The 288,358-nt window shown below is 47.3% G+C and overlaps 1 protein-coding gene and 1 long non-coding RNA gene across 3 annotated transcripts; both read left to right on the forward strand.

The window, feature by feature from the left end:
• The first annotated feature begins 40,680 nt into the window (after nt 1-40,680).
• Nucleotides 40,681-44,128, forward strand: LOC134965095 (uncharacterized). Its single transcript, XR_010188315.1, has 4 exons — nt 40,681-40,878; nt 41,188-41,209; nt 42,225-42,884; nt 44,011-44,128. It is a non-coding gene; the product is annotated as an uncharacterized LOC134965095 (long non-coding RNA).
• Nucleotides 44,129-74,789: 30,661 nt separating this feature from the next.
• On the forward strand, nt 74,790-238,414 carry HSPBP1 (HSPA (Hsp70) binding protein 1). Of its 2 annotated transcripts, none has more exons than XM_063942814.1 (8): nt 74,790-74,944; nt 93,964-94,101; nt 167,002-167,185; nt 167,411-167,635; nt 167,767-167,922; nt 206,239-206,335; nt 214,320-214,431; nt 238,094-238,414. In XM_063942814.1, the coding sequence occupies exons 2-8, from the start codon at nt 93,976-93,978 to the stop codon at nt 238,169-238,171; spliced, it is 978 nt and encodes a 325-aa protein (XP_063798884.1). In that variant the 5' UTR covers nt 74,790-74,944; nt 93,964-93,975; the 3' UTR covers nt 238,172-238,414. The 2 variants fall into 2 exon arrangements, with proteins under 2 accessions (XP_063798884.1, XP_063798885.1); XM_063942815.1 differs by lacking the exon at nt 74,790-74,944 and adding an exon at nt 75,927-76,168.
• Nucleotides 238,415-288,358: the final 49,944 nt, after the last annotated feature.

Consider the following 288,358-nt stretch of genomic DNA (forward strand, 5'->3'; position numbering starts at 1 on the left):
GTTTTTCCCAGAAACGCCAGCGTTTTTTCGCACACTCCCAGAAAACGGCCAGTTTCCGCCCAGAAACACCCACTTCCTGTCAATAACAGTACAATCACCAGAACGATGAAAAATCCTCGTAATGCCGTGAGTAAAATACCTAACTTTTCCGTAACATAACTAAGCGCATGCGCTCTGCGAACCTTGCGCATGCGCAGTAAGCGACTAATCGCAATATAGCAAAAATCGGCAACGAGCGAACAACTCAGAATGACCCCCCATGTGCACTGCAGGGGAGGCAGATTTAACATGTGCAGAGACAGTTAGATTTGGGTGTGGTGTGTCCAATCTGCAATCTAATTTGCAGTGTAAAAATAAAGCAGCCAGTATTTACCATGCACAGAAACAAAATAACCCACCCAAATCTAACTCTTTCTGCACATGTTATATATGCCTCCCCTGCAGTGCACATGGTTTTGCCCAACTGCTAACGAAATTCCTGCTGCGATCAACTTGGAATTACCCCCACTGTTAGGTCTGATCAGCGTGCAGGCAAGAAGTGAGGTCACACATGCGTACAGAGATACCCAATGGATTGTGGAGGGATAGAAACAAAGAATTTGACGGCAGAGAAGAACCTCTTGGACCATCTAGTCTGCCCCTTTATTCTTTTATCCATTTGGCAATTTAGGAAAAATGGGCGGGAATTGCACTGAAACTCCTGCGGCACCACCCCCTAATGACTATTTAAGCAATTGGATGTTAGTCCTTAATTACTCACCTTCCAAAGCACTGCCTACTCCCCCGGTTCCCTTCTCCAGTGTCTTGTGTAGAGAGACCACTTCCAAGAATCGGCTGGGCACAGGACAGGTACATGCTACCTCTGCACCCCATCCCCACATACTACACTGCCCCTCCCACTGCACCCCTCTCCCCATACACTGCACTACAATTACCGTCTCTGGCCGGCTTTCTACTTCATGCAGGGGAGCACAGGAGCTTGTCCAGGGGTTGGAGGATGCAGCAGCTGGGCACAGTTGACAATGAAGCGTCCAGAGCAGAGTTCTTTTTTTCTTTTTTTTTTGCAGTGCAGGAATTTTAACGCAAAAAGCCCAGTGTGCAATTGAATGTGCCCTATAGCTTCCAAACACTCACTAAAAGCTATATAGCATCCATTCGCTTTGCAGTGCATAGTACCCATTAATCTGTGCACAAAATGTGGTCTCCATTCATTCCTCCTTCCTGTAAATTGAACCATCTAGACTAGAGACTGAGGGGCAATACCCACACCAAATTTATTCACTGCTGGATTTATTTAAAAGAGAGCAGGTAATGCCAAGATGGATAGCAAACTTTCTTTGATTCCTTAACATCCATTGGATATCTTTGTCACTGTCAAATTGCTTCTCTGCCCATCTCTCCCCATGCTTCCCTTTCTTTACTGCTTCTTACAATTTTGCCACTTAAATGCAAAATGTACGCCATCCGTTAAGAAATCTTCTGTCAGCTACTCTCACCCCCATCCTCCTTCCCCTCTATTCAGCCTACCACCCTCAGTTCCTTCTCTCCTGATACTAACCTCAGGTTCCACCCTATTACTATGCTCAACTTTTATTTGAAAACTCGACTGATTTCTGCCCTCCACACTCCACAGAAAGTACTCTCATCAAAGTTACCATTGCCGAAAGGTAACTACTCCTTCTCCTCTCTGTTACCTATGTGGAAAATTCACCATCCTCTTCTTGACACCCTTCACTCCCTTGACCTTCTCAACACTGTTCTCCTTGGGTTCACTTATTATCTTTCTGGTCACTTCTTCAGTGTCTCTAACTCACTCTATTATTATTAGAACTCACTTACCACCACTATGCAAATGACACTAAAATATATCTTTCCTCCCATAACACCTCCCCAACTTTTTTATCCTATGCTTTGTACATGATTGCCTCTTTAAAAAAGGTCCAAGTTCAGCCGCATGGCCGCTGAACCCAGCTTAATTACATCCCGCCCTAAGTGTCCGCCGCATGGCCGCTGAACCCAGCTTAATTATATCCCGCCCTAGGTGTCCCAATACTACCGTAAACGCAATATATCCTAAAGGGAGCTAATCATATTTCCCCTCCAGGTATCACTTCTCCACTTATCTGCACTGTAGGAAAATGCTAACAGGCACTTGCTTATTTTACTTAATTACCGATGACCAGTCTTATCCTCTCTTGCATTAAGATTAGTGATTACTACTGCGTACACAATGGCAATGAGCCCCCCCCCCCTTTTTTTTTTTACCCGCTAGTTTTGCCTTGTCCCTATGCTATTGTCTGGTGTCCACCGTTGCTTAGTCAGGTGAAACATAAGGAAGTGTCTGTCGGTCTGTGTCCGTGATGTTGAAGTCATCAGCTCCTTCTAGGACCTCTTGTGAAGATCAGACATTCATTAAACAACGCCAACCTGCAGCAGAGCAGGGGTGTCCATTACCAACCTATGACCTTTCTGTCAACTTGTGATGCCTATAGAAAATATTATAGCATTGTTATAACATACAAAATCTCAATATACAATAGAAAATACAATATATAACTGACATTGCCAAAAGCATCCATACACATAGTTGTTGTTTTTTTTTCTCAGCCTTGTCACTTTGTAACAAAACATAATCAAGAGCTTCTGAAAAATATTATCTGAAAGAAAAAAAGAAATGTTTGAATTCATACAAAGAACTTTTCTATGGGTTATTAAAGAGTCTGCATGCATTACAAGATGTTTAAATTATTTGTTCTGAAAATACCAAATCTGATTTCTGAAATAGAACATTCTTTCACGCTTTTCCACAATTAAATGACTTTGGGGTGTTGGCAATAATTACAATGAAGTGTGATTATTCTTCTGTGTACTGATGGGGGGAAAAAGACAGATCATTAGTGAGACTGCAGCAGATGCTGAAATGATAGTCTTGTAGTAAATGGCATTGATGTCATAATCAGCTTGCAGAATGGGGAAATCTGAGTAATGTATTTGACAAAAGACAAAGCAGGAGGTTCTTTCTGTTAAATAAGTGTGTTTAAAATACACAGGAAGTGTAATTCATCAACCGAATTTAGAACATATTAAATACACACACACACACACACACACACACACACACACACACACACACACACACACACACACACACACACACACACACACACACACTGTATATACATAAACTCTGTAACATTGATGTGCTATAATGTACATGAGATTCGTAGTGCATATTAGGGGTCATTCAGGTACAGTCGTTCCTGCGCTATTATGCGCAAAGTACTAGTGTGCAGGACTCCTAGGCGCACGTGAACAGGTCCTGCAACATCGAGAGCAGTATGGCAGCGATTGACAGCCTGCTCCTGTTCGGGGGCATCGACCTCCTACGTTTATGATAATAGAGGTGTGTCCCCGTCGTTTACGGGGTGGGAAGAAGTATGGGACCTCCATTGTAGGATGGAAATTTCCTGGCCTCTGTGACGAGAGCAGGGCCGGTTCGAGGGCCCTCTGCGCCCCGGGCAGGAAATGGGGGAGTGGCTTAATACAGGGGGCGTGGTCAGCTACGCCCGCTGTATAGTAGTAGCGCCGCTTAAATGCTGAGCGGTGCGCGATGATGTCATCGCGCACCGCACAGCAAAAGGACCTCTCCACGAAGGGAAACTAGACGCTACGCGTCTAGTTCCCTTTACAGGGGACACAGCTCACAGCCGGGGGACACAGCGGGCAGCGGAGGGCACAGCAGTTGCGGATCTTGCCATGGTGCGGCGCCCTCCAGAAGGCGGAGCCCCGGGCAAAAGTCCTGCTTGCCCGTGGCAAGATCCGCTACTGGACGAGAGGCTTGTGTGGCTGCCTGATAGTGACTGGGTGATCCAATGCTAAGACGCAGGTCGGATCACTACTGAAGCAGGAGATGTCTGCTTGTAATATATACTTCCTGCAGCATCACCATACAGTACTATCACTGCTGCTTCCAAGGAAACAGCTGTGATAGCAAGTCCAACCACATCTGAATTATACCCCTTTCACACCGGACAAATAACCCGGTATCGACCCAACGACATGGGTCAGCGTGCGGTGTGAAAGCGCCATAGCTGAAATCCCAGGTCATCTGACTCGGCAATTCAACCCAGGAATAAAGCAGTGTTATTCCCGGGATGAATACCAGGTTAATGGCAGCGTAAGCGTTGATGCGACCCAGGACCCATTCACTACAACAGGGAGAGGCGGCACGGAGATGATCTCATCTCCCAGCGCCGCCTCCGCCTCCCGCTTTTATGGCAATCCACCTGGCAAATTGCCGGGTTAGGGAAGCCAGCAACAGCGTCCAATGCCGGATCCCACCCGGGAAGGACCCGTTTCCAATTCCCGGGTGGGATCCGGCATTGGGCCTGATTCAGGGGGTAATTCAGAGTTGATCATAGATGCGCTGCAGATCCAACAAGAGGCCAGGAGATCTACGTCATTTTGGGAAATGGAGGCCATCACTGCCCCCTCCCCACCCCCAAATGGCAGCTGCCAATCTGCAGGTCCGGCCAGGGCTGTTTCTAGCCCCATGACATAAAAAAATGTGCCCCCCCACACACACACACCTAGATAAAAAAAAAACTTGCGCGCGCACCCGGCAAGGGGGCGTAGCCTCATCTAAATGGGTGTGGCCTCATTTAAATGGGCATGGCCTCGTCTGAAAAGACTACCTCACAATCCAGTTTTTGACCCTGCTCCAACAGATCACGACCACCACAGGGAAAAAAAAATTCTACCATATTAAGCCCCACACAGTAATGCCCCCTGCACCATATTATGCCACACACCGCAATGCCCTTGATACATTAAATCCCCACACTACGGCAGGCAAAAGTCCCCATTTCACACATTCAGAGAGAGAGAGAGAGAATACTTACAGAGGCAATTACCGCTCTTCGGCCCACATCACCAGTCGCTCCTCGCGCCGGCTTTTCCCTCTTCCTAACTTGGATCCCCCTCTGTACTCTGCTCGGGGGGGGGCGAGTTTCGCGGAGTGACGGGGTTGCGTCGTGACGTAACGACACAACCGCGTCATTCCATGAAACTCCGCCCACCGAGCGGGTTACTCGGAGAGAAATAGGAGGGGGAAGCAGGGAGTCACAGTTAGTGCGGCGGCGGGCGCCCAGTGCGGTTGCACTGCTTGCCTGCCCCAAGAAACGGCCCTGGGTCCGGCACATGCACAAAGTACCGAACATTGGTACTTTGTGGCAAGCGCCGCACATCTGCCGAGACCTGAATCATGCCCCTTATTTTGTTTTTAAGTGAGGCACTCAGACGGGCTGTGTCGGTGACGTGGCTGCGGCATCAGCGTCCTAACCTAGACACTGACTAGCTGTCCTCTGGCTGCCTGTACGGGGAACTGCAATGGCAGCGCGCAGCTCCTCTAAGGCAGCAGTTCTTGCAGGGGGCTTTTAGCGGCGAAGGGGAAAAGGCTCAAACAGTGAGGCAGTGACTGCCTGTCTCCTGCACTCTCACTGACTCTACAGCAGGCAGGTGTGTGTATCATAAATTGAGAAGACTCAGTTTGTAGGCAAGGTAGTCTATATGTGTCTTGTAAATGCTGATTTACTTACAGGACTAAAAAAGCAATACCTTTTACACTGAAAAGAGGCTACAATACAATGGTACATACGTTTGGTTTCGCCAGCGCCACACGGTCCGGTGCTCAGTCAATCTAGCAAGATGACCTTCAGAGAGTGAGAGAGAGAGAGACCGGCCAGGTAGCTTGGCTTTTTATACATTTGGCTAAAACATAATACAATAGAAACTGTAATCTCTTCACCTATAGGTCAAAGGGCTTGTCATTTACAGTACAGGAGGGGTTATAGGTTGGTTTGAATTGGTGGGCGATGCCTGATGCACTTGCAGTTGGTCTCCACTGGGTTCCCTCTGAATATCAGAGTACAGTAAATACAGTATAATAGTAATATTCTGTTCCTGCGTATAATCATGCGCAAGAGCGTGCTATCTTCTGCAAACTGCTACCGGAATGTTGCCCTTAAAATACCCTACAGCTAGATACCAAACACCACCTCCTAACCTAACGCTGTCCCCTCATATCCTGTAAAGGTGAATCCCTTTGTTATTGTACCTTTTAAACAAGTATAACTTGCTGGTGTGGTGCGTGTGGGCTATGTGTACATTGTGCACTATGTGGATTAAATATGAGATATGTCTTTGTGACTTTTCCATGCGAATACAAATGCTACCGTAATTACTCATACCACGCGCTAATACGCAGGACCGCGTGAGCGGTCATACGCAACTTGCGAATATGCGCACGCACGGCAGAACAAGTACGCGCACGGAGGCCATCTGTGTGGAGTTTGTCCGTGATGTGTGTACTGTAATATTTTCCGACTTCGACATTCTATGTGTGTGTGTCTGTCTGTCTGTCTGTCTGCCTGCTGTGTGTATGTTTGTAAGTATGCTATATGTATGTCTATGTACTAAAACTACAACTAAAACTCCACTGTTTATTATTGTTTGTTAATATAGCGAGGGCAGAGCCCTTGTGATTTATATTTAAACAATGTGGTCACAAACCGTGGTGCACCCCAAACATAGGAATAGCTGAGTGCCGTGGACTAGTGTTTATTAGATTAATTTTTAACTTATCTTTTTGGGCTCACATTTTCTCATGCACCCTGTTTTAACTTAATTATAGCTTGTGTCAGCTGTTCTCCTAGGTGTTTTACAACAGGTGTGTTGGTAACTGTCTCACCTACTGTATTTAAGCAAAGTTGCTGTGAGCTTTAGACCAGATAGCGGCAGTGAGCAGCACTTCAGGGGCATGTGTATATGGCAGTGGGAGCATCTGTGTACCTGGCACTGTGGCAGCATTTTATGTGCATCTGGCACTGAGGACACCTGTGTATCTGGCCCTAGGAGCATCTGTGTATCTGGCACTGTGGCAGCATTTTGTGTATCTGGCACTGGGGGCACTGTGGCAGCATTTTATGTGCATCTGGCACTGAGGGCACCTGTGTATCTGGCACCGTGGAAGCATTTTATGTGCATCTGGCACTGAGGGCACCTGTGTATCTGGCACTGTGGCAGCATTTTATGTGTATCTGGCACTGGGGGCACCTGTGTATCTGGCACTGTGGGAGCATTTTATGTGTATCTGGCACTGAGGGCACCTGTGTATACTGCACTGTGGGAGCATTTTATGTGTATCTGGCACTGGGGTCACCTGTGTATATGGCACTGTGGGAGCATTTTATGTGTATCTGGCACTGGGGGCACCTGTGTATATGGCACTGTGGGAGCATTTTATGTGTATCTGGCACTGTGGGGACATGTGTATCTGACAATGTGGGGGGCATATTATGTGTATCTGACAATGGGGGTAATTCCAAGTTGATTGCAGCAGGAATTTTGTTAGCAGTTGGGCAAAACCATGTGCACTGCAGGGGGGCAGATATAACATGTGCAGAAAGAGTTAGATTTGGGTGGGTTATTTTGTTTCTGTGCAGGGCAAATACTGGCTGCTTTATTTTTACACTGCAAATTATATTGCAGATTGAACACACCACACCCAAATCTAAATCTCTCTGCACTTGTTAAATCTGCCACACCTGCAGTGCACATGGTTTTGCCCAACTGCTAACAAAATTCCTGCTGCGATCAACTTGGAATTACCCCCAATGTTGGGGCATATAATGTGTATCTGGCACTGTGGGGCATGTAAGGTGGTGTAGCTGGCACTGTGTCACCATATAATGTGTAGCTGGCACTGTGGGGGTGTCACGATCCGGGTATCTGGACGCCATTACTTGCCTTTCAGATGTCTCCTGAGGCTGGCTCAGCGTTCCAAGGCCGGATCTCATCTGTGTCCACATTCTGCATATCCCTCCTGTCACGCTGAGACGCTGTCACAGCGGCGCCATGTTTGAATCCTGCATGGCGTCTCCCATCCTCCGCGGCCTCCGCCGCCGCTCCTGTGTTATAGTTGCAGGTTGTCAGAGTGGTGCTTCATGCCTGCCGCGGCCTCCGCTGTCATCCACGTGTCTCAGCATGCATTTGTCAGTCTGGCGTCTCCTGTCCTCTGCGGCCGGCGCCGCCATTACAGTTATGTTTCCACATGGTTTTCCAAACCAGCTTTCCCTCCAAGTTCTAACATGGGCGCAGCCATGTTGGATCCAATCACATGCTTCAGTTCCACCAATCCACTGCCTCTGGAAATCTGCATAATTGCCCAGCCAATGCCTGCCTTGCTGCAGGTATAAGGATCCTGTGCCTGGGCCAGGAAGTCGTCAGTGCTTTGTTTGTCATACCTTGTTCCAGTCTCTCTCTCCTGTGGTTGTTTCTCCAGGTTCCAGCTCCTGTCTCCAGCATCCACTAAGAGACCCGCACCTGCCTACCATCCTGCGGTGCAGCCTGACTCTGCAGTCCTCCGTGGCTGTTCCAGCTTCCAGCCATTAACCATCTGCTTCCAGCAGTCCGCTTCCAGCAGATTCCAGCTCCTTTAAAGTGCCGGTGTTGTTCCAGCGGATCCCTACTTACCAGCAGTATCCACTACCACCGGTAACCATCCTTCAACTCCTCTGTTTCCACGCTCCCTAGCATCTTACAGTATCCACTCCGTGTTTCATCACCTGGCTGGTTCCATCCAGCATTCACTCTGTGACTTTATCACCTGGCTGATCCCATTCAGCATCCACTCCGTGTCTTACCACCTGGCTGGTTCTGTCCAGCAAATACAACAGCTTATTCAAGTTACCAGCTTCATCTATTACATCTACTGGCATGTTCCTCGGCTATCTCCACTACTACAGCCAGGCCTGGTAAGGTTATTCCATCAAAGGACTTTAACAGCTGTTCTTTAACCTACCAGTGCTCTGTGATACCTTCTATGGTCAAAGTGTTCCAGGAACTATATTATTTGCCATTGCCATTATTTGCTGTCTGTTATTACACGGAGTCTGTCAATAAACTTTTATTTTTACTTTTACCTGGTTGTCATGGTCACACCTTCGGGTTTCCTTTAATACTTATATGTCCAGGGGTCTGATTAAACCTCCCCGGTTTAAGTTCCTTTCAGCCCCTACAACTGAGGCTTCCTCCTGTCAGCCAAAACCCTCAGTTGTGACAGGGGGCATATAATGTGTAGCTGGCACTGCTGCGGGCATATGTGTATCTAGCACTGCTGGGGGCATATGTGTATGTGGCACTGCTGGGGGCATATAATGTGTATCTGGCACTACTGGTGGTGGCATATAATGTGTATCTGGCACTGCACTACTGGGGTCATTATGTGTATCTGACACTATACTGGAGACATTTTGTGTAAGGAACACTACGGTGGAGTTATGTGTATATATATATACTGTATATGTGTGTGTGTGTGTGTGTGTGTGTGTGTGTGTGTGTGTGTGTGTGTGTGTGTGTGTGTGTGTGTGTGTATATATAGATGGCTGCTGCACCTGGTGCCTTGTGATGGTGGAATACACAACCCCTGGAGGTTATTACTCAAAATGCCTACACCAGTCATGCATTATTCTTTCTGTGTCTTTGTCTGTGTGGTTTATCTTTTGATGTAATGCTTAAATCTTCTGTATTATGTGCATTATGTGAGTTCTAGTTGGCGCCGCGGATGGCTGCCTCGGTGCTGCTCTGCCAAGCAGCCTTAGTTTTTAGTCTTAAATGTATAATATGTCTACTGTACAGTTGCATATGTGCAGTATGAACTCATATGTGTAATGTTTGTAATGTATGCTACATTTTTTTTCCTCCATGTTGCTGCTTGGCGATGCATTGTACCACAAATAATTCCTAGTGTACGTGAGTACACCTGGCCAATAAAGCTGATTCTGATTCTGATATATATATACTGTCTTTCTCTCTCTCTCTATATATATATATATATATATCTCTATCTCTCTATATATATATATATAAAACAAGAGCGCCTCGCCTCCTAGTGCAAATAACGTAGTGTAGTCACCAATTAAGTGAAAAAAGGGGGTATAAGTGAACCCGTACTATATAATCAATAAAAAATGGCTTATCTCACACTCTTTGTCAACAAAGATTGGTTGGCATCATCAGGACTTTTCATATATTTATTGTAGATCCAGAATGCATAAAAATTAAAAAAACAAAGAGAAAACATACATAGGCCCTCATTCCGAGTTGTTCGCTCGCAAGCTGCTTTTAGCAGATTTACTCACGCTAAGCCGCCGCCTACTGGGAGTGTATCTTAGCTTCTTAAAATTGCAAACGACGTATTCGCAATATTGCGATTACACCTCTCTTAGCAGTTTCTGAGTAGCTCCAGACTTACTCGGCATCTGCGATCAGTTCAGTGCTTGTCGTTCCTGGTTTGACGTCATAAACACACCCAGCGTTCGCCCAGACACTCCCCCGTTTCTCCAGCAACTCCCGCGTTTTTTCCCAGAAACGGTAGCGTTTTTTCACACACACCCATAAAACGGCGAGTTTCCAGAAACACAGACTTCCTGTCAATCACACTACGATCAACAGAACGATGAAAAAGCCGTGAGTAAAATTCCTAACTGCATAGCAAATTTACTTGGCGCAGTCGCACTGCGGACATTGCGCATGCGCACTAAGCGGAAAATCGCTGCGATGCGAAAAAATTTACCGAGCGAACAACTCGGAATGACCCCCATAGTGTAAAACAATTAAAACACTTTCAGAGCACTACACACAAGTTTGTAGTTGCCCATACATCACTTAGAAAGGGTTTTTAGCTTATATGAATAATATCATCCAGCCACAGATACCCAACGTGTTTCGTCCTGGAGGAGCAAATGTCCTCACCTCCAGACTTGATTTCAGACTTGATTACCCCTGAGAAAGTCTGGAGGTGAGAACATTTGCTCCATCAGGATGAAACGGGTTCACGTATACCCCCTTTTTTCACTTAAGTGGTGATTACATTATGTTATTTGCACTAGGAGGCGCTCTTGTTATATATTTCTTTACAGATTTAAGGAGCTGGTGCGGTTGACAAACAAAGAGCTGGCCGTCCCAGATCGGTGGATTGTTCTGAATCTAGGCACTTTACTATATATATACACACACACACAGAGAAAACCACAGCACTAGCGGCGGTGCTAGGGGGCACCAGCCAAAATCTTGCCTAGGGCGTCATATTGGTTAGGGCCGGCTCTGCCTTGGAGATCGGTATGCAGGCTTCCGTGCATTGGCCAATCCACTAACTAAACCCCCATCATTTATTTATTGAATTGTTGAGAATAAGTGAGCTTAGTTTGGTGAGTGCTGGTTTTTTTGTTTGTATATATATATATATATATATATATATATATATATACATATACACACACACACATCTCCATGCAGTAACATACATTTACGGAAACCTCCCCATATATATAAAGTGCGTTTGCCACTGAATGTAACATCACTTTATCATCTGCAAATTTTGAGGTGTCAACTGGACACAAGCATTTTGTTTTAACATTCGGAATACTTAGGGTTGAATACATAATGCATTTATTTGGGTTTTGTATGGCTTGCCTACAGTTGACAGTGACTCTGTAGACACCAGATAATCCACGCGGGATCACAACATGTGGGTATTAGACCTTTAAACAAGCTTCTACAGCAGCATGTTAATAGTTAGAATGTCCACACATTTAAAACGCATAAAAGCATTTTAACCATGTAGCGATCCCGGCAGGGGCTTTCTGGTGTCCATAAAGTCACTGTCTCTACATATTGACTGCAGACATCCAGACTGCATTCCTTTTATTTTAGTATACTGTAAAATGGGGCAGATGTATTCAGAGGCGTCGCTCACCTCTGTAACACCCAGTGCGGCAGCGAGGAAAAAGGGATGGGGCTTAATGGGAATGGGTGGGGCTTAAATAGAGGGGCGGCCTTTGCGGGCGGCACACGTTTTTAACCCATTTAATGCACAAAAAGGGGGTGGGGCTTTGCGTCCCGACACCTGTTTTTTTTGTCACTGAGGGGTGTGGGAGGTGAGGGCTGACTCCCAGGGGTGCTGTCCCTGCAGTGCTGGCTCCTACACAGAGACAGGAGCCGAGTGCTGCACATAATATAACAGTGCGGCATTTTGGTGTCACCCCTCGGCGGGCGACACCCGGGAGCGGCCGCACCCCCCGCGTGACGCCACTGGATGTATTAACCTGCAGAAGGCATAAGAAAATGATAAACCAATGATAAGTGCAAGGTGATAAATGCACCAGCCAATCAGCTCCTAACTGTTAATTTACATATTGGAGCTGGTTGGCTGGTGCGTTTATCACCTTTCACTTATCACTGGTTTATCACTTCCTTACGGCTTCTCCGAGTTAATACATCTGCCCCAGAGTCACATATGTATTTTAAATTAAGATATACAGTATATGCCTTGAACCAAGGTGAGTAATTGGTCTTATCGAGAGGTGAAAATATTTTTGCTGAAATTGAATATGTGAATGAATGGGGAAATTTAATTGAGTGCAGGTTTTCAGAGATTTTTGGGGGGTTGTTTCCCAGTGCATTTAACTTTAATACATACAGTGCAATGGTTTGCAACTTATTGCACTGTATGTATTATAGCAAACCATTGCACTGTATCCATTAAAGTTAAAGGCACTGGGAAACAACCCCCTCCCCCCCCAAAAAAACCAAACCAAACCAAACAAAACAAAACAAAATGCTTTGCACTGTCATTAAAAAAATATCCAAATTGCAGAATACATTAACAAACAGGACAAACCACAGATTAGCTCACCATAGAAAATCTCTTTAAAAAAAAAAAAAAGAGCGGCTCTGAGAGATGAGAAATCTCCTGTCTCTGTAGAAAAAAAACAGGACAAAAAGCTTGTGACTGGGCAATGCAACTCAGCATCTGTCCCTAATGTCTACAGCCAGGTTCCGCACAGATGTAAGAATTGACCCCACATTGGTACCAGCTCCTAATAAGGGGCCAGTATTTTTATTTGTATTTTTGTAACATTCAGGTAATGTTGATGACTTGTCCATCTGACTGACTTTCACCGATGGTTAACAGAGAGGTAAAGAAAGATCGTTGCACACAGAAAATAATACAATTTTAATTCAACTTGAAAGTCAGCTAGGCAGGTTTCTTTGGCTGAAACAATTTCTGGTCAGACAGAATAAACAATTGATCACAATACACCCTTGGTATTAATACACGTATGTTCCTGTACTTCAAGTTTTGAAAAGCAGTTCTAAAGCAAATCCATTTATCTATATGACACAGAAGTCACTTAAATGTCCATTGCAGCTCTGATGGAGTGCCACATTTTTATTACATATTAAAGCATATGATACTATGATACATTAGTTTGTGCATGTATCCAAAAGGTCATAGTTAAAATCTGCAATGAACTTGTGCTGATTCCAACCCATAAATGATCGGAATCGACGAGTTGAGAATTTTTACCAGGTAGGACTTTGCGATACCCCAACAAATTGACGATCATCAGAGTCCACCAATCAGCAGACTGGATCGGCTTCAGAGAATCAGGTAACTGCCAGGTAGATTTATGCTCCATATAAGGGCCAAATTTATCAATGCCTGCCTTAAATGCTCCAATAACTATAGTTGATTATTACTGCATATTGTGCCAATAACAAAGTCATTATCAAGGCAATGTACCAAAAAGTTAATTCAGGGTGTCTATCCCTGCAAAATGCAAAAAGTAAATGATCACTTATTCAATCACAGTTCGGACCAACAGTAATAGCTCATACACAGCTGCCCAGCCAGATATGCGGAGAGGCCTATAGGATACAATGGTTACCGTCATAATAAAAATGGCGTTAACAGTCAGCTATGGAAAAGCAAGCTCTTGAAAAAATTATGCTTTTCAGGGGTGTACTTCGTTATACCGACAGTCGGGATCCTGGTGTCTAGCATATCGGCGCCGGGACCCTGACCGCTGGAATGCCGGCAGCGAGGCAAGCAGCAAAAGAGTCCCTTTCGGGCTCTCTGCACTCGCCATGCTGCGGGCACAGTGGCACGCTACGCGCACCATGCTATTTATTCTCCCTCCAGGGGTGTCGTGGACACCCCAAGAGGGAGAATAGTTGTCGGTATGCCGGCTGTCGGGATCCCTCCCACTTTTCAGAGCTGATAAATTTGCCCAGATCACAGTCCCTATGGACTTCTATGTGGACGCAGTCTGTGGTACCCTTTACTCCATTGGTCAAAGCGTAATGCGTTCTTCATTCAAGAATAGAAGATATATACAGAGGTGTAGCTAGGTGCCATGGTGCCCGAAAGAAAGAGTATGTTTTGGCACCCCCTCCCCTATACTGAATCGCGTGCATGTTACATTTGAAAAGAAAAATATTTAGAAATCCTAAAGTGGTGATAGGGCCGGTTCTAGACCTTGTGGTGTTCAGGGCAAAAGTTTCCTTTGGGAGCTCCCATGTCTAAAACAGGGACAGTGCACGCCAAAAGCATGCAACAAAAAATAGGATTTTAATACCTACCGGTAAATCCTTTTCTCCTAGTCCGTAGAGGATGCTGGGGTCCACTTCAGTACCATGGGGTATAGACTGTTCCGCAGGAGCCATGGGCACTTTAAGATTTTTCAAGGGTGTGAACTGGCTCCTCCCTCTATGCCCCTCCTCCAGACCTCAGTATAGGAACTGTGCCCAGGGAGATGGACATTTCGAGGAAAGGATTTACTTTTAATTTAATGGTGAGATTCATACCAGCTCACACCTCAACCATGCCGCACAACATAGTATTCAACATAACACACGCCAACAGGCATGAACAATTGCAGCAACATGCTGAAATAACCGTAACACAACATTAGTGTAACTACAAAATTAACAACTGCAGGTAAAGTACGCGGTGCCCAGCATCCTCTACGGACTAGGAGAAAAGGATTTACTGGTAGGTATTAAAATCCTATTTTCTCATATGTCCTAGAGGATGCTGGGGTCTACTTCAGTACCATGGGGTTATACCAAAGCTCCAGTATGGGCGGGAGAGTGCGGATGACCCTGCAGCACCGATTGACCAAACTTGAGGTCCTCATCGGCCAAGGTATAAAACTTGTAAAACTTAGCAAACGTGTTTGACCCTGACCAAGTAGCTGCTCGGCAAAGTTGTAAAGCCGAGATACCCCGGGCAGCCACCCAGGATGAGCCCACCTTTCTAGTAGAATGGGCATTTACCGACTTCGGTACCAGCAATCCTGCCGTGGAATGAGCGTGCTGAATCGTTCCTCTGATCCAGCGCGCAATAGTCTGCTTAGAATCAGGACACCCAATCTTGTTGGGAACATACAGGACAAACAGAGCCTCCATTTTCCTTATCCGAGCTGTTCTTGCAACATAAATCTTCAAAGCTCTAACCTCATCAAGAGACTTTGACTCAGTGAAAGTGTCAGTAGCTACTGGCACCACAATAGGTTGGTTTATGTGGAAAGATGAAACCACCTTTGGAAGAAATTGTTGACGAGTTCTTTTTTTAAATTTTTTTTTAAATCTTTTTATTGATTTTTTTTGAGTATAAAGACAAAAATACAATAAGAAGCATTAGGAAGTACACAAGAGACATATGAGAATAAAGTGTCAAGCAAATATATCAGCATCAAGATACAAAAATCTTAAAGACCCTCCTAGTGGAGAGTCATTAGTAACATACATATACTTCCCACGTTTAGAAACAGATAGAAGCAAGGAAGATGGGGAGGGAGTCAGGGTAAGGAAAAGAAATAAAAGGGGGGGAGGGGGAAGCGTCGGTCGATCAAGGTTGTTCATGTAAATAAATCAGAGTATAGACAATGAAAGAATTAAAGAATTAAAATGTCGTCAATGGGAGCTCAGCGTTAAAGTGTGAAGTCCAAAGCGTCCAAGTCTTAACAAAAGAATCTGGCAAGTCATGCAATGTAGCTGTAATGCGCTCAAGCATATATGTGAACCAGATGGCATTAATAGTGGCTGGCAAATTGAGGGGAGTTGCGGATTTCCAGTTAGCCGCTATTTGACATTTTGCCGTGTTCAAAATATGCTTAATCAATCTAAGCTGGTGGCGCGTAGTGCCAGGGATAAGGCGAGAGAGCAACGAATAAAGGGGTGAGGTGGGGACAGTTATATTCGTGACATCCAAGATAAACTTATGGATTTGTCGCCAGAAGTGGTGGATCAACGGGCAGGACCACCAAACATGCAGCAGGGTTCCCCTATGCCCACACAATCTCCAACATCTGTCAGAACATGTAAGATAGAAAGTGTGTAGTCTAGAAGGCAATAAGTACCATCTATAGTACAATTTATAGGAATTTTAGGCAACCTGCGATCTGGACCCAGCCTCAACCAAGCTTCTAATAGGTTGTATGGATATAATTGGTCCTGTCTTTACAAAAATTGTTCAATGCTCATTGCAGACAGGCATTTTTCCTGGACCCCTAAAGGAAGCAATTGTTAGACCGCTTCTTAAAAAACCTAATTTAGATCCCGACTGCATGACCAACTACAGACCGGTATCAAACCTTCCTTTCCTAGGAAAGGTTATTGAGAAAGTCGTTGCAAATCAACTGGAAACCCGCCTGACAACCCATGATATTTATGATCCATTTCAATCAGGATTCAGGAGAAGACATAGCACTGAAACAGCCCTGGTGTGTGTGTTAAATTATCTTCTGATGGCAAAAGACAGAGGTGACTGTTCAATATTAATCCTTCTGGATCTCTCGGCAGCATTTGATACCGTGGACCATGGGCTTCTGATTGAGCGACTGATACATTTCTGTGGTCTGGATGGCACAGTTCTAAGCTGGTTCAAATCATTTCTCACAGGCAGGTCACAGAGAGTATCATCTGGATTATACTCATCACCACCAGTGCCATTGCCATGTGGTGTCCCACAAGGTTCTATACTATCCCCCATGCTTTTTGCAGTATACATGCTCCCATTGGGCGAAATAATCAGGCGCCATGGCCTGGTCTACCACTGCTATGCAGATGATACACAACTGTACTTGTCCTTTGCTCCGGGCACTGATAACCCAATAGCAACCCTAAATGGCTGTCTAGCTGAACTACTGGAGTGGATGAGCGCCAGTTGGCTGCGACTGAACCCGGATAAAACAGAGGTCCTTATGATACGACCGCAACATCAAAAAACAAGACTGCAGCATAGCCAACCAACTGGACTTACACTCGGGGATTCAGAATTACAGACCAGTGATCGTGTGCGGAATCTTGGCGTTGTCCTGGATGGTGGCTTGACACTTAAACATCAGATATCAGCCACAATCAAATCCTCATTCTTTCACCTGAGGAACATAGCCAGAATCAAGCACTTAATTCCCTCAGATGATATGCCAAAAGTCGTACATGCATTTGTCTCATCTCGTTTAGACTACTGTAATGCCCTCTACCTTGGTCTACCAGCAAAAGAATTGCAGCGCTTACAGCTGGTGCAAAACACAGCTGCCAGGCTATTAACCAACCAGCCCCGTTCTAGCCACATAACACCCATCCTCTACTCCCTTCACTGGCTGCCTGTTCGATGGCGAATCGTCTTCAAGATTGGCTTACTGAGTTTCAAAGCATTACATGACCAAGGCCCAAGGTACCTGAAACAGCTTCTGACCCCATACTGCCCCACTCGATTACTGCGATCTGTAGATGAAGGACTTTTAGCAGTACCTAGAATCTACCGTAATTCATCTGGGGGTCGAGCTTTTAGTCATGCGGCTCCGACTCTATGGAACTCACTTACCCGCACAGTGCGAGAGGCCCCAACTATAGAATCCTTCAAAAGTAGACTCAAGACTTTTCTGTTTACTCAAGCATTTCCATAATGTCCCTTTTAGTATCTTCATGCTTCTGTATTTTATGAAAATGTACTTCATTATTTTCTGTACTATATTATGCTATGCATCTGTTAAGCGCCTTGGGTCCTATTGGAGAAAGAGCGCTATATAAATAAAATTAGTATTATTATTATTAATATGAACAGATATCGAGCTCTTGGTGATTTCTTGTCTAATGTCCGCCCACTCCTCAATGATTAGAGTTTCCCCCACATCTTTCTCCCAGGCCAATTCATGAATCTCCTTTGGGGGGACATTGTGTGCGAGTAATACCTGGTAAATGCTCGATAACAACCCTTTCGTTGTATGGGGTCCGTGACACCAGGATTCAAGGGGAGTTGCTTTGGTCAGTTGAGCTGTTTTAGAGAAGGAGGAATAGAAATGTCGTATTTGTAGGAACTGGTAGAAAACTGAGTGATGAAACGAGAAACGGGACTGTGGGTCCGCAAAGGAGGGAAATGAAGAAAGAGGGGCTAAATCCCGTAAAAAAAGGATATTGTGCATGGTCCAATGCAAGATGATTAGTACCCGGGGGGAAATCTAAATTATTCCATAAAGGGGTTAGGTAAGGAGTGTGAGAGCAGAGATGATAAAAGCGGGTGCAATGATCCTAGATCGATAATGAGAAGCGTATTGTAGGTAAAAGTGATGCAGAGGCTGGGCAGGAGCACGGGGGGCACCACAGAAGGGTAGAAGGTGAGTACACGTTCAGTATCTGGGCTTCAATAAAGGTCCATATTCTCTGGGTGGGGGGCGAGTGCCAAAGGACACAGGCAGCTAAGTGAATGGCCCGATAATACCTCACGAGATCCGGCACACCCAGACCGCCCGCCGTGCGAAGTTGCTGGAGTAGTCGCATCTTAACGCTAGGTTTTTTTCCAGACCAAATAAAGTTAGAAACGTCCCGTTGAAGGTTTTTCAGTATCTTAATGGGGATGTGAATCGGGAGGGTTTGCCATAAATACAGTATCCGTGGGAGTAGATTCATCTTGACTGCAGCAACAATGCGACCAAACCAAAAGATAAACAATTTATTCCAGGTGGTTAGATCTGATTTAAGAGATGAAATTATTCTCGGGAAATTGGCTGCATATAAGGTTGAGTAGGATTTGGTTAAGTATATACCTAAGTATTTGAGTTTAACGCATTGCCATTTAAAGGGGTAAGAGGACTGTAATAGGCGCAGATCCCGTGGAGGTATATGTAAATCTAGGATCTCTGTTTTGTCAGTGTTAAGCTTATAATTAGATAGGCCGCCATATGTCTGGACTTCCTCAAATAGATGTTGTAAAGAGACGTGCGGGTCAGTTAGAGTTAAGATTACATCATCCGCGTAAAGGGCTATTTTGAATTCATGAGTATCTACTAATACGCCAGAGATATTGGGGTTTAATCTGATTCTTGCAAAAAGTAGGGGAGAAAGTGGACAGCCCTGACGAGTGCCATTCTTAATAGGTAGGGGCGAGGAGGACAGGCCATTAACAAGAATAGAAGCAGAAGGATTGCGGTATAGCGAGGTAATAGCATTATAGAACGCGCCATGTAATCCAATGTTTTTAAGAGTTTGTTGTATAAAGGGCCAAGCTACCCTGTCAAAGGCCTTTTCTGCATCAAGGGCCACCACCAGGGTCTGAAGAGAGTTCTTATGGGTGAGGTGGATAAGATTAATAAGCCGTCGGGTATTGTCTGCAGCCTGTCTATTAGGGATAAAACCAACTTGGTCTGGATGTATCAGCGCCGGAAGATAGGGAGCAAGTCTGTTTGCAAGAATTTTGGCAAATAACTTCAGATCCGTATTTAAAAGTGAGATAGGCCTGTAATTTTTCATCTCTAAGTGGTCACGGTCGGGTTTGGGGATAACTATAATATTGGCCCTGGTGGCAGCTGCATCAAGTGAGCCTTCCGCCATCAGTGAGTTAAAGAGAGAACGGAGCATGGGAAGTAGGGACTGGGCGAACTTCTTGAAGTAAATAGCGGTATAACCATCTGGGCCCAGTGCAGAAGAGCGACGTAGGAGCTTAATTGTAGCAAGAATTTCTTTGTGAGAGACAGGAGCGTTGAGGGTCTCAGGGTCTGACGTAGCAAGTTTTGGCAAGTGACAAGAGGATAGATATTGTCGAATAGCGGAGACGTGGTGCAGAGAAGTAGAAACCTCAAAAGAGAGATTGTAAAGGGAGCTATAGTAGTCATGAAAGTGTGAGGCCATCAATTTAGGGTCACAAGTTGTGGAACCATCAGAGCCCTTCAAGGCCAGTATGCGGTTGAGGGTACGTTTAGCGCGTAATCGGCGTGCCAGCAGAGTATCCGCTTTATCAGATCTCTCGTAAAATGTCTGACGGATCCACAAGAGTGATTTGATCGTTTTTTTGGTGAGGATTTGTGACAGTTGCCCTCTTAGTGAGAGAATCTTCAAGTATAATCGTTTTCTGGGGAAGTTTTGATGACGTAAGGTTAAGGAGGCTAATTCAGCTTCCAGGTCGGCAATACGCTTAGCTTCAGTCTTTCTCTGGGCGGAAGACAAATTAATGAGAAGGCCTCGTAAAGTAGCTTTATGAGCCTCCCACAAAATAGCAGGTAATATGTCAGGTGAAACGTTATCGGTACAATAATTGGAAATTGCGTCATTAATTTGAGAGATATTGGAGGGTTTAAGAAGGAGTGATTCATTAAGACGCCATGAGCGTGTAGATGGAGGCCTATGAGGGGTAGCAAAGTCCACGGTTATCGCATAGTGATCAGACCAAGTGGTCGGGATTATCTGAGCTCCCAATAGGGCTTGAGTGGAGTCACGATCCACAAAGACGTAGTCAATACGAGTGTATAAATCGTGATGTGGGGAGTAATGTGTGTAGCCTCTAGCAGATGGATATAGTGTTCTCCAGCTATCATACAGATTATGAGAGGTGATACATGACTGCAAAAGTTTCGATAGTCTCGCGTGGGGAGCAGGCCCCAAGCTTGGGTGGGATCTATCAAATGAGGGGTCCATCGTAGCGTTAAAATCACCGACGACAACGACCCAGGAGCTCAAGAATTTAGATAGATGATCCGAGAATGCCCTAAAAAAGGACCCCTGCTGCATGCTTGGGGCATACATGGAAGCTAAAGTGATAGGGGTTTGATTGAGGGTACCGGAGAGTATCACAAATCTGCCATTATCATCAAGAGCTGAATCCTGAATAACTAGGAAGAGGTCACGATGGATCAAAATAGCAGTACCTCTACGTTTGACTGACATTGTAGAGTAAAAGGTATGTGGGTATCGTTTACAGCTCAGAGATGGGTGGGGGGCCTTGAAGTGGGTCTCTTGCACGAAAATTATGTCCGGATTATGTTGGGTAAAGAAGTGAAGTGCCACGGACCGTTTGGTCGGGGAGTTAAGGCCATTGACATTAATAGATAATACTGTCAGAGTCATGGAGGGTAATAATCGTCAGAGCATAAAGAGATAAACAACCATCGATTAGATCGACCAGGGGATATACAGGGAAAATCACAAAAGTAAAAGTAGTAAGAGTAATGGGGTGTGAAAAGTGTGAGATTAAACTCAAGGGTTAGACCCTTTCCTACGAGCAGGTTGGGTCTAAGAGGGAAAGGGTGAGTGCCAGTCAGGCAGACCCTTCGGTGTGGGGGGTAGCGCCAGCAGTAATAAACAGTAAATAAGAAGAGGAGCATAGGGAAAAAGAACTAATGCACTCTGCGAGCCAGTGCAAGGGGTGTGGAATGAATAGGTCAACAACTAAACAATAACAGCGTTATAAGCTGACAAAAAAGCTATGACATAACTAGTAACAAAATAACATAACAATTTAGCAACGAAATGTGATACCAACAGTAAGACAGAAAAAGCAATAGGTAGTTGAAAAACGAATAGTCCAACAAGGGCAAGTCGAGCGAACAGGACTCATGTAATGGCATAAATGTCATCGTGGCCCACGGTCGTCCCTCAGAGGTAGCCAGCAGATCAGCCTTACCAATTCAAGGCACGATAACCATCAGATGAGTGTGACCATCAGGGGCCAACGAGCACAGGTCCCCAGCAAGGGACCGTCCATAGAGCAACAAAAGTCAGTTGCGCAGGGTATCACACTGTTGACAGGCCGGAACTACTGAGCATGATCAAATGAAGCTATGTGTCCGCAAATTACATCTCGTTGCCTCATTTAGTAGACCATTCAGGAGCAGGCGCCTGAGGTCTCCCAGGGGAAGTTGTGGCGAGCTGATTCCGTATCTCATCAGGGAGGGAGTCAATGATGCCAAGGGACTTGAGGAGGTCATAGCCTAGGGTGGGGGTTTTAAAGGAATGGTGAAAACCATCTTTGGTAACTTGAAGGTGGAACGGAAACCCCCATTTATATTTTATGGAGTGATCACGGAGGACCCTGGTGATTGCAGTAAGGTCCCAGCGTTTTCTGAGTGTAGAAGGGGCCAAGTCCTGGTAGACCTGAAGTTGAGTTCCAGAATAGTCAATGGATTGGCGATCACGGGCCGCTGACCTGAATTTTTCTTTTGTCTTATAGTAGTGAAACCGCAGGATAACATCCCGAGGGGGCTGATTAGCCCTGTGTGCTCTATTCAGCAGGAAAAGTTCTTTAGGGACGTCAGGTATCAAAGCCAGGAGTAGGCCTTCCAGGAAACGCGGGAGACCCTCCATAGTAACACTCTACGGAATGTTACGGATACGGACATTATTTCTGCGATTCCGATTATCTAGGTCCTCCAAGTGATCACCATGGTGATCGATATCCATACGGCATTCAGCTAGCTCCTGTTCGACTACAGCTTGGTATTGGCAAACTTCGTCAAGTCTACATTCCAGAGTGTCAGTACGAGTGCCCAGATCAGCGAGCTCAGTTCTGAATTCTGCAAGGACCGATCTCATTTCTGTTTGGATAGTTTTATTGACAATAGCAACAATATCTTGAGTGGTGAGACTAGCTTTCGGAGACGGGGCATCGTCGGTATCAGATAGAGGATCCACGGTGGGGGAGTTGCGTGGAGTGGCTCCCGCTTTCTCCCATGCTCGAAGAATACTGGGTTTAGCAAGAGCAGGAGTTTTGCGGTTTCTCTGCGACATAATTGAGTGGGAGATGGAGGCAGTGGAAAGGAATAACAGCTCAGTGGATTACTGGGCGTAGACTTGAGAAATCACAAAAAGGGCTAGGTATCTCACGACCCTGGGAGACCCTCAGACTAAGAAAGGAATCAACCCCTATACACTACGTGGCAGCAGGATGATTTAGCATAGAAAAAGCATTGTCATTGAGCCACGCTTAGGGGGAGGTGGGTAACTGAGCAACCCCAGTGTTCCCAGGTGCAGGGTAGAAAGTGTGTTGTTGATGCGGCTGGAGGAGCAGTGATAGCCTATATAGGGGGGGGGGGGGACACAGGCACAGTAGTACAGCCACGGCCCAGCGTATGAGCAGCAACTGTATTCCTGACAGTCGGAGGACCATCCACTGGCTCTTCCGTATAAGCCTCATTCGCAATGTCCCCTATGAGACAGCTATCTGCAGAGAACAGGGCTCCAGTGAGAATGGGGAGGGGAGCGTACTGTCAGAGCTGCCTGTAATCCCACTGGGGACTGATAAAGCTAACTAATCTTATCTTATAACATTCACAATAAATGGGTAAGAGACTCAATACGCAATTGGCGTATGGGGTACCGTAAGGGTACGCACTAAGCGTAGCATACGCTCGGCCGTGATCGAGACGCACATGCGACACGCTCGCTCACAGCTTAATGCATGGTGTCGAGCACGCTATAGGCGGGCGACTACCGTAATGCTACGCTACCAGCGTAACGGACGCTCGAGTCCACGAGGAGAACACGAGCGGCGCAGACGCTCACGGGATGACAATCAGTAAACCTTGAATGTAACACACAGAAAGGATACTCTTATACTGTAAACATTGTACTGAAATACTGTAGCGATGTAACGCTGCTTAACCTTGTTAATGCTAAAGCTGCTTGAGCGTTTGAGACGCTCCTATTACCTTCTGCAATATAATAAACACACGATACCTTGCTAAGGTTCCGACACCTTTACTAACAAGCTTTTAGTTATATCGAAAAGGGAAAACAGTTCACAAGTCATACACTACAAGCTAACATATAATTCTAACAGAATATCTAGACAGAAATATACAATAGCGTCACAATCTCATACAATAACGGAGAGAGAGAGAGTATGGCCAATACAAACAGGGAACAAGTTGATTACAGAGAATTACTTACACACACTGGGAACGATTGCTGCGCTAGTCCTGGTACCAGCTCCAAGTTAGTCAATATGAAAACCGTTTGTGGAGAGTGAGAGAGCTGCCCAGGCTGGCTGATCTTATATACACTGAGTACAGTACACTACAAAGGGACCTATAATCTCATTGTTCATTGGACACAGGAATGTCTCCTCGCATCATAACAAAAGGTCATAGGTTAGTTTGAACAGGTGGGCTGCGACTATATCAAACTGCTCAGATGGGAGGGAATCTGAAGATTCCCGCCGCATGGGTAATGAATCGCAAATATAGTAAATGTCCAGAAAATACTAATGGCCATAACTATACGCAGGAGCGATTAATCTTTACCTAACCAGCACCGGATTGTTTCTAATAAAATGTTCTTTAGTTAGGTACCAGACACAGCTGCTCAAACCCTGTCTGACCCTTCGTACCATGCAAAGAGGAATTCCTCTGTCCAGCGACCATTTACATTAAACAAACTTACAGTCATTATTAAGGGGAACATTATCTATAAAACATACTATTTGGTTTTATTATTTAACGATTGAGTCGCCCGCTAGACGCACACAAACTCTACCGTAAATGCACATACCACGCGCTCGAGCGCATGGCCGAGGCGCCATCACGCGGCTGCGAGTATCCGCACGCACGGGAGAGAATGTGCACGTGCAGCAGGCACGTGCATGGGGTGGATATATGGCAACGTGTAGCATGATATTTTTCCGACTTTGACAGGACCAAGTGGTTAATAAGAGGCCAGCTAAAGAGAGGTCAGTTGCGTGAAACAGCCCTTAGATTACTACACAATATCAGGGAGCTGTCAGCAGGAGAGGGTGTCCTGGGGGGGGGGAGGTGGAGAGGGCATCTGTATCCCCGCAGAGAGCCCACCTGTCAGGGCTGAGGCTGCGATCACCAGTAGCAGAGCCCAGGTGCTGGATGATCAGCGCAGCCGTTTCCAGGGAAGCCTGATATGAGCGTCTGGGGGAGAGCAGCAGGCAGCGGGTGGGCCGCGGCAGCAGGCGGCGAAGGGTCCCAGGTCTGGCTAGCTCCGTGCAGCAGCGCCGATCTGCGTGCCGTGCCCCGGAGGCTCCACGAACAGTGCCGCGTCCCTCCGGAGTCCCGGCCGCTGAGGGGTGAGAGGTCGCAGATGCAGACGGCCGAGCGGCAGGGCTGACAGCGGGATCCCGGAAGACGCGCGTCTAAGTGAGATGAGTGAGGCCGCCGCCACCAGACGGGTCCAGGTAGGCAGAGCAGTCTCCGTCTTTGCCAATCCACGGGGCATCCACGGAGGCACAGTCAGGTCAGAGGGAGGGCAGGACAGACTCAGGGGCCAGCAGAATGTGGTAGAGGACCTCCGGAGACAATGGTGGAAAACGTCTCTGAACGGAAGTCCAGCCCAGGCCGACCCCAAACTCCAGGCCCCGGCTTCACACTGAAGAGAAGGCCGCAGTCCGCAGGAGAGCACGGAGGCACTCCGCGGGACTCTCTGCGTGGCAACTGTGTGTTAGGAGGGAGCCCAGGGGGTATACAACACTCCAGGAGAGGGGGGAAACGCTGTTGAGATGGGGAAAGGGGTGACAGAATCACGAGCTCCAGGCCAACACGTCTGTTCCCATCATGAGCTAGGCCACACCCCCTGTTGACGAGTTCTTAACTCTGCCCTATCTTCATGGAAGAACAGGTAAGGGCTCTTGTGAGACAAGGCCCCCAACTCAGACACCCGCCTTGCGGATGCCAAGGCCAAAAGCATCACCACTTTCCAAGTGAGAAACTTCAACTCTATCTCCTGTAGAGGTTCAAACCAACTCGATTGAAGGAACTGCAACACCACATTAAGGTTCCATGGTGCCACAGGAGGCACAAATGGAGGCTGGATGTGCAGAACCCCTTTCAAGAACGTCTGAACTTCTGGAAGGGAGCCCAATTGTTTTTAAAAGAAAACTGATAAGGCCGAAATCTGGACCTTGATTGAACCCAGTCTAAGGGCCGCATCCACACCAGCCTGCAGAAAATGGAGAAAACGTCCTAACTCAAACTCTTCCGTAGGAGCCTTCTTGGATTCACACCAAGACACACATTTTCTCCAAATACGGTGGTAATGTTTAGACGTTACTCCTTTCCTGGCCTGAATAAGAGTGGGGATGACTTCCTTGGGAATACCCTTTCGGGCTAGGATCCGGCGTTTAACAGCCATGCCGTCAAACGTAGCCGCGGTAAGTCTTGATACACGCACGGCCCCTGCTGCAGCAGGTCCTCGCGAGGAGGAAGAGGCCAAAGATCTTCTATGAGCAACTCCTGAAGATCTGGATACCAAGCCCTCCTTGGCCAGTCTGGGGCAATGAAGATTGCTCAAACTCTTGTTCTTATGATTTTTAGAACTTTTGGAATCAGTGGAAGTGGCGGGAAGAAATATACCGACCGAAACACCCACTGGGTCACCAGTGCATCCACTGCTTTTGCTTGAGGCTCTCTCAACCTGGAACAATATCTCTGAAGCTTCTTGTTGAGACGAGATGCCATCATGTCTACTTGAGGAACTCCACAAAGACTTGCCACCTCTGATAAGATTTCTTGGTGGAGACCCCACTCTCCTGGATGGAGATCGTGTCTGCTGAGGAAGTCTGCTTCCCAGTTGTCCACTCCCGGAATGAAAATTGCTGATAGAGCTCTTGCTTGTCTTTCTGCCCAGAGGAGGATCTTTGTCACCTCTGCCATTGCCGCTCTGCTTTTCGTTCCGCCTTGTTGGTTATGTACGCGACTGCTGTTACATTGTCCGACTGGATCTGCACGGGTTGATCTTGAAGAAGATGTACCGCTTGTAGAAGGCCATTGTAAATGGCTCTCAATTCCAGAACATTTTTTTTTTTAAATGTATTTATTAAAGATTTTTCACATACAGAAAAAGAAAAATACTTTACAATAAAACAATAATCCCAAATATCACAAGTACAGTCGCCAATGTATATCAACATAGTGTTACTGGTATATACCGGTTTATAGTGATACAGGGATACCTATATAGAAATAAAAATTCACAAAAAAGGGGGGGCAAAAGACAAAGACAAAGTAGGGAGGTAAGGGAAGAGGGGAATAGGAGAGGCAAAGTAGATAATATTCATCAACTACCTTAACACAGTATCTTAATTTTTAAAATAAACAGAAAAGCATGAAACAAATGTCTCTCAGAACATACCCATTTTAAAAGTCACATGGTAGAGGATACTGTATGCACATCAAAAGTAAAATTTTCGAAAGAGTTATATATATGTAATCGAGTTTCTCTATCTAAAGTACTAACAAATGGAGCCCATTTACAATAAAACCTTTGAGCCCCCAAGAGTAGGTCAACATCCGCATAATACCGCTCATAATATAATATCTGAAGTAGTTTTTGTTTGACTTCCATAAGACTGGGTACCGATTTCTTGATCCAATGGCATAATATACATTTTTTACATACTACAAGCGTTGTAATCAACAATGGAAAAATATGTCTTTTTTTTCCTGTTAAATTCCAGTTTTTAAAACTAAACCCTAAACAGGCCATAGGATTAGGTTGTAAATCAAGATCAAACATTTTGTTAATAAAATTCAGTATCTTGCACCAAAATTTGCGCAGTTTAAAACAGTCCCAGATGCAATGGTAAAAATCCGCAACTACAGTTCTACATTTTATACAGTGTCCCAACTCGTTTTTAACCATATGCCTTCTTTGATATGGAGTAATGTACGCCCTATGTAGTGTTCGGATATGGACTTCTTGTAAGTAGGCTGATTGTAACACTTTAAGTGAGTAAGAATACAACTCAGTTAAGTCTTGGATATCAACTAGTAACGGAATATCCTGAGTCCATTTCCGTACCAACTCCTGCCAATGTACATGCTCCACAGAACTGATTATAACATTGTATAAGTATTTCACTCTGTAGTTTTTTTCAAGAAGAAAATATAACATTGTGTCAATAGATTTAATCTGAGCCACAGTAACCTTTCGGGTCCCAATGAGAGGTTTAGGTGCCTTAATAGACATTAAAAAATGCCGTATTTGGAAGTACATAATCCTATGTGAACTTGGTAGAGAAAATTTAAGGCACAACTCTTGGAAGGTGAGCAAAGAGCCACCCGGATCAAAAACTTTGCACGATAAATCCAATCCTTTTGTTTTCCAAACATCAAACAATGCGTTCGAAAGCGATGGGGGAAATGATGGATTACCCCATAGGGGAATAAAAGGAGTAACAAAAGGATTGGACCCACATCGTTTATTTAGCCCAATCCAGGCTTTGTATGTATCTGCGAACAAAATATGGTTTCTAATATTTAGTGGGATAGAAAGCCATTTAGTTTGTAAAAGAGCACTAGGAGAATAAGGGGAGAAAACTGCTAAATCTAATGATAAATCTATATATTGGTCTTTATTAAGTATCCAGGCACTTATATAACGAAAGAACACTGCTTGGGAATATGCTTCCATATCCGGGTATCCTAATCCACCTTCACTTTTAGAGGTAATAAGTTTTGCTCGTGATATTCTTGGACGTTTATGCTGCCAAATAAAATTAGAAAATAATGCTTCCAATCTCTTAATATCCGATTTAAGTATGGCGATCGGTAATTGTTGCATATAATAAAAAATTTTTGGAAAAATAATAGACCGAATTATAGCTAAGCGTCCCAAAAGAGAGAGAGGTAAATCTCTCCATGACTCAAGTTTTGTAGCAATTTTGGTAATTGTTGTAGAAAAATTTGCCAAATATAATTGGGTTAAATCTGCACATATATGGACCCCTAAGTACTTAAACCTAGATGGAGCTATAGTGTCACAACTGAGGGTTGGAGACCGTGACTGGGAGCCTCAGTTGTAGGGGCTGACGGGTATTTGAACTTAGGAGGAGCTATGTGACTCCTGGACATGCGTAATGACAGCAGCAATTAATGCCCGAGGGCGTGACAACGACAACTGGAAATGCCTTAAGTGCTTTTATTAAATAAAAAGTCAAATAACGTGCAAAAGAATAATAGAAAGTCACACGTGATAATTAGGTGCACATTTGGTAAAGACCAGTAACCTGGATTATGGAGGAAAGTTCTGTAAACAATAAATGAAGCTGGGGTTCGCTGGAAGATGAGTAATGAAGCTGGGGTTCGTTGGAAGATGAGAAAAGAAGCTGGAGTGCGCTGGAACTGAGGAATGAAGGATGACTACTGCAAAGCAAAAGTTCAAACACAGGAATCCAAAGTAGGCTGTAGGGGGTTAACACTGGAGAGTCGGGTTACACAGCAGAGTGTAATCACCAGGGAAGTCAGGCTGAACTGCAGAATGGAATTGCAGGAGAAAGTCTGTAGTGAAGCTTGTAGGCTGGAAACACTGTTGACAATGAAAGCACTGACAATCTTTTGGGAGCTGGGACCGGATATTTATACCTGCTGCATAGCAGGGATTGGCTGAGCAATTATGCAGATTCCACAGCGTAGCGGATTGGTGGAGATTGAACATGTGACTGAAACCAACATGGCTGCGCCCATGTTAGTACTTGGAGGGAAAGTTGGTTTGGAAAACCATGTGGAAACACAGCAGCAATGGCGGCGCCGGCCGCGGAGGACAGGAGACGCCAGACTGACAACTGCACACTGAGACACATGGATGACAGTGGAGGCCGCAGAGGGCTGCAGTAGGTGAGTGACACAACTGGGAACCGGGCCTAGGACGTGCATCCAGAAGGGAAATGGTGTCTCAGTACCCGGATCGTGACAGTACCCCCCCTTTTAGGAGTGGCCCCAGGACACTTCTTAAATTTACCTGGCCATCTGGAATGGAACTTCTGGATGAAGACTTGTGCCAACTTGGAAGTGGAGAATCCATGACAGAATCCATCGAGGACTGAACCCACGGATGATGAGGAACAGACAAGGAAACTAGTTGCCTAGTGGGTGACTGGCGGGATACTTTGTGCTGGGCACATTTTGGGCAGGATGCCACAAATTCAGCAATGTCCTTTTTTAGGGTCGGACACCAATTTGACCTGGAAACGAATTTTAAGGTCTTGCGTATGCCCGCGTGTCCGGCAAAGCGAGAGGAATGTGCCCGATGCAAGAGCTTCCTCCTGAAAGCCGGCTTCACAAAATTTTTCCCTGGTGGGGGCATAGAGTCCATCCTCACTGCGGAGAACGCCACTGGATCAACAATACAATGCTTGACAGTAGACTCAGACTAATTTTCTTGCTCCCGGGAGCGGGAAAGGGCATCAGCCTTGTGATTCGGCGACCCTGGACAAAACTGCAGCTTGAAGTCTTGGCACGGAGGAGACGGGACATCAGAAGACTTGCAGGAGGATAAGCGCACTGGAAGCTCTTTTTGGAGACAAGTCTCTGAGCAGGAAGGACCCCATGTCAGGATACAGGTCGACTTCCAATCAACTTGAGGATTATGCAGACGTAGCCATGGAAGGCCTAGGACCACAGGATGGGTGGCCCTGGGGATAACCTGGAAAGAAATCAACTCTGTATGCTGGTCCCCTACCTTCAGACGGATAGGTAGGGTCTTGGAGGTAATCACCGCATCAGGAATCCTACTGCCGTCCACGGCAGTTAGAGATATCGGTGATGACAGTCTCTCAGTGGGTAGAGACCACTGCTTAACGAACCTCTCTGTAATAAAGTTTCCGGCTGCTCCAGAATCCAATAAGGCAGTGAGATTCTTAGTACGCTGAGCCACCTGCAGAGAAACGGAGAGATTGCAGTTACTTGGAAATGGAGAGAAATTCGTCACTCCTAGCTGGCCTTCTCCTTGGTGGGCTAGGACTTGAGGTTGTCCCGGACGCTTGGGACAGGACTTGATAACGTGTGAAGATTCGGCACAATACAAACAGAGACGCTCAGCAAGACGTCTACTACGCTCTGCCTGAGATAAACGAGAGCGACCTATCTGCATAGGTTCCTCCCTAGACGGAGATGGCTGACGAGGAATGGGAACAGTAGGAATCTTGGGAAATGTGGATCTTCCTCGTTCAACAGCCCTTTCACGGAACCGTAAATTGACCTTAGTGCAGAGGGAAATGAGCTTGTTTAACGTTAAAGGTAAGTCTCTAGCAGCGAGCTCATCTTTGATACGCTCGGATAGCCCTCCCCAGAAGGCTGCATAAAGAGCGTCATCATTCCAGGAGACTTCAGATGCCAAGGTCTGGAATTGCACCAAATACTGACCAACAGTTCGCGTCCCCTGACGCAGTCGAAGGATCTCTGAGGAAGCTGATGTCACTCGACCTTGCTCATCGAAAATTCGTCTGAACGTTGCCACGAAGTTAGCATAGGATGACAACAGAGCATCAGACCTTTCCCATATAGGTGAGGCCCAGTCTAGAGCGGCACCAGTGAGTAGAGAAATAAGGTATGCCACCTTAATGCGGTCAGTAGGGAAACTGCTGGGTTGCAATTCAAATTGGATCTCGCACTGGTTTAGGAAACCCCTGCAGGCTTTAGGAGATCCATCATATTTAGCAGGAGTCGGCAAGTGGAGATAGGGAGCAGGAACAGGTATGGTGGGTGGGGACACCACCGCAGGCACTGGAGTCGGCACACTGGACGCCCCTAATTCACGGAGGGCCGCTTGAATTTCATCCAGCCGGGAGGAGAGGTCCTGGAGATGGCGAACAACATGGCCTTGAGCAGCCTCCTGACGTTCAAGGCGGATTGCCAGTTCTTGTATCAGCCCATTCGCTTGGGCCTGATCTCCGGCTGGATCCATTGGGTCAGTGCTTACTGTCACAACTGAGGGTTGGAGACCGTGACTGGGAGCCTCAGTTGTAGGGGCTGACGGGTATTTGAACTTAGGAGGAGCTATGTGACTCCTGGACATGCGTAATGACAGCAGCAATTAATGCCCGAGGGCGTGACCACGACAACTGGAAATGCTTTAAGTGCTTTTATTAAATAAAAAGTCAAATAACGTGCAAAAGAATAATAGAAAGTCACACGTGATAATTAGGTGCACATTTGGTAAAGACCAGTAACCTGGATTATGGAGGAAAGTTCTGTAAACAATAAATAAAGCTGGGGTTTGCTGGAAGATGAGTAATGAAGCTGGGGTTCGTTGGAAGATGAGAAAAGAAGCTGGAGTGCGCTGGAACCAGGGCCGGTGCTAGAGTGTTTGGCGCCCCCCTGCAAATTATAAATTTGCGCCCTCCCATCTGTAAAAAAGGGACAGGACGTGACGCAAAAAGGGATGTGGTCACACAAGAAAGGAGCGTGGCCAACAATTCAAATTACACCACACAGTATTACAATCTTATTCACTTTACCCCAAAATTAGTGCCCCTGATTCATATTACACCCTCTAATAGTGCCCCTTATTCATGTTACGTCACACTATTGTGCACCTTATACACATTACACCACACAGTACTTATACACAATGCCCACAGTAGTGCCCCTTAGAGGTGTAGATAGGTGCCATTATGCCCGGAGTAAGGGTATGTTTCAGCGCCCCTTCTCTATGTTGAATTGGAGGTATGTTACATTTGAAAAGAAAAATATATTTTTAAATTGGTGACAGGGCCTGTTCTAGACCTTGAGGAGCTCAGAGTAAAAGTTTCCTTTGGCGAAACCTGTGCTCGAGTCAGGGACAGTCAGCGCGCACCAAAAACATAGGGTTGTGGACACAGAACAGTAAAAATTCACATTTGACATTACACAGTAGTGTCCGTTAGTCACATTACACTGCACCGTAGTGTCCGTCAGTCACATTACACCGCACCGTAGTGTCCGTCAGTCACATTACACCGCACAGTAGTGTCCGTTAATCAGAGTACACCACACAGTAGTGCTGGTTAGTCACATTACACTGTACAGTAGTGTCCGTCAGTTACATTACACCGCACAGTAGTGTCCGTCATTCACATTACACCGCATAGTAGTGCCGGTTAGTCACATTACACCGCACAGTAAAAGCTGCTTATACACGTTATGCCAGGTATAGCCCAACCACGTCATACCTACCACCCTGCTACTGTAAATGTAGTACCTTCTGCTTCATTAATTTTAAGGCATGACTCTGATTGATGCTCTGCCTTGGACTCCACGCTCGGGCGCTAATCCTCCTCTACCCTCCTGGAGGCTCCGTTACTCCAGCAGCAGCAGCTCTGGAGGATGTCGGCAGTTTCGGCGAGAGGGGAGGGGGCAGGTACAAATTACGCAGGCCTGGGACTGATGAAGGGGCTCAGCGGGGGCCCTGGTCCACTGCACTCTTCCCTCCCTTCTTACTGGGCAGCAGCAACAGCATAAGTTCTCATCATGGCAGAATGTGCTGTGCTGCAGTGCCAGAGAGGCTGCTGCTGCGGAGCCTCTGCCTGTTCCTGTATGGGTAGGTGGAGAGTGATCACACTCCTCACTCGAATTGCCACAGGCTGAGGGGCTCCTCAAGGCCCCCCTACCCCGCTGGGCTCTGCAAAGTTTAAAAAAAAAAATCCAAAAGAGGACGTGGCCACGCCTCCCGCGATTAGGCCACACCCCTAAAAGTCTACCCGCCCTGCAAAACGCTCGGAATTTGTCAGCAGCGCTGTGAGGAGGAGCCTGGAGGTGGAAGGAGTATGGGGGAGGAAGCTAGAGGGACCTTGCACTGAGAGCCGCGCAACACGCTGTCAGCGCCGTTACCAGTCTTCCACTTTGACAGACGCAACGGAGCTGGCAGCAGCAGGGACAAGGGTATGCAGAGCAGGGAGAGCTCAGCGCCTCTTCAGCTGAGCGCCTCCCTGCACTGCATACCCTTGCTGAGCGGGTAGCGCCGGCTCTGGCTGGAACTGAGGAATGAAGGATGACTACTGCAAAGCAAAAGTTCAAACACAGGAATCCAAAGTAGGCTGTAGGGGGTTAACACTGGAGAGTCGGGTTACACAGCAGAGTGTAATCACCAGGGAAGTCAGGCTGAACTGCAGAATGGAATTGCAGGAGAAAGTCTGTAGTGAAGCTTGTAGGCTGGAAACACTGTTGACAATGAAAGCACTGACAATCTTTTGGGAGCTGGGACCGGATATTTATACCTGCTGCATAGCAGGGATTGGCTGAGCAATTATGCAGATTCCACAGCGTAGCGGATTGGTGGAGATTGAACATGTGACTGAAACCAACATGGCTGCGCCCATGTTAGTACTTGGAGGTAAAGTTGGTTTGGAAAACCATGTGGAAACACAGCAGCAATGGCGGCGCCGGCCGCGGAGGACAGGAGACGCCAGACTGACAACTGCACACTGAGACACATGGATGACAGTGGAGGCCGCAGAGGGCTGCAGTAGGTGAGTGACACAACTGGTAACCGGGCCTAGGACGTGCATCCAGAAGGGAAATGGTGTCTCAGTACCCGGATCGTGACATATAGAAAATGGCATTTGTATAGATTTCAGGAACTCTGGATTAGAACCTCCCAGCAATAATACTTCCGACTTAGATCTATTAATTTTATATCCGGAAACCACCCCAAAAGAATCAAGTAAATAAAGCAGAGAAGGTAAAGATTGTTTAGGTTCAGAGAGAAATAGAAGAGTATCATCAGCGAATAATCCTATCTTCAATTCCTCCCCTCCAATTTTGATCCCATGAATCAAAGGAGAAGTACGTACAGCTACAGCAAGGGGTTCTATAGCAATGGCAAAAAGGAGAGGAGATAAGGGACATCCTTGACGAGTCCCTCTCTCTAGTATAAAAGCAAATGATAAAAGCCCATTACATGCTATTTGTGACTGTGGGGAAGAATATAAAGTGCGAAGGATATTAATAAAATAGGAAGGAAAACCAAATTTTTCTAGCGTACAAAATAGATGGGGCCATAATACTAAGTCGAACGCTTTTTCTGCATCTAATGTTACTATCATATGTGGGCCAGACCTCAAGGTGGGATTAGATGTTACATGAAATATAGATGCGAGAACCGTCCGCACATTCACCACCGAATGCCTTCCTGTTATAAAGCCGGTTTGATCTTTATGTATCAAAACCGGGAGAATAGGTTTCAATCTCTCCGCTAACAGTTTGGTAAAAATTTTATAATCAGTATTTAGTAGCGAAATTGGTCTATAAGACCCTGGCAAATTAAGATTACGTCCCTCTTTCGGCAGGACTTTAATAATGGCATCCGAGAAGTGAGCAGGGAGGGCTCCCCCATCCATAATCTCATTAAAACACTTGGTTAATGGATCAGCAATATGTGTAGATAAAATACGAAAAAATTCATTGGAAAACCCATCGGGGCCTGGTGCCTTAAACAACTTCAACCGCTTGATAACCCCTATCACCTCTAATGGGGTTACAGGAGCCATCAAAGCAGGAAAAAAGAAATCCGGTAGTTGAGGAAGTTGAAGTAGTTCCCAGTAAGTAGAGGAAGGAGAGGAAGTAGAAGAGAGAGAAGCAGAAATAGAAGGGGTGGTTTCCGAAACATTAGATATAGGAGAAACATTTACAGGGTGTGTAGGTACTGAATAAAGGCCCTCATTCCGAGTTGATCGCTAAGAGTCTTCGCAACGCAAATGTACGAAATGTAAGTATCTGCGCATGCGCAAATGCGTGATTACGCATGCGCGAGTACATACGTACGACAACTGGGCAAAATTACTCCGAAAAAAAAAAGCCGTAACTGGCAAACGAAAACGAGGAGTGGCGTGGGCGTGGCGGAGGCGACACTTCGCAATGCTCCGACATGGGCGTGAAAGTGGGCGTACAGTGTGGGAGTATGCAACTCGCAATGGGCGTGTTTTTCGCAAATAAACATTGTCGCTGTTAAAACTAACATAGGAAACCGTAGCAACATTCACGCAGCAGCCGAGTAGGTCTGCAGTTACTCTACATTTGCGAAGTGCTGGTACAAGTGTGTATGCAGTAATTAGCAGTTAATTGGATATCACATTCATCTGATGTCCAATTACTTGTTAATTAATGAGCAGATGAAAGTTACCAACCAGCAATTGTCTGAACACACATTACATGTTTATTCTACTCACATATAAATCTCACACACTGCCAAATAAGGGTGTGATTTTTGTTGAATTTGTTGTGTAAGCATTTTTAAAACTTGTTTTAATGTGTGTAAGACTCCCAAATACAAGCAAGTGAAAATATTTGGGAAAGTGTTTGAAATCTGCAACATTTTTTACAAATAAACCAACACCCACATAATGCAGCATACACTTTAATTTAGTCTTAAAAGTCACAATAATATTTGATTATAATATCTGACAATGTTTGAAATGATGTCCTGTTGACCATAGATATTTATAAAAAGCGTCGTGTCTGTTTACTTAATATGGACATTAAAGTGTGGTGCAAAGCATACCTTTTTTTTTTTTCAATTTTTAAGGAGAATTAGCAGATTGGTCTACAAGTGTCTATATGCTGACCTAATCTTTCTGGAACTGCATTACCTTGAAGAAACTGCTCAAATTTTTTAAATATATTTTTTATTACTATAATAATATTTCACAACATTTAAACAACATGGCTCCACGTGAGTCGCACAGGCAGAGATGGACCAAGCAGCAAGCAGATGGCACTGACAATCATTAGATAGCAGAACTCAGTACTCTGCAAAATTCTGCTTCTGACAAAAGTATATTTTTAAAGCATAAATAAAACATGACACACCCTGCCACACACAAATTTTAAACCAAATGAGAAAGAATTAGGATCCACCACACAAACACAACAATACATAGCACACTAGTAAGAGGAAGATGGCTCTGGTGTTTATACACATAAACTCACAGGCTACAATACATCCAAACAGAAAGAATACATTTCACTAAGAGGGAGTTATCCATTCTGGTCACACAAGCCAACTCCAAAAATACATAGAGGCAACATCAAAAACATGGGTGCTGCCCATCTGGAGAGACATCATTTTCTTCTTTTTCTCCCCGCCTGAGGCTGTTCTTCTTTGGAAGGTCTGCGGAGCGACCTTCGTTGGGCCTGCCCAGTGGGCTGTTCTTCCTGGGCAGGGGCAGGGGAGGGAGCCGATGTGGGTGGCTCTCTGCCACTGTGGGCAAGGGAGACAGCGATGGCCTGGAGCCCTTGCAAGATGTTATTTGCAAGGGTTTGGAATGAGGAGGCAAGTTGTTCTTGGCCCTGCCTGATCTCTGCCAGACCTTGGCAGAGTTGAGCAACACCTTGCTCAACACAGGTTCGGTGCTCAGTGAGCCGGACAGCTATCTGGCTTACCTCCCGGATGACCCCGTCTTGAAACCGATTTAGGCTCTCACCATACCTAGCGATTTCAAGCAGGATCTCCGGGATAGCAGAGGGTTGGGTGGGGGGGCCAGTAGGAACCTGCAGAGGTGGGATTTGTTGGCCCACACTGCCAGACTCACTAGGTCCCTCCACCTCAGCCTCAACCACATAACCGTCCTGTGACTCAAACGGATCAACCCCCTGTGCTGTGTTTTGTGGCAAGCAAATAGAAGAATGTGTGGGAAAAAAGTAGGATACAAAATTAGTTTATTATTATAAATACTGTCAAAATTACAGACAACTAAATGTGTAAACTTACCTTCCAAGTCATGTCCCGTCAGGATCTCAGGCAGGTCCGTGTCCATATGAGACACCCCTTGGCCCTCCTCATAACTGACACAGGGCATCGCCATCTCCTCCAAGTCAGTATACTCCACAGCGACAGGTGCTCCTCCACCTGTAGCCCTTGAGGCATTCCACTCTGCAGCCCTCTTTGCCTTCAGGCGGGATTTGAAGTCGGCCCACCTACATATGTATTGTGAAAGAGGGACAAAGTAGAGTCTTATTATTTGTCTAAGCTAATATATAGGACACGTGTTCTGCTTGTGTTTGCTAGACATAACATCACATGTAACTACATTTTTTAGTCAACTTAGCACAGAAAAAGGACTGTCAATATGCACTTACCGTCGTCTCACTTCCTGTGATGTTCTGACGACAGAGCCAACTTCATTCACAGATTTTGTGATGTCTCTCCAGATTCGATCTTTTGAAGCAGCCCCCATGTTTTTTGGCCCTCTATGGATTTTGGACATGGCCTGCGTGACCAAGACACGCAACTCCCTCTTAGTGAATGCAGGCTGTCTTTTCTTCCGTCTGGAGGTAGCCTGTGAGGTTTCTTCTTGTTGGTCATCACCATCTTCCTCCTCACTAGCAGCTTCTGTCTGTTGTGTTTGTGTGGCTAAAGCCAATTCTCCCTCAGTTTGGTCACTTTGTGTGTGTGGCAGGGTATCCCCAGTCAATTGTTGTGGTTCAGAAGCAGACATTTGCAGAGTACTAGGTCCTGGCTCTTCAACATCCGCAGAGGCGTATTCCAACATGCGCCTTTGGCAATCTAGGCGTCTTTTCCGCAATGCCATCTCCTGCTCTGCAATGCGGTCCATCTCTGCTGCGATTTGCTCACGAGAAGCCATGTTTGTGATGACGTGTGTACGCCGAGGTGTGTGCTTATATACCTACGTGCGTAGCGTTAATTCACACAGGTGTACACTGTTAATCTGGTTAATGATTGCACTGCTTATTTAAGGGCCTACTTTGCACGCTGTGAGTGTAGGTGGTTTGGAGTTTCTTTCACTTGAGTTTGTTGGCTTGTGCGTGAAGGTGCTATAGGAATTTTCAGAGTGAGTAATTGTCAAGCATACATTTGTCCTTTCGTTTGCGTTTAGAATATAGTCAGTGTAGCTTTTTGTCTGCGAATTTTCGTTTGTGAGTATTCTGGAATTCGTCTTGTTGTTCATTTTTTGATTTAAAAGTGTTTATTTTATGTTGATTGTTTGTTATTCTTTTTTACACATATATATTTAGCTAGTCCATTTTTGCAAATAAACCTGTGCTTCATTGCTTTTACTGACATTTTTGTTCTCTTGTAGGAGAATTGTTTTGGGTGACGTAACCCTAGTCTATTTTGTTTATTTTGTGTGCTATATAACACAAAGAGTTCCTTTCTTTATTTTGGATCAGGTAAGTTCCCTGGGCCTGTGTTGGTGCCTGTTTGGTTTATTGGTCTGTATGTTGTTTTTGACTGTCATATTTGCTCTCTTGTAGGAGATTTGTTTTGGGTGACGTAACCCTAGTCTATTTTGTTTATTTTGTGTGCTATATAACACAAAGAGTTCCTTTCTTTATTTTGGATCAGGTAAGTTCCCTGGGCCTGTGTTGGTGCCTGTTTGTGTTTGTTCAAAGTGTTTTGATTATGTTTGTTTTCCATCTTGATAATAAATGTTATGTTTTTTACCGGGATTGATCAGCAAAGTAGTGTTGTTCTTGGCTGGGCTAGCTACTAAAGGGCTAACTTTTTTTTTTTTTTATTTAAATGTTTTTAACCAATTATTCGTAATTTTGTAGTAGTTGTTTGTGATGTGTTTGATGTTCTGTTTTTTTAAATAATAGTATTTTTAACAATTACAATTTAACATATGTAGCTTTCATTATAAAAATAATGTTTGTTTGTTTTTTTTTATAATATTCTTTTTGGTCCTGAATTGAACCCAGAAAAAATGTCTTACGCTCCTGCAGTAAGTTGACACCCCCTTTTTTTAAAATTTTTTTGTTTGCATATTTTTTGGACTTTGTTTTTGTCTTATTCAACATTTTTTTTTGTTTTTATAAAAGTGTGTGATGTCTATATTTATCGCAGCAGAAGCCCTACCTCCCCAACCCACGCCAGCACTCCCACCCCAACCGCCAGCCCCACAACCACAACCGGCTCCTCATCAACCAAGGCAACGGAGGCGTGCTAGGCCACCAATTTTCCGACCCCGTGTCCTACTTTTTGGGATGCCAGATGATGTGGTTGTACGTAGATACAGGCTGCCACCACATCTAATCCTAGACACTCTCTCCATAATAGAGAGTGATCTGGAGTCTGAAATTCGGTATCCTACAGCAATACCACCATTGACACAATTCCTTGCTGTGTTACATTTTTTGGCAACAGGGTCTTACCAGCATGTGGTTGGAGACCTGGTTGGCATGTCGCAGGGCCAGTTCAGTAAGGTCCTGCGGCGTGTCTGCCAGGCTTTCCTCAAGCGTGTGAAGCAATTTATTGCTATGCCTTTGGATGTTGGTGCCCTAGATGTGGTGAAGCGGCAATTTGCGGAAGGTGGTAGTCGCTTCCCATAAGTTATTGGGGTTGTGGATGGCACACATGTAGCTATTCTGCCACCAAAACATAATGAAGAAATTTATAGAAACAAGAAACTGTTTCATTCTCTGAATGTAATGGTTGTTTGTGGGCCATCCCTCCAGATCCTTTCCCTGAACGCAAAGTTTACTGGAAGTTCCCATGATGCGTATGTCATTAGACAATCAGGGATATGGCACAGATTAAGATCAAGTCAACGAGCAGACATGTGGTTATTGGGTGAGTTGTTGCACATATTTTGTTCAAAATTTTGTATATTTTTCCAAATTGACTATTTCTAATTTTTTTTTTCCCTCAAACAGGAGACCGTGGATATCCTTGCACCCCCTGGCTCATGACTCCTTACCGTAATCCCAGGCCAGGACCACAGACGGCATTTAACTCCGCGCTTACTGCCACTAGGCAGCTGGTGGAGCGCACAATTGGGGTCCTTAAAGGGCGGTTTCGTGTGCTCCACCGCACTGGTGGCGACATCATGTATTCGCCGGAGATGGCAAGTAAAATAGTGGTCCTGTGCGCTATACTCCACAATATCGCGGTAAGGAGTAGCGTAGAGCTTCCTCAGACAGAGGAATTGCCTGATGAGGAGCCAGGGGTTGTCCGACACTTCGGTGGGGGGAGTGTTACAAGGAGGGGGAGCCAAGTCAGGGCAAGCATTGTTGCTGAATTTTTCAGGTATAGTGTTTTTTTTTACTCTATTGTTACCAAAATAAAAGCACAGTATGCATCATTTTTTATTTAAATGTAGAAATTGTGTTTGCTATTGTAAGGTCATTGTGTAATGCTTTTTGTGTGTTTGAATCTGTTTTTTTTTTAATCTTCAAAAAACAATAACACGTTAAGCTGACAATTTAATTTTGTGTAAAACAATACTGTGATGTTGCTAAATAGTGTTCTTATTTTTTTACTATTCTAACATCATGATTATTTAAACAAAAACACAAACAAATGAAACTGAATGTTGCCCACTTTGTGAATGTCCAGCTGAAAGACCACACAAACTGAGGTGAGTACTCAGATATGTTTATAAATTGATCTAAAACTGTGTGTGTGTCTGTGTCTGTGTTTTTTTGTTTTAAATTTTTTGGTTGTGTTTTGCTTAAAATTTGCTTATGCGAATGCGTAGTTCCGCTCGTGCGAAATAACACTCTGCTCTTCACAGCATTGCAAAGATCAATAAAGTTATTATAAATGACATGACAGCATAGATTGTGGACCAATCACATGCTAACAGACACTATAAATATATGCCCAAATAAGGAAAACGCCATTGCCATGATGCGTGCGGCACCTTTCACCAGGCGGGAGCTCCGCGTCCTGGTTGCGGTGATGGACCGCCGCGTAGGCCGCGTTGGGCGATTCATCCCCAATCGTGTTAAGCGCGAGGCCTACGCGGAGGTCCGTCGCCTGCTGCGGTCTCGCGTCCGCAGCAGGCGGACCATCATCCAGTTAGAGCGGAGATGGAGTGATCTCCGAAGGAGGACTCCAGAGCTGTTGGCGGAGATCCGCCAGCAAATCCGCACTATGCATGCACGCAGTAAGTAACATTACATAAGATTATTAGCATAAATAGTGCAAATTTTCACTAAGTGGTAGGCTAATTGCAACACTGAGTGAACATTTTGAAAAAATAGGACAGTGTGTGTGGTTAGGGCAAACATTACTGACTGTAGCAAAGTGTCCCTAAACAAGTGCATGTTTTACATAATTAGTAACCAGGCAGGAAACTGTACCAAAAAACTTGATCAGTGCTGTCTATATAATAAGGTAGCTTGAATAGTGATCTGGTGATGTTGGCTAGACAAATCAATATGTCTCAATGGAATAGATACAGGAATGACGACAACATTTTTTTATTTCATCATTTTGTTTGCAGTGGGCAACATGAAGAGGTTTGAATAATTTTTTATTTAAAATTCTAAAAAAAACTTTCTTTTACATGGAACCGAACAGTGAAAATTACAATTGATTAGTATGTAATTTAACATGCAAATTTAATTATATTTTAACAATCATTCTAGGACGACCACAACGGCAAGCACCACATGATGCACCAGCTCAGCACCCTTCCCCTTCTCACTCCCCCTCCACTTCCCAGTCCCCCTCCCCTTCTCACTCCCCCTCCCCTTCTCACTCCCCCTCCCCTTCTCACTCCCCCTCAGCTTCCCAATCCCCCTCAGCTTCCCAATCCACCTCAGCTTCCCAATCACCCTCAGCTTCACAATCCACCTCAGCTTCCCAGGCCCCCTCAGCTTCCCAGGCCCCCTCAGCTTCCCAGGCCCACTCCACTTTCCACTCCCCTTCTCAGCCAACCTCTCCTTCTCTTTCTGTGACCCCTTCTCCTCCTTCCCATACCCCTTCTCCTTCTACTTCCAACTCACCTTCTCAGCCCCCCTCACCCTCTATTGGCCTAACATTTTCACCGCCCCCCTCGCCCTCTCAATCAGACCCACCCTCTGAAATTACATCCCCAATCCAACCTCCTTCCCCCATCCAGCCTCCTTCCCCCATCAAGCCTCCTTCCCCCATCCAGCCTCCTTCCCCCATCCAGCCTCCTTCCCCAATCCCTCCTCCTTCCCCCATCCAGCCGCCTTCCCCCATCCAGCCGCCATCCCCACCCAGTGAATGGGCAGAGGAAGCCCCTGAAGACAGTTCAGGGAGTCTTCATGTTGCCGAGGAAAGTAAGTGTTTTAACATTTTGTTAAAAATGATTACCTACTTACACTTACAATGACAAAACATGCAGTGTTGTACTGTTGGAATTCTTGTACCAAGGAAAATTAATTGTGTTTTTCTTCATGGTGTACATGTTGCATTTACATTTATTTGAGTGTCATTATATGTCCAGTGTTTATGTGTGCCATGTTTTGTGTGTCCACTCTAGGTCGACACTCATTAGGTCAACAGGGTTGGCAGGACAACAGGATTTATATGTGTTAGGTTTTCTGGGAAACAGTTAGACCTGAGTGGAGTTTAGTATGTTGTTGTTCTTTTACACTTGTGCCTGTGTATTCTTAATATTTACACTTACAAATCACATGCTTCACTTTGTTAGGCAGCCTAACGACCCAATGATTTGTGGTGTGAAAGTTACACTCACAAAATGATTATTGGATAAAGTCAAACCTGTTTGACCTTATTTAGTAAGGGCAGCTTTCATGGAGTGTGGGCATGCTAGGATATGTTGTCCTTCTGAAGATGTTGATATGCAGTGTGATGATGCAGGACCAACACCCTAAAAAAAAAAAAAAAAACCAAATGGGAATGAATGCCAACATGGTGTAACATTGACGAAGATGGTAGTTATCTTTAACATGGGATGTCGGCCATAGCAACCAATAAGATTATACTTTAAAAATTGGGAACCACTTCTACAATATAATATTCATATTTTTGCTTGTTTGCTATGGGCAACGTTCCATCTTAAATATAACTCACATAGTAGTAAATGTAACCCATGGTCTGGAACACTTTAAAATCTTAAAAAAAGGCTGAGCAGGCTTGTGTGTTGTTCTGCTAATGATTGTACCATAAAACAGCCAGGATGTAGTAACTTTGCCATTAAAGCAGGCCTGTCCAAACTGCGGCCCTCCAACTGTTGAGAAACTACACATCCCAGCATGCCCTGACACAGCTTTGGCATTCCCTGACCACAAAACTGTGTCAAGGCATGCTGGTATATGTAGTTTCACAACAGCTGGAGTCCAGCAGTTTGGACATGCCTGCATTTAAGTGTGCTTTGCGCCTTGCTTGGATAATAAGTAATGTAATTAAGTTATTAATGTTTGTGTTGCATCTTAATTTCAGATGTTGCAGTTGGAGATCCTACAAGTTTTGGAGGCATTCTTTACACCATGCGCCAACACCTGCAAGGATTAATGCATTGTGTTGATAATTTGCAAAAATTTGCATGATTTTGTTTATTTTATGGAAAAAAAAACTGATTTATTTTTAAAAATAAAATAAAAAAAGTTGATTAAAGTTAACCGGGTGTTGTGTTTATTTTAATGCAAAAAAGGATCAGCTGATTGGCAGGCAGAAATTGTTTGCAAAAAACATTACACACATCTAACGTTAGATTATTAACAAAAAAAACAGGAGATTATTGTGTTAAGAAACATGTAAACACCTTCATTCACAAACAACACCTTTAAAAACAAACAAAGGGAAAAAAAATAAAAAAATTATACACTTTTACATGTTGATGGGCAATTATGGCAACAAAGTGTTAATCTGGTTTTTTTTGCAGACTTAATTGTTTAGGAACATTATCAATCATTACACTAATTGGATTCGTTATTGAAAAGGGCTTGTTGACTTTAAAAGGAATGGTGTAATTTCACTTAATAGCTTTAAAAAAACATTTTTGTGCGTTTTTCCTTAAAAGTGTGCACTTTTACGGTAAAATGTGTAAATCTACTAAAACTTAGTATTTTTACGATTAAGTATGTGTTATTGCGATGGATTCGCAATGCTGCGATGGTTTCGCATTACTGCGATGTCATTTGGCGTACGCCCACTTTGTGTAATACTGCGTACGAATGTGCAAAAATACGTTGGGGGCGGAGGTTCGCATATTTACTACATTAACGCAACTTTGCGAATATGTTGTGCGACCGAAAAACTTAGCGATCAACTCGGAATAAGGGCCAAAGATCTTTATAAAAAGACTTCATTACGTCAATTATGTGAGAGTCAGAATCAGTACAGGTACCGTCTGATTTCAATAAGGGCCTAATCACAGTTCGTTTCCGAGATCCATGTAATAAATTTGTAAGAAGTCTACCATTTTTATTACCAAACTTATAATATTTGGAGTTTACATTAAAGTAATATTTATCGCCACTTGTTTGTAAAAGCTCTGAAAAATGGGTCTTAGCTGTATTATAGCGATTTTTGTTCTCCAAGGATGGGGCCTGTTTAAATAATTGAAAAGCATTGGTAAGTTTATCTTGTAAGTCCAAGTAGGAAGCATTCCGCCGCCGGTTAATTCGGGAAGAATATTCTATTAATTCACCACGCAACACAGCTTTGGCTGCCATCCAAAAATTAGAAGGGTTGGATATAGCACAGTCAGAATTATGCGATTGATATTTTTTCCACATATTTCTAACAGTACCTTAAAACCCCTAGCTTTAATAAGATGCAATGGGAATTTCCACAAAGGTTTATTATCAACAGATTTCCTAAAATCTAAGGTAATCCATACCATACCATGATCTGACAATATAGGAGGTTCAATAGTTACAGAGGAAATTTGGGTAAATAAAGGTTCCGCGGTTAAAACATAGTCGATCCTAGAGCAGGTATTATGAGTCATGGACAGACATGTAAACTCCCTCTCAATTGGGTAAACTGCTCGCCATGTATCAACTAGGTTGAGAGTTTTAACAAAAAATGGTACCCCTATTTTTGGAAGGACAATCGGAGACTTTGGAGCTGGGGAACGGTCAAGGAAAGAGGATGAAATTAAATTAAAATCTCCACAAATTATTAAAGAAGCTGGATCATAAGTATGAAGTTTAGCTAATAATAAAGTAAAAAAAGATTTGCTGTATTGATTTGGGGCATACACATTACATATAGATAAAATGATTCCCTGTATTTCTACAGTAAGCACCACAAATCTGCCTTCCGGATCAGGGTAGACAGATAAAACTTGACTATTTAGTGATTTTTTTCCCTAAAATAATTACACCTCGCGATTTAGTATTATAAGAGGCTACAGCTAATAAATCCCAACCTAACATTTTTAGTTTATTCGCTTCCGGGTTTTTTAAATGGGTCTCCTGAAGACATATCAAATCAATAGATAACTTGTTAAGATATATAAGTAGTCTACGTCTTTTTGCAGGTGTGTGGATACCTCTAATGTTAAGTGATCCTATCCTAAGAGGCATTATCACATACAAGTCTACAAATAATCTGATACTGTTTAAATCGTCAAAAAGAGGGTAAAGGGGAAAGGGAAACACATAACGGAAAAGTAAATATAAAATAGACAAACATATATAACCGAATACTATGAGCAGTACTAAGCTTAACCGAACTGGACTTCCAGCAAATTACTACTATCTGCGACACTAAGGTCACAAATAGTAAGCATAGTAACATAATAGATCAACACAGAATTGCGAAACGGCACAGCTCCGCTCCTTCATTATACAGTAAACAAATGGTAGTAATTACGAATAGCCTAGAATCTATAATCTAAAGAAAAAAAGGGATATAAAGATACTATGGCCGAATATCGTGAAGGGTATCATAGACGTGTAAAATGGAATACAGCACCCCTTAAACGAAAAATATACCACTTATATATGTATATCAGCATAGATACTCCGGGCAGTCCCAATCTCACTCAACCACATCATCAGTGATGTCGCCGTCTTCTTTCGCAGAGGATTCCTCCTTTAAAAATGCTGTCGCATCTTCCGGGTGTCACGATCCGGGTATCTGGACGCCATTTCTTACCCATCAGATGCCTCCTAAGGCTGGCTCAGCGCTCCAGGACCGGATCCCATCTGTTATCCTGATGTGTACATTCCTGTATCCTCTCCTGTCACTCTGGGACGCTGTCACAGTAAACGCCATATTACACCTGGCATGGCGTCTCCCGCGGCCTCCGCCGTCGTCCCTGAACTTCTGCATGCAGAGTGTCTGAGTGGCGATTACGTCAGCCGCGGCCTCCGCTGTGTCCGCGTGGTTGGATGTGCATCTGTCAGCCTGGCGCCTCCTGTCTCCGGTGGCCGGCGCCGCCATTACTGTTTTCATTACCACATGGATTACAAACCAAACTTCCCTCCAAGTGTCTGCATGGGCGCAGCCATCTTGGATTCTGTCAGCTGATCATTTCCACCAATCTGTTCTCAGTATTGATAATCTGCATAATTGCCTAGCCAATCCCTTCCTTGCTGCAGGTATAAATACACTGTGCCTGAGCAAGGAAGGCGTCAGTGCTTTGGTTGTCAAACCTAGTTCCTGTTTGTCTCTCTCCTGTGATTGTCTTCCAGGTTCCAGCTCCTGTCTCAAGACTTCCACCATAGAGACCCGCACCAGCATTCCACCTGCGGTGTAGCCTGACTCTCCAATCCATTGTGGATTCATCTGTTTCCAGCTACAACATTACCTGCTTCCAGCTCAGCTTCCAGCAGAGTACAGCTTCCCTTAAAGGGCCGGTGTCCTTTCTACACTTTACCACTCTCCACCGGTATTATTATTTCTCCGCTCTCAAGTTCTACATTTCAGTTCATATTTCATCGCTCCCAAGTTCATTTATTATTTAACTGGTTCCAGCCAGTATCCACTCCGTGCTAACAACAGTCTGGTTCCAGCCAGTATCCACAGCAGCTGTTTTATCCTCAGCAACCCAGCTTTTCCTGGAACACCAGCTGGCACAATCCTGGGTTATCTCCATTGCTACAGTCGGGCCTGGTAAGGACTTTCCATCTAGAAGATCATAAGAACTATCTCACACTACCAGTGCCCTGTGGCTTCTGCCATCCTGTAGTACCCAGGAACTGTATTTATTCTTTGCTGACTTTTACGTTTTCTTTTACTGCTGCTGTGTTGCGGAGTTGTCATAATAAACATCATTGACTTTTATCCAAGTTGTCGTGGTCACGCCTTCGGGCAGTTATTATTCATGTTACTTACATGTCCAGGGGTCTGATACAACCTCCCAGGTTCCGGTACATCTCAGCCCCTACAACTGAGGCTGCCTCCCGTCAGCTCAGGCCCTCAGTTGTGACAGTAAGCACTGACCTAATGAATCCAGCCGGAGACCAGGATCAAGCGGCCAGGCCGATGCAAGAACTGGCAGCCTGACTAGAACATCAGGAGGCTGCACAGGGCCACATCATCCGCTGTCTCCAGGATCTCTCTACTCGGCTGGATGGGATTCAGACAACTCTCCGTGGATCAGGCGCGTCTGGTGCGTCAACCACAGTGACTCCAGCTATAACCCCACCCACCTTACCCATTTCTGCTCCACGTCTTCATCTTCCAACGCCAGCAAAATTTGACGGATCTCAAAGATTCTGCAGGGGATTTCTCAACCAGTGTGAGATTCAGTTTGAGCTACAACCTGGCAATTTTTCCAGTGACCGTACAAAAATTGCCTACATTATTTCTCTTCTCAGTGGCTCAGCCCTTGATTGGGCATCACCGTTATGGGAGAGGCCCGACACCCTGCTTTCTTCCTACACTGCCTTCGTGTCAACATTCAGGCGCATCTTCGACGAGCCAGGCCGGGTAACCTCAGCTTCATCCGAGATTCTCCGTTTACGCCAGGGGTCACGTACTGTAGGACAATATCTGATACAGTTCCAGATCCTGGCATCCGAACTGGCATGGAACGACGAGGCCCTGTATGCTGCATTCTGGCATGGCTTATCTGAGCGTATTAAAGATGAGTTAGCTACCAGAGACTTACCTTCTAAGTTAGATGAGCTAATCTCACTCTGCACGAAAGTTGATTTACGTTTCAGAGAGAGAGCAACTGAGCGTGGAAGATCATCTGCTCCAAAATCTTCTGCTCCTCCTCCTCGTCAACTGTCACCATCTAAAGATGAGCCCATGCAACTTGGCTGTTCCCGTTTAACTCCTGCTGAGCGCCGAAGACGTCTCTCCGAGTTTCTCTGTCTCTATTGTGCAGCTCCGTCTCACACCATTAATGCCTGTCCCAAACGTCCGGGAAACTTCAAATCCTAGCTCGCCAAGGAGAGGGCCGGCTAGGAGTAATGATCTCCTCTCCATCTCCTCAAGATTGTAATCTCCCAGTCTCGCTTCAAGTTGCTCAACGTTATCGGAACGTCATTGCCCTCCTTGATTCCGGAGCAGCTGGGAACTTTATTACCGAAGCCTATGTTAAACGGTGGTCCCTACCCACCGAGAGACTTTCTTCGTCCATTTCTTTAACTGCCGTGGATGGCAGCAAAATTTTTGATGCAGTTATTTCTTTAAGGACTCTACCAGTTCGTCTGAGAGTGGGAGTTCTTCATTCCGAACTTATTTCTTTTTTAGTGATTCCAAGAGCCACACATCCTGTGGTCCTGGGCCTTCCATGGCTCCGTCTTCACAATCCTACAATTGATTGGACGACTACGCAAATCCTGGCATGGGGTTCCTCCTGTGCTGAGACATGTTTGTTTAAAGTATTGCCTGTCTGTTCTTCCTCCCCCAGGTCGTCTGATGTTCCACCTCCTCCATATCAAGATTTCACGGATGTGTTCAGTAAAGCTTCTGCTGATATCCTTCCTCCTCATAGAGAATGGGACTGTCCGATTGATCTCGTTCCAGGGAAGGTTCCACCTCGAGGCCGAACTTATCCGTTGTCTCTGCCTGAGACGCATTCTATGGAGGAATATATTAAAGAGAACCTAGCAAAGGGGTTCATTCGACCTTCTTCTTCTCCAGCCGGCGCAGGCTTCTTTTTTGTAAAAAAGAAAGATGGTGGTCTGCGGCCGTGCATCGACTACAGAGGTTTGAACGACATTACCATCAAGAACCGTTATCCTTTACCCCTGATTACTGAGCTCTTTGACAGAGTTAGCGGAGCTACCATCTTTACAAAGCTGGACTTGCGAGGTGCATACAATCTCATCCGGATCCGTGAGGGTGACGAGTGGAAGACCGCCTTTAACACCCGTGACGGACATTATGAGTACCTCGTCATGCCCTTCGGACTGAGCAATGCTCCAGCTGTCTTCCAGCATTTTGTCAATGAGATCTTCAGAGACATTCTATACCGTCATGTCGTGGTCTATCTAGACGATATCCTCATTTTTGCCAACGATTTAGAGGAACATCGTTTTTGGGTTAAAGAGGTTCTGTCCCGTCTCCGTGTCAATCATCTCTATTGCAAATTAGAAAAATGCGTCTTTGAAGTCAAGTCCATTCCGTTTCTAGGGTACATTGTGTCCGGTTCCGGACTAGAGATGGATCCTGAGAAACTACAAGCAATCCAAAATTGGCCGGTACCCTTAACCCTCAAAGGGGTCCAGAGGTTCTTAGGGTTCGCCAACTATTACCGAAAGTTTATACGAGACTTTTCCACCATTGTGGCGCCTATTACTGCTTTCACTAAGAAGGGTGCTAACCCGTCCAAGTGGTCTGAAGAAGCCATGCAAGCATTTCATCTTTTAAAACACAGGTTCATCTCTGCGCCTGTTCTGAAACAGCCTGACATCGACTCTCCTTTCATCTTAGAGGTGGATGCCTCCTCCGTTGGAGTAGGAGCGGTGTTATCTCAGAGGGCTAAAGATGGCCATTTACACCCTTGCAGTTTCTTCTCCCGGAAGTTCTCCCCAGCTGAGCGCAACTATGCCATTGGCGACCAGGAGTTGCTAGCCATCAAGCTCGCTCTAGAAGAGTGGAGGTATCTGTTGGAGGGAGCTTCTCATTCAATCACCATACTTACAGACCACAAGAACCTTTTATACCTGAAGGGCGCACAATGTCTCAACCCTCGTCAGGCCAGATGGGCACTTTTCTTTTCCAGGTTCGACTTTAAACTCCAGTTCTGTCCGGGCTCTCAGAATCGCAAGGCCGATGCCCTTTCCCGCTCATGGGAGCAAGAAAATGAGTCAGAGTCTTCAGACAAGCATCCTATTATAAATCCGTTGGCATTCTCCACGGTAGGGATGGACTCTACGCCCCCATCAGGGAAAAGTTTTGTGAAGCCGATGCTAAGGAAGAAGCTCATGCATTGGGCCCATGCTTCCCGTTTTGCCGGACATACAGGTATCCAAAAAACCCTGGAGTTTATCTCTAGGTCCTATTGGTGGCCAACTCTGAAAAAGGACGTCTTGGAGTTTATTGCATCTTGCCCAAAGTGTGCCCAACATAAAGTATCCCGCCAGTCGCCTGCGGGGCAACTGGTTCCACTATCCGTTCCCCGTCGACCATGGACCCACTTGTCGATGGATTTCATTACAGACTTACCCATGTGCAACAAGTTCAATACCATCTGGGTGGTAGTTGACCGGTTCACCAAGATGGCACACTTCATTCCTCTCACCGGTCTTCCGTCAGCTTCCAAGTTGGCTCAAGTATTCATACAAGAGATCTTCCGACTCCACGGTCTTCCTGAAGAAATTATCTCAGATCGAGGAGTTCAATTCACAGCCAAATTCTGGCGAAGTTTATGTCAAGTCCTCCAAGTCAAGCTAAAGTTTTCCACGGCTTACCATCCTCAGACCAATGGTCAAACCGAGAGGGTGAATCAGGACTTGGAGGCCTTCCTCCGCATCTATGTGTCCTCCTCTCAAAATGACTGGGTTCAATTACTTCCCTGGGCCGAGTTCTGTCATAACAACCAGTATCATTCTTCATCTGCTTCAACACCATTCTTCACTAACTTTGGATTCCACCCTAAAGTCCCTGAGTTCCAACCGCTTCCAGCAACTTCTGTTCCCGCAGTGGATATCACCTTGCATCAGTTTGCCAATATCTGGAAGAGCGTATGATCAGCTCTGCTCAAGGCATCGTTCAGGTACAAGAAGTTTGCGGATAAGAAGCGTCGAGCAGTTCCTGCTCTCAAGGTGGGTGATCGGGTATGGTTATCCATGAAGAATTTGAGGTTAAGAGTTCCCAGTATGAAGTTTGCACCTCGCTATATCGGTCCTTTCAAGATTGAACAAGTCATCAATCCTGTTGCTTACAGACTCCAGTTGCCTCCCTTCTTAAAAATACCCAGGACATTCCATGTTTCCCTGTTGAAACCGCTGATCTTGAATCGGTTTCATTCCTCACTTCCTCCAACTCCGAAAGTCCAAACTCAACGAGGTGTTGAGTATGAAGTGGCCAAGATCCTGGACTCACGTCATCGTTACGGTCAACTACAATATCTTATTGACTGGAAGGGTTATGGTCCTGAGGAACGTTCATGGACCAATGCTTCTGATGTCCATGCTCCTGCCTTGGTCCGGAGATTCCATTTCAAGTTTCCTCAAAAGCCAAAGAAGTGTCCTGGGGCCACTCCTAAAGGGGGGGGGGGGGGGCTGTCACGATCCGGGTATCTGGACGCCATTTCTTACCCATCAGATGCCTCCTAAGGCTGGCTCAGCGCTCCAGGACCGGATCCCATCTGTTATCCTGATGTGTACATTCCTGTATCCTCTCCTGTCACTCTGGGACGCTGTCACAGTAAACGCCATATTACACCTGGCATGGCGTCTCCCGCGGCCTCCGCCGTCGTCCCTGAACTTCTGCATGCAGAGTGTCTGAGTGGCGATTACGTCAGCCGCGGCCTCCGCTGTGTCCGCGTGGTTGGATGTGCATCTGTCAGCCTGGCGCCTCCTGTCTCCGGTGGCCGGCGCCGCCATTACTGTTTTCATTACCACATGGATTACAAACCAAACTTCCCTCCAAGTGTCTGCATGGGCGCAGCCATCTTGGATTCTGTCAGCTGATCATTTCCACCAATCTGTTCTCAGTATTGATAATCTGCATAATTGCCTAGCCAATCCCTTCCTTGCTGCAGGTATAAATACACTGTGCCTGAGCAAGGAAGGCGTCAGTGCTTTGGTTGTCAAACCTAGTTCCTGTTTGTCTCTCTCCTGTGATTGTCTTCCAGGTTCCAGCTCCTGTCTCAAGACTTCCACCATAGAGACCCGCACCAGCATTCCACCTGCGGTGTAGCCTGACTCTCCAATCCATTGTGGATTCATCTGTTTCCAGCTACAACATTACCTGCTTCCAGCTCAGCTTCCAGCAGAGTACAGCTTCCCTTAAAGGGCCGGTGTCCTTTCTACACTTTACCACTCTCCACCGGTATTATTATTTCTCCGCTCTCAAGTTCTACATTTCAGTTCATATTTGTCAGGCCCGGGTGTTTTTGTGAATCCGTTAACCCGGAACCAACCACAGGTGTAGGTGCTGGGCTATGAAGAAAGCAGGGAGGACGAAGAAAGTTCCGATTCATATATTTATTCAAAATAATAATTCAGTAAAGGGTTAACTGACAAGTTGGTAATCATCATATTATACTGAAGTATAGCAGGAATAATATGCAAGAGAAAACTCAAAAATAAATAAAAGAAATGTTCATGGAAACATATGCAAAACAAGCTGATGAATAAATGTTGGATTGTCCAAATATAAACAAGCTTTGATGCAGAACTGCAGAATGTGATTAACTGGATAATGCAGACATGAAGAGATAACTGTAAGGATTTGCAATGGAGTTTTGAGAGTTAACTGAGAGACTGTGAAGAATTATCCTTGTTATGACAACATAGCAAATATAAACAAACTTTGATGCTGAACTGTAGAATGTTATTAACTGGATAATGCAGACATGAAGAGATAACTGTAAGGATTTGCAATGGAGTTTTGAGAGTTAACTGAGCGACTGTGAAGAATTATCCTTGTTATGACAACATAGCAAATATAAACAAACTTTGATGCTGAACTGTAGAATGTTATTAACTGGATAATGCAGACATGAAGAGATAACTGTAAGGATTAGCAATGAAGCTTTGAGAGTTAACTGAGAGACTGTGATGAATTATCCTTGTAATGACAACATAGCAAAAAGTACTGAATTGGGTTACTTGCGGGTTCCGGAGATCACTGTGAAACTGTAGTAGAAGACAAGGTGATGAATGGGTTAAATGCAGAGTTGAACAAACGAACAGCTGAGGGAAATGAGATCCTGCAGACTTTGTAGGATAGGCAGACTGACAAGGTAACCTCATGCAGGACACTGGGAATCCAAGTATTTCCAATAGGTGTGCAATTGACTGATAGCACAATGGAGAGCCGGTAGATCTTTGGCAGTGAAGGCTGCAAACGGACCTCTGGGAACGGAGGCGATATCTGGACCACGGGAATCACACAGGAATGCACGGAGAGAGTTCAGAGCTAGAGCACAGCTTTGATACAACAAAGCACTGGCTCAGAGTAACATAATCCCAGCCTACTTAAAGGCAGCACAAGCACGGGATTGGCTTACACCTGCCCACAGGTGTTTTCACAAGTGCTCTGTATTAGCTATTTGGTCTCCAACATGGCCACCTCCTATACAGCAGACACACCGCAGTGCCTTAGGCCATTTGGTCCCCGCACTCACAGTTCCCAGACTCTGCATCACCTGTGCCATTGATCACGCCGTGTCCCCACACGGGCGCACAGCACCGCGAGCAACCGCACTGGCAACGGATGAACCCCAGAACCCGCAAAGGTGAGAGACCGGTTCGTGACAGTACCCCCTCTTCTACGGGTGGTCTCCGAACACCTTTGAACCTTGTCAGGATTTTTGGAGAAGTATTTCTGTACCAGTCTTGGAGCATGAACATCTTCAGAGAAAACCCAGGATCTCTCCTCCGGGCCGTAACCCTTCCAGTCGACCAGAAACTGTAAACGTCCATATCGGGAACGTGAGTCCACAATCTCTTTAACTTCAAATTCCTCATTCTGCAAAGAGTGAACTTTAGGAGATTTGGACTGGGTAGTACGGAACTTATTGAGAATCAAAGGCTTCAGTAAAGATGTATGAAAGGCGTTAGGAATTCTCAAAGACGGTGGCAGCTTGACTTTGTATGACACAGGGTTGAGTACCTTTACAATGGGAAATGGACCAATAAACCTGGGAGCAAATTTCTTAGAAGGAACTTTGAACTTGAGATTGCGCGTAGAAATCCAAACTTGGTCTCCCACTTTGTAATTCGGTACAGCTTTACGTTTTTTATCTGCAAAAGATTTATAACGAGCGGAAGTTTTGACCAAGGACTTACGTACACAACTCCAGATGCTAGATAGACGTTGAAGCTCTTGATCTGCTGCTGGAACCTCTAGGGCTGGCAATGGATGAAATTCTGGTGGAGAACTTCTTGGACTCTTATGTTGGGCACATTTAGGACATGCTGCTATAAACTCTTGGACATCGGCTTTGAGACGTGGCCACCAATAAGACTGTTGAATAAATTCGAGAGTCTTTAGAACCCCATGATGACCCATGAAGGAAGAGGAGTGAGCCCAGGTAAGCAGCCGTTTTCGGAGACTTGTGGCAACAAAGGTCTTGCCAGGCGGAGGAACTGGAGAGGTTCGAGTCATTAAAAAGGACGTAGGATTCACAATGGCTTGATTCGTGGTAGCATCATTTAATTCAGAAGAAGCAAAGGACCGGGAAAGGGCATCTGCCTTTTTGTTCTGAGACCCTGGACGATAGGTGAGTTTGAAATCAAATCGTGAGAAGAAAAGCGCCCATCGAGCTTGTCGTGGATTCAAACACTGAGCTGACTGCAGATATAGAAGATTCTTATGATCAGTATAAACTGTAATGCGATGTTGAGCTCCTTCTAGAAGGTATCTCCACTCCTCAAATGCCAACTTGATGGCAAGTAACTCTTGGTCACCGATTGCATAATTACGTTCTGCCGGGAGGAACTTACGGGAGAAATATCCGCAGGGATGGACCTTTTTATCTTCAAAGACTTGTGACAACACAGCTCCTACTGCTTCTGTAGATGCATGCACCTCTAATAGAAAGGGACGATTCAACTCAGGCTGTCGAAGAATGGGGGCTGACACAAAGGCTTGCTTTAAATCAGAGAAGGCTTTGATTGCTTCAGAAGACCAGTTCGTAGGATTTGCTCCCTTGCGAGTTAGGGCTGTGATAGGAGCAGCTAACGTAGAATAATTCTTAATGAATCTCCTATAGAAATTAGCAAAGCCAAGAAATCGCTGAATCCCCTTGAGAGTTGTAGGAGTGGACCAATCCCGGATAGCTCGCGTCTCTGGGATGGATAGCGGATGAATTTGTCCCCTAGGAGGGGTCTTGCCCGGAACCAGGACGACTGGGCAGTCCCATTCACGATGAGGAGGTAGAGAGTCTGCTGCTTGCTTACTGGAAACATCCGCAAGGGATTGATACACCGGAGGTAGATCGGAAAGGCTAATTGACCGAAGAGGTACAATTGCAGCTACACAGTCCTTGGTACAAGATTTACCCCATGAAAGGACTTCCATGGTTTGCCAATTGAGTTGAGGATTATGTTTCTGCAGCCAAGGTAAACCAAGTATCACATCTTGAGAGGCTTTGGGAATCACGTAGAAGGAGAGGTATTCGGAATGGAGCTCACCAACTTTCATCTTGAGACATACGGTTCGATGAGTAATTATACCATCTGGAATTCGACTTCCATCCACTGCTGTAACGGCAACTGCTGCTTCCAGAGGCATGGTTCGAACTTTAGACCGCATGACAAAGGCTGAGGAGATGAAGTTCTCGGCTGCCCCGGAATCTAGGAGAGCTGAAACTTTCACTGTAGAACTTGGAACTTCTAATTGAATAGACAAGGTCGGCTCTTTCCCAGAACGTGATTCTAGAGTAACTCCTAGCTTAACCTCTCTTGAATAAGCTAGGAGGCGAGAGTTTCCCGGTCGGAGTTTGCAGAATTTAACTAAATGTTCGGAGGACCCACAGTACATGCAGAGGTTACCCTGTCGACGACGAAGTCGTTCCTCCTCTATGAGGCGAGAGCGCCCAATCTGCATAGGTTCTTCAGTCATTACTGGAGACTGTGATGAAGAATCTTGTCGAGGTCTAGGATGATCACGTGGACTGGATCGCTCTGCCCTGGATTTCTCTAAACATCGCTCCCTGTGACGTAGGTCAAATTTGTTACAGAGAGAAATCAATTCATCCAGTTTAATTGGCACATCCCGGATAGTTAAATCATCCTTGATTCTCTCTGAAAGTCCATTCCAAAACGCGGCGATCAGGGCCTCCTCATTCCAGTTTAACTCTGAAGACAACGTGCGAAACTGAATAATATATTGACTGACAGGATGTAAACCTTGACGTAGACGGAGAATCTCCAAGGATGCTGAGGTGGTCCTGCCTGGTTCGTCAAAGATTCTCCGGAAGGAAGATACGAACTCTTTGTAATTAGAGAGGATAGGATCACCTCTCTCCCATAATGGTGATGCCCACTCCAGAGCCTGACCGGAGAGGAGGGCAATAATATATGCAACTTTAGAACGAGCTGATGGGAAACTGGAGGACAACAGTTCGAACTGGATCTCGCATTGATTCAGGAATCCTCTGCAAAGTTTTGGGGTTCCGTCAAACTTACTCGGAGAGGGTAACTGCAAGCGGGACGTAGGTAGCGTCACAGGAGAAGCTGTAGTGGTAACTGGGACATCCAGGGTTGGAATCTGGACTTGGAACGTTTTAATAGCCGTATGAAGAGTCTCTAAACGGTCTGCCATAGTTTGCATAAACTGCACTATTTGTGTCTGTATAGACTCCTGATTTTCCAGACGGGAAAGGATATCTGACGTAGCACCGCCTCCTGCGAATTGGTCACTTGACGGATCCATGTGGCCAGTGCTTACTGTCAGGCCCGGGTGTTTTTGTGAATCCGTTAACCCGGAACCAACCACAGGTGTAGGTGCTGGGCTATGAAGAAAGCAGGGAGGACGAAGAAAGTTCCGATTCATATATTTATTCAAAATAATAATTCAGTAAAGGGTTAACTGACAAGTTGGTAATCATCATATTATACTGAAGTATAGCAGGAATAATATGCAAGAGAAAACTCAAAAATAAATAAAAGAAATGTTCATGGAAACATATGCAAAACAAGCTGATGAATAAATGTTGGATTGTCCAAATATAAACAAGCTTTGATGCAGAACTGCAGAATGTGATTAACTGGATAATGCAGACATGAAGAGATAACTGTAAGGATTTGCAATGGAGTTTTGAGAGTTAACTGAGAGACTGTGAAGAATTATCCTTGTTATGACAACATAGCAAATATAAACAAACTTTGATGCTGAACTGTAGAATGTTATTAACTGGATAATGCAGACATGAAGAGATAACTGTAAGGATTTGCAATGGAGTTTTGAGAGTTAACTGAGCGACTGTGAAGAATTATCCTTGTTATGACAACATAGCAAATATAAACAAACTTTGATGCTGAACTGTAGAATGTTATTAACTGGATAATGCAGACATGAAGAGATAACTGTAAGGATTAGCAATGAAGCTTTGAGAGTTAACTGAGAGACTGTGATGAATTATCCTTGTAATGACAACATAGCAAAAAGTACTGAATTGGGTTACTTGCGGGTTCCGGAGATCACTGTGAAACTGTAGTAGAAGACAAGGTGATGAATGGGTTAAATGCAGAGTTGAACAAACGAACAGCTGAGGGAAATGAGATCCTGCAGACTTTGTAGGATAGGCAGACTGACAAGGTAACCTCATGCAGGACACTGGGAATCCAAGTATTTCCAATAGGTGTGCAATTGACTGATAGCACAATGGGGAGCCGGTAGATCTTTGGCAGTGAAGGCTGCAAACGGACCTCTGGGAACGGAGGCGATATCTGGACCACGGGAATCACACAGGAATGCACGGAGAGAGTTCAGAGCTAGAGCACAGCTTTGATACAACAAAGCACTGGCTCAGAGTAACATAATCCCAGCCTACTTAAAGGCAGCACAAGCACGGGATTGGCTTACACCTGCCCACAGGTGTTTTCACAAGTGCTCTGTATTAGCTATTTGGTCTCCAACATGGCCACCTCCTATACAGCAGACACACCGCAGTGCCTTAGGCCATTTGGTCCCCGCACTCACAGTTCCCAGACTCTGCATCACCTGTGCCATTGATCACGCCGTGTCCCCACACGGGCGCACAGCACCGCGAGCAACCGCACTGGCAACGGATGAACCCCAGAACCCGCAAAGGTGAGAGACCGGTTCGTGACAATATTTCATCGCTCCCAAGTTCATTTATTATTTAACTGGTTCCAGCCAGTATCCACTCCGTGCTAACAACAGTCTGGTTCCAGCCAGTATCCACAGCAGCTGTTTTATCCTCAGCAACCCAGCTTTTCCTGGAACACCAGCTGGCACAATCCTGGGTTATCTCCATTGCTACAGTCGGGCCTGGTAAGGACTTTCCATCTAGAAGATCATAAGAACTATCTCACACTACCAGTGCCCTGTGGCTTCTGCCATCCTGTAGTACCCAGGAACTGTATTTATTCTTTGCTGACTTTTACGTTTTCTTTTACTGCTGCTGTGTTGCGGAGTTGTCATAATAAACATCATTGACTTTTATCCAAGTTGTCGTGGTCACGCCTTCGGGCAGTTATTATTCATGTTACTTACATGTCCAGGGGTCTGATACAACCTCCCAGGTTCCGGTACATCTCAGCCCCTACAACTGAGGCTGCCTCCCGTCAGCTCAGGCCCTCAGTTGTGACACCGGGGTTGTAAAGTCAGAGTATGTTGCGCCTGTAAATATACGGAGACGCGCAGGGAAAAACATGATAAATTTCCTATTTGCCCGAACCAAGGTAGTGCAAACATCAGAAAAAGAACGTCTCAGTCTGGAAAGTTCCACCGAAAAGTCTTGATAAATCCGAATGTTGTGTCCTTCCCATTGAATAGAGTGAAGTTTACGAGACGCTTTCCATCTAACTTGCTAATGCAAGAAATTTAGGGTTTTGAAAACAACTACTCTCGGTTTCTGTGCAGAAGCTTTCGAGATATCTCCCATTCTATGAACACGTTCTATGGAAATATCAGCGCATGCTGCTTCCACGTGCAACAACTTAGGAAGAGTAGTATGGACAAATTGCTCCAAAGGAACTCCTTTAAGTGATTCAGGGAGACCTGTGATTCTTAGATTTTTCCGTCTGGCTCTGTTTTCAAAACTATCAAGCTTCTCTGCCAAGCGTTTATTATCAATTTCCAGAGCCCGAACAGATTTCTGCAGAATAGTAACATCATCCATAGTGTCACTTAAATGCCTTTCTGTGTCTGATACACGGCTGGATAAATCTTGCAGCTGTGACGTAATATCGGAAACTGCCTTTTGTAATAAAGGTGTCATAGTGGACTTAATAGCAAGAACCATATCCTCATAAGAGGAAGAAAGAGTACCTGAACATTCTGTAGCCATAGAAGGATCCAATGCAGGCTCCACAATAGATTTCTTGTGTACCGGCGTCCCCGGCGCATTATCGCCGCCCGGCGCCATATTGTAATCTCCCCGGCGCTTCTCTTGTCTCGGCTGCTGCGGCGGCGGGGGTGCCTTTGGAGAGGATGATGTACTTAAAAACTTGTCCATCGTCCCCTCTGTTCTGCGCGGGGACCGGGAGCGGTGTCTTCCCTTAGTAAACAGGGCTACGGCTATATCAGATGGGTTGAGGAACGGAGCTGTCAGGAGAGGCTGCTCACTCTCCCATGCCGTAACCGGAAGTCCAATTCCAGAACATTTATGTGAAGGCAGGCTTCCTGACTTGACCATTTTCCTTGGAAGCTTTCCCCCTGTGTGACTGCTCCCCAACCTCGGAGACTTGCATCTGTGGTTACCAGGACCCAGTCCTGAATCCCAAACCTGCGTCCCTCTAGTAGCTGAGAACTGTGTAGCCACCACAGGAGTGAAATCCTGACTTTGGAGGACAGGATTATCTTGGATCGACACTCTTGTTGGTTTCAAAATTTGTTTGACAATTCTCTGGATTTCCAGAGCCTTTTCTACTGGAAGAAATACTTTCTGTACTTCTGTGTCCAGTATCATCCCTAAAAAGGACAATCTTGTTTTCGGTTCCAACTGCGACTTCGGAAAATTCATGATCCAACCGTGTTGTTGGAGTACTGATAGTGAGAGTGCAATGTTCTGCACCAACCGTTCCCTGGATCTCGCTTTTATCAGGAGATCGTCCAGGTAAGGAATTATATTGACTCCTTGTTGTCGAAGGAGGACCATTATCTCTGCCATCACCTTGGTGAATACTCTCGGTGCCATGGAGAGTCCGAACGGCAACGTCTGGAACTGGTAATGGCAATCCTGCACTGCGAATCTCAGATAAGCTTGGTGAGGAGGATAAATGGGGACATGCAAGTAAGCATCCTTTATGTCTACTGACACCATGAAGTCCCCCTCCTCCAGACTGGAAATTACTGCCCTCAGGGATTCCATCTTGAACTTGAACCTTTTCAGGTAGAGATTCAGATTTTTCAGGTTTAAAATTGGTCTGACCGAGCCGTCCGGCTTCGGAACTACGAAAAGGCTTGAATAAAAACCTTCTCCTTGCTGTGACAAGGGTACCAGGACAATGACTTGATCCTGACATAATTTTTGAATTGCCGTTTTTACTGCCTCTCTTTCTGGAAGAGAAGCTGGCAAGGTCGATTTGAAAAATCTTGAAACTCCAGTTTGTTTCCATGGGACACTATTTGTAAGACCCATGGGTCCAGGCCAGATTGAAGCCAGATGTGACTGAAAAGTTTCAGACGTGCTCCCATCCGATCGGACTCCCGCAAGGGAGCCCCAGCGTCATGCTGCAGATTTGGCAGAAGCAGGGGTTGATTTCTGCCCCTGCGATCCTGGAGACACTGCAGATTTTTTCCCTTTTCCCCTTCCTCTACCTGCAAAGAAGGGGGAACCTTTAGCCTTTATGTATTTGTTGGGCCGAAAGGACTGCATCTGAGAGTGATGTGTCTTTTTCACCGAAGCAGGAGCATAAGGCAAGAATGTCGACTTACCTGCGGTAGCCACAGAGACTAATGCATCCAGCCCATCTCCAAACATGGCCTCACCTTTATACGGGAGAGCCTCCATATTTATTTTGCAATCTGCATCAGCATTCCACTGGCGAATCCACAACGCCCTCCGAGCTGAAACTGCCACGGTAGCGGCTTTTGAACCCAAGAGTCCAATATCTTTCATGCCTTCTAGCATGTATGCAGCAGCGTCTTTGATATGAACTAACGTTAGGAGTATCTCGTCTCTATCTATAGTGTCAATTTCTGATGACAGGTTATCTGACCATTTTTTGATAGACCTACTCACCCATGCGCAAGCAATGGTGGGCCTGAGCAATGTACCATTGGCCACATAAATAGATTTTAACGTAGTCTCCAACTTGCGGTCTGCCGGCTCCTTCAGTGAAGCCGTCCCAGGTGCAGGGAGAATCACCTTTTTAGTTAAGCTTGACAGGGCACTGTCTAATATGGGGGGTGACTCCCACCTTTTCCTGTCCTCTGCCGGGAAAGGATAAGCAACCTGAATCTTTTTGGGAATCTGAGATTTCTTTTCAGGGTTTAACCAAACTCCCTCAAACAAGGTATTTAGCTCATGGGAAGGAGGGAAAGTTACATTAATTTTCCTTTCTTTATAAAAATAAGCCTTTACCTGAGGTACAGGAGGGGCTTCCGTAACTTCCAAAACTTCCTTTATAGCAACAATCATATATTGAATGCTTTTTGCCAATTTAGGATCTATCCCCCTGGAATCACTATCGTCGACACAGGAATCAGAGTCCGTGTCGGTATCAGTATGTACTAATTGTGCAAATGGTCTCTTATGTGACCCAGAGGGGTCGCCTATGGATGAAAAAGCAGAACTATGAAAAATCACATCTTCCACTGATTTTCTGCAGCATTCTGCATGAGACTCAGACTTTTCCAATCTCTTACTGATATGATTCACACTATCACGTTATTCTTTCACCCATTCAGGCTCATAGTGTGCTGGCAGCGCCACCACATTACAACTCTGTGTCCCTAAAATGGCTCCCTCAGGGGAAGAGCTCCCTTCCTCAGACATGTCACACACGTGCACAACCACACCACAGACACTCCGGGACTTATAGGGGACAGACCCACAGTAAAATCTGTCAGAAGGACACAGATAGGATTTGACAGTTCACAACCCAGCGCCAGTAACACAATGTCTGTGAACACAAAATGCCCACTGACATGCAGCGCTTTTATAATGTTAATCACACAATTATATAGCACCAAATTCACTGTGGCCCCCCCTGTTTTGCACCCTGATACTTGTTCAGCAGTGGAAGAGGACCAGCGTTCTTCTCTGCAGCCCGGAAGGAGAGAAAATGGCGCTGAGCAGTGTGCTGGCTGACTGAGGAGGAAGCTCCGCTCCCTCAATGGCGCGTTTCTCCTCAGCTTTTATGAGGTAAATTTTTATACTGGCGGGGGTAGGACTGTGCCTCAGCAACTTATGCCCCTTATTTATGCCAGTTTCAATAGTTTTCATGCTGCCCAGGGCGCCCCCTCCCCCGCGCCTTGCACCCTGCAGTGCCTGTGTATGTGTGGGCAACATGGCGCGCTGCGCTCCCGCCAGCCGCGCGCTACCTTTAGCTGTCACTTTGTTTGAAGATCTTTTCTTCTAATACTCACCTGTCTTCTGACTTCTGGCTCTGCAAGGGGGGTGACGGCGTGCTGTGGGAGTGAGCACATAGCCGCAGCTAGCGTTCAGTACCCTTCAGGAGCTAATGGTGTTGTCCTGTCAGCCAGAAGCAGAGCCATGAAACTATTCAGAAAGTTGGTTCCTACTTCTGCCCCCTAAGTCCCACGAAGCAGGGAGACTGTTGCCAGCAGTTCTCCCTGAAAATAAAAAACCTAACATAAGTCTTTTCAGAGAAACTCAGTAGAGCTCCCCTGGAGTGCATCCAGTCTGCCTGGGCACATTTTCTAAACTGAGGCCTGGTGGAGGGGCATAGAGGGAGGAGCCAGTTCACACGCTTGAAAAGTCTTAAAGTGACCATGGCTCCTGCGGAACCGTCTATACCCCATGGTACTGAAGTGGACCCCAGCATCCTCTAGGACGTATGAGAAATATAGAGGCATGTCTTCAATGTAGAGAGAGGTGCTGCAGCAGCCGAGGCAGAAAGAGGTGCTGCAACAGCCAGGGCAGAGAGACAGATGCTGCAGCAGCTAGGACAGAGAGGTGCCGCAGCAGCGGGGCAGAGAGTGGTTTAGTAGGACAGACGTAACCCTGCTGCACAACTACAAGTAGACAGTGAGACATATAAAGATGGCGGGCAGAGCTCCTGCATGTGCTGGCTGTCAGTGTCTCCTGCTGTCGTCTCTAGCCTGCCCTGTTCCCTACCTAGTCTCTGAGTCAGTGTGCACCCTATCTGCTTCACCCTCTCCTGCTCTTTGGCAGCCTGTACAGCAGACCGATGTATAGTGGGCGGTGGGAGGTTGTGTGGTTTCAGGCAGCAGCACGCCCTCTAACTTTTACAGTGCCAGCAGCTCCGGCTCCACCGGAGTCACTCTCGCTACACCTCTGGATTTATATAGATAGAAATAAATTACAATATACTACTGTTACTAAAAGAAAATCCTATTTGCTGTCTGGTTAGGAAAATATATACAATACTTCTAGTCGGGCAGAGGGCCACACTCTCTAATATGTGCATCTGCATATCTGAAAATAGGAATTTAAAACCTACCGGTAATTCTTTTTTTCGTAGTCTGTAGTGGATACTGGGGAATAATATATTACCATGGGGTATAGATCGGGTCCACTGGAGCCTGGCACTTTAAGAAATGAATAGTGTGTGCTGGCTCCTCCCCTCTATGCCCCTCCTAGCAGACTAGGAAACTCTGCCCGAGGAGATGGACATACTTTGAAAAAAGGATATAACACATAAAGAAGTGAGGTAATGAACCAACACACAACAATAAGATAGCAGAGCTAACCAGAATAGAGGAAAGCAACGCTAACTATAAGAAGGGTAGCAACGCTAACCAAACATGTAACATAGGAAAGCAATGCTAACTATGAAAAGATAGCAACGCTAACCACACACGGAATAGGGAAAGCAACAGCAAATCCAACCATAACACTTAAATCCAGGTGAGCAGGAAAACGAAGCACTGAGGCCCAGTATCCACTATGGACTACAAGAAAAGGAATTACCGGTAGGTATTAAATTCCTATTTTCTCTTACGTCCTAGTGGATACTGGGGAATATTATATTACCATGGGGACGTCCCAAAGCTCCCAGAATGGGTTGGAGAGAGCTGAGACCCCTTCAAAACCGCCTGACCAAACTGAAGGTTGTCACGAACCGGTCTCTTACCTCTGCGGGTTCTGGGGTTCATCCGTTGCCAGTGCGGTTGCTCGCGGTGCTGTGCGCCCGTGTGGGGACACGGCGTGATCAATGGCACAGGTAATGCAGAGTCTGGGAACTGTGAGTGCGGGGACCAAATGGCCTAAGGCACTGCGGTGTGTCTGCTGTATAGGAGGTGGCCATGTTGGAGACCAAATAGCTAATACAGAGCACTTGTGAAAACACCTGTGGGCAGGTGTAAGCCAATCCCGTGCTTGTGCTGCCTTTAAGTAGGCTGGGATTATGTTACTCTGGGCCAGTGCTTTGTTGTATCAAAGCTGTGCTCTAGCTCTGAGCTCTCTCCGTGTATTCCTGTGTGATTCCCGTGGTCCAGATATCGCCTCCGTTCCCAGAGGACCGTCTGCAGCCTTCACTGCTGAAAGATCCACCGGCTCTCTGCTGTGCTGTCAGTTAATTGCACTCCTATTGGAAATAGTTGGATTCCCAGTGTCCTGCATGAGGTTACCTTGTCAGTCTGCCTATCATTCAAAGTCTGGAGGATTCTGTTTCTCTCAGCTGTTCGTTTGTTCAACTCTGCATTTAACCCATTCATCACCTTGTCTTCTACTACAGTTTCACAGTGATCTCCGGAACCCGCAAGTAACCCAATTCAGTACTTTTATTTGCTATGTTGTCATAACAAGGATAATTCTTCAGTCTCTCAGTTAACTCTCAAAACTCCATTGCAAATCCTTACAGTTATCTCTTCATGTCTGCATTATCCAGTTAATAACATTCTGCAGTTCAGCATCAAAGCTTGTTTATATTTGCTATGTTGTCATAACAAGGATAATTCTTCACAGTCTCTCAGTTAACTCTCAAAACTCCATTGCAAATCATTACAGTTATCTCTTCATGTCTGCATTATCCAGTTAATAACATTCTGCAGTTCAGCATCAAAGCTTGTTTATATTTGCTATGTTGTCATAACAAGGATAATTCTTCACAGTCTCTCAGTTAACTCTCAAAACTCCATTGCAAATCCTTACAGTTATCTCTTCATGTCTGCATTATCCAGTTAATCATATTCTGCAGTTCAGCATCAAAGCTCGTTTATATTTGGACAATCCAACATTTATTCATCAGCTTGTTTTGCATATGTTTCCATGAACATTTCTTTTATGTATTTTTGAGTTTTCTCTTGCATATTATTCCTGCAATACTTCAGTATAATATGATGATTAACAACTTGTCAGTTAACTCTTTACTGAATTGTTATTTTGAATAAATATATGAATCGGAACTTTCTTTGTCCTCCCTGCTTTCTTCATAGCCCAGCACCTACACCTGTGGTTGGTCCCGGGTTAACGGATTCACAAAAACACCCGGGCCTGACAGTAAGCACTGGCCACATGGATCCGTCAAGTGACCAATTCGCAGGAGGCGGTGCTACGTCAGATATCCTTTCCCGTCTGGAAAACCAGGAGTTTATACAGACACAAATAGTGCAGTTTATGCAAACTATGGCAGACCGTTTAGAGACTCTTCATACGGCTATTAAAACGTTCCAAGTCCAGATTCCAACCCCAGATGTCCCAGTTACCACTACAGCTTCTCCTGTGACGCTGCCTACGTCCCGCTTGCAGTTACCCTCTCCGAGTAAGTTTGACGGAACTCCAAAACTTTGCAGAGGATTCCTGAATCAATGCGAGATCCAGTTTGAACTGATGTCTGCCAGTTTCCCATCAGCTCGTTCTAAGGTTGCATATATTATTGCCCTCCTCTCCGGTCAGGCTCTGGAGTGGGCATCACCATTATGGGAGAGAGGTGATCCTATCCTCTCTAATTACAAAGAGTTCGTATCTTCCTTCCGGAGAATCTTTGACGAACCAGGCAGGACCACCTCAGCATCCTTGGAGATTCTCCGTCTACGTCAAGGTTTACGTCCTGTCAGTCAATATATTATTCAGTTTCGCACGTTGTCTTCAGAGTTAAACTGGAATGAGGAGGCCCTGATCGCCGCGTTTTGGAATGGACTTTCAGAAAGAATCAAGGATGATTTAACTATCCGGGATGTGCCAATTAAACTGGATGAATTGATTTCTCTCTGTAACAAACTTGATCTAAGTTACAGGGAGCGATGTTTAGAGAAATCCAGGGCAGAGCGATCCAGTCCACGTGATCATCCTAGACCTCGACAAGATTCTTCATCACAGTCTCCAGTAATGACTGAAGAACCTATGCAGATTGGGCACTCTCGCCTCACAGAGGAGGAACGACTTCGTCGTCGACAGGGTAACCTCTGCATGTACTGTGGGTCCTCCGAACATTTAGTTAAATTCTGCAAACTCCGACCGGGAAACTCTCGCCTCCTAGCTTATTCAAGAGAGGTTAAGCTAGGAGTTACTTTAGAATCACGTTCTGGGAAAGAGCCAACCTTGTCTATTCAATTAGAAGTTCCAAGTTCTACAGTGAAAGTTTCAGCCCTCCTAGATTCCGGGGCAGCCAAGAACTTCATCTCCTCAGCCTTTGTCATACGGTCTAAAGTTCAAACCATGCCCCTGGAAGCAGCAGTTGCTGTTACAGCAGTGGATGGAAGTCGAATTCCAGATGGTATAATTACTCATCGAACCGTATGTCTCAAGATGAAAGTTGGTGAGCTCCATTCCGAATACCTCTCCTTCTACGTGATTCCCAAAGCCTCTCAAGATGTGATACTTGGTTTACCTTGGCTGCAGAAACATAATCCTCAACTCAATTGGCAAACCATGGAAGTCCTTTCATGGGGTAAATCTTGTACCAAGGACTGTGTAGCTACAATTGTACCTCTTCGGTCAATTAGCCTTTCCGATCTACCTCCGGTGTATCAATCCCTTGCGGATGTTTCCAGTAAGCAAGCAGCAGACTCTCTACCTCCTCATCGTGAATGGGACTGCCCAGTCGTCCTGGTTCCGGGCAAGACCCCCTCCTAGGGGACAAATTCATCCGCTATCCATCCCAGAGACGCGAGCTATCCGGGATTGGTCCACTCCTACAACTCTCAAGGGGATTCAGCGATTTCTTGTCTTTGCTAATTTCTATAGGAGATTCATTAAGAATTATTCTACGTTAGCTGCTCCTATCACAGCCCTAACTCGCAAGGGAGCAAATCCTACGAACTGGTCTTCTGAAGCAATCAAAGCCTTCTCTGATTTAAAGCAAGCCTTTGTGTCAGCCCCCATTCTTCGACAGCCTGATTTGAATCGTCCCTTTCTATTAGAGGTGCATGCATCTACAGAAGCAGTAGGAGCTGTGTTGTCACAAGTCTTTGAAGATAAAAAGGTCCATCCCTGCGGATATTTCTCCCGTAAGTTCCTCCCGGCAGAACGTAATTATGCAATCGGTGAGCAAGAGTTACTTGCCATCAAGTTGGCATTTGAGGAGTGGAGATACCTTCTAGAAGGAGCTCAACATCGCATTACAGTTTATACTGATCATAAGAATCTTCTGTATCTGCAGTCAGCTCAGTGTTTGAATCCACGACAAGCTCGATGGGCGCTTTTCTTCTCACGATTTGATTTCAAACTTACCTATCGTCCAGGGTCTCAGAACAAAAAGGCAGATGCCCTTTCCCGGTCCTTTGCTTCTTCTGAATTAAATGATGCTACCACGAATCAAGCCATTGTGAATCCTACGTCCTTCTTAATGACTCGAACCTCTCCAGTTCCTCCGCCTGGCAAGACCTTTGTCGCTACAAGTCTTCGAAAACGGCTGCTTACCTGGGCTCACTCCTCTTCCTTCATGGGTCATCCTGGGGTTCTAAAGACTCTCAAATTTATTCAACAGTCTTATTGGTGGCCACGTCTCAAAGCCGATGTCCAAGAGTTTATAGCAGCATGTCCTAAATGTGCCCAACATAAGAGTCCAAGAAGTTCTCCACCAGAGTTTCATCCATTGCCAGCCCTAGAGGTTCCAGCAGCAGATCAAGAGCTTCAACGTCTATCTAGCATCTGGAGTTGTGTACGTAAGTCCTTGGTCAAAACTTCCGCTCGTTATAAATCTTTTGCAGATAGAAAACGTAAAGCTGTACCGAGTTACAAAGTGGGAGACCAAGTTTGGATTTCTACGCGCAATCTCAAGTTCAAAGTTCCTTCTAAGAAATTTGCTCTCAAGTTTATTGGTCCATTTCCCATTGTTAAGGTACTCAACCCTGTGTCATACAAAGTCAAGTTGCCACCGTCTTTGAGAATTCCTAACGCCTTTCATACATCTTTACTGAAGCCTTTGATTCTCAATAAGTTCCGTACTACCCAGTCCAAATCTCCTAAAGTTCACTCTTTGCAGAATGAGGAATTTGAAGTTAAAGAGATTGTGGACTCACGTTCCCGATATGGACGTTTACAGTTTCGGGTCGACTGGAAGGGTTACGGTCCAGAGGAAAGATCCTGGGTTTTCTCTGAAGATGTTCATGCTCCAAGACTGGTACAGAAATACTTCTCTAAAAATCCTGATAAGGTTCAAAGGTGTTCGGAGACCACCCTTAGAGGAGGGGGTACTGTCACGAACCGGTCTCTTACCTCTGCGGGTTCTGGGGTTCATCCGTTGCCAGTGCGGTTGCTCGCGGTGCTGTGCGCCCGTGTGGGGACACGGCGTGATCAATGGCACAGGTAATGCAGAGTCTGGGAACTGTGAGTGCGGGGACCAAATGGCCTAAGGCACTGCGGTGTGTCTGCTGTATAGGAGGTGGCCATGTTGGAGACCAAATAGCTAATACAGAGCACTTGTGAAAACACCTGTGGGCAGGTGTAAGCCAATCCCGTGCTTGTGCTGCCTTTAAGTAGGCTGGGATTATGTTACTCTGGGCCAGTGCTTTGTTGTATCAAAGCTGTGCTCTAGCTCTGAGCTCTCTCCGTGCATTCCTGTGTGATTCCCGTGGTCCAGATATCGCCTCCGTTCCCAGAGGACCGTCTGCAGCCTTCACTGCTGAAAGATCCACCGGCTCTCTGCTGTGCTGTCAGTTAATTGCACTCCTATTGGAAATAGTTGGATTCCCAGTGTCCTGCATGAGGTTACCTTGTCAGTCTGCCTATCATTCAAAGTCTGGAGGATTCTGTTTCTCTCAGCTGTTCGTTTGTTCAACTCTGCATTTAACCCATTCATCACCTTGTCTTCTACTACAGTTTCACAGTGATCTCCGGAACCCGCAAGTAACCCAATTCAGTACTTTTATTTGCTATGTTGTCATAACAAGGATAATTCTTCAGTCTCTCAGTTAACTCTCAAAACTCCATTGCAAATCCTTGCAGTTATCTCTTCATGTCTGCATTATCCAGTTAATAACATTCTGCAGTTCAGCATCACAGCTTGTTTATATTTGCTATGTTGTCATAACAAGGATAATTCTTCACAGTCTCTCAGTTAACTCTCAAAACTCCATTGCAAATCATTACAGTTATCTCTTCATGTCTGCATTATCCAGTTAATAACATTCTGCAGTTCAGCATCAAAGCTTGTTTATATTTGCTATGTTGTCATAACAAGGATAATTCTTCACAGTCTCTCAGTTAACTCTCAAAACTCCATTGCAAATCCTTACAGTTATCTCTTCATGTCTGCATTATCCAGTTAATCATATTCTGCAGTTCAGCATCAAAGCTCGTTTATATTTGGACAATCCAACATTTATTCATCAGCTTGTTTTGCATATGTTTCCATGAACATTTCTTTTATGTATTTTTGAGTTTTCTCTTGCATATTATTCCTGCAATACTTCAGTATAATATGATGATTAACAACTTGTCAGTTAACTCTTTACTGAATTGTTATTTTGAATAAATATATGAATCGGAACTTTCTTTGTCCTCCCTGCTTTCTTCATAGCCCAGCACCTACACCTGTGGTTGGTCCCGGGTTAACGGATTCACAAAAACACCCGGGCCTGACAAAGGTCATCTTTGGCCAAGGTGTCAAACCTGTAAAACTTAACAAAGGTGTCACACCAAACCAAGTTGCTGCACGGCACAACTGTACGACCGAGAAGCCACGGGCAGCCGCCCAGGAAGAACCCACCAACCTTGTGGAGTGGGCCTGAACCGAACTAGGTAGCAGCAGAGCAGCCGAAGTAAAGGCCTGGTGGATAGTTAATTTAAGCCAACGGGCAATGGACTGCTTGGAGGCAGGACGACCAATCTTCTTAGCATCATAAAGGACGAAAAGCGAGTCAGACTTCCTGTGACAAGCAGTCCTTTTGATGTAAATCCTCAAAGCCCTCACCACATCCAGGGACTTTGGAGCAACAGAAGTGTCGGATATCGCAGGAACCCCAATAGGTTGATTCACATGAAAGGCCGACACCACTTTCAGCAAAAATTGTTGCCGAGGTCTGAGCTCCACCCTATCCTCATGAAACACCAAGTATGGGCTCCTAATTCCGACACTTGCCGAGCCGAAGCCAAGGCCAGTAACATAACTGTCTTCCACCTCAGGTATTTTAAAGCAACCTTATGCAAGGGTTCGAACCAATCCGCTTGGAGACAGGTCAACACCACATTGAGGTCCCACGGAGCCGTGGGAAGAACAAAGGGTGGCTGAATGTGCAACACCCCCTTAAAAAGAGTCTTTACTTCAGGAAGTACCGCCAGTTGTTTCTGGAAGAAGATTGACATAGCCGAGATCTGAACCTTGAGAGAGCCTAATCGTAGGCTCTTGTCCACTCCTGCTTGCAGGAACAGTAGAAACCGGCCCAGACGAAATTACACAGGAGAACATTTTTGACCCTCACACCAAGAAACATATTTCTTGCAAATTCAGTGGTACTGTTTTGGAGGTAACCATCTTACGGGTCTGAACCATAGTAGAAACCACCTTGGATGGAAGACCCTTCCTGGTTAAAATTTCCCTCTCAATCTCCAGGTCATCAAACGTAGCCACTGTAAGTCTGGATAGATGAACGGTCCTTGCTGAAGAAGGTCCTTGAGAAGCAGCAGAGGCCAGGATTCCTCCAATGACGGGGTCAGGAGGTCCGCATTCCAGGCCCGTCGTGGCCAATCTGGGGCAATGAGAATTGCCTGAACTCTTTCCTTTTTGAGTCTTTTGAGAACTCTTGGTATTAGAAGAACTGGAGGAAACAGGTAAACGAACTGGTGAGTCGATGGCGTCGTCAGAGCGTCCACCGCCACCGCTTGCGGGTCCCTCGTTCTGGAACAGTAATGACGAAGCTTCTTGTTGAAATTAGAAGCCATCCGGTCTATCTGTGGACAAACCCATCGGTGAACAAGTTGATGAAACAACTGAGGGTGGAGGCCCTATTCCCCCGGATGGAGGTTGTGCCTGCTTAGAAAGTCCGCCTCCCAGTTGGCCACACCTGGAATGTAAACGGCTGAGAGGGCCCTTGCATTGGCTTCCGCCCAGAGGAGTATTCTTGACACCTCTCGCATTGCGGCCCTGCTTCTGGTTCCTCCCTGTCGGTTGATGTATGCTACTGCTGTGGCGTTGTCCGACTGTACCTGGATAGCCTGATTCTGAAGAAGGTATGAAGCCTGTATCAGAGCATTGTAAATTGCCCTGAGTTCCAGGATGTTGATTGGAAGAGTAGATTCCTGAAAGGACCATGTCCCCTGGAACTGCACTTCCTGAGTCACAGCCCCCCAACCCCGAAGGCTGGCATCCGTTGTTAACCATGTTCATGACTGGGTGTTGAAACTCCGACCCTCCACCTTATGGGGAACTTATATCCACCACAGCAGGGAGAGCCGTGATTTCGGTGATAGGGCGATATGCTGATGCATGATTAGGTGAGATCCCGACCATTTGTCCAACAAATCCAGTTAAAACGGTCACGCATGGAACTTGCCACACTGTATTGCCTCGTACGAGGCCACCATCTTGCCCAGCAAGCGGATGCAAAGGTGAATCGAGACCTTGCGAGGTTTCATCACCAACCGGACCATAGACTGAATAGTCGAAGCCCTTGTCCATAGGAAGGTAAACCTTCTGAGACACCGTATCCAGGATCATCCCCAGGAACTGAATTCTCTGATATGGTTTCAAGTGAGACTTCTGGAAATTGAGTATCCATACGTGATCCATAAGCAAACTGGTAGTCAAGTCGATACTGTGCAGTAGTTGTTCCCTGGATATCGCCTTTATGAGATCGTCCAGGTACGGAATTATTTGGACACCCCTCATGCGCAGTTGTAGCATCATTTTCACCATGACCTTTGTGAACACCCTTGGGGCTGTGGAGAGACCAAAGGGTATGGCCTGAAACGGGAAATGCTGGTCCAAAATCGTGAACCTGAGGAACACCTGATGAGGGGGCCAAATTGAGATATGTAGGTATGCGTCCTTTATATCCAGGGACACCAGAAACTCCCCCCTCCTCCAGATTCGCTATCACAGCTCTTTGAGATTCCATCTTGAATTTGAACACCCGAAGATACGGGTTCAGGGATTTGAGGTTCAAGATCGGTCTCACCAAGCCATCCGGCTTAGTAACATCAAAGAGACTTGAGTAAAACCCCTTTTTGTACAGTTGAGGAGGCACTGAAACAGTAACTCCTGTAAAAAGCAGCTTTTGCACTGCCTGCTTTAAGGAAACTCTGGCTTCCTGTGAAGCTGGTAAGCCTGACCTGAGGAATCTCAGAGGAGGGAGTTCCTGGAATTCCAGCCAGTATCCTTGGGATATGAGGACACTCACCCAAGGGTCCCGGCAGGACCCTGCACATATGTGGGTGAAGTGTTGAAGGTGACCACCTACCTGAAAGTCGCCTTGTTGCTGGGGCAAACCGTCACGCAGAGGGCTTTGGAGAAGAGGATCCTGAGGCCTGGTCCGCAGGTCCAACAGCTGCTGATTTATGGGACATACCACAAGTTCCTCTAGCAGCATTGGAAGCACCTCTTGTTTGCCTCTGAATCTGGCCACCCGAAAGGACTGCAAGGAGGGTCCAGGATAGGGACGCCTGGCAAGTGGCGGGGCAGACGACAGATATGTAGATTTACCTGCAGTTGCCTAAGATATCCACTTGTTTAGTTCTTCCCCAAACAAGGCATCACCTGTAAAAGGAAGATCTTCAACCCCTTTTTGGAATCGGCATCTGCTGACCATTGACGTAGCCACAGGGCTCTACAAGCCGATACTGCCATAGCAGTGGTATGGTAATTAATGGTGTCCTGTCAGCTGGGATTACGAACCATTAACTCTTTAGAAAGTTGGTTCGGTCCCCCCCTAAGTCCCACAACGCAGGCAGACTGGTTGCTAACTAGTGTGCCTGACAATAATAAACTAAAATACATTTCTGAAGAAAACTCTCTGGAGAGCAACAGAATCACCCGGCTCCTTTGGCACATTTTCTAAACTGAGTCTGCTATGAGGGGCATAGAGGGGAGCCGCCAGTACACACTATTCAATTCTTAAAGTGCCAGGCTCCAGTGGACCCGATCTGTACCCCAAGGTAATATACTATTCACCGGTATCCACTAGGACGTAAGAGAAAGAACTGTGATGTTCCCCAATGTACTGAAACCCCAGCTTTTACTGTGTATGTTTTGTTAATGCTATATAGCCTTAGCGGCTGTAACTGTTCTATACCACTGTCACATGACATGAGCAGTCAGTAATATAGATATAGAGGGATGCACTATAAACACTTCACTTCGCACTGTAGCTGTCCAGTATGATGAGGGCGGTGAGAAGACTGGCCGGCAGATGGCGCTGTGTGCCAGTGTGCGGGGGACGGCCGGAAGATGGCGCTGTGCATATGTGTGAGTGTTGGCTGGCACTGGCAGGGTGTCGGGCGGAAGAAGATTCTGGAAGAGCCTGGCCCTGGATGAGATCGGCGCACTATATATAATAAAACAGCGCTGGGTGCGGCTGCAGTGGTCGGGCACACGGCAGTTGAGGGAAAGAGATCACCCCATAATCACAGGTAACAGCTGTACAATGTGTGTATGTTATGCTGTATCTCCGAGTATTCGATCCTCTGCCGCAGGTGTTGTGTTTGCTGAATACATGTCAGTGGGAATAACACTGCAGAAGTTACTCTGTAGCAGCTACGGGCTGTCTGGGATTTGATAGCTGTTGTGTAACCACAAGTTCCAGCATTGTTATCTGGCAGAGCTAGTAAATGCAGAGCCATGCTGTCTCGCAGAGCTGTGGCTGCCATAATCCGGATGTGTCTGCACGTAGAGCTTGCTGGGATTTGTAGTTTCCCCTCCTACTTGTGTGAAGCACGGAGATGCCCCATTGCAGCAGCTGGGGGGGGGGATGATACCTCTGCCCCATGTCCTCTCTCCGGCAGCTCAGATGCTGCTGTCTCTATATACACAGATGTGTCTTCATACTTCATTGCTGTAGTCGCACCCAGCAGCCTCTCTTGCCCTATTTGTTTGTGTTCTCTCTGTGGGACTGGCCTCTGAATCTGTGTATGAAGTGCTGCAATTAGGGACGCCTCATTTTTCAATCTCAGGATTCAGTATTGATACCCAGGATTGAGTTGATCAATGAAATTAAATTCAGACTCCCAGAGGAATAAAATAATTGTAATGACCACCAGCGGGCCCAGTCTTACACTAGAGCAGCTGTGTGACAGGCCATCAGAGCAGACTGAGTACTGTGACAGTGAGCGGACCCTGGTAACACAGCAGGCGAGGGCATGTTACACTGTAGAAGGGTGTATACAAAACGGGGGGAAAATGCAGGTTGAAGCAGGCAGAGGCTTCACAGCAGGGAAGAGGAGAACTAAATGCTGTACAGAAGGCACAGAGGGATAGAGGCTCAGCTAAAATTAAATAGGAGAGCCAAGTACCTGAAAGGGTTAACGAGACAGTGCAGAGCAGGTGGTGGAACTTGTTTGTAGTGCAGCCACCTCAGGCAGACCAGCGGAAACAAATAGTGTGAAGATCTGTTCCTACTTCCAGCATGGGGAGAAAGATTCCGCCCCCTCACTCCAGACAAACAGCCAGGGAAGCATCGGGTAGTGAGAGATACCTCCAGCCACTTGAAACAAGCAGCAGCTAGCCCAGTGAAGACCCTGCAGGTGGAGGGAGGACCAGAGGACCAAGACATTGGGCTTCAGTGACAGGCAGCCAGGGAGACGCTGCCAATCACTGGACCAAGACCACAGGGGTAGGAGCACAGCAGGGAGCAGCGGGTGAGTAATTACATGTTATTTCATGCCCCCTAGTCTGCGCTGAGTACTAGTGCTCAGGGCTGAACAGGTTTACAACAAATGTGTGCATGCGCAGCTCAATCCTCAAAATTTTAGGATTAGAGGCACCAATCCTTTTGGGTAAAATCCTGGGATTGGTCTCCCTAGCTACAATGTAGCAGTCACAGCTTTTCTCCAATATAAGTTCTTTTCTCTGACGTCCTAGTGGATGCTGGGAACTCCGTAAGCAGTGCTTAAAGTGGTCCTAGAGAGGTGGTCACCCCCTCCCCACGGTGCCCATGTAATAAAGGTATTGCGCGCGCAGCAAAAAGGGGGTGTGGCCTCAAAAAGAAAGGGGCGTGGTCACACAATAGTAATAATGCCCACAGTAGTAGTACCCAAGTGGAAATTTTGAAGTGGGGGTATGGAAAAGTGAAGGGTGCAATTACTCCTGACAAGGGGGCGTAGCCACGCAAAAGGGGGCGTGCCCTTCAGTGTAGTTTACCACACCATATACCCCTTATACACATTATGCACCACAATAGTAGGACCCCTTTCACATTATACCTCACAGTATGAGCCGAAATTCACATTTATACCACACAGTATGAGCCACATTCATATTACACCACACAGTATGAGCCGAAATTCACATTACACCACACAGTATGAGCTGAAATTCACATTATAGCACACGGTATGAGCCGAAATTCACATTACACCACACAGTATGAGCCGAAATTCACATTATAGCACACAGTATGAGCCGAAATTCACATTATAGCACACAGTATGAGCCGAAATTCACATTATAGCACACAGTATGAGCCGAAATTCACATTATAGCACACAGTATTAGCCGAAATTCACATTACAGCACACAGTATGAGCCGAAATTCACATTATAGCACACAGTATGAGCCGAAATTCACATTATAGCACACAGTATGAGCCGAAATTCACATTATAGCACACAGTATGAGCCGAAATTCACATTACACCACACAGTATGAGCCGAAATTCACATTATAGCACACAGTATGAGCCGAAATTCACATTATAGCACACAGTATGAGCCGAAATTCACATTATAGCACACAGTATGAGCCGAAATTCACATTATAGCACACAGTATGAGCCGAAATTCACATTACACCACACAGTATGAGCCGAAATTCACATTATACCACACAGTATGAGCCGAAATTCACATTATAGCACACAGTATGAGCCGAAATTCACATTATAGCACACAGTATGAGCCGAAATTCACATTATAGCACACTGTATGAGCCGAAATTCACATTATAGCACACGGTATGAGCCGAAATTCACATTATAGCACACGGTATGAGCCGAAATTCACATTATAGCACACGGTATGAGCCGAAATTCACATTATAGCACACGGTATGAGCCGAAATTCACATTATAGAGTGACAGCAGGGACATGGAAAGTGACAGCAGGGACATGGAAAGTGACAGCAAGGGAATACAGTAGGGACTAGGGAGAGAGAAAGACAGCAGGTTAGATTACCTGTTTAGCAGCGGCGGTGGTCTGCGGTGCTGTGGATGAGTAGGCTGTGGTAGGCGTGACGTGGAGGAGGCTGTGGGCCTCGGAGATAGTGCGGAGGCTGTGGGTGCGCAGAGGTCCGAGGGCGGGGCGGCAGAAGAGGGCGGCTGCAGTGGATCTGGAACCAGGCTGGCTTTATTATCCCTGCCGCGGCATCGAGCTCCTGTGACCATGGCGCTAATATTTCAAAACTGCTGCGGACCGGCAGCCAATCAGCGACAGATTTGAACTAGTAGCGCCGCGGTCACAGGAGCTCGATGCAGCGGCAGGGATAATAAAGCCGGCCTGGTCCCAGATCCGCTGCAGCTGGGAGTCTGGAACCTGGGCTTCCAGTGCGGCGGCGATGGTAGGGGTGGAGCGACGGAGGGCGGACCGGGAACGCAGATTCTTTGTCGGCCCATACAGTAATGCCCCCAGCAGTAGCACCCCTTATACAATGCCCACAGTAGTAGTGCCCCTTATGCAATGCCCCCAACAGTAGTGCCCCTTATGAAGTGCCCCCTTTACAATGCCCTCATTAGCTGTGCACCCCATCAGTAATGCCCTTAATGGTAATGCCCCTGTGTAGTATTGCCCCTAGTCGTTTAGCCCCAGTAGTCATGCCCATACTGGTAATGCCCCAGCAGTTATGACCCCAGCAATTTACTCCCCCCCCCCCCCCCCCCCCCCCCTTTAGTTTAGCCTCTGAGTGGTAATGCCCCCAGTAGTTTTGCCCTCATGTAGTTTGCCCCATGTAGTTTATCCCCCAGTGGTAATGCCCCCTGCAGTTGTGCCCCCAGTTGTTTAGCCCCTGTAGTTTAGCCCCCATGTAGTTTGCCAAAGTTAGTAATGTCCCCAGTAGTTTGCCCCCTTGTAGTTATACCCCCAGTAGTTTAGCTCCTGTAATTATGCCCCCTTGTAGTTTAACCCCCAGTAGTAATGCTGCCAGTAGTTTACCCCTTTGTAGCTTGCCCCCTTGTAGTAATGCTCCCAGTAGTTTGCCCCTTGTAGTTTGCCCCAGCAGTAAAACCCCCCAGTAGTTTGCCCCCAGTACTAAAGCCCCCCAGTAGTTTGCCCCTTTGTAGTTTGCCCCAGTAGTAAAGCCCCCCCAGTAGTTTTCCCCTCTGTAGTTTGCCCCAGTAGTAAAGCCCCCCAGTAGTTTTGCCCCTCTGTAGTTTGCCCCAGTAGTAAAGCCCCCCAGTAGTAAAAGCCCCCCAGTAACTAGCCCCCAGTAGAAACACCGCTAGTGGTACACATATAGGAGGGAGGGGGGGAGCACCATACTTACCAAGCCCCGCTCCCGCCGCAGTCCTCTCTCGCCGCCCGCTCCTCGGCACTATGGGAGAGACGTCATGACGTCTCTCCCATAGCGCGCACTGACAGAGCCGGAGCCGCTGCGGAGAGGGAGACGGGCGCCCGCTGGTAACGCGATCTCAGCGGGCGCCCGGCATCTCCCTGCAGCGCCGCCCGGGACATCGGGTTAGGTGAGCCGGGGGAGGCGGAACTGCGTTCCGTCTCCTGGTGGAACTGACGGAACGCAGTTCCGCCCCTTTCCGGCTCACTTTAACCCCTGTCCGTAAGGACCATGGGGAATAGACGGGCTCCGAAGGAGACTGGGCACTCTAAAAGAAAGATTAGGTACTATCTGGTGTGCACTGGCTCCTCCCTCTATGCCCCTCCTCCAGACCTCAGTTAGAGTCTGTGCTTGGCCAGAGCTGGGTGCTCCTAGTGGGCTCTCCTGAGCTTGCTAGAAAAGAAAGTATTTGTTAGGTTTTTTATTTTCAGTGAGATCTGCTGGCAACAGACTCACTGCTACGAGGGACTGAGGGGAGAGAAGCAAACCTACCTGCTTGCAGCTAGCTTGTGCTTCTTAGCCTACTGGACACCATTAGCTTCAGAGGGTTCGAACACAGGGCCCGACCTCGATCGTCCGTTCCCGGAGCCGCGCCGCCGTCCCCCTTGCAGAGCTAGAAGACGGAAGACGACGAAAAACGGCGGCTGAAGACTCCTGTCTTCATTAAGGTAGCGCACAGCACTGCAGCTGTGCGCCATTGCTCCCACAGCACACCACACGCTCCGGTCACTGTAGGGTGCAGGGCGCTGGGGGGGGGGGGGGGGGCGCCCTGGGCAGCAATTAGTATACCTTTTGGCAAACTGCACATAATACAGTTTATAAAACTGTATATGTGCCTAAACCCCCGCCATTAACATTATTAGAGAAGCCCGCCGCGGAGGGGGCGGGGCTTTCTCCCTCAGCACACCGGCGCCATTTTCTCTTCACAGCTCCGCTGGAAGGACGCTCCCCAGGCTCTCCCCTGCAGTATACACTACAACAAGGGTAAAAAAGAGAGGGGGGACACATAAATTTAGGCGCAAAGGGTGATATAAGCAGCTATTGGGAAAAATTCACTCTTTGTTAGTGTAAATCCCTGTGTTATATAGCGCTGTGGTGTGTGCTGGCATACTCTCTCTCTGTCTCCCCAAAGGACTTCTGTGGGGTCCTGTCCTCAGTCAGAGCATTCCCTGTGTGTGTGCGGTGTGTCGGTACGGCTGTGTCGACATGTTTGATGAGGAGGGTTACGTGGAGGCGGAGCAGGAGCAAATAAGTGTGGTGTCGCCCCCGACGGAGCCGACACCGGAGTGGATGGATATGTGGAAGGTGATAACAGACAGTGTCAACTCCTTACATAAAAGGTTTGATGACGCAGCAGCCCTGGGACAGCCGGCTTCTCAGCCCGCGCCTGCCCAGGCGTCTCAGAGGCCATCAGGGGCTCATAAACGCCCGCTAGCTCAGATGGCAGACACAGATGTCGACACGGAGTCTGACTCCAGTGTAGATGAGGATGAGACAAATGTACAGTCCACAAGGGCCATCCGATGCATGATTACTGCAATGAAAAATGTATTGCACATATCTGACATTATTGGTCCCTAGACCTTCCTCCTTTCAGCTTTTGTTGTCCTTATTTTTAATATTTTCTATTTGTCATCTATAATGCCCAAGGAGTGGTTCTGTTGGGTTTGAGACCATGACTGCGAGCAGACCTGGCGCTGCCGCTATATTGCTAGTGACACGCCAGATTTCCATTCTGCACGTCAGTCTGGCCGCTGACCCACATAACCATTCCTATTTTCAGACCGAGACTATAGGAATGAATATAATAGTTTATATGCTAATATGATGAAGGCATTAGTCTCTAAAAATTATAAAAATATATATATATATATCTCTCTCTACACGTGTGTATGTATGTATGTATGTATGTGTGTGTATATATATATATATATATATATATATATATATATATATTTCTTTGTAGTTTATATTGTCCCATGTTATACTAAGGTTTGAGCGCACAAAGATAGCAATATGAAGGGATGTGATGTGATGTGTAGATATGCTTTTATACATAAGTTATCTATGTTAACATTTCTTATAATGAACATAAATAAAGAATAAAATTAAGATATAACAAATTTAATGTCCACTATAATTATGCTATCTATAGTACTGTGTACTTAATCCACCATATGTGCACACATGCTCATATGTTCCTTTCCCCCACTCAGGTGTTGGAGATTATTAAATTATAATTATACAGCTGCTAGAAAGATCTTTAGTATGGCTGCAACCCTATGGGACTATAGTGATTCTGTCCGCATAACAGAAATGTTTTTTTATATATGTTGTTTTATGATAAATTGACAGTCTTATGACTTAATTTAATTATCTATAAATGTTTTTTAAATTTGACCATGTTTAACCAAAACCTCTGTGACACGTTATTTGTGTATGAAGGCTAAGATTCCAATGCACCTGTTGAGCCTCCATACTCACCTGTTCCTAATGATTATAATGGGACAAGGTATAAAAGAACTAAAATAGTGCTCATAGAAGAACTCTGCCTCTTGAAGAAGCCGCCTGAGGTGCGGAGAAACGCGTTGAGGGTACAGAAGAAAGGGCCGCTTTTGACCATTAAGTGTCCCAAGAAGCGCAATACTTATCGGTATTAACCGTTTGTTACAAGCTGCCGGTGAATGATTCAGCTTGCGATTTAATCATCTCACTCACACTTCCCCTGCATTTGGAACATTGTTACACCTTGCCCGGCTGGGCGTTGCTCAGTTGAGCTGGGGGATCTGCACGGCGGTCCGGCGCACTCTCTGTGCCGCACTGAAGAGAACGGTTCTTACCTGATTATACCGCTGACGGATGTCTCACCCATGCACAGGGTGATAACAAGCGGCTTTCAAATACCTATCCCGTGCAGTAAGAGATTACTACGTCTCAGTGAGTAACAGCAACCGGTTGGTTTATTATTCATATTTGCTCCAAGGAAACAGATATTTCTCTAACGTCCTAGTGGATGCTGGGGACTCCGAAAGGACCATGGGGAATAGCGGCTCCGCAGGAGACTGGGCACAAAAGTAAAAAGCTTTAGGACTACCTGGTGTGCACTGGCTCCTCCCCCTATGACCCTCCTCCAAGCCTTAGTTAAGATTTTGTGCCCGAACGAGAAGGGTGCAATCTAGGTGGCTCTCCTGAGCTGCTTAGAGTAAAAGTTTAAATAGGTTTTTTTATTTTCAGCGAGACCTGCTGGCAACAGGCTCACTGCATCGAGGGACTAAGGGGAGAAGAAGCGAACTCACCTGCGTGCAGAGTGGATTGGGCTTCTTAGGCTACTGGACATTAGCTCCAGAGGGACGATCACAGGCCCAGCCATGGATGGGTCCCGGAGCCGCGCCGCCGTCCCCCTTACAGAGCTAGAAGACTGAAGAGGTCCGGAAAATCGGCGGCAGAAGACGTCCTGTCTTCACTAAGGTAGCGCACAGCACCGCAGCTGTGCGCCATTGCTCTCAGCACACTTCACACTCCGGTCACTGAGGGTGCAGGGCGCTGGGGGGGGGGGCGCCCTGAGACGCAATAAAAACACCTTTTTTGGCAAAAAATACATCACCTATAGCTCCTGGGCTATATGGATGTATTTAACCCCTGCCTATTTTTACATAAAAAAGCGGGAGAAAGGCCGCCGAAAAAGGGGCGGAGCCTATCTCCTCAGCACACTGGCGCCATTTTTTCCTCACAGCTCCGTTGGAGGAAGGCTCCCTGACTCTCCCCTGCAGTCCTGCACTACAGAAACAGGGTAAAACAAGAGAGGGGGGGCACTAAATTGGCATATAAAAATATATACAGCAGCTATATTAGGGAAAAACACTTATATAAGGTTATCCCTGTATATATATAGCGCTCTGGTGTGTGCTGGCAAACTCTCCCTCTGTCTCCCCAAAGGGCTAGTGGGGTCCTGTCCTCTATCAGAGCATTCCCTGTGTGTGTGCTGTGTGTCGGTACATTGTGTCGACATGTATGAGGAGGAAAATGGTGTGGAGGCGGAGCAATTGCCTGTGTTAGTGATGTCACCCCCTAGGGAGTCGACACCTGACTGGATGGTCTTATGGAAAGAATTACGTGATAGTGTCAGCACTTTACAAAAGACTGTTGACGACATGAGACAGCCGGCAAATCAGTTAATACCTGTACAGGCGTCTCAAACATCGTCAGGGGCTCTAAAGCGCCCGTTACCTCAGGTCGATACAGACACAGACACGGACACTGACTCCAGTGTCGACGGTGAGGAAACAAACGTATTTTCCAGTAGGGCCACACGTTACATGATCACGGCAATGAAGGAGGTTTTGAACATTTCTGATACTACAAGTACCACAAAAAAGGGTATTATGTGGGGTGTGAAAAAACTACCCGTAGTTTTTCCCGAATCAGATGAATTAAATGAGGTGTGTGATGAAGCGTGGGTTTCCCCCGATAAAAAACTGCTAATTTCTAAAAAGTTATTGGCATTATACCCTTTCCCGCCAGAGGTTAGGGCGCGTTGGGAAACACCCCCTAGCGTAGATAAGGCGCTCACACGCTTATCAAAACAAGTGGCGTTACCGTCCCCTGATACGGCCGCCCTCAAGGAACCAGCTGATAGGAAGCTGGAAAATATCCTTAAAAGTATATACACACATACTGGTATTATACTGCGACCAGCAATCGCCTCAGCCTGGATGTGCAGTGCTGGGGTGGCTTGGTCGGATTCCCTGACTGAAAATATTGATACCCTGGACAGGGACAATATATTATTGACTATAGAGCATTTAAAGGATGCATTTCTATATATGCGAGATGCACAGAGGGATATTTGCACTCTGGCATCAAGAGTAAGTGCGATGTCCATTTCTGCCAGAAGAGGATTATGGACGCGACAGTGGTCAGGGGATGCGGATTCCAAACGGCATATGGAAGTATTGCCGTATAAAGGGGAGGAGTTATTTGGGGTCGGTCTATCGGACCTGGTGGCCACGGCAACGGCTGGAAAATCCACCTTTTTACCCCAAGTCACCTCGCAGCAGAAAAAGATACCGTCTTTTCAGGCTCAGTCCTTTCGTCCCCATAAGGGCAAGCGGGCAAAAGGCCACTCATATCTGCCCCGGGGCAGAGGAAGGGGAAAAAGACTGCAGCAGACAGCCTCTTCCCACGAACAGAAGCCCTCCCCCGCTTCTGCCAAGTCCTCAGCATGACGCTGGGGCCTTACAAGCGGACTCAGGCACGGTGGGGGCCCGTCTCAAGAATTTCAGCACGCAGTGGGCTCACTCGCAAGTGGACCCCTGGATCCTGCAGGTAGTATCTCAGGGGTACAAATTGGAATTCGAGACGTCTCCCCCTCGCCGGTTCCTGAAGTCTGCTTTACCAACGTCTCCCCCCGACAGGGAGGCGGTATTGGAAGCCATTCACAAGCTGTATTCCCAGCAGGTGATAATCAAGGTACCCCTCCTACAACAGGGAAAGGGGTATTATTCCACGCTGTTTGTGGTACCGAAGCCGGACGGCTCGGTGAGACCCATTTTAAATCTGAAATCCTTGAACACTTACATAAAAAGGTTCAAGTTCAAGATGGAGTCACTCAGAGCAGTGATAGCGAACCTGGAAGAAGGGGACTATATGGTGTCTCTGGACATCAAGGATGCTTACCTCCATGTCCCAATTTGCCCTTCTCACCAAGGGTACCTCAGGTTTGTGGTACAGAACTGTCACTATCAGTTTCAGACGCTGCCGTTTGGATTGTCCACGGCACCCCGGGTCTTTACCAAGGTAATGGCCGAAATGATGATTCTTCTTCGAAGAAAAGGCGTCTTAATTATCCCTTACTTGGACGATCTCCTGATAAGGGCAAGGTCCAGAGAACAGTTAGAGGTCGGAGTAGCACTATCTCAAGTAGTACTACGACAGCACGGATGGATTCTAAATATTCCAAAATCGCAGCTGATTCCGACGACACGTCTGCTGTTCCTAGGGATGATTCTGGACACAGTACAGAAAAAGGTGTTTCTCCCGGAGGAGAAAGCCAAGGAGTTATCCGACCTAGTCAGGAACCTCCTAAGACCAGGCCAAGTGTCAGTACATCAATGCACAAGGGTCCTGGGAAAGATGGTGGCTTCTTACGAAGCGATTCCATTCGGCAGATTCCACGCAAGAACTTTTCAGTGGGATCTGCTGGACAAATGGTCCGGATCGCATCTTCAAATGCATCAGCGGATAACCCTGTCTCCAAGGACAAGGGTGTCTCTCCTGTGGTGGTTACAGAGTGCTCATCTCCTAGAGGGCCGCAGATTCGGCATTCAGGATTGGGTCCTGGTGACCACGGATGCCAGCCTGAGAGGCTGGGGAGCAGTCACACAGGGAAGAAATTTCCAGGGCTTGTGGTCAAGCATGGAAACGTCACTTCACATAAATATCCTGGAACTAAGGGCCATTTACAATGCCCTAAGTCAGGCAAGACCTCTGCTTCAGGGTCAGCCGGTGTTGATCCAGTCGGACAACATCACGGCAGTCGCCCACGTAAACAGACAGGGCGGCACAAGAAGCAGGAGGGCAATGATGGAAGTGGCAAGGATTCTTCGCTGGGCGGAGAATCATGTGATAGCACTGTCAGCAGTGTTCATTCCGGGAGTGGACAACTGGGAAGCAGACTTCCTCAGCAGACACGATCTTCACCCGGGGGAGTGGGGACTTCACCCAGAAGTCTTCCACGTGATTGTGAACCGTTGGGAAAAACCAAAGGTGGACATGATGGCGTCCCGCCTCAACAAAAAACTGGACAGATATTGCGCCAGGTCAAGGGACCCTCAGGCAATAGCTGTGGACGCTCTGGTAACACCGTGGGTGTACCAGTCAGTGTATGTGTTCCCTCCTCTTCCTCTCATACCAAAAGTACTGAGAATCATAAGAAGGAGAGGAGTAAAGACTATACTCGTGGCTCCGGATTGGCCAAGAAGGACTTGGTACCCGGAAATTCAAGAGATGCTCACGGAAGACCCGTGGCCTCTACCTCAAAGAAAGGACCTGCTCCAGCAGGGACCATGTCTGTTCCAAGACTTACCGCGGCTGCGTTTGACGGCATGGCGGTTGAACGCCGGATCCTGAAGGAAAAAGGCATTCCGGATGAAGTCATCCCTACCCTGATCAAAGCCAGGAAGGATGTAACCGTACAACATTATCACCGTATTTGGCGTAAATATGTTGCGTGGTGCGAGGCCAGGAAGGCCCCTACAGAGGAATTTCAACTGGGTCGTTTCCTGCATTTCCTGCAAACAGGACTGTCTATGGGCCTCAAATTGGGGTCCATTAAGGTTCAAATTTCGGCCCTGTCAATATTCTTCCAAAAAGAACTGGCTTCTGTTCCTGAAGTTCAGATGTTTGTCAAGGGAGTACTGCATATACAGCCTCCTTTTGTGCCTCCAGTGGCACCTTGGGATCTCAATGTAGTTTTGGGATTCCTAAAATCACATTGGTTTGCACCACTCACCACTGTGGACTTAAAATATCTCACATGGAAAGTGGTAATGCTGTTAGCCCTGGCTTCAGCCAGGCGTGTCTCAGAATTGGCGGCTTTATCCTATAAAAGCCCTTACCTAATTTTTCATACGGACAGGGCAGAATTGAGGACTCGTCCTCAATTTCTCCCTAAGGTGGTTTCAGCTTTTCACTTAAACCAGCCTATTGTGGTGCCTGCGGCTACTAGGGACTTGGAGGATTCCAAGTTGCTGGACGTAGTCAGGGCCCTGAAAATATGTTTCCAGGACGGCTGGAGTCAGAAAATCTGATTCGCTGTTTATCCTGTATGCACCCAACAAGCTGGGTGCTCCTGCTTCTAAGCAGACGATTGCTCGTTGGATTTGTAGTACAATTCAGCTTGCACATTCTGTGGCAGGCCTGCCACAGCCAAAATCTGTAAAAGCCCATTCCACACGGAAAGTGGGCTCATCTTGGGCGGCTGCCCGAGGGGTCTCGGCTTTACAACTTTGCCGAGCAGCTACTTGGTCAGGGGCAAACACGTTTGCTAAATTCTACAAATTTGATACCCTGGCTGAGGAGGACCTGGAGTTCTCTCATTCGGTGCTGCAGAATCATCCGCACTCTCCCGCCCGTTTGGGAGCTTTGGTATAATCCCCATGGTCCTTTCGGAGTCTCCAGCATCCACTAGGACGTTAGAGAAAATAAGAATTTACTTACCGATAATTCTATTTCTCATAGTCCGTAGTGGATGCTGGGCGCCCATCCCAAGTGCGGATTGTCTGCATTACTTGTACATAGGCCCTCATTCCGAGTCGTTCGCTCGGTATTTTTCATCGCATCACAATGAAAATCCGCTTAGTACGCATGCGCAATATTCGCACTGCGACTGCGCCAAGTAATTTAACAATGAAGATAGTATTTTTACTCACGGCTTTTTCATCGCTCCGGCGATCGTAATGTGATTGACAGGAAATGGGTGTTACTGGGCGGAAACATGGCGTTTTATGGGCGTGTGGTTGAAAACGCTACCGTTTCCGGAAAAAACGCAGGAGTGGCTGGAGAAACGGGGGAGTGTCTGGGCGAACGCTGGGTGTGTTTGTGACGTCAAACCAGGAACGACAAGCACTGAACTGATCGCACAGGCAGAGTAAGTGTGGAGCTACTCTAAAACTGCTAAGTAGTTTGTGATCGCAATATTGCGAATACATCGGTCGCAATTTTAAGATGCTAAGATACACTCCCAGTAGGCGGCGGCTTAGCGTGTGTAACTCTGCTAAATTCGCCTTGCGACCGATCAACTCGGAATGAGGGCCATAGTTATTGTTACAAAAATCGGGTTATTGTTGTTGTGAGCCATCTTTTCAGAGGCTCCTTCTGTTATCATGCTGTTAACTGGGTTCAGATCACAAGTTGTACGGTGTGATTGGTGTGGCTGGTATGAGTCTTACCCGGGATTCAAAATCCTTCCTTATTGTATACGCTCGTCCGGGCACAGTATCCTAACTGAGGCTTGGAGGAGGGTCATAGGGGGGAGGAGCCAGTGCACACCAGGTAGTCCTAAAGGTTTTTACTTTTGTGCCCAGTCTCCTGCGGAGCCGCTATTCCCCATGGTCCTTTCGGAGTCCCCAGCATCCACTACGGACTATGAGAAATAGAATTATCGGTAAGTAAATTCTTATTTTAAACCTGGACACTTTCATATGGTCATAGACGCTAATTACACCATCTTGCAGTATTTATTTCCATTTGAACTGTTAGATATGGAACTAATGTGAGAGATTAATCCTATCCTACAGAGACGGGCTCTCCCTTATTTCAGCGTCCCTTTCATATATTAATACACCATATGTTTGTATTAGAGGCTCACAATACCTCAGTTATATGTTCTATGTATAGTTGTGGTCTTTTAACTAGTCTGTCATTGTTTTTATGTTAATAAACTGTTTTTTTTTTTATCAACATCATTGGTACTGTGCGCCGACCTGGTGGTTTTGTTTTAGTACATATCTGACATTAACCCGGTTACCACCAAGAAGGGTATTATGTTTGGGGAGAAAAAGCTACCAGTGACTTTTCCCCCATCTGATGAGTTAAATGAATTGTGTGAAGAAGCGTGGTGTTCCCCTGATAAGAAACTAGTGATCTCTAAGAGGCTACTGATGGCGTACCCTTTCCCGGCAACGGATAGGCTACGTTGGGAAACATCCCCTAGGGTGGACAAGGCACTCGCACGCTTATCAAAAAAGGTGGTACTGCCGTCTCAGGATACGGCCGCCCTAAAGGAGCCTGCAGATAGAAAGCAGGAGGCTATCCTGAAGTCTGTATATACACACTCGGGTACTATACTGAGACCTGCAATTGCTTCAGCATGGATGTGTAGTGCTGCAGCAGCATGGTCTAATACCCTGTCAGACAACATTGATTCTCTCGACAGGGATACTATGTTGCTAACCATAGAGCATATAAAAGACGTCGTCTTGTATATGAGGGATGCACAGAGGGACATTTGCCGGCTGGCATCTAGAATTAATGCAATGTCCGTTTCTGCCAGGAGAGTATTATGGACTCGGCAGTGGACAGGTGATGCTGATTCTAAAAGGCACATGGAGGTTTTGCCTTTATAAGGGTGAGGAATTGTTTGGGGACGGTCTCTCGGACCTCGTATCCACAGCAACAGCTGGGAAGTCGACTTTTTTACCTCAGGTTCCCTCACAGCCTAAGAAAGCACCGTATTATCAAGTACAGTCCTTTCGGCCTCAGAAAGGCAAGCGGGTCAGAGGCGCATCCTTTCTGCCCAGAGGCAGGGGTAGAGGAAAGAAGCTGCATCAGGCAGCCAGTTTCCAGGAACAAAAATCCTCCCCTGCTTCCACTAAGTCCACCGCATGACGCTGGGGCTCCACAGGTGGAGCCAGGTGCGGTGGGGGCGCGTCTCCGGAACTTCAGCGACCAGTGGGTTCGCTCGCAGGTGGATCTCTGGGTTATACAAGTGGTATCTCAGGGATACAAGCTGGAGTTCGAGGCGACTCCCCCTCGCCGTTACCTCAAATCAGCCTTGCCAGCTGCTCCCAGGGAAAGGGAGGTAGTACTGGCGGCAATTCACAAGCTGTACCTCCAGCAGGTGATAATCAAGGTTCCCCTCCTTCAACAGGGACGGGGTTACTATTCCACAATGTTTGTGGTACTGAAACCAGACTGTTCGGTGAGACCCATTCTGAATTTAAAATCCTTGAACACTTATATAAGAAAGTTCAAGTTCAAAATGGAATCGCTCAGGGCGGTTATTGCAAGCCTGGAAGAGGGGGATTTTATGGTGTCGCTGGACATCAAGGATGCTTATCTGCATGTCCCCATTTACCCGCCTCACCAGGAGTACCTCAGGTTTGTGGTACAGGACTGTCATTACCAATTCCAGATGTTGCCGTTTGGTCTGTCCACGGCACCGAGGGTTTTTACCAAGGTAATGGCAGAAATGATGATACTCCTCCGAAAGAAGGGAGTTATAATTATCCCGTACTTGGACGATCTCCTTATAAAGGCAAGGTCCAAGGAGCAGTTGTTAGTCAGCGTAGCACTATCTCGGGAAGTGTTGCAACAGCACGGCTGGATTCTGAATATCCCAAAGTCTCAGCTGATTCCTGTGACGCGTCTGCTGTTCTTGGGCATGATTCTGGACACAGAACAGAAGAAGGTGTTTCTCTACGGGGAGAAGGCCCAGGAATTGTCATCTCTGGTCAGGGACCTCCTGAAACCAAAACAGGTGTCGGTGCATCAATGCACGCGGGTCCTGGGAAAGATGGTGGCTTCTTACGAAGCAATTCCATTCGGCAGATTCCATGCAAGGATCTTTCAGTGGGATCTGTTGGACAAATGGTCCGGATCGCATCTTCAGATGCATCGGTTGATCACCCTGTCCCCGAGGGCCAGGGTGTCTCTGCTGTGGTGGCTGCAGAGTGCTCATCTACTCGAGGGCCGCAGATTCGGCATACAGGACTGGGTCCTGGTGACCACGGATGCGAGCCTCCGAGGATGGGGGGCAGTCACTCAGGGGGAAGGAACTTCCAAGGACAGTGGTCAAGTCAGGAGACTTCCCTACACATAAATATACTGGAACTAAGGGCCATTTACAATGCCCTGAGTCAAGCAGAGCCCCTGCTTCAAAACCAACCGGTGCTGATTCAGTCAGACAACATCACGGCAGTCGCCCATGTAAACCGACAGGGCGGCACAAGAAGCAGGATGGCGATGGCAGAAGCCACAAGGATTCTTCGATGGGCGGAGAATCACGTGCTAGCACTGTCAGCAGTGTTCATTCCGGGAGTGGACAACTGGGAAGCAGACTTCCTCAGCAGGCACGACCTCCACCCGGGAGAGTGGGGACTTCATCCAGAAGTCTTCACACTGATTGTAAATCGTTGGGAACGGCCACAGGTGGACATGATGGCGTCCCGCCTCAACAAAAAGCTAAAAAGATATTGCGCCAGGTCAAGGGACCCTCAGGCGATAGCTGTGGACGCACTAGTGACACCGTGGGTGTACCATTCGGTTTATGTGTTCCCCCCTCTTCCTCTCATACCCAAGGTACTGAGGATAATAAGGAAAAGAGGAGTAAGAACCATACTCATCGTTCCCGATTGGCCAAGAAGAGCTTGGTACCCAGAACTACAAGAAATGATCTCAGAGGGCCCATGGCCTCTGCCTCTCCGACAGGACCTGCTACAGCAGGGGCCCTGTCTGTTCCAAAACTTACCGCGGCTGCGTTTGACGGCATGGCGGTTGAACGCCGGATCCTAAGGGAAAAGGGCATTCCAGATGAAGTCATTCCTACGCTGATAAAAGCTAGGAAGGATGTGACAGCAAAACATTATCACCGCATATGGCGAAAATATGTTGCTTGGTGTGAGGCCAGGAAGGCCCCAACAGAGGAATTCCAGCTGGGTCGATTTCTGCACTTCCTACAGTCATGGGCCTAAAATTGGGGTCCATAAAGGTCCAGATTTCGGCCCTCTCTATTTTCTTTCAAAAAGAACTGGCTTCACTGCCTGAAGTTCAGACGTTTGTTAAGGGAGTGCTGCATATTCAGCCCCCTTTTGGGCCTCCAGTGGCACCTTGGGATCTCAACGTTGTGTTGGATTTCCTGAAATCACATTGGTTTGAGCCACTTAAGACCATGGAGCTAAAGTATCTCACGTGGAAGGTGGTCATGCTGTTGGCCTTATCTTCGGCTAGGCGTGTGTCAGAATTGGCGGCTTTGTCATGTAAAATCTGATTTTCCATATGGACAGGGCGGAATTGAGGACTCGTCCCCAATTTCTCCCAAAGGTGGTATCGGCGTTTCATTTGAACCAACCTATTGTGATGCCTGCGGCTACTCGGGACTTGGAGGACTCCAAGTTGCTGGACGTAGTCCGGGCCCTGAAAATTTATGTTTCCAGGACGGCTAGAGTCAGAAAAACTGACTCGCTATTTATCCTGCATGCACCCAACAAGCTGGGTGCTCCTGCTTTAAAGCAGACTATTGCTCGCTGGATCTGTAGCACGATTCAGCTGGCACATTCTGCGGCTGGACTGCCGCATCCTAAATCGGTAAAAGCCCATTCCACACGGAAGGTGGGCTCTTCTTGGGCGGCTGCCCGAGGGGTCTCGGCTTTACAGCTTTGCCGAGCTGCTACTTGGTCGGGTTCAAACACATTTGCAAAATTCTATAAGTTTGATACCCTGGCTGAGGAGGACCTTGAGTTTGCTCATTCGGTGCTGCAGAGTCATCCGCACTCTCCCGCCCGTTTGGGAGCATTGGTATAATCCCCATGGTCCTTAGGGAGTTCCCAGCATCCACTAGGACGTCAGAGAAAATAAGAATTTACTCACCGGTAATTCTATTTCTCGTAGTCCGTAGTGGATGCTGGGCGCCCATCCCAAATGCGGACTCTCTGCAATACATGTATATAGTTATTGCTTAACTTAAGGGTTATTGTTATGAGCCATCTTTGAATAAGGCTCAGTTTTTTTTTGTTCATACTGTCAACTGGGTATAGTTATCACGAGTTGTACGGTGTGATTGGTGTGGCTGGTATGAGTCTTACCCGGGATTCCAAATCCTTTCCTTGTAATGTCAGCTCTTCCGGGCACAGTTTCCTTAACTGAGGTCTGGAGGAGGGGCATAGAGGGAAGAGCCAGTGCACACCAGATAGTACCTAATCTTTCTTTTAGAGTGCCCAGTCTCCTTCGGAGCCCGTCTATTCCCCATGGTCCTTACGGAGTTCCCAGCATCCACTACGAGCAATAGAATTACCGGTGAGTAAATTCTTATTTTCTGCTCTGTCACACACAATATACAAATGTCATATCAGCACAGTCCACTCATGCGTCCTAGTCACATTGCATTGTGACTAAAGGCTTCCATCCACTAGTGCGATATGGCCACTTTTTATCCGATTCCGAGCTTTCAGAACGAGAGATCTCTGCTGCGCATGCGCAAATCGGGAAAATAGCCGCCTCACTATTTTCCTGGTGATTTCTGCTCTGCAGCACTGGCCGACACAGGACTCTGGAGACTGCTGAGAGGTAAATATAGTTATATGGGTGCAGTGTAGGTCCCCCTTTAACTCAGGGACCTGTGCATTGCACAGCCTGCAGCCACTGTAGATCATTTTGTGCATGAAACAAAGTTTGTGTACATTGAGCCATCAGAAAGCAAAGGTGTCACTTCCTCAGTCACGCTTCAAAAATTCCATATTTTGGAATTTTGAAGATGGGGAACTGAACCTGTAAAAGTTGGTACTTTTGTGCTTTGCCCGCCTACTGCAGGATTTAAACTTTAGTGCAACATGAAATCCTGCATAAAAATCGGACTGTCTGCTACTGCAAAAAAGAAATGTGTTCGAGTACATGCAGCTTAAGGAGCAATTCAAGTTTTGTTTGGTGCCTGCTGGCCGCAATTCAGTTGTTCTGAATGGGTGCACCAATCGGAGCAACAGTTAAAGTACTCCAACGGATGTCCATTACTTTGGGTGCCCAAAAACACAATTGAATCTCCCCTTAATAGTACTTTCTATGCAAATTGAACACATTTAAAGAAAAAGCTTCTGGATAAACTCTTTAAGTTTTAGGTACATTTTGTTTTCAGGAGCCATCTATCACCCTTGTATACTCGTTGTAGCCTATCTAAGTTTGCTACTGCTGTCAGTCTGTAGTTTTCTTTACAAGTGCTGCTTACAGATAGACTATTAGAAAGCACAGCCATCAGATAGAAACATGTATTGGATACCCTGTCTCTTGGCAGTAAAGGGACGGCAGGATTTCTGATACTGTTTATGAATTAAACTGATCTTGCTTTGTGGAACTTGATGGTTCATGTGTTTTGCTTAAGAAAATATTTTTTCATGTTGTCTACAGTGAGACATTGCTATGGCTGACAGAGGACAAGGGAGAGATGGACAACATCCGCATAATCTTCAAGGGCTGCTGCACATGGCCATTGAGGCTGGCACAGAACCGGGTACCACACACCAAACAGAGCAGCTCTCTGAAGAGGTACAAGGGTAATTTTTCTGGAGTTTAAATCTCAAACCATATGTACTATAGCACTTCATTAGCTAAGTCCATTTATCCTAGAAATGTCTCCTAGCCGACTTCTACATAGAGTGTGCCTTCTATGGGTGCATATAATGGTTCTGTGGAGTTGTAGGGACTTACAGACATGTTGTGCTCTTACAGACTAGATCAGCGGTTCCCAACCTTTTTTCTCTCCCGCACCCCTTGATTAGGCTTTTCATTTGAGTAACTCCTTGTCTCATATATCCCCACCTTTCTATGAAATGGTTAATATCAAAAGTAACCACAGGAATATGGAAAGACTCCCCAGTAAATATACATTAATAACATAACCATAGCCTGCCAAGCCATCATTTATCATATGTATCTGTAATCAAAAAGATCATGTAATTCAGATAACATCTAAGACGTCCTCAAACAGATATTTCCTAGTGGCTAAAGCTTCATAGCAATAAATTATAGCACACCTGCACAATATCAAATCCTACACAGGACAGCAAATAACATTTATCCTAGCCACCAGTGGAAATAACTATTGTTATCATAAGGATCCTTTCTGGATCCGTGTTGCATATATAGATGGTACTGCAAATCTCAACAGCAAAAATAAATGATCTATCTGCAGCTGGTAAAACACCGACCTATGTCTGTGCGCACTTGCATAGAATTCTGGAAAAACATCCAGCAAGATGTCTTCCATCCAGGAGTGGACATGTTTTAGTGGGGATGCCGGGGGCTCCTTCCTCCAGCCACCGCTCCGTGACCAGGCATCCTCCAAGCGCAACAGCGCATGCGCTGGGGGCTCCTTCCTCCAGCCGTGGCTCCGTGACCCAGCGTCCTCCAAGAGCAACAGCGCATGCGCCCCAGGAGGACACTGAAGAGAGGTTTCTCCCGGCATTGTTTTAAAGTACCCCCGACCAGTCCGCCGCGTTCCCCCGGGGTACGCATACCACGGGTTGGGAACAGCTGGACTAGATGAATAAATATTTATTCTCGCGCCCCAGGGCTGTGATGCTTATCCCTTATTTTCTGCTTTTGATAATTGGGCTGAGAGTGAGGCAGCCTCAAAGTAGTGTAAATGATGCATTTTGTAGTGACATAATCCACAACTTCATCAGATGATGTTTTGGGTTATAACCCACAACTAAACATGATCAGGTCCGCTTCTTTGGGACCACTGGACCGATCATTACATCATGCTCTGTTTAATAATTTAATGTGCAACAAATCTCTACTTCACAATATAGAATACATAAGCAGTAATTAGAAAGTGGGCATGAATTTACTCAAATTCAACAAAGTTTGGAATGAGCATATATGATATAGGGGGTTGTTGCCCATTAATGAACTAGATGGTGGATCTGTGGAAAGGAAACGTGAGTGCCTAATCGTGTTGTATTTTTCTCTGACGTCCTAGTGGATGCTGGGGACTCCGTAAGGACCATGGGGAATAGCGGCTCCGCAGGAGACTGGGCACAAAAGTAAAGCTTTAGAACTACCTGGTGTGCACTGGCTCCTCCCCCCATGACCCTCCTCCAAGCCTCAGTTAGATTTTTGTGCCCGAACGAGAAGGGTGCAGACTAGGTGGCTCTCCTGAGCTGCTTAGTGAAAAGTTTAGTTTTAGGTTTTTTATGTTCAGTGAGACCTGCTGGCAACAGGCTCACTGCATCGAGGGACTAAGGGGAGAAGAAGCGAACTCACCTGCGTGCAGAGTGGATTGGGCTTTTTAGGCTACTGGACATTAGCTCCAGAGGGACCGATCACAGGCCCAGCCATGGATAGGTCCCAGAGCCGCGCCGCCGGCCCCCTTACAGAGCCAGAAGACAGAAGAGGTCCGGAAAATCGGCGGCAGAAGACGTCCTGTCTTCAACAAGGTAGCGCACAGCACTGCAGCTGTGCGCCATTGCTCTCAGCACACTTCACACTCCGGTCACTGAGGATGCAGGGCGCTGGGGGGGGGGCGCCCTGAGACGCAATAAAAACACCTTGGATGGCAAAAAATGCATCACATATAGCTCCTGGGCTATATGGATGAATTTAACCCCTGCCAGAATTCACAGAAAAACGGGAGATGGGCTCCGCCCCCTTCTCGACGGCCTTATCTCCTCAGCACACTGGCTCCATTTTCCCTCACAGCTCCGTTGGAGGGAAGCTCCCTGGCTCTCCCCTGCAGTCACTACACTACAGAAAGGGTTAAAAAAGAGAGGGGGGCACTAATTAGGCGCAGTATTAAAGATACAGCAGCTATAAGGGGAAAAACACTTATATAAGGTTATCCCTGTATATATATAGCGCTCTGGTGTGTGCTGGCAAACTCTCCCTCTGTCTCCCCAAAGGGCTAGTGGGGTCCTGTCCTCTATCAGAGCATTCCCTGTGTGTGTGCTGTGTGTCGGTACGTTTGTGTCGACATGTATGAGGAGAAAAATGATGTGGAGACGGAGCAGATTGCCTGTAATAGTGATGTCACCCCCTAGGGGGTCGACACCTGAGTGGATGAACTGTTGGAAGGAATTACATGACAGTGTCAGCTCTGTATAAAAGACAGTGGTTGACATGAGACATCCGGCTACTCAGCTTGTGCCTGTCCAGACGTCTCATAGGCCGTCAGGGGCTCTAAAGCGCCCGTTACCTCAGATGGCAGATATAGACGCCGACACGGATACTGACTCCAGTGTCGACGGTGAAGAGACAAATGTGACTTCCAGTAGGGCCACACGTTACATGATTGAGGCAATGAAAAATGTTTTACACATTTCTGATAATACGAGTACCACCAAAAAGGGGTATTATGTTCGGTGAGGAAAAACTACCTGTAGTTTTCCTGAATCTGAGAAATTAAATGAGGTGTGTGATGATGCGTGGGTTTCCCCCGATAACAACTGATAATTTCTAAAATGTTATTGGCATTATATCCTTTCCCGCCAGAGGTTAGGGTGCGTTGGGAAACATCCCCTAGGGTGGATAAAGCGCTCACACGCTTGTAAGAACAAGGGCTCTACCCTCTCCTGAGATGGCCGCCCTTAAGGATCCTGCTGATAGAAAGCAGGAGGGTATCCTAAAATGTATTTACACACATACTGGTGTTATACTGCGACCAGCAATCGCCTCAGCCTGGATGTGCAGTGCTGGGTTGGTGTGGTCGGATTCCCTGACTGAAAATATTGATACCCTAGATAGGGACAGTATATTATTGCCTATAGAACATTTAAAAGATGCATTTCTATATATGCGTGATGCACAGCGGAATATTTGCCGACTGGCATCAAGTCTAAGTGCGTTGTTCATTTCTGCCAGTAGAGGGTTATGGACACGACAGTGGTCAGGTGATGCGGATTCCAAACGGCATTTGGAAGTATTGCCTTATTAAAGGGAGGAGTTATTTGGGGTCGGTCTTTCAGACCTGGTGGCCATGGCAACAGCTGGGAAATCCACGTTTGTACCCCAGGTCGCCTCTCAACATAAGAAGACGCCGTATTATCAGGCGCAGTCTTTTCGTGGGCAAGCGGGCAAAAGGTTCCTCATTTCTGCCCCGTGACAGAGGGAGAGGAAAAAGGCTGCAGAAATCAGCCAGTTCCCAGGAACAGAAGCCCTCTCCCGCCTCTGCCAAGCCCTCAGTATGACGCTGGGGCTTTACAAGCAGAATCAGGCACGGTGGGGGCCCGTCTCAATGAATTTCAGCGCGCAGTGGGCTCACTCGCAAGTGGACCCCTGGATCCTTCAAGGGATATCTCAGGGGTACAAATTGGAATTCGAGACGTCTTCCCCTTGCCGTTTCCTAAAGTCGGCTTTACCGATGTCTCCTTCTGACAGGGAGGCAGTTTTGGAAGCCATTCACAAGCTGTATTCCCAGCAGGTGATAATCAAGGTACCCCTCCTGCAACAGGGAACGGGGTATTATTCCACACTGTTGTGGTACCGAAGCCGGACGGCTCGGTGAGACCGATTCTAAATCAAAAATCTTGAACACTTACATACGGAGGTTCAAATTCAAGATGGAGTCACTCAGAGCAGTGATTGCGAACCTGGAAGAAGGGGACTACATGATGTCTCGGGACATCAAGGATGCTTACCTTCATGTCCCAATTTACCTTTCTCACCAAGGGTACCTCAGGTTTGTGGTACAGAACTGTCACTATCAGTTCAGACGCTGCCGTATGGATGGTCCACGGCATCCCGGGTCTTTACCAAGGTAATGGCCGAAATGATGATACTCCTTCGAAGGAAGGGAATTTTAGTTATCCCTTACTTGGACGATTCCCTGATAAGGGTAAGATCCAGGGAACAGTTGGAGGTCGGTGTAGCACTATCTCAGGTAGTGTTGCGGCAGCACGATTGGATTCTCAATATTCCAAAATCGCAGCTGATTCCGACGACTCGTCTTCTGTTCCTAGGGGATGATCCTGGACACAGTCCAGAAAAAGGTGTTTCTCCCGGAGGAGAAAGTCAGGGAGTTATCCGAGCTAGTCGGGAACCTCCTATAACCGAGCCAAGTCTCAGTACATCAATGAAAGGGTTCTGGGAAAAATGGTGGCTTCCTACGAAGCAATCCCATTCGGCAGATTCCACGCAAGAACTTTCCAGTGGGACCTGCTGGACAAATGGTCCGGGTCGCATCTTCAGATGCATCAGCGGATAACCCTGTCACCAAGGACAAGGGTGTCTCTCCTGTGGTGGTTGCAGAGTGCTCATCTTCTAGAGGGCCGCAGATTCGGCATTCAGGACTGGGTCCTGGTGACCACGGATGCCAGCCTGCGAGGCTGGGGGGCAGTCACACAGGGAAGGAATTTCCAGGGCTTATGGTCAAGCCTGGAGACATCACTTCACATAAATATCCTGAAGCTAAGGGCCATTTACAATGCTCTAAGCTTAGCAAGACCTCTGCTTCAAGGTCAGCCGGGGTTGATCCAGTCGGACAACATCACGGCAGTCACCCACGTAAACAGACCGGGTGGCACAAGAAGCAGGAGGGCAATGGCAGAAGCTGCAAGGATTCTTCGCTGGGCGGAAAATCATGTGATAGCACTGTCAGCAGTATTCATTCCGGGAGTGGACAACTGGGAAGCAGACTTCCTCAGCAGATACGACCTCCACCCGGGAGAGTGGGGACTTCACCCAGAAGTCTTCCACATTATTATAAACCGTTGGGAAAAACTCGACAGGTATTGCGCCAGGTCAAGGGACCCTCAGGCAATAGCTGTAGACGCTCTGGTAACACCATGGGTGTACCAGTCAGTGTATGTGTTCCCTCCTCTGCCTCTCATACCCAAGGTACTGAGAATTATAAGATGGAGAGGAGTAAGCACTATATTAGTGGCTCCGGATTGGCCAAGAAGGACTTGGTAACCGGAACTTCAAGAGATGCTCACGGAGGATCCGTGGCCTCTACCTCTAAGAAGGGACCTGCTCCAGCAAGGACCCTGTCTGTTCCAAGACTTACCGCGGCTGCGTTTGACGGCATGGCGGTTGAACGCCGGATCCTGAAGGAAAAAGGCATTCCGGATGAAGTCATCCCTATCCTGATCAAAGCCAGGAAGGATGTAACCGCAAAACATTATCACCGCATTTGGCGAAAATATGTTGCGTGGTGCAAGGCCAGTAAGGCCCGACGGAGGAAATTCAACTGGGTCGATTACTACATTTCCTGCAAACAGGACTGTCTATGGGCCTGAAATTGGGGTCCATTAAGGTTCAAATTTCGGCCCTGTCAATTTTCTTCCAAAAAGAACTAGCTTCAGTCCCTGAAGTTCAGACGTTTGTAAAAGGGGTACTGCATATACAGCCTCCTTTTGTGCCTCCAGTGGCACCTTGGGATCTCAATGTAGTTTTTTGGGTTTCAAAAGTCACATTGGTTTGAACCACTTAAATCTGTGGAGTTAAAATATCTCACATGGAAAGTGGTCATGCTGTTGGCCCTGGCCTGGGCCAGGCGCGCGTCAGAATTGGCGGCTTTATCCTGTAAAAGCTTCTCTGATTTTCCATTCGGACAGGGCGGAATTGAGGACTCGTCCTCAGTTTCTCCCTAAGGTGGTTTCAGCGTTTCACCTGAACCAACCTATGGTGGTGCCTGCGGCTACTAGGGACTTGGAGGACTCCAAGTTGCTAGACGTTGTCAGGGCCCTGAAAATATGTTTCCAGGACGGCTGGAGTCAGAAAATCTGACTCGCTGTTTATCCTGTATGCACCCAACAAGCTGGGTGCTCCTGCTTCTAAGCAGACTATTGCTCGTTGGATTTGTAGTACAATTCAGCTTGCACATTCTGTGGCAGGCCTGCCACAGCCAAAAATCTGTAAATGCCCACTTCACAAGGAAGGTGGGCTCATCTTGGGCGGCTGCCCGAGGGGTCTCTGCTTTACAACTTTGCCGAGCAGCTACTTGGTCAGGAGCAAATACGTTTGTAAAAATTCTACAAATTTGATACCCTGGCTGAGGAGGACCTGGAGTTCTCTCATTTGGTGCTGCAGAGTCATCCGCACTCTCCCGTCCGTTTGGGAGCTTTGGTATAATCCCCATGGTCTTTACGGAGTCCCCAGCATCCACTAGGACGTCAGAGAAAATAAGAATTTACTTACCGATAATTCTATTTCTCGTAGTCCGTAGTGGATGCTGGGCGCCCATCCCAAGTGCGGATTGTCTGCAATACTGGTACATAGTTATTGTTACCAAAAATCGGGTTATTGCTGTAGTGAGCCATCTTTTCTAGAGGCTCCTCTGTTATCATGCTGTTAACTGGGTTTAGATCACAAGTTATACGGTGTGATTGGTGTGGCTGGTATGAGTCTTACCCGGGATTCAAAATCCTTCCTTATTGTGTACGCTCGTCCGGGCACAGTATCCTAACTGATGCTTGGAGGAGGGTCATGGGGGGAGGAGCCAGTGCACACCAGGTAGTTCTAAAGCTTTACTTTTGTGCCCAGTCTCCTGCGGAGCCGCTATTCCCCATGGTCCTTACGGAGTCCCCAGCATCCACTACGGACTACGAGAAATAGAATTATCGGTAAGTAAATTCTTATTTTTAAATAATTCTTCAGGAGATAAAGTGGCAATTGTATGTATACAGAAGCACAAATAAATGGGGCATATCTGTTTTAATACATTGCTATGGTCCCATTTGTTCTCTATTAGGGGTAAGTTTACGGAGGTGGGATTTCTATTAAGATTGGATGTTGCCCATAGCAACCAGTCAGATTCCAGGTATTATATTCTAGAAGGTGCTAGATAAATGAGAAGTAGAATCTGATTGGTTTTCTCTGGACAACATCCCATCTTAAATAGAATGCCCAACTGAGTAAATTTACCCATAGTGTTTCTTCCTGTAGTCCTCCAGAGTAAAGATACGGAGGACTACAAATTCCGCAACGTCGCCAGGAGATGATTATTTGAAACTTAGGGTGTGTACACACGGTGAGATATTTTCTTTCGATTTTGACTATATAGTTAAAATCTCAAGAAAAGTTAGTGCAGATCGCAAGGTGAAAGTCACCTTGCGATCCCGATGCGCGGTCCTGCCAGGTCAGCATCGCAAGAAAAGATAGACTGTACAGGCAAGTCAATCCTTGCTAGATCGGTGTACTATCTAGTTCATCTCACATGTCAATGACATCTCACATAAGCCAAAATCTCACATAAGCCAAAATCGTAAGCACACAGTCCATATCTCAAGAAAAGTTAGTCAAAATCTGTGCTATCTGGGCTGCAGGGAGTTCAAGGTTGAACTCCCCGGAGCCCAGCACCACCGATTTTGACTAACTTTTGTTGAGATATGGACTATGTGTGCTTACGATTTTGGCTTATATGAGATGAACTAGATAGTACACCAATCTATGGTTAGCACACAATTAATTGTGGATTGAGCATCCTGAACTATATTTTCACCACTATATCTTGATCCTTATTAATTAGGTAAATCAAGATTTTAAAAAGTTTATACCTAGGGTCAATATTTTAATATAATAAACTTTAAGTTTTAAAGGACTCGCCAGTACACACAAGATTTGTTTATTATATTTTTTTCATAATTGAATCTTAAGAGTGCTCCCAAAAGGTCTTTTCTCTTCTATTTTTTTTTTTTTTTTTTTTTTTTAGTCTTTCTCTTCTAATAAATTGGTGTACTTCAATCTGGCAAGGATTGACTTGCCTGCACAGTCTGGCTTTTCTTGCGATGCCGACCTGGCGGGACCGCGAATCGGGATTGCAAGGTGACTTTCACCTTGCGATCTGCACTTACTTTTCTTGCGATTTTGACTATATAGAGTGAGCAGAGACATTAACCGGAACAGGGAGATCAGCGTGAGGATAGGCTTCTGAAATAGTCATCCGAAGACACCTCGCCAGTGTCTGCTTATCAGCAGGCCATCCTCTTGTGAAATCCGTAGAGAAAGAAGAGAGAATCTTTCTTTCTGATGGGACTGGTACGATCCACGTAGATCCTTAAGGCACGGACCACGTCCAGCGATGCATCTCCCGCAGAAAGGCCCGGTACCTGGAAAGCTGGGACTACAATTTCTTCGTTAAGGTGAAATTTAGACACCATATATTTAGGCCCATCCATATAACCCCGTCTCCTAGCTCAGACAAATTGGTTTTTTGTTTGGTGCGGCAGGAGCCAGACCATGGTCAATGGGCTGCTGGTTTTTAGCAGCCATAAGCTTTCTTATTTTATTTTTATAGTTTTACACAAAAAAAAAATTCTACAGTGGGGTACACTGGGTTCCATAGGGAATACATCGGGGTGTAGAGTTGGATCTTGATCTGAGGCACCAACAGTCTAAAGCTTTGACTGTTCCCAGGATGCATTGCATGGCCTCCTCGATAACCCTGCCTCCGTGAACAGGAGCTCAGTGTAAATTGGCGCCTGCATAGCTTGTCACTTAACGGGGGGGGGGGGGGGGGCTGCGCTAGGCATCCCTGAAAAGAGCTTTAGAAGACTTGAAAGTGCTGCGTCCCTTGTATGTTATTATGACATGTTGTGCTGCGGCTCCATCACTTCCCAAGCAGCGCTGCATACTCCCGCGGCCGGTTCCCGGTACCTGCAACGGAGGATCACTGGTCCACAGGCACACAACCGCTGACGCGCTCCAGAATTGCGTGGCTGCACATCAGTGAGGAGGTAAGAGGTTCCCCCAGGCAGGACCCGCTGGTAAATCGCGTTCCGGTCGCGGTCCCAGGAGACGGCCCGCACCGCTGGAGTGGACACTGTACTCCAAAGGGACCCCACTATATCCACCAGGGCAGGTAGCACAGGTCAGATTTTACAAAAATCCATTTTACATCGGCTCCACAGTACCCGGTGGTGAGGACCAGTATAGGGGATAAGGCGCTGACCTGTAGCCCCTCCCCCCCAGCTCCGGGCGCCATCTACTGCTGGTGTTCCCTCCCTGGAGCTGCATCTCTCTTCTCCCTGGCTGAGATTTTGGCGCCATCTTTTACAAGTAGCTGCATCTGGTCTCCGGTACTGCAGGGCTAAGTCTCCTTCTGTAAATCCGCCTGCTTGCTCAGCGCTGAGATTCTACAGTCGCTTAAGTATTCTACATGTCATTTTAAGACTGCGTTCGTTAAGAACAAATGTCTCTCTACCAGAATATATAGTATAAGTATTCTGATATATCCATCCAGTTTCTGGCTGTGCATTGGTATATATACACACATCTATTTACTAGTCGAGTGCAGTTTTATTGTGTTTTTTTTTTTTACTTGTGTAATTTTTTATTAGAGTTTTGCACAGGGACAAGGTAAAAAAAAAAAAAACAACAACATTAAATGCAGAACAAAACCAGAACAACAATCAAAACAGAGGGAGAAAGAAAGAGAAGAGAAAGAAAAAAGAAAAAAAAAAAAACACACATTGCAGAAAAAATACAGTAATTAATACCATCTGTGTCACAGTGTCACATGGAATAAGCGTCACGGCAACATTGTAAATTCAAATACGAAGCCTCAATCAGTCAGAGAATATTGCTCCAGCTGTAGCCAGACGGGAGGTATTCCACCTATCCCACTTGCTAAAGTAATGGGGTAGGGTCCCTCTAGATCTATGTGTAAACCTCTCGTGTCCTGACACCTCATTTACTAGGGCTCGCCAGTTGTACACATTAGGGGAAGAAGTAGCAAACCAGTTACGCGCTATAATTACCTTAGCTAAGGTAGTCAGGCAAAGAACATATTTGTATAGTGCAGGGCAGTAGGATTCCTCTAAGTCTAGCGCAAACATACATATAGTAGGAGAGAGGGGGGGGAGCGTAGGTTCAGTGAGCAGAACGTTCGCCCAAACTGCTGCCCAAAAGGCATACACAGTGGGGCACAGCCATAATAGGTGCCAAAAAGTAGATTCAGGGGCACCACATCTGGGGCAGGTACTATCAGGCCGTAGGCCTGCTTTATACATAGAAACTGGAGTTCTGTATGTCCTATGCAGAACATAAAAATAAACCTGCTGATATTTGATACACTGAGTGGAGTATTTAAGTGAGCTCAACACCTGTAGCCACTGGTCGTCTGCAATTGGGCCAATGTCTTGTTCCCATTTGAGTTTAAGTTGATCAAATATATTTGGACAGGTGTGGGCATTCAGACTACTATATAGAATGGAAACTTGGTGTCTTGCACCTAAATTCCTAACCATATCTTTAATCGGGGAGTCAGAAATGGGCGGGGGTGAGGCCCCAAACTGTGCCTGCACCGCGTGGCGGAGCTGTAGATAGCGATAAAAGGATCTATTGGATATTTCAAGCTCCTCCTTCAGTTGTGCGAAAGACTTGAGAACACCATTATCAAATAGTTGCAAGACTGTGGTAAGGCCTGCCCCAATCCATATGTTGTCCTGTGAGAGTTGCAACAACTCCCTATATCTTGGATTGAACCAGAGTGGCGTGTCAGAGTCTGTGCCCTGCCATGAGTAATAGGAGTGAGCCTGACGCCACACAAGTAGCGATTGTCGTAGCAAAGGAGGAAGACCAGCAGTAGAAGAGGCAGAAAGAAGAAACTGGAGAGGGGAGAAATGAGACCCCACACACTCGGCAAAGAATCTCTCAAATGTGAGACTATCCCTGTTGAGAATCCAATTAGACATGTGTGCAAGCTGAGCAGCTATATAATAAGCCCGGAGATTGGGAAAGCCCAAGCCTCCATCCGATTTAGCCTTAACCAGAGCTCTCAGGGCAACCCTAGGCGTTTTGTCGCCCCAAACAAAGGAGGAAAGTACACTATCAATATTAGTGAATATTTTCTTGGGGATATAAGTAGGAGAGTGCTGCAATAAATAAAGATACTTCGGTTGCATCACCATCTTAATAAGGTTAATGCGACCCGTGACAGTAAGGGGAAGCTTCTTCCATACATGAACCCGTCGCTTCAGATCCATCGTGACCTGGTCAATGTTTTGATGTACAAAAGACTTAACATTAGGAGTGATCCAGACACCAAGATACTGAAAGCGAAGGGTCCAGGTCAAGGAGGACACATCTGGCAACGGGTCAGGAAGAATACCAGAGATGGGAAAGACATTAGACTTATTCCAGTTGATAGTCAGGCCGGAGTAGAGACCAAATGTATCAACAATACCCAGAAGGGAGGTCAGGGAAGCATCAGGGTCTCTGAGGAACAAGAGCATGTCATCGGCATATAATGCAATGACATCCTCATGTCCGTCAATGGTGATGCCCCTAACATCAGGGGACGCTCTGATGAAACATGCCAATGGCTCTACAGCCAGGGCAAAAAGGGCAGGGGAGAGTGGGCAGCCCTGTCTGGTACCACGGGACAAGGCAAACGGGGAGGTCACATAGCCATTGACAGATATCCGAGCCACGGGTGAGGAATAGAGTAATTGTACCCAGCGTATGAATTTGGGGCCAAAAGCAAACCGTCTAAGTACTTCCCACAAATACACCCACTCCACAGAGTCGAAGGCCTTGGCAGCATCCAAGGAAACTACCACAGCCTCCGACTCGGGGCGGTCCCCCATCTGCAGGTGACAGAACAGTCGCCTCAAATTTTGGAGGGTGGACTTGCCTGGCATAAATCCTGTCTGGTCATCATGTATGATCGAAGTGATAACACTATTGAGTCAGAATTTTGGCCAAAATTTTGACATCAGTAGGTAGCAATGAGATCGGGCGGTAGGATTCCGGGGCCGTAGGGTCTTTACCCGGTTTAAGGATCACCACGATAATAGCTTCAGACATAGAGGGAGGTAGACGAGCGCCCTCCAGCAATGTATTAAAGAGAGTCAAAAGATAGGGGACAAAGTATGCACGATATTGTTTATAAACTTCAACCGGTATACCGTCGCTACCCGGGGCCTTTTTGTTAGGGAAGGAGGCAATAGCAGCCTCAACTTCCTCTGGGGTAATATTAGCATCCAAAATATCTACAGATTGTTGAGATAGTTGTGGCAGGGTAATGTCTGAAAGATATTGCTGTAGTTGAGTGGGGGTATAGGCGACTCTAGAGGCATATAGCGAGGAATAAAAGGACTGGAAGACCTGGGCCATTTCAGGAGTGGCATATACCATTTCGCCCTGAGTATCACAGATCTGCTGAATGGAACCCCCCGTTCTCTCTCCCCTAGCCAGAAATGCCAAGTAACTACCCCCCGTGTCCGATTGTGAATACAGGGCGTGCTGGGAGAAAAGTAATTTGCGCTTTGATTTATCAAGCAAGTGGTCAGACCAGGCTTTCCTGGCCAAATCCCAACTTGCCCGATCATCAAGGGTCCTAGTAGTGAGGTAAGTAGATTCGGATTGGGAACAGGCAAGCTCCAGGCGCATCTCCTCTTCTCTACTAGATTTCTTGACATTCGCTATTTGTCGTATGAAGGAGCCCCTTAGTGAAGCTTTAAATGCGTCATGTTTAACCAGTGGATCAGAACAGGACGCATTATGAACCCCAAAATCACTCCATTCGTTAAGCAAGGCCTCGTGGTCAGTTAACAAGGTCAACCAGAAGGGATTCAACTTCCAGAGCTTAGCCCCACGGGGAGGAACAGAATCCAGGACCACCAGCACAGGTGAGTGATCCGAGATTCCTCTCTGAAGGTACTGGGCATCCAGTATTCTAGCAGTGAGATCAGGGGAGACGAGGGCCAAGTCTATTCTCGAAAACGAGTGAAAGCTGGCCGAGTGGCAGGAGTATTGGAGTTGATTAGGGTGTCTCAACCTCCAAATATCCAGGAGTCCAAGCTCGGAAATCAACCTTGCGAACAGAGTGGGGGACGGGGAGGCAGAGGGTAGGGAAGGGGGAAGCTCAGTCCATCTATCTAAGACTTTATCCAAAACATTATTGAAGTCACCGATGCAAAGGACCGGAGCCGAGGGAGAAGTAGCAAGAAACGACATCGCCTGCCTGAGTACCTCATTATTGTAGGGGGGAGGGACGTAGACAGCAAGTATGTGTAAAAGTGTACGGTTAACATAGGCCCTAAGAAATACATATCTGCCATATTGGTCAATTTGGCTATGAACCAAGTGGAAATTAACCGACTTCCGCACCAAAACTGAAACCCCCCTGGAGTTAGCAGAGAAGGTGGAGTGATAGGAGAGACCCACCCAGGGCTTCCTGAGAGCCAAGGTTTTAGTACCAACTAGATGCGTTTCGGAAAGGCATATGATATCTGCCCTATATTTTCTCACCTGAGACAAAACCAGCGCCCGCTTAATGCGGTCATTCAGGCCCCTCACATTCCAGCCGAGTATGCGGAGCCCATCAACCCCTGCAGCCATAGATACAAAAGAGAAAGGACAGGAGGAGAAAAAGGGCAAGGGGCAAATGCGGAGAGGGAGGGGAAGAAGAAAATCCAAGGCAAGCAAGGCGCGCAAAGGAGAGGAACCCATAACATAGAGGGGAGAGAAGCAAAGGGATCACTACGACCCCCCGCCAGCACACAGGCGGAGCATACGGAGAGCAGAAGGCATACATAAACGAAATCATGGACACATTACAGTTCGAGAAAAAAAAATAGCACAGTGACACACAAGACAATACATGTACAAAAAAAAGAACAAACCCAGAACAACCCAAACCCCCCCCCTCCCTGCATATCCATCCCAAACTAGACACGCCTGGATCCCAGAAAAACCGTTAACTGAACTAAGGCTGAAAACCTATAACAACCCTAGGGAGTAGAGACAACTAATGCCTCTACAAAAAGGCTATATCCTAGCATTCAGCTCCTAGAAATAAAGATCATTCCCGCTATAGGACTAGAAGGAGTACAGAACCCAGCAGTCAATGCGTCCTCTGAGGGAGAACCAGTCCCTAAATAGGGGGCCTGGGTCTGCGCTCAAGCCAGGCCTCCGCCTCTTGAGGGGTATTGAAGAAGTGTGTGGAGCCATCATACACCACCCTCAACCGTGCCGGAAATAACATGGCATATTGAATTTGATGATCACGAAGCTTTCTCTTGACCTGTAGGAACTGCGTACGCGACTTCTGGACTTCCACGGCAAAGTCTGGGTAGACAGCAATATCATGGTTGTCAAATTTCAAAGGACCCTGTGTACGGGCCAGCCGTAGGACTGCATCCCGGTCCCTGTAATGTAGAAAACGGGCTATGAAAGTGCGTGCAGGTGCGCCCGGGGGAGGAGCCCTGGCAGGCAATCGATGGGCCCTCTCCACAGAGAACTGAGGACCAAAGTCATCGCGTTGAAATAGACGGAGAAGCCATGTTTCAAGGAAGGATTCTGGGGAGGAGCCCTCCACTCTCTCCGGGAGGCCCACAAAGCGAACGTTATTACGACGCAGTCTTCCTTCAATATCGGAGAGCTTCGCCTTAACTGCCGACATCTGAGTTGTGAGGCTGGAAACTGTGTCTTTGAGAGGATTGGTGACGTCTTCTAGGTCGGAGATACGGTGTTCCGCCTCCCCCACCCGTTCACGAATCTTTTGCATGTCATGCCTGATTAAAGTAATATCCACCTGTACTTGGCCAATTTTATCCATGACTCTGTGCTCGGATGTGGATATGGCTAAGAGAATTTGCTGCGTCGACTGAGACGTGTCGTCTTCCCGAGGTGGTGATTCCGAAGGGGAAGAGGGGGATGGGGGAGCAGCAGCCCTGGTGGGTTGGGAGGAGGATTGAGAGCCTCTAGCATATTTCTCAAGTTTAGCAGCAGCGGTAGCAGCAGCAGCACTGCCCCCACGCACCATGATGGGAGACGGGCAGATTCAATGATATAGAATAAACAGTACGTGCTCACCACAGGTTGTAAAATCCCCAGGACTCCAGAGTCTCACGCAGTTGAATAAACCCAGGCAGGGGAAAGGAAATCTGTACTGTCAGCAGTCAGGCAGTATAATCAACAGCGGGCTTTTGAGTGGACCCTCTCAGAGAGTAGTGTAGATATGGAAACGTCACCCAGCAGTGTGGGTAGAGCAGGGTAGTTGTAGGTATCAAGGCAGCCCCGCAGGCAGAGTAGTGCAGGCTGGGAGGCTCCGATCAGCAGCGCAGAAAGGCAGGGGATGTGAGGAGAGACGGCCCGTGTAGGCAGATGTACCCCCGCACCGCCAGCAGCTATCACCGCCACAGAGGGGCCTGCAGTCCGCCAAACGCAAGGTGAAAGGAGACAGGGGCACACAGCGATCTCCGGTTCAGCCGAAAACAGCAGATGGTGCGAGTGGAGGGAGCCCCGTCCCAGCGCGGCTCCGGACTCCGCCGCTGATTCCCAAGATGGCGCCGGGCGGAAGGAGTGATGCCGAGCGGTGTAGGCCGCGATGCGTCCAGCGGCTTCCCAGAGCAGAAACACCGTCCCACAGACCCCTCAATGTGAGCAGGGTCAAAAGCCACAACGTCTGAGCCGGGTTATTGGTAGCCACTAGCGGGGAAAGCAGGATATAAAAGGCAGGATATACGGAGCTCTAACTCCTAGCTTCCTACTCCATGCTCGGCCAAGCCACGCCCCCAGTTTTATTGTGTGTTTAAAATTATTTCTTAATTGTAATACCATTGTGACTGTGTATGCCTGCATGTGCTATATGGATTTCACTTTCTGTGTATCCCAGCTATAGCTATCACTGTATTCTGTACCCTGGTAGACTAAGTGCGTCATGGTATCGTGTATACTGCTTAGTGTATTTTACGGTGTTTCTTTTCAGTCACCTTATATCGCATTTATTCTCTTTTTGTGTTCTGTATTTACGGTCACATAAATAAGGGAGTGTTTTGCAGGTATTGTATTTGTCTGGCTGTATTGTACTGTTCCGCTCCATGGCTACATTCACTATAATGTATACCACAAAGGGCGGGAAATCCTCTGATGCTCCTGCCTCATGCAGTGCTTGCGCCAAGGATTTACCTGAGGGGGATGTTTTAACTGATGGTCTATGTGCTGGGTACCATACATCTCCCAGCCAGCCCACTGCTCCTGTAGCCAATCAGAAGCCACCTTGGGCGGCGTTCTCTACTATGCTTAATACGCTGGTCACACGCCTTACGCCCCCTATGGGTCCTCATGTGCCATTGCAGCAACATATTGTCCCTGTGGTAAATCCGCCTTGGGTGGAATCTTTGTTTACCCAGTTGCAGCAATTAAATCAATCTTTGGTTAGACAGAAACCCACTCCACGTCACTCTGGTGTCAAGGGGTCATCTAAGCGGGCTGCTTCCTCCTCGCAATCCACTAATCTCTCAGAGGTTTCCTTTGATGAGGATGCGGAATATACTGACCCGTCAGACACTGATACAGCTGATTCTGACAAGGAATCTACAAATTGGGTTGATGTCCCTGACCTAGTGGAGGCTATTAAGCTGATTCTACAAATCGATGATGATGTGGAACCCACTACTGCGTCTAAGAAACCTGATAAGTTTAAATGTCAGAAGGTAGCTAGAGTAGTTTTACCCCATTCTGACCATTTAGTGGACATACATCGGGAACCCTGGTCTTCACCAGGAAAGAAATTCTCCCTGTCTAAAAAGATGCTAGCTCGTTATCCTCTCCCTCTGTGTAACAAGTAGGAAACTCCACCACCGGTGGATTCCCATGTCACCTGTATTGTGGTGTCTTCACCACAGTCCCTTCATTGAAGGAACTGACGGATAAGCGTGTGGAGTGATGCCTGAAGTCTATTTACTCCCTTACAGGTGCTGTACATAGACCCACCATAGCAGCCTCCTTGGCCGCAAAAGGTATTGAAGCATGGGTTCAGGCTATAGAGGAAGAGCTACCTCAGGATATCTCTGATACTGCCAGACAATATCTGTCTCGTATTACAACCACCTCCCATTATATTCAGGAAACGTCCTCCGAGGCAGGTGTCATGGCGGCTAAGGCGTCTGCTACGTCCATCCTGGCTCGCCATATTCTGCAGTTGAGGTCATGGAAAGTGGATCTGGACTCCAAAAAGACTTTGGAGGTACTCCCTTTTAAGGGAGATATCCTGTTTGGGGAAGATCTTAACAAGAATGTGACTAGCTTAGCGGCTGCTCCGAAGGCAAAGAGTACCACCTTTCGTTCCTTTCGACCTCCAGGAAAAGCAAAGGGTTAGGCATACCCGAGACAGGCTTGTGCTTCCAAAAACACTAAGCCCAAAGCTAAACAGTTCTGGGCTGCCCGTCGGCCTGCTTCCAAGCAAGATAAGCCTGCTTCATGACGGGGCGGGCCTCCCCCTGGGGGACCCCAGGGTGGGAGGCCGACTTCTACAGGACACCCAGGTCTGGATAAAGACCACTTCAGACGCGTGGGTACGAAAAGTTGTCTCTCACGGGTACGCAGTCTCTTTCAAGAGACGTCCCCCTCACCAGTTCTGCACAACTGCTATCCCCTCGGATCCGTTAAAGGCGCAAGCTCTCCACTTGGTTGTCAAATCCCTCCTGGATACAGGAGTGGTGGTGCCGGTGCCTCTGTCCCAGAGTGGCAGAGGATACTACTCGACCCTGTTTCTGGTATCGAACCCCAATGGGTCTTTCCGGCCTATACTCAACCTCAAGTCACTGAACAAGTTTGTCCAAATTCCATATGGAAACTCTGTGCTCGATTGTACTGGCCATGGGACCCGGAGACTACATAGTATCTCTGGATATACAAGATGCTTGCCTGCATATACCTATTGCCATATCGCATCAGCAATATCTGCGGTTTGCTATTGGCAACCTGCACTATCGGTTCCGGGCTCTACCGTTTGGACTGACCACGGCCCCTCGGATCTTTACCAAGATTATGGCCGTTATGATGGCCTATCTCCGCTGTCAGGGAATCGGGATCCTGCCGTATCTGGATGACTTGCTGATCCTGGCAAACTCCCAAGATGTCCTCCTCCTGTCATCTGCAGCTGACGGTACAATTCCTACAAGCCCACGGGTGGCTAATCAACTGGAAGAAGTCCTCGCTGGTCCCTGCTCGGAGCTTGGTACACCTGCGGGCGCTGCTGGACACGCACACACCCAAAGACTGTTTCTGTATCCGGAGAAAGTGCTGAAGCTTCAGGACAGCATCCGATATCTCCTCTCTCGGATACACTCGGCGATGCAAGTACTAGGCCTGATGGTGTCTGCTTTCGACATGGTGGAGTACACTCCATTCCATTCCCGCCCTCTGAGCACGGTTAATCCTTACAAAATGGGACGGCCTGCCTCATGGGATTAGGTCTCAGTTGATCTCTCTCACTCCGGAGGTCCGTATGTCTCTGTCTTGGTGGCTCCAGGACCAGCAGCTGAGCAGGGGCTGTCCATTCTGGATCCCTAACTGGGTCCTACAGACACCAGTCTGTGGGGTTGGGGCACGGTACTAGAGTCTCTCTCCTCCCGATAAACATTCTGGAATTGCGGGCAGTTTCCAATGCTTTGACTCTTGCCCTGCCTCTGAAACAGAACAGGCCTGTTCTGTTTCAATCTGACAACGCCACCACAGTGGCATACATAAATCATCAAGGCTGCACTCGAAGCCGCATGGCAATGATGGAAGAAATCCTTTGTTGGGTGGCATGCCATCTGCTGGCAATTTTGTCAGTGTTCATTCTGGGAGTTGTCAACTGGGAAGCGGATTTCCTCAACCGTCAGGACGTATACGCCAGAGAGTGAAGCCTTCATCAGGAGATCTTTCAACTCCTAGTGGATAAGTGGGGCCTACCAGACATAGACCTGATGGTGTCTCGACACAATCACAAAGTTCCAGTCTTCAGATCAAGAACCAGGGATCCTCAGGCAGTGTTCGTGGATGCACTGCCAATTCCATGGAACTTTCGGCTGCCTTACGTGTTCCCTCCAGTGTTACTCCTGCCCAGGGTACTGCAGAAGTTCAAACAAGAAGGAGGAATACTACTTCTAGTCGTTCCAGCGCGGCTAAGATGGCATTGGTTCTCAGACCTGCAGGGTCTATCGATAGAGCGTCCTCTGCTACTTCAACGCCCAGACCTCCTCGTTCAGGACCCTTTGTTTCTACCCAGACCTGCAAGACTGGCTTTGGCGGCATGGCTCTTGACGCTTCACTCCTGAGAGCCAAAGGATTCTCCGAGAGGAAGTTATCCAAACTATGTTGATGGCCCGCAAACCGGCTTCTGGACGGATTTATTATAGGGTCTGGAATTCTTCACCTGGTGTGCTGATAAGAATTACGATGCTTACAAGTTTAGTACTTCCAGTCTTCTGGCTTTTTTTGCAACAGGGCCTGGATTTAGGACTTCATCTGGCCTCCCTCAAGGTTCACATATCTGCCTTGTCGGTGTTGTTTCAGCGGAAAATTGTGTCTATTCCTGACGTTCATACATTCACTCAGGGCATATTGCGGATTCGGCCTTGGATCCATGGGATCTTTCTGTGGTCCTGACTGCCCTGCAAGAGTCTCCATTTGAACCTCTTGAGACGGTGGACCTTAAATGGCTAACAGCCAAGGTCCTCTTTTTACTGGCTATTGCCTCTGCTATAAGGGTTTCGGACAGGCGCATTGTCCTTACGTCCACCCTTTCTGATATTTCATCATGATCGGGCAGTTCTTAGAACTCGCCAAGGTTATCTGCCTAAGGTGGTATCATCATATTAACCAAGAGACTGTGGTTCCGGCCTTCATCTCTTCTGACTTGTCCTCCAAAGAGCGGTCTTTGGATGTGGTACTAGCTCTCCGTATATACGTGGAAACCTCGATCAGGATTTCAGATACCTTTTTTGTACTTTTTGGTTTTCACAAACGTGGCTGGCCTGCGAATGAGCAGATCATGGCCAGATGGATTAGAATGGTGATTGCACAAGCTTATGCGCAGGCCGGGCTCCCAGCTCCTGCTGCTATTAAGGCCCATTCTACTCTGTCTGTTGGACCTTCTTGGGTGGTGTGTCCGCAAAACAATTGTGCAAGGCGGCTATGTGGTCCTCAGTGAACACGTTCATTAGGTTCTATGCTTTTGAAACTTCCGCCTCCCAGGATGCTTCCTTTGGATGCCGGGTTCTTGTTCCCGCTACAGTGCGTCTCCTCCCATGAAGAATTGCTTTAGGACATCCCCGATGTATTCCCTGTGGAGTCCCAGTGTACCCCGCTGCAGAAAAGGAGATTTATGGTTCTATGTGACTTTTACCTGCTATGGCACTGGACTGGTTAACAAAACTGAGCTCCTGTGCACGTGGCGGGGTTTATAGAGGAGGCCATGCAATGCATCCTGGGAACAGTCAAAGCTTTAGCCTGTTGGTGCCTCGGATTAACATCCAACTGTACACCCCGATGTATTCCTTGTGGAACCCAGTGTACCTCACAGAAAGAGATTTAGTTATGGTAAGTCTACCATAAATCTCTCTTCTCCCCCTCCCCCCCCCCCCTCCCCCGTTTTTTTTTTTGTGTGATTTTTCTAAAAAGCATTTTATACGTACCTTAGAATGAGTCGCTCCAACAACTCTCCGCTGGCCCGCGACAACGCTTACCCACGAGTACAGTGCAGTTTCGGCGGGCGTATGTGTCTGATATACTAGCATGTCCAGCAGATGCTACCAGGCTGTGGCCAGAGCACATGGAGAAGGTAAGGCATCGGTTCCGCTTTGATGCGGAGCACGGACACAGACGCACTGCTTTGGGAGGAGACTGCCAAACAGTTGCACCAGCGCTAGCCCTTAGGGATCATAGGCTCCAGGAGCAGTATGAGGCCGCGATCCCTAGGGTTGATGTCAGCAGTGGGGAGTCAGACACTCTCCTGGTCACCCCCCCCCGGTTCATGACCAGTTTCCTCTTGAGTCTCCCTCCATGAACTGTTTTTTTCCTGCTTCTGCTGAGACACCGTGTACTAAGGGACCCAGTTGCAGCATAGGCGGCTGTGTGACTGGTGCGTCAGTGTTCACTATAGGTTCACGGAGTGGTGGTGTACACTAACAGCGTCTGGATCACTCAGCGTTTGCAGACGTATTGATTGATCCTGGAAGCGGAGTAAGTTTCCCTGTATCCCACTCTACTGAGTATGGGTTATACAGCACGAAGTCTCTATCTACCTTTTGAGTATGAATAGTTGGATAAGTGCATAATGCACGCGAGTCTGATAATATTACTGTGGTTTCTTTCGCTATGCGTCTGAATACAGTTAACATTTTTTATAAAGTAATGCAGTAATATGTTTCTCCTACATACTTGAAATGTGTCTGTAATTGATTATATGCTCATATTGCTTATTATCCTAATGTATAACCTGACTGACTGCTAATGTGATTGCTGACGTTGCTATAATTCTGTCAGGTTTTTTTTTTTTTTCCTTTTCTTTTTTTTCCCTATCCTGATTTTCAATGCTGGTGTGTATAGCGGGGTATGGTCGGATTGTATATCACTTTAACGAGTCTTAAAGTGATTAAAGTCACAAATTGTGTAGTGTAAGTGTTGATTGTTTATCATGTCTAAGAGTGGCAAAGGTGAGGAAGATACTCACAGCAACGCCAACACTCATATCATGTTTGTCTTGCAAAGCTGAGTTAACCTCTCAGGATCTGGTTCAGGATGGTTTGTGTGCAAATCGTTTTAGCTTTCACCAAGGTCTCTTGAATAGTACAAGGCAGATACAGGTGCAAGTTGATCCCCCTTGGGCTATGTTTGCACAAACATTATTCAGTATACAGTAGCTGAGCGGATAATTCCAACTTCTGTACCAGGAATAGGTTACACTATTAACCCTTACATGCAGCTTCCCACCTGCGGTTTATCACTTCCAGCAGCAGCCTCTCAAAAGAAACAGGCTGAAAAGCCAGTGGTAAGTAAATCTACATCTTCACAGTTTACACATGTTTCAGATGAGGATTCATCGGAGGATGAAGGCTCATTAAGCTCTGGTTCTGCATACGAAGAGGAGGTAGGCCTCAGCTCAGTGGACATAGCTGAGTTAATTAAGGCAATGAAAGCCATTCTATCCTTAGATGCAGCAGAGCCTGTGTTAAAATCCAAGGCACCTGTGTTTAAACGTCCCAAAACAGTTAAGACTGAATTTCCTGGGTCAGATCAGCTGACGGAAATCATGAAAGAGGCTTGGGCTAAGCTGGTGGCGTTTGGTTGTGAAGGGCTGTAGCTGTCTGACCTGGACTGTCGTTTCTCCCCCGATGTGCTGTAGATTCCAGAGTTTCCAGTACCTTTTGGGAGGGTAACTCGAGTACCAGATGCCAGCTACCCCTGATATCCACTTTTTATGTGGTAACATGCTCGTTTTATCTGTCAAATTGTGATTGCTTAGTGTGATTAAATCTGTTGTCTTTTGTCAAACTGGTCTGTTCTATGATCTGTCTCTTCATACCGAGATAAATACCATACCTTGGGAAGACATACAGAGAGAATTCACTTCAGACCCACTAAGCCCTTGCTGTCGGACTAAGAGAATCCTTCAGTTCATCGTTATTTTATATTTAAGATTATATTGTGTTGCGCCCACCACTTTCCATTTTCTTTGTTTGGGCTACGCCCAGTAAGAAGTTTAGAATTCCTAGGAAATGGATTTCCAATTATCCTCCTCCAGCTGGGGATTTTTTAAAGAGGGAGGTGGCCCCCAAAGTAGATTCGATTTAGTGCGAAAATCCACATTACCTCTGCCTTCAATATTATTAAATGATGTCACGGATAGAAAAGTGGATGGTTTTTTTAAAAAACATTTTTTTCCCTGTCTGGGGCAGTCATAAGACCAACCATGGCTTCAGCATGGATGGCAAAAGCAGTGGCTGCCTGGGCTGATGCACTGGAAGGAGATCTTTCAATGGCATCTAGAGAGCAAAGATCCCATATGGCACATATAAAACAGGCTGCAATGTTCTTGGAAGAAGCAGCTTTGGATATGGGTACATTTGCCTGCGGGACATCAGCTTCAACAGTAGCCGCTCACAGAGCAGTTTGGCTACGTACATGGAAAGCTGATTTAGAATCTAAAAAGGTTTTTAAGTCTTTACCTTTTCTCTGGAGATTTTCTTTTTGGTAAAGAATTGACAAATATTTTGGAGTCAGAGGCAGACTCCAAGAAAGTAAAGTTTCTTTCCACATGCAAATTCAAACCTAAAGTTCCAGCTTTTCGGCCCTTTCGGTCTCAAGGAGAAGCTAAAGGGAAAAGTGATGGTAAACAGCCCCAAAACAACAAGTAAGACTAAAGCATTGGGCTACTAGAGGGCCAGTTGGTAAAACAGAAAATAAGCCATCAGCCTGATGGTGAAGACCTCCACCTGGTGGATTGCAGGGTGGGGGGCCGACTTCTTCAGTTTGCTAAGATCTGGCAGCAGTCTATAGCAGACGCCCGGGTGCAGGAAGTGGTATCTCTCGGTTATACAATTTCCTTCAAGAAACACCCTCCTCGAAGGGTTTTTTTTTTTTTTGTACCAGCCCGTCTCGAGTAGAGACAAAGGCCAGGGCTTTGCAAGAGGAAGTTCAGAAATTGCTTCAGTCAAGGGTAATCATTCCAGTTCCTCCTGAGGGTTTTTATTCCGACCTGTTTCTAGTTCAGAAGCCAAATGGGTCATTCCGGCCCATACTCAATCTCTAAGTGCTGAACAAGTACATTTGTGTTTCATATGGAGACTTTACGTTCCATCATTTTGGCCATGGAGCCAGGAGATTTTATGATATCCCTGGATATCCAGGATGATTACCTACATGTTCCTATAGCTCGGTACCATCAGTGCTAGCTCAGGTTCGCTATCCTCCAACAGCATTTTGAGTTCCAGGCCCAACATTTTGGGTTAGCCACAGCCACAAGAGTATTTACCAAAATTATGGTGGTAATTGCAGCTTATCTCCGCCAGCAGGGGATAAGCATTTTTCCATACCTCGATGATCTTTTAATCCTGGCACAGTCACAGGAATTGCTCCTGTGTCATCTGCAACAGACAATGTGTCTGCAGAAGCACGGGTGGCTCATAAATTGGGCGAAATCATCTCTGGTTCCTTCACTGGATTCATGCTTTCAAAGAGTGTTTTTACCTCTGAACAAGATATCCAAAGTTCAGTCAAGGATTCAGGAGCTGCTACACAGTCAAAGGGTATCCATTCACGCAGCAATGCGTGTGATGGGATTAATGGTATCCACATTCGACATGGTGGAGTATGCTCAGTTCCACTTGAGGCCTATGCAGTATCTGATCCTTGCCAAATGGAATGGGTTCCATCCAGATGGTAAAAACGCAGACTATGGTCCTTCCTCTGGTAGTAAGGAGGTCGATTAGGCTGGTGGCTAGACATCCCATCTGGACAAAGGGAGACCCTTTTGGATATCAGATTGGTATCTGTCAGAATTTCCCAGTCTGCAGGGCTGGGGAGCAGTGTCAGGAAGATTTTGTTTCCAGGGGCAATGGACCAAGGAAGAAGGGTGCCTGCCAATAAATATATTGGAACTTCAGGCCATATACATGGCACTGATTCAGGCAAAGGACATCCTTCGGGGAAAACCAGTTCAGATCCGTTCAAACAATGGGACGGCAATAGCGTACCTCAACCATCAGGGAAGAACTCTCAGCCAAAAAGCTATAAAGGAGGTAAGTCACATACTAAAGTGGGCAGAACTTCAACATCTAACCTGGTCTGCAGTGTTCGTTCCTGGAGTCCTAAACTGTGAAGCAGATTTTCTCTGTCGACACACCATTCAGGTAAGCGAATGGGCTCTACAACCGGAGGTCTTCTAGACTCTAGTCGACAAGTGGGGATTGCCAGATATAGATCTCATAGCATCCCGTCAGAACAAAGTTCTCGCATACGGGTAAAGAACCAAGGATCCCAGAGCTATCTTTGTGGATGCCCTGTCGGTAAGATGGGACTTTCATCTGGCTTATGTGTTTCCTCCAATCACCTTATTACCCAGGGTCGTGAGAAAGATTAAGCAAGGAAAGGGTGCGTGATACTAATAGCTCCGGCTTGGCCCAGAAGACATTGGTGCACAGATCTGCAGAGACTGTCGATGGATGCTCCATTCCTGCTCCCTCAACGTCCAGATCTACTGACACAGGGTCCTTGTTATCACAGACATCTGGATCGACTGTCTTTGACAGTGTGGCTCTTGAGACCTCTATCCTGAAGTCAAGAAGATTCTCCAGCAGGCTTGCAGCTGCGTTCAAAATGGATTATAGTGGTGAGTCTTTTCTTGGGAAGACCAGTAAGGAGATGATTGAAATAATCAATGCGGGAGATAACGAGTACAGGGATTACAGTTTTTGCAGTGTCTTCTGTAAGATAAGGTCGTATTTTGGAAATGCTTATTAGATGCATGTAACATGATGGAATGTGTGGAACAAAGGACAGCTCAGAGTCAAGAAGGACTCTTGGATGGAAAGCCTTTGTGTTTTTAGTATTTGTTCGTGTTTGACTTTAACATTTACCGTATCAACAGACTTGTAAATCCCTGGATGTATATTTAAGGGTTTTTTTTGAGTTCTGATCCTTGGTTGAACTTAATTTATAATATCCACTTCTGTGAGGGAAGGCAACAGTTTTCAAGGTTGTCTGTAAGGTCTAACGAGAAAGGGACTGATGTGAATAACAAATATTCTCTATGTTCTGTTTGTAAGTTATTTAGTGTAAATACATTATGCAGAGAAATAAACCCTAAACCTAATCGACTGTAAACATGTTTGCCTACAATCTATGTCCAACAAAGGCAACTGTAACCTGGGAATGCTTTGCCAAAAAGTGAAAGCTGCGGCCTATTTTAAAACATGCAGAGGCAGTAGTTTGTAACCTGTAGATAACGCCCAAAGGTTGGCTTGTGAAGCTGATTGCGTTTCCAGGGAATCTACAATGCTAAGTCTTGTACAAATACTCCATCCTACTAGGACAGAAAGTCATCATATTCTTGCTGGAATTTATTCACATTATTTCTACCTGGAAATGTGGTAATTTCCAGTCCCCCAAGTAAGAAACAAATTGCCTTACTAAGACCTGGATGCAGCCGTTGCATCCGCATGTACGTCCTCATCCAAAGGGGACCCTTTGGATCCGGACGTACATGTGGATGCAACCTCCCTAGGGCTAATGGTCCCATTCCCCGCTGACCGTACCATCAGCTCGTGAGGGTCCGATTCGCAAGCCCCACCACGGCGAAGTACGTCGCCACCCCTAACAGAGCCAGAAGTCAGGAGAGTGGTGAGTAGGTGGCCGGCGTCCCGGGTAGCGGGTCACCGGCTGTAATGGTGGCACAAGGGTAGGAGCGCAGCGTGCATGTCAGCTCACCAGCGCCATTTTCCCTCTGCAGCTATACACGGGCAGGCTGGCAGGTAAGCGCAGCTCCTCCACAAGGACTCCAGAAAACCTCAGCGGTACCAGGGGGTCATAGCAGGGAGGGAGTAATATTTGGTCTACGAAGCCCTATTAAGGGTACTTAGTTAAACTTATTTAGCTATGGGGGCGCTGTGTAGCTGGCTATATTGTACTCTGTCTCCCTGGGAGGGCTCTGTGTGGGTTAACTGTGATTTTAACCTAATTCCAGTGTGCGTGTTTTCACATTTACTATGTCTAAGGCAGGGGTTCTTAAACTCGGTCTTCAGGGGCGCACACAGTGCATGTTTTGCAGGTCTCCTCACAGAATCACAAGTGAAATAATTAGCTCCACCTGTGGACCTTTTAAAATGTGTCTGTGAGTAATTAATACACCTGTGCACTTGCTGGGTTACCTGCAAAACATGCACTGTGTGCGCCCCTGAGGACCGAGTTTGAGAACCCCTGGTCTAAGGAGTGTGTATCATGCACAGCAGAGTGTTTTTATCAATCTGGGGGATCACTGCCGTGTACTCGGGAAAGTACACATTCTCAGGCTAGTTGATCTGAACCAGTATGGTTAGATTCATTAAAAGGGATGATTTCAAATATTTTGAATAAATTATCCCAAAATGAGGAGACGCAATACTTAAGGCAACCTGTTGATGACCTGATAAATAGATTCAGTGGTCATTCCGGCGTCTCGGACCCCTGCCATTTGTCCACAGAAGCATACTGTGGTCCAAATCATGCAGGCTGATACCGATGATGATGATGTATCAGACCCGGAGGAGGGTGAGGTGGACTCGGGAGGGGGGGATGCAGTTTTGTCACAGGGAATACAGGCCCTGATAGAAGCTATTAGAGAGGTCCTGCACATTCCTAATAAGGTGTCATAGGATGAGAAGGAATCTTATTTTAATGTGAAAAAGAAATCCTCCGCCACTTTCCCTGCATCTAAGGAATTAAATTCCCTATTTGAAGCAACTTGGGTAAATCCTGACAAGAAGTTTCAGGTTCCAAACGGTTACTCGCATCCTTCCCGTTTCTTCAGGATGATGGGAAAACCCACGATAGTTGACGCATTGGTTTCTAGGCTGTCTCGTAAGATAGTTTTACCTGTTCCTTGGGCAGCTTTGTTGAAGGATGCTGCAGACCGCAAGATAGACCACTGTCAAATCTCTGTACACCGCTGCGGGGTGGCCCAGAGACCCACTATAGCTTGTGCATGGATCTCTAGGGCCATTGCAAAGTGGTCTGGTAATCTAATTGACGGGTTAAATTCCTTATCCAGGGGGGGAGATTATTTTACTCCTACAACATATACAGGATTCTGCTAACTTTATGGTGGAGTAAACCAAAGGAAATTGGTTTACTCAATGCACGTACCACTGTCATGGCACTGTCAGCACGCAGGGGCTTGTGTCTACGCCAGTGGACTGTGGACGTGGATTCCAGGAAAGGCGTGTGAAGCCCTTTTTGGAGATGAACTGGATACGTGAATATCCAAGGCTACATGCCTTCCTTCCGCAGCTCCCCCGGCTCGAAAATCTTACACTGCTCCAACTCTGCAGTCCTTCCGGACAGCAAAGTTTAAAAGTTCTTCTACGGCCTTCAAAGACAATAGAGGTAAACTCAGAAAACCAGCAGCTGCAGGTTCACAGGAACAGAACCCCGGTTCTGCTTCCTCTAAACCTTTGGTATGACGGTGGTCCGCACTGCCTGGAAGACAGGCAGGTTGGAGCCCCGTTTCAGTTTCTTCAGTCGCATATGGGCAACATCATACCAGGATCCTTGGGTCAAAGATCTCATAGGCCAGGGCTACAGACTGGAGTTTCAGGAACTTCCCACCTCACAGATACTTCAAATCATCAGGCTTACCAGCTTCTCAAGAAGCAAGTATGACTTTACAGAAAGCAATTCAAAAACTGTTCCACTTCAACTGCAAAACCAGGGTTATTATTCCAGCCTATTTGTAGTTCCGAAACTGGACAGTTCGGTAAGGTCCATTTTAAATCTCAAGTCGTTGAACACATACTTACGGGTGTTCATGTTCAAGATGGAGTCTCTGAGAGCGGTGATCTCAGGACTGGAAGAGGGGAAATTCTTGGTGTCTCTGGATAACACCAAACGTAGGCCCACATCCACACCTGTAGTCAGGTGTGGATGTGGGCCTACGTTTGGGCTCCTATTAAAAGTCCAGATTTCGGCCTTATCCATTTTCTTCCAGAAACAATTGGCTTCTCTCCCTGAGGTTCAGACATTTTTGAAGGGGGTTCTGCACATCCAACTGCCCTTTGTGCCTCCTACGGCACCTTGGGATCTCCAATGTGGTGTTGCAGTTCCTCCAATTGGAATAGTTTGATCCTTTACAAGACATTGACGTCAAGTTTCTTACGTGGAAGGCTGTCACGCTGTTGGCCTTGGCTTCAGCCAGGCGGCTGTCGGAACTGGGGGCATTGTCTCACAAGAGCCCCTATTTGATCTTTCATGAGGATAGAGCTGAACTCAGAACTCTTCTGCAATTTCTTCCAAAGGTGGTGTCTGTGTTTCAGATCAAGCAACCTATTGTGGTTCTGGTGGTTACAGACACCTCTGCTACTTCAAAATCCTTGGATGTTGCGAGGGCTTTGAAGATCTATGTGAAGCGGAAAGCTTGTCACAGAAAATCGACTCGCTGTTTGTTCTTTATGATCCCAATAAATTTGTGTGTCCTGCTTCAAAGCAGACAATTGCACGCTGGATCAGGCTTACTATCCAGCATGCTTATTAGGTTTGCCGTGTCCAAGATCTGTACAGGCCCACTCTACTAGATTGGTGGGTTCTTCCTGGGCAGCTGCCCACGGTGTCTCGGCTTTACGGCTCTGCCGAGCAGCTACTTGGTCAGGTTCGAACACGTTTGCTAAGTTCTACAAGTTAGATACTTTGGCCTCTGAAGACCTTCAGTTGGGTCAGTCAGTTCTGCAGGAACCTCAGCACTCTCCCATGTGGTTTGGGAGCTTTGGTACATCCCCATGGTACTAATGTGACCCCAGTATCCTCTAGGACGTAAGAGAAAATAGGATTTTAGTTACCTACCGGTAAATCCTTTTCTCGTTGTCCGTAGAGGATACTGGGCTCCTGCCCAGTGCTTCGTGTTTTCCTGCATTGTTACTTGGTTCAGTATTGTTGTTGTTTCAGCTGTTGCTGTTCCTGTTCAAGTTTGGTTAGCATGGCTTTCCTCTTGTTTGTGTATGCTGGTTCGAATCTCACCACTGATCTTTTAAATCCTTCTATCAAACTATGTCTGTCTCCTCGGGCACAGTTTCTAGACTGAGTCTGGTAGAAGGGGCATAGAGGGAGGAGCCAGCGCACACTATTGATTTCTTAAAGCGCCCAAGGCTCCTAGTGGACCTGTCTATACCCCATGGTACTAATGTGGACCCCAATATCCTCTACGAACTACGAGAAAAGGATTTGCCGGTAGGTAATTAAAATCCTGTTATTTAATTATTATTTTTTTTATAGCTACAGTCTGGATTTTACACTTCTAATCTGCAAGCTACTACATTGACAGGTATACTGTGTAGAGTTAACGTGGGTACACACTAAGCGATAGAGAAATGCCGGCGATGAACGATATAGCGTTTTAACGATATAGTGTGTACACATTGACCGTTATCGTACAATGACAACTATCAATGACTCCACCGCCAGCATTCCCGAACATGCATCTCACCCCGACCTTGACATGTTGAACTGAATGTCCGCTCCAAATTGGTGATCTCCGCACATCGTTCATTGGTCACCAATATTACCCCATACACACTGGACGATTTCAGCCAAAAAATAAACTCTAATGACATTATTGTTTATTTTTTAGGCAGAAATCGTCTAGTGTGTATCTCCCTTTAGGATGTTAGAAGAGACAATTTTCTGGGACCTTAATGTGTCTCAAGTCAGCATCATGCCATTTTTTGTGTTATCACAAATATCTCTTACTCAATATTTTACAAGGTATCTATTCTATATATAACTCTAGAATTCCTGGAGCAATGTGCATCAAACTTGGTACTCGTATGACTTACCCCCACAGTATTTTTTTTGAAGAGTGTAAGACACCCCTAGGGGTGGGAAGGGGGTGACATGTAAAAATCCATACTTTTCAGGATCGCTGAGATGAATAGTGACACTCCCGATGCCGTTTAAGTCCAACCCCATCAGCATGGGGGGTGAGAAGGGTTGAAAAATATAATATCGAAAATGAGCAACATTAGTGTCAAATCCATAGTTTTCGGTGTCGCTGAGCTGATTGCATTGTGAAAATTAATTACAGCGCCAGGAGGTGAGGAGGAATCTAACAGTGGAGATGAGAAAGGAGCAGTAAGAGGGCTAATAGCGCAGCGGAACAGCTTAGTTAGTACATCCCACGCTAATTCTTTTAGGGGTTGGGTAGTGAACTTAAACTGTGTAAAGAGTATCAACAGCTCTCCCAGTGACCTTAAGTGTTATGCAAAAATCTTTACCCATTTTACCTCAAAGGCGAAGCCCTAAGGAGAGCGAGAAGCTAAACAAGGAGTCCTAGGGCCGTTTGAAATAGTCAGCCTGCAAACCTTACATATTTAGCATACAGCGGGTGGACCTCCTGTCATTCCAGCATTTACAGCACTGAGCATGGCAGCATCAGAGACGGGACGGGGCAGAGATGGAGGCGGATTATTCTCCTCGACACCAGCATTTAGACCGCATCAATCCGGGGAAGCCCAGAGGTGCGGCCTGATAAATATTGGCATTATTCTTTCTCTAACGTCCTAAGTGGATGCTGGGGACTCCGTAAGGACCATGGGGATTAGCGGCTCCGCAGGAGACTGGGCACAATTAAAGAAAGCTTTAGGACTACCTGGTGTGCACTGGCTCCTCCCTCCAAGACCCTCCTCCAGACCTCAGTTAGATTCTTGTGCCCGGCTGAGCTGGATGCACACTAGGGGCTCTCCTGAGCTCCTAGAAAGAAAGTATATTTAGGTTTTTTATTTTACAGTGAGATCTGCTGGCAACACACTCACTGCAGCGAGGGACTAAGGGGAGAAGAAGCGAACCTACCTAACAGGTGGTAGTTTGGGCTTCTTAGGCTACTGGACACCATTAGCTCCAGAGGAATCGACCGCAGGACCCGACCTTGGTGTTCGTTCCCGGAGCCGCGCCGCCGTCCCCCTTACAGAGCCAGAAGCATGAAGAGTCCGGAAAATCGGCGGCAGAAGACTTCGGTCTTCACCAAGGTAGCGCACAGCACTGCAGCTGTGCGCCATTGCTCCTCATGTACACCTCACACTCCGGTCACTGATGGGTGCAGGGCGCTGGGGGGGGCGCCCTGAGGGCAATATATGACACCTTGGCTGGCAAATCTACATCATATATAGTCCTAGAGGCTATATAGATGTAAAATTACCCCTGCCAGTATTCCAGAAAAAGCGGGAGAAAGTCCGCCGAAAAAGGGGCGGGGCTTCTCCCTCAGCACACTGGCGCCATTTTCTCTACACAGTGCAGCTGGAAGACAGCTCCCCAGGCTCTCCCCTGTAGTTCTCAGGCTCAAAGGGTTAAAGAGAGAGGGGGGGCACTAAATTTAGGCGCAATATATGTATACAAGCAGCTATTTGGGGAAAAATCACTCAGTTATAGTGTTAATCCCTGCATTATATAGCGCTCTGGTGTGTGCTGGCATACTCTCTCTCGGTCTCCCCAAAGGACTTTGTGGGGTCCTGTCCTCAGTCAGAGCATTCCCTGTGTGTGTGCGGTGTGTCGGTACGGCTGTGTCGACATGTTGGATGAGGAAGGTTACGTGGAGGCGGAGCAGAGGCCGATAAATGGGATGTCGCCCCCTGTGGGGCCGACACCAGAGTGGATGGATAGGTGGAAGGTATTAACCGACAGTGTCAACTCCTTACATAAAAGGCTGGATGACGTAACAGCTGTGGGACAGCCGGCTTCTCAGCCCGCGCCTGCCCAGGCGTCTCAAAGGCCATCAGGGGCTCAAAAAACGCCTGTTACCTCAGATGGCAGACACAGATGTCGACACGGAGTCTGACTCCAGTGTCGACGAGGTTGAGACATATACACAATCCACTAGGAACATCCGTTACATGATCTCGGCAATGAAAAATGTGTTACGCATTTTCTGACATGAACCCAAGTACCACATAAAAGGGGTTTTATTTTTGGGGAGAAAAAGCAGCCAGTGTTTTGTTCCCCCATCAGATGAATGAATGAAGTGTGTAAAGAAGCGTGGTTTCCCCCCGATAAGAAACTGGTCATTTCTAAAAAGTTACTGATGGCGTACCCTTTCCCGCCAGAGGTTAGGTCACATTGGGAGATATCCCTTTGGGTGGATAAGGCGCTCACACGTTTGTCAAAAGGTGGCACTGCCGTCTTAGGATACGGCCACCTTGAAGGAACCTGCTGATAAAAAGCAGGAGGCGATCCTGAAGTCTGTATTTACACACTCAGGTTATATACTGAAACCTGCAATTGCCTCAGCATAATAGTTCTGCTGCAGCGTGGTCTGATACCCTGTCAGATAATATAATACGCTAAGACAGGGATAATATTTTGCTAACTTTGAGCATATTTAAGACGTTGTCTTATATATATATATATATATATATATATATATATATATATATATATATATATATATATATATATATATATATATATATATATATATATATAGATATAGATATAGATATATATATAGATGCACAAAGGGATATTTGCCGGCTGGCATCCAGAATTAATGCAATGTCCATTCTGCCAGGAGGGTAGTAGAAACCCGGCAGTGGACAGGTGATGCTGCCTGTAAAAGGCACATGGAGTTTCTGCCTTATAAGGGTGAGGAATTGTTTGGGGATGGTCTCTGGGACCTCGTATCCACAGCAACAGCTGGGAATAAAAATTTTTACCTCAGGTTTCCTCACAGCCTAAGAAAGCACCGTATTTTCAGGTACAGTCCTTTCGGCTTCAGAAAAGCATGCGGGTCAAGGGCGCTTCCTTTCTGCACAGAGACAAGGGAAGAAGGAAAAAGCTGCACCAGCAGCCAGTTCCCAGGATCAAAAATCTTCCCCCGCTTCCTCTGAGTCCACCGCATGACGCTGGGGCTCCACAGGTGGAGACAGGTGCGGTAGGGGCGCGTCTCGGGAACTTCAGGGACCAGTGGGCTTGCCCACAGGTGGATCTCTAGGTTCTGCAAATAGTATCACAGGGATACAGGCTGGAGTTCGAGACGACTCCCCCTCGCTGTTACCTCACATCAGCCTTGCCTGCTGCCCTCGGAGAATGGTAGTACTGGCGTCAATTCACAAGCTGTACTTCCAGCAGGTGAAATCAAGGTACCCCTCCTTCAACAAGGCCGGGGTTACTATTCCAAAATGTTGTGGTACCGAAACCAGACGGTTCGGTGAGACCCATTCTAAAATGGAAAGCCTTTAACACTTATATACGAAGGTTCAAGTTCAAAATGGAATCGCTCAGGGCGATTATTGCAAGCCTGGAGAATTTCATGGTATCACTGGACATCAAGGATGATTACCTGCATGTCCCTATTTACCCTCTTCACCAGGAGTACCTCAATATTGTGGTACAGGATTGTCATTACCAATTCCAGACGTTGCCGTTGGTCTGTCCCCGGCACCGAGGTATTTACCAAGGTAATGGCCGAAATAATTATCCCGTACTTGGACGATCTCCTTATAAAGGCGAGGTCCAGGGAGCAGTTGTTCGTCGGAGTAGCACTATCTCGGGAAGTGCTACAACAGCACGGCTGGTTTCTGAATATTCCAAAGTCACAGCTGGTTCCTACGACGCGTCTACTGTTCCTGGGTATGGTTCTGGACACAGAACAGGATAAAAAGGTTTTCTCCCAGAGGAGAAGTCCAAGGAGTAGTTGTCTCTAGACAGAGACCTCCTAATACGTATACAGGTGTCGGTGCATCAATGCACGCGAGCCCTGGAAAAGATTGTAGCTTCTTATGAAGAAATTCCATTCGCCAAGTCCCATGCAAGTAGTTTCCAGTGGGATCTGTTGGACAAGTGGTCCGGGTCGCATCTTCAGATGCATCGGCGGATAACCCTGTCTCCAAGGGTCAGGGTGTCGCTGTTGTGGTGGCTGCAGAGTGCTCATCTACTAGGGGGCCGCAGATTCGGTATACAGGACTGGGTCCTGGTGACCACGGATGCCAGCCTTCGAGGCTGGGGGGCAGTCACACAGGGAAGGAACTTCCAAGGCTATGGAAAAGTCAGGAGACTTCCCTACACATAAATATTCTGGAACTGAGGGCCATTTACAATGCCCTAAGTCAGGCTAGACCCCTGCTTCAACACCGGCCGTTGCTGATCCAGTCAGACAACATCACGGCGGTCGCTCATGTAAACCGACAGGGCGGCACAAGAAGCAGGATGGCGATGGCAGAAGCCACAAGGATTCTCCGATGGGCGGAAAATCATGTGTTAGCACTGTCGGCAGTGTTCATTCCCGGAGTGGACAACTGAGAAGCAGACTTTCTCAGAAGACACGACCTCCACCCGGGAGAGTGGGGACTTCATCCAGAAGTCTTCCAAATGATTGTACACCGTTGGGAAAGGCCACAGGTGGACATGATGGCGTCCCGCCTCAACTAAAAGTTACAAAGATATTGCGCCAGGTCAAGGACCCTCAGGCGATAGCTGTGGACGCTCTGGTAACACCGTGGGTGTACCAGTCGGTGTATGTGTTCCCTTCTCTGCCTCTCTTACCCAGGGTAATGAGAATAATAAGAAGGAGAGGAGTAAGAACTATACTCATTGTTCCGGGTTGGCCAAGAAGAGCTTGGTAACCAGAACTCCAAGAAATTATCTCCGAGGACCCATGGCCTCTGCCGCTCAGACAGGACCTGCTGCAGCAGGGGGCCTGTCTGTTCCAAGACGTACCGCGGCTGCGTTGACGGCATGGCGGTTGAACGCCGGATCCTGAAGGAAAAGGGAATTCCGGAGGAAGTTATCCCTACGCTATTTAAAGCTAGGAAAGAAGTGAACGCAAACCATTATCACCGCATATGGCGGAAATATGTTGCGTACTGTGAGGCCAGGAAGGCCCCAACGGAGGAATTTCGGCTAGGTCGATTTCTGCACTTCCTACAGTCAGAGGTGACTATGGGCCTAAAATTGGGTTCCATTAAGGTCCAGATTTCGGCTCTATCGATTTTCTTCCAAAATTGAACTGGCTTCACTGCCTGAAGTTCAGATTTTTGTTAAGGGAGTGCTGCATAGTCGGCCCCGTTTGTGCCTCCAGTGGCACCGTGGGATCTCAACGTGGTGTTGGATTTCCTGAAGTCGCATTGGGTTGAGCCACTTAAATCCGTGGAGCTATAATACCTCACGTGGAAAGTGGTCATTCTGTGTCATACAAAAGCCCTTATCTGTATTTTATATGGATAAGGTGGAATTGAGGACTCGTTTCCAATTCCTTCCTAAGGTGGTATCAGTTTTCATATGAACCAACCTATTGTGGTGCCTGCGGCTATTTGGGACTTGGAGGATTCCAAGTTACTGGATGTAGTCAGGGCCCTGAAAAGTATATGTTTCCAGGACAGCTGGAGTCAGGAAAACTGACTCTCTATTTCTCCTGTATGCACCCAACAAGCTGGGTGCTCCTGCTTCTAAGCAGACTATTGCTCGCTGGATCTGTAGCACGATTCAACTTGCACATTCTGCGGCTGGACTGCTGCACCCTAAATCTGTAAAAGCCCATTCCACGAGGAAAGTGGGCTCTTCTTGGGCGGCTGCCCGAGGGGTCTCGGCTTTACAACTTTGCCGAGCTGTTACTTGGTCGGGTTAAAACATTTTTGTAAGAGTCTACAAGTTTGATACCCTGGCCGAGGAGGACCTAGAGTTTGCTCATTCGGTGCTGCAGAGTCATCCGCACTCTCCCGCCCGTTTGGGAGCTTTTGTATAATCCCCATGGTCCTTACGGAGTCCCCAGCATCCACTTAGGACGTTAGAGAAAATAAGATTTTACTCACCGGTAAATCTATTTCTCGTAGTCCGTAGTGGATGCTGGGCGCCCATCCCAAGTGCGGATTGTCTGCAATACTTGTATATAGTTATTGCCTAACTAAAGGGTTATTGTTGAGCCATCTGTTGAGAGGCTCAGTTGTTATCATACTGTTAACTGGGTATAGTATCACGAGTTATACGGTGTGATTGGTGTGGCTGGTATGAGTCTTACCCGGGATTCAAAATCCTTCCTTATTGTGTCAGCTCTTCCGGGCACAGTATCCTAACTGAGGTCTGGAGGAGGGTCTTGGTGGGAGGAGCCAGTGCACACCAGGTAGTCCTAAAGCTTTCTTTAATTGTGCCCAGTCTCCTGCGGAGCCGCTAATCCCCATGGTCCTTACGGAGTCCCCAGCATCCACTACGGACTACGAGAAATAGATTTACCGGTGAGTAAAATCTTATTTTAAATTCCGTAGTGAAGCACGGGTATTCAGCTAGTTTTTAATAAGACTTATTTGTCAGTTTCAACTTACTGATGTGCTACATGGCACATCTATTGTTGATGATATCAATATTACAGGCAAAGATCAGTCTTTCTGCAGCAGGATACATTGGTTTCCACAGGTAAACATCGGGGTGTAGAGTTGTATATTGATCCAGAGGCACCGACAGGCTAAAGCTTTAGGCTGTCCCAGGATGCATTGGGGCCTCCCCTATAAACTCCGCCTCCAGGCACTGAGAGCTCCGTTTCGAGTTTGTGCCTGCAGCAAATCACCTAACAGGACGGCTGCACTGGGCAACCCTGAAAAAGCTTTTCTAAGAAGATTTCTTCACGGGTGTCCTGAACTGGGAAGCGGACTTCATCAGTCGCCAGGACGTGCATGTCGGAGAGTGGAGTCTTCATTCAGAAGTCTTTCAACTCCTAGTGGACAGGTTGGGTCTACCGGACGTAGACCTTATGGCGTCTTGACACAATCACAAGGTTATGGTCTTCGGATCAAGGACGAGGGATCCTCAAGCAGTGTTTGTGGACGCACTGGCGGTTTCATGGAGCTTTCAGCTGCCCTATGTGTTCCCTCCAGGGTACTACGGAAGTTCCAACAAGAAGGAATACTACTTCTATTTGATCCAGCGTGGCCTCGAAGGCATGGTTCTCAGACCTGCAGGGTCTATTGGCAGAGAATCCCCTTCTGCTTCCTCACTGCCCACACCTCCTCGTACAGGGCCCTTGTCTACCCAGACCTGGCCAGAATGGCTTTGACGGTGTGTCTCTTGAAGCATCACTCCTGAAGGCCAAAGGATTCTTTGAGGCAGTTTTCCAGACTATGTTGAAAGCCCACAAACCGGTCTCTGCTCAGATTAATTACAGGGTTTGGATTTCTTACTTCACCTGGTGTGCTGATAAGAATTATGATGTCTCTAAATTCAGAACTTCCAGAATTCTGTATTTTCTGCAACAAGGCCTTGACCTAGGTCTCCGTCTGGCCTCCCTCAAGGTTCACATATCTAACTGCCTTGTCGGTATGGTTTAAGAAAAAAATTGCGTCTATACCTGACGTTCATATATTCACTCTGGGCGTACCTAGGATTCAGCCTCCCTATGTCCCTCCTGTGGCTCCATGGGATTTGACTGTTGTACTGAAAGCTCTAAGGTGGTGTCCTCTTTTCACCTTAACCAAGATATTGTGGTAAGGGCTCTCTGTATTTATGTGGAGAGGATTGCCTCTATCAGGAGGGCAGATACTGTTTTTGTCCTGTCTTGTTTCCACAAACATGGCTGTCCTACGAATAAGTAAACCTTGGCCAGATGGATTAGAATGGTGATTGCGCAGGCTGGTCTCTCAGCTCCTGCTGCTATTAAAGCCCATTCTACTCTGTTGGTTGGACCTTCTTGGGCGGCCCGCCGTGGCGCGTCTGCAGAACAATTGTGCAAGGCGGCTACGTGATCCCCAGTAAACACGTTTAATAGGTTTTATGCCTTTTGATCCTTCAGCCTCCCAGGATGCTTCCTTTAGACGCCAGGTTCTAATACTCTCTAAGGTGCGTCCCCTCCCTTGAAAAATTGCTTTAGGACATACCCAACGTTTTCCTGTGGAAACCGATGTATCTTGTTGCAGAAAAGGAGTGTTATAGTAGACTTACCATGGTTAAAACCCTTTCTGCGAGGTACATTGGTTCCACAGGGTGCCCACCCTGACGCACCTAGCTTCTATGGGTTTGTAGGGTTAACAAAACTGAGCTCTTGGTGCCTGGAGGCAGGGTTTATAGGGGAGGCCCCAATGCTTCCTGGGACTGCCTAAAGCTTTAGTGGTAGGTGCCTCTGGATCAAGATCCACTCTACACCCCCTATGTTTTCCTGTGGAACCAATGTACCTCGTAGAAAGAGTTAACCACAGTAATCCTTCCTTCCTTCCTTCCTTCCTTCCTTCCTTCCTGACTGATTGGATGAGAACAGTGTTCATGTAAGTTCCAAAAATGCTAATAAATCACACATGGAACGGTAAGGGTGGAGAGGAGTGTAGGTAGGATGTTTAACTGTCACAAAATTGTGCTGTCTACTTTACTGGTTTGTGTTTAATAAAAAAAGTTTGCACATTGAAGTTCAGTAACTGGTTGTCTCTAATCCTGAAACACGTAGGAGTTATGTCTGTTTAAAGCAGTGGTTCCCAAAGTTTTGAGTCATGGCGTCCTAGAGTAGCAGAATTTGTTTTTTTCACGGCACCCCTAGGTCAAAAGTTTCTTTATTAAGAAATGTAAAAAAATCAATTAAGTTGTGTTTATGTCATCCTTAGGTTCTGTTATGTTAAGTAGACAGCCACCAGTACTGGTTTTGCCTATTACATTGACCATAAATAATTTGAACTGGCCCTGGGTCATCCAGTCCAAGGCACCCCTGCCGAGGTACCCCAGGGTGCCACGGTACACAGTTTAATGGAACATGGGGCCAGATTCACAATTTCTGGGAATCTGCAGCTGCGCAAGGTCCATTCTGCACAGAAAGGGCCTTGCCTTCCCTTCTGCCACTGCCTGATTGACGGGGTGCAATATTGAAGGGGTGGTCGGAGGGAGGGGGCTGCATTCTGAAAAGAGGGGGTGTCGCTCTTGTTTCCTGGGAGGGGAAACTCCAGACTTCCTTGCCTCGCAGACTCCACTGCCGTTGGCCAGCTGTGCTAAGTACACAGTAGGACGACTTGCTAAGATGCGATGTCGCCTGCAATGGGACCCGGCGAGGGTGCCGGCATTGTCAAGTGCATACACACTTGCCGATGCCGGCAGCGACAAATGGCAAGGGGAGCAGAGGATGTCGCTGACAATATGCGCCCCTGCGCGTTGTCGGCGACATCCTCCGTTGAGCCTTCCACCATCGTTGTTCATACACACTGGATGATGCCGTGAATTATGTGTCTGAGTCGGGCACATAATACACAATATTGTCTAGTATATGTTTGCTCCCTTACTCAGCTGGCTGACTGGGTGTAACATTATGACTGATGGTCACGTTATTGAATTCCAGCTTTCAACGCCAGTCACGGTGCTGCAATTGCAGCTACAGTCAGGTCCCATAAATATTGGGACATCGACACAATTCTCATATTTTGGGCTCTATACATCACCACAATGGATTTGAAATGAAACAAACCAGACGTGCTTTAACTGCAGACTTTCCGCTTTAATTTGAGGGTATTTACATCTAAATCAGGTGAACGGTGTAGGAATTACAACGGTTTCTATATGTGCCTCCCACTTTTTAAGGGACCAAAAGTAATGGGACAATCGACTAAAAAGCTATCATGGACAGGAGTGGGCTATTCCCTCGTTATTTCATCATCAATTAAGCAGGTAAAAGGTCTGGAGTAGATTCCAGGTGTGACATTTGCATTTGGAATCTGTTGCTGTCGACTCTCAATATGAGATCCAAAGAGCTGCCACTATCAGTGAAGCAAGCCATTATTAGGCTGAAAAATCAAAACAAACCAATTTTTAGAGCCCAAAATATGAGAATTGTGTCGATGTCCCAATATTTATGGACCTGACTGTACATGCAGGAGGCGTCTCTTCTACTGAAATGTCTCCTGCATGCCCCTCCTAGAGATCACATGGAAATTCAATACTGCTTGCATGTGGCATTGAACTTTTGTCCAGCTCTGAATCGGGCCCATTGTCTGATAACGGTTATCAAAAAGGGCTCCATAGAGACTGATACATGAATCATGTGTTTCCATTGGAAGGATACACACACCATGCAAAAGTCTTGTTAAACAAATTGAAACAAATTAACAATACACTGGTATGAACACTTGATTATAATGGTTGGAAATCCGTGCAGATGGCGTGAGGCTCTGGCGCATTATTTAGCATCATAAGGGACCTCTGCTGGTCAATTTTAAGTCAAGACCTGAGAGCTTGAGGAGAGTGGGGTTTGACATGTATGCTTGAAATGACAGCTGGCTTATGATTGGATGGCTGTGTCTGTCCAATAAGGAGATGACTGCTATTATAAAGTATTGCATCCAATCTGATGAACAGGAGAAATCATGGTCCCAAAAGCACACATTCGATTATAGGATCGGTCGGCAAGAGCTCTGCCTCAGTTTCCCAATATCGTGAAGTGTGTGGGTGTTCTATATCTGACCACGTTTTTCTGTTATCACGTAGACATACGCAAATTCAGTGTTACGTGTGTGTGTTTGTTTGTGTGTGTGTGTGTGTGTGTGTGTGTGTGTGTGTGTGTGTGTATATGTATATATATATATATATATATTTCTCTAACGTCCTAAGTGGATGCTGGGGACTCCGTAAGGACCATGGGGAATAGCGGCTCCGCAGGAGACTGGGCACATCTAAAGAAAGCTTTAGGACTAACTGGTGTGCACTGGCTCCTCCCCCTATGACCCTCCTCCAAGCCCCAGTTAGATTTCTGTGCCCGACGAGAAGGGTGCACACTAGGGGCTCTCCTGAGCTTCTTAGTGAAAGTTTTAGTTTAGGTTTGTTATTTTCAGTGAGACCTGCTGGCAACAGGCTCACTGCATCGAGGGACTAAGGGGAGAAGAAGCGAACTCACCTGCGTGCAGAGTGGATTGGGCTTCTTGGCTACTGGACATTAGCTCCAGAGGGACGATCACAGGCCCAGCCTGGATGGGTCCCGGAGCCGCGCCGCCGGCCCCCTTACAGAGCCAGAAGAGCGAAGAGGTCCGGAAAAATCGGCGGCAGAAGACGTTCCTGTCTTCAATAAGGTAGCGCACAGCACTGCAGCTGTGCGCCATTGCTCTCAGCACACTTCATACTCCGGTCACTGAGGGTGCAGGGCGCTGGGGGGGGGCGCCCTGAGACGCAATAAAACATGATAAAAGTACCTTACATGGCAAAAAATACATCACATATAGCTCCTGGGCTATATGGATGCATTTAACCCCTGCCAGAATATACAGAAAAACGGGAGATAGGCTCCGCCCCCTTTTCGGCGGCCTTATCTCCCCAGCACACTGGCGCCATTTTCCCTCACAGCTCAGTTGGAGGGAAGCTCCCTGGCTCTTCCCTGCAGTCACTACACTACAGAAAGGGTTAAAAAAAGAGAGGGGGGCACAAATTAGGCGCAGTATTAAAACATACAGCAGCTATAAGGGGAAAAACACTTATATAAGGTTATCCCTGTATGTATATATATATATATATATATATAGCGCTCTGGTGTGTGCTGGCATACTCTCCCTCTGTCTCCCCAAAGGGCTAGTGGGGTCCTGTCCTCTATCAGAGCATTCCCTGTGTGTGTGCTGTGTGTCGGTACGTTTGTGTCGACATGTATGAGGAGAAAAATGATGTGGAGACGGAGCAGAGTGTCTGTAACAGTGATGTCACCACCTAGGGGGTCGACACCTGAGTGGATGTACTGTTGAAAATTACGTGACAGTGTCAGCTCTGTATAAAAAAACAGTGGTTGACATGAGACAGCCGGCTACTCAGCTTGTGCCTGTCCAGACGTCTCATAGGCCGTCAGGGGCTCTAAAGCGCCCGTTACCTCAGATGGCAGATACAGACGCCGACACGGATACTGACTCCTGTGTCGACGGTGAAGAGACAACCGTGATTTCCAGTAGGGCCACACGTTACACGCTTGTAAGAACAAGGGCTCTACCCTCTCATGAGATGGCCGCCCTTAAGGATCCTGCTGATAGAAAGCAGGAGGGTATCCAAAAATGTATTCACACACATACTGGTGTTATACTGCGACCAGCAATCGCCTCAGCCTGGAGGTGCAGTGCTGGGTTGGCATGGTCGGATTCCCTGACTGGAAATATTGATATCCTAGATAAGGATAGTATATTATTGCCTATAGAGCATTTAAAAGATGCATTTCTATATATGCATGATGCACAGCGGAATATTTGCCGACTGGCATCAAGTATAAGTGCGTTGTCCAATTCTACCAGTAAAATGGTCAGGTGATGCGGATTCCAAACGGCATTTGGAAGTATTGCCTTTGAAAGGGGACATTTGGGGTCGGTCTTTTAGACCTGGTGGCCACGGCAACAACTGGGAAATCCACATTTGTACCCCAGGTCGCCTCTCAAAATAAGACTCCGTATTATCAGGCGCAGTCCTTTGTTGGCAAGCGGACAAAAGGTTCCTCTTTTCTGCTCGTGACAGAGGGAGAGGAAAAAGGCTGAAGAGATTACCCAGTTCCCAGGAACAGAAATCCTTTCCCGCCTCTGCAAAGCCCTCAGTATGACGCTAGGGCCTTACAAGCTCAGGCACGGTGGGGGCCCGTTCTCAATGAATTTCAGTGCGCAGTGGGCTCACTCGCAAGTAGACCCCTGGATCCTTCAGGTAATATCTCAAGGGTACATATTGAAATTCGAGACGTCTCCCCCTCGCCGTTTCCAAAAGTCTGCTTTACCGACGTCTCCCTCTGACAGGGAGGCAGTTTTGGAAGCCATTCACAAGCTGTATTCCCAGCAGGTGATAATCAAGGTACCCCTCCTGCAACAGGGAACGGGGTATTATTCCACACTATTGTGGTACCGAAGCCAGACGGCTCGGTGAGACCGATTCTAAATCTAAAATCTTTGAACACTTACATACAGAGGTTCAAATTCAAGATTGAGTCACTCAGAGCAGTGATTGCGAACCTGGAAGAAGGGTACTACATGATGTCTCGGGACATCAAGAATGCTTACCTTCATGTCAAAATTTACCCTTCTCACCAAGGGTACCTCAGGTTATGGTACAGAACTGTCACTATCAGTTCAGACGCTGCCGTAGGGATGGTCCACAGCACCCCGGGTCTTTACCAAGGTAATGGCCGAAATGATAACCCTTCGAAGGAAGGGAATTTTAGTTATCCCTTACTTGGACGATTCCCTGATAAGGGTAAGATCCAGGGAACAGTTGGAAGTCGGTGTAGCACTATCTCAGGTAGTGTTGCGGCAGCACGATTGGATTCTCAATATTCCAAAATCGCAGCTGGTTCCGACGACTTGTCTTCTGTTTCCTAGGGATGTTCCTGGACACAGTCCAAAAAAAAGGTGTTTCTCCCGGAAGAGAAAGCCAGGGAGTTATCCGAGCTAGTCAGGAACCTCCTAAAACCGAACCAAGTCTCAGTGCATCAATGCACAAGGGTTCTGGGTAAAAATGGTGGCTTCCTACGAAGCAATCCCATTCGTTGGATTCCACGCAAGAACTTTCCAGTGGAACCTACTGGACAAATGGTCCGGGTCGCATTTTCAGATGCATCAGCGGATAACCCTGTCACCAAGGACAAGGGTATCCATCATGTGGTGGTTGCAGAGTGCTCATCTTCTAGAGGGCCGCAGATTCGGCATTCAGGACTGGGTCCTGGTGACCACGGATGCCAGCCTGCGAGGCTGGGGAGCAGTCACACAGGGAAGGAATATCCAGGGCTTAGGGTCAAGCCTGGATACATCACTTCACATAAATATCCTGAAGCTAAGGGCCATTTACAATGCTCTAAGCTTAGCAAGACCTCTGCTTCAAGGTCAGCCGGTGTTGATCCAGTCGGACAACATCATGGCAGTCACCCACGTAAACAGACAGGGTGGCACAAGAAGCAGGAGGGCAATGGCAGAAGCTGCAGGGATTCTTCGCTGGGCGGAAAATCATGTGATAGCACTGTCAACAGTATTCATTCCGGGAGTGGACAACTGGGAAGCAGACTTTCTCAGCACGACCTCCACCCGGGAGAGTGGGGACTTCACCCAGAAGTCGTCCACATGATTAAAAAACTCGACAGGTATTGCGCCAGGTCAAGAGACCCTCAGGCAATAGTTGTAGACGCTCTGGTAACACCGTGGGTGTACCAGTCAGTGTATGTGTTCCCTCCTCTGCCTCTCATACCCAAGGTACTGAGATTGATAAGATGGAGAGGAGAAAGCACTATATTCGTGGCTCCGGATTGGCCAAGAAGGACTTGGTAACCGGAACTTCAAGAGATGCTCACGGAGGATCCGTGGCCTCTACCTCTAAGAAGGGACCTGCTCCAGCAAGGACCCTGTCTGTTCCAAGACTTACCGCGGCTGCGTTTGACGGCATGGCGGTTGAACGCCGGATCCTGAAGGAAAAAAGGCATTCCGGATGAAGTCATCCCTATCCTGATCAAAACCAGGAAGGATGTAACCGCAAAAACATTATCACCGCAATTGGCGAAAATATGTTGCGTGGTGCGAGGCCAGTAAGGCCCGACGGAGGAAATTCAACTGGGTCGATTCCTACATTTCCTGCAAACAGGAGTGTCTATGGGCCTGAAATTGGGGTCCATTAAGGTTCAAATTTCGGCCCTGTCAATTTTCTTCCAAAAAGAACTAGCTTCAGTCCCTGAAGTTCAGACGTTTGTAAAAGGGGTACTGCATATACAGCCTCCTTTTGTGCTTCCAGTGGCACTTTGGGATCTCAATGTAGTTTTGGGTTCCAAAAGTCACATTGGTTTGAACCACTTAAATCTGTGGAGTTAAAATATCTCACATGGAAAGTGGTCATGCTGTTGGCCCTGGCCTGGGCCAGGCGCGTGTCAGAATTGGCGGCTTTATCCTGAAAAAGCCCTTATCTGATGTTCCATTCGGACAGGGCGGAATTGAGGACTCATCCTCAGTTTCTCCCCAAAGCGTCTCACCTGAACCAACCTATTGGTGGTGCCTGCGGCTACTAGGGACTTGGAGGTCTCCAAGTTGCTAGACGTTGTCAGTGCCCTGAAAATATATGTTTCCAGGACGGCTGGAGTCGGGAAATCTGACTCGCTGTTTATCCTGTGTGCACCCAACAAGCTGGGTGCTCCTGCTTCTAAGCAGACTATTGCTCGTTGGATTTGTAGTACAATTCAGCTTGCACATTCTGTGGCAGGCCTGCCACAGCCAAAAATCTGTAAATGCCCACTCCACAAGGAAGGTGGGCTCATCTTGGGCGGCTGCCCGAGGGGTCTCGGCTTTACAACTTTGCCGAGCAGCTACTTGGTCAGGAGCAAATACGTTTGTAAAATTATACAAAATTGATATCCTGGCTGAGGAGGACCTGGAGTTCTCTCATTTGGTGCTGCAGAGTCATCCGCACTCTCCCGCCCGTTTGGGAGCTTTGGTATAATCCCCATGGTCCTTACGGAGTCCCCAGCATCCACTTAGGACGTTAGAGAAAATAAGAATTTACTTACCGATAATTCTATTTCTCATAGGCCCTCATTCTGAGTTGATCGCAGCAGCAAGAAAGTTAGCAATTGGGCAAAACCATGTGCACTGCAGGGGAAGCAGATATATCATGTGCAGAGAGAGTTAGATTTGGGTGGGTTATTTTGTTTCTGTGCAGGGTAAATACTGGCTGCTTTATTTTTACACTGCAAATTAGATTGCAGATTTAACACACCCCACCCAAATCTAACTCTCTCTACACATGTTATATCTACCCCTCCTGCAGTGCACATGGTTTTGCCCAATTGCTAACTTTCTTGCTGCTGCGATCAACTCAGAATGAGGGCCATAGTCCGTAGTGGATGCTGGGCGCCCATCCCAAGTGCGGATTGTCTGCAATACTTGTACATAGTTATTGTTACAAAAATCGGGTTATTATTGTTGTGAGCCATCTTTCAGAGGCTCCTCTGTTATCATGCTGTTAACTGGGTTCAGATCACAGGTTATACGGTGTGATTGGTGTGGCTGGTATGAGTCTTACCCGGGATTCAAAATCCTTCCTTATTGTGTACGCTCGTCCGGGCACAGTATCCTAACTGAGGCTTGGAGGAGGGTCATAGGGGGAGGAGCCAGTGCACACCAGTTAGTCCTAAAGCTTTCTTTAGATGTGCCCAGTCTCCTGCGGAGCCGCTATTCCCCATGGTCCTTACGGAGTCCCCAGCATCCACTACGGACTATGAGAAATAGAATTATCGGTAAGTAAATTTATATATATATATATATATATATATATATATATATATATATATATATATATATATATATATATATATATATATATATAAATTATTATTATTTTTTTTTATAAATCGCTTAGTAATTTACACTGCAGGGCCACCTATCAGAGCACATATCCCTAGTTGTGATTTTTTTTTTAATGTCTGGGCGGAAATTAATTCCTTATTTTCCGAATAGCGTTGAGAAGAGATTCTAGTTAGTGTCTAAAACTCAATAAATATAATTGTATTTTTATTCTAATACACTATTTTATACATTTCCCATAATGTCCTCTGTACTATTTTTAACATAAATGCGTGCAAATGTGTCTGTGCATAGATTATAGATATCTATTTATATAGATGGTGTGGCGGGTAAGTGACTGGCATTCAGCTATTTAGGAGACCAAAATAAAATATCGGTCTCCCCCCTTCCCCAACCTAAAAATGTTGTGTCACCCCTTGATATCTGATGAGACGTTTCTGTGGTAGGGTATATGGAAATCTCTGGGGGAAATTCTTGGTTATAGGTCATTGATCCTTTTGAATAATGTTTCAACTCTGTTATTTGGGGTTTGGTATGGGTAACCGTTGTTTGGGATCCCGACGGTCACCATACCGCCGAAGGGATTCTGATGGTTTACAATGCCGACGGGGGCCAAGTGCAACTAAAGCCACTTGTGTGCTCTCTGCGCTCGCCACGGGTTCTATTCGCACTCTGTGTGTTGTGGACACCCAGGAATGGGAATAGTCCCTGCTAATCAGCATGCCGACTGTCGAGCGTTCAGATATGTTCGGGATAACGGCGTCAGTAATGTGACCTCGCCGGTCACATAACTACAATACTGTTTTTTGTTTAAAAAGTGTGGGACCTTGACAGCCTAACTTCCAACTATGTTCCAAGGTTATAGCTAGCACTTTCTAAATATTATTCCTGTCTGCATTAGTTACTTGGTTCAGCCCTCCAGCCAAAATGGGCATTATGTTAATACCCTTTTTTGGCCAACCTCCATTTGGAATTTAAACAGGAATTATGTTTACAATGGCTTTGCTTCTTATCCATGTGCTATGTCCTATTTGATTTTTTTCTTTTTTCTTTTTTTCAACTTGTTTTTGACGGTGCAAAGCTGCAATCTGTTCTGAAGGTTTAATCCTCATTCTCCTACATCCTGCTGCTGTGTCGGTACTATAGGAACCTGATTTTTGCAATAAAACTTGTGGTTTAAAAAAAGTCCTCTCTTTGTAAACAATGGTAATAACTGAATAACATATTCTGAAGTAATTATCTTTTAGTACTATTGCATTAAAGGGCATGAACACATTCAAGCATCTCCCCCATGAAACGATCCAACTGGGCTTTTATTATTATTATTATTATTATTATTATTATATAATTATTATTATTTTTTTTACTGTTCATAATCTGTGGAGTTGCTGCCTAATGTGCACTGGTTCCTAATCATGTGGTTATTCAATAATGAAAGAAATACTGGCACAGCAAAGTGCTCAGTGTTAATGGCTTTGCAGTTATATATAACTTTCTGCTCTAGTATAGTCTGTCCAGTTTCACTTATTTATTGTAACAAAGCATATGACAAATATATAGACTAATGGGCCCTACACACTGGCCGACATGACTGCACGATATGAACGATCTCGTTCATTAATGAACGAGATAACGTTCATATCGTGCAATGTGTAGGCTCCAGCGATGAATGATGCGCGGCCCCGCGCTTGTTCATCTCTGGTCCCCCGTCGGCTGTGCATGCAGGCCAATATGGACGATCTCGTCCATATTTGCCTGCACTTCAATGCAGCCGGGTGACGGGGGGAGTGAAGAAACTTCACTGCGCCGCCGCCGGGTCGGCCGTATCCGCCGTTGGGCAGCTCGGCGGCGGATCGGCCAGTGTGTAGGGCCTATATGATACAACTGTGACCAATCCACTTCATACACTAAAACATAAAAGCTAATGCTGGGTTAACACATGTAGATATATCTGCAAATCAATTGATCTGCAGATATTTCTACAGACGACCGGGACGCGTGTTGTGCATACACACTGCCCGATCTGTCGGGACTGACGTCACGAACTGGGCGGGTATTTTACATGCGTCCACCTAGTTGTGCCGTCAATCACCGCCAGTGTCTGCAGCAAGTGTAACAGACGGACACACAGCATGATGCACCAATATATCGTTAGATATACTGGCCGTCGGCTGTGTTGCAGGGCTGTCGCGATATGTCTGTGATCGACTGCGTTCAGACATGTTGCTTGCACACACTGGCCGGTGGACCTGCGATATATCGGCTAGTGTATACGCACCTTTACACCGTAATCCAATAAATTTGTTGACTGAAAATCATGGGATACTGTCCATTTTTACATATGGTTTCAGTGACTCCAAATCTTTTGCACAATCTGTAGTTAAAAAGTTGTTTTTGTTCAATGAATTCCTTATTTGAGCTAGACATAAAAAAAGGCAACCTATGTACCACCCAATTCTAGGGAGCGCCATAAAGAGTCTGATTCCGGATGGTGGAAATTTCAAAGCTTGAAGTGGAGAGCTTACAAGAAAAGGGCTGCCTCACTTCTGTCTTCCAGAGGCTGACACTCTTCACTGGTGTGCTTACCATACATAGGGACGACCAGCATCCAATGCGAGTCGTATCATGTTTTCCCTTCAACCTCCTGGCAGTCCCGGACAACACGACTGACACACAATGTGCTAACGACCAGTCGTTAAGCGATTGATTGTGTGCCTCACACAAAAAAAACCAAAAAACCGGGAAATGCCACTCAAAATTGTACGATGCATCGTAGTGCATAAAACATGGTACGATGTGCATACGATTACGACAGATAATATGGGCTGCACATATGATCTGAGAATGCGACGTTCAACCCGCGGAACATCGCATCGTAATCGTACCCAAAACATGCACAATGTGCATACAACGCAGTTTGAGGCGTTGAAATCGTGTATTCTTACATGATATTGCCCTATAGTATGGCAAGCTTTATACCCGGTGCAGCATTACACCATATAGCTAACTAAAAGGAGAGATCTCTGGTTACATTTACAATATGGCGCTTTTCAAAGCTGCCACGTCTTCGGCAGTTTCAGCTGCTGGATTTAAAGGTGGAATAGTATTCAATACAAAACATGACGTATTTGTATTTTCTCTAACGTCCTAAGTGGATGCTGGGACTCCGTAAGGACCATGGGGATTAGCGGCTCCGCAGGAGACTGGGCACAACTAAAGAAAGCTTTAGGACTACCTGGTGTGCACTGGCTCCTCCCACTAAGACCCTCCTCCAGACCTCAGTTAGATTCTTGTGCCCGGCCGAGCTGGATGCACACTAGGGGCTCTCCTGAGCACCTAGAAAGAAAGTATATTTAGGTTTTTTATTTTCAGTGAGATCTGCTGGCAACAGACTCACTGCAGCGAGGGACTAAGGGGAGAAGAAGCGAACCTACCTAACAGGTGGTAGTTTGGGCTTCTTAGGCTACTGGACACCATTAGCTCCAGAGGGATCGACCGCAGGATCCGACCTTGGTGTTCGTTCCCGGAGCCGCGCCGCCGTCCCCCTTACAGAGCCAGAAGCACGAAGAAGGTCTGGAAAATCGGCGGCAGAAGACTTCGGTCTTCACCAAGGTAGCGCACAGCACTGCAGCTGTGCGCCATTGCTCCTCATGTACACCTCACACTCCGGTCACTGATGGGTGCAGGGCGCTGGGGGGGGCGCCCTGAGGGCAATAAATAACACCTTGGCTGGCAAAATATACATCATATATAGTCCCAGAGGCTATATAGATGTAAAATTACCCCTGCCAGTATCACAGAAAAAGCGGGAGAAAGTCCGCCGAAAAGGGGGCGGGGCTTCTCCCTCAGCACACTGGCGCCATTTTCTCTTCACAGTGCAGCTGGAAGACAGCTCCCCAGGCTCTCCCCTGTAGTTTTCAGGCTCAAAGGGTTAAAAAGAGAGGGGGGGCACTAAATTTAGGCGCAATAAGTGTATACAAGCAGCTATTTGGGGAAAAATCACTCAGTTATAGTGTTAATCCCTGCATTATATAGCGCTCTGGTGTGTGCTGGCATACTCTCTCTCGGTCTCCCAAAAGGACTTTGTGGGGTCCTGTCCTCAGTCAGAGCATTCCCTGTGTGTGTGCGGTGTGTCGGTACGGCTGTGTCGACATGTTGGATGAGGAAGGTTACGTGGAGGCGGAGCAGAGGCCGATAAATGGGATGTCGCCCCCTGTGGGGCCGACACCAGAGTGGATGGATAGGTGGAAGGTATTAACCGACAGTGTCAACTCCTTACATAAAAGGCTGGATGACGTAACAGCTGTGGGACAGCCGGCTTCTCAGCCCGCATCTGCGTAGGCGTCTCAAAGGCCATCAGGGGCTCAAACAACGCCCGTTACCTCAGATGGCAGACACAGATGTCGACACGGAGTCTGACTCCAGTGTCGACGAGGTTGAGACATATACACAATCCACTAGGAACATCCGTTACATGGTCTCGGCAATAAAAAAATGTGTTACGCATTTTCTGACATGAACCCAAGTACCACATAAAAGGGGTTTTATTTTTGGGGAGAAAAAACAGCCACTGTTTTGTTCCCCCATCAGATGAATGAATGAAGTGTGTAAAGAAGCGTGGTTTCCCCCGATAAGAAACTGGTAATTTCTAAAAAGTTACTGATGGCGTACCCTTTCCCGCCAGAGGATAGGTCACGTTGGGAGATATCCCTTAGGGTGGATAAGGCGCTCACACGTTTGTTAAAGGGTGGCACTGCCGTCTTAGGATACCGCCACCTTGAAGGAACCTGCTGATAAAAAGCAGGAGGCGATCCTGAAGTCTGTATTTACACACTCAGGTTATATACTGAAACCTGCAATTGCCTCCGCATAAATAGTGCTGCTGCAGCGTGGTCTGACACCCTGTCAGATAATATTAATACGCTAAGACAGGGATAATATTTTGCTAACATTGAGCATATTTAAGACGTTGTCTTATATATGAAGGATGCACAGAGGGATATTTGCCGGCTGGCATCCAGAATTAATGCAATGTCCATTCTGCCAGGAGGGTAGTAGAAACCCAGCAGTGGACAGGTGATGCTGCATTTAAAAGGCACATGGAGATTCTGCCTTTATAAGGGTGAGGAATTGTTTGGGGATGGTCTCTGGGACCTCGTATCCACAGCAACAGCTGGGAAGAAAATTTTTTACCTCCAGGTTTCCTCACAAAAGCCAAAAGAAAGCACCGTATTTTCAGGTACAGTCCTTTCGGCTTCAGAAAAGCAAGCGGGTCAAAGGCCTTTCTGCACAGAGACAAGGGAAGAAGGAAAAAGCTGCACCAGTCAGCCAGTTCCAGGATCAAATATCTTCCCTCGCTTCCTCTGAGTCCACCGCATGACGCTGGGGCTCCACAGGTGGAGACAGGTGCGGTGGGGGCGCGTCTCGGGAACTGCAGGGATCAGTGGGCTTGCCCACAGGTGGATCCCTAGGTTCTGCAAGTAGTATCACAGGGATACAGGCTGGAGTTCGAGACGACTCCCCCTCGCCGTTTACTCACATCAGCCTTGCCTGCTGCCCTCGGAGAAAGGTAGTACTGGCGGCAATTCACAGGCTGTACTTCCAGCAGGTGAAATCAAGGTACCCCTCCTTCAAGGCCGGGGTTACTATTCCAAAATGTTGTGGTACCGAAACCAGACGGTTCGGTGAGACCCATTCTAAAATTGAAATCCTTGAACACTTATATACGAAGGTTCAAGTTCAAAATGGAATCGCTCAGGGCGATTATTGCAAGCCTGGAAAATTTCAGGGTATCACTGGACATCAAGGATACTTACCTGCATGTCCCTATTTACCCTCGTCACCAGGTGTACTTCAAAATTGTGGTACAGGATTGTCATTACCAATTCCAGACGTTGCCGTTGGTCTGTCCCCGGCACCAAGGGTATTTACCAAGGTAATGGCCGAAGTACTTATCCCGTACTTGGACGATCTCCTTATAAAGGCGAGGTCCAGGGAGCAGTTGTTCGTCGGAGTAGCACTATCTCGGGAAGTGCTACAACAGCACGGCTGGATTCTGAATATTCCAAAGTCACAGCTGGTTCCTACGACGCGTCTACTGTTCCTGGGTATGGTTCTGGACACAGAACAGGATAAAAAGGGTTTCTCCCGGAGGAGAAGTCCAAGGAGTTGGCGTCTCTAGACGGAGACCTCCTAATACAAATACAGGTATCTGTGCATCTATGCACGCGAACCTTGGGAAAGATGGTAGCTTCTTACGAAGAATTTCCATTTGTCAAGTCCCATGCAAGGATCTTCCAGTGGGATCTGTTGGACAAGTGGTCCGGGTCGCATTCTCAGATGCATCGGCGGATAACCCTGTCTCCAAGGGCCAGGGTGTCGCTGTGGTGGTGACTGCACATCTTCTAGGGGGCCGCAGATTCGGCATACAGGACTGGGTCCTGGTGACCACGGATGCCAGCCTTCAAGGCTGGGGGGCAGTCACACAGGGAAGAAACTTCCAAGGCCTATGGAAAAGTCAGGAGACTTCCCTACACATAAATATTCTGGAACTTTGGGGCATTTACAATGCCCTAAGTCAGGCTAGACCCCTGCTTCAACACCGGCCGGTGCTGATCCAGTCAGACAACATCACGGCGGTCGCTCATGTAAACCGACAGGGCGGCACAAGAAGCAGGATGGCGATGGCAGAAGCCACAAGGATTCTCCGATGGGCGGAAAATCATGTGTTAGCACTGTCAGCAGTGTTCATTCCCGGAGTGGACAACTGAGAAGCAGACTTTCTCAGCAGACACGACCTCCACCCGAGAGAGTGGGGACTTCATCCAGAAGTCTTCCAAATGATTGTACACCGTGGGGAAAGGCCACAGGTGGACAGGATGGCGTCCCGCCTCAACAAAAAGCTACAAAGATATTGCGCCAGGTCAAGGGACCCTCAGGCGATAGCTGTGGACGCTCTGGTAACACCGTGGGTGTACCAGTCGGTGTATGTGTTCCCTTCTCTGCCTCTCATACCCAGGGTAATGAGAATAATAAGAAGGAGAGGAGTAAGAACTATACTCATTGTTCCGGGTGGCCAAGAAGAGCTTGGTATCCAGAACTCCCAAGAAATGATCTCAGAGGACCCATGGCCTCTGCCGCTCAGACAGGACCTGCTGCAGCATGGGGCCTGTCTGTTCCAAGACGTACCGCGGCTGCGTTTGACGGCATGGCGGTTGAACGCTGGATCCTGAAGGAAAAGGGCATTCCGGAGGAAGTTATCCCTACGCTATTTAAAGCTAGGAAAGAAGTGAACGCAAACCATTATCACCGCATATGGCGGAAATATGTTGCGTGCTTTGAGGCCAGTATGGCCCCAAAGGAGGAATTTCAGCTAGGTCGTTTTCTGCACTTCCTACAAGTCAGAGGTGACTATGGGCCTAAAATTGGGTTCCGTTAAGGTCCAGATTTCGGCTCTATCGATTTTTCTTCCAAAATAGAACTGGCTTCACTGCCTGAAGTTCAGACTTTTGTTAAGGGAGTGCTGCATAGTCAACCCCCGTTTGTGCCTCCAGTGGCACCGTGGGATCTCAACGTAGTGTTGGATTTCCTGAAGTCGCATTGAGTTGAGCCACTTAAATCCGTGGAGCTACAATACCTCACGTGGAAAGTGGTCATGCTGTGGGCCGTGGCGTCGGCCAGGCGTGTATCAGAATTGGCGGCTTTGTCATACAAATGCCCTTATCTGTATTCTATATGGATAAGGCGGAATTGAGGACTCGTTCTCAATTCCTTCCTAAGGTGGTATCAGTTTTTCATGTGAACCAACCTATTGTGGTGCCTGCGGCTACTTGGGACTTGGAGGATTCCAAGTTTTCTGGACGTAGTCAGGGCCCTGAAAAGTATATGTTTCCAGGACGCTGGAGTCAGGAAAACTGACTCGCTATTTATCCTGTATGCACCCAACAAGCTGGGTGCTCCTGCTTCTAAACAGACTATTGCTCGCTGGATCTGTAGCACGATTCAACTTGCACATTCTGCGGCTGGAATGCCGCACCCTAAATCTGTGAAAGCCCATTCCACGAGGAAAGTGGGCTCTTCTTGGGCGGCTGCCCGAGGGGTCTTGGCTTTACAAATTTGCCAAGCTGTTACTTGGTCGGGTTAAAACACTCTTGCAAGAGTCTACAAGTTTGATACCCTGGCTGAGGAGGACCTAGAGTTTGCTCATTCGGTGCTGCAGAGTCATCCGCACTCTCCCGCCCGTTTGGGAGCTTTGGTATAATCCCCATGGTCCTTACGGAGTCCCAGCATCCACTTAGGACGTTAGAGAAAATAAGATTTTACTCACCGGTAAATCTATTTCTCGTAGTCCGTAGTGGATGCTGGGCGCCCATCCCAAGTGCGGATTGTCTGCAATACTTGTATATAGTTATTGCCTAACTAAAGGGTTATTGTTGAGCCATCTGTTGAGAGGCTCAGTTGTTATCATGCTGTTAACTGGGTATAGTATCACGAGTTATACGGTGTGATTGGTGTGGCTGGTATGAGTCTTACCCGGGATTCAAAATCCTTCCTTATTGTGTCAGCTCTTCCGGGCACAGTATCCTAACTGAGGTCTGGAGGAGGGATATTAGTGGGAGGAGCCAGTGCACACCAGGTAGTCCTAAAGCTTTCTTTAGTTGTGCCCAGTCTCCTGCGGAGCCGCTAATCCACATGGTCCTTACGGAGTCCCAGCATCCACTACGGACTACGAGAAATAGATTTACCGGTGAGTAAAATCTTATTTTTTCAGTGTTATTTTCCAACCGCACTAACATGCCTCTGTGACACCAAAAATGCCTTCCACATTTGTTGTCCGTTAGACCTTAACCTTTATTCTCTGCTCATGGGCTCAGTGTTGGGATTGCTGGGTCTTTAGTTGGCCTTGGCAATGACCAAAAGGGGGTCTAATATATAACCAGAAGCTCCATTAGCAGAATATGCTGTGTACCCCTACAAATAGGCTGCCTCTGTCTGCTGCATAACCTTCATAAGATTTCTCTCATTTTAGATGTGGTTATTTAGCTTGGTGCAACACTAATTTGATGTATAGTACATACAAATAAGGTCTTGCTGTTTAATACTAATGGTAACTTTAATGAAGAACACCTTTTGATAGTATAAACCTTGGTTTCTTTTACGTCCTATCCCTTTTGTACAGTTATTGTGAGTTTACCAACAGCTCTGATTATACAGTGTTACATAGGAAAAACATCAATATCTTGACACTCCTTCAGTGTCTGCTTTTGAGGTGTATTAGTTTATAAATTGACTGGATGGTAGAACTGAACATACACATACACCCCAGCTATACTGTGCAGCTAATTGCTAGCCCTCTGGTGCCTCATTCTGCTCCATTGCCGTGGCATTATGTCATATGAAAGCACGCTACCAAGAGTACAGATAAGTGCCCTTACTGGGTTTGACACTTTGCTTGCTACTCTGTGATCTTGAACAGATGGAGAACATGGAAGTGTTTGCCCTGAAGAAATACTTCAGTTATTTTGTTTGAGATGTTAGTGATAAAAACCAGTGTACTTTTATGTTTACAGCCATGAAAGCGCTGAGCATTTGTGTGCAAGTTATGCAGAGGGATTACTGCCGTGTGCTCTATGGTCTGTGAGAGATGCTGCAGTAAAGACCCTTACACAATGCATCAGTAGTCCTCCATACTGTATCTATTCTGGGTGTTTGATAATGCACAGGTTATTCATGATCTAGCACAAACTGTATGTCAAGTGATGCTCTGGTGTTTGTTAAATACAAAGCTTATCTAACTACTGTAACTATAGATAGCTTTCCCTTATTGTAATGAAACATAAGCCTATTTCCCAGCCTTGGTTAATGCTGTTCTTATATAAATGTACATTGAAAGTGATGCACTCACAAATGCACACCTTACAGGAATCGTCCATTATAAAGGTAGGGTGTGGTGGTACTGGACTTGACACCATAACTGTAAACATAAGAGGCGCTACCATGGACTTGCAGTTCCATGTAGAAAGAAGGAAAATACAGGTGTGTATACCCTAAGCACTAAAAATACTGATAATCAGAACAATTATAATAAACGCTACAATTTAATATATAGTACAAATCTTTGGCCAAAAATGCATGTCTACCTACCACGTCAAAGTGACCCTCATCAATTGGGTCCCTAACATCCCTAATGCAGACACATTGGGGCATATGTAACGTGGTCCGGGTTTGCTGGAGGTGCGTGATGCCAGACTATCTCAGAGGTTTTTTTTAAAGTGGCAGTCATTTACAAAGTCAAATGATTGCCGCTTTAAAATACCCTCCCAGATTGGCCGGCATCCTGCACCTCCGGCAAATTCGGACACTGTTACAAATGGCCCATTATGTAACGATCTTGCATTGTAAGTTTGTATACAATATTGAAATCTACCAGCTGTAAAAATGTGAGCCTAAATTGCTTTTTATATTCGTGCCTGTAAGCTCCAGTGTCCGCTACATGCATTTCATGGTACATGTCCACTTGTAGAAACAGTCCGATAAAAAGAGATGCACCAAGATTTGTGGGTTTGCTCTTTGTGTGGTAAATGTGAACGTTGGAAGACCTTTAAAAAAAAAAAAAAAAAAATTGTATGAAGAGCCAATCAATGCACATTTAGGAGCACATCTTTCATGTTAATTGTCATAGTTTACTCCTATAAGGCAAGATCAAGAAGCATAAATCCTAAATTAACCAGGATGTGGTTTAAAGGTTTTTTTTATCTTACGTCCTAGAGGATACTAGGGTTTCATTTAGTACCATGGGGTATAGACAGGTCCACTAGGAGCCATGGGCACTTGAAGAATTTGATAGTGTGGGCTGGCTCCTCCCTCCATGCTCCTCCTACCAGACTTGGTTTAGAAAATGTGCCCAGAGGAGCCGGTCACGCTTATGGAAGCTCCTGAAGAGTTTTCTGCATTTATTTTATATGTTTGTTATTTTCAGGCAGGGCTGGTTGGCACCACCCTGCCTGCTTCGTGGGACTTAGGGGGGGGGAAACGGGCCAACCTCTCGAAGGGTTAATGGTCCCGTTCCCCGCCGACAGGACACTGAGCTCCTGAGGAAACTATTCGCAAGCCCCACCACGGCGAGCGTACATTCCCACAGCAAGCCGCCACCCCTAACAGAGCCAGAAGAATGAAGAGTGGTTAGTACTAAGCCGGCGTCCCGGTTAGCGGGTCGTCTGCCATTATGGCGGCATGAGAGTAAGGAGACACACGGCTTCTAACCAGGGCGGAATGCGTCTCCAGACACAGTACACAGCTGCGTCTTGGTACACAGTACCCACACTGGCAAAAACAGCCTTAAAACTGTTTTCTATAACGTCCTAGAGGATGCTGGGACTCCGTAAGGACCATGGGGAATAGACTGGCTCCGCAGGAGACATGGGCACTTTAAGAAATACTTTGACTCTGGGTGTGCACTTGCTCCTCCCTCTAATGCCCCTCCTCAGTTTGATACTGTGCCCAGAGGAGATGGGTGCACTGCAGGGAGCTCTCCTGAGTTTCCTGCTTAGAAAGTATTTTAATTAGGTTTTTTATTTTCAGGGAGCACTGCTGGCAACAGACTCCCTGCATCGTGAGACTGAGGAGAGAGAAACAGCCCTACTTCTGAGTTTCAAGGTCCTGTTTCTTAGGCTATTGGACACCATTAGCTCCAGAGGGAGTCGGAACACAGGTCTCACCCTGGAGTTCGTCCCAGAGCCGCGCCGCCGTCCTACTCACAGAGCCAGAAGATAGAAGCCGGGTGAGTATGAGAAGAAAGAAGGCTTCAAAGGCGGCAGAAGACTTCGTGATCTTCACTGAGGTAACGCACAGCACTGCAGCTGTGCGCCATTGCTCCCATACACCTCACACACTCCGGTCACTGTAAGGGTGCAGGGCGCAGGGGGGGCGCCATGGGCAGCAATATAAACCTCTATTATGGCATAAACACATATATACATGTACAGCTGGGCACTGTACATGTATATAAAGAGCCCCCGCCATGTTTTTGAATAATTTGAGCGGGACAGAAGCCCGCCGCCGAGGGGGCGGGGCTTCTCCCTCAGCACTCACCAGCGCCATTTTTCTCCACAGCACAGCACTGAGAGGAAGCTCCCCGGACTCTCCCCTGCTTACTGAGGTGACAGTGGGTTTTTCAAGAGGGGGGGGGGGGGCACATAATTGGCGAAAAACAAGTTATTTCAGCTCTACTGGGGAAACATTCTGTGTTTTGCCTGGGTTATATAGCGCTGGGGTGTGTGCTGGCATACTCTTTCTCTGTCTCTCCAAAGGGCCTGGTGGGGAACTGTCTTCAGATAAGAGCTTCCCTGTGTGTGTGTGGTATGTGTCGGTACACGTGTGTGGACATGTATGAAGTGGCAGGCTCACCTAAGGAGGAGGGGGGAGTGTATAAAGGTCAGATCTCCGTCGGCAGCGCCGACACCGGAATGGATGGAGATGTGGAATGTCTTGAATGCTAATGTAAATTTATTACACAAGAGATTAGACAAGACTGAGGCTAGGGAACAGTCAGGTAGTCAGACCATGCCTGTCCCTGTGTCACTGGGACCTTCCGGGTCTCAGAAGCGCACATTGTCCCAAATAATGGACACAGATACCGACACGGATTCAGACTCCAGTGTCGACTATGAGGAGGAAAAATTACAGCCAAAAGTGGCTAAGGGCATTCGATATATGATTATTGCAATAAAAGATGTTTTGCATATCACAGAGGAACCCCCTGTCCCTGACAAGAGGGTACACATGTATAAAGAGAAAAAGCCTGAGGTCACTTTTCCATTCTTGTATGAGCTGAGCGAGCTGTGCGAAAAGGCTTGGGAATCTCCAGACAAGAGGCTGCAGATTCCCAAAAGGATTCTTATGGCGTATCCTTTCCCGCAAACGAATAGGATACGATGGGAGTCTTCTCCTAAGGTGGACAAGGCATTAACACGTTTATCAAAAAAGATAGCGCTGCCATCCCAAGATACGGCTACCCTCAAGGATGCTGCTGATCGCAGACAGGAGGTTACCATGAAGTCCATTTACACACATTCAGGTACAATTCTTAGACCGGCAATGGCGTCAGCCTGGGTTTGTAGTGCTGTTGCAGCATGGACAGACTCCTTATCTACGGAATTTGAGACCCTAGATAAGGATACCATTTTAATGACCCTAGGGCATATAAAAGATGCGTTATATATGAGGGATGCTCAAAGAGACATTTGTTTGCTAAGTTCCAGAATAATCGCTATGTCTGTTTCTGCTAGGCGAGTCTTATGGACCCGACAGTTTACGGGTGATGCCGACTCAAAGAGGCATATGGAGTCTTTGCCTTACAAGGGTGAGGAGTTATTTGGAGAAGGCCTCTCGGACCTAGTCTCCACAGCTACGGCAGGTAAATTAAATTTTTTGCCTTATGTTCCCTCACAGCCTAAAAAAGCGCCTCATTATCAAATGCAGTCCTTTCGTTCGAATAAAAGCAAAAGCGTACAAGGATCGTCCTTTCTTGCCAGAGGTAAGGGCAGAGGAAAAAAGCTGCACACAGCTAGTTCCCAGGAACAGAAGTCCTCCCCTGCCTCTGCAAAATCCACCGCATGACGCTGGGGCTTCCCTGGGGGAGTCCGCTCAAGTGGGGGCACGTCTTCGACTTTTCAGCCACATCTGGGTTCATTCACAGGTGGATCCCTGGGCAATAGAAATTGTTTCTCAGGGATACAAGCTGGAATTCGAAGAGGTGCCTCCTCGCCGGTTTTTCAAATCTGCTCTACTGGCGGTTCCCTCAGAGAGGGAGTTAGTGTTGAATGCAATACAAAAATTGTATCTTCAACAGGTAGTGGGCAAGGTTCCTCTACTGCAGCAAGGAAAGAGTTATTACTCAACCCTGTTTGTGGTTCCGAAACCGGACGGTTCGGTCAGACCCATTTTGAATTTCAAATCCCTGAACCTATACTTGAAAAAGTTCAAGATGGAATCGCTCAGGGCGGTCATCGGCAGCCTGGAAGGGGGGGATTTTATGGTTTCCCTGGACATAAAGGATGCATACCTTCATGTTCCAATATTTCCTCCTCATCAGGCGTTCCTGCGATTTGCTGTACAGGATTGTCATTACCAATTTCAGACGTTGCCGTTTGGGCTTTCAACGGCCCCGAGGATTTTCACCAAGGTAATGGCGGAAATGATGGTGCTTCTGCGCAAGCGCGGGGTCACAATTATCCCATACTTGGACGATCTTCTCATAAAAGCGAGATCTCGGGAGAAGTTACTGGACAGCGTGTCTGTCTTTGAAGGTGTTACAGCAACACGGCTGGATTCTCAATATCCCGAAGTCACAGTTGGTTCCTACACAGTTGGTTAGTTGGTCTGACCTTCTTGGGCTTGATTCTGGACACAGACCAGAAGAAGGTTTTTCTTCCAATGGAAAAAGCTCAGGAGCCCATGACTCTGGTCAGGAACATATTGAAGCCAAAACAGGTGTCGGTGCATCACTGCACTCGAGTCCTGGGGAAAATGGTGGCATCGTACGAAGCCATTCCCTTCGGCAGGATCCATGCGAGGACCTTCCAATGGGACCTACTGGACAAGTGGTCCGGGTCACATCTACAAATGCATCAGAGGATCACCCTGTCCCCCAGAGCCAGGGTGTCTCTCCTGTGGTGGCTGCAGAGTGCTCACCTCCTAGAGGGTCGCAGGTTCGGCATTCAGGACTGGATCCTGGTGACCACAGACGCAAGTCTCTGAGGTTGGGGAGCAGTCACACAGGGAAGAAATTTCCAAGGTCTTTGGTCGAGTCTAGAGACTTGTCTCCACATCAACATCCTGGAGTTGAGGGCCATATACAACTCCCTCCATCAAGCGGAGGCATTACTTCGCGACAAACCAGTTCTGATTCAGTCGGACAATGTCACCGCAGTAGCTCATGTAAACCGACAAGGTGGCACAAAGAGCAGGGTGGCAATGGCGGACGCCACTTGGATTCTTCGCTTGGCGGAAAATCATGTAAGCGCAGTGTTCATTCTGGGAGTGGACAATTGGGAAGCAGACTTCCTCAGCAGGCACGACCTGCATCCGGGAGAGTGGGGACTTCATCAGGAAATCTTCGCGCAGATCACTAGTCGGTGGGGGCTGCCCCAAATAGACATGATGGCGTCCCGTCTCAACACAAAGTTAAAAAGGTATTGCGCCAGGTCAAGAGATCCTCAGGCGATAGCTGTGGACGCCCTGGTGACACCGTGGGTGTTTCGGTCGGTCTATGGGTTTCCTCCTCTTCCTCTCATACCCAAGGTGTTGAGAATAATAAGAAAAAGAGGAGTGAGAACAATTCTCATTGTTCCAGATTGGCCCCGAAGGACCTGGTATCCGGATCTGCAGGAAATGCTCACAGAAGATCCGTGGCCTCTTCCTCTAAGACAGGACCTGTTGCAACAGGGGCCCTGTCTGTTCCAAGACTTACAGCGGCTGCGTTTGACGGCATGGCGGTTGAACGCCGGATCCTAGCGGAAAAAGGTATTCCGGATGAGGTCATTCCTACGCTAATAAAGGCTAGGAAGGACGTGACATCAAAACATTATCACCGAATATGGAGAAAATATGTTTCTTGGTGTGAGGCCAGGAATGCTCCTAGGGAGGATTTCCATCTGGGTCGTCTTCTTCACTTCCTGCAAACTGGAGTGAATTTGGGCCTAAAATTAGGCTCCATGAAAGTTCAGATTTCGGCCTTATCCATTTTCTTTCAAAAGGAATTGGCCTCTCTACCTCAAGTACAGACTTTTGTAAAGGGAAGTACTGCATATTCAGCCTCCTTTTGTACCTCCGGTGGCGCCTTGGGACCTTAACGTGGTGTTAAGTTTCCTTAAGTCACATTGGTTTGACCACTCAAAACGGTGGAGTTAAAATTTCTCACTTGGAAGGTGGTCATGTTGCTAGCCTTGGCTTCGGCTAGGCGAGTCTCGGAATTGGCGGCTTTATCACCTAAAAGCCCCTATCTGGTTTTTCATGTGGATAGGGCGGAATTGCGGACTCGTCCTCAATTCCTACCTAAAGTGGTTTCATCCTTTCATATGAATCAACCTATTGTTGTACCTGTGGCTACGCGTGACTTGGAGGATTCCGAGTCCCTGGATGTGGTCAGGGCTTTGAAAATTTACGTGGCCAGAACAGCTAGAGTCAGAAAAACAGAAGCACTATTTGTCCTGTATGCAGCCAACAAGGTTGGCGCTCCTGCTTCAAAGCAGACTATTGCTCGCTGGATCTGTAACACGATTCAGCAGGCTCATTCTACGGCAGGATTGCCGTTACCAAAATCGGTTAGGGCCCATTCCACTAGGAAGGTGGGCTCTTCTTGGGCGGCTGCCCGAGGGGTCTCGGCACTACAGCTGTGCCGAGCTGCTACTTGGTCGGGGTCAAACACCTTTGCAAAGTTCTATAAGTTTGATACCCTGGCTGAGGAGGACCTACTGTTTGCTCAATTGGTGCTGCAGAGTCATCCGCACTCTCCCGCCCGTTTGGGAGCTTTGGTATAATCCCCATGGTCCTTACGGAGTCCCAGCATCCTCTAGGACGTTAGAGAAAATAAGATTTTAAACCTACCGGTAAATCTTTTTCTCGTAGTCCGTAGAGGATGCTGGGCGCCCGTCCCAAGTGCGGACTACTTTTGCAAGACTTGTATATAGTTATTGCTTAAATAAGGGTTATGTTATAGTTTCTCCGGTTTTGGACCAAAACTATGTTGTTTTTCATACTGTTAACTGGTTAGTTTAACACAAGTTATACGGTGTGATTGGTGTGGCTGGTATGAATCTTGCCCTTGGATTAACTAAAATCCTTTCCTCGTACTGTCCATCTCCTCTGGGTACAGTTTTCTAAATGAGGTCTGGAGGAGGGGCATAGAGGGAGGAGCCAGTGCACACCCAGAGTCAAAGTCTTTCTTAAAGTGCCCATGTCTCCTGCGGAGCCCGTCTATTCCCCATGGTCCTTACGGAGTCCCAGCATCCTCCTATGGACTACGAGAAAAAGATTTACTGGTAGGTTTAAAATCTTATTTTCTCTCTATTTTAAGCACGAGATTACTTCAGCCAGTATACAAAAGCTGGAGATCGCGTGCTATTGAAGGGGCGGGGCCTTTACTATGAGCGGATCCATCAGCTCACCAGCGCCATTTTCCCTCTGCAGTGGACACAGACGCTGACAGGGATGCGCAGCTCCTCTGGAGAGACTCCAGATTACCTCAGCGGTACCAGGGGGTCGTAGCAGGTGGGAGCGATTTTTAGTGTACCAAGTCCCCTATCGGGCTAAACTTGGCATTAGCGATAAGGGCGCGGTGGTTGCTGGCTCCAAATAACTCTGTCTCCCTGAAGGGCTCTTTGTGGGTAAATTGTGTTTAACCTTTTCCTGTGTGTGCTATCACATTTACATTATGTCAGGCAAAGAGTGTGTTTCTTGTACAGCGGAGTGTTCCTCTTCACTAGGGGGCTCACTACTGGGTACTTAGAGCAGTGCACCTTTCCAGAATAGCGGGGCTGAACCGGAGTGGGTTAATTCCATTAAGGGAATGATCTCAAATATTTCTACAAAGCTATCCCGCAATGAGAAAGACGCAATACTGAAGACAGACTGTGGATATGTTTATGAATAGAGACTCAGACCCCAAACCAGCATCTCAATCCCCTCCCATTTGTCCGCAAAAACGATCTCTGGCCCATATCCTACAGTCTGACTCTGACGGGTCATACATGGAGGAGGGTGAGGTGGATTTGTAGGGAGGGATGCTACTCTGTCACAGGGAATTGAGGCTCTTATAGAGGCTATCAGAGAGGTTTTACAAATTCCTGGTCAGAGATCACTTTTCCTGTGTCAAAGGAATTGAATACCCTATTTGAAGAACCGTGGATTAATCCTGATAAGAAATTTCAAATCCCTAAAAGGTTGCTCTCATCTTTACCTTTTCCTCTGGAGGATAGGAAAAAATATGAAAATCCACCGTAAGTGGACGCATCAGTCTCTGGGCTGTTACAAAAGATTGTATTGCCTGTCCCTGGTGCAGCCTCCCTAAAAGACACGGCTGATCGGAAAATTGAGACTACACTAAAATCATTGTACACAGCTGCTTGGGGTGGCCCAGAGAACCACTATTGCATGTGCGTGGATCACAAAAGCCATTGCTAAATGGTCAGATAACCTAATTGAGGGGTTAGATTTCTTTTCTAGGTGGGGATGTTGTTTTAATCCTGCAGCATATACAGGACTCTTCAAATTTTATGGTGAAGCCATAAAAGAGAGAGGCTTGCTTAATGCACGCACCACCGCTCTGGCAGTGTCGGCACGCAGGGGCCCCAGTGGACTGCTGGTGCAGACTCCAGGAAAGGCCTTGTTTGGAGACTAACTAGACAAATGGATCTCCAAAGCTACTGCGGGTAACTCTACGTATCTTCCTTCCGCAGCTCCCCCATCCAGGAAAGCTTATTCAGCTTCAAATTTACAGTCCTTTCGGACAGCCAAGTTTAAGGGAAAATCCAGAGGCGCTTCTACAGCCTCCAGCAGCGCAAGAGGTAAACCACGCAATCCAGCAACTGCAGGTGCTCATGAACAGAGCTCAGGCTCTGCTTCCTCAAAGCCTTCAGCATGACTGTGGACCGCAATGCCTAGAAGGCTGTCAGGTGGGAGCCCGACTGCAATTCTTCAGTCACATCTGGTCAAGTTCGTGCCGGGATCCCTGGGTCATAGATCTTCTTTCCCAGGGCTAGAGACTGGAGTTCCAAGAGCTCCCACCTCACAGATTCTTCAAATCAGGCTTACCAGCTTCACAAGAGGCAAGTATAACTTTACAACAGGCCATCCAAGAACTGGTACAGACTCAAGTCATTGTTCCAGTTCCACCTCATCTGCACAACAAGGGGTACTATTCCAACTTGTTTGTAGTACCGAAACCGGAGTGGTCGGTACGACCAATTCTGAACCTCAAGTCCTTGAACCCGTTCTTAAGAGTGTTCAAGATGGAGTCTCTGAGAGCGGTGATCTCGGGTCTGGAGGAAGGGGAATTTCTAGTGTCTCTGGATATCAAGGATACGTACCTTCACATTCCGATCTGGCTGCTTCATCAGGCTTATCTACAGTTTGCACTGCAGGACTGTCAATACTTGTTCCAGGCCCTGCCATTTGGTCTCTCCACGGCACTGAGGGTGTTCACCGAAGTGATGGCAGAGATGATGTTTATACTCCGCAGGCAGGGAGTGAACATTATTCTGTACCTGGACGATCTTCTGATAAAAGCGCCGTCCAGGGAGAGGTTGCTGGACAGCATTGGTCTCTCAACAAAACTTCTCCAGGATCACGGGTCGATTCTGAACCTTCCGAAATCTCACCTAGAGCCAACACTGAGGCTCCCATTCCTGGGAATGATACTGGACACGGAGTCGCAGAAAGTATTCCTTCCATTGGAAAAGGCATTGGTAATCTAGTCGATGGTACGGGATGTCCTAAAGCCAACCCAGATATCGGTGCATCTATGCATTCGCCTTCTGGGGAAAATGGTGGCCTTTTACGATGCGCTTCAATACGGAAGGTTTCACGCAAGACCCTTCCAGATAGATCTGTTGGACAAATGGTCCGGATCGCATCTTATGCATATGCACCAGAGGATCCGTCTGTCGCCAAAAGCCAGGATCTCCCTTCTGTGGTAGCTACAGATTTCTCACCTCGTCGATGGTCAGCGGTTTGGAATTCAGGACTGGATCCTGTTAACCACGGACGCAAGCCTCAGAGGTTGGGGAGCAGTTACCCAGGGGGTGCAGTTTCAAGGAAGATGGTCAAGTCAGGAAGTCATTCTTCCAATCAACATTCTGGAACTTAGGGCCATTTACAACTCCCTTCTGCAGGCCTCTTATCTTCACATTCTGGCCATTCAGGTCCAGTCGGACAATGTGACGACAGTGACGTACATAAACAGACAGGACGGAATGAAAAGCAGAGCAGCAATGTCAGAGGTGTCAATTTTCCTCTGGGCAGAAAAAAACGCTGTGGCGTTGTCAGGGGTCTTCATTCTGGGAGTAGACCACTGGGAAGCAGACTTCCTCAGCAGACGCGACCTGCACCCGGGGGAGTGGGGCTTTCACCTGGAGGTGTTCAGGTGCTTGACACGACGGTGGGGATATCCACTAATTGACATGAGGGCATCTCGTCTCAACAAGAAGCTCAAGTGGTATTGTTCAAGGTCAAGAGACCCCACAGGCAGTGGAGGTAGACTCTCTGACGACTACATGGGTCTGTCAGATGGTGTACGTGTTTCTTCCACTTCCTGTGATCCCAAGAATTCTCAAAAGAATAAAATGGGAAAAGGTTCAAGCAATACTCATTGCTCTGGGCTGGCCAAGAAGGGCCTGGTACGCGGACCTTCTGGAGATGCTTTTCGAAGATCCGTGGCCTCTACCTCTTTGCGAGGATCTTCTGCAACAGGGCCCGTTTGTCTATCAGGACCTATCGCGGCTACATTTGTCTGCATAGAAGTTGAACGGCTGAATCTAGCCAGAGGAGGGATCCCTAACAAAGTTATCCCGACTATGATCCAAGCCAGGAAAGGGGGCTAACGACTAAGCATTACCATCGTATTTGGAAGAAATACGTCTCTTGGTGTGAGAGCAGAACTTCTTCTGCAGTGGAATTTCACCTGGGACTTTTTCTGCAGGCAGGTGTGGATGTGTGCCCAAGTCTGGGCACCATAAAAGTCCAGATTTCGGCGTTGTCCTTTTTCTTTCAGAAACAATTTGGCTTCTCTCCCTGAGATCCAGACTTTTTTGAAAGGTGTTCTGCACATCTAACCTCCCTTTGTGCCTCCCACGGCAACTTGGGATCTCAATTTGGTGCTGCAGTTCCTCCAATCGGACTGGTTTGAACCATTACAGGAGGTGGACATAAAATATCTTATGTGGAAGACCGTCACACTGTTGGCCTTGACTTCAGCAAGATGTGTCGGAGCTAGGGGCTCTTGTGAGACAAAGCCCCCATTTAGTTTTCCACGAGGACAGAGCTGAACTCCGAACTCGTCAGCAATTTCTTCCGAAAGTGGTCTCTGCGTTTCACATCAGCCAACCTATTGTGGTTCTGGTTATCACAGACACTTCCGCTACTTCAAAGTCTTGATGTTATGAGGGCTTTGAAGGTATACGTAAAAAGGACAGCTCGTCACAGGAAATCCGACTTGCTGTTCGTTCTCTATGATCCCAATAAAATTGGGTGTCCTGCTTCAAAGCAGACAATTGGACGCTAGATCAGGTTCACTATCCTCCATGCTTATTCCACGGCAGGTTTGCCGGTTCCAAAATCTGTACAGGCCCACTCTACTCGGTCGGTGGGTTCTTCCTGGGTGGTTGCCCGGGGTGTCTCCGCTTTACAGTTCTGCCGAGCGGCTACTTGATCGGATTCAAACACGTTTTGCTAATTTCTACAAGTTCGATACTTTTGGCCTCTGAGGACCTTCAGTTTGGTCAATCAGTTCTGCAGGAACCTCGGCACACTCTCCCACCCGGTTTGGGAGCTTTGGTACATCCCCATGGTACTAAATGGAACCTCCGTATCCTCTAGGACAGGGCTGGCCAAACCGGTCCTCGAGATCTACCAACAGTTCACATTTTCCAGACTACCTAGCTGGTGCACAGGTGTAGTCATTACTAATTTAAGATGTGCTGCATTCATTCCTAACTGACAATTCTACAGCTCTCCAGGAGGCCTGGAAAACATGCACTGTTGGTAGATCTTGAGGACCGGTTTGGCCAGCCCTGCTCTAGGACATGGGTGGCTGGACTTTTGGGACCTGGGATCTTCTTTGTTCACTTACTTACTGGTGATCTACCGACGTCAAATACCAATACTGACGCACGCATTTAAAAATAGCATTACTAATGATGCCATCAAACAACACCAATAATAACGTGCACATTTAAATATAGCATTAAGAATGACAACATTATATAACAGTACCAATAGTAGTGTCCACATTACCAAAAAAATACATTAAAATTAATAAACACAACCTCCTCCCTGTGCAGAATACTCCCTCCCCCTCCCTGTGCAGAACAGCTCGCTGTGCAACATCCCCCTCTGTGAGGATCCCCCCTCCCATGTGCAGAATACCACCCTTTCCACTCCCATTGCAGAACAACATACCCCACATGTGCAGATTGCATCATTAGGGTACTTTTTGATTAAGGTAATTTTTAAATTAGCCAAATTAACTTTCTTCTATAAGGAATTGTTTTGCAGCATAGTCCCTTTTGCACCAGTGCCTTTTATCAACAAATTGTCATATCTCATGCAATATATTTGTTTCTTCTTCCTCCTGGGTATTCCTCTCCAATAGATTGGGGTAACAAATTGATCTGGAGCCCCTCTGTGTGGACTCCCCTACCCCTCCCAGTGCATAACAGACCCCTGTGAAGAAATCATGCTGGTCGTCTTCAAAGGCTCCCCACTGGCTCGCTGGCTTGCTTCAGACTCTGGCTCCCCGCTGGCTGACTCCCCCGCTATCCCTCTGTGCCTGCTGCCGAGTCCCGCTTCCTGCTGTCGCTGACCGGATGCAACATTCGCACAGGCTCCTCACATAGCAGCTGTGCACCCGCGCAATATATCACTGGGAACGTTCAGTGCCGGCAAATGGTCACTATCTACCTGCGGGAGCTCCACGAGCTACCGGTAGATCGCGATCGACGTTTTGACCACGTAAGAGAAAATAGGATTTTAATTACCTACCGGTAAATCCTTTTCTCGTAGTCCGTAGAGGATACTGGGCGCCCGCCCGGTGCTTCATTCTTCCTGCACTGTTACTTGGTTAAGTATTGTTGGTTCAGCTGTTGCTGTTCCTGTTTAACGTTGGGTTAGCATAGCTTTCGTGTGTGTGTGTGTGTGTGTGTGTGTGTGTGTGTGTGTGTGTGTGTGTGTGTGTGTTGGTTCGGAATCTCACCACTTTCCTTATCTATCCTTCTCTCAAAGTATGTCCGTCTCCTCGGGCACAGTTTCCTAGACTGAGTCTGGTGGGAGGGGGAGTAGCCAGCCCACACTATCAAATTCTTAAATTGGCCATGGCTCCCAGTGGACACGACTATACCCCATGGTACTAAATGGAACCCTAGTATCCTCTACAGCAGTGATTTTCCACCTGTTTTTTTACTCGCGGCACACCAAACAATATTTTAAAATTGCCAAGGCACACCATCTGTTCCCCGCAGTAAAACAAAAATCCACACATACATTGGCCTACACAGAAAAAAAAATCACATTGCTCCCCACATAAATCAATTACATTGTTCCCCCCCATAAATCCTTATTCTCCCCGCGTAAATCCTATTGTTCCACACAGGAGAACAAATATTAGCCCCTACCGGTCAGCTGTCCTCCTCCCTGTCCCTCAGTGGTGGGGATTGTTCATAGTGGAGTGCTGCGAATACTGAGCAGCCGGCAGGTCTGGATGTGGGTGGGCAAGGAAAGCTGTGTATGCAGGCAGGAACTGGATGATGTGTATGCAGGTGGGTGGGCTGGCTGGGTGGTGAGAAGCTGCGGCTGTGACCTATGATATCACACAGCTGCGTCTTCAAGGCATAGGTCACGGCCAGAGCACGACTAATCCTCTAAGAAGAGCCTGGGCAACCAGTTCACTCTGAAGGTGCAGGAAGCTGCTCTGGCTCCGCGGCCCACCTTGCAACTGGTCGCGGCACACTAGTGTGCCACGGCACACTGGTTGAAAAAGCCTGATCTACAGACTGAGAAAAGGATTTACCGGTAGGTAATTAAAATCCTGTTACACTGATCAAATCATGTAAATGAGCTTTTCCAGAGAAATGCACATGTAAGTACATTCTATTAGAACAAGGATGGGTTTCCATGTTCTCCCACCCATAAAATGGGTAGTGCCTCTCTATATGCATTCTGTACTGCCATGGCAATTCACTTACGTAGACCCATCTTAAAATCCTTCCCCCCCCCCCCCCCCCCCCTCCAATGTAACAACTAGGTACTCGGGGTCTTATTTATCCACTGATTTCTGTCCTTTAAAATATGCTAAAATCTATCAGCGCTACAAAGAACCACTCACAGTAGCAGTCCCCATAATTTTATATGGGAGTGACATTACTGGGGTTATTTAACAAGTACCAAAGCTTGGCTTTTCAGAGGTTTTCTACCATGGGCAAACTGAGGATGACCAAGGCTAGAGAGGGCGCTTTGCATCACTCACTGGTGGGCTGGAGCTGATCGCATTATTTTTTATTTTATTTTTGTCACTGTGCAACGTGCACTTGCCTTTCAGGCAGTCTCTTGTCCTTTCTTCGTCACCTGCAATCCATGCGGTGGGAAGTATTGTGTATGTATATGTGTGTGTATATGTATATGTATGTATATATATATATATATATATGTATATGTGTGTAGTCTAAGGACGAAACGCGTTGGGTGTACCTCCACTGACTCTCCATCTTCAAAAAGATAAGCATCATTTTTATCATCCTGAAATATTTTTTTATCAGTATGAAATTGTTTTTACTGATTTTGCATGATTTTGGATTCTAGCTAAATTATATACTCTATTTTTACCTGTTTATGTTTTTAAAATCTTTTTTTACTGCATATCAAAAAAAAATTTACCTACTTTTTTATCCCATCATTATGTTATAAATTGTATAAATAAATATATTGTTACCCTTTTTCTAAAACCGTATCCTGCTATATTCTTCATAGTTACTTTAATTTGATAGACACTGTAAGTCGCTGGTACCCCTATTCCCCCCCTTTTTTATATATATATATATATATATATATATACATACATACATACATACATACATACATACATACATACATACATACATACATACATACGTGTCCACTTGCATCTTTGCTTTTTTACTCAATTTGTCACAACATGCAAAACACGGCTTAGCTATTTTCCACGAGTAGCGAGTGGATGGATTTAAAAATTTTTTTTTGCCATAACAGAACATGTATAAAGTAACATATTAAAGAAACAAATTAAGAAAAATCACAAGGCATGGATAAATCTGAGTCTTTGGCATGCAAAACCATGTCATACATGGTGGGATATAGCAAAGATGTATGTGGACACATCTGTGTGTGTGTGTATGTATAAATGTGTGTGTGTGTATGTATGTATGTATATATATATATATATATATATATATATATATATATATATATATATATATATATTATATTAAACAAGTAAAAAGGTACAAACTGATTTATTTTTACAATTTAAAAACAGGGTATACATAGATCATATACTTGTGTTGCACATCTATCACTATGGTAAAAAAAGGAGGCGTTACCGGAAAGATGTGATACTGGAGCATGTAGATTTTATTTGGAGTAGCATGGCTCCAGAACCTGTGACTCTGCTCACTCAGTGTCACATTGTGGCGTTGCTGGTACCACTTCTACCACATGGATGGAGGTCAGGTCAGCTGTCATAGGCTAGCGCGTATTGAGCAGCAAGTTCTTCATTAGGGCAGTGTACCGCCAGGAGGAAGAGCTTGCTGCTCTATATGCGTTGGCCTATGACAGTTGATCTCCATCCACGTGGTAGATCACAGGTCTGTCAGACAATTTAGCTGAGTTTTTGAGCTTTATGATCTCATAAATAGCTATAATTGACATGTTTTCAGTTTGAGCCTCCTTCTACAGCAATTTTTACCTTTTTATTATGTATTTCTACTGTCTTATTTTACAAGGTCCTGTGTTTCTACATTAGAGCCATCATATACATGTAATCTCTGTTAGAGTAACCTTGGCCTTCCTCTCTCCCCTGTGTTAGAGGCGGCAGTGGCTTCAGCAGGCCATGAGCAGTGCCTTTGCAGGCCAGGTGGATGAAGTGCAGCAAATGAAGGAATGCCTGCAGGAGCTGAGCACTGAGACAAGTGATGGAGATGGAGACGAGAAAAAGCAGCAAGCTCTGGAGTTGTTAGCAGACCTTTGTGAAAACCTTGATAATGCTGCTGGTAAGTCCGTGACGTTCTCCTTACTGTTAGTCAGAATAAATGGTACTCTTTGAGTTCCTAAACTCCCTCTTCAAATACCCCAAACTAGTTATTAAGATGTGCCCCCATACATCTTTGCTGCAGTCGTGCAGCCCCTCTTGGGTGTCAGGTGTATGTGTGTGTGTGTATGAATGTATGTATGTATGTATGTATATAAATTTAATGAGATCATTCTGCCTTCTTTAGATTTCTGCAAGCTAGGTGGGATGGAGTTACTGGTGACTCGTTACCTGAGTTGCCCTGAGGCCAGCCTGCGCTGGAGAGCTGCTGACCTGATTGGTATTTGCAGTCAGAATGTGGCCTTCGTTCAGGAGGCTGCACTGTGTCTTGGCGCTATGAACAAACACCTGCAACTGTTGGACTTTGACAGCTGTGAAACAGTCAGAATAAAGGCCCTTTTTGCAATTTCTTGTAAGTCTCTTATTCTTTCCGTTTTAAACACTGTTCATTGGTTGATGTAAGAAGATGCCTGACTTACTACTTTCTATACATTAATATCCCGCATGAACATGACTCTTCTTACTATGCCTCATGTTGTACAGGCTTGGTGCGGGAACAGGAAGCGGGCCTGGCTGAGTTTGTGAAGCTGGATGGTTTTTCTGTGCTGATGCGTGCCATGCAGAGTGACATACTCAAACTAAAGATAAAGTCTGCCTTCTTACTGCAGAATATACTGACCAGTCATCCAGCACATAAAGGTAAAAGCACATATTTATGGTTTCCTGCTGCCTATGTATTCTAGGGGTTTATACTAACATCAGCACACCCCTCCACCTCCAACTAATAGAAATGTGTTGCTGTAAATGCATGAGTGTCTGATGCACTGGTAAAAAATTCTGCATCAATATTATTACCCCCTAGAATGTAGTACCTGTACATGAAGAGGGCATTTTACATTTTTAAACGAATATGCATCTGGGTCTACAGTACCTCATCTAAATGACAGTTGGTTCAGTTTTGTTATTATCTGTAACTTTTTTTTTTTTTTTTAACAACACTATACCTTGAGGGGACTCTTCTAGTTGAGGAACGTTGCACACTTAGCAGCTGAGTCAAGTGTAGTTTAAGAAGCACGATTCACTACCTTATGCTAATGTGAGTTTCTGTAGGGTTAATGTGGGGGTTTGTGTGTCTGCGAGCGAAATCTGTGCTGCCCATTGATTTAACGCCCGCCACCGCAACTGTCATTATTGGTATCTGTGCTTGCACCACCCCATGCTAGGTGCAAGGGATCCATAAGACACAGGCTTAACTTCCTCGTACACATGACTCTGACACACAGCTTTTGATACATGCCCATGACCCTCCCACCAGACAGGGCAGTTCTGTGCGCTCGTGTTGCCTCCCTGAAATTCACAATTTCATGGAGAAGCAGATCCGGCCAAGGTCCGTATGACTCAGAATAGGACGTAGACATGAAGAAATGTGTAAATGTACATACAGTATGCGCTGTGTGCAAAATCTATCCATTTGCACCTGTGCAAAGAGATCTGTGTATAGTGTAGAGGTCTATAGTGTAGTTTGGAGAGGATGGGTTTTTTATTTTTTTATTTATTTTTAATTATTATTTTTTATCTCCTGTATGAAGAATCTCAAGATTAAGATCTCGCAGTGTACATTACTGCGACAGGTGTATATTGCACAAACCAGATGGACCGCCTATGGAAAGTCTACCATAATGTGATCTGTTTAACCATAATCGTCCAAATTCTACTGCGTAGTATTTAGCTTCTGTTAGGGAACTTTCCAAGTATATCATTGCCTTGTTGACTGTGGGTGTAGCTCTCTGAAGCTTGTCTGAACAAGAGTTACCAGTAAAAATGTAAATACTTCTATCTACTGCTGTGGGAAATGCTGCAACAGATGCAATGTATATTGCAACCACTGACATTAAGGGAGTTGGCACATGTTGTATGCATGTTGCTTCAGCTGCTCTGCTGGAGTCATTACTGCTCTATGCCTAAACTCGCATTGCTTTATGAGAATACAGGAATATACATAACTTCATTACCATACTGATTATTGTAGTTAAAGGTATGCTTTCATTTGCTTTACCAAAAAGTCACTGTTTCATCCAGGACTCAGTCACCCATTTTCTCTAGCGTCCATAAGGGATATTGGAGAGACTTCGTACGATGGGGGTATAGACGGGGTCCAAAGGAGCCGGTGCACTTTAAATTTCTTCACTGAGTGTGCTGGCTCCTCCCCTCTATGCCACCTCACACACAGTTTATAAAAACAAATGCCCTCAGGAGAGGATGCACATCTCTGCAACTCCAGAGTGTTTTCTTCAATTGCTTTTAAACTTTTTATTATTTTTGGCATGCTGTTCGGGTAACTGCATACCTGCACCGTGGGGGGAAGGTCACCAGCCTTGCGAGGTGTCAGAGCCGCTTCCCCGCTGCAGTACCACCGTCCTGAGAGGTGGTTTGTTCAGTGGGGTACTGCATCATAGCTGTCACAATCGCAGCACGCCGCACACCCCTAACAAATGCCTGAAGGTGACGACCGTGGTGAGTACAAGCCCGGGGTTCATGGTGCGGCTGGCCGCGGCATACTGGACCCTCCTGGGGCGGGGGGCGGGGGGGGGGGGGGGGCTAGAGCCTCCTGTGTACACTGGCTAGCGGTGGCTTAAACTAGCACTTGTGTGATGTTTTTAAGCAAACTAGGAGACATTACCAGTATAAAAATCTCTGTAGCTCCGGCGCCATTGGGGGGGAGGGGGGGGCGGAGCTACCTCAGAGTGGCGGCATTTTGCTGCCTTCCTCTGCTTAAGGAAGCAGCAAGCGCACACAGATCCTCCTGACTCACAAGACACATTGGAAAACTGGTACAGGGTATAGCAATGTGGGAGAGCTGCTATTGTACACAATCTGTGTCCTATACAGGACAGAAATCATTTAGTGTTTCACTGTGATATAATAAACGGACAGCCTCACTGGGGCTGTATAGCTGGGGTGTGCTGGTCTTCTCTCTGTGTGTCTCCTCTTACATACAGTAAGGGCAGGCTTGATAAGTATTACTGTCTGTGTGTATGTCATTGTGATTACTGTACACATGGATAAACACAAACTATGCAGTGTATGCCACACCAGATTCTCTCCCTTATAATCTGATTCTGTTTCGTGTGAACAATGCAGCCAATCTTCACAACTCAGTGAGGTGGGGCTGGGGGAGAGGGTCCAGAGCCCTCCTGGCTTGGAGCTCTTAAGACTATGATGTCTGATATGTCATCACAACTCACTGCTAATGTTCAGACAACTCAGCTACTACAACAGGCTGTTGCAGACTTAGCTGCTAGGGTAGATGTTACACAGCCCCGCCTCTCTAGCTCAGGACCACAAAAGCGTGGTTTACCTGCTCTACTCTCTGATTCAGAAGAGGAAATACAGGAGGATGGGGATGACTTGGATCCCGTTAGTGGGGCTTCCGCTTCTGCTCAGGGTATTGAATCCCTCATTCAGGCAATACGGGATGTGTTAAAGCTCCCTTAGCCTAACGTCCCTTTCCCTGATTCTGCGGAGTTAGATGACCTATTTAAATTTAGCCTGGAAAAATCCAGACAAAAAATACCAAGTATCAAAACTGTTTTCTCTTTCATCCTAGTGGATGCTGGGGTCTTGTACTTTAGTACCATGGGTATAGATCGGGTCCACTGGAGCCTTGGAACTATAAAACTGTTAGTGTGTGTGCTGGCTGCTCCCCTCTATGCCCCTCCTACCAGACTGTTTAGAAAAATGTGCCCAAGGAGCCGGGTGCACTTCTCTGGAGCTCCAGAGATTTTTTTTCCTTTACTTTACTTTAAATGTAGTTTTATTATTTTCAGGTAGCTTTGCTTGGCAGACAGACTACCTGCTTCGTGGGACTTAGAGGGGGTACCAAACCAACCTGGTAATGGTTTGTAATCCCAGCTGACAGCTCACTGAGCTCCTGAGGTACTGATCACACATCGTTAGTATGTGTGCCCACAACGGCAGCTAGCCGCCACCCTCTGCCGAATATGTTGGTACGGTGAGTGTTACACCGGGGTCCCGGTGCGGAATGGTGGGTGGTCACGCGGCGGTCACGGGCCCGGAACTGCAGTGCCCGCCGCGGACATACTGGCTCAGGGCTGCTAGCGCCGCAGTGCTCACAGTCTGTAAGGCTTCGTGTGGACTGTATACAGTACAGAAAGTGTTTTACATCTTTTGCCAGTATAAAATTGAAAGGGACTGCGTGCCATTGTGAGGGGCAGGGCTTCCCGGAGCAGGACAGCGACGGGAAGGCGCCATTTCCTTGCTGCTGCAGATCAAGGTTGCAGGCACAATGCTCCTTCAGTACCCACGCTGTTACAGGCTGTCAGAACTGGTACCAGGGGGTCATAGCCAGGGGGAAGCGCGCCAGCGCCACTGCACTGTTATTATATACACTAAATACACTCTTGTGCTGCTGTGTTCTGTGTGCTGGGTCCTCTCCTCTGTGTTACTCTAAAGGGCTTTCTAGGGTCTGAGTGGGGTGTGGGGCATTTAGCTTTGTTTTTGTTTTTCTCTAACGTCCTAAGTGGATGCTGGGGACTCCGTAAGGACCATGGGGAATAGCGGCTCCGCAGGAGACTGGGCACATCTAAAGAAAGCTTTAGGACTATCTGGTGTGCACTGGCTCCTCCCCCTATGACCCTCCTCCAAGCCTCAGTTAGATCTTTGTGCCCGAACGAGAAGGGTGCACACTAGGGGCTCTCCTGAGCTTCTTAGTGAAAGTTTTAGTTTAGGTTTTTTATTTTCAGTGAGACCTGCTGGCAACAGGCTCACTGCATCGAGGGACTAAGGGGAGAAGAAGCGAACTCACCTGCGTGCAGAGTGGATTGGGCTTCTTAGGCTACTGGACATTAGCTCCAGAGGGACGATCACAGGCCCAGCCATGGATGGGTCCCAGAGCCGCGCCGCCGGCCCCCTTACAGAGCCAGAAGGCAGAAGAGGTCCGGAAAATCGGCGGCAGAAGACGTCCTGTCTTCAACAAGGTAGCGCACAGCACTGCAGCTGTGCGCCATTGCTCTCAGCACACTTCACACTCCGGTCACTGAGGGTGCAGGGCGCTGGGGGGGGGGCGCCCTGAGACGCAATAAAACATGACAGAAATACCTTACATGGCAAAAAATGCATCACATATAGCTCCTGGGCTATATGGATGCATTTAACCCCTGCCAGAATATACAAAAAACCGGGAGATAGGCTCCGCCCCCTTTTCGGCGGCCTTATCTCCTCAGCACACTGGCGCCATTTTCCCTCACAGCTCAGTTGGAGGGAAGCTCCCTGGCTCTTCCCTGCACTACAGAAAGGGTTAAAAAAAAGAGAGGGGGGCACTATTTAGGCGCAGTATTAACACATACAGCAGCTATAAGGGGAAAAACACTTATATAAGGTTATCCCTGTATGTATGTATATATATATATATATATATATATATATATATATATATGTGTATATATATATATATATATATATATAGCGCTCTGGTGTGTGCTGGCATACTCTCCCTCTGTCTCCCCAAAGGGCTAGTGGGGTCCTGTCCTCTATCAGAGCATTCCCTGTGTGTGTGCTGTGTGTCGGTACGTTTGTGTCGACATGTATGAGGAGAAAAATTATGTGGAGACGGAGCAGAGTGTCTGTAACAGTGATGTCACCCCCTAGGGGGTCGACACCTGAGTGGATGTACTGTTGAAAATTACGTGACAGTGTCAGCTCTATATAAAAAAAAAAAAACAGTGGTTGACATGAGACAGCCGGCTACTCAGCTTGTGCCTGTCCAGACGTCTCATAGGCCGTCAGGGGCTCTAAAGCGGCCGTTACCTCAGATGGCAGATACAGACGCCGACACGGATACTGACTCCTGTGTCGACGGTGAAGAGACAACCGTGATTTCCAGTAGGGCCACAAGTTACATGATTGAGACAATGGCAAATGTTTTTATACATTTTTGATTATACGAGTACCACCAAAAAGGGGTATTATGTTCGGTGAGGGAAAAACTACCTGTAGTTTTCCTGAATCTGAGAAATAAAATGAGGTGTGTGATGATGCGTGGGTTTCCCCCCGATAACAATTGATAATTTCTTAAAAAGTATTGGCTGCATACCCTTTCCCGCCAGAGGTTAGGGTGCGTTGGGAAACACCCCCTAGGGGGGATAAGGCGCTCACACGCTTGTAAGAACAAGGGCTCTACCCTCTCATGAGATGGCCGCCCTTAAGGATCCTGCTGATAGGAAGCAGGAGGGTATCCAAAAAGGTATTTACACACATACTGGTGTTATACTGCGACCAGCTATCGCCTCAGCCTGGAGGTGCAGTGCTGGGTGGGCATGGTCGGATTCCCTGACTGGAAATATTAGGATAGTATATTATTGCCTATAGAGCATTTAAAAGATGCATTTCTATATATGCATGATGCACAGCGGAATAATTGCCGACTGGCATCAAGTATAAGTGCGTTGTCCAATTCTACCAGTAAAATGGTCAGGTGATGCGGATTCCAAACGGCATTTGGAAGTATTGCCTTTGAAAGGGGACATTTGGGGTCGGTCTTTTAGACCTGGTGGCCACGGCAACAGCTGGGAAATCCACGTTTGTACCCCAGGTCGCCTCTCAAAATAAGACGCCGTATTATCAGGCGCAGTCCTTTGTTGGCAAGCGGACAAAAGGTTCCTCTTTTCTGCTCGTGACAGAGGGAGAGGAAAAAGGCTGCAGAGATCAGCCAGTTCCCAGGAACAGAAATCCTTTCCCGCCTCTGCCAAGCCTTCAGTATGACGCTAGGGCTTTACAAGCTCAGGCATGGTGGGGGCCCGTTCTCAATGAATTTCAGTGCGCAGTGGGCTCACTCGCAAGTAGACCCCTGGATCCTTCTGGTAATATCTCAGGGGTACATATTGGAATTCGAGACGTCTCCCCCTCGCCGTTTCCAAAAGTCGGCTTTACCGACGTCTCCCTCTGACAGGGAGGCAGTTTTGGAAGCCATTTACAAGCTGTATTCCCAGCAGGTGATAATCAAGGTACCCCTCCTGCAACAGGGAACGGGGTATTATTCCACACTATTGTGGTACCGAAGCCAGACGGCTCGGTGAGACCGATTCTAAATCTAAAATCTAAAATCTTTGAACACTTACATACAGAGGTTCAAATTCAAGATTGCGTCACTCAGAGCAGTGATTGCGAACCTGGAAGAAGGGGACTACATGATGTCTCGGGACATCAAGGATGCTTACCTTCATGTCAAAATTTACCCTTCTCACCAAGGGTACCTCAGGTTATGGTACAGAACTGTCACTATCAGTTCAGACGCTGCCGTAGGGATGGTCCACGGCACCCCGGGTCTTTACTAAGGTAATGGCCGAAATGATATCCCTTCGAAGGAAGGGAATTTTAGTTATCCCTTACTTGGACGATTCCCTGATAAGGGTAAGATCCAGGGAACAGTTGGAGGTCGGTGTAGCACTATCTCAGGTAGTGTTGCGGCAGCACGATTGGATTCTCAATATTCCAAAATCGCAGCTGGTTCCGACGACTTGTCTTCTGTTTCCTAGGGATGATCCTGGACACAGTCCAGAAAAAAGGTGTTTCTCCCGGAAGAGAAAGCCAGGGAGTTATCCGAGCTAATCAGGAACCTCCTAAAACCGAACCAAGTCTCAGTGCATTAATGCACAAGGGTTCTGGGTAAAAATGGTGGCTTCCTCCGAAGCAATCCCATTCGTTAGATTCCACGCAAGAGCTTTCCAGTGGAACCTACTGGACAAATGGTCCGGGTCGCATTTTCAGATGCATCAGCGGATAACCCTGTCACCAAGGACAAGGGTATCCATCCTGTGGTGGTTGCAGAGTGCTCATCTTCTAGAGGGCCGCAGATTCGGCATTCAGGACTGGGTCCTGGTGACCATGGATGCCAGCCTGCGAGGCTGGGGAGCAGTCACACAGGGAAGGAATATCCAGGGCTTAGGGTCAAGCCTGGATACATCACTTCACATAAATATCCTGAAGCTAAGGGCCATTTACAATGCTCTAAGCTTAGCAAGACCTCTGCTTCAAGGTCAGCCGGTGTTGATCCAGTCGGACAACATCATGGCAGTCACCCACGTAAACAGACAGGGTGGCACAAGAAGCAGGAGGGCAATGGCAGAAGCTGCAGGGATTCTTCGATGGGCGGAGAATCACGTGCTAGCACTGTCAACAGTATTCATTCCGGGAGTGGACAACTGGGAAGCAGACTTCCTCAGCACGACCTCCACCCGGGAGAGTGGGGACTTCACCCAGAAGTCGTCCACATGATTAAAAAACTCGACAGGTATTGCGCCAGGTCAAGAGACCCTCAGGCAATAGTTGTAGACGCTCTGGTAACACCGTGGGTGTACCAGTCAGTGTATGTGTTCCCTCCTCTGCCTCTCATACCCAAGGTACTGAGATTGATAAGATGGAGAGGAGAAAGCACTATATTCGTGGCTCCGGATTGGCCAAGAAGGACTTGGTAACCGGAACTTCAAGAGATGCTCACGGAGGGTCCGTGGCCTCTACCTCTAAGAAGGGACCTGCTCCAGCAAGGACCCTGTCTGTTCCAAGACTTACCGCGGCTGCGTTTGACGGCATGCCGGTTGAACACCGGATCCTGAAGGAAAAAAGGCATTCCGGATGAAGTCATCCATATCCTGATCTAAAGCCAGGAAGGATGTAACCGCAAAAACATTATCACCGCAATTGGCGAAAATATGTTGCGTAGTGCGAGGCCAGTAAGGCCCGACGGAGGAAATTCAACTGGGTCGATTCCTACATTTCCTGCAAACAGGAGTGTCTATGGGCCTGAAATTGGGGTCCATTAAGGTTCAGATTTCGGCCCTGTCAATTTTCTTCCAAAAAAGAACTAGCTTCAGTCCCTGAAGTTTAGACGTTTGTAAAAGGGGTACTGCATATACAGCCTCCTTTTGTGCCTCCAGTGGCAATTTGGGATCTCAATGTAGTTTGGGTTCCAAAAGTCACATTGGTTTGAACCACTTAAATCTGTGGAGTTAAAATATCTCACATGGAAAGTGGTCATGCTGTTGGCCCTGGCCTGGGCCAGGCGCGTGTCAGAATTGGCGGCTGTATCCTGTAAAAGCCCTTATCTGATTTTCCATTCGGACAGGGCGGAATTGAGGACTCGTCCTCAGTTTCTCCCTAAGGTGGTTCCAGCGTTTTCACCTGAACCAACCTATTGTGGTGCCTGCGGCTACTAGGGACTTGGAGGAATCCAAGTTGCTGGATGTTGTCAGGGCCCTGAAAATATTTCCAGGACGGCTGGAGTCAGGAAATCTGACTCGCTGTTTATCCTGTATGCACCCAACAAGCTGGGTGCTCCTGCTTCTAAGCAGACTATTGCTCGTTAGATTTGTAGTACAATTCAGCTTGCACATTCTGTGGCAGGCCTGCCACAGCTAAAATCTGTAAAAGCCCGTTCCACAAGGAAAGTGGGCTCATCTTGGGTGGCTGCCCGAGGGGTCTCGGCTTTACAACTTTGCCGAGCAGCTACTTGGTCAGGGGCAAACACGTTTGCTAAATTCTACAAATTTGATACCCTGGCTGAGGAGGACCTGGAGTTCTCTCATTCGGTGCTGCAGAGTCATCCGCACTCTCCCGCCCGTTTGGGAGCTTTGGTATAATCCCCATGGTCCTTACGGAGTCCCCAGCATCCACTTAGGACGTTAGAGAAAATAAGAATTTACTTACCGATAATTCTATTTCTCATAGTCCGTAGTGGATGCTGGGCGCCCATCCCAAGTGCGGATTGTCTGCAATACTTGTACATAGTTATTGTTACAAAAATCGGGTTATTATTGTTGGGAGCCATCTTTTCAGAGGCTCCTCTGTTATCATACTGTTAACTGGGTTCGGATCACAAGTTATACGGTGTGATTGGTGTGGCTGGTATGAGTCTTACCCGGGATTCAAAATCCTTCCTTATTGTGTACGCTCGTCCGGGCACAGTATCCTAACTGAGGCTTGGAGGAGGGTCATAGGGGGAGGAGCCAGTGCACACCAGTTAGTCCTAAAGCTTTCTTTAGATGTGCCCAGTCTCCTGCGGAGCCGCTATTCCCCATGGTCCTTACGGAGTCCCCAGCATCCACTACGGACTATGAGAAATAGAATTATCGGTAAGTCAATTCTTATTTTTCCATTCGGACAGGGCGGAATTGAGGACTCGTCCTCAGTTTCTCCCTAAGGTGGTTTCAGCGTTTCACCTGAACCAACCTATTGTGGTGCCTGCGGCTACTAGGGACTTGGAGGACTCCAAGTTGCTAGACGTTGTCAGGGCCCTGAAAATATATGTTTCCAGGACGGCTGGAGTCAGGAAATCTGACTCGCTGTTTATCCTGTATGCACCCAACAAGCTGGGTGCTCCTGCTTCTAAGCAGACTATTGCTCGTTGGATTTGTAGTACAATTCAGCTTGCACATTCTGTGGCAGGCCTGCCACAGCCAAAAATCTGTAAAAGCCCACTCCACAAGGAAGGTGGGCTCATCTTGGGCGGCTGCCCGAGGGGTCTCGGCTTTACAACTTTGCCGAGCAGCTACTTGGTCAGGAGCAAATACGTTTGTAAAATTCTACAAAATTGATACCCTGGCTGAGGAGGACCTGGAGTTCTCTCATTTGGTGCTGCAGAGTCATCCGCACTCTCCCGCCCGTTTGGGAGCTTTGGTATAATCCCCATGGTCCTTACGGAGTCCCCAGCATCCACTTAGGACGTTAGAGAAAATAAGAATTTACTTACCGATAATTCTATTTCTCGTAGTCCGTAGTGGATGCTGGGCGCCCATCCCAAGTGCGGATTGTCTGCAATACTGGTACATAGTTATTGTTACCAAAAAATCGGGTTATTGCTGTAGTAAGCCATCTTTTCTAGAGGCTCCTCTGTTATCATGCTGTTAACTGGGTTCAGATCACAAGTTGTACGGTGTGATTGGTGTGGCTGGTATGAGTCTTACCCGGGATTCAAAATCCTTCCTTATTGTGTACGCTCGTCCGGGCACAGTATCCTAACTGAGGCTTGGAGGAGGGTCATAGGGGGAGGAGCCAGTGCACACCAGATAGTCCTAAAGCTTTCTTTAGATGTGCCCAGTCTCCTGCGGAGCCGCTATTCCCCATGGTCCTTACGGAGTCCCCAGCATCCACTACGGACTACGAGAAATAGAATTATCGGTAAGTAAATTCTTATTTTTTTGTTATTTCTTTTGTACTGTATCATGTCTTAGTTATGTGTGCTGCTTTATAATTCTACCCTGTCTTCTGCGGATTCTTTACGGAACCAGCTCACAGGCACCTGACTGGTTGTGAATCATGCTTTTAAAGCTATCCAATGTAAATTCTGAGCTAGCAGCAGCTAAGAGAGAGAGAGAGAGAGAGAGGCAGGTATTAAAACACTCCATAGATTGTGTGGCTAGGGCAACAGATTCCAAGAAGGCTTCACAACCCCTTCTAGTGGCTTCACACAAACTCTCCTTGCCACCGGGTTTCCACACCGATACTGATTCTGATCAGCCAGATGTGGATGATGAAATGGACGAGGACCGTTTTCTGTACCCTGGGGTTGCGGCCCTTATTTTTGCTATAAGGGAGGTCCTTCACATATCTGATCTGGAGGTGGAACCGGATGAGGAGTTATATTTTAATGTTAGACCCAAGAGTTCAGCTACCTTTCTGGGAGTTAAACTCCCTAGCCAAGGAAGCTTGGTTAAATCCTGATAAAAAATTTTTAGGATTCCTCCGAGGTTTTTTATCTACCTTCCCACTTCACGCGGATGATAGGAAGGTATGGGAAAACCCACCGTCAGTCGATAACTCTGTATCAGGACTGTCAAAAAAATTGGTGCTGCCAGTCACTGGGGCGGTATCCCTAAAGGAGCCAGCTGATCGTAAAATTTAGACAACGCTCAAGGCAATATATACGGCAGCTGGTGCAGCACAGCTCCCTACAATTGTTTGTGGGTGAATCTCCAGGGTGGTGGTGAAGTGGTCTGATAAAATTATTGATGGTTTAGACTCTTTTCCCCGAGATGTGGTCGTTACTCTGCTGCAAATTTTATGAGCGAAGCGATTAAGGAGTTATTTAAGGAGTTTTGGGGTGCCACACCCTGCACCTAGATATAGCGCTAGGGACCCCAAATATAGAGACGCCTTGATGCGGCTTTGGGGCTTATTCACACATTTGCGCAAATATGTGTAACGAAGATCTCTGAATTCTATTATGTGGAATTTATATCTGGTTACGGTTATCATTCAGGGTGCTGGGGGAAACAAATGCCTTTTTTTCTATTAAGGAGTTATGTAAGATAAGTGGGCGCACTACTGCTACGGCGGTCTCAGCGCGCAGAGCTCGATGGTTACATCAATGGGCGGCAGGCGCTGAATCCAAGAAGGGTGTTGGAAAATCTTCCTTTTACAGGTGATGCCTTGTTTGGAGACTAATGAATAAGTGGATCTCCCAGGCTACGACGGGTAAGTCTACCTACCTGCTGTTGGCTGCGCCACCTGCTAGACGTTCTTACTCCGGACCATCCTTACAGTCCTTTTGTGTGGCAAGGTTCAGAGGCGGGGGCCGCGGGAGCTCCACCACCTCCATGGGTTCTCGTGGCAAGTCACGTAAACCTGCTCCTGCAGTTTCCCTGGACCAGACCGCCGGATCCCTTGCCGCTAAACCCTCTGCGTGACTGTTGGCCCCAGCAGCAAGACTTTCGGGTAGGTGCTTGCCTTCAACACTTCGCCCACGTGTGGGCAGAGTCCTGCCGGGATCCTTGGGTGAGTTACCTCATTTCCCATGGATACCGGCTGGAATTCCAAACGCTCCCTCCTCCACAGGTTTTTCAAGTCTGGCTTAACAGCTTTACCCGCAGCAAAAGTTGCCTTACAAGAGGCTATTCAAAAACTTTTGCAGACAGGGGTGGTGGTTCCTGTACCTCCTCTGTTATGCACCAGTGGTTTTTACTCCAGTCTTTTTGTCGTTCCCAAACCAGGCGGTTTGGTGCGCCCCATCTTGAATTTGAAGTCTCTCAACCCATATCTGCGGGTGTTCAAATTCAGGATGGAGTCTCTGAGGGCGGTGGTGTCCGCTCTGGAACAGGGGGAGTTCCTGGTGTCTCTGGATGTCAAGGATGCTTACCTTCACATTCCTATGTGGCCCCCTCATCAGGCTTACCTGGTTTGCCATATTGGACAACCATGTCCAGTTTCAGGCCTTACCCTTCGGATTATCCACGGCTCCGAGGGTCTTCACAAAGGTCATGGCAGAGATGATGCTACAACTGCGCAGGTTGGGAGTCAACATAGTCCCCTACTTGGACAATATCCTAATAAAGGCTGTGTCCAGGGAACATCTGCTACACAGCATCGATCTGACTACCCGCCTACTCTGTGGATCCTCCATTTCATGAAGTCTCACCTGGAACCAACCCAACATCTTCAGTTCCTGGGAAGGATACTGGACACGGTATCTCAAAAGGTGTTTCTCCCGATGGACAAGGCCTTGACTATCCATGCTATGGTCAGCACGGTGCTCAGTCCTCGCAAGGTCTCTGTACATCTTTGCATCCGCTTACTGGGCAAGATGGTGGCTGCTTAACGAAGCAATCCAGTACGGCAGGTTTCATCTGGATCTGCTGTACAAATGGTCAGGATCTCACCTGCACATGTCTCAGGAAGTGGCCCTGTCTCCAAAAGCCCAGATTTCTCTATCATGGTCGCTTCAGATTCCTCACCTGGTAGAGGGCAGAAGTTTCAATATCCACTCGTGGATTCTACTGACAATGGATGCCAGCCTCCGTGGTTGGGGTGAATGGTGACCCAAGGGGCCCAGATCCAAGGGTTATTGTCAGTCCAGGAATCGGCTTTACCAATAAACATCCTGGAACCCAGGGCTGTTTACAATGCTCATTTACAAGCCTCCCCTCTCCGGAAGGGTCAAGCGATCCAGGTTCAATCGGACAACACCACGGCGGTGGCGTACATAAACCGACAAGGGGGAACAGGAAGCAGAGCGGCGATGCGGGAGGTGTCAGAAATCCTCCTCTGGGCGGAGGACAACGCAAGGGCCATCTCAGCCATTTTCATTCCAGGAGTGGAGAACTGGGAAGCAGACTTCCTCAGCAGGCACATCCTACATCCGGGGGAAATGGGCCTACATCCCCAGGTGTTTCAACCGTTAAATTACCAGTGGGGCTGTCCGCAGATTGATCTGATGGCTTCTCGTCTCAACAAGAAGCTGTGCTGTTGCTGTTCCAGAACAAGGGATCCACAGGCTGTTGCAGTGGACGTGCTGACGACACTGTGGATGTACCAGTTTGTATACCTGTTCCCTCCGCTACCGCTAATCTCAAGGGTTCTCAAAAGACTAAGAAGGGAAAGCGTTCAAGCAATCCTAATTGCCCCGGATTGGCCTCGGCGGTTGTAGTACTCAGACCTCCTGACCATGTCTCTGGAGGATCCCTGGCCTCTGCCGCTCCAAGAAGATCATCTTCAGCAAGGTCCGTTCATCTTTCCAGACTTACAGCTGCTTCATTTGACGGCTTGGAAGTTAAGAGGGAGATTCTAGCAAGAAAAGGTCTTCCCTCTAGGGCTATTTCCACCATGGTCCAGGCCAGGAAGATAGGTACGTTGAAACACTATCATCATATCTGGAAAAAGTGTTTCCTGGTGTGAAAGTAGAAAGGTGTCTCCCATGGAATGGTAGAATTGGTCGTTTTCAGCTTTTCCTGCAAGTAGGAGTGGATATGGGCCTATGTTTAGGCTCCATCAAAGTACAGATTTCGGCGCTCTATATTCTTCTAGAAACAGCTTGCCAGGTTACCTGAAGTACAGACTTTCCTCAAAGGTGTTCTTCATATACAACCACCCTTTGTGCCTCCCACGGCTCTGTGGGACCTCAGTGTGGTTCTGTCTATTCTCCAAATTGGTTTGAACCCTTAAATAGGGTGGAGTTAAAATTTCTCCCCTGGAAAGCTGTGATTTATTGGCCTTGGCGTCTGCCAGGCGTGTCTCTGAATTAGGGGCCTTATCTTGTAAGAGCCCTTATTTGATATTTCATGAAGACAGAGCAGAACTTAGGACCTGTCCTCAGTTTTTGCCTAAGGTGGTGTCAGCTTTTCATGTGAATCGGCCTATTGTGGTTCCAGTGTTTTCTGATGCTTCCATTGGTCCTGAGTCCCTGGATGTGGTCAGGGCTCTGAAGATGTATGTCAAGAGGACGGTCCTTTATCGGAAATTTGACTCGCTGTTTGTCCTTTATGAGGCCTCCAAGATTGGTCGGCCAGCTTCTAAGCAATCTATTGCTCATTGGCTTCGGTTGACCATTCAACAGGCCTATACTTCGGCGGCACTGCCATTGCCGATGTCTATTCAAGCCCACTCGACAAGGTCTGTGGGTTCTTCCTGGGCGGCTGCCCAGGCTGTTTCGGCCCTACAATTGTGGCGAGCTGCAACTTGGTCTAGTTCAAACATGTTTGTCAAATTCTATAGGTTCGACACCTTGGCCAAGGATGACCTTCAATTTGGTCAGGCGGTTTTGCAGGGGTCTCTGTACTCTCCCACCCGTTTGGGAGCTTTGGGAATTTCCCATGGTACTAAAGTACAAGACCCCAGTATCCACTATGACTTAAAAGAAATAGGAATTTTAATACCTACTGGTATTTCCTTTTTTTTTTCTAGTCCGTAGTGGATACTGGGCGCCTACCTCAGTGCTTCGTTCCTGCTTACCTGTGTAAGTATTGGGTTGGACCGGTGTTGTGGTCCCATTATGTTGTTGGGATAGCTGTGCTATCTGGGTTTGGTTGGGTTACTATCCTCTGTTCTGGTTAGCACCCTCCTTTCGTTTCTGGTTGTGTGTTGGCTTGTTGCTGCACCGCTGTTGTATTCTCCTCTCAGATTATGTCCGTCTCCATGGGCACATTTTTCCTATACTGAGTCTGGTAGGAGGGGCATAAAGGGGACACACACACACTCACACTAAGAGTTTTAAAGAGCCAAGGCTCCAGTGGACCCGATCTATACCCATGGTACTAAAGTACAAGACCCCAGTATCCACTACGGAGTAGGAAAAAAGGAATTAATTGTAGGTATTAAATTTCCTGTTTTTGCACACCTTTTCATTTGCTCCTGAAGGTAGGAAATTCTGCGAAGAACCCCCGGGAGTTGACATATCAGTGTCTCAACTGTCAAAAAAGGCGGTGCTGCTTCCCCCCAGGCTTTTTTTTAGCATAAATGACTCTGGGGACAGAAAAATAGAGACTACTCTAAAGTCTATCTACACAGCAGCAGGTGTATCGCAAAGGCCGGTCATAGCGGGTTGCTGGATGACCTATGCCATTCATACATGGGCTACTCAAATTCAGGAGGGCCTCTCCGGGGATATGCCTCTGGTCACTACGGTGTCTCTCCTGAAACACATTCAGAACACTGCACGCGTCCTGTGTGACTCGCTCAAGGAGATGGGCAATATTAATGCTAGGACTTCTGCCATGGCAGTGTCGGCGCGCAGGGCCTTGTGGTTGCGTCAGTGGATAGCGGACGCAGAATCCAGGTGCAGTGTGGAGTGCCTCCCCTCTTCTGGGGAATGGTTCTTTGTAAATCCACGTATACTTCTCAATCCCCAAGTCACTGCTTGGAAATCCACGTTCCTCCCCTCTGGGGCCACGCCGGCTAGGCGTTCCTACCCAGGGTTGTCTGTTCAGTCCTTTCATCTAACAGATTTTAATCTAGGGCCAGACGTGCCTCCAATGCGACGAGAGGCACCAGAGGTAAGACGAAAAGACCTGCAAATGCCGGTTCTCATTATCAGAGCACCAGTTTTGCTTCCACTAAATTCTCGAGGTGGGAGCTCTACTGCGTCACTTCAGCCGCGTCTGGGAGGTTTCCTGCCAGGATACCTGGGTCAGGGACCTTGTTTCTCAGGGCTACAAGCTGGAGTTCGACAGTGCTTCTCCCCAACGATTTTTCAAATCAAGCTTACCAGCTTTGTAGGATACACAAGTTACGTTGCAACAGGCCATCCAAAAGTTGGTCCAGTCCCACGTAATTTTTCCAGTACCAATACCACAACGAGGCAAAGGCTGTTACTCCAACCTGTTTGTGGTACCGAAGCTGGACGGTTCGGTAAGCCCCATTTCTCTTACGTCCTAGAGGATGCTGGGGACTCCGTAAGAACCAGGGGGTATAGACGGGCTCCGCAGGAGACATGGGCACTCTAAAGACTTTAGAATGGGTGTGCACTGGCTCCTCCCTCTATGCCCCTCCTCCAGACCTTAGTTAGATCCTGTGCCCAGAGGAGACTGGGTGCACTGCAGGGGAGCTCTACCGAGTTTCTCTGAAAAAATAAGAATTTACTTACCGATAATTCTATTTCTCATAGTCCGTAGTGGATGCTGGGGACTCCGAAAGGACCATGGGGAATAGCGGCTCCGCAGGAGACTGGGCACAAAAGTAAAAAGCTTTAGGACTACCTGGTGTGCATTGGCTCCTCTCCCTATGACCCTCCTCCAAGCCTCAGTTAAGATACTGTGCCCGGACGAGCGTACACAATAAGAAAGGATCTTGAATCCCGGGTAAGACTCATACCAGCCACACCAATCACACCGTACAACTTGTGATCTGAACCCAGTTAACAGTATGATAACAGAAGGAGCCTCTGAAAAGATGGCTCACAACAACAAAAACCCGATTTTTGTAACAATAACTATGTACAAGTAAGACAATCCGCACTTGGGATGGGCGCCCAGCATCCACTACGGACTATGAGAAATAAAATTATCGGTAAGTAAATTCTTATTTTCTCTAACGTCCTAGTGGATGCTGGGGACTCCGAAAGGACCATGGGGATTATAGCAAAGCTCCCAAACGGGCGGGAGAGTGCGGATGACTCTGCAGCACCGAATGAGAGAACTCCAGGTCCTCCTCAGCCAGGGTATCAAATTTGTAGAATTTAGCAAACGTGTTTGCCCCTGACCAAGTAGCTGCTCGGCAAAGTTGTAAAGCCGAGACCCCTCGGGCAGCCGCCCAAGATGAGCCCACTTTCCGTGTGGAATGGGCTTTTACAGATTTTGGCTGTGGCACGCCTGCCACAGAATGTGCAAGCTGAATTGTACTACAAATCCAACGAGCAATCGTCTGCTTAGAAGCAGGAGCACCCAGCTTGTTGGGTGCATACAGGATAAACAGCGAGTCAGATTTTCTGACTCCAGCCGTCCTGGAAACATATATTTTCAGGGCCCTGACTACGTCCAGCAACTTGGAATCCTCCAAGTCCCTAGTAGCCGCAGGCACCACAATAGGTTGGTTTAAGTGAAATGCTGAAACCACCTTAGGGAGAAATTGAGGACGAGTCCTCAATTCTGCCCTGTCCGTATGAAAAATTAGGTACGGGCTTTTATAGGATAAAGCCGCCAATTCTGATACACGCCTGGCTGAAGCCAGGGCTAATAGCATCACCACTTTCCATGTGAGATATTTCAAGTCCACCGTGGTGAGTGGTTCAAACCAATGTGATTTTAGGAATCCCAAAACTACATTGAGATCCCAAGGTGCCACTGGAGGCACAAAAGGAGGCTGTATATGCAGTACTCCCTTGACAAACGTCTGAACTTCAGGAACAGAAGCTAGTTCTTTTTGGAAGAATATCGACAGGGCCGAAATTTGAACCTTAATGGACCCTAATTTGAGGCCCATAGACAGTCCTGTTTGCAGGAAATGCAGGAATCGACCCAGTTGGAATTCCTCTGTAGGGGCCTTCCTGGCCTCGCACCACGCAACATATTTACGCCAAATACGGTGATAATGTTGTACGGTTACATCCTTCCTGGCTTTGATCAGGGTAGGGATGACTTCATCCGGAATGCCTTTTTCCTTCAGGATCCGGCGTTCAACCGCCATGCCGTCAAACGCAGCCGCGGTAAGTCTTGGAACAGACATGGTCCCTGCTGGAGCAGGTCCTGTCTTAGAGGTAGAGGCCACGGTTCTTCCGTGAGCATCTCTTGAATTTCCGGGTACCAAGTCCTTCTTGGCCAATCCGGAGCCACGAGTATAGTCTTTACTCCTCTCCTTCTTATGATTCTCAGTACTTTTGGTATGAGAGGAAGAGGAGGGAACACATACACTGACCGGTACACCCACGGTGTTACCAGAGCGTCCACAGCTATTGCCTGAGGGTCCCTTGACCTGGAGCAATATCTGTCCAGTTTTTTGTTGAGGCGAGACGCCATCATGTCCACCTTTGGTTTTTCCCAACGGTTTACAATCATGTGGAAGACTTCTGGGTGAAGTCCCCACTCCCCCGGGTGGAGATCGTGTCTGCTGAGGAAGTCTGCTTCCCAGTTGTCCACTCCCGGAATGAACACTGCTGACAGTGCTATCACATGATTTTCCGCCCAGCGAAGAATCCTTGCCACTTCCGTCATTGCCCTCCTGCTTCTTGTGCCGCCCTGTCTGTTTACGTGGGCGACTGCCGTGATGTTGTCCGACTGGATCAATACTGGCTGACCCTGAAGCAGAGGCCTTGCCTGACTTAGGGCATTGTAAATGGCCCTTAGTTCCAGGATATTTATGTGAAGTGACGTTTCCATGCTTGACCACAAGCCCTGGAAATTTTTTCCCTGTGTGACTGCTCCCCAGCCTCTCAGGCTGGCATCCGTGGTCACCAGGACCCAATCCTGAATGCCGAATCTGCGGCCCTCTAGGAGATGAGCACTCTGTAACCACCACAGGAGAGACACCCTTGTCCTTGGAGACAGGGTTATCCGCTGATGCATTTGAAGATGCGATCCGGACCATTTGTCCAGCAGATCCAACTGAAAAGTTCTTGCGTGGAATCTGCCGAATGGAATCGCTTCGTAAGAAGCCACCATCTTTCCCAGGACCCTTGTGCACTGATGCACTGACACCTGGCCTGGTCTTAGGAGCTTCCTGACTAGGTCGGATAACTCCCTGGCTTTCTCTTCCGGGAGAAACACCTTTTTCTGTACTGTGTCCAGAATCATCCCTAGGAACAGCAGACGTGTCGTCGGAATCAGCTAGGATTTTGGAATATTTAGAATCCATCCGTGCTGTCGTAGTACTACTTGAGACAGTGCTACTCCGACCTCTAACTGTTCTCTGGACCTTGCCCTTATCAGGAGATCGTCCAAGTAAGGGATAATTAAGACGCCTTTTCTTCGAAGAAGAATCATCATTTCGGCCATTACCTTGGTAAAGACCCGAGGTGCCGTGGACAATCCAAACGGCAGCGTCTGAAACTGATAGTGACAGTTCTGTACCACAAACCTGAGGTACCCTTGGTGAGAAGGGCAAATTGGGACATGGAGGTAAGCATCCTTGATGTCCAGAGACACCATATAGTCCCCTTCTTCCAGGTTCGCTATCACTGCTCTGAGTGACTCCATCTTGAACTTGAACCTTTTTATGCAAGTGTTCAAGGCTTTCAGATTTAAAATGGGTCTCACCGAGCCGTCCGGCTTCGGTACCACAAACAGCGTGGAATACCCCTTTCCCTGTTGTAGGAGGGGTACCTTGATTATCACTTGCTGGGAACACAGCTTGTGAATGGCTTCCAATACCGCCTCCCTGTCGAGGGGAGACGGTAAGGCAGACTTCAGGAACCGGCGAGGGGGAGCCGTCTCGAATTCCAATTTGTACCCCTGAGATACTACCAGCAGGATCCAGGGGTCCACTTGCGAGTGAGCCCACTGCACGCTGAAAATCTTGAGACGGGCCCCCCACCGTGCCTGAGTCCGCTTGTAAGGCCCCAGCGTCATGCTGAAGACTTAGCAGAAGCGGGGGAGGGCTTCTGTTCGTGGGAAGAGGCTGTCTGTTGCAGTCTTTTTCCCCTTCCTCTGCCCCGGGGCAGATATGAGTGGCCTTTTGCCCGCTTGCTCTTATGGGGACGAAAGGACTGAGCCTGAAAAGACGGTATCTTTTTCTGCTGCGAGGTGACTTGGGGTAAAAAGGTGGATTTCCCAGCCGTTGCCGTGGCCACCAGGTCCGATAGACCGCCCCCAAATAACTCCTCCCCTTTATACGGCAATACCTCCATATGCCGTTTGGAATCCGCATCCCCTGACCACTGTCGCGTCCATAATCCTCTTCTGGCAGAAATGGACATCGCACTTACTCTTGATGCCAGAGTGCAAATGTCTCTCTGTGCATCTCGCATATATAGGAATGCATCCTTTAAATGCTCTATAGTCAATAATATATTGTCCCTGTCCAGGGTATCAATATTTTCAGTCAGGGAATCTGACCAAGCCACCCCAGCACTGCACATCCAGGCTGAGGCGATTGCTGGTCGCAGTATAATACCAGTATGTGTGTATATACTCTTTAGGATATTTTCCAGCTTTCTATCAGCTGGTTCCTTTAGAGCGGCCGTATCAGGAGACGGTAACGCCACTTGTTTTGATAAGCGTGTGAGCGCCTTATCCACTCTAGGGGGTGTTTCCCAACGCGCCCTAACCTCTGGCGGGAAAGGGTATAATGCCAATAATTTTTTAGAAATTAGCAATTTTTTATCGGGGGAAACCCACGCTTCATCACACACCTCATTCAATTCATCTGATTCGGGAAAAACTACGGGTAGTTTTTTCACACCCCACATAATACCCTTTTTTGTGGTACTTGTAGTATCAGAAATATTCAAAACCTCCTTCATTGCCGTGATCATGTAACGTGTGGCCCTACTGGAAAATACGTTTGTTTCCTCACCGTCGACACTGCAGTCAGAGTCCGTGTCTGTATCGACCTGAGGTAACGGGCGCTTTATAGCCCCTGACGGTGTTTGAGACGCCTGTACAGGTATTAACTGATTTGCCGGCTGTCTCATGTCGTCAACAGTCTTTTGTAAAGTGCTGACACTATCACGTAAATCTTTCCATAAGACCATCCAGTCAGGTGTCGACTCCTTAGGGGGTGACATCACTAACACAGGCAATTGCTCCGCCTCCACACCATTTTCCTCCTCATACATGTCGACACAACGTACCGACACACAGCACACACACACGGAATGCTCTGATAGAGGACAGGGCCCCACTAGCCCTTTGGGGAGACAGAGGGAGAGTTTGCCAGCACACACCAGAGCGCTATATATATATATATATATATATATATATATATATATATATATATATATATATATATATATATATATATATATATACATATATATATATATATATATACAGGGATAACCTTATATAAGTGTTTTTCCCTAATATAGCTGCTGTATATTTCTATGCCAATTTAGTGCCCCCCTCTCTTTGTTTTACCCTGTTTCTGTAGTGCAGGACTGCAGGGGAGAGTCAGGGAGCCTTCCTCCAACGGAGCTGTGAGGAAAAATGGCGCCAGTGTGCTGAGGAGATAGGCTCCGCCCCCTTCTCGGCGGCCTTTCTCCCGCTTTTTTATGGAAATTTGGCAGGGGTTAAATGCATCCATATAGCCCAGGAGCTATATGTGATGTATTTTTTGCCAACTAAAGGTGTTTTATTGCGTCTCAGGGCGCCCCCCCCCCCCAGCGCCCTGCACCCTCAGTGACCGGAGTGTGAAGTGTGCATGAGAGCAATGGCGCACAGCTGCGGTGCTGTGCGCTACCTTATTGAAGACAGGACGTCTTCTGCCGCCGATTTTCCGGACCTCTTCAGTCTTCTGGCTCTGTAAGGGGGCCGGCGGCGCGGCTCCGGGACCCATCCATGGCTGGGCCTGTGATCGTCCCTCTGGAGCTAATGTCCAGTAGCCTAAGAAGCCCAATCCACTCTGCACGCAGGTGAGTTCGCTTCTCTCCCCTTAGTCCCTCGATGCAGTGAGCCTGTTGCCAGCAGGTCTCACTGAAAATAAAAAACCTACTTTAAACTTTTCCACTAAGCAGCTCAGGAGAGCCCCTTAGCCTGCACCCGTCTCGTTCGGGCACAAAAATCTAACTGAGGCTTGGAGGAGGGTCATAGGGGGAGGAGCCAGTGCACACCAGGTAGTCCTACAGCTTTTTACTTTTGTGCCCAGTCTCCTGCGGAGCCGCTATTCCCCATGGTCCTTTCGGAGTCCCCAGCATCCACTAGGACGTTAGAGAAATACTTTTTGTTAGGTTTTTTATTTTCAGGGAGCACTGCTGGCAGCAGGCTCCCTGCATCGTGGGACTGAGGGGAGAGAAGCAGACCTACTGTAGCCTGCTTCTTAGGCTACTGGACACCATTACCTCCAGAGGGTTGGAACGCAGGTCTCATCCTCGCCGTTCGTCCCGGAGCCGCGCCGCCATCCTCCTTACAGAGCCGGAAGATAGAAGCCGGGTGAGTATTAAGAAGAAAGAAGACTTCAAAGGCGGCAGAAGACTTCAGATCTTCACTGCGGTAACGCGTAGCTGTAACGCTGTGCGCCATTGCTCCCACACATATACACACAGCGGGCACTATAAGGGTGCAGGGCGCAGGGGGGGGCGCCCTGGGCAGCAATGTTAACCGCAAGGGACACTGGCAATTAGATTAGACACTGCAGAGGCGGTATATTGAAAACCCCCCGCCAGTATAAATAATTTGAGCGGGACCGAAGCCCGCCGATGAGGGGGGCGGAGCTTGATCCTCCGGCACTAACCAGCGCCATTTTCTCCACAGCACACTGCAGAGAAGCTGGCTCCCCGGACTCTCCCCTGCTGAACACGGTTAAAGAGGGCAAAAAAGAGGGGCACATTTAATTGGCGCAGTGAGTGTACTTATATATTTATATAAAAGCGCTGTACTAACTGGGATTTTATTCCAGTGTCCGGTGGCGCTGGGTGTGTGCTGGCATACTCTCTCTCTGTCTCTCCAAAGGGCCTTATTGGGGGACTGTCTCCATATAGATATATCCCTGAGTGTGTGGGGATGTCGGTACGTGTGTGTCAACATGTCTGAAGCGGAAGGCTCATCTAAGGAGGAGGTGGAGCAGATGATTGTGGTGTCTCCGTCGGCAACGCTGACACCTGATTGGTTGGATATGTGGAATGTTTTAAATGCAAATGTGTCTTTATTACATAAAAGATTGGACAAAGCAGAGTCCAGGGATAAGCCAGGGAGTCAATCCATGGCTTTGACTGTGTCACAGGGCCCTTCAGGGTCTCAGAAACGTCCCCAGTCCCAGGTAGCAGACTCTGATACCGACACGGTTTCTGACTCCAGTGTCGACTACGATGATGCGAGGTTACACCCAAGGGTGGCCAAAAGTATTCATTATATGATTATTGCAATAAAAGATGTTTTACATATCACAGATGACCCCTCTGACCCTGACACGAGGGTATGCATGTTTAAGGAAAAGAAACCTGAGGTAACCTTTCCCCCATCTCATGAGCTGAACGCGTTATTTGAAAAAGCTTGGGAAACTCCAGACAAGAAACTGCAGATTCCCAAGAGAATTCTTATGGCGTATCCGTTCCCTGCGCAGGACAGGTTACAGTGGGAATCCTCACCCAGGGTGGACAAGGCGTTAACGCGCTTGTCCAAAAAGGTGGCGCTACCATCTCCAGACACGGCAGCCCTCAAGGATTCTGCTGATCGCAGACAGATAACTACCATAAAATCAATTTATGCACATACGGGTGCCTTGCTCAGACCGGCAATAGCGTCGGCTTGGGTTTGTAGCGCTGTAGCAGCTTGGGCAGATACCTTGTCAGCTGACATTGATACCCTAGATAGGGATAGCATTTTATTGACCTTAGGCCACATTAAAGACGCAGTCTTATATATGAGAGACGCTTCGAGAGACGTTGGACTGTTGGGTTCAAGAGCCAACGCCATGGCGATTTCTGCTAGGCGAGCCCTGTGGACCCGCCAATGGACGGGTGATGCCGACTCAAAGAGACATATGGAAGTTTTGCCTTACAAGGGTGAGGTTTTATTTGGGGAAGGCCTCGCGGACCTGGTTTCCACAGCTACCGCGGGTAAATCTACTTTTTTACCTTATGTTCCCCCACAGCAAAAGAAAACGCCACAATATCGGATGCAGTACTTTCGGTCGCATAAGTCCAGAAGAGGTTGGGGCTCTTCCTTCCTCGCCAGAGGTAAGGGTAGAGGGAAAAGAATGCCTGCTACGGCTAGTTCCCAGGAGCAGAAGTCCTCCCCGGCTTCTAAATCCACCGCATGACGCTGGGGCTCCACTGAGGTAGTCCGCCCCGGTGGGGGCACGTCTTCGACTCTTCAGCCACGTCTGGGTTCAATCAGACGTGGATCCTTGGGCGATGGAAATTGTATCCCAAGGATACAAGCTGGAATTCGAAGAAAAATCAGCTTTACCAGCTTCTCCCCCAGAGAGGTAGATAGTTTTAGCTGCAATTCAAAAGCTGTATCAACAGCAAGTGATTGTCAGGGATCCCCTAGTTCAACAGGGGAAGGGGTACTATTCAACCCTGTTTGTGGTTCCGAAACCGGGTGGCTCAGTCAGGCCCATTCTAAATTTAAAATCCCTAAACCTGTACTTGAAAGTTCAAATTCAAGATGGAATCGCTCTGGGCGGTTATCTCCAGCCTGGAAGGGGGAAATTTTATCGTGTCACTAGACATAAAGGATGCATACCTTCATGTCCCCATATATCCCCCTCATCAGGTGTACCTGAGATTCGCTGTACAGGACTGTCATTACCAGTTTCAGACGTTGCCGTTTGGGCTTTCCACGGGCCTGAGGATTTTCACCAAGGTAATGGCGGAAATGATTGTGCTTCTGCGCAGGCAGGGAGTCACAATTATCCCGTACTTGGACGATCTCCTGATAAAAACAAGATCGAGAGATCAGTTGCTGAAAAGCGTGTCGCTCTCCCTGAGAGTGCTGCAGCAACATGGCTGGATTCTAAATCTACCAAAGTCACAGTTGGTTCCAACGACTCTGTTATCTTTCTTAGGCATGATTCTGGACACGGAACAAAAGAGGGTTTTTCTCCCGATGGAAAAAGCCCAGGAACTCCAGAACATGGTCAGAGACCTGTTAAAACCGAAAAGAGTGTCAGTCCATCAATGCACTCGAGTACTGGGAAAAATGGTGGCAACCTACGAGGCCATCCCCTTCGGCAGGTTTCATGCGAGGACATTTCAGTGGGACCTTCTGGACAAGTGGTTTGGGTCCCATCTTCAAATTCATCAGAAAATAAGCCTATCCCCCAGGGCCAGGGTGTCTCTCCTGTGGTGGCTGCAGAGTGCTCACCTTCTAGAGGTTCGCAGGTTCGGCATTCAAGACTGGGTTCTGGTGACCACGGACGCGAGCCTCCGAGGATGGGGAGCAGTCACACAAGAAGGAAATATTCAGGGAACATGGTCAAGCCAGGAGGCTTGTCTACACATCAACATACTGGAATTAAGGGTCATATACAACGGCCTACGACAAGCGGAGAATCTTCTTCGCGAACGACCGGTTCTGATTCAATCAGACAACGTCACAGCCGTGGCTCATGTAAACCGCCAAGGCGGGACAAAGAGCAGAGTGGCAATGGCGGAAGCCACAAGGATTCTGCGCTGGGCGGAAAATCACGTAACCGCTCTGTCAGCAGTCTTCATTCTGGGAGTGGACAACTGGGAAGCAGACTTCCTCAGCAGACACGATCTCCATCCAGGAGAGTGGGGACTTCATCAAGAAGTTTTTGCAGAGATAACAAGTCTTTGGGGACTTCCTCAAATAGACATGATGGCGTCACGCCTCAACAAGAAGCTTCGGAGGTATTGTGCCAGGTCAAGGGACCCTCAGGCAGTAGCGGTAGACGCCCTGGTGACACCATGGGTGTTTCAGTCGGTCTATGTATTCCCTCCTCTTCCTCATCTCCAAAATATTGAGAATCATAAGAAGAAAAAGAGTGCAGACAATACTCATTGTTCCAGATTGGCCTCGAAGGGCCTGGTATTCAGATCTTCAGGAGATGCTCACAGAATATCCATGGCCTCTTCCTCTCAGGGAGGACCTGTTGCAGCAGGGGCCCTGCGTGTTCTAAGACTTACCGCTGTTACGTTTGACGGCATGGCGGTTGAACACCGAATCCTAGCTGGAAAAGGTATTCCGGAGGAAATCATCCCTACTCTGATAAGGGCTAGGAAGGAGGTGAAACATTATCACCGTATCTGGAGGAAGTATGTTTCTTGGTGTGAAGCCAAGAATGCTCCTACGGAAAATTTCCACCTGGGCCGTTTTCTCCACTTTCTACAGACAGGAGTGGATATGGGATTGAAGTTAGGGCCGAAATCTGTACCTTAATGGAGCCTATCTATATTCTTTCAGAAGGAATTGGCTCCTCTCCCAGAAGTCCAGACTTTTGTAAAGGGAGTGCTGCACATCCAGCCTCCTTTTGTGCCCCCAGTGGCACCATGGGACCTTAACGTGGTGTTACAGTTCCTTAAGTCACACTGGTTTGAACCTCTTCAAACAGTTGAGTTGAAATTTCTCACTTGGAAAGTGGTCATGTTAGCCTTGGCATCTGCGAGGCGGGTGTCCGAATTGGCGGCTTTGTCTCACAAAAGCCCCTATCTGATTTTCCATGTGGATAGAGCAGAGTTGAGGACTCGTCCTCAATTTCTGCCTAAGGTGGTTTCATATGAACCAACCTATTGTGGTGCCTGTGGCTACGGGGGACTTGGAGGATTCCAAGTCTCTTGATGTAGTCAGGGCCTTAAAAGTTTATGTAGCCAGGACGGCTCGGGTTAGGAAAACAGAGGCACTGTTTGTCCCGTATGCAGCCAACAAGGTTGGCGCCCCTGCTTCTAAGCAGACTATTGCCTGCTGGATCTGTAACACGATTCAGCAGGCTCATTCTACGGCTGGATTGCCGGTACCAACTTCGGTAAAGGCCCATTCCGCTAGGAAGGTGGGCTCTTCTTGGGCGGCTGCCCGAGGTGTCTCGGCATTACAACTTTGCCGAGCAGCTACTTGGTTGGGTTCAAACACTTTTGCTAAATTCTACAAGTTTGATACCTTGGCTGAGGAGGACCTCATGTTTGCTCAATCGGTGCTGCAGAGTCATCCGCACTCTCCAGCCCAGTCTGGAGCTTTGGTATAATCCCCATGGTCCTTACGGAGTCCCCAGCATCCTCTAGGACGTAAGAGAAAATAAGATTTTAAACCTACTGGTAAATCTTTTTCTCCTAGTCCGTAGAGGATGCTGGGCGCCTGTCCCAGTGCGGACTAAATTCTGCAAGACTTGTATATAGTTTTTGCTTACATAAGGGTTATGTTACAGTTTTGATCAGTCTCGGGCTGATGCTGTTTTGTTTCATACTGTTAACTGGTTCGTATATTCCATGTTATACGGTGTGGATGGTGTGGGCTGGTATGAATCTTGCCCTTAGATTAACAAAAATCCTTTCCTCGTACTGTCTGTCTCTTCTGGGCACAGTTTCTCTAACTGAGGTCTGGAGGAGGGGCATAGAGGGAGGAGCCAGTGCACACCCATCTAAAGTCTTTAGAGTGCCCATGTCTCCTGTGGAGCCTGTCTATACCCCATGGTCCTTACGGTGTCCCCAGCATCCTCTACGGACTAGGAGAAAAAAGATTTACCGGTAGGTTTAAAATCTTATTTTTGAATCTAAAGTCCTTGAACCCTTACCTGACGGTTTTCAAGTTCAAAATGGAATCCTTGAGAGCAGTGATCGCGGGCCTGGAAGAACAGGAATTCATGGTTTCCTTGGATATCAAGGACGCCTACCTTCATATTCCGATTTGGCTACCTCATCAGGCTTCTCTGAGGTTTGCTCTGCTAGACGGTCCCTACCAGTTCCAGGCATTGCCGTTCGACCTGTCCACAGCTCTGAGGGTATTTACAAAGGTAATGGCGTAGATGATGTTTCAGCTCCGGGTCCAGGGGGTCAATGTTGTCTCTTACCTTGACGATCTTCTGATAAAAGCAAGATCCAGGGAGCTTTTATTACTCCATATCGACCGCACTATCCAACTTCTGTCACATCATGGGTGGATTATCAATTTACAGAAGTCCCATCTGGAGCCAACTCAGCGGCTCTTGTTCCTGTGGATGTTACTGGATACTGTGGCCCAGAAGGTGTTCCTCCCGGAGGACAAAGCAAGAACACAGAAGATGGTCCGCATGGTGCTCCGACCTGCTCGAGTATCCATTCATCTTTGTATAAGATTGTTAGGGAAGATGGTCGCCTCATATGAGGCTACCCAATATGGGAGGTTCCATGCCAAAATATTCCAAATGGATCTCCTGAGCAAGTGGTCCGGATCACATCTAGATGCACCGGATGATTCAGCTGTCACCTCGGGCCAGGATTTCGCTCCTGTGGTAGCTGCAGTCCTCCAATCTCCTGGAAGGCCGGAATTTTGGGATTCAGGAATGGACCCTCCTCATGACTGAGGCAGTCTTCATTCCGGGCGTGGACAACTGGGAAACTGACTTCCTGAGTCGTCACGATCTCCACTCGGGGGAGTGGGAACTCCATCAGGTGTTCCAGCAGATCATTCACCGGTGGGGTTGCCCACAAATGATTGCTTCTCGGCTCAACAAGAAGCCTCACTGGTATTGCTCACGAACCAGGGACTCTCAGGCGAGGGCAGTGGATGCAACCTTACCGGTTGATCTACCGGTTTCCTCCGATTCCGTTGCTCCCAAGGGTGCTCAAGCAAATCGGAAATTAAGGAATCCAGGCAATTCTGATTAACTCGGAGGGCGTGGTACGTGAATCTTCTGGACATGTCCGTCGAAGACCCTTGGCCTCTTCCACTATATCTTCAACAAGGACCGTTCGTCTACCCAGACTTACGGCAACTTCATTTGACGGCATGGAGGTTGAGCGGAACATCCTAGCTCACAAGGGCCTTTCCAAAAAGGTTTTCTCTGACGTCCTAGTGGATGCTTGAACTCCGTAAGGACCATGGGGAATAGCGGCTCCGCAGGAGACTGGGCACAAAAGTAAAAGCTTTATGACTAGCTGGTGTGCACTGGCTCCTCCCCCTATGACCCTCCTCCAAGCCTCAGTTAGATTTTTGTGCCCGGCCGAGAAGGGTGCATGCTAGGTAGCTCTCCTGAGCTGCTTAGAGTAAAAGTTTAAATAGGTTTTTTATTTTCAGTGAGACCTGCTGGCAACAGGCTCACTGCATCGTGGGACTAAGGGGAGAAGAAGCGAACTCACCTGCATGCAGAGTGGATTGGGCTTCTTGGCTACTGGACATTAGCTCCAGAGGGACGATCACAGGCTCAGCTTGGATGGGTCCCGGAGCCGCGCCGCCGGCCCCCTTACAGAGCCAGAAGAGCGAAGAGGTCCGGGAAAAATCGGCGGCAGAAGACGTTCCTGTCTTCAATAAGGTAGCGCACAGCACTGCAGCTGTGCGCCATTGCTCTCAGCACACTTCACACTCCGATCACTGAGGGTGCAGGGCGCTGGGGGGGAGCGCCCTGAGACGCAATAAAACACGTTTTAAACCTTATATGGCTAAATAAATGCATCACATATAGCTCCTGGGCTATATGGATGCATTTAACCCCTGCCAGTTTTCCTAAAAAAAGCGGGAGAAAAGGCCACCGAAAAGGGGGCGGAGCCTATCTCCTCAGCACACAAGCGCCATTTTCCCTCACAGCTCCGCTGGAAGGACGGCTCCCTGACTCTCCCCTGCAGTCCTGCTACAGAATCAGGGTAAAACAAGAGAGGGGGGGCACTAATTGGCAGATAATACAAATACAGCAGCTATAGAAGGGAGAAACACTTATATAAGGTTATCCCTGTATATATATATATATATAGCGCTCTGGTGTGTGCTGGCAAACTCTCCCTCTGTCTCCCCAAAGGGCTCGTGGGGTCCTGTCCTCTATCAGAGCATTCCCTGTGTGTGTGCTGTGTGTCGGTACGATTGTGTCGACATGTATGAGGAGGAAAATGATGTGGAGGCGGAGCAATTGCCTGTAATAGTGATGTCACCCCCTAGGGAGTCGACACCTGACTGGATGGTCGTATGGAAGGAATTACGTGACAGTGTCAGCACTTTGCAAAAAACTGTTGACGACATGAGACAGCCGGCAAATCAGTTAGTGCCTGTCCAGGCGTCTCAAACACAGTCAGTCCAGTGTCGACGGTGACGAGACAAACGTAATGTCCAATAGGGCCCCACGTTACATGATCACGGCAATGAAGGAGGCTTTGAACATTTCTGATACTACAAGTACCACAAAAAGGGGAATTATGTGGGGTGTGAAAAAACTACCCATAGTTTTTCCTGAATCAGATGAATTAAATGAGGTGTGTGACAAAGCGTGGGTTTCCCCCGATAAAAAACTGCTGATTTCTAATAAATTATTGGCATTATACCCTTTCCCGCCAGAGATTAGGGCGCGTTGGGAAACACCCCCTAGGGTAGATAAGGCGCTCACACGCTTATCAAAACAAGTGGCGTTGCCGTCTCCTGATACGGCCGCCCTCAAGGAACCAGCTGATAGAAAGCTGGAAAATATCCTAAAGGGTATATAGACACATACTGGTGTTATACTACGACCAGCAATCGCCTCAGCCTGGATGTGCAGCGCTGGAGTGGCTTGGTCGGATTCCCTGACTGAAAATATTGATACCCTGGATAGGGACAGTATATTATTGACTATAGAGCATTTAAAGGATGCATTACTATATATGCGAGATGCACAGAGGGATATTTGCACCCTGGCATCAAGATTAAGTGCGCTGTCCATTTCTGCCAGAAGAAGTTTATGGACACGACAGTGGTCAGGTGATGCGGATTCCAAACGGCATATGGAAGTTTTGCCGTATAAAGGGGAGGAGTTATTTGGGGTCGGTCTATCGGACCTGGTGGCCACGGCGACGGCTGGGAAATCCACCTTTTTACCCCAGGTCACCTCTCAGCAGAAAAAGACACAGTCTTTTCAAACTCAGTCCTTTCGTCCCCATAAGGGCAAGCGGGCAAAAGGCCACTCATTTCTGCCCCGGGGCAGAGGAAGGGGAAAAAGACTGCAGCAGGCAGCCTCTTCCCAGGTTCAGAAGCCCTCCCCCGCTTCTGCCAAGTCTTCAGCATGACGCTGGGGCTTTACAAGCGGACTCAGGCACGGTGGGGGCCCGTCTCAAAAATTTCAACGCGCAGTGGGCTCACTCGCAAGTGGACCCCTGGATCCTGCAGGTAGTATCACAGGGGTACAAATTGGAATTCGAGACGTCTCCCCCTCGCCGGTTCCTGAAGTCTGCTCTACCAACGTCTCCCTCCGACAGGGAGGCAGTATTGGAAGCTATTCACAAGCTGTATTCCCAGCAGGTGATAATCAAGGTACCCCTCCTACAACAGGGAAAGGGGTATTATTCCACGCTGTTTGTGGTACCGAAGCCGGACGGCTCGGTGAGACCGATTTTAAATCTGAAATCATTGAACACTTACATAAAAAGGTTCAAATTCAAGATGGAGTCACTCAGAGCAGTGATAGCGAACCTGGAAGAAGGGGACTATATGGTGTCTCTGGACATCAAAGTTGCTTATCTCCATGTCCCAATCTACCCTTCTCACCAAGGGTACCTCAGGTTTGTGGTACAAAACTGTCATTATCAGTTTCAGACGCTGCCGTTTGGATTGTCCACGGCACCACGGGTCTTTACCAAGGTAATGGCCGAAATGATGATTCTTCTTCGAAGAAAAGGCGTCTTAATTATCCCTTACTTGGACGATCTCCTGATAAGGGCAAGGTCCAGGGAACAGTTAGAGGTCGGAGTAGCACTATCTCAGGTAGTGCTACGTCAGCACGGGTGGATTCTAAATATTCCAAAATCGCAGCTGATTCCAACAACACGTCTACTGTTCCTAGGGATGATTCTGGACACAGTCCAGAAAAAGGTGTTTCTCCCGGAGGAGAAGGCCAGGGAGTTATCCGAGCTAGTCAGGAACCTCCTGAAACCAGGACAAGTGTCAGTGCATCAATGCACAAGGGTCCTGGGAAAGATGGTGGCTTCTTACGAAGCGATTCCATTCGGAAGATTCCATGCAAGAACTTTTCAGTGGGATCTGCTGGAAAAATGGTCCGGATCGCATCTTCAGATGCATCAGCGGATAACCCTATCTCCAAGGACAAGGGTGTCTCTCCTGTGGTGGTTGCAGAGTGCTCATCTTCTAGAGGGCCGCAGATTCGGCATTCAGGACTGGATTCTGGTGACCACGGATGCCAGCCTGAGAGGCTGGGGAGCGGTCACACAGGGAAGAAATTTCCAGGGCTTGTGGTCAAGCATGGAAACGTCTCTTCACATAAATATCCTGGAACTAAGGGCAATTTACAATGCCCTAAGTCAAGCAAGTCCTCTGCTTCAGGGTCAGTCGGTATTGATCCAATCGGACAACATCACGGCAGTCGCCCACGTAAACAGACAGGGCGGCACAAGAAGCAGGAGGGCAATGGCAGAAGCTGCAAGAATTCTTCGCTGGGCGGAAAATTATGTGACAGCACTGTCAGCGGTGTTCATTCCGGGAGTGGACAACTGGGAAGCAGACTTCCTCAGCAGACACGACCTCCACCCGGGGGAGTGGGGACTTCACCCAGAAGTCTTCCACGTGATTGTAAACCGTTGGGAAAAACCAAAGGTGGACATGATGGCGTCTCGTCTCAACAAGAAACTAGACAGATATTGCGCCAGGTCAAGGGACCCTCAGGCGATAGCGGTGGACGCTCTGGTAACACCGTGGGTGTTACCAGTCAGTGTATGTGTTCCCTCCTCTGCCTCTCATACCCAAAGTGCTGAGAATCATAAGAAGGAGAGGAGTAAGAACTATACTCGTGGCTCCGGATTGGCCAAGGAGGACTTGGTACCCGGAACTTTAAGAGATGCTCACTGAGGACCCGTGGCCTCTACCTCTAAGAAAGGACCTGCTCCAGCAGGGACCTTGTCTGTTCCAAGACTTACCGCGGCTGCGTTTGACGGCATGGAGGTTGAACGCCGGATCCTGAAGGAAAAAGGCATTCCGGATGAAGTCATCCCTACCCTGATCAAGGCCAGGAAGGATGTAACCGCGAAACATTATCACCGCATTTGGCGAAAATATGTTGCGTGGTGCGAGGCCAAGAAGGCCCCTACAGAGGAATTTCAACTGGGTCGTTTCCTGCATTTCCTGCAAACAGGACTATCTATGGGCCTAAAATTAGGGTCCATTAAGGTTCAAATTTCGGCCCTGTCAATATTCTTCCAAAAAGAACTGGCTTCAGTGCCTGAAGTTCAGACGCTTGTCAAAGGGGTACTGCATATACAGCCTCCTTTTGTGCCTCCAGTGGCACCTTGGGATCTCAATGTAGTGTTGAGTCTCCTAAAGTCACATTGGTTTGAACCACTCACCACTGTGGAATTAAAATATCTCACATGGAAAGTGGTCATGCTGTTAGCCCTGGCTTCAGCCAGGCGTGTCTCAGAATTGGCGGCTTTATCATATAAAAGCCCTTACCTAATTTTTCATTCAGACAGGGCAGAACTGAGGACTCGCCCTCAATCTCTCCCTAAGGTGGTTTCAGCGTTTCACATGAACCAGCCTATTGTGGTGCCTGCGGCTACTAGGGACTTGGAGGACTCCAAGTTGCTGGACGTAGTCAGGGCCCTGAAAATATGTTTCCAGGACGGCTGGAGTCAGAAAATCTGACTCGCTGTTTATCCTGTATGCACCCAACAAGCTGGGTGCTCCTGCTTCTAAGCAGACGATTGCTCGTTGGATTTGTAGTACGATTCAGCTTGCACATTCTGTGGCAGGCCTGCCACAGCCAAAATCTGTAAAAGCCCATTCCACAAGGAAGGTGGGCTCATCTTGGGCGGCTGCCCGAGGGGTCTCGGCTTTACAACTTTGCCGAGCAGCTACTTGGTCAGGGGCAAACACGTTTGCTAAATTTTACAAATTCGATACCCTGGCTGAGGAGGACCTGGAGTTCTCTCATTCGGTGCTGCAGAGTCATCCGCACTCTCCCGCCCGTTTGGGAGCTTTGGTATAATCCCCATGGTCCTTACGGAGTTCCCAACATCCACTAGGACGTCAGAGAAAATAAGAATTTACTTACCGATAATTCTATTTCTCATAGTCCGTAGTGGATGCTGGGCGCCCATCCCAAGTGCGGATTGTCTGCAATACTTGTATATAGTTATTGTTACAAAAATCGGGTTGTTTATTGTTGTGAGCCATCTTTTCAGAGGCTCCTACGTTTATCATACTGTTAACTGGGTTCAGATCACAAGTTGTACGGTGTGATTGGTGTGGCTGGTATGAGTCTTACCCGGGATTCAAGATCCTTCCTTATTATGTACGCTCGTCCGGGCACAGTATCCTAACTGAGGCTTGGAGGAGGGTCATAGGGGGAGGAGCCAGTGCACACCAGCTAGTCATAAAGCTTTTACTTTTGTGCCCAGTCTCCTGCGGAGCCGCTATTCCCCATGGTCCTTACGGAGTTCCCAGCATCCACTACGGACTATGAGAAATAGAATTATCGGTAAGTAAATTCTTATTATTGCTACCATGGTTCTGCCAAGAAACCTGGGACGTCAAAACACTATCGTCCTATGTGGAGAAGCTATGTCTCTTGGTGCGAGGAGCGCACGTATCCACCTGCAGAGTTCCACTTGGGACGTTTCTTATGTTTCCTGCAGGCTGATGTGGATAAGGGCTTACGTCTAGGTTCTATTAAGGTCCAGATTTAAGCTCTCTCCATTTTCTTCCAGAAGAAATTTACACTATTGCGAGAAGTTCAGACCTTCCTGCAAGGGGTACTCCACATACAGGAAATTTCATGAGGAACGGTACCGCTGTGTACTTCCATCTCCATCTGAGCCGTGTACGGGAAACCAGACCGACGGCTGCAGCATAAGCGCCCCAGCCCGCAGCTTCAACTCCGCGCGGCTCTCAGCCACAGCCGCTACCACACTGACGGGTGATACGAGCGTCAGACGGGCTGTTGATCGGTGCTTCTGGCCGGGCCCCTGCCACTCCGGTTCTATCGGCAAACGACCAATGTGAAAGGGGACACGGAGCTCCCGCATGCAGTAGCGTCTCGGTGAGGACGCCCGAATCAAGTCTCCCACGTATTACAACACTGCTTCATCCCGCTGAGGCTCTGGTGTACATCATCTCCCTGGCTAACGGGACAACACCAGGGAGCAGGAATCGAAAGCTCCTGCCCAGCGGTAACAGGTTCACTTGCCATATTTATATTTCTATATATTTTTTTCAACTATCTGTCTGCATTGCTAATATCTGTTGAACAAATCTACTCCAACCCGGGTCACGGGTACCACCCTGTGGGCATGCCACTGTGAGCCACACAGTTGGAAATTATTCTGCAGCTGCACCTTCAAGTGTGTACATATTGTTTTTTGTGTAATCCCGAGACTCTTGTGTCAACAGTGGCTATTTTTCATGTTTTCAACCTGTATTCTAACCAAATATCAGGTGCTTTGATTTATCATACTGCTGTACAACATTATTGTGATGTTTTAATAATTGTCTTACACCCCCGGGAAGTTGTTGCATTGTATTTAATGTGTATTTTTATTAAATATTTTATACTATATGATTGTTAAGCGCCACTTGGTTTTTTTTTACTCCACATATAACCTACTTCTGTGCCGCCTACGGCACCCTGGGATTTGAATGTGGTGTTTCTATAGTCCTCCTGGTTTGAACCTCTGACGGTAGAAGACAAGTACCTCACGTAGAAGACTGGCTTCTGCTAGACATGTCTCAGAATTTGGGGCCTTATCGTGTAAAAGTCCATTCTTGGTGTTTTACGTGGACAGAGCGGAGCTCAGGACTAGGCAGCAGTTCCAGCCGAAGGTTGTCTCCGCGTTTCCCCTGAATCTACCTATTGTGGTTCTGGCACTTCTGCTCCTCCGGAGGTATTGGATGCTGTGCGAGCCTTGAAGATCTATATGAAGCGAACGGCTATGATCAGGAAGACTAATTCCTTGTTCGTGCTCTGATGCACAAAAAGTGTTGTCCTGCTTCAAAACAGTCCATTGCTCGTTGGCTTAGGCTTACTATCCAACAGACTTATGTGTCGGCAGCCTTACCTGTTCCTAAGTCTCTGAAGACCCACTCTACTAGATCAGTGGGCTCTTTCTAGGCGGCTTCCCGTGGAGTTTCGGCCTAGCAACTAGGCCGAGCTGCTACCTTGTTGGGGAAGAACACTTTTGTGAAATTCTACAAGTTTGATACCCTGGCCAAAGAGGATACCCAGTTTGGGCAGGCGGTGCTGCAGAAGTCTCCCCAATATCCCTTATGGATGCTAGAGAAAATAGGATTTTGGTTACCTACCAGTAAATCCTTTTCTGGCAGTCCATAAGGGATATTGGACGCCTGCCTCAGTGCGTTGACTTTTCTGCAGGTTCTCTCTTATGTGGTTATATTTCCACCTGCCAATAGTAGTTTCCAACCTGATATATCTATCACTGTTGAGAACTCGGCAATCACCCCTACCCCACAAGCTCGCTGCCTAGGTGTCATTCTTGACTCTGAACTGTCCTTTGTTACCCACATTCAATCTGTCTCAAGATCATGTTACATACATCTAAGAAACATATCCAAAATACGCCCTTATCTTACACAAGACACAGCAAAAACTCTAATCCATGCTCTCATTATCTCCCGCATTGATTATTGTAATAGTCTCCTGACCGGTCTTCCCAAACATAAGCTCTCACCACTACAATCCATTTTGAATGCAGCTGCGAGGCTAATCTTCCTTGCCAGGCGTTCATCGTCTGCAGATCCGCTCTGTCAGTCCCTCCATTGGTTACCGGTATTCTACCGTATTAAATATAAAATACTTTTACTCACATACAAGGCTATTAACCAAACTGCACCAACATACATCTCTTCACTCATCTCAAAATATCTCCCTACCCGACCTCTCCGCTCTGCACAAGACCTACGCCTCTCATCCACACGCATTACTTGTTCACACTCAAAATTACAGGACTTTATCCGGGCTTCACCCACTCTGTGGAATGCCCTCCCACGCACAGTAAGACTCGCCTCTAGTCTCCAAACCTTTAAATGTTCCCTGAAAACACACCTCTTCAGACAAGCCTATCAAATTCCAGACCCACCCACATAACCTTCAGTGCTTCCCTATCTAATTACATCCTCTGTAGAGTATTCATAACATCACTTATCATGTCTTTCTTTAGTCTCACACCCTCCTGACACTTGGATAACTTTGTGGGGTATCATCATACAACCCATTAAGAACCTAGCAATCTGGTGGACCATTATGCAATAGGTAGCATCAATCCTTGTGTATCTATGCCTATTTCCCTATAGATTGTAAGCTTGCGAGCAGGGCCTTCCTACCTCTCTGTCTGTTTTTACCCAGTTTTGTTCTATTACTGTTGTTCCAATTGTAAAGCGCAACGGAATATGCTGCGCTATATAAGAAACTGTTAATAAATAATAAAATAAATGTGGATACCTGTTCAGCTGTTGTTACCAGCAGTTGCTGGTTGTTGTATGTTAGTGGTGTGATGGTATATAAATCTCACCACTCATTGTTGTTGAGTTCCTTCTCTCATATATGTAATTTCTCCTTCGGGCACTGTTTTACCTATAACTGCCTGTGGGAGGGGGCATAGAGGGGAGGAGCCAGCACACCCAGTTAATAAATTTAAAGTGCACCTGCTCCTTTGGACCCCGTCTGTGCCCCCATCGTACTAAGTCTCCCCAATATCCTATGGACTACGAGAAAAGGATTTACCAGTAGGTAATTAAAATCCTTTTATTGAGAATTCCTACAGTATAGTGAAAACTGAGAGAAAATATAATGCAGATGCACACTTTATAGTACCAAGCACTGCTAATCAGAATAATAAACTCTGCAGTCATACATAGAGCAAATATAGCAGGGATTGGTACTATAGTGTGCATCTGCATTATATATTTTTTCTTTGTGTAACTACAAGTCTCAGCATGATAGCACCTCTCATTATATTTGTAATTAGTGTATGCAGTCCAAGATTCCCCTTCCCAGTATAGTGAAAACTGCAAGATATCAAGTGGAGCATTTGCTAGTATGATAGAAATTGTAACCATGTCTTCTTTGCAGGTACATTGTGTTCCATGGGGATGGTCCAGCAACTTGTGTCTTTACTTCGCACAGAACACAGTCCTTTCCATGAGCATGTCCTGTGTGCCCTGTGCAGGTAAGGTGCACCCTGCCTTTCTGGTTATTCTGTGGAGGTCTCCAATGAAAACTTACTCTGATAAATATCTGATACATTTAGCATCACCATTCCATGTTTTGTCCTTCTATTTATAGCTCATGTGCTGTGACTTCTATCTAGATCTTGATTGCAAGTTGTATCATTAGCAAAGTCTCTCTTTATGTTTTGACATCGGTGCTAACAATAATATACTGCAAATCTGTGTGTATGAAGCAAAAAAATTGGATTTTTACATATTTTGATCAAAACATTGGGGTCCACTGTCTGCAGATAACAGGGGTTCCTTGACAATGGACTGCAAGCTTAAATATTGTCCTCAAAATATGACTTAATCCCCTCTTATTTTCTTCTTACACACAGTTTTGCTGTATATTGTCACCCAGAGCAAAAGTCTTAATGCCATTTACAGTATGTACATATGTAGCCATACTCGTCTATGCTGTGATGCCACATGCTGCATCACGGCCTGTTGCATGACGTGCCAGGATGGGACTATTCGCAGCAGACTATCGCTCCATTGATTCCTAAAGGAATTAATGAAGCGATCGCCGACTGCGAATAGTCAGTCTGGCAAACCATGCAACATGCCGCATTGCAGTAAGAGGAGCATGGCTGCATTTGTATACAATACATAATGCTCTTGCCATTTACAGTATGGCAAGAAAGAAAAGACACAGACTTAAAGCTCTCTAATAAAAAGCCCATGTTTACACACAAACACCAAGTGGGTAAATAATTAAAGGATAATACCGTAATTTGGGTATATCACACATATGTAGACAGTTTGCAAGACATTTAATCAGTGTCCAACGCTGGTTTTTCTGAGATCTACTGTATATCAAGTTATAGCCCCTTCGTATGTACTGTATATAAACCTCATAAAGGGGTATAAAACAGAAAAACACACAGGTTTATTTCTACATTGCACTTACACCATACAGACGAAACAATAGCGCATAGATATATCTTCATAGGCATATACAGCAACTGGCAGCAGAGTCCTGGAAGCACCCAGATGGACAGCAGTACCCTCGAATAATGGCTCCGGAAACCGGGATCCAGCACAGACACTCTGCACCAGGTGTAGATGGCAGCCACAACGGGATAATAAACACGGGGAGATTAGACGCTTAATGCGTTTCAGACTTACATAGTCCTTCCAGGACTCTGCTGCCAGTTGCTGTATATGCCTATGAGGATATATCGATGCGCTATTGTTTCATGTGTTTGGTGTTAGTGCAATGTAAAAATAAACCTGTGTGTTTTAAAAAGGATAATTGCACTATTGCACTTTTTTCTGTTTTATACCCCTTTATGAGGTTTATATACATATGAAGGGGTTATAACTTGATATAGATCTCAGAAAAACCAGCGTTGGACTCTGATTGAATGTCTTGCAAACTGTCTACATATGTGATATACCCAAATTACAGTATTATCCTTTCATTATTTACCCACTTGGTGTTTGTGTGTAAACTTGGGCTTTTATTGGAGCACTTTAAGTCTGTGTCTTATTTCTTTCTTGACAAATTGTATATCGTGAGTGCAGAGGGGTGTGCACCTAGAGACACGGATTTTAGCTGCACCAATGAACTAATTTACGCAGAATCTCAATTTAATAATCTTTCAAGTCCTTTTTTTTTATTATTTTTTTATCCCATTTACAGTATGGGTAAGACCAAGCGCAGGAATATTTATTTTCTCTATCGTTTTCAAGGTTGTCCTTGGTAATCATTTCCATGTACGTGTTTGAATTGGTTAATGTTACTATTTCAGTTTCTTTCATGTATGTGTTGGTGGTGTGTGGTTTTTTTTTTTTTAATTGTCTGTGTTGATACATTAATTTGTAATAAGAAGCTATTCCCAGTTATCCAGGTGAAGCTGCCTCTGATACATATAAACTACTTAGGAACACCTTTAAAAGCGCATACAAATTAGGATTTATGGTTTATGGGCTTCTCCCTCCTCTTTTAAGTTGTAACATTTCAATGTTGTTGTGTTAACTTATTTCTCATGCAATCAATAGAATGTATTGGTAAAAGTACAGTTATTGGAAAATGTGTAAAAATGTGCTTTGCATGTATATGTGCTCCCTTTCCCGGCTCTTGTGTGATATTACATTTCGTTCTAATATGTTCAGTAAAAATGTGTCTGGAAAATACTTGATGGGGTGGGGTAAATTACAGATATTTGTGGTAATTTTCAGACAGCTGTTTCATGGGCAATTTAAAAAGCTGATATGAGTACCAACTGGAGTAATTGAAAGACCTCAATTTACCTTGGAATGACGAGAAGTTTGGGTATTTATTACGAAACAAAATAAAACGTTTCCTAAAATATTTATTTTGCTATATGTAGGAAACAAATACTGCAGGAAACAGAATAATCAAATAATTTCCCACAAAATGCATAGATGCGGGAAAAGAAAGTGATAACAGAAAATAAAGGTTATTTGACAAACCTCGGATTCCTGTAGGAGAAGCAGCTCTGTCTGTTAATTACTCCAGATTACCCTGTCTGAAAATTACCCTAGTCCACCCTAATACATATCTTTTTTTCTCTGACGTCCTAGTGGATGCTGGGACTCCGTCAGGACCATGGGCATTAGCGGCTCCGCAGGAGACAGGGCACAAAAATAAAAGCTTTAGGACTAGGTGGTGTGCACTGGCTCCTCCCCCTATGACCCTCCTCCAAGCCCCAGTTAGGTTTTTGTGCCCGTCCGAGCAGGGTGCAATCTAGGTGGCTCTCCTTGTTCTGGCTAAAAATACATCACATATAGCCCCTGGGGCTATATGGATGTATTTAACCCCTGCCAGGTCTCACAAACACCGGGAGAAGAGCCCGCCGAAATAGGGGGCGGGGCCTATCTCCTCAGCACACAGCGCCATTTTCCTGCACAGCTCCGCTGCGAGGAAGGCTCCCAGGACTCTCCCCTGCACTGCACTACAGAAACAGGGTAAAAAAACAGAGAGGGGGGGCACTTTTTTGGCGATATTGATATATTAAGCTGCTATAAAGGAAACAACACTTCTGTAGGGTTGTTCCTATATATTTATAGCGCTTGGGTGTGTGCTGGCAAACTCTCCCTCTGTCTCCCCAAAGGGCTAGTGGGGTCCTGTCTTCGATAAGAGCATTCCCTGTGTGTCTGCTGTGTGTCGGTACGTGTGTGTCGACATGTATGAGGACGATGTTGGTGTGGAGGCGGAGCAATTGCCGGTAATGGTGATGTCACCCCCTAGGGAGTCGACACCGGAATGGATGGCTTTGTTTATGGAATTACGTGATAATGTCAGCACGTTACAAAAATCAGTTGACGACATGAGACGGCCGGCAAACCAGTTAGTACCTGTCCAGGCGTCTCGGACACCGTCAGGGGCTGTAAAACGCCCTTTACCTCAGTCGGTCGACACAGACCCAGACACGGACACCGAATCTAGTGTCGACGGTGAAGAAACAAACGTATTTTCCAGTAGGGCCACACGTTATATGATCACGGCAATGAAGGAGGCTTTGCATATCTCTGATACTGCAAGTACCACAAAAAGGGGTATTATGTGGGGTCTGAAAAAACTACCTGTAGTTTTTCCTGAATCAGAGGAATTGAATGAAGTGTGTGATGAAGCGTGGGTTAACCCCGATAGAAAACTGCTAATTTCAAAGAAGTTATTGGCATTATATCCTTTCCCGCCAGAGGTTAGGGCGCGCTGGGAAACACCCCCTAGGGTGGATAAGGCACTCACACGCTTATCAAAACAAGTGGCGTTACCGTCTCCTGAAACGGCCGCCCTCAAGGATCCAGCTGATAGGAGGCTGGAAACTACCCTGAAAAGTATATACACTCATACTGGTGTTATACTGCGACCAGCCATCGCCTCTGCATGGATGTGCAGTGCTGGGATAGTTTGGTCGGATTCCCTGACTGAAAATATTGATACCCTGGATAGGGACAGTATTTTATTGACTATAGAGCAATTAAAGGATGCTTTTCTTTATATGCGAGATGCTCAGAGGGATATTTGCACTCTGGCATCGAGAGTAAGTGCGATGTCCATATCTGCCAGAAGAAGTTTATGGACGCGACAGTGGTCAGGTGATGCGGATTCCAAACGGCATATGGAAGTATTGCCGTATAAAGGGGAGGAATTATTTGGGGTCGGTCTATCGGATTTGGTGGCCACGGCAACAGCCGGGAAATCCACCTTTTTACCTCAGGTCCCCTCCCAACAGAAAAAGACACCGTCTTTTCAGCCGCAGTCCTTTCGTTCCTATAAGAACAAGCGGGCAAAAGGACAGTCATATCTGCCCCGAGGCAAAGGAAAGGGTAAGAGAGTGCACCAAGCAGCTCCCTCCCAGGAGCAGAAGCCTTCCCCGGCTTCTGCAAAGCCCTCCGCATGACGTTGGGGCTTTACAAGCGGACTCAGGGGCGGTGGGGGGTCGACTCAAGAATTTCAGCGCACAGTGGGCTCACTCACAGGTGGACCCCTGGATCCTGCAGGTAGTATCTCAGGGTTACAGGTTGGAATTCGAGAAGTCTCCCCCTCGCCGGTTCCTAAAGTCTGCTCTGCCAACGTCTCCCTCAGACAGGGCGACGGTATTGGAAGCCATTCACAAGCTGTATTCTCAGCAGGTGATAGTCAAGGTACCCCTCCTACAACAGGGAAAGGGGTATTATTCCACACTATTTGTGGTACCGAAGCCGGACGGCTCGGTAAGACCTATTCTAAATCTGAAATCTTTGAACCTGTACATACAAAAATTCAAGTTCAAGATGGAGTCACTCAGAGCAGTGATAGCGAATCTGGAAGAAGGGGACTTTATGGTGTCCCTGGACATCAAGGATGCTTACCTGCATGTCCCAATTTGCCCTTCACATCAAGGGTACCTCAGGTTCGTGGTGCAAAACTGTCATCATCAGTTTCAGACGCTGCCGTTTGGATTGTCCACGGCACCTCGGGTCTTTACCAAGGTAATGGCCGAAATGATGTTTCTTCTACGAAGAAAAGGCGTATTAATTATCCCTTACTTGGACGATCTCCTGATAAGGGCAAGGTCCAGAGAACAGCTGGGGGACGTAGTAGCACTAACCCAAGTAGTGCTGCAACAGCACGGGTGGATTCTGAATTTTCCAAAATCTCAATTGACCCCGACGACACGTCTGCTGTTCCTGGGAATGATTCTGGACACGGTTCAGAAAAAGGTGTTTCTTCCGGAGGAGAAAGCCAGGGAGTTATCCGAACTTGTCAGGAACCTCCTAAAACCAGGAAAAGTGTCTGTGCATCAATGCACAAGAGTCCTGGGAAAAATGGTGGCTTCTTACGAAGCGATTCCATTCGGCAGATTCCACGCACGAACTTTTCAGTGGGATCTGCTGGACAAATGGTCCGGATCGCATCTGCAGATGCATCAGCGGATAACTTTGTCTCCACGGACAAGGGTGTCTCTTCTGTGGTGGTTGCAGAGTGCTCATCTGTTAGAGGGCCGCAGATTCGGCATACAGGACTGGGTCCTGGTGACCACGGATGCCAGTCTGAGAGGCTGGGGAGCGGTCACACAGGGAAGAAACTTCCAGGGAGTGTGGTCAAGCCTGGAGATGTCTCTTCACATAAATATACTGGAGCTAAGAGCGATTTACAATGCTCTAAGCCTGGCAAAACCCCTGCTTCAGGGTCAGCCGGTGTTGATCCAGTCGGGCAACATCACGGCAGTCGCCCACGTAAACAGACAGGGCGGCACAAGAAGCAGGAGGGCAATGGCAGAAGCTGCAAGGATTCTTCGCTGGGCGGAAGATCATGTGATAGCACTGTCAGCAGTGTTCATTCCGGGAGTGGACAACTGGGAAGTGGACTTCCTCAGCAGACACGATCTACACCCGGGAGAGTGGGGACTTCATCCAGAAGTCTTCCACATGATTGTGAACCGTTGGGAAAAACCAAAGGTGGATATGATGGCGTCCCGCCTCAACAAAAAACTGGACAGGTATTGCGCCAGGTCAAGAGACCCTCAGGCAATAGCTGTGGACGCTCTGGTAACACCGTGGGTGTTCCAGTCAGGGTATGTGTTTCCTCCTCTGCCTCTCATACCAAAAGTACTGAGAATTATACGGCAAAGGGGAGTAAGAACGATACTCGTGGCTCCGGATTGGCCAAGAAGAACTTGGTACCCGGAACTTCAGGAGATGCTCACGGAAGATCCGTGGCCTCTACCTCTAAGACGGGACCTGCTTCAGCAGGGACCGTGTCTATTCCAAGACTTACCGCGGCTGCGTTTGACGGCATGGCGGTTGAACGCCGAATTCTAAGGGAAAAAGGCATTCCGGAAGAGGTCATCCCTACCCTGGTAAAAGCCAGGAAGGAGGTGACTGCACAACATTATCACCGCATTTGGAGAAAATATGTTGCGTGGTGTGAGGCCAGGAAGGCCCCGACGGAGGAATTTCAACTGGGTCGATTCCTACATTTCCTGCAAACAGGATTGTCTATGGGCCTCAAATTAGGGTCCATTAAGGTTCAAATTTCGGCCCTGTCGATTTTCTTCCAGAAAGAATTGGCTTCAGTTCCTGAAGTCCAGACTTTTGTAAAAGGAGTACTACATATACAGCCCCCGGTTGTGCCCCCAGTGGCTCCGTGGGATCTTAATGTAGTTTTGGATTTTCTCAAATCCCATTGGTTTGAGCCACTCAAATCGGTGGATTTGAAATCTCTTACATGGAAAGTAACCATGCTACTGGCCCTGGCTTCAGCCAGGAGAGTGTCAGAATTGGCGGCTTTATCGTATAAAAGCCCATATCTGATTTTCCATTCGGACAGGGCAGAACTGCGGACGCGTCCTCAGTTTCTGCCTAAGGTGGTTTCAGCGTTTCACCTGAACCAGCCTATTGTGGTGCCTGCGGCTACTAGCGATTTGGAGGATTCCAAGTTGCTGGACGTTGTCAGGGCATTGAAAATATATATTTCAAGGACGGCTGGAGTCAGAAAATCTGACTCGCTGTTTATACTGTATGCACCCAACAAGCTGGGTGCTCCTGCTTCTAAGCAGACGATTGCTCGTTGGATTTGTAGCACAATTCAACTTGCACATTCTGTGGCAGGCCTGCCACAGCCTAAATCTATCAAGGCCCATTCCACAAGGAAGGTGGGCTCATCTTGGGCGGCTGCCCGAGGGGTCTCGGCATTACAACTCTGCCGAGCAGCTACGTGGTCGGGGGAGAACACGTTTGTAAAATTCTACAAATTTGATACCCTGGCTAAAGAGGACCTGGAGTTCTCTCATTCGGTGCTGCAGAGTCATCCGCACTCTCCCGCCCGTTTGGGAGCTTTGGTATAATCCCCATGGTCCTGACGGAGTCCCAGCATCCACTAGGACGTCAGAGAAAATAAGATTTTACTTACCGATAAATCTATTTCTCGTAGTCCGTAGTGGATGCTGGGCGCCCATCCCAAGTGCGGATTGTCTGCAATACTTGTACATAGTTATTGTTACAAAAAAATCGGGTTGTTATTGTTGTGAGCCATCTGTTCAGAGGCTCCTACGTTTGTCATACTGTTAACTGGGTTCAGATCACAAGTTGTACGGTGTGATTGGTGTGGCTGGTATGAGTCTTACCCGGGATTCAAAATCCTTCCTTGTTGTGTACGCTCGTCCGGGCACAGTATCCTAACTGAGGCTTGGAGGAGGGTCATAGGGGGAGGAGCCAGTGCACACCACCTAGTCCTAAAGCTTTTATTTTTGTGCCCTGTCTCCTGCGGAGCCGCTAATCCCCATGGTCCTGACTGAGTCCCAGCATCCACTACGGACTACGAGAAATAGATTTATCGGTAAGTAAAATCTTATTTTCCTTATCCCATTTCATTGTGATGCTACTCCTTCTGTCTTCCCTTAAGTTTCTCTACTCCAGGTCATACCAATAGGAAAATGGCCCCAGTGTGCCTGTTTGGCTACAAATACATTTCTCTTTTCTTCCCAGTTTAGTGAGTGATTTCCCACAAGGTGTAGCTGAATGTCAAGCTCCTGAATTAGCCTTGGAAGAGTTACTCAAAGAGCGTTGTCAACTGGTCCAAAAGCAGGAAGAGTTTCAGGTAAAGTCTGCACTAAGTCTTTATTGTTTGAAATGTTTGTTGTCTTTATTAGCATCTTTTTATTGTAAGAATAGATATTGGGCTACTCTCTTTAAAAAGAAAAAAGCATTGCTAGTAACAAGTGACATCCATAATAGATAACTACGCTCACTTTCAGAACACGAGACCCCCTGGGCTAGCATAACTAAACTGCCCCAGAACACGATCCACATGTACATCTATTGGGGAATAGTAACCTGTGGCGAGGGTAAATGTTTTAATGTTCTGAAGCAGTTGAGTTATCAGTGGTGGATTTTACCTATGGACTGCAATCCTTCCCCTAACCCCCCCAAGTAAAATCTGCCACCCTGATCAGTGTTTTTGACACCAGGTTCAGTCCATGACTGCATTGGCTTCACTGTGACTGGCAGTGACTTCCAATGGGAAGTTCTACCTGTCTGTCACAGACGCACAAGGCAGACCCATTGGAAGGTGTTTCCGGGCTGTGCAGGCCGCCACTGTGACTGCCAGAGTGGGCTCTTGCAGGCAGCCAGTCCCTGTCTTTGTCGCAGCCCAATCTGATCTGGCTTCTATGGGCTGCAGCCAATGCAGTCCATAAAAGATGGGGGTTTGCGCATGCCCGGTTGCACCATGACAACTGTGCATGCACTGGTCTTAGTACCTGCCAGATCCATTGTGCAAGTGCCGGGACATGGGCTTCCTGTGTGCTCTCCGTGGGTATGGGGGTAGCGGCAGCCCCCCTACTTAAAGTAGGAGCCATCACTGTTAGTTATGCTATACAAAGGGGAAGCAATCGCAAGACCGCCTGTCTGGATACCAACTGTCATAATGCAGATGGCGGAAACCCAACAGGCGGTAAAATGCCGCCGCTGGAATACCGGCTATGCAGGCTATTCTTCCTCTGTGGGTGTCCATGACACCCATAAGGGAGACTATAGCCTGTGGTGAGCACAGCGACCCACCATGCCCACAGCGCAGGGAGTGCAGCAAGCCCTCATGGGGCTGTCTAGCGCTCGCCTTTCTGCTGGCATACTAGCGGCTGGGATGCCGCTCTCTCTATCTTGACAGCCAGCATCCCGGGCTACCGGTAAATACTATGTAAATTTGTAGTGATAGATGCACTGTGTTTTCAAGCATTGCATCTTTTTTTCCAAAATCGCGTATAAAAATCTGGCTAGTTAATAGATTATAGGTCTTCAGGTGTCTTTTTGACATCTCTCTCATGCCTTACATGCACTAGAGGCTACTGGCATTATCTTGGTCACCCCCTAGAGCAGCCATCCGTTTTAGGTGATTTTAGGCTTTCTTTTGTTTTGTTTTATTCTCCTCTTTAAAAACTTTTCTTTTTTTTTTTTGGTTGGGGAAAATGTTATCAACCCTTCTAAAAAGGACAAATGAAAGTGTTGCCATAGCAACAATCAGATTCTAGCTGTACATTCTATAAAATGTTATAAGGATTCATTAAAATCTTCCCACCCTGCATGTTTGTGAAACAGAAATGGCTGTTAACGTTTTCCGCAGTAGCTGTCCCTATATTGATCGGGCCACCTGTAGAAAGCAGGGGCAGTTCCTGTACCTGTGACTTATTGGCTGAAGGCAAAGTGCCATCACTACTTTGCTTGGGATGCGTTCAACATCACGGTAGTTGGGATGCCGGTGTCCATGTAACTGATACTGGACTCCCGACACACTCAGGAGACCATAGCCAGATCACCGACAGCCGACATCCTGAAGGTGAGTATCTGGGGTTAGGGTTAGGGCCTAGGGAGGGGGTTCGTGTTAGGCACTAAGGGGGGTGATTAGCCATAGCCGACACCACAGAGGGGGTAGAGTAGGGGACAGGGGAGGGTAAAGATACTTAGCCTGTCCGTTGTCGGGATCATCAGTTTTGGGATGCAGCTGTCTGTACTGTGACTGCCGGCATCCCAACCGCTGGTATTTCATATGTATTCCCTTTTGTATATCTCTTCTGCAACAAAGTCACAATGGTGGTTAGTAAAAATGATTATTTATTTTATCCCCTCTCAGTCCAGCATCCTGTTTCTCATCATTTAGTACAATAAGATTTTTATTTTATCCCCTCTCAGTCCAGCATCCTGTTTCTCATCATTTAGTACAATAAGATTTTTATTTTATCCCCTCTCAGTCCAGCATCCTGTTTCTCATCATTTAGTACAATAATATTTTGCTGGTAACTGCAGCAGATGTTCCGAGTCTGACTAGTGCTGGTGGCAGTATCAGATCTTTAGTGTCCCTTTGCTGAAGGAAGCATTGAATAGACAGTGGGGGAAGTAATGACATGTTTAGTATCTGTGCTAAGAATGGGAGTTATGTCAGAGATGTACTGTGTGATGACACCCTCACAGTATGGGTAATTTAGCACAACTAAATTACACCCTTATATTGATAAGAGATTACACCCTTATTCTAATAACTGATCATTTACTTGTTACATTTTGATTTGTATTTTTAAGGTTAATTTGCATAAACCCAGCTAATTGTTTTCTTGCACTCTGCAATTAAATCCAAACTGTTAATTAGCTGTCTGACTAATGTGAAAACAACTAGTTTCCGCTCTGCTTCATGTCTCTTCTCTCAGTTCAGATTTTACTAGCGTTTAGTGTGGGTCTGAAATTCTAGTCCTAGATAATGTCAGTACTAGGACCTCCCCTGTCCCTTTTCTCTCCAGGATCAACAACTTGAAATGAGCCATAAAGCACCGGATGTTTATTTTGTTGCATCATTTTCATTTTATTTTTATTTTTTTAAAGTGGAGTGGCCTGGAGTTATTCCTGTTAAGGTCCATACACATTAGATGACGTCGCTCTGTGAGCGACGTCTAATGTTTCCCCCTCCTGGGCCGGCCGGTCGGCGGCCGACTGTACACACTGAACGATATGACTGCTCATATCGCTCCGTGACATCACACCTCCGCCAGCCCTGCATGCAGGTCGTGGACGACAGTCCAGATCCTGCATGCATGCCCTACCGTCAGCGACTATCGTTGGCGACCCGCGGGGCCGCGCCTCGGTCGTCGCTGGCGGCATACACACTTGCCGATTAAAATAAGCAACGTCGCTCAGGGAGGGGGAAAATGAGCGACGTTGCTCATTTTATCAGCAAGTGTGTATGGGCCTTTAGGGTTAGAGGTCCTTACAGGATCCATTGTAGCTTCTAGAAAGGGGGCGAATGTTTGTGTTCGGAGTTCTGCTTGCTTACAGGGGATCTGGTCGGGATTCCAGCAGTCGAAATACCGACACAGGAATCCTGATACTACTCGGAATGTCGACACCGGCATCCCGACTAGGGTCACAAGCCTAGTGCCGGTATCCCGAACAAGAGTGTGCCATCCCATCTGAAAGGAAAGCTGTGGGGAGGGGGGGTTAGGTTTAGACTGGGGGGAGGGGGTTGGGTTTAGGCAGAGGCTAGTAGAGGTTAGGTTTAGGCTTGGTGGGGTGGGGGGGAATGGTTTAGTCATCCCCAGGGAGGGTTAGGCTGCGTGGGGCAAGGCTCAGGTTTAGCCTGCGGGAGGGAGGTTTAAGTACTAACCCGTCTGTCGGGATTCTCTACATAGAAATGTCGCAGTCGTCTGTATTCTGACCGCCGGCATATCGGTCCCAACCTGCTTACAGAGCCACTGTGTGGTGTGTTAGGTATATCCTATAATACACCAGTTTCCACCGATAAATCTTGAAGTAAGCTGGGTACACACTAACCAATTGTAACAATTGGCTGATTGGTCCAGTAATTGGATAGTGTTTATGCAGGAGCGTTGGCCCATAAGTAGCTTCAAGCACTCCTCAATAGTCTGAATGGGAGGTTGGGATAGTGTGTGCTGCGCACACTCTCATTCCCAACCTCCCCGGATCCCGTTGTAGAGAGTAAAAGAAAGTACACACTGAGCAAGGAATTGCGTTTGCATTGCTGCCCGCCGATTAGCATGCCCCCGGTATGTGATTTAAACAGTAGCAGATTCTGCTTTTTAGCAGTATCTGCAGCTGATACTGAGTAGGGTCCTAAATCAGGAGAAAATGGGCTTCCTTGTTATTTGTAGCAGTATGGGGGGTATTCAATTGAAGTCAGAAACTGCCGTCTTTTCGTAAAGATGTTAGTTTCCGACTTTTTTAGGTCGGAAGGGTTCCGACCTATTCAATCGGGCTTCTTCTTTTTTTTCAGACAAGTCTGCAAATCCAACTTGACGGAAAACACATGGGGGTAAATTTACTAAGGTGGTACTTTTTTTTAGAACTAGTGATGTTGCCCATAGCAACCAATAAGATTCTACTTAACATTTATCAAGCTGTTTCTAGAAGATAATAAATAGAATCTGATTGGTTACTATAGGCAACATCACCAGTTTTAAAAAAACCTCTCACCTTAGTAAATTTACCCCATGGATGGGCGGATTAACCGCGGATTCACGTGTTTTGTCAAATCCGACAGGTTTTGGCCCCAATTCCGACAACGTCAATCCAACTTAAAAAAAAAAAAAAAGAAGTAGAGTTGGCATTGTCGTGAACGGCCAAATTGAGATGTCTGATCCATCTATTGAATACACCCCTATGTGTTGCTTATTTTCGAGATTATATTTGGGAGAAGTTGCACCATGAGTCAATGCCACATCTATAAACTCTACGTTAGTCTTCACACATTTTCTCTGACGTCCTAGTGGATGCTGGGAACTCCGTAAGGACCATGGGGAATAGACGGGCTCCGCAGGAGACTGGGCACTCTAAAAGAAATATTAGGTACTATCTGGTGTGCACTGGCTCCTCCCTCTATGCCCCTCCTCCAGACCTCAGTTAGGATTTCTGTGCCCGGCCGAGCTGGATGCACACTAGGGGCTCTCCTGAGCTCCTAGAAAGAAAGTATATGTTAGGTTTTTTATTTCTCTGACGTCCTAGTGGATGCTGGGAACTCCGTAAGGACCATGGGGAATAGCGGCTCCGCAGGAGACTGGGCACAACTAAAGAAAGCTTTAGGTCACCTGGTGTGCACTGGCTCCTCCCACTATGACCCTCCTCCAAGCCTCAGTTAGATTTTGTGCCCGGCCGAGGTTGGATGCACACTAGGGGCTCTCCTGAGCTTCTAGAAAGAAAGTATAGAATTAGGTTTTTTATTTTCAGTGAGACCTGCTGGCAACAGGCTCACTGCAGCGAGGGACTAAGGGGAGAAGAAGCGAACCTGCCTGCTTGCAGCCAGCTTGGGCTTCTTAGGCTACTGGACACCATTAGCTCCAGAGGGATCGACCGCAGGCCCAGCCTTGGTGTTCGGTCCCGGAGCCGCGCCGCCGTCCCCCTTACAGAGCCAGAAGCAAGAAGAGGTCCGGAAAATCGGCGGCAGAAGACATCAGTCTTCACCAAGGTAGCGCACAGCACTGCAGCTGTGCGCCATTGCTCCTCATACACACTTCACACTCCGGTCACTGAGGGTGCAGGGCGCTTGGGGGGGGTGCCCTGAGCAGCAATAAAAACACCTTGGCTGGCAAAAATACCACAATATATAGCCCCAGAGGCTATATATGTGGTAAATACCCCTGCCAGAATCCAGAAAAAAGCAGGAGAAAAGTCTGCGAAAAAGGGGCGGAGCTATCTCCCTCAGACACACTGGCGCCATTTTCTCTTCACAGTGCAGCTGGAAGAAAGCTCCCCAGGCTCTCCCCTGTAGTTTTCAGGCTCAAAGGGTTAAAAAGAGAGGGGGGGCACTAAATTTAGGCGCAATATTATATATACAAGCAGCTATTGGGGAAATTTCACTCAGTTATAGTGTTAATCCCCACATTATATAGCGCTCTGGTGTGTGCTGGCATACTCTCTCTCTGTTTCCCCAAAGGGCTTTGTGGGGTCCTGTCCTCAGTCAGAGCATTCCCTGTGTGTGTGCGGTGTGTCGGTACGGCTGTGTCGACATGTTTAATGAGGAGGCTTATATGGTGACGGAGCAGATGCCGATAAATGTGATGTCGCCCCCTGTGGGGCCGACACCAGAGTGGATGGTTAGGTGAAAGGTATTAACCGACAGTGTCAACTCCTTACATAAAAGGGTGGATGACGTAACAGCTGTGGGACAGCCGGCTTCTCAGTCCGCGCCTGCCCAGGCGTCTCAAAGGCCATCAGGGGCTCAAAAACGCCCGCTCACTCAGATGGCAGACACAGATGTCGACACGGAGTCTGACTCCAGTGTCGACAAGGTTGAGACATATACACAATCCACTAGGAACATCCGTGACTTGATCCCGGCAATAAAAAAAAAAAAAAATGTGTTACACATTTCTGACATTAACCCTCTAAAAATGGGTTTTTATGTTGGGGAGAAAAAGCAGGCAGTGTTTTGTTCCCCCATCAGATGAATGAATGAAGTGTGTGAAAAGCGTGGGTTCCCCCCGATAAGAAACTGGTAATTTCTAAAAAGTTACTGATGGCGTACCCTTTCCCGCCAGAGGATAAGTTACGCTGGGAGATATCCCCTAGGGTGGATAAGGCGCTCACACGGTTGTCAAAAAAGGTGGCACTGCCGTTTTAGGAACGGCCACTTTGAAGGTACCTGTTGATAAAAAGCAGGAGGCTATCCTGAAGTCTGTATTTACACACTCAGGTACTAGACTGAGACCTGCAGATCGTGCTGCTGCAGCGTGGTCGGTGACCCTGTCAAACATGAGAACATATTAAAGACGTCGTCTTATATATGAGGGATGCACAGAGGGATATTTTGCCGGCTGGCATCCAAAATGAATGTAATGTCCATTCTGTCAGGAGGGTATTAGAGACCTGTCACTGGACAGTTGATGCTGACTTTAAAAGGCGCATAGAGATTCTGCCTTATAAGGGTGAGGAATTATTTGGGGATGGTCTCTGGGACCTCGTATCCATTACCTCAGGTTTCCTCACAGACTAAGAAAGCACTGTATTATCAGGTACAGTCCTTTCGGCTTCAGAAAAGCAAGCGGGTCAAAGGCGCTTCCTTTCTGTACAGAGACATGGGAAGAGGGAAAAAGCTGCACCAGTCAGCCTGTTCCCAGAATCAAAATTCTTCTCTCGCCTCCTCTGAGTCCACAGCATGACGCAGGGGCTCCACAGGTGTAGCCAGGTACGGTGGGGGGCCGTCTCAAAAATTTCAGCGATCAGTGGGCTCGCTCACAGGTGGATCCCTGTTTCATTCAAGTAGTATTTCAGGGGTACAAGCTGGAATTCGAGATGTCTCCCCCCCGCCGTTTCCTCAAATATGCCTTGCCGACAACTCCCTCAGGCAGGGAGGCTGCGCTAGAGGCAATTAATAAGCTGTATTCCCAGCAGGTAATACTCAAGGTGCCCCTACTTCAACAAGGACGGGGTTACTATTCCACACGGTTTGGGGTACCGAAACCGCATGGTTCGGTGTGACCCATTTTATATTTAAAATCCTTGAACACATACATACAAAAATTCAAGTTCAAGATGGAATCGCTCAGGGCGGTTATTGCAAGCCTGGACGAGGGGGATTACATGGGATCCCGGGACATCAAGGATGCTTACCTGCATGTCCCCATTTACCATCCTTGCCAGGAGTACCTCAGATTTGTGTACTGGATTACCATTACCAAGTCCAGACACTGCCGTTTGGACTGTACATGGCACCGAGGGTGTTTACCAAGGTAATGGCCGAAATGATGATACTCCTTCGAAAAAAATAAGATTTTACTTACCGATAAATCTATTTCTCGTAGTCCGTAGTGGATGCTGGGACTCCGTAAGGACCATGGGGATATAGCGGCTCCGCAGGAGACAGGGCACAATAATAAAAGCTTTAGGATCAGGTGGTGTGCACTGGCTCCTCCCCCTATGACCCTCCTCCAAGCCTCAGTTAGGATACTGTGCCCGGACGAGCGTGCATAATAAGGAAGGATATTGAATCCCGGGTAAGACTCATACCAGCCACACCGTACAACCTGTGATCTGAACCCAGTTAACAGTATGATAACAACGAAGGAGCCTCTGAAAAGACGGCTCACAACAAGAATAACCCGATTTTTGTAACAATAACTATGTACAAGTATTGCAGACAATCCGCACTTGGGATGGGCGCCCAGCATCCACTACGGACTACGAGAAATAGATTTATCGGTAAGTAAAATCTTATTTTCTCTGACGTCCTAGTGGATGCTGGGACTCCGTAAGGACCATGGGGATTATACCAAAGCTCCCAAACGGGCGGGAGAGTGCGGATGACCCTGCAGCACCGAATGAGAGAACTCCATGTCCTCCTCAGCCAGGGTATCAAATTTGTAGAATTTAGCAAACGTGTTTGCCCCTGACCAAGTAACTGCTCGGCAAAGTTGTAAAGCCGAGACCCCTCGGGCAGTCGCCCAAGATGAGCCCCCTTCCTTTTGGAATGGGCTTTTACAGATTTTGGCTGTGGCAGGCCTGCCACAGAATGTGTAAACTGAATTGTATTACAAATCCAGCGAGCAATCGTCTGCTTAGAAGCAGGAGCACCCATCTTGATGGGTGCATACAGGCTAAACAGCGAGTCAGATTTTCTGACTCCAGCCGTCCTGGAAACATATTTTTCAGGGCCCTGACAACGTCCAGTAACTTGGAGTCCTCCAAGTCCCTAGTACCCGCAGGTACCACAATAGGTTGGTTCATGTGAAAAACAGAAAACACCTTAAGGAGAAATTGAGGACGAGTCCTCAATTCTGCCCTGTCAGAATGAAAAATTAAGTAAGGGCTTTATATATGATAAAGCCGCCAATTCTGACACACGCCTGGCTGAAGCCAGGGCTAATAGCATCGTCACCTTCCATGTGAGATATTTTAAGTCCACAGTGGTGAGTGGTTCAAACCAATGTGACTTTAGGAAACTCAAAACAACATTGAGATCCCAAGGTGCCACTGGGGCACAAAAGGAGGCTGTATATGCAGTACCCCTTTTTCCAACATCTGAACGTCAGGCACTAAAGCCAGTTCTTTCTGGAAGAAATTCGACAGGGCCGAAATTTGAACCTTAATGGACCCTAATTTTAGGCCCATAGACAGTCCTGTTTTCAGGAAATGTAGGAAAACGACCCAGTTGGAATTCCTCTGTAGGGGCCTTCTTGGCCTCACACCACGCAACATATCTTCACCAAATGCGGTGAAAATGTTTTGCGGTTACATCCTTCCTGTCTTCGACCAGGGTAGGGATGACTTCATCTGGAATGCCCTTTCAGGATCCGGCGTTCAACCGCCATGCCGTCAAACGCGGCCGCGGTAAGTCTTGGAACAGACAAGGCCCCTGCTGGAGCAGGTCCTTTCTTAAAGGTAGAGGCCACGGGTCTTCCGTGAACATCTCTTGAAGTTTCGGGTACCAAGTCCTTCTTGGCCAATCCGGAACCACGAGTATCGTTCTTACTCATCTCCCTCTTATGATTCTCAGTACTTTTGGTATGAGAGGCATAGGAGGGAACACATACTCTGACTGGTACACCCACAGTGTTACCAGAGCGTCCACCGCTATTGCCTGAGGGTCCCTTGACCTGGCGCAATATCTGTCTAGTTTTTTGTTCAGGCGGGACGCCATCATGTCCACCTTTGGTTTTTCCCAACGGTTTACAATCATGTGGAAGACTTCCCGATGAAGTCCCCACTCTCCCGGGTGGAGGTCATGCCTGCTGAGGAAGTCTGCTTCCCAGTTTTCCACTCCCGGAATGAACACTGCTGAGAGTGTTATCACATGATTTTTCGCCCAGCGAAGAATCCTTGTAGTTTCTGCCATTTCCCTCCTGCTTCTTGTGCCGCCCTGTCTGTTTACGTGGGCGACTGCCGTGATGTTGTCCCACTGGATCAATACCGGCTGACCTTGAAGCAGAGGTCTTGCTAAGCTTAGAGCATTGTAAATTGCCCTTAGCTCCAGTATATTTATGTGGAGAGAAGTCTCCAGACTTGATCACACTCTCTGGAAATTTTTTTCCTTGTGTGACTGCTCCCCAGCCACTCAGGCTGGCATCCGTGGTCACCAGGACCCAGTCCTGAATGCCGAATCTGCGGCCCTTTCATAGATGAGCACTCTGCAGCCACCGCAGAAGAAACACCCTTGTCCTTGGAGACAGGGTTATCCGCTGATGCATCTGAAGATGCGATCCGGACCATTTTTCCAGCAGATCCCACGGAAAGGTTCTTGCGTGAAATCTACCGTATGGGATCGCTTTGTAAGAAACCACCATTTTTCACAGGATCCTTGTGCAATGATGCACTGATACTTTTCCTGGTTTTAGGAGGTTCCTGACTAGCTCGGATAACTCCCTGGCTTTCTTCTCCGGGAGAAAACATCCTTTTCTGGACTGTGTCCAGAATCATCCCTAGGAACAGTAGACGTGTCGTCGGAAAAAACTGCGATTTTGGAATATTTAGAATCCACTCGTGCTGTCGTAGAACTACTTAAGATAGTGCTACTCCGACCTCCAACTGTTCTCTGGACCTTGCCCTTATCAGGAAAGCATCCATATTTCTTTTAAGAAGAATCATCATTTCGGCCATTACCTTGGTAAAGACCCGGGGTGCCGTGGACAATCCAAACGGCAGCGTCTGAACTGATAGTGACAGTTCTGTACCACGAACCTGAGGTACCCTTGGTGAGAAGGCAAATTTGGACATGTAGGTAAGCGTCCCTGATATCCAGTGACACCATATCGTCCCCTTCTTCCTGGTTCGCTATCACTACTCTGAGTGACTCCATCTTGATTTGAACGCTTGTATGTAAGTGTTCAAATATTTCAGATCTCACCGAGCCGTCTGGCTTCAGTACCACAATATAGTGTGGAATAATACCCCTTCCCTTGTTGTAGAAGGGGTACTTTGATTATCACCTGCTGGGAATACAGCCTGTGAATTGTTCCCAATACTGCCTCCCTGTCGGAGGGAGACGTTGGTAAAGCAGACTTCAGGAACTTGTGAGGGGGAGACGTCTCGAATTTCCAATGTACACCTGGGATACTACGTGTAGGATCCAGGAGTCCACTTGTGAGTGAGCCCCCTGCGTGCTGAAACTCTTGAGATGACCCCCTACCGCACCTGAGTCCGCTTGTACGGCCCCAGCGTCATGCTGCGGACTTGGCAGAAGCTGTGGAGGGCTTCTGTTCCTGGGAATGGGCTGCCTGCTGCAGTCTTCTTCCCTTTCCTCTACCCCTGGGCAGATATGACTGGCCCTTTTGCCCGCCTGCCCTTATGGGGACGAAAGGACAGAGACTGAAAAGACTGTGTCCTTTTCTGCTGAGATGTGACTTGGGGTAACAAAAGGTGGATTTTTCAGCTGTTGCCATGGCCACCAGGTCCGATGGACCGCCCCTTTATACGGCAATACTTCCATGTGCCGTCTGGAATCTGCATCACCTGACCACTGTCGTGTCTTCGTCTGGCAGATATGGACATCACATTTACTCTTGATGCCAGAATGCAAATATCCCTCTGCGCATCTCGCATATATAGAAATGCATCTATAGTCAATAAAATCTTGTCCCTGTCAAGGGTATCAATATTTTCAGTCAGGAAATCCGACCAAGCCCCCTCAGCGCTGCACATCCAGGCTGAGGCGATTGCTGGTCGTAGTATAACACCAGTATGTGTGTATATACTTTTAGGATATTTTTCAGCTTCCTATCAGCTGGCTCCTTGAGGGCTGCCGTATCTAAAGACGGTAACGCCCCTTGTTTTTATAAGCGTGTGAGCGCCTTATCCACCCTAAGGTGTGTTTCCCAACTCGCCCTAACTTCTGGCGGGAAAGGGTATACCGCCAATAATTTTCTATCGGAGGAAACCCACGTATCATCACACACTTCATTTAATTTATCTGATTCAGGAAAAACTACAAGTAGTTTATTCACACCCTACATAATACCCTTATTTGTGGTACTTGTAGTATCAGAAATATGTAACACCTCCTTCATTGCCCTTAACATGAAACGTGTGGCCCTAAAGGAAAATACGTTTGTTTCTTCACCGTCGACACTGGAGTCAGTGTCCGTGTCCGTGTCTGTGTCGACCGACTGAGGTAAATGGGCGTTTTTACAAGCCCCTGACGGTGTCTGGGACGCCTGGACAGGTACTAATTTGTTTGCCGGCCGTCTCATGTCGTCAACCGACCTTGCAGCGTGTTGACATTATCACGTAATTCCTAAATAAGCCATCCATTCCAGTGTCGACTCCCTAGAGAGTGACATCACCAATACAGGCAATTTGCTCCGCCTCCTCACCAACATCGTCCTCCTACATGTCGACACACACGTACCGACACACATCACACACACAGGGAATGCTCTGATAGAGGACAGGACCCCACTAGCCCTTTGGGGAGACAGAGGGAGAGTTTGCCAGCACACACCAAAAACGCTATAATTATACAGGGACAACCCCTTATACAAGTGTTTTCCCTTATAGCATTTTTATATATGTAATCATATCGCCAAATAAGTGCCCCCCCCTCTCTGTTTTAACCCTGTTTCTGTAGTGCAGTGCAGGGGAGAGCCTGGGAGCCTTCCTCACAGCAGAGCTGAGCAGGAAAATGGCGCCGTGTGCTGAGGAGAATAGGCCCCGCCCCCTTTTCGGCGGGCTCTTCTCCCGGAGTTTGTGAGATCTGGCAGGGGTTAAATACATCCATATAGCCTCAAGGGCTATATGTGATGTATTTTAGCCATAAAAAGGTATTATACATTGCTGCCCAGGGCGCCCCCCCCCCCAGCGCCCTGCACCCTCAGTGACAGTTGGTGACTGTTGGTGAAGTGTGCTGACAACAATGGCGCACAGCTGCAGTGCTGTGCGCTACCTTATGAATACTGAAAGTCTTCTGCCGCCTGTTTCTGGACCTCTGGACCTCTTCAACTTCGGCATCTGCAAGGGGGGTCGGCGGCACGGCTCCGGGACCGGACTCCATGGCTGGGCCTGTGTTCGATCCCTCTGGAGCTAATGGTGTCCAGTAGCCTAAGAAGCAAATCCATCCTGCACGCAGGTGAGTTTACTTCTCTCCCCTAAGTCCCTCGTAGCAGTGAGCCTGTTGCCAGCAGGACTCACTGAAAATAAAAAAACCTAACTTAAACTTTTATTCTAAGCAGCTCAGGAGAGCCACCTAGATTGCACCCTTCTCGTCGGGCACAAAAATCTAACTGAGGCTTGGAGGAGGGTCATAGGGGGAGGAGCCAGTGCACACCACCTGATCCTAAAGCTTTTATTATTGTGCCCTGTCTCCTGCGGAGCCGCTATATCCCCATGGTCCTTACGGAGTCCCAGCATCCACTAGGACGTCAGAGAAAGGGAGTTTTAATTATCCCGTACTTGGACAATCTCCTTATAAGGGCAAGGTCCAAGGAGCAGTTGCTAGTCGGGGTAGCACTATTTTGGAAAGTGCTACAACAGCATGGTTGGATTCTAAACAGTCCAAAGTCACAGCTGGTTCCTACGACACGTCTACTGTTCCTGGGGATGGTTCTGGACACAGAACAGAAATAAGTGTTTCTCCCGGAGGAGAAAGCCAAGGAGCTGTCATCTCTAGTCAGAGACCTCCTGAAGCCAAAACATGTATCGGTGCATCATTGCACGCGAGTCCTGGGAAAAATGGTAGCTTCCTATGAAGCAATCCCATTCGGCAGGTTCCATGCAAGAACTTTTCAGTGGGACCTGTTGGACAAGTGGTCCGGAGCACAGCTTCAGATGCATCGGCTGATAACCCTGTCTTCAAGGACCAGGGTATCTCTACTGTGGTGGCTGCAGAGTGCCCATCTTCAAGAGGGCCGCAGGTTCGGCATACAGGACTAGGTCCTAGTGACCATGGATGCCAGCCTTTGAGGCTGGGGGGCAGTCACACAGGGAAGAAACTTCCAGGGACTTTGGTCAAGTCAGGTGACTTCCCTACACATAAATATTCTGGAACTGAGGGCCATTTACAATGCCCTGAGTCAGGCAAGGCCTCTGCTTCAAAACCAGCCGGTACTGATCCAATCAGACAACATCACGGCAGTCGCCCATGTAAACCAACGGGGCGGCACAAGAAGCAGGATAGCGATGGCAGAAGCCACAAGGATTCTCCGATGGGCGGAAAATCATGTGTTAACACTGTCAGCAGTGTTCATTCCCGGAGTGGACGACTGGGAAGCAGATCTTCTCAGCAGACACGACCTCCACCCGGGAGAGTGGGGATTTCATCCAGAAGTCTTCCAAAGGATTGTACACCATTGGGAAAGGCCACAGGTGGACATGATGGCGTCCCGCCTCAACAAAAAGCTATAAAAGATATTGCGCCAGGTCAAGGGACCCTCAGGCGATAGCTGTGGACGCTCTGGTAACACCGTGGGTGTACCAGTCGGTTTATGTGTTCCCCCCTCTGCCTCTCATACAAAAGGTACTGAGAATAATAAGAAGGCGAGGAGTAAGAACGATACTCGTGGTTCCGGATTGGCCAAGAAGAGCTTGGTACCCAGAACTTCAAGAAATTATATCAGAGGACCCATGGCCTCTGCCGCTCAGACAGGACCTGCGGCAGCAGGGGCCCTGTCTGTTCCAAGACTTACCGCGGCTACGTTTTGACGGCATGGCGGTTGAACGCCGGATCCTAAAGGAAAAGGGCATTCCGGAGGAAGTCATTCCTACGCTGATTCAAGCCAGGAAAGATGTAACTGCAAAACATTATCACCGCATATGGCGAAAATATGTTGCTTGGTGTGAGGCCAAAAAAGGCCCCAACAGAGGAATTTCAACTAGGTCGATTTCTGCATTTCCTACAAGCAGGAGTGTCTATGGGCCTAAAATTAGGCTCCATTAAGGTACAGATCTCGGCTCTGTCGATTTTCTTCCAGAAAGAACTAGCTTCAGTACCTGAAGTTCAGACATTGTAAAAGGAGTGCTGCATATTCAGCCCCCGGTTGTGCCTCCAGTGGCACCTTGGGTTCTCAACGTGGTGTTGAGTTTCTTAAAATCACATTGGTGTGAGCCACTAAAAACCGTGGATCTAAAATATCTCACGCGGAAAGTGGTCATGTTATTGGCCTTGGCTTCGGCCAGGCGTGTATCAGAATTGGCGGCTTTGTCATATAAAAGTCCTTATCTGATTTTCCATATGGATAGGGCAGAATTGAGGACTCGTCCCCAGTTTCTCCCTAAGGTGGTATCAGCTTTTCACTTGAACCAACCTATTGTAGTGCCTGCGGCTACTAGGGACTTGGAGGATTCCAAGTTACTGGACGTAGTCAGGGCCTTGAAAAATTATGTTTCCAGGACGGCTAGAGTCAGGAGAACTGACTCGCTGTTTATCCTGTATGCACCCAGCAAACTGGTTGCTCCTGCTTCTAAGCAGACTATTGCTCGCTGGATTTGTAGCACAATTCAGCTGGCGCATTCTGCGGCTGGACTACTGCAGCCAAAATCTGTAAAAGCCCATTCCACAAGGAAGGTGGGCTCATCTTGGGCAGCTGCCCGAGGGGTCTCGGCTTTCCAACTTTGCCGAGCTGCAACTTGGTCAGGGGCAAACACGCTTGCTAAATTCTACAAAATTGATACCCTGGCTGAGGAGGACCTTGAGTTCTCTCATTCGGTGCTGCAGAGTCATCCGCACTCTCCCGCCCGTTTGGGAGCTTTGGTATAATCCCCATGGTCCTTACGGAGTTCCCAGCATCCACTAGGACGTCAGAGAAAATAAGATTTTACTCACCGGTAAATCTATTTCTCGTAGTCCGTAGTGGATGCTGGGCGCCCATCCCAAGTGCGGATTGTCTGCAATACTTGTATATAGTTATTGCCTAACTAAAGGGTTATTGTTGAGCCATCTGTTGAGAGGCTCGGTTATATTCATACTGTTAACTGGGTATAGTATCACGAGTTATACGGTGTGATTGGTGTGGCTGGTATGAGTCTTACCCGGGATTCAAAATCCTTCCTTATTATGTCAGCTCGTCCGGGCACAGTGTCCTAACTGAGGCTTGGAGGAGGGTCATAGTGGGAGGAGCCAGTGCACACCAGGTGACCTAAAGCTTTCTTTAGTTATGCCCAGTCTCCTGCGGAGCCGCTATTCCCCATGGTCCTTACGGAGTTCCCAGCATCCACTACGGACTACGAGAAATAGATTTACCGGTGAGTAAAATCTTATTTTTGCAGTGAGACCTGCTGGCAACAGGCTCACTGCAATGAGGGACTAAGGGGAGAAGAAGCGAACCTACCTGCTTGCAGCTAGCTTGGGCTTCTTAGGCTACTGGACACCATTAGCTCCAGAGGGATCGACCGCAGGACCCGTCCTTGGTGTTCGATCCCGGAGCCGCGCCGCCGTCCCCCTTACAGAGCCAGAAGCATGAAGATGGTCCGGAAAATCGGCGGCAGAAGACTTCAGTCTTCACCAAGGTAGCGCACAGCACTGCAGCTGTGCGCCATTGCTCCTCATACACACTTCACACTCCGGTCACTGAGGGTGCAGGGCGCTGGGGGGGGGCGCCCTGAGCATCAATAAAAACACCTTGGCTGGCAAAATAATCACAATATATAGCCCCAGAGGCTATATATGTGATAATTACCCCTGCCAGAATCCATAAAAAAGCGGGAGAAAAGTCCGCGAAAAAGGGGCGGAGCTATCTCCCTCGGCACACTGGCGCCATTTTCTCTTCACAGTGTAGCTGGAAGACAGCTCCCCAGGCTCTCCCCTGTAGTTTTCAGGCTCAAAGGGTTAAAAAGAGAGGGGGGGCACTAAATTTAGGCGCAATATTGTTTATACAAGCAGCTATTGGGGAAAATTCACTCAGTGATAGTGTTTATCCCTACATTATATAGCGCTCTGGTGTGTGCTGGCATACTCTCTCTCGGTCTCCCCAAAGGGCTGTGTGGGGTCCTGTCCTCAGTCAGAGCATTCCCTGTGTGTGTGCGGTGTGTCGGTACGGCTGTGTCGACATGTTTGATGAGGAGGCTTATGTGGAGGCGGAGCAGATGCCGATAAATGGGATGTCGCCCCCTGTGGGCCGACACCAGAGTGGATGGATAGGTGGAAGGTATTAACAGACAGTGTCAACTCCTTACATAAAAGGCTGGATGACGTAGCAGCTATGGGACAGCCGGCTTCTCAGCCTGCGCCTGCCCAGGCGTCTCAAAGGCCATCAGGGGCTCAAAAACGCCCGCTCCCTCAGATGGCAGACACAGATGTCGACACGGAGTCTGACTCCAGTGTCGTCGAGGTTGAGACATATACACAATCCACTAGGAACATCCGTTACATGATCCCGGCAATAAAAAATGTGTTACACATTTCTGACATTAACCCAAGTACCACTAAAAAAGGGTTTTATGTGTGGGGAGAAAAAACAGGCAGTGTTTTGTTCCCCCATCAAATGAGTGAATGAAGTGTGAAAAAGCGTGGGTTCCCCCGATAAGAAACTGGTAATTTCTAAAAAGTTACTGATGGCGTACCCTTTCCCGCCAGAGGATAAGTTACACTGGGAGATATCCCCTAGGGTGGATAAGGCGCTCACACGTTTGTCAAAAAAAAGGTGGCACTGCCGTCTTAGGATACGGCCACTTTGAAGGTACCTGCTGATAAATAGCAGGAGGCTAGCCTGAAGTCTGTATTTACACACTCAGGTACTAGACTGAGACCTGCAGATAGTGCTGCTGCAGCGTGGTCTGTAACCCTGTCAAACAGGGATACTATTTTGCGAACATGAGACATCGTCTTATATATGAGGGATGCACAGAGGGATATTTTGCCGGCTGGCATCCAGAATTAATGCAATGTCCATTCTGTCAGGAGGGTATTAGAGACCCGACACTGGACAGGTGATGCTGACTTTAAAAGGCACATAGAGCCTTATAAGGGTGAGGAATTGTTTGGGGATGGTCTCTGGGACCTCGTATCCACAGCAACAGCTGGGAAGAAAATTTTTTACCTCAGGTTTCCTCACAGCCTAAGAAAAGCACTGTATTATCAGGTACAGTCCTTTCGGCTTCAGAAAAACAAGCGGGTCAAAGGCGCTTCCTTTCTGCACAGAGACGAGGGAAGAGGGAAAAAGCTGCACCAGTCAGCCAGTTCCCAGAATCAAAATTCTTCCCCCGCTTCCTCTGAGTCCACCGCATGACGCGGGGGCTCCACAGGCGTAGCCAGGTACGGTAGGGGGCCGCCTCAAAAATTTCAGCGATCAGTGGGCTCGCTCACAGGTGGATCCCTGGATCCTTCAAGTAGTATCTCAGGGGTACAAGCTGGAATTCGAGGCGTCTCCCCCCCGCCGTTTCCTCAAATCTGCCTTGCCGACAACTCCCTCAGGCAGGGAGGCTGTGCTAGAGGCAATTCACAAGCTGTATTCCCAGCAGGTGATAGTCAAGGTGCCCCTACTTCAACAAGGACGGGGTTACTATTCCACACGGTTTGTGGTACCGAAACCGGACGGTTCGGTGAGACCCATTTTAAATCCTTGAACACATACATAAAAAAATTCAAGTTCAAGATGGAATCGCTCAGGGCGGTTATTGCAAGCCTGGAGGAGGGGGATTACATGGTATCCCTGGACATCAAGGATGCTTACCTACATGTCCCCATTTACCATCCTCACCAGGAGTACCTCAGATTTGTGGTACAGGATTGCCATTACCAATTCCAAACACTGCCGTTTGGACTATCCACGGCACCGAGGGTCTTTACCAAGGTAATGGCAGAAATGATGATACTCCTTCGAAAAAAGGGAGTTTTAATTATCCCGTACTTGGACGATCTCCTTTATAAAGGCGAGGTCCAAGGAGCAGTTGTTGGTCGGAGTAGCACTATCTCGGGAAGTGCTACAACAGCACGGATGGATTCTATACATTCCAAAGTCACAGCTGGTTCCTACCACACGCCTACTGTTCCTGGGGATGGTTCTGGACACAGAACAGAAAAAAGTGTTTCTCCCGCAGGAGAAAGCCAAGGAGCTGTCATCTCTAGTCAGAGACCTCCTGAAACCAAAACAGGTATCGGTGCATCACTGCACACGAGTCCTGGGAAATATGGTAGCTTCTTACGAAGCAAAATTCCATTCGGCAGGTTCCATGCAAGAACCTTTCAGTGGGACCTCTTGGACAAGTGGTCGGGATCGCATCTTCAGATGCATCGGCTGATAACCCTGTCTCCAAGGCCCAGGGTATCTCTACTGTGGTGGCTGCAGAGTGCTCATCTTCTAGAGGGCCGCAGATTCGGCATACAGGACTGGGTCCTGGTAACCACGGATGCCAGCCTTCGAGGCTGGGGGGCAGTCACACAGGGAAGAAATTTCCAAGGACTTTGGTCAAGTCAGGAGTCGTCCCTACACATAAATATTCTGGAACTGAGGGCCATTTACAATGCCCTAAGTCTGGCAAGGCCTCTGCTTCAAAACCAGCCGGTACTGATCCAATCAGACAACATCACGGCAGTCGCCCATGTAAACCGACAGGGCGGCACAAGAAGCAGGATGGCGATGGCAGAAGCCACAAGGATTCTCTGATGGGCGGAAAATCACGTCTTAGCACTGTCAGCAGTGTTCATTCCAGGAGTGGACAACTGGGAAGCAGACTTCCTCAGCAGACACAACCTACACCCGGGAGAGTGGGGACTTCATCCAGAAGTCTTCCAACTGTTGGTAAACCGTTGGGAAAGGCCACAGGTGGACATGATGGCGTCCCGCCTAAACAAAAAACTAGATATTGCGCCAGGTCAAGGGACCCTCAGGCAATAGCTGTGGACGCTCTAGTGACACCGTGGGTGTACCAGTCGGTTTATGTATTCCCTCCTCTGCCTCTCATACCAAAGGTACTGAGAATAATAAGAAAACAAGGAGTAAGAACGATACTCGTGGTTCCGGATGGGCCAAGAAGAGCTTGGTACCCAGAACTTCAAGAAATAATATCAGAGGACCCATGGCCTCTACCGCTCAGACAGGATCTGCTACAGCAGGGGCCCTGTCTGTTCCAAGACTTACCGCGGCTGCGTTGGACGGCATGGCAGTTGAATTCCGGATCCTAAAGCAAAAGGGCATTCCGGAGGAAGTCATTCCTACGCTGATAAAAGCCAGGAAAGAAGTAACCGCAAACCATTATCACTGTATTTGGCGAAAATATGTTGCGTGGTGTGAGGCCAGGAAGGCCCCAACAGAGGAATTTCAGCTGGGTCGTTTTGTGCACTTCCTACAGTCAGGAGTGACTATGGGCCTAAATTTGGATTTTCTTCCAGAAAGAACTGGCTTCACTGCCTGGAGTTCAGACATTTGTAAAGGGAGTGCTACATATTCAGCCCCTTTTTTGTGCCTTCTGTGGCACCTTGGGATCTCAACGTGGTGTTGAGTTTCTTAAATTCACATTGGTTTGAGCCACTTAAAACTGTGGATTTGAAATATCTCACGGGGAAAGTGGTCATGTTATTGGCCTTGGCTTCGGCCAGGCGTGTGTCAGAATTGGAATAAGAATATATACAGCGCTATAAAAACTGGATATGGAAAGATAATAATAATCACAATTTATTATAAAAAATTGTTGCAACAACTAAATTCATATATATAAAAACATTTTGTCAGAATTGGCGGCTTTGTCATGTAAAAGCCCTTATCTGATTTTCCATATGGATAGGGCAGAATTGAGGACTCGTCCCCAGTTTCTCCCTAAGGTGGTATCAGCTTTTCACTTGAACCAACCTATTGTAGTGCCTGCGGCTACTAGGGACTTGGAAGATTCCAAGTTACTGGACGTAGTCAGGGCCTTAAAAATTTATTTCCAGGACGGCTGGAGTCAGGAAAACTGACTCGTGTTTTTTATCCTGTAGGCACCCAACAAAATAGGTGCTCCTGCTTCTAAGCAGACTATTGCTCGCTGAATTTGTAGCACAATTCAGCTGGAGCATTCTGCGGCTGGATTGCCGCATCCTAAATCCGTAAAAGCCCATTCCACGAGGAAAGTGGGCTCATCTTGGGCGGCTGCCCGAGGGGTCTCGGCTTTACAATTTTGCAACTTGGTCAGGGGCAAACACGTTTGCTAAATTCTACAAAATTGATACCCTGGCGGAGGAGGACCTTGAGTTCTCTCATTCGGTGCTGCAGAGTCATCCGCACTCTCCCGCCCGTTTGGGAGCTTTGGTATAATCCCCATGGTCCTTACGGAGTTCCCAGCATCCACTAGGACGTCAGAGAAAATAAGATTTTACTCACCGGTAAATCTATTTCTCGTAGTCCGTAGTGGATGCTTGGCGCCCATCCCAAGTGCGGATTGTCTGCAATACTTGTATGTAGTTATTGCCTAACTAAAGGGTTATTGTTGAGCCATCTGTTGAGAGGCTCAGTTATATTTCATACTGTTAACTGGGTGTAGTATCACGAGTTATACGGTGTGATTGGTGTGGCTGGTATGAGTCTTACCCGGGATTCAAAATCCTTCCTTATTGTGTCAGCTCTTCCGGGCACAGTATCCTAACTGAGGTCTGGAGGAGGGGCATAGAGGGAGGAGCCAGTGCACACCAGATAGTACCTAATATTTCTTTTAGAGTGCCCAGTCTCCTGCGGAGCCCGTCTATTCCCCATGGTCCTTACGGAGTTCCCAGCATCCACTACGGACTACGAGAAATAGATTTACCGGTGAGTAAAATCTTATTTTTCTCTTACGTCCTAGAGGGTGCTGGGGACTCCGTAAGGACCATGGGGATAGACGGGCTCTGCAGGAGACATGGGCACTTTAAGAAAGACTTTAGATCTCGGTGTGCACTGGCTCCTCCCTCTATGCCCCTCCTCCAGACCTCAGTTAGAGAAACTGTGCCCAGAGGAGATGGACAGTACGAGGAGAGGATTTTTGTTAATCCAAGGACAAGATACAGACCAGCCACACCAATCACACCGTATAACTTGTGATATATTAACCAGTTAACAGTATGAAAACAACATAGCATCAGTCCAAGACCGATGAAACAATAACCCTTATGTAAGCAAAACTATATACAAGCCTTGCAGAAGTAGTCCGCACCTGGGATGGGAGCCCAGCATCCTCTACGGACTACGAGAAAAAGATTTACCGGTAGGTTTAAAATCTTATTTTCTCTTACGTCCTAGAGGATGCTGGGGGCTCCGTAAGGATCATGGGGATTATACCACAGCTCCCAAACGGGCGGGAGAGTGCGGATGACTCTGCAGCACCGATTGAGCAAAGAGGAGGTCCTCCTCAGCAAGGGTATCAAACTTATAGAACTTTGCCAATGTGTTTGAACCTGACCAAGTAGCAGCTCGGCACAGCTGTAGTGCCGAGACCCCTCGGGCAGCCGCCCAAGAAGAGCCCAACTTCCTAGTGGAATGGGCCTTGACCGATTTTGGTAACGGCAATCCCGCCGTAGAATGCGCCTGCTGAATCGTGTTACAGATCCAGCGAGCAATAGTCTGCTTTGAAGCAGGGGCGCCAATCTTGTTGGCTGCATACAGGACAAACCGTGCTTCTGTTTTTCTGACTCTAGCCGTTCTGGCCACGTAAATTTTCAAAGCCCTGACCACATCAAGGGACTCGGAATCCTCCAAGTCACGCGTAGCCACAGGCACCACAATAGGTTGGTTCATATGAAAAGATGAAACCACCTTAGGCAGGAATTGAAGACTGGTCTATCCCCATGGTCCTTACGGAGTCCCCAGCATCCTCTACGGACTACGAGAAAAAGATTTACCGGTAGGTTTAAAATCTTATTTTATACTTGTGGAAACCTTTTTCCCTTAGGTCAGGGGTGGGGAACCTCAGGCCCGCGGGCCGTATATGGCCCGCAAAGCCACTTAATCCGGCCAGGCTCACCTCACCCAGAGAGAAGTCGGGTGCCCGCCGAGATTTTGTTACCGGCGGGCGCCCGTCTCCTTCTCCTCAGCAGCAGCTGGAGGCAGGAGTTCCGAGGAGCGGGAGGGCAGCAGTCTAGAAACAGGAGCGGGGCTGTTGAGTATTGTGGTGTGTTTTTTTTTTTTTTTTTTTTTATTAGTGTGTGTATGTAAGCGGCGCTACTAGGGGGCATAACAACTGACTGGGGGCATATCTAATGTAGTATTCATGCTAGGCTGTTTTAGCAGAGCGCCGCGCCCTGCCCGTTATTTTTTGTAAAAAAATTTTAAGGGCAAAATCCGCCCTGCCCTTTCTGCAGCGCCCTGCTAAAACAGCCGCCTGCTTCCGTCTGTGGGCCGCACCGCCCACTTCATTGACGTTAAATTTTGCGTGCCCCCCCCCCCCCCCCCCCCCCTCGTGTGCTTCCGCAGTCCGGCGTCCTGCCCGATTCCTAGAGTGAACACTACTAATGGGACATAACAACTGACTAGGGGTACATCTACTGGGACATAACAACTGATTGGGAGTATATCTAACTAATTTTTAAGTTGATAATTTTTGTATGGCCCCCGAAGGATTATAAATATCCAAATGGCCCTTGGTAGAAAAAAGGTTCCCCACCCCTGCCTTAGGTTATTAAATGTCGACTGTCTTGACTGGTTGTCTGTGGAGCAGAAGTTCTTCACTGGTATAATACACCGCTTTGTTTGTAGGCTAGTTTTTATTGAAGAATTCCAGCAGTAAAACAATATACTGCACCTTTTCATACACGGCTGTTTCATTTGGTTTATTGGATACAAGTCATGTTTTAATTAGATTATGGTTATGCCCAATTTTACTATTCTTATTTAAATTATTAACCACCAGAATTTGAGAATTGTTGAAAAGCCGGTGAAGGTTATTACTTTTTCTTTCAGGAAGAGCTGGAGTATTGTGAGCGCTTGTTAAAGATCTGTTTCCAAGACATTCCTGAAGACAATGGAATGGATCGGTGATAACATGGAGACTATGCCCATAAATGTTGCCTCATGCTGGGGCAAGATGACCAGGATTGTTCAAACGGAGTTAATTTATAAATTGATTCTCAGACATGTACAATCTTTGTTTCAAAAGAGGAGTCTGGGACTGTTTTATTTTTTAATAAACAAGGACGTGGTTGTGACGGCTTATATGTACATTATCCTGTCAGAGGTCTGTGTATCATTAAAAGTAGTCTGAGACCTTGTTTACTCATGAAATTAATTCTCAATTTATTTGCAGTTTTCTCTTACACTGCAGAACGCTATAACGGCTAAACAGCAGACAACTTGTACTATTTTTACAAGCTAGTTTTCTCTTACATCCTAGAGGATGCTGGGGACTCCGTAAGGACCAGGGGGTATAGACAGGCTCCGCAGGAGACATGGGCACTACAAAGAACTTTAGAATGGGTGTGCACTGGCTCCTCCCTCTATGCCCCTCCTCCAGACCTCAGTTAGATCCTGTGCCCAGAGGAGATTGGGTGCATTACAGGGGAGCTCTCCTGAGTTTCTCTGATAAATAATTTTGTTAGGTTTTTTATTTTCAGGGAGTCCTGCTGGCAACAGGCTCCCTGCATCGTGGGACTGAGGAGAGAGAAGCAGACCTACTTAAGTGATAGGCTCTGCTTCTTAGGCTACTGGACACCGTTAGCTCCAGAGGGAGTCGGAACGCAGGTCTCCCCTCGCTGTTCGTCCCGGAGCTGCGCCGCCGTCCTCATCGCAGAGCCGGAAGATAGAAGCCGAGTGAGTATAAGAAGAAAAGAAGACTTCAAGGCGGCAGAAGACTTCAGATCTTCACTGACGTAAGCGCGCAGCGGTAACGCTGCGCGCCAATGCTACCACACACTACACACACTAGCGGGCGCTGATGGGTGCAGGGCGCAACGGGGGCGCACTGGGCAGCAATAAAACCTCTATTTCTCGTAGTCCTTAGTGGATGCTGGGACTCCGTAAGGACCATGGGGAATAGCGGCTCCGCAGGAGACTGGGCACAACTAAAGAAAGCTTTAGGACTACCTGGTGTGCACTGGCTCCTCCCACTATGACCCTCCTCCAGACCTCAGTTAGAATCTTGTGCCCGGCTGAGCTGGATGCACACTAGGGGCTCTCCTGAGCTCCTTGAAAGAAAGTATATTTTAGGTTTTTTATTTTACAGTGAGATCTGCTGGCAACAAAGGGACTAAGGGGAGAAGAAGCGAACCTACCTAACTGGTGGTAGTTTGGGCTTCTTAGGCTACTGGACGCCATTAGCTCCAGAGGGTTAGACCGCAGGACCGACCTTGGTGTTCATTCCCGGAGCCGCGCCGCCGGCCCCCTTACAGAGCCAGAAGCAAGAAGTGTTCCGGAAAATCGGCGGCAGAAGACTTCAGTCTTCAACAAGGTAGCGCACAGCACTGCAGCTGTGCGCCATTGCTCCTCATGCACACCTCACACTCCGGTCACTGATGGGTGCAGGGCGTTGGGGGGGGGGGGCGCCCTGAGGGCAATATAAACACCTTGGCTGGCAAATCATCACAATATATAGTCCCAGGGCTATATATGTGATAAATTACCCCTGCCAGAATCCATGAAAAAAGCGGGAGAAAAGTCCGCCGAAAAAGGGGCGGGACTATCTCCCTCAGCACACTGGCGCCATTTTTTCTTCACAGTGCAGCTGGAAGACAGCTCCCCAGGCTCTCCCCTGTAGTTTTCAGGCTCAAAGGGTTAAAAAGAGAGGGGGGGCACCATATTTAGGCGCAATATGTGTATACAAGCAGCTATTGGGGAAAAAATCACTCAGTTATAGTGTTAATCCCTGCATTATATAGCGCTCTGTGTGCTGGCATACTCTCTGTCTCCCCAAAGGACTTTGTGGGGTCCTGTCCTCAGTCAGAGCATTCCCTGTGTGTGTGCGGTGTGTCGGTACGGCTGTGTCGACATGTTGGATGAGGAAGGTTACGTGGAGGCGGAGCAGAGGCCGATAAATGGGATGTCGCCCCCTGTGGGGCCGACACCAGAGTGGATGGATAGGTGGAAGGTATTAACCGACAATGTCAACTCCTTACATAAAAGGCTGGATGACGTAACAGCTGTGGGACAGCCGGCTTCTCAGCCCGCGCCTGCCCAGGCGCTTCAAAGGCCATCAGGGGCTCAAAAAACGCCCGTTACCTCAGATGGCAGACACAGATGTCGACACGGAGTCTGACTCCAGTGTCGACGAGGTTGAGACATATACACAATCCACTAGGAACATCCGTTGCATGATCTCGGCAATGAAAAATGTGTTACACATTTCTGACATTAACCCAAGTACCACATAAAAGGGGTTTTATGTTTGGGGAGAAAAAGCAGCCAGTGTTTTGTTCCCCCATCAGATGAGTGAATGAAGTGTGTAAAGAAGCGTGGGTTCCCCGAATAAGAAACTGGTAATTTCTAAAAAGTTACTGCTGGCGTACCCTTTCCCGCCAGAGGATAGGTCACGTTGGGAGATATCCCCTAGGGTGGATAAGGCGCTCACACGTTTGTCAAAAAAGGTGGCACTGCCGTCTTAGGATACGGCCACTTTGAAGGAGCCTGCTGATAAAAAGCAGGAGGCTATCCTGAAGTCTGTATATACACACTCAATAGTGCTGCTGCGGCGTGGTCTGATACCCTGTCAGATAATATTAATACCCTAGACAGGGATAATGTTTTTGCTAACATAGAGCATTTTAAAGACGTCGTCTTATATATGAGGAATGCACAGAGGGTTATTTGCCGGCTGGCATCCAGAATTAATGCAATGTCCATTCTGCCAGGAGGGTATTAGAGACCCGGCAGTGGACAGGTGATGCTGACATGGAGATTCTGCCTTATAAGGGTGAGGAATTGTTTGGGGATGGTCTCTGGGACCTCGTATCCACAGCAACAGCTGGGAAGAAAATTTTTTACCTCAGGTTTCCTCACAGCCTAAGAAAGCACCGTATTTTCAGGTACAGTCCTTTCGGCTTCAGAAAAGCAAGCGGGTCAAAGGCGCTTCCTTTCTGCACAGAGACAAGGGAAGAAGGAAAAAGCTGCACCAGACAGCCAGTTCCCAGGATCAAAAATCTCCCCCCCGCTTCCTATGAGTCCACCGCATGACGCTGGGGCTCCACAGGTGGAGACAGGTGCGGTGGGGGGCGCATCTCGGGAACTTCAGGGACCAGTGGGCTTGCCAACAGGTGGATCCCTAGGTTCTGCAAGTAGTATCACAGGGATACAAGCTGGAGTTCGAGGCGACTCCCCCTCGCCGTTACCTCACATCAGCCTTGCCTGCTGCCCTCAGGGAAAGGGAGGTAGTACTGGCGGCAATTCACAAGCTGTACTTCCAGCAGGTGAAATCACGGTACCCCTCCTTCAACAAGGCCGGGGTTACTATTCCAAAATGTTTGTGGTACCGAAACCAGACGGTTCGGTGAGACCCATTCTAAAATTGAAATCCTTGAACACTTATATACGAAGGTTCAAGTTCAAAATGGAATCGCTCAGGGCGATTATTGCAAGCCTGGAGAATTTCATGGTATCACTGGACATCAAGGATGCTTACCTGCATGTCCCTATTTACCCTCCTCACCAGGATTGTCATTACCAATTCCAGACGTTGCCATTGGTCTGTCCCCGGCACCGAGGGTATTTACCAAGGTAATGGCCGAAATAATTATCCCGTACTTGGACGATCTCCTTATAAAGGCGAGGTCCAGGGAGCAGTTGTTCGTCGGAGTAGCACTATCTCGGGAAGTGCTAAAACAGCACGGCTGGAATCTGAATATTCCAAAGTCGCAGCTGGTTCCTACGACGCGTCTACTGTTCCTGGGTATGGTTCCGGACACAGAACAAGAAAAATGGGTTTCTCCCGGAGGAGAAGTCCAAGGAGTTGTCGTCTCTAGACAGAGGCCTCCTAATACAAATACAGGTGTCGGTGCATCAATGCACGCGAGCCCTGGGAAAGATGGTAGCTTCTTACGAAGAAATTCCATTCGCCAGGTCCCATGCAAGGATCTTCCAGTGGAATCTGTTGGACAAGTGGTCCGGGTCGCATCTTCAGATGCATCGGCGGATAACCCTGTCTTCCAAGGGCCAGGGTGTCGCTGTTGTGGTGGCTGCAGAGTGCTCATCTTCTAGAGGGCCGCAGATTCGGCATACAGGACTGGGTCCTGGTGACCACGGATGCCAGCCTTCGAGGCTGGGGGGCAGTCACACAGGGAAGAAATTTCCAAGGACTATGGACAAGTCAGGAGACTTCCCTACACAAAAATATTCTGGAACTGAGGGCCATTTGCAATGCCCTAAGTCAGGCTAGACCCTGCTTCAACACCGGCCGGTGCTGATCCAGTCAGACAGCATCACGGCGGTCGCTCATGGAAACCGACAGGGCGGCACAAGAAGCAGGATGGCGATGGCAGAAGCCACAAGGATTATCCGATGGGCGGAAAATCATGTGTTAGCACTGTCAGCAGTGTTAATTCCCGGAGTGGGTAACTGGGAAGCAGACTTTCTCAGCAGACACGACCTCCACCCGGGAGAGTGGGGACTTCATCCAGAAGTCTTCCAAATGATTGTACACCGTTGGGAAAGGCCACGGGTGGACATGATGGCGTCCCGCCTCAACAAAAAGCTAAAAAGACATTGCGCCAGGTCAAGGGATCCTCAGGCGATAGCTGTGGACGCTCTGGTAACACCGTGGGTGTACCAGTCGGTGTATGTGTTCCCTTCTCTGCCTCTCATACCCAGGGTAATGAGAATAATAAGAAGGAGAGGAGTAAGAACTATACTCATTGTTCCGGATTGGCCAAGAAGAGCTTGGTACCCAGAACTCCAAGAAATTATCTCAGAGGACCCATGGCCTCTGCCGTTCAGACAGGACCTGCTGCAGCAGGGGGCCTGTCTGTTCCAAGACGTACCGCTGCTGCGTTTGACGGCATGGCGGTTGAACGCCATATCCTGAAGGAAAAGGGCATCCCGGAGGAAGTTATTCCTACGCTAATTAAAGCTAGGAAAGAAGTGAACGCAAACCATTATCACCGCATATGGCGGAAATATGTTGCGTGCTGTGAGGCCAGGAAGGCCCCAACGGAGGAATTTCAGCTAGGTCGATTTCTGCACTTCCTACAGTCAGGGGTGACTATGGGCCTAAAATTGGGTTCCATTAAGGTCCAGATTTCGGCTCTATCGATTTTCATCCAAAATAGAACTGACTTCACTGCCTGAAGTTCAGACTTTTGTTAAGGGAGTGCTGCATAGTCAGCCCCCGTTTGGGCCTCCAGTGGCACCGTGGGATCTCAACGTGGTGTTGGATTTCCTGAAGTCGCATTGGGTTGAGCCACTTAAATCCGTGGAGCTAAAATACCTCACGTGGAAAGTGGTCATGCTGTTGGCCTTGGCCAGGCGTGTATCAGAATTAGCGGCTTTATCATGCAAAAGCCCTTATCTAATTTTTTAATATGGATAGGGCGGAATTGAGGACTTGTTCCCAATTCCTTCCTAAGGTGGTATCAGTTGTTCATGTGAACCAACCTATTGTGGTGCCTGCGGCTACTTGGAACTTGGAGGACTCCAAGTTACTGGACGTAGTCAGGGCCCTGAAAAATATATGTTTCCAGGACGGCTGGAGTCAGGAAAACTGACTCGCTATTTTTCCTGTATGCACCCAACAAGCTGGGTGCTCCTGCTTCTAAGCAGACTATTGCTCGCTGGATCTGTAGCACGATTCAACTTGCACATTCTGCGGCTGGACTGCCGCACCCTAAATCTGTAAAAGCCCATTCCACGAGGAAAGTGGGCTCGGCTTTACAAATTTGCCGAGCCGTTACTTGGTCAGGTTCAAACACTTTTGCAAGAGTCTACAAGTTTGATACCCTGGCGGAGGAGGACCTAGAGTTTGCTCATTCGGTGCTGCAGAGTCATCCGCACTCTCCCGCCCGTTTGGGAGCTTTGGTATAATCCCCATGGTCCTTACGGAGTCCCAGCATCCACTTAGGACGTCAGAGAAAATAAGATTTTACTCACCGGTAAATCTATTTCTCGTAGTCCGTAGTGGATGCTGGGCGCCCATCCCAAGTGCGGATTGTCTGCAATACTTGTATATAGTTATTGCCTAACTAAAGGGTTATTGTTGAGCCATCTGTTGAGAGGCTCAGTTATATTTCATACTGTTAACTGGGTATAGTATCACGAGTTATACCGTGTGATTGGTGTGGCTGGTAAGAGTCTTACCCGGGATTTAAAATCCTTCCTTATTGTGTCAGCTCTTCCAGGCACAGTATCCTAACTGAGGTCTGGAGGAGGGTCATAGTGGGAGGAGCCAGTGCACACCAGGTAGTCCTAAAGCTTTCTTTAGTTGTGCCCAGTCTCCTGCGGAGCCGCTATTCCCCATGGTCCTTACGGAGTCCCAGCATCCACTACGGACTACGAGAAATAGATTTACCGGTGAGTAAAATCTTATTATCTGGACACTGCAGAGGCAGTATTTCTTTGATTCCCCCGCCAGTTTTGAGATACTTTGAGCGGGACCGAAGCCCGCCGCTGGAGGGGGCGGAGCTTTGTCCCTCAGCACTAACCAGCGCCATTTTCTCCACAGAGATCTGCAGAGAAGCTGGCTCCCCGGTCTCTCCCCTGCTGAACACGGTGACACAGGGCTGAAAAGAGGAGGGGGGGCACTTGTAAGGCGCAGTGAGTGTATTAACACAGTAATTGATATAAAAGCGTTATTATCTGGGAGTTTAATTTCCAGTGTCAGTTGGCGCTGGGTGTGTGCTGGCATACTCTCACTCTCTCTCCCCAAAGGGCCTTATTGGGGAACTGTCTCCTATAACTATATCCCTGTTTGTGTGTGGGGGTGTCAGTACAAGTGTGTCTGCATATCTGATGCGGAAGGCTCAGCTAAGGAGGAGGTGGAGCAGATGATTGTGGTGTCTCCGTCGGCAACGCCGACTCATGATTGGATGGACATGTGGAATGTTTTAAATGCAAATGTGACCTTATTACATAAGAGACTGGACAAAGCAGAGTCCAGGGAAAAAGCAGAGAGTCAATCACAAATTGCAGACACTGATACCGACACGGATTCTGACTCCAGTGTCGACTACGATGATGCGAGGTTACACCCAAGGGTGGCCAAAAGTATTCATTATATGATTATTGCTATAGAAGATGTTTTGCATATCACAGATGACCCCTCTGTCCCTGACACGAGGGTGCGCATGTACAAGGAAAAGAAACCTGAGGTAACCTTTCCCCCATCTCATGAGCTTAACGAGTTATTTGAAAAAGCTTGGGAAACTCCAGATAAAAAACTGCAGATTCCCAAAAGGATTCTTATGGCGTATCCTTTCCCTGCACAGGACAGGGTACGTTGGGAATCCTCACCTAGGGTGGACAAGGCTTTAACGCGCCTGTCCAAGAAGGTGGCGCTACCGCCTCCGGACACGGCAGCCCTCAAGGATCCTGCTGATCGCAGGCAGGAGACTACTTTGAAATCTATTTATGCGCTTATGGGTGCTTTACTCAGACCGGCAATAGCATCGGCATGGGTGTGTAGTGCAGTTGCAGCTTGGACAGATACCTTGTCAGCTGACCTTGATACCCTAGATAGGGATACCATTTTATTGACCTTAGGCCATATTAAAGACGCAGTCTTATATATGAGGGACGCTCAAAGAGACGTTGGGCTGCTGGGTTCGAGAGCCAACGCCATGGCGATTTCTGCTAGGTGAGCCCTGTGGACCCACCAATGGATGGGGGATGCCGACTCAAAGAAGCATATGGAGGTTTTGCCATACAAAGGTGAAGTTTTATTTGGGAAAGTTCTCGCGGACCTGGTTGCCACAGCTACCGCGGGTAAATCTACTTTTTTGCTGTTTGTTCCCCCACAGCAAAAGAAAACTCCACAATATCAGATGCAGTCCTTTCGGTCGCATAAGTCCAGAAGAGGTCGGGGCTCATCCTTCCTCGCCAGAGGTAAGGGTAGAGGGAAGAGAACACCTGCTTCGGCTAGTTCCCAGGAGCAGAAGTCCTCCCCGGCTTCTACTAAATCCACCGCATGACGCTGGGACTCCACTGAGGGAGTTCGCACCGGTGGGGGCATGTCTTCGACTCTTCAGCCAGGTCTGGGTTCTGTCAGACGTGGATCCTTGGGCGATGGATCTTGTATCCCAAGGCTACATACTGGAATTCTAAGAGGTGCCCCCTCGCCAATTTTTCAAGTCGGCCTTGCCAGCTTCTTCCCCAGAGAGGGAAGTAGGGTTAGCTGCAATTCAAAAGCTGTGTCAACAGCAAGTGATTGTCAAGGTTCCCCTGGTCCAACAGGGAAAAGGGTACTATTCGACCCTGTTCGTGGTCCCGAAGCCGGATGGCTTGGTCAGACCCATTTTAAATCTAAAATCCCTAAACCTGTACTTAAAGTTCAAATTCAAGATGGAATCGCTCCGGGCTGTGATCTCCAGTCTGGAAAGGGGGGATTTTATGGTGTCACTCGACATAAAGGATGCTTACCTTCATGTCCCCAAATATCCTCCTCATCAGGCGTACCTGAGATTCGCTGTACAGGACTGTCATTACCAGTTTCAGACATTGCCGTTTGGGCTTTCCACGGCCCGAGGATTTTCACCAAGGTGATGGCGGAGATGATGGTCCTCCTGCGCATGCAGGGAGTCACAATTATCCCATACTTGGACGATCTCCTGATAAAAGCAAGATCGAAAGATCAATTGCAGAAGAGCCTGTCGCTCTCCCTGAGAGTGCTACAACAACACGGTTGGATTCTCAATCTGCCAAAGTCGCAATTGATTCCAACGACTCTACTATCATTCCTAGGCATGATTCTGGACACTGAACAGAAGAGGGTTTTGCTCCCGATGGAAAAAGGCCAGGACCTCCAAAACATGGTCAGAGACTTGCTAAAACCAAAAAGAGTGTCTGTTCATCAGTGCACTCGAGTTCTGGGGAGAATGGTGGCAGCCTACGAGGCCATCCCCTCCTGGACAAGTGGACCGGGTCCCATCTACTAATACATCAGAAGATAAGCCTGTCCACAGGGCCAGGGTGTGTCTCCTGTGGTGGCTGCAAAGTGCTCACCTTCTAGTGGGTCGCAGGTTCGGCATTCAAGACTGGGTTCTGGTGACCACGGACGCGAGCCTCCGAGGATGGGGAGCAGTCACACAGGGAAGAAATCTTCAGGGGCTATGATCAAGCCAGGAGGCTTGTCTACACATCAACCTACTGGAATTGAGGGCCATATACAACGGCCTTCGACAAGCGGAGAATCTTCTTCGCGACCTACCGGTTCTGATTCAGTCGGACAACGTCACAGCTGTGGCTCATGTAAACCGCCAAGGCGGAACGAGGAGCATAGTGGCAATGGCGGAAGCCACCAGGATTCTTCGCTGGGCGGAAAATCACGTAAGCGCACTGTCAGCGGTCTTCATTCCGGGAGTGGACAACTGGGAAGCAGACTTCCTCAGCAGACACGATCTCCATCCAGGAGAGTGGGGACTTCATCAAGAAGTTTTTACAGTTTTTAAGTCTTTGGGGAATTCCTCACATAGACATTATAGAGTCACGCCTCAACAAGAAGCTCGGAGGTATTGTGCCAGGTCAATAGACCCTCAGGCAGTAGCGGTGGACGCCCTGGTGACACCTTGGGTGTTTCAGTCGGTCTATGTGTTCCCCCCTCTTCCTCTCATCTCAAAAATATTACAAAAAAAGAGTGAAAACAATACTCATTGTTCCAGATTGGCCTCGAAGGGCCTGGTATTCAGATCTTCAGGAGATGCTCACAGAAGATCCATGGCCTCTTCCTCTCAGGGAGGACCTGTTACAACAGGGGCCCTGCGTGTTCCAAGACTTACCGCGGTTACGTTTGACGGCATGGCGGTTGAACACCGAATCCTAGCTGAGAAAGGTATTCCCTGAGGAAGTCATCCCTACTCTGATAAAGGCTAGGAAGGAGGTGACGGCAAAACATTATCACCGTATCTGGAGGAAGTATGTTTCTTGGTGTGAAGCCAAGAATGCTTCTATGGAAGATTTCCATCTGGGCAGTTTTCTCCACTTTCTACAGACAGGAGTGGATATGGGCCTAAAATTAGGCTCCATTAAGGTACAGATTTCGGCCCTGTCTATATTTTCTTTCAGAAAGAATTGGCTTCTCTCCCAGAAGTCCAGACTTTTGTAAAGGGAGTGCTGCACATCCAGCCTCCTTGTGTGCCCCCAGTGGCACCTTGGGACCTTAACGTGGTGTTACGGTTCCTGAAGTCTCACTGGTCTGAACCTCTTCAAACAGTTGAATTGAAATTTCTCACTTGGAAGGTGGTCATGTTATTGGCCTTGGCATCTGCAAGGCGGGTGTCCGAATTGGCGGCCTTGTCTCACAAGAGCCCCTATTTGACTTTCCATGTGGATAGAGCAGAGTTGAGGACTCGTCCTCAATTTTTGCCTAAGGTGGTTTCTTCATTTCATATGAACCAACCTATTGTGGTGCCTGTGGCTACGGATGACTTGGAGGATTCCAAGTCCCTGGATGTTGTCAGGGCCTTAAAAATCTATGTAGCCAGGACGGCTCGGGTTAGGAAAACAGAAGCACTGTTTGTCCTGTATGCAGCCAACAAAGTTGGCGCTCCTGCTTTGAAGCAGACTATTGCTCGCTGGATCTGTAACACGATTCAGCAGGCTCATTCTACGGCAGGATTGCCGTTATCAAATTCGGTAAAGGCCCATTCCACTAGGAAGGTGGCCTCTTCTTGGGCGGCTGCCCGAGGCGTCTCGGCTTTACAGCTTTGCCGAGCAGCTACCTGGTCAGGATCAAACACTTTTGCAAAGTTCTATAAGTTTGATACCCTGGCTGATGAGGACCTTGCGTTTGCTCAGTCGGTGGTGCAGAGTCGTCCGCACTCTCCCGCCCGGTCTGGAGCTTTGGTATAAACCCCATGGTCCTTACGGAGTCCCCAGCATCCTCTAGGACGTAAGAGAAAATAAGATTTTAAACCTACCGCTAAATCTTTTTCTCCTAGTCCGTAGAGAATGCTGGGCGCCCGTCCCAGTGCGGACAAAATCTGCAAGGCTTGTATATAGTTGTTGCTTACATAAGGGTTATGTTACAGTTGAGAGCAGTCTTTCGCTGATACTGGTTTTTTCATACTGTTAACTGGTTGCGCATAGTCAAGGTTATACGGTGTGGATGGTGTGGGCTGGTATGAATCTTGCCCTTAGATTAACAAAATCCTTTCCTCGTATTGTCCATCTCCTCTGGGCACAGTTTCTCTACCTGAGGTCTGGAGGAGGGGCATAGAGGGAGGAGCCAGTGCACACCCATTCTAAAGTTCTTTGTAGTGCCCATGTCTCCTGCGGAGCCCGTCTATACCCCCCCCCAGCATCCTCAACAGACTAGGAGAAAAAGATTTACCGGTAGGTTTAAAATCTTATTTTTGTCTTAATGGTATATAGTGGAAGGTGTTGTCTTATATGTTTACACTAGTTACCAACCCAAATGACTGAACAACATAATGGTAATGTCAGCGCCACGGGTGTGTGCACCTGAAAGGAGCAACAATTGAATTGATCCATCTAGCGGCCGTCGGCCTGCAAAACACTTGAATTCCCCCCCCCCCCACAGAAGTGAGGAACATTGGTGGTCATTCCGAGTTGATCGCTCGTTATTTTTTTTCCGCAATGGAGTGATTAGTCGCTAATGCGCAGTGCGACTGCGCCAAGTAAATTTGCTATTAAGTTAGGTATTTAACTCACGGCATTACGAGGTTTTTTCCTTCGTTCTGGTGATCGTAGTGTGATTGACAGGAAGTGGGTGTTTCTGGGCAAAAACTGGCCGTTTTATGGGTGTGTGCGAAAAAACGCTGCCGTTTCTGGGAAAAATGCGGGAGTGTCTGAAGAAACGGGGGAGTGTCTGGGTGAATGCTGGGTGTGTTTGTGACGTAAAACCAGGAACGAAACTGACTGAACTGATCGCAGTGGCAGAGTAAGTCTCGAGCTACTCAGAAACTGCTAAGAACTGTCTATTCGCAAATCTGCTAATCTTTCGTTCGCAAATCTACTATGCTAAGAATCACTCCCAGTAGGTGGCGGCTTAGCGTGTGCAAAGCTGCTAAAAGCAGCTTGCGAGCGAACAACTCGGAATGAGGGCCATTGTTAGCCTTTTATTATATATAAATTAGTTACTATATGCATGGCAATTAAACCAAAAATGTATAACTTGACCAACATAATTAGGAGTCCATAAACAAGACCGTTCCAAAACTTGTTAAGCCTTCTAGAGGCCAGAATATCCCAGCAATTAATCCTTGTGCATTCCAGTTAAAACAATGATTTTGGTTGGTCCCCTCCTTATTAGAACTGGTATATGATCAAATCTAAAATAATGAAGAATGTCTAGTACATGGGGTGCCTGGGTAATATGTCTTAGGGTGTGTACACACGGTGAGATATTTTCTTTCGATTTTGACTATATAGTCAAAATTGCAAGGAAAGTTAGTGCAGATCGCAAGGTGAAAGTCACCTTGTGATCCTGATGCGTGGTCCCGCCAGGTCGGCATCGCAAGAAAAGTTAGACTGTGCAGGCAAGTCCATCCTTGCTAGATCGGTGTACTATCTAGTTCATCTCACATGTCAATGACATCTCACATAAGCCAAAATCGTAAGCACACAGTCCATATCTCAAGAAAGTACAACATGCAATGTATACAAACTTTGCTTAATCGGGCGCTAATACAATATTAAAATAAGAATTTACTTACCGATAATTCTATTTCTCATAGTCCGTAGTGGATGCTGGGGACTCCGTAAGGACCATGGGGAATAGCGGCTCCGCAGGAGACTGGGCACATCTAAAGAAAGCTTTAGGACTATCTGGTGTGCACTGGCTCCTCCCCCTATGACCCTCCTCCAAGCCTCAGTTAGGATACTGTGCCCGGACGAGCGTACACAATAAGGAAGGATTTTGAATCCCGGGTAAGACTCATACCAGCCACACCAATCACACCGTATAACCTGTGATCTGAACCCAGTTAACAGCATGATAACAGAGGAGCCTCTGAAAGATGGCTCACAACAATAATAACCCGATTTTTGTAACAATAACTATGTACAAGTATTGCAGACAATCCGCACTTGGGATGGGCGCCCAGCATCCACTACGGACTATGAGAAATAGAATTATCGGTAAGTAAATTCTTATTTTCTCTAACGTCCTAAGTGGATGCTGGGGACTCCGTAAGGACCATGGGGATTATACCAAAGCTCCCAAACGGGCGGGAGAGTGCGGATGACTCTGCAGCACCAAATGAGAGAACTCCAGGTCCTCCTCAGCCAGGATATCAATTTTGTAGAATTTTACAAACGTATTTGCTCCTGACCAAGTAGCTGCTCGGCAAAGTTGTAAAGCCGAGACCCCTCGGGCAGCCGCCCAAGATGAGCCCACCTTCCTTGTGGAGTGGGCATTTACAGATTTTTGGCTGTGGCAGGCCTGCCACAGAATGTGCAAGCTGAATTGTACTACAAATCCAACGAGCAATAGTCTGCTTAGAAGCAGGAGCACCCAGCTTGTTGGGTGCACACAGAATAAACAGCGAGTCAGATTTCCTGACTCCAGCCGTCCTGGAAACATATATTTTCAGGGCACTGACAACGTCTAGCAACTTGGAGGCCTCCAAGTCCCTAGTAGCCGCAGGCACCACCAATAGGTTGGTTCAGGTGAGACGCTGAAACCACCTTGGGGAGAAACTGAGGACGAGTCCTCAATTCCGCCCTGTCCGAATGGAAAATCAGATAAGGGCTTTTTTAGGATAAAGCCGCCAATTCTGACACGCGCCTGGCCCAGGCCAGGGCCAACAGCATGACCACTTTCCATGTGAGATATTTTAACTCCACAGATTTAAGTGGTTCAAACCAATGTGACTTTTGGAACCCAAAACTACATTGAGATCCCAAAGTGCCACTGGAGGCACAAAAGGAGGCTGTATATACTGCATATACAGCCTCCTTTTACAACGTCTGAACTTCAGGGACTGAAGCTAGTTCTTTTTGGAAGAAAATTGACAGGGCCGAAATTTGAACGTTAATGGACCCCAATTTCAGGCCCATAGACACTCCTGTTCGCAGGAAATGTAGGAATCGACCCAGTTGAATTTCCTCCGTCGGGCCTTACTGGCCTCGCACCACGCAACATATTTTCGCCAATTGCGGTGATAATGTTTTTGCGGTTACATCCTTCCTGGCTTTGATCAGGATAGGGATGACTTCATCCGGAATGCCTTTTTTCCTTCAGGATCCGGCGTTCAACCGCCATGCCGTCAAACGCAGCCGCGGTAAGTCTTGGAACAGACAGGGTCCTTGCTGGAGCAGGTCCCTTCTTAGAGGTAGAGGCCACGGATCCTCCGTGAGCATCTCCTGAAGTTCCGGTTACCAAGTCCTTCTTGGCCAATCCGGAACCACGAATATAGTGCTTACTCCTCTCCATCTTATCAATCTCATTACCTTGGGTATGAGAGGCAGAGGAGGGAACACATACCCTGACTGGTACACCCACGGTGTTACCAGAGCGTCTACAGCTTATTGCCTGAGGGTCCCTGGACCTGGCGCAATACCTGTCGAGTTTTTAATCATGTGGAAGACTTCTGGGTGAAGTCCCCACTCTCCCGGGTGGAGGTCGTGCTGAGGAAGTCTGCTTCCCAGTTGTCCACTCCCGGAATGAATACTGCGGACAGTGCTATCACATGATTTTCCGCCCAGCGAAGAATCCTTGCAGCTTCTGCCATTGCCCACCTGCTTCTTGTGCCACCCTGTCTGTTTACGTGGGTGACTGCCGTGATGTTGTCCGACTGGATCAACACCGGCTGACCTTGAAGCAGAGGTCTTGCTAAGCTTAGAGCATTGTAAATGTCCCTTAGCTTCAGGATATTTATGTGAAGTGATGTCTCCAGGCTTGACCATAAGCCCTGGATATTCCTTCCCTGTGTGACTGCTCCCCAGCCTCGCAGGCTGGCATCCGTGGTCACCAGGACCCAGTCCTGAATGCCTAATCTGCGGCCCTCTAGAAGATGAGCACTCTGCAACCACCACAGGAGGGACACCCTTGTCCTTGGTGACAGGGTTATCCGCTGATGCATCTGAAGATGCGATCCGGACCATTTGTCCAGCAGGTCCCACTGGAAAGTTCTTGCGTGGAATCTGCCGAATGGGATTGCTTCGTAGGAAGCCACCATTTTACCCAGAACCCTTGTGCATTGATGCACTGAGACTTGGCTCGGTTTTAGGAGGTTCCTGACTAGCTCGGATAACTCCCTGGCTTTCTCCTCCGGGAGAAACACCTTTTTCTGGACTGTGTCCAGGATCATCCCTAGGAACAGAAGACACGTCGTCGGAACCAGGTGCGATTTTGGAATATTGAGAATCCAATCGTGCTGCCGCAACACTACCTGAGATAGTGCTACACCGACCTCCAACTGTTCCCTGGATCTTACCCTTATCAGGGAATTGTCCAAGGAAGGGATAACTAAAATTCACTTCCTTCGAAGGAATATCATCATTTCGGCCATTACCTTGGTAAAGACCCGGGGTGCCGTGTACCATCCATACGGCAGCGTCTGAACTGATAGTGACAGTTCTGTACCATAAACCTGAGGTACCCTTGGTGAGAAGAGTAAATTTTGACATGAAGGTAAGCATCCTTGATGTCCCGAGACATCATGTAGTCCCTTTCTTCCAGGTTCGCAATCACTGCTCTGAGTGACTTAATCTTGAATTTGAACCTCTGTACGTAAGTGTTCAAAGATTTTAGATTTAGAATCGGTCTCACCGAGCCGTCCGGCTTCGGTACCACAACAGTGTGGAATAATACCCCGTTCCCTGTTGCAGGAGGGGTATCTTGATTATCACCTGCTGGGAATACAGCTTGTGAATGGCTTCCAAAACTGTCTCCCTGTCAGAAGGAGACATCGGTAAAGCCGAAAACGGCGAGGGGGAGACGTCTCGAATTCTAATTTGTACCCCTGAGATATCACCTGAAGGATCCAGGGGTCTACTTGCGAGTGAGCCCACTGCGCGCTGAAATTCATTGAGACGGGCCCCCCACCGTGCCTGATTCTGCTTGTAAAGCCCCAGCGTATACTGAGGGCTTGGCAGAGGCGGGAGAGGGTTTCTGTTCCTGGGAACTGGCTGATTTCTGCAGCCTTTTTCCTCTCCCTCTGTCACGGGGCAGAAATGAGGAACCTTTTGCCCGCTTGTCCACGAAAAGACTGCGCCTGATAATACGGCGTCTTCTCATGTTGAGAGGCGACCTGGGGTACAAACGTGGAATTCCCAGCTGTTGCCGTGGCCACCAGGTCTGAAAGACCAACCCCAAATAACTCCTCCCTTAATAAAGCAATGCTTCTAAATGCCGTTTGGAATACGCATCACCTGACCACTGACGTGTCCATAACCCTCTACTGGTAGAAATGGACAACGCGCTTAGACTTGATGCCAGTCGGCAAATATTCCGCTGTGCATCACGCATATATAAAAATGCATCTTTTAAATGCTCTATAGGCAAAAATATACTGTCCCTATCTAGGGTATCAATATTTTCAGTCGGGGAATCCGACCACGCCAACCCAGCACTGCACATCCAGGCTGAGGCGATTGCTGGTCGCAGTATAACACCAGTATGTGTGTAAATACCTTTTAGGATACCCTCCTGCTTTCTATCAGCAGGATCCTTAAGGGCGGCCATCTCAGGCGAAGGTAGACCCCTTACAAGCGTGTGAGCGCTTTATCCCCCCTAGGGGGTGTTTCCCAACGCACCCTAACCTCTGGCGGGAAAGGATATAATGCCAATAACATTTTAGAAATTATCCGTTGTTATCGGGGGAAACCCACGCATCATCACACACCTCATTTAATTTCTCCGATTCAGGAAAACTACAGGTAGTTTTTCCTCACCGAACATAATACCCCTTTTTTGGTGGTACTCGTATTATCAGAAATGTGTAAAACATTTTTCATTGCCTCAATCATGTAACGTGTGGCCCTACTGGAAGTCACATTCGTCTCTTCACCGTCGACACTGGAGTCAGTATCCGTGTCGGCGTCTATATCTGCCATCTGAGGTAACGGGCGCTTTAGAGCCCCTGACGGCCTATGAGACGTCTGGACAGGCACAAGCTGAGTAGCCGGCTGTCTCATGTCAACCACTGTCTTTTATACAGAGCTGACACTGTCACGTAATTCCTTCCAACAGTTCATCCACTCAGGTGTCGACCCCCTAGGGGGTGACATCACTAATACAGGCAATCTGCTCCGTCTCCACATCATTTTTCTCCTCATACATGTCGACACAAAAGTACCGACATACAGCACACACACAGGGAATGCTCTGATAGAGGACAGGACCCCACTAGCCCTTTGGGGAGACAGAGGGAGAGTTTGCCAGCACACACCAGAGCGCTATATATATATACAGGGATAACCTTATATAAGTGTTTTTCCCCTTATAGCTGCTGTATAGTTAATACTGCGCCTAATTAGTGCCCCCCTCTCTTTTTTTAACCCTTTCTGTAGTGTAGTGACTGCAGGGGAGAGACGGGGAGCTTCCCTCCAACGGAGCTGTGAGGGAAAATGGCGCCAGTGTGCTGAGGAGATAGGCTCCGCCCCTTTTTTGCGGACTTTTCTCCTGCTTTTTTATGGATTCTGGCAGGGGTTAAATGCATCCATATAGCCCAGGAGCTATATGTGATGCATTTTTTTGCCATCCAATGTGTTTTTATTGCGTCTCAGGGCGCCCCCCCCCCAGCGCCCTGCACCCTCAGTGACCGAAGTGTGAAGTGTGCTGAGAGCAATGGCGCACAGCTGCAGTGCTGTGCGCTACCTTGTTGAAGACAGGACGTCTTCTGCCGCCGATTTTCCGGACCTCTTCTGCCTTCTGGCTCTGTAAGGGGGCCGGCGGCGCGGCTCAGGGACCCATCCAAGCTGGGCCTGTGATCGTCCCTCTGGAGCTAATGTCCAGTAGCCTAAGAAGCCCAATCCACTCTGCACGCAGGTGAGTTCGCTTCTTCTCCCCTTAGTCCCTCGATGCAGTGAGCCTGTTGCCAGCAGGTCTCACTGAAAATAAAAAACCTAATCTAAAACTTTCACTAAGAAGCTCAGGAGAGCCCCTAGTGTGCACCCTTCTCGTTCGGGCACAGAGATCTAACTGAGGCTTGGAGGAGGGTCATAGGGGGAGGAGCCAGTGCACACCAGATAGTCCTAAAGCTTTCTTTAGATGTGCCCAGTCTCCTGCGGAGCCGCTATTCCCCATGGTCCTTACGGAGTCCCCAGCATCCACTTAGGACGTTAGAGAAATATATTTAAAAGGCACCAATTATTTTGTTTTGATTTAAATTAAGGAGCAGCTCCTACGTGGCAACTGGATTCCCTTTAAACTAAAAATAATAAATGAGGTTTCTATAGAAACACTACGGAGCGCTAGTAAAATATTCATAAAAGTGATATTTTTCTCTGACGTCCTAGTGGATGCTGGGTACTCCGTAAGGACCATGGGGTATAGACGGGCTCCGCAGGAGACTGGGCACTCTTAAAAGAAAGATTAGGTACTATATCTGGTGTGCACTTGCTCCTCCCTCTATGCCCCTCCTCCAGACCTCAGTTAGTATCTGTGCCCGGCCAGAGCTGGATGCACCCTAGGGGCTCTCCTGAGCTTCCTAGAAAAGAAAGTATTTGTTAGGTTTTTTATTTTCAGTGAGATCTGCTGGCAACAAACTCACTGCTACGTGGGACTGAGGGGAGAGAAGCGAACCTACCTGCTTGCAGCTAGCTTGGGCTTCTAAGGCTACTGGACACCATTAGCTCCAGAGGGATCGAACACAGGCCCAGTCCTCGGTCGTCCGGTCCCGGAGCCGCGCCGCCGTCCCCCTTGCAGAGCCAGAAGAACGAAGAGAAGTTGAAAATCGGCGGCTGAAGACTCCGGTCTTCATTAAGGTAGCGCACAGCACTGCAGCTATGCGCCATTGCTCCCTTAGCACACCACACACTCCGGTCACTGATGGGTGCAGGGCGCTGGGGGGGGGGGGCGCCCTGGGCAGCTATTAGATTACCTTACTTGGCGAAAAGCACATAATACAGTCTGATAAACTGTATATGTGCATTAACCCCCGCCATTAAAGTACATAAAAGGACAGAAGCCCGCCGCTGAGGGGGCCGGGCCTTCTTCCTCAGCACACCGGCGCCATTTTCTCTTCACAGCTCAGCTGGAAGGAAGCTCCCCAGGCTCTCCCCTGCAGTATCCTGGTACACAAAGGGTAAAAAAGAGAGGGGGGGCACATAAATTTAGGCGCAAAACTGTGTATATAAGCTGCTATAGGGGAAAAATCACTCAGTATAGTGTACATCCCTGTATTATATAGCGCTGTGGTGTGTGCTGGCATACTCTCTCTCTGTCTCTCCAAAGGGCCTGGTGGGGGAACTATCTTCAAACAGAGCATCCCCTGTGTGTGTGGTGTGTCGGTACGCGTGTGTCGACATGTCTGAGGTAAAAGGCTCCTCTAAGGAGGTGATAGAGCGGATATGTGTGTGGGAGGGTGTCTACGTCGACAACGCCGACACCTGTTTGGATATGTGTAAGTGCTGAGGTAAAATTATTGCACAAAAGGTTAGGGAACAAAAAGGAAATGTACCCTGGTCTGTCCCTATGTCACAGAGTCCTTCAGAGTCTCTCTATGTTCACTATCCAAAATAACAAAGTATCGACACGGAGTTTAACTCCACTGTCTATTACGATAATGCAAAGTTACAGCCAAGAGGGCTAAAAGATATTCAATATATGATTATTGGAATAAAAGATGATTTGCATATCACTGATGACTCATCTGTCCCTGACACGAGAGTACACATGTTAAGGGGAAGAATGCTGAGGTAAATTTCCCTCCTCTCATGAGGAAAAAGAGCGGGAATCTCCAGACAAGAGACGGCAGCTTCCCACAAGAGAATTCTCAGGCTGTATCCTTTCCCCACTAGGGCCAAAATGTGTTGAGAATCTTCCCCTTGGGTGTCCTGTTTGCACTAGCTATTCTCAGGGATCCTGCAGATAGTGTGCACATTCTAGTATACTACCCAGACCGGCGATTGTTTCGGCATGGGTTTATAGCGCTGTGGCAGTGTGGACAGGTACCTTATCAGCAGAGATTGAGACCCTAGTATGCATATAAATATTTTAAGATGCTGTCTTAAGTGATAGATATATAATTATAAAGCATGCCCAAAGGGACATGAGTATACTGGGTCTTAGAGACAAAAGCTATGTCGTTTTCTGCTTGACGTGTCCTGTAGAATATACATTGGACAGATGATGCCGACTTATGAGGCATATGGAAGGCTGAGGATTGTGTGGAGAAAGGTTCTCTGGCCTGGTCTCCACAGCTATAGCTGGTAATTCTGATATTTTGCCTTATATTCCTGCACAGCCTAGGAAAGCACGACATTATTAAATGCAGCTTTTCGAATAAAGAAACAAGAAAGTCTGAGGTGCGTCCTTTCTTGTCAGAGCCGGGGGCAGAGGAAAGAAGCTGTACAACACACCTAGTCCCCAGGAACAGAAGTCCTCCCCGGCCTCTACAAAAATCCACCGCATGTCGCTGGGGCTCCACAGGCGGAGCTAGGCCCGGTGGGGACACGCCTTCGTAAGTTCAGCCACAAGTGGGTTCACTCCCTGTTAGATCCCTGGGCAATAGAAATTGTATCGCAGGGATACAGGCTGGACTGTGAGAAGATGCCCCCTCACCGAGGACCCGGCGGGCTTCCCCCCAAGAGAGGGAGCCAGTGTTAACTGCAATTCGTAAATTGTATCGTCAACAGGTGGTGGTCAAGGGTCCCCTCCTTCAACAAGAGGGTGTTATTATTCGACCATGTTATAATCCCGAAACCAGACGGTTCGGTTAGACCCATATTGTATTAAAATCCCTGAACATATACCTGAAAAGGTTCAGGTTCAAGATGGAATCGCTAAGAGCGGTCATTGCAAGCCTGAAATGAATCGGGACATAAGGGATGCATACCTTCGTATCCCCATTTATCCACCTCATCAGGCGTACCTCAGAATTGCGGTACGGGATTGTCATTACCAATTTCACCAAGGTAATGGCGGATATGATGGTGCTCCTGCTGAAGCAATGTGTCACTATTATCACATACTTGGATGATCTCCTCATAAAAGCGAGATCAAGAGAGCAGTTGCTGGACAGCGTATCACCTTCTCTGGAAGTGAAACTGCAACACGACTGGATTCTATATATTCCGAAGTCGCAGTTGGTTCCTACAGCTCATCTGCCTCGCCTAGGCATGATCCTAGACACAGACCAGAAGAGGGTTTATCTCCCGATAGAGAGAGCTCAGGAGCTCATGGCACTGGTCAGGAATCCATTGAAAACCAAAACAGGTGTCAGTGCATCACTGTACTCGAGTCCTGGGAAGGATGATGGCATCATACGAGGCCATCCCCTTCGGCTGGTTCCATGCAAGGACAATGGAACTTACTGGACAAGTGGTCCGGATCACATCTTCAGATGCATCGGTTAATCACCCTATCCCCCAGGGCCAGGGTCTCTCTCCTGTGGTGGCTGCGGAGTGCCCACCTTCTCGAGGGCCGCAGATTCGGCATTCAGGACTGGGTCCTGGTGACCACGGATGCAAGCCTCCGAGGGTGGGGGGCAGTTACACAGGGAAGAAAATTCCAAGGTTTGTGGTCAAGCCAACAGACTTGCCTTCACATCAATATCCTGGAACTAAGGGCCATATACAACGCCCTAAGTCAAGCGGAGTTCCTGCTTCGCGACCAACCGGTTCTGATTCAGTCAGACCGCAGGGGCTCATGTAAACCGCCAGGGCGGCACAAGGAGCAGGGTGGCGAGGGTAGAAGCCACCAGAATTCTTCGCTGGGCGGAGAATCAAGTAAGCGCACTGTCAGCAGTGTTCATTCCGGGAGTGGACACGACCTCCACCCGGGAAAGTGGTGATGTCATCAGGAAATCTTCACGCAGTTTTGCAAATTGATGGAAACTGCCTCAGGTGGACTACATGGCGTCCCACCTCCAATAAAAAGATAAAAAAGGTTTTACGCTGGGTCAAGGGACTCTCAGGCGATAGCTGTGGTCACACTAGTAACACCGTGGGTGTTCCAGTCGGTCTATATATTCCCTCCTCTTCCTCTCAGACCCAAGGGCTGAGAATTGTAATAAACGGAGGAGTGTGAACAATATTCTTTGCTCCGGATTGGCCAAAAAGGACTTGGTACCCGGAACTGCAAGAAATGCTCTCAGAGGACCCATGGCCTCTGCCTCTCAGTCAGGACATGTTGCAACAGGGACCCTGTCTGATCCAAGATTTACCGCGGCTGCGTTGGACGGCATGGCGGTTGAACGCCGGATCCTAGCGGAAAAGGGCATTCCGGATGCAGTTATTCCTACGCTGATAAAGGCTAGGAAAGACGTGACAGCAAGACTTTTTCACTGTATATGGCGAAAATAGGTTGCTTGGTGTGTGGCCGGGAAGGCCCTACAGAGGAATTCCAGGGGGGTTGATTCCTGCACTTCCTACAGTCAGGAGTGACTATGGGCCTAAAATTAGGATCCACAAAGGTAAAGATTTCGGCCCTATCCCTTTTTCTCTCAAAAAGAACTGGCTTCACTGCCTGAAGTTCGGACGTTGTTACAGGGGAGCTGCATATTCAGCCCCTTTTGTGCCTCCAGTGGCACCTTGGGATCTTATCGTGTGTTGGATTCCTAAAATCCCACTGGTTTGAGCCACTTAAGACCGTGAGCTAAAATATCTCATGTGGAAAGTGGTCATGCTTTTTGGCCTTAGCTTGGACTAGGCGTGTGTCAGAATTGGCCGCTTTGTCATGTAAAAGCCCATATCTGATCTTCCATATGGAAAGGGCAGAATGGAGGACTCGTCCCCAATTTCTCCCTAAGGTGGTATCGTTTCATTTGAACCAACCTATTGTGGTGCCTGCAGCTACTAGGGACTTGGAGGATTCCAAGTTGCTGGACGTAGTCCGGGCCCTGAAACTTTGTTTCCAGGACGGCTAGAGTCAGAAAAACTGACTCACTATTTATCCTGCATGCACCCAACAAGCTGGGTGCTCCTGCTTCAAAGCAGACTATTGCTCGCTGGATCTGTAGCACGATTCAGCTTGCACATTCTGCGGCTGGACTGCCGCATCCTAAATTAGTAAAAGCCCATTCCACGAGGAAGGTGGGCTCTTCTTGGGCGGCTGCCCGAGGGGTCTCGGCTTTACAACTTTGCCGAGCTGCTACCTGGTCGGGTTCAAACACTTTTGCAAAATTCTACAAGTTTGATACCCTGGCTGAGGAGGACCTTGAGTTTGCTCATTCGGTGCTGCAGAGCCATCCGCACTCTCCTGCCCGTTTGGGAGCTTTGGTATAATCCCCATGGTCCTTACGGAGTACCCAGCATCCACTAGGACGTCAGAGAAAATTTAGAATTTACTCACCGGTAATTCTATTTCTCGTAGTCCGTAGTGGATGCTGGGAGCCCGTCCCAAGTGCGGACTCTCTGCAATACATGTATATAGTTATTGCTTAACTAAAGGGTTATTGTATGAGCCATCTGTTGAGAGAGGCTCAGTTATTGTTCATACTGTTAACTGGGTATAGTTATCACGAGTTGTACGGTGTGATTGGTGTGGCTGGTATGAGTCTTACCCTGGATTCCAAATCCTTTCCTAGTAATGTCGGCTCTTCCGGGCACAGTTTCCCTACCTGAGGTCTGGAGGAGGGGCATAGAGGGAGGAGCCAGTGCACACCAGATATAGTACCTAATCTTTCTTTAAAGAGTGCCCAGTCTCCTGCGGAGCCCGTCTATACCCCATGGTCCTTACGGAGTACCCAGCATCCACTACGGACTACGAGAAATAGAATTACCGGTGAGTAAATTCTTATTTTTATTGATTTTTTCAAAATTAGTTACCACAGTATAAACAATTTTATCTAGTAATTACAAGGTAACATAAAACCACATTAGTCTTATCATTTCTTAAGAGACTTATAGTTTCAAAATACCCTGACTTAACCAAACTGTTGCAATAGCCTAGTGGGTACGTAGCTGGGTTACAGTAAGAAAGGTCATGAGTTCTAATCCAGCATGAGAGCACTTGCTACATATGATTATTATTTGTATAGTATTTTATATTTTAATAGTTATAGCGTTTTTATATATAAGAGGAAGCAACACCAATGGTTATCAGTTAAATCTAAGATATAGAGGGATATATATATATATATATATATATATATATATATATATACACACGTCTTCCATTCCTTAGGTGTAAGAAATAAACCCAAGCAAAGGGAAACACAGTGACATAATGTAGCCTATTTAAAAGGCTAATAGCTAACAAATGTATGGGTTACTTCACCCATTTCTCTTCCCATTTAGAGATTTTTCTAGAGCGCACCCAACTAAATAATCATATATATATATATATATATATATATATATATATATATATATATCTTATACCAAAAAATACACCGAAAAAAAGATAAAAATAAATTGAATAAACTAAAAATGTAAAAATAGTTATACAGAGGATTTTTTTAAAATAATCCTATGTGCACTAAAAACATCTCTATTTCTTGTATAGATTGGTACACCTAAATCTCCATAAATGCTCAAAGGTTTTATTAAACCAGAGGTAACTCAGAAACGAATAAATCTCATGTGAGTTAGTGTAAACACGTCTAATCAGCCTGTAGGTTGTATGATTACACATAGCTAAAAAATAAATATACATATATAAGCCGCATATCTAGATTATACACAAAGAAAAGATGGGGGAAGGGGGATTGGAAAGAAAAGGAAGGCATGGGGATAGGAAAGAAGGGGGGGGGGAGATAAGGAGGGAAGGGGAGGAGGAAGGGAAGGAAGGAGGGGGAAATAGAGGAGGTAAAAAAGAAAGAAACAATGGAAGCTTATTTTATACATTATTTAGCTCAATGTTTTCATTAAGGCCCAAAGGAAATAAAGTATCTAAAACGCATATCCAATAAGCTTCCCTATTACAAAGGAGGTTATATCTATCCCCACCCCGGAATGTCTGCTCTATATCTTCTACTCCCTGTATATATAGAACCCCACAGTCACCTCCATGGAGTGAATTAACATGTCTAGGAACACTGAGTCATTACTTTTTTATTAATTAATCTTCTGTGTTCCAGGAACCTAGTGTTGAGGGAACGTGTAGTTCTGCCAACATATTGGCTCCCACAATTGCAAGAAATTACATAGACTACGAATGTAGTTAGGCAATTTATGTTGCCCACTATATCAAAAGATTCTTTAGTTCTACATGATGAAAATTGTGTACTCTCTTTAATGTACCTACAAGTAATACACTTAGGTCTGTTGCATCTATAGCAACCTGTTCTAGGAACACTTGAGTTAAAACTTGTAGGCCTCGGTTCGTTAGATGTGGAGAAATGACTAGGAGATAGATAATTTAGGAGATTCTTAGTTTTCTTAAAAGTAATTTCTTTTTCATCCACTAGGGGTCACTGGAGTACTCTTGGGATATGGACGGGCTTCCGTAGGAACAGCACTGAATATTTAAATTTAGAACACTCCACCCCTCCATATCCCCGAGTACCTCTCAGTGTTTTTTCTGTGCTCGACGTAGCAACTCAGGTCACGATTACTTTGAAGAATTTTTATTTGATTTTTTTTTTCTATTTTACACATCCCTTTCCCCCTTCCAAAAGGCAGGGTCAGGGATAGTGCAGCTGCTGATAGCAGCAGGGGCGTGTCGGGCCTCTCTGAAAGAGCTCCCTCACAGCCACACACACAGCCTCCTGCACAGGCTGGCCGGCGCTTGTTCAGAAGCCCCGTCGGAGCCTCCTCACAAGCTGCAGGATAAAGGTATGTGAACGGGGCGGTCAGCTCCCGCTGCCGCCCCGAGGTGTGGGGACATTGTTAGCGCTTAGCGCCGCTGCTCGCTCCACTTAGCCGCCCGTCCCGCCGCTGCTCTCCCCACTCAGCCGCCCTCCCCACATGGCGACGGCCACAGCGCCTCCGGCCGCCGCTGATCTGCCGCTCAGAGGGCGCCGGCCGCCGCAGCTCTCTCTCTCACGGAGCCGGCCGCCGCTACTGCTCCGGGTCCCACCGCTGGTTGACGCGCTGCTCACCCGGGCTCAGACACAGCGCTCGGCGATACCCGCTGGGGCCCCACACGCTGCGCTGCCGCTGCTCTGAATCGGAAAGAGCATGCAGCCATTACACAAGGGTGAGGCGGAGGGGGGGGGGGGGGGCAATAAATAAATAAGGGGGCAATAAGCGGCATAAGAAATACTGCAGCACCAGATGCTAGACTGCAGGGATATTTGCAGGAATTATTAAGCATAGCATGGCAGCCATTTTTAACCATGCTTCCTGTGTCTTCCTGCTGTGATTCCAGAACGTTCCAGTACTACATCTCTACTCCACCGGAGGCGCAGGGGTGTTAGAGGGAATTTGGGATCACATTTCATAGTACTGGCCACGTGTACTGCACTTGGCCAGATTTATATACAGAGACACCTTACTGCTATTTTACTGAGTCGTGCAAGTGTCTGGTTTTTGTGTATTGTATTGTCTGTCGCCATAATGAGTAAGGCACCAGCAAAAACTAAAAAGCATAATTGCAAAGTCTGTAACAGTGTATTACCGGATGGATCTACCACATGTACAGTATGTTTTGTGAATTCGGTTCAGAATACCATTTCTGCTCCTGTTTTACAACCAATTTCCTCACCGGACCCTCCGTGGGGTATGTTAGTAAATGTACTGGAATCAGAATTGACCGCCGCTCGTCAGGAGTGGGAAACGGCAAGATCTGAGTCTAGGGTGAGACCGCCAGAACTACCGGAGGCGTCTCAGCCTTGCGTAAGGTCCAAATCCATTTTGGGTAAACGGGATAAATTTCATATGTCTTATGATTTTCCAGTGTCTGCTATGTTGCATTCTGACGATTCCATGCCAGACCTCACGGAACAAGATGAGGGTGAGGAGGGCGAAGTGGAGTCAGATGGCGAGGATTTTAACAGTTCCGGCATTGATGATCTCATCAGAGCGGTACGTCAGTCTCTGAAGTTTACTGAAACTGAGGAGCCTCTCACAAATGATCAGGTCGTATTTACTAAACGACAAAAAACTCCAATAAGTTTTCCTGTGTCGGAATCTCTTAATCAGATGTTAGTAGAAACACGACAGAATCCAGATAAACGGTTTTCTATACCTCGCAGATTTAAGTCTAGTTACCCGTTTCCAGACTCGGTAACATGTACATGGGAGAATCCACCAATAGTTGATTCTTCAGTGTCAAAGCTTACCAAGAAATTAACCATACCAGTGCCAGCAGCTACTACGCTTAAAGACCCTTCAGATCGCAAGATAGAAACTATGCTAAAATCCATGTATGTAGCAGCAGGTGTGATGCCAAGACCTGGATTGGTTGGCATTTGGGTCACTAAGGCACTCATAATATGGCTTACAGAACTCAAATCTGCTTTACATGACGAAAATCTGATAATTCTTGTAAATCAAATGATTGAGGCTGTAGAGTATCTCTGTACAGCGTCTACTGACGTCTGTCAGCTCACTTCTCGTATTTCATCGTCGCTAGTTACGGCACGAAGAGCACTCTGGCTGCGTGCTTATCATGCGGAGGCAGAGGTCAAACGAGGTATAGAGGCGTTGCCTTACGATGGCAAGAAGTTGTTTGGTCCTGAATTGGACGCATGGATTGCTGAGGCTACGGGAGGTAAGTCTGTTTTCTTACCATTGCCTCCACCGGTATCAAGAAGAAGGTACGCTGGACCTTTGTTCAAATCCTTTAGACCTCAGCCCTTTCGATCAGCCACGCCTGCTAGACGTGGTCGCGGACGTGGTTTCCAACAAACCAACACAACTCGCCAGGACGCTAAGGTTACCGACAAGCCAGTGGCATGACGGGCTACCAGCCCATCTCGGTTCTCCGATTGTGGGAGCACGCCTTCAGACGTTCCATTTGGCGTGGTTCCACACATCCGCGGATGGGTGGATCCGCAATTTAGTGTTAAAAGGTTACAAAATAGAGTTCGACTGTCTTCCGCCTCTGCGGTTTTTCAAGACAGGATTGCCTCTGTCGGACGACAAGAGGAGGGTTCTGCACATTGCCATTCAGTCCCTACTGGATTCGGCAGTTTTGATTCCGGTCCCTGTACACCAACAGGGTCAGGGTTATTATTCAAGTCTGTTTGTGGTACCGAAGCCGGATAGCTCAGTCAGACCAATATTGAACTTAAAGGGTCTCAATCAGTACGTAACTTACTACAGATTCAAGATGGAGTCTCTGCGTTCGGTGATTGCGGGTTTAGAGCCAAAGGAATTTATGATTGCGCTAGACCTCAAGGATGCGTACTTACACATTCCAATTTGGCAACCTCATCAGAAATTCTTACAGTTTGCAATACGCCAGAACCATTACCAGTTTCAGGCTCTACCGTTTGGCCTGTCATCAGCGCCTCGGGTATTCACCAAAGTGATGTCTGTGTTGATAGCTAATCTCAGATCCCTGGGAGTGACAATAGTTCCGTATTTAGACGATCTGCTCATCAAAGCTCCGTCTCAACAGATGCTTCTCCAACATGCGCTGCTAACGTACAATGTACTGGTTCACCACGGTTGGATTGTCAACTTCAAGAAATCACATCTCATTCCGTCTCAACGCCTTCAATTCCTAGGTATGATTCTCGATACGGTCAATCAAAGAATTTACCTACCACAGCAGAAAGTACAAATTCTACGCCATCTAGTACAATTAGTGCTCAAGCCACGCACAGTGTCGGTACACTTGTGCATTCGCCTCTTAGGCACAATGGTAGCAGCTTTCGAAGCGCTTCAGTTCGGAAGATTTCACTCGCGTCCATTTCAACTGAATGTGCTCGCCCAGTGGTCGGGCTCGCATCTGCAGATTCACCACAGGGTGAGGTTGTCGCCAAGGGCAAGAGTATCTCTTCTCTGGTGGCTCAAGGAACACAATTTAACCGCAGGAAGACGGTTCGGAGGCTGGAATTGGATAATTCTAACTACGGACGCCAGTCTCAGAGGTTGGGGAGCGGTAATTCAAAATTGTCAGCTCCAGGGTCTCTGGGCGGATCACGAGAAATTGCTGTCTATAAATGTCCTAGAACTCCGCGCAATTTACAATGCGCTACGACAAGCAGTGCACATGCTTCGCTCTCAGCCTGTCCAAGTGCAGTCAGACAATGCGACGGCGGTCGCATACATCAACAAACAAGGAGGAACGAGAAGCCGCATGGCAATGCGGGAAGTAGCTCGTATCCTCAATTGGGCGGAATGCCACCAGGTGATATTGTCGGCAGTGTTCATTCCGGGAGTGGACAACTGGGAAGCGGATTATCTCAGTCGTCGGGATTTTCATCCAGGCGAATGGGCATTAAATCCAGAAGTGTTTCACATGTTGGTTCAGAGATGGGGTTATCCTCAGGTGGACCTGATGGCGTCTCTACACAATCACCAAACGTTCCAGTATGTGTCCAGAACAAGAGATCCAAAGGCAGTGGCGGTGGATGCTCTCACTGTCGCGTGGCCGTACAGTCTTGTGTATCTGTTTCCACCGTTTCCGTTGCTCCCTCTGGTGCTAAAACGGATCAAAAGAGAGTCTGTCACAGTCATACTAGTGGCGCCTCATTGGCCTCGGAGAGCTTGGTTCTCGGATCTCCGAGGACTACTCGCAGACGATCCTTGGTCGCTCCCACTGCGTCCAGACCTGTTACAACAGGGTCCGTTCCTTTACCCCGATTTAGCGCGGCTGCGTTTGACGGGGTGGCTGTTGAGACCGCCCTCTTAAGAAGAGAGGGCATTCCAGATTCAGTTATACCAACCATGTTACGAGCTAGGAAGCCGGTTACGGCAGCTCATTATTACAGAATATGGCGTGCCTATATAGGTTGGTGTGAAGCTCGGAAATTTCCGACATCATCTTTCAAGTTATGCCGCCTTTTGTTGTTTCTACAAACAGGGTTAGATGGAGGACTGCGTTTATCTACACTAAAGGTGCAGGTATCTGCTTTGTCAATTGACTTTCAAAGACGATTGGCTCTATTGCCATCTATACGCACTTTTCTCCAAGGTGTCCTCAGAGTACAGCCTCCATTCATTCCACCTACAACGCCATGGGACTTGAATCTGGTTTTAGAGTTCTTACAGTCTTCATATTTTGAACCCTTACAGCAAGTGGATATAAAGTTTCTCACTTGGAAAACAATTTTTCTCCTAGCCTTAGCTTCGGCAAGGCGTGTTTCGGATTTGGGTGCCTTGTCATGCAAGGCACCGTATTTGGTGTTTCATGATGACAGAGCGGAACTTCGGACGAATCCCGCTTTCTTACCAAAGGTAGTGTCATCTTTTCACATCAATCAACCAATAGTAGTTCCTGTGTTGACAGCACATTCTGGAACTCTGGATGTGGTACGCGCATTACGCGTTTATGTATCCCGAACGTCTTCAGTTCGTAAGACGGATACGTTGTTTGTTCTCTATGATGCTGCCAAGATAGGTTGGCCAGCATCTAAACAAACCTTATCCAGATGGATAAAACTGACCATACGTCAGGCTTACCTTCATGCTAGGTTACAACCGCCTACGTCAGTAACCGCTCATTCCACACGTTCTGTGGGAACTTCATGGGCAGCTGGTCGTGGGGCTTCTACGACGCAGCTTTGCCGTGCGGCTACATGGTCTTCAGTGCACACGTTTGTGCGCTTTTACAAGTTTGATACGTTTGCGGCATCAGCATCTAGCTTTGGCCGCCTAGTGTTACAGGTGCCAAACAGCTCTCCCGCCCACGGGGGAAGCTTTGGTACGTCCCAAGAGTACTCCAGTGACCCCTAGTGGATGAAAAAGAAAATAGGATTTTGGTACTTACCAGGTAAATCCTTTTCTTTGAATCCATAGGGGGCACTGGACGCCCACCCAGAGCAGTTTTACCTAGTTGTGGTGAGTTCTGAGGATCTTATGGTAACACTGGTTCAAATTACAAGTGCTGGTTAGGGTGTCAACTGTTTAGTTGTCAGTAACGTTATGTGTCAACTTCGTTATTGTCCGTTATGTTATATGTAATACTCCATTGTCAACCTCTCTATAGTTCCTGTTCGGCTTAGTAAAAAACACTGAGAGGTACTCGGGGATATGGAGGGGTGGAGTGTTCTAAATTTAAATATTCAGTGCTGTTCCTACGGAAGCCCGTCCATATCCCAAGAGTACTCCAGTGCCCCCTATGGATTCAAAGAAAAGGATTTACCTGGTAAGTACCAAAATCCTATTTTTTGCTTCTTGTTCAAGGGAGTCCATTTTTAATAAAGATAAATTTTTCTTAATTATCTTTCTAATTGAGTTTGAAGCACTATTAAACTTAGAAACAAAAACTGGTTCATGATTAGTTGGAGCTGACAAGGGGGGAGTAGCAGAATCACTCATACCTGCATCGATTATAATATATGAATTGATTGTGCAAATAATGTAGCACCGAGTGATTACTCAGGTGTGTGGATTACTACCAAAACAGCTGATTGGATACAAAGTGATTTAAATGTTTATTTAAATAACATAACACCGAGTGAAAACTCAGATGTGCACATCACTATTTTAATGCTGATTGGATACAAAACGATTTAAATATCCATTCATTCTTCCATTGGACATTAACACCTCCTGATGAAACCGCCGTTCGTTTAGGGCGGAGAAACGCGTTGAGGGCTGCGGGCACTGCTTGTCCACTAAAGGAGTTCTCATTCATCCTCCAGTACCCTGCTTTAATCTCGAGGTCTCCCCCTTGTTGGCGCCTGGTGAGACGGTACATCTTTATGCTCCACCGCTGTGCTTGAGAAGCCCCGTCTGCAGACTGACTACTGAGAACTTGCTGCGCTTCCTCCTGACATGCTAAGGAGGTTATCTTCCAGCCGCTCGTAGTTCATGCTGCAAATTGCCATCGACGGGAATCAGCGGAGACCAGTTACCACGGGTGAGATCAGTGCCTCTTAAACAAGGAACTTTACAACAAATATAAAGCATCCTCTATTCAAAAAAGCATTGGGACGCTTTTTTCATTTCATATTTAACTATACCAAATTGGAGGACTTCCTTAATAAATAACGCCTTACCTTGGACTGCAGTACTGCTTCTTTTAAACTAGATAATCAGCTAAATATATACACATTCTGCATATTCAATTATTAATGTGGTTTTATGTTACCTTGTAATTACTAGATAAATTGTTTATACTGTGGTAACTAATTTTAAAAAAATCAATAAAAAATATATTTTATGAATATTTTACTAGCGCTCCTTAGTGTTTCTATAGAAACCTAATTTCTCTGACGTCCTAGTGGATGCTGGGAACTCCGTAAGGACCATGGGGAACAGACGGGCTCCGCAGGAGATTGGGCACTCTAAAAGAAAGATTAGGTACTATCTGGTGTGCACTGGCTCCTCCCTCTATGCCCCTCCTCCAGACCTCAGTTAGAATCTGTGCCCGGCCAGAGCTGGGTGCTCCTAGTGGGCTCTCCTGAGCTTGCTAGAAAGAAAGTATTTGTTAGGTTTTTTATTTTCAGTGAGATCTGCTGGCAACAGACTCACTGCTACGTGGGACTGAGGGGAGAGACGCAAACCTACCTGCGTGCAGCTAGCTTGTGCTTCTTAGGCTACTGGACACCATTAGCTCCAGAGGGTTCGAACACAGGGCCTGACCTCGATCGTCCGTTCCCGGAGCCGCGCCGCCGTCCCCCTTGCAGAGCCAGAAGACAGAAGAAGGAGATGAAATCGGCGACAGAAGACTCCGGTCTTCATTAAGGTAGCGCACAGCACTGCAGCTGTGCGCCATTGCTCCCACTGCACACCACACACTCCGGTCACTGTAGGGTGCAGGGCGCTGGGGGGGGGGGGAGGCGCCCTGGGCAGCAATAAGAATACCTTTTGGCACATTATGCACATAATACAGTCTGGAAAACTGTATATATGTGCAAAAAACCCCGCCATTAAGATATACAAAACGCGGGAGAAGCCCGCCGCTGAGGGGGCGGGGCCTTCTTCCTCAGCACACCAGCGCCGTTTTCTCTTCACAGCTCCGCTGGAAGGACGCTCCCCAGGCTCTCCCCTGCAGTATCCTGTACAAGAAGGGTAAAAAAGAGAGGGGGGGCACATAAATTTAGGCGCAAATAAGATAATAAGCAGCTATTGGGAAAAATCACTCATAGTGTAAATCCCTGTGTTATATAGCGCTGTGGTGTGTGCTGGCATACTCTCTCTGTTTCCCCAAAGGACTTTGTGGGGTCCTGTCCTCAGTCAGAGCATTCCCTGTGTGTGTGCGGTGTGTCGGTACGGCTGTGTCGACATGTTTGATGAGGAGGGTTACGTGGAGGCGGAGCAAGGGCAGATAAGTGTGGTGTCGCCCCCGACGGGGCCGACACCGGATTGGATGGATATGTGGAAGGTCTTAACAGACAGTGTCAACTCCTTACATAAAAGGTTCGATGACGCAGCAGCCTTGGGACAGCCGGGATCTCAGCCCGCGCCTGCCCAGGCGTCTCAGAGGCCATCAGGGGCTCATAAACGCCCGCTAGCTCAGATGGTAGACACAGATGTCGACACAGAGTCTGACTCCAGTGTAGATGAGGATGAGACAAATGCACAGTCTACAAAAGCCATCCGATGCATGATTGCTGCAATGAAAAATGTATTGCACATTTCTGATATTAACCCGGTTACTACCAAGAAGGGTATTATGTTTGGGGAGAAAAAGCAGCCAGTGACTTTTCCCCCATCTGATGAATTAAATGAATTGTGTGAGGAAGCGTGGAGTTCCCCCGATAAGAAACTAGTGATTTCTAAGAGGTTACTGAAGGCGTACCCTTTCCCGCCAACGGACAGGTTACGTTGGGAAACATCCCCTAGGGTGGACAAGGCGCTCACACGCTTATCAAAAAAGGTGGCACTGCCGTCTCAGGATACGGCCGCCTTAAAGGAGCCTGCGGATAGAAAGCAGGAAGCTATCCTGAAGTCTGTGTATACACACTCAGGTACTATACTGAGACCTGCTATTGCTTCAGCATTGATGTGTAGTGCTGCAGCCACATGGTCTGATACCCTGTCAGACAACATTGATTCCCTCGACAGGGATACTATTTTGCTAACCATAGAACATATAAAAGATGTCGTCTTATATATGCGGGATGCACAGAGGGACATTTGCCTGCTGGCATCTAGAATTAATGCAATGTCCATTTCTGCCAGGAGAGTATTATGGACTCGGCAGTGGACAGGTGATGCTGATTCTAAAAGACACATGGAGGTTTTGCCTTATAAGGGTGAGGAATTGTTTGGGGACGGTCTCTCGGACCTCGTATCCATGGCAACAGCCGGGAGGTCAACTTTTTTTACCTCCGGTTCCCTCACAGCCTAAGAAAGCACCGTATTATCATGTACAGTCCTTTCGGCCTCAGAAAGGCAAGCGGATCAGAGGCGCATCCTTTCTGCCCAGAGGCAGGGGTAGATGAAAGAAGCTGCACCAGGCAGCCAGTTCCCAGGAACAAAAATCCTCCCCCGCTTCCTCTAAGTCCACCGCATGACGCTGGGGCTCCACAGGCGGAGCCGGGTGCGGTGGGGCGCGTCTCCGAAACTTCAGCAACCAGTGGGTTCGCTCACAAGTGGATCTTTGGGCTGTACAAATTGTATCTCAGGGATACAAGCTGGAGTTCGAGGCGACTCCCCCTCGCCGTTACCTCAAATCAGCCTTGCCAGCTGCTCCCAGGGAAAGGGAGGTAGTACTGGCGGCAATTCACAAGCTGTACCTCCAGCAGGTGATAATCAAGGTTCCCCTCCTTCAACAGGGACGGGGTTACTATTCCACAATGTTTGTGGTACCGAAACCGGACGGTTCGGTGAGACCCATTCTGAATTTAAAATCCTTGAACACTTATATAAGGAAGTTCAAGTTCAAAATGGAATCGCTCAGGGCGGTTATTGCAAGCCTGGAAGAGGGGGATTTTATGGTGTCGCTGGACATCAAGGATGCTTACTTGCATGTCCCCATTTACCCACCTCACCAGGAGTACCTCAGGTTTGTGGTACAGGATTGTCATTACCAATTCCAGACGTTGCCGTTTGGTCTGTCCACGGCACCGAGAGTATTTACCAAGGTAGTGGCCGAAATGATGATACTCCTTCGAAAGAACGGAGTTATAATTATCCCGTACTTGGACGATCTCCTTATAAAGGCGAGGTCCAGAGAGCAGTTGTTAGTCAGTGTAGCACTCTCTCGGGAAGTGTTGCAACAGCACGGCTGGATTCTGAATATCCCAAAGTCGCAGCTGATTCCTGCGACGCGTCTGCTCTTCCTGGGCATGATTCTGGACACAGAACAGAAGAAGGTGTTTCTCCCGGTGGAGAAGGCCCAGGAATTGTCCTCTCTGGTCAGGGACCTCCTGAAACCAAAACAGGTGTCGGTGCATCACTGCACGCGAGTCCTGGGATAGATGGAGGCTTCTTACGAAGCAATTCCCTTCGGCAGGTTCCATGCAAGGATCTTTCAGTGGGATCTGTTAGACAAATGGTCCGGATCGCATCTTCAGATGCATCGGTTGATCACCCTGTCCCCAAGGCCCAGGGTGTCTCTCTGCTGTGGTGGCTGCAGAGTGCTCATCTTCTCGAGGGCCGCAGATTCGGCATACAGGACTGGGTCCTGGTGACCACGGACGCAAGCCTCCGAGGATGGGGGGCAGTCACTCAGGGAAGGAACTTCCAAGGACAGTGGTCAAGTCAGGAGACTTCACTACACATAAATATACTGGAACTAAGGGCCATTTACAACGCCCTGAGTCAAGCAGAGCCCCTGCTTCAAAACCAACCAGTGCTGATTCAATCAGACAACATCACGGCGGTCGCCCATGTAAACCGCCAGGGCGGCACAAGAAGCAGGATGGCGATGGCAGAAGCCACAAGGATTCTCCGATGGGCGGAAAATCACGTGCTAGCACTGTCAGCAGTGTTCATTCCGGGAGTGGACAACTGGGAAGCAGACTTCCTCAGCAGGCATGACCTCCACCCGGGAGAGTGGGGACTTCATCCAGAAGTCTTCACGCAGATTGTAAACCATTGGGAACGGCCACAGGTGGACATAATGGCGTCCTGCCTCAACAAAAAGCTAAAAAAATATTGCGCCAGGTCAAGGGATCCTCAGGCGATAGCTGTGGACGAACTAGTGACACCGTGGGTGTACCAGTCGGTTTATGTGTTCCCTCCTCTTCCTCTCATACCCAAGGTACTGAGGATAGTAAGAAAGAGAGGAGTAAGAACTATACTCATCGTTCCGAATTGGCCAAGAAGAACTTGGTACCCAGAACTACAAGAAATTATCTCAGAGGACCCATGGCCTCTGCCTCTCAGACAGGACCTGTTACAGCAGGGGCCCTGTCTGTTCCAAGACTTACCGCGGCTGCGTTTGACGGCATGGCGGTTGAACGCCGGATCCTAACGGAAAAGGGCATTCCAGATGAAGTGATTCTGACGCTGATAAAGGCTAGGAAAGACGTGACAGCACAACATTATCACCGTATATGGCGAAAATATGTTGCTTTGTGTGAGGCCAGGAAGGCCCCTACAGAGGAATTCCAGCTGGGTCGATTCCTGCACTTCCTACAGTCAGGAGTGACTATGGGCCTAAAATTAGGATCCATAAAGGTCCAGATTTCGGCCCTATCTATTTTCTTTCAAAAAGAACTGGCTTCACTGCCTGAAGTTCAGACGTTTGTTAAGGGAGTGCTGCATATTCAGCCCCCTTTTGTGCCTCCAGTGGCACCTTGGGATCTTAACGTTGTGTTGGATTTCCTGAAATCCCACTGGTTTGAGCCACTTAAGACCGTGGAGCTAAAATATCTCACGTGGAAAGTGGTCATGCTATTGGCCTTAGCTTCGACTAGGCATGTGTCAGAATTGGCGGCTTTGTCATGTAAAAGCCCTTATCTGATCTTCCATATGGACAGGGCAGAATTGAGGACTCGTCCCCAATTTCTCCCTAAGGTGGTATCAGCGTTTCATTTGAACCAACCTATTGTGGTGCCTGCGGCTACTCGGGGCTTGGAGGACTCCAAGTTACTAGATGTAGTCAGGGCTTTGAAAATCTATGTAGCCAGGACGGCTGGAGTCAGGAAAACTGACTCGCTGTTTATCCTGCATGCACCCAACAAGCTGGGTGCTCCTGCTTCAAAGCAAACTATTGCGCGCTGGATCTGTAACACGATTCAGCAAGCTCATTCTGCGGCAGGATTGCCGCATCCTAAATCAGTAAAAGCCCATTCCACAAGGAAGGTGGGCTCTTCTTGGGCGGCTGCCCGAGGGGTCTCGGCTTTACAGGTTTGCCGAGCTGCTACTTGGTCGGGTTCAAACACATTTGCTAAGTTCTACAAGTTTGATACCCTGGCTGAGGAGGACCTTGCCTTTGCTCATTCGGTGCTGCAGAGTCATCCGCACTCTCCCGCCCGTTTGGGAGCTTTGGTATAATCCCCATGGTCCTTACGGAGTTCCCAGCATCCACTAGGACGTCAGAGAAAATAAGAATTTACTCACCGGTAATTCTATTTCTCGTAGTCCGTAGTGGATGCTGGACGCCCGTCCCAAGTGCGGACTCTCTGCAATACATGTATATAGTTATTGCTTAACTAAAGGGTTATAGTTATGAGCCATCTGTTACTGAGGCTCAGTTGTTGTTCATACTGTTAACTGGGTATGGTTATCACAAGTTGTACGGTGTGATTGGTGTGGCTGGTATGAGTCTTACCCTGGATTCCAAATCCTTTCCTTGTTGTGTCAGCTCTTCCGGGCACAGTTTCCTTAACTGAGGTCTGGAGGAGGGGCATAGAGGGAGGAGCCAGCACACACCAGATAGTACCTAATCTTTCTTTTAGAGTGCCCAGTCTCCTGCGGAGCCCGTCTATTCCCCATGGTCCTTACGGAGTTCCCAGCATCCACTACGGACTACGAGAAATAGAATTACCGGTGAGTAAATTCTTATTTTATCATATCTCAAGAAAAGTTAGTCAAAATCGGTGGTGCTGGGCTCCGGGGAGTTCAAGGGAAATCGCAAGTGGAAATCGGGCATAGCAAGGATCTCACCGTGTGTACACACCCTTACTAGGGGTTGATCACTACTGGATGATATAATGGGCAATCATTGGAGTGCCATCCTCTTTAAATTGTCTTTCTATGATCCTAAGTATATGTAATATAATTAATGACAAATTGTGGTGAACATGTGAGGGAGTATCAATAGAAGTTGTTACCAGCGATTTATGTATCAGAATGTGCAAGTGCTCAAAAAAAATGCAGAGAGGCTTCCTTATCAAAATGACTATGATGTCCTGGGCCTCTTGGGGGGACACACATGTATACAGGTTACTCAGTCTGCCTCAATGGTTACTAAATCTGCCACGCATCTAAAGATTGTCATTCTAACCAGTCAACTAGTTGTAATGAAAATCTCGTAATGTATGGGAACAAATGGCAATCGGATGTTTGCTTCAAAATGCCACAAAAAGAACAAAAATGGTTATTCAGACTAGTTGGTTTAATCAAACGGAATTCACCAACTTTTCTGACTTTCGTCTGTTTTCCAGTGTTTGAGCGCAAAAAGACGATTGTTTGCTCTTATACGTTAACAAATTTTCATTCCAACTACATAGCTGGTTAGAATGTTAATCTTTAGATGTGTGGCCAGCATAAGAAACTATTTTCAGGAATTGGAGGCAGGAATGAAGTTGCATCTTTTACGAAGACGAATTAAGCTAGTCTTACAGGTTGTAGGCATGGTTCTAAATAGCTGATAATTGCATGATATAGGAAGCCTCTGGCCAAGTTAATTGGCCTCGTCGGAGGATGGCACTGTGTTCAATTAGTGGTTTTGTCATGTGTACTTGTGATTGGGCTTCTCTGGTTGACTTAGTGAAAAGAGAATCCATTACCTGTTGAACAAATCTATTTTATAAATTGTAGGGTTAGACTGCAATACTCCATAGATATCAGAATCCTCACGTTTCCTGGTTATCTTGGCTATATTGTCAATTTTGGATCATGATGTTGTGTTATGTGCAAAGTAAAATTAGCAAATTGTATGTTACGCCACAAGCTGAGTTCATCCAAAATGTTAGACCCAACTGTCAATATAACAATGGTGTAGATCTATGCGTCTGCCCCAAATTGTAAAGCACAACAAAGAGTAAAAGAATATCCATCTCCATTTTTTTCACAATTACATATTTAGTCAGGTTGGGTATTTTAGACAGGACTGTATATTTGCCCATGATGTCTTAGATACCATGTAATAGGGTGTGTGTTGCTGGAGATGTGGGACTTTGGGCGAGAATGCCTGTATTTTTAAGGCGGCAATCATTTACAAAGCAAAACCAGGATGGTTTTGCCTTGTAAATGATTGTCGCTTTAAAAATATAGGCATTCTCGCCCGAAGTCCCACACCACTGGCAACTCTCACCCTTTTACATTCATCCCCAATTATCCACCTGCTGTGTAAACTATATGAGAAAATGGTTACCATAATATATAGACACCCTGATTAGGAGCGTAAAGATTGGGAAAAAGACAGTTTTATAGTGTGATTTCCCTTTACCCTGGTGTCCTTGAGAAACCTTCCAAGTTCCTATAAACAGACTACATAGGTTGGAATATTGGGCTGCCATGGGAGTATTTCAAGGAAACGAAATTAATGTGAAAAATTCTCTAATTTCCTTATAAACTGGGTGGTGGCTTTAATTAGTGGGACCTACCCCTCATGCACACGTGAATCATTTCCTGAAGGATTATTCTTGCAGCTGAGCATCAGGGAATGTCATATATAGATGATGTATGGTAAAATTGTGTTGATCACCCTGCTGCTATGTGATATCCGGATGATAGATCTACACAAAGTAGGATTATTTGTCTGTACAGATATTCAGAAATGACAAATGTGATACTAGAGACAACACCTTCAGTATGAGACCTTGTGAAAAGGACTCAAATGGATCAGAGATTCAGATGTGCAGGTCTACATTGTGCCAAACTGGGGCATGAAGGGCCCACTGGGGCAATGCAGTAGTAGGGGCCATGAGCGAGTGTGTGGGCTGGGTGCCTTGATAACAGAGGCGTAACTAGGGTTTTTGGAGCCCAGGGCAAGATCAATAATGGCGCCCCCCCCCCCCAAAAAAAAAAAAATAATAATAATTTTTTCTTAATAAAATAAATTAATAAAATGATAATGAAAAAAAAAATACAAAAGGAAAGTATGTGCAGACGCCACCGGTGTCACTGCATATAAAGATGTCAGGGTGTGTATGTATGTGTATGTAGGTGCAGTGGTCGAAGTTGAATTTTTGAAGGTGGAATGAAAGAGTGCAGATAGGGGCGTGGTCACTCAAAAGGGGCGTGTCCTTCAGTATAGTTGGACCCCTTATACTATCTAGTACTGGTGCCCCTTTCACATTATAGCACACGGTATGAGCCGAAATTCACATTATAGCACACAGTATGAGCCGAAATTCACATTGTCCCACACGGCATGAGCCGAAATTCACATTATAGCACACAGTATGAGCCGAAATTCACATTACCCCACATGGTATGAGCCAAAATTCACATTATAGCACACGGTATGAGACGAAATTCACATTATAGCACACGGTATGAGCCAAAATTCACATTACTCCACATGGTATGAGCCAAAATTCACATTTCCCCACATGGTATGAGCAGAAATTCACATTTCCCCACATGGTATGAGCAGAAATTCACATTTCCCCACACGGTATGAGCCGAAATTCACATTACAGCACACGGAATGAGCCAAAATTCACATTACCCCACATAGTATGAGCCGAAATTCACATTATAGCACACGGTATTAGCCAAAATTCACGTTACAGCACATGATATGAGCCAAAATTCCCATTATAGAGTTAGGGGATCCTACCCCCAGAATTAACATGGCCTGTGGGGCACTATGATGAGGGGAGCCCACCCCCTTAATAGACTAATTGCAGAGTTTAGCAGCGGAAGGGCTGCAGCGGTTTCTCACCCCAAGCTGCGGCGCTTCTGCCACCTCCGACACTCCACATCTTCGGCACCACCCGGGATGCAGAGCACCGCACCGGGTATGCACCCTTTTCAGTGTGGCCTGCTGCGCTCCGAAGGGGTTCTTGTTTCATGCTGCAGGATCCCGATGTGCGCCTTCCTCCCCGCTGTTACTGTCACGGTAAGCATTAGTATCGTTTACCGCAGAGGCCATTTTCTGAGGCATATGTGTTAAACCTCAGGAACTGAGATGCCCTTCTCACCATACAGCTGTGTGGCCGAGCCGGGCGGGGGGACAGCCAGCAGCAGCATGCCGGATATCAGCTGCAGAGGGTGCGGGCTGTACATACTTGGGGTAGCTGGATATTCAACAGTGCTGAAAGCCTCCGGAGCCCGCACCCCCAGAGCTGCAGTACACCGGCAGAGGACACCCATCCCCCGAACCCTGCGTAGCCCAAAGCCGGAGATCAGCAGCATGTTGAACGCGGAAGCAGAAGCTGCTTATTGCCGGTCAGAATGCTGCTGATCTCCGGCTTTGGGCTCCGCATGTGCATTACAGCCCCCACCCTCGGCTGCTGATATCTGGCATGCTGCCCCTGCTGCTGGCTTTCCACCCGCCCGGCTCGCCCACCCAGCTGGATGGTGAGTAAGAAGGGCATCTCAGTGCCCGTGGTTTAATACATATCTCTCTTCGGTAAATGGCCATTAGTACATCCCACACACACTGATTACACACACACAGACTGGCCACCCCCAAATCCTACACACACCCACTCAGACTACACACACACACATTCTCATACTTTCCTCTCCCCCACACACACACTGGACTGCAAAAATTTACACACACTGACACTGTTCCACACACAATTAACACACACTCACACTGTCCCACACACACAATTAACACATACGCACACTGTCCCACACACCAGTGGCGTGCGGTGAGGTCAGTGGCGTGCGGTGAGGCACTACAGCCATAATGTCCGCCGAATCCTGTCGATGAACCCTACCGCCACCAAGCCAATGCCCGCCACTGCCTCTGAGCCGATGCCACCACCAATGGCTTACAAACTCGCCCACCATCAACTGACCCAGCCCTCCGCCACTAATTTGCAACTCAGTCCAAAGTTGCCAATGCCCGCTGCATGCCTGCTCATCATACTTGTGATGTTGTATTGTACATTTTTATAGAAAAAAATAATAATCAGTGTTTGGGACTGGGAAGGGAGTGGGAGGAGGACATGAATGCAATTTTGTTGTCCAGGGTTTCCATTAACTTAATGGAGAAGGGTCTGAATGGGTTAAAAATGTAAAAAAAAACTGCGTGAGGTCCCCCTCCTAAGTATAACCAGCCTCGGGCTCTTTGAGCCGGTCCTGGTTGTTTAAATACTGGGAAAAAATTGGACAGGGGTTCCCCGTATTTAGACAACCAGCATCGGGCTCTTAGTCCGGTCCTGGTTCCAAAAATACGGGGGACAAAAGATGTAGGGGTCCCCCCGTATTTTTAAAACCAGCACCGGGCTCCACTAGCCAGGGACATAATGCCACAGCCGGGGGACACATTTATGTAGGTCCCTGCGGCCGTGGCATTACCCCCCCAACTAGTCACCACTGGCCGGGGTTCCCTGGAGGAGTGGGGACCCCTTAAATCAAGGGGTCACCCCCCCTCCAGGCACCCAAGGGCCAGGGGTGAAGCCCGAGGCTGTCCCCCCCCCCATCCGTGGGCTGTGGATGGGAGGCTGATAGCCATGTAAGTAAAAAAAGAATATTGTTTTTTGTTGTGGAACTACAAGGCCCAGAAAGCCTCCCCCGCTTGCTGGTACTTGGAGAACCTCAAGTACCAACATGCAGGGAAATAACGGGCCCGCCGGTACCTGTAGTTCTACAACAGAAAAATACCCAAATAAAAACACAACTCACACACCGTGACAGTAAAAATTTATTAAAGCACACTGACACACTCACACATACTTACCTATATCCCACGCCGGTCACGTCCACTTGTCCAGTAGAATCCAATAGGGGTAGCTGTAAAAATGAGAGACACATTACTTACCTACATCCCACGCCGGTCTCGTCCACTTGTCCAGTAGAATCCAGTAGGGGAATCTGTAAAAATGAGAGACAGATTACTTACCTACATCCCACGCCAGTCACGTCTACTTGTCCAGTAGAATCCAATAGGGGTACCTGTAAAAATGAGAGACAGATTACTTACTTACATCCCACGCCGGTCACGTCCACTTGTCCAGTAGAATTCAATAGGGGTACCTGTAAAAATGAGAGACAGATTACTTACCTACATCCCACGCTGGTCACGTCCACTTGTCCAGTAGAATTCAATAGGGGTACCTGTAAAAATGAGAGACAGATTACTTACCTACATCCCACGCTGGTCACGTCCACTTGTCCAGTAGAATCCAGTAGGGGAATCTGTAAAAATGAGAGACAGATTACTTACCTACATCCCACGCCGGTCACGTCCACTTGTCCAGTAGAATCCAATAGGGGTACCTGTGAAAATGAGAGAGAGATTACTTACCTACATCCCACGCCGATCACGTCCACTTGTCCAGTAGAATCCAATAGGGGTACCTGTAAAAATGAGAGACAGATTACTTACCTACATCCGACGCCGGTCACGTCCACTTGTCCAGTAGAATTCAATAGGGGTACCTGTAAAAATGAGAGACAGATTACTTACCTACATCCCACGCTGGTCACGTCCACTTGTCCAGTAGAACCCAGTAGGGGAATCTGTAAAAATGAGAGACAGATTACTTACCTACATCCCACGCCGATCACGTCCACTTGTCCAGTAGAATCCTGACAATGCTAAATTCCTATGTCGTATAAACAACCCTTATGAAGCTAAGAACACTGTACGCTGTTTACTTAAGAAATACCGTAATGGTACGCTATTTGCGTAACGATCGCTCAGCCGTAGGCGAGACGCTCAAGCGTCACGTTCGCTCACGGCCCAGCGATCACAGGACACGTTATTGGTTATGTCTAGGGGAATGATTCGCTATGGCGTAGCATACACTCGAGACCACGAGGAGGTCACCAGCGATGCAGACGCTCACAACACTATACCTTGATATTAAACCTTATACCGACGAAACACACAGAATACCTTTAATGTGAGTACAGGGTGTAAATGCAACTTTGTGTAGCCTGACTACCTACAAAGCTGTTTGAGCGTCACCGACGCTCAAGTGAACACTTAACACTATAGTAAATACACAGATACTGTTTTAGGGTTCCAAAGCCTATTATCTGTATTATATCTAGTATACTTGTAAAAGAGTAACACAGTACAAATGATACACTACAATATAACAAAGACTTCCTAACCAAACACCTAACTAAGGGATAAACTACAATACTATCCTGGCCTAACACAATACAATACAATACTATAAAGTTTAGTCTAGGGGAGTTACGAGAGAAAAGAGAAAATAGAGAGAGAGAAATAGACACAGAGGGAGAGAGAGGAATTGGCTCACAGAAAGACAATGATTACGGAGAGAACTTACGCACAAAGGGTATGATCGCCTGCGCCTCGATATCCAGCTCCCGATTATCAGCAGATAACCGTTGATGAGAGAGTGAGAGCTGGATGTGGTCGGCCTGCCTATTTATGCCCCACACACAATGCAATCTCCTGGTCCTACAATCCTTCAGTTTATTGGACACAGGAATTCGGCCCTGTACTGTAACCAAAGGTCATAGGTTGATTCATACAGGTGGGCTGTGCTGAGTTTAAACGGCTCAGGTGGGTGGGAAACTGGGTTTCCCGCCGCATACCTGAGTATGGGTAAATAATAGAAATGGACATAAACTTCTTATGTTCATAACTATTCGCACGAGCGATTAATACGCTCCAAACCAACACCGGAATATTGCTAATTAAATACTCTTCCGATGGGTACCAAATACTGCTGTATGACTCCTGTTAGACCCTTCGTGCAATACAAAGAGGGACTCCTCCGCTCAGGGACATTCTATCTAAACCAAACTTACAGAAACTATTGAGGGGAACATGATCTATAAACGACATTAATTGTGAACTTTTGTAACGAATGAGTCGCACGCTACGATCACATAAACTCTACCGTAAATGCGCATACTGCGCGTGCGAGTGCACGCTATTGCGGGTATGCGCTTCCACGGGAGAGCATACGCATGCGCAGCACGGACCAGTGTGCGGTGCAAATATGGCAGTGTGCATTGAGACATTTTTCTGACTTCGACAGTCCACCCTTTGGCAGTCAATAATAACTGCCACAAAATATTTAAGGAGAAAAATGTAAGTCAGGGGTTAATTGATTTCCATGGTGGGGAAAGGAGGAAGAATGGAGTAGGTGTGAAGAGAGTATGACCTAGTGAGAAAGCAGGAGCATGTGTGTATGAGTCCATGTTTGGGGGGGTCATGTATCATCGTGCCGTACGTGTGGTAAATCAAGCTTCGAGGTATTGCGAAGTATACATTTGAATTCCTTCTTATCCTGTGGTACAGGTCTGTGGATGGGCTGTCAAACTCTACCGAGCTCATTTCGGCTGTGGTTGTAACACAATGGGGATGCACATTTTAGTTGATGATACATGAATTGGGGGGGTATGTGGTTGCTGCTATCTGTGCCTGTATTCCCTATCGACTATGTGTGTTATTACCTGAGGGTTGCAGAGATGAAGATAAAGAACACTTACGAAAAATGCAATGATATTCTATGTCAGGTTAATGTACGTTCGTCGATTGAGGTCTTGATTGGTGTCGTTTGATTGCAGTCTTCTTCTTTGTGCTTTTGCTCATAAATCGTGAGTAAAGCAAACAACGTCCATGGATTTACAAAAAATGTTGGGCTAGCGTGATTTTAAAGTTCCTAGGGAAACTGGGGTACCCATGGCATTGTCCATAAAATCTTGTATATCAGGTCGTCTGCTCTTCTTCTTTCCATCTTTCCGTTGTCGGCCCCTTGGCTCATCAGGTCCTTCGTCTACGTGGGTCTTTGTACCTCGGAGGAAAACATAGAAATGGGTGAAAGACGGACCGTATACTCATTACATCATTACGTCATGGTTTCTAGCATTGGGTCATAAATCAAATCCAGGTTAATTACAGTTTCCTCACTCCTCAAGCTCATCACTTTCGTACTTTGTTTACACCTCATCAAAGCCTGCCCGCATCTAAATATCAATCCAATAGATATAACAACACCTAAGATACACAGGAGAAACTTTCCAACATCCATTATGACTCCTTGAGCCCACTCTCCCAAACCGGAGAACCAATTTCGCGGGTTCAACCATGACACCCAACCAGTCAGCTCATTACCTACAGCAGCAAGGGTGAGATTGTGTTTCCGACGAAATTCCCACTTTAATTGCAGAATATCGTCCATCTTTTGGTCTATGACCTCTACCGGATCCTCGGTGTTATTTGTGATATACGTGCAACACTTTATACCGTACTGTGTTGCCAATGTAACACAATATCCGCCTGTTACTGCTGTAAGGTAATTAAGAACCATCCTATGCTGAACTAGTTCTGTTTTGTAAGCTTGAAGTTCTCTTCCAGTGTATCTAAACGTGTCATCATACATTTCAGTGATATTATCTAACAAATTGGCGAGTGCGGAAATGTATTTATAATTCATCACTCCTCGAGCGGTACGAGTGAAATCTAACGCTACCAGAACCTGAATCCCGGTGGATTCATGGATAAGATCAGAGGCCGGATGCTCTAACCTTTCTGACAGTTGTCTTTTAACAAGGTGCTCGTAGTGAGTGTGAGTATAAGGAGCTTGGGCACCACGGTGTATGTCCTTCATTTTGTCATGTGTTACAGTCATCACTTCAGGCAATACTTTTCCAATATAACACAATCCTTCAGAGTTTGGGGCAAGCCACTTGTACGCCTTTCTCCCGCATATGAAATATGCATCATCGGGGAGAACATAAGGGACGGAGAAGGACATGACCATGTTACAAACCTTCCAGGTGAAATCTCCTGACCCTAATTCTTCCATCTGTCTAATACATGTATCGGTTTGTACGATATGTGCACAGTATCCTGGTGATACCTCTCCAACTTTAGTAATTCTATTTCCTAAGGTATACCTATACCGGAAAGATTTTCCTCTACTGGCTATGTGGCGTACAAGCTCTGTATCTGTAGGCATTCTATCTGCTCTGTGTGAAAAGGTCATGGTAAGGTTGCTCCATGACACTTCCCAATTTCCCGGTTTTCTAGGATTGGAGATGTTAAAACATAAGAGGGACCTATCCACATGGTATTGGTGGAGCTTCAAACTGGGAGGGCTGGAGATGTTAAACCTCCGGTCCACCGGTCTCCCACCACTTAGCTCAAGTACCTCCCCTAACGTTAAAGGAAATGGTACTAGCCCTGATTTGCTGTGACCCTGAGGTACTTGAGAGCATACCCAACAATCTGTTTGGTTCAACACGTTACCCACTAGAGAGTGATAGTCACTCAATGGATGCCGGTCCATATGGATATTAAAACTAGATTGGCATTGCTTTATGCATCCATCTTCAACCAGATTACCACAGAGCCTACAGATACAATTTTCCTCAGCTAACAATCCATCACAATTTCTTCTATCGGATCGTTTTCTGATACTCGCCTTTGCTTGTTGGATTGGTTGATCTTGGAAAACTACGCCTCCATCATCATAATCGGAACCCATTCCAGAACCTCTCTCGACCTCTATGGTACTCTCGCCGGAACAGACTGCTCTGGTCAACATCATGGTTAACATCAAAATCCGGATCACAGTCTCTTTGGGCAAGTCCATCTTTGAGGAGGAAATGGAGAAGAATGAGAAAGGGGAAAAAGAAATATCAAGGGAGAAGGGATGGGAAGTGGAGAAAAACAATAAAAGGGAGAAGGGAGTCGACAACTGCTTTCGATCTTCAAGGCTCAGGTGCCGCCTCAGTCCTCCTGGAACAGACACTCCAGTGATACAACCTCTACCGTCTGTTCCTTATCACGGGACTTCTCTGGGTCAGCAACCTTCTTGCAGTGGGATGAATGGACCCAAGTCTCTCTCTCAGCAACCTTCAATGCTGTGGTGCTAGTCAATAAGACCTGGTATGGTCCTTCCCATCTATCAATAAGACAACCTGAGCGTAGAAAATTTCGTATCATTACATAATCCCCAGGTTCAATGTCATGACAATTACTATCTGGTAAATCAGGAATCACCAACTTCAGATTATCATTTTGACTCCTCAACTGCTTACTCATGTTAATCAAGTACTTTACAGTTACTTCATTGTTACATTTCAAATCATCCTGAGGGTTAATCATGACATGCGGTTGTCGACCAAACAGAATTTCAAAAGGAGACAGATTAAGAGGGGACCTGGGAGTGGTTCTGATGCTATACAAAACAATGGGTAAAGCTTCTGGCCACGTCAATCCTGTCTCTGCCATTACTTTACTCAATTTATTTTTAATAGTGCTGTTCACTCTTTCGACCTTCGCACTCGCCTGTGGACGGTACGGAGTGTGCAGCTTGCTATCAATTCCCATCAACTTACACATTCCTTGAAAGACATCACCTGTAAAATGGGTACCCCTATCACTTTCAATGATTCTAGGGATACCATATCTACATACAAATTCCTGCACAATTTTCTTAGCTGTAAACATAGCGGTATTTGTAGCTGCTGGAAAAGCTTCGACCCAATTCGAGAAAACATCTATACAGACAAGTACATACTTTAAGTTTCTACATGGGGGCAATTGGATGAAGTCAATTTGTATTACTTGGAAAGGGCCGCCGGCAGGTGGGATATGGGAGGGTTCTGTAGGTATTGCCTTTCCAATATTCTTTCTCAGACAGGTAAGGCATGACATTGCTCTTTTACCAGCATGAGAGGAGAATCCTGGGGCGCACCAGTATGCTCTTACCAATTTGCACATCCCCTCCTTGCCTAGATGAGTCAGCCCGTGAGCTGCTTCAGCCAGACATGGAAGGTATGCCCTGGGGGCCACTGGTTTACCATGTCCATCCGTCCAGAGCCCTGAGGGCTCCTGGCCATATCCCTTTGCCTTCCAGACTGCTCTCTCTTGAGTGGAACACAAACTCTGCATCTCACACAACTTCTGTGTGTTGATGGTATTAAATACCATCAACTGTGTGGTGTCTGTCCGTATGGGGGTAGCAGCTGCAAGCTTTGCAGCTTCGTCTGCTCGGCTGTTACCAAGGGATACTGGGTCTTGGCTATACGTATGTGCTTTACATTTGATAACAGCCACTCTGTCGGGTTCCTGTATCGCTGTTAGAAGCCTTTTTATATACGCTGCATGCGCTATCGGTGTGCCAGCTGCCGTCATGAAATTTCTGAGCCGCCATAGGGCTCCGAAATCATGGACTACCCCGAACGCGTATCTAGAATCGGTGTAGATATTGGCAGACTTACCCTTAGCCAATTCACATGCTCTGGTTAGGGCGACCAGTTCAGCAACCTGGGCTGAGTGAGGTGGGCCTAGCGGTTCCGCTTCTATGGTGTCTTGGTCATCTACGACTGCGTATCCAGTACACAAGTCTCCCGAGTCTGACTGTCTGTGACAACTACCGTCCGTGTAGAACGTGAGTTCTGCATCTTCTAGTGGATTGTCACTGATGTCAGGCCTTGCGGTAAAATTTTGGGTCAAATATTCCATACAATCATGTGTATCTTCCTTTGCATTAAATCCTCCTTCCCCATCACTCTCACCTCCCACCCTTTGTGCCTGTCCAGGCACACCTGGGAGAAATGTTGCAGGGTTTAATGCACTGCATCTCCTTATGGTGATGTTTACGGGGGCCATTAATGCCAATTCCCATCTCGTAAACCTGGCTGATGAGACGTGTCTGGTTTGGGCAGAATTCAATAAGGCAGATACTGCATGTGGCGTATGGATTGTGAGGTTGTGGCCTAGCACGACATCTTCGCTTTTCGTCACTAGCAATGCTATCGCCGCAACGCTACGCAAGCATGTGG

The sequence above is a fragment of the Pseudophryne corroboree genome, chromosome 10, assembly GCF_028390025.1.
Source record: "Pseudophryne corroboree isolate aPseCor3 chromosome 10, aPseCor3.hap2, whole genome shotgun sequence".
NCBI lineage: Eukaryota > Metazoa > Chordata > Amphibia > Anura > Myobatrachidae > Pseudophryne > Pseudophryne corroboree.

Excerpts from the sequence above, each read along its gene's own strand:
- HSPBP1 (XM_063942814.1), top strand. The coding sequence starts at position 93,976 with ATGGCTGACAGAGGACAAGGGAGAGATGGACAACATCCGCATAATCTT. Across the intron at positions 167,636-167,766 it reads GGCCCTTTTTGCAATTTCTT|GCTTGGTGCGGGAACAGGAA; the intron begins GTAAGTCTCTTA and ends CATGTTGTACAG. Across the intron at positions 214,432-238,093 it reads AAAAGCAGGAAGAGTTTCAG|GAAGAGCTGGAGTATTGTGA; the intron begins GTAAAGTCTGCA and ends TTTTTCTTTCAG.